Genomic DNA, 288,358 nt, shown 5'->3' on the forward strand with positions numbered 1-288,358 from the left:
GGCAATCTTGATTCCAGTTTGTGTTTCTTCCAGTCCAGCGTTTCTCATGATGTACTCTGCATGTAAGTTAAATAAACAGGGTGACAATATACAGCCTTGACGAACTCCTTTTCCTATTTGGAACCAGTCTGTTGTTGCATGTCCAGTTCTAACTGTTGCTTCCTGACCTGCATACAAATTTCTCAAGAGGCAGTATAAACATAGTAGGTATTAATCCAGTGATACCAGTAATCACTTAGATTAAGGATTAAGTTAAGGAGTATCACTTAAAATATGAGTGGTCCTAATGTATCATTTAAAAGAGAGATTATCAGAGTGAATAAAAAATAAGATTCAATCACCATATTTGAATATAGATGTTATTCCCAGATTGCCTTAAGACAACTGCTTTTTGTCATCTGGTTTCCTGTTATTAAAAATAGTTAATTGGCTTCCCTACTAACTGGCATATCCAGATAGTATGAACTTCATAGAGAGAGGCTTTTAGCAAAATGGTGGCAGACTGAACATAAAGGAGTAATAGTGTTGAACCAGTCAAGTAACCTCACCTTCTTAATCCAAGTGCCTTTAAGGATGACTATTCTCTGTTATCCTTGGGAAGCAGGGGTTATTACTTCTACTTTACATTTTGTAAAAACGTGAAAGCGTTAGTCGCTCAGTCACATCCAACTCTGTGACCCCATGGACTGTAACACCTGCCAGGCTCCCTTCCATAAAATTCTCCAGGGAAGAATACTGGAGTACAGGGTAGCTATTCCCTTCTCCAGATCTTCCCAACCTAGGGATCAAATTCGGGTATCCTGCATTGCAGGCAGATCCTTTAGTCTGAGCCCTTTCATTTTATGAAAATTGTTAAAATAAGGGTCTCTGATGCACTCTAGACAGGAAACCCAACTTTCTCCCACATGGCCCACACTTAAAACTCCACGGGTCCCCTCTATTCTACTCAACTCTAACGCATTTGTCCATGCCTACTCCCTGTCAGTTGCCAGTCCCACTGTGGTTTTGTAGGAAAATGGGTCATCATTCCCTAAAACTGAACTGAGCATTTTTCTTTGGCTTTAAAATATCAGGTATGTAATAATAAAGATCCAGCAAACCACAAAAGCAAATGGCACATACAAAAACCTCTGGTGACTCTGCCTTTTCCTCTTTCTTTCTTGGTCCTGCTCAGAGCTGTCTCATTGGCAGGCAGCCGCCTGTGAAATGCGCACATTTCAAAGCAAATGGTTCCAGGAGCTCATAATTGCTGCCAAACGTGTGCAGATTTTAATAGCCCATTTTCATTAGCCCTGTGTGAAATCACCTGTCTCTGTGTTGTTACCCAACTTAATTGTCAATTATGGTGATTAAGTTTGGCTTTCACTACCATCTCTGGTAATCATTAGTATTATCTCTGAGGCTGAACGAAGGAAAAAAATTATGCCAGGAAGAAAATCATTCTGTAAGTGAAGGTGAATATTTTGGTGTCAGTGAGTGAGGTAGCATTTTTCTTTTTTCAGGTTGAACCAAACCTGAGTCTAGCTGTCGTTTCCAATTTGCCTTTAGATGTCTCGGGACAGATCAACTCTCTCTTGTCACTTGGTTTCCTGTCATCAAGCAGAGGTTCCTGATACCCATCCCCTTCCGATTCTTCAGAGGTGTGCTCCATCACTAATTAGGAAAGTAAAATAATTAATACCTTTAAAGTGCTTTCAGTAATGTTGATGACTCTAAGTATAATAGGTGAAGCCCTAGAAACTTCTGGGGGGTTGCATAGAAAGTGCTGCCAAAGGGAAATGAGATTTTGATGGCTGATACTTTTCTAATTTCATCAGCCCTGTTAAATTTTGAACTTCTAGCCTTGGCTTCCTATAAAGAATTATCTAATTGTGACTCTTAACTAATAGTTTACTTGTTTTCTGGAATGGGGAATGAACAATAATGAAAGTAAGGAAAACCATAATTTCTTTCCTGCCTCCTTTACAAATTTTAATTTAGTAAAATCCCCAACCCCATTTCTGTTATGCTTTTATGGGATTGGGATTTCAGGACATGACAGAATAATGAAAGACATTTTAAAAATTATATCATTAGAGATTCTCTCTAATATTTGAATGCCATATGTCCCCAAGGTTTCCAACACTCTTAAGATGATAGTTTCCTTGATCGTTTCAAAACACTTTGAGGAAAAGAGTAAGAGATTTTTTTTCCCTATCAATAATTTAATGGGAAGAAATAAATTAAGTAATGCAAGCTTAAGGGATATGGAGAGTGAATCAGTAACTATTTACTGCCTTCTGGGATAGAGAGGGAATATCTCACACAATCCTCAGTAATACCACCTAAGAGCATAACCTAGCAGAGACCCTGGCAAGCCTAGACTGAGGCTGAGAAGAATTATAAAGGAATTAGCTTTCTGGATAGCTTCCCTTCTTTTCCAACTTAAAAAAAAAAATTTCCGTAAGTCAGAAAGAAAAACACCAATACAGTATATTAATGCATATATATGGAATTTAGAAAGATGGTAACAACGACCCTATATGCAAGACAGCAAAAGAGACACAGATGCAAAGAACAGACTTGTGGACTCTGTAGGAGAAGGTGAGAGTGGGATGATTTGAGAGAATAACATTGAAACATGAATATTACCATATGTGAATTAGATGACCAGTCCAACTTCAGTGCATGAAGCAGGGCACTCAAAGCCGGTGCACTGGGACAACCCAGAGGGATGGGATGAGGAGGCAGATGGGAGGGGGGTTCAGGGTGGGGGACACATGTACACCCGTGGCTGATTCATGTCAATGGCAAAAACCACCACAATATTGTATTAGCCTCCAATTAAAATAGATTTTAAAAAATTTCCTCCAAAAGAGACTATGATTTAAAATATCACCTAGGAATAAAGAAGGAGGGCAAAATACAGCTCAAATATTTTCTCTCTTATGAAGCTTTTGCCAGCCCTTCCTCTCTCAAGTCCCCAGGACAACATAAATTGCCCTGTCTGTGTTTTCACTGTACTTTGTTCTTACACGGGTACAGTGTGACTCTGTTTTATTGTAGTGCTTTGTTGTGTAGCCTAATTGCTATTGCTAAGTCGCTTTAGTCGTGTCCAACTCTGTGCGACCCCATAGACGGCAGCCCACCAGGCTCCCCTGTCCCTGGGATTCTCCAGGCAAGAACACTGGAGTGGGTTGCCATTTCCTTCCCCAATGCAGGAAAGTGAAAAGTGAAAGTGAAGTTGCTCAGTTGTGTCCGACTCTCAGCGACCCCATGGACTACAGCCCACCAGGCTCCTCCATCCATGGGATTTTCCAGGCAAGAGTACCGGAGTGGGGTGCCATTGCCTTCTCTGGTGTAGCCTAAACTTGTCCTCAAAATTTGACCAAGAGAGCACTTCTTTCTCAGCTGCTGTAGAAGTAAGGTTAAGGGTGATGAAGGAAAGGGAAAACTCAAAGCCCCAAGAACTGTGACTGATGAGTCCCCTATAAGGAAGCTACTGTCTCATGGTGAACTAAATCAAAAGAGAATGAACTGCCTTGGTAATTTGGATGTGCTGTAAAGGCTAAATGCTTTCTTTATTGGACAGCATTCCCCAAATTCATGGAGATTCCATGTAGGCTTGTGCTTTGTGACAGAAATGCCTCTGTAAGAACTGACTTAAGTCTAATTGGAAACCTTTTGTTTTCCCCTAGCTGTATATATCTCCCATTAGTACAGATTCTATATTATATTCATTCTTTTTCATTATCTAAAGAGGACCATAACAAATGTTTGTTAAATAGGCTTAAACTATCACTCCATCTTTTTTTTTTTCATTAAGAATTATTTTTATTCTCTTTCCACAAGGAAGTTATAAAAATACCTGTAAAAACATTGAAAAGGCTCTTTAAAATCCTGGAATGAAAAATTCTGAAGTATAAATTATGATACATTGTCTATGATTTGCAAATAAAGAATAAAATAAATTCTACAAGTTGGAATTTCTGAATGATTTTGGCAGGAATTTACCAGAAGGAGCCAGAACATCAAACCTTAACAATTTTCTATTTTCATCCCAATTGAGTTTTTGAAAAGCTGTATAATCTGTTGACAGGTACAGTCCACATACAAACTTGCTTCTGCCGTTAATGATGAAGTCAATCTGAAACAGAGATTTGTACGCTGGATGCACCAGGCTCTTCCATGCAACTGACTGGTTTTCTCTTATTTTTTTCCATCATGTTTTAAATAAAAGTAAATATATATATATGGTAAAAAAATTTAAATGGTACAAGAAGATTTAAAATAATCAGTAAATATCCTTTTTGCCTATAACCTAGAAAATCTGATGTCTTCCAAATCATCAGTCATATGAATAATTTGCAAAGTGAAGTCAACCTTAGAGTCTCTTCATCTGAAAATTATTCTCAGGATTTCTGGAATGTGTTGATTCTCTCATATATTGCCTCTGTTACAGAGGAAAGCCATGCAGTCTTCTTCTAAAAAACAACTAACTACAAAAGCAACTCGCACGCTCTGCTTTGAGAGAGCAAGTCCAGGCAACACCTTGTACTCCGTGGATCTGGTCCTGGCTACAGGCAGAAGCTCTGGTATCAACCAGAGATTTGGGCGGGTGGCCAGAGCTCAGCCAAGCCCTTCCTGAATGCCTCGGGTCCTCCGGGCCAGCTGCACATCCTTCGGGAAGAGCGTGACGCGGCAGGCGTGTAAGGAGAGGAGATAGGCATCCTCAAAGAGATGAACTAGAAATGCTTCTGCCGCCTCTTGTAGGGCCAACAGGGCCTGGGCTTGCCAATTGAAGTCCACACCACGAGTGAATTGAACACATATTTCTCTTGCCTGTGAAAGAGCGGGGATGGGGAGCAAGGGGAAGAGTAGAGAGGAAAAGGAGACTCAAAGAAGACAGACTCTCTCTGTGAGCCTCCATGAATCTTCACTTCTGTTCTTCCTTCCTGGTGCTTAACCTTGGGACCTAACTAGTAGCTAACACCTAACTAGGTGTCAACTCCAAGGAGGTTAGAGATGGGCACATCTATCCTGGTCATGGTGTGGGGAGAGGAGGAGACAATCTGTTAGGGCAGGAGAAGGGATGAGAGGGTGGTTGGATGAGAGAGTTCCTTTTACAAAATCAAAGAGCACAGTTTCAAAGGTGGTGGGGGTTAGAAACGAACTCTATAAAGAATGAGAAGTTGCCCTCGGCAGGCTCAAGTTTTCAGGAGCTGAAGTGTCCCTGATCAGATTATAGAAGAGGTCCCTTGCCGTTTGGGCAAGAGATGACAGGGCCCCAACACCCGGGAAATTTAAACAAAGGAGGCTGCACAGGGGTTGGCGGGAGGCTCCGTGGAGCTCACCAGGCGGCATAAGGGGTTCTTTCTTAACAGCAGGTGTGTGGTCTTCTGAAGAGTTCGGATCTCCTTCAGGACTCCATGTCTCCGGCGAGCAAGTGGACGGGAGGACGTGCCTAAGGACGGGGCCGGCCGGCGGGCGGCGGGAGCCGGGCTCACGGGGCGCCTCCTTGGTGTTTCAGGCTTGCGTTTCTGGCGGCGGGGCCACTTGGCGGGCGTGCAGGTCTGGAGCCCTGCGGCTCCTTCTATATCACTCCATCTTTTAACTCTGTAAGTCTGAAGGGATAAACAGTGTCAGATATTCATTTTCTTTCTTTAAAGTTCACATTTTTAATGCATTCAAAGTAATGCAAGAAACAAGGCATGATGTCTTTTGATATTAGGCTTTCAAATTTCAGCTCTACCTCTATTTTTTCACAGAACCTATGACTTCCCTCAAGAAGCTGGCAGGACAAGAGATGGCTATTTCTAGACTCCCTTTTGCTTTCCCTTTGTCCTTCTGGATCTGTTTCTTTCTGGTTAGTTGAATTTACAGCTGCCCTTGAGATTTCAGGCCCCAGAACCAAGGGTTCCCAGCATTTCCTTGCAAAAGTTCCATGATTCAGCTATCTCTGCCAGTATGGGCTTCTGAGGAAATGAACCAAAGCTAGCAGTGGTTGCTATGGTGATCAAGTCTCTATGAAGAAAAGTCAGTGAGCATCCATTTGAAGTGGGGGGCATATTATAGTAGAATGGCCATCTGCTAAGAATGAAGTTGTGGAGAAGGAGTCGGGTCAAAGGTGGAAGGTTTAGGGAGTATGGAAAAATATAGAATCAATACTAAGAGGGATGTATCAGGGAGTTAACAGTGATGTGTAAAGTGATTACATGAAGAGCAATGAGACTCCTGCCCAGGAGAGCATGCATATATCAGAGTGAACCCTGGGAGTGTGGCTTCATGAAAGTGATAGTCGCTCAATCGTGTCCGGCTCTTTGTGACCCCATAGACTGTACTGGAATTCTCCAGGCCAGAATACAGAGTGGGTAGCCTTTCCCTTGCTCCAGGCAATCTTCCCAACCCAGGGATCAAACCCAGGTCTCCCACATTATGGGTGGATTCTTTACCAGTTGAGCCACAAGGGAAGCCCAAGAATACTAGAGTAGGTAGCCTATCCCTTCTCCAGCAGATCTTCCCAACCCAGGAATTGAACCAGGGTCTCCTGCATAGCAGGTGGATTCTTTACCAACTGAGCTATTTGTTACTCACAGAAATTCTTCGTGCTGCCTAGGGGTGGCAGCAGACAGAACAGACATGAAGAATTACATGAGGAATAACCCAAGGCTGGGTACTGGCAAAGAAGATCCAAGATTGAAGGAACCTGTGAAACACAAACACACCTCAGATTACTAAGAACTACACTCTCAGAAGTTTTTCAGTTTGCCGCAGAATGAACAGAAGTATGTTTGTGTGAAACCTCAGTGTGATGGAAAACAAAATCTTTTGTTAATAATAATCCTTGAATCACAGGGTTATTATAATAAATTTTGTAACTTATTAATTTATGCAGAATGCCTATTGCATAGTTCATAATCATTAAATTCTTGTCTAGGTATTTCAAAAAATTATCTGAGATTCCAACTAATGTTCAACTCTTAAGCCATACAACTAGTTAACATTTATTCAAAGAGCTCATAGCCCTTAAAAAGATGTAATGTAGAAACAAAACATATGGATGCCAAGTGGGGTAAGGAAGGTGGGATGAATTGGGAGATTGGGGTTCGTGTACATACACTATTGATACTGTGTATAAAATAGAGAACTAATGAAAACCTACTGTATAACACAGGGCTGCTGCTACTGCTAAGTCGCTTCAGTTGTGTCCAACTCTGTGCAACCCCATAGACAGAAGCCCACCAGGTTCCCCTGTCCATGGGATTCTCCAGGCAAGAACACTGGAGTGGGTTGCCATTTCCTTCTCCAATGCATGAAAGTGAAAAGTGAAAGGGAAGTCACTCAGTCGTGTCCGACTCTTAGCGACCCCATGGACTATAGCCTACCAGGCTCCTCCATCCATGGGATTTTCCAGGCAAGAGTACTGGAGTGGGGTGCCATTGCCTTCTCCGATAGCACAGGGAACCCTACTCAATGCTCTGTGGTGACCTAAGTGGGAAGGAAATCCAAAAAAAGGAGATATATGTATACGTACGGCTGATTCACTTTGCTGCACAGCAGAAACACAACATTGTATAGCAATTATACTTCAATAAAAATTAATTTTAAAAAGGTGTGATGAACACACCAAAGGTAACTTAGAAACAGGAATCATTAACTTTATGATATAAAACAGCAATGTTGACCTCTGGGAGAATAAAGTCCAAGACTCTCTTGGGCTCTCTCACCTAATACTCCTGTCTCCTGCCCTCTCACAGGGTGACTTGGGATACAGTGGGAGACTCTCCCCTAGAGGAGGAGTCCAAGTTTGGATTGGCCAGTTACCAGCAGGTAAAGCTCTTAAAGAAAACAGTCTCAGTGTGTTTTGTTTCTCTTCTCTTCTCTCCTTTTGTTTCCTTCCAGGGGCAGCCTTGGCAATCTTTCCTCCTTGTCTCCCACGTGATGGCAGGATCTGAGTGAGAAGATCCATGGCAGGTAGCAGAGGTCAAGTCCACATGCAAACTGCAGCTGGTACTTGTCTTTTCCTTGTTGCCTGTTATAGTTGTAGGATCAGGGAGGAGGGTTTGGTTTTGTGGAAGGTATTTACAAAGAGTGGGCCCAACAGCCTGCTTTGTTTCCATGCAATTCAATCCAACCCACTTAGAGAAACAATTTCTCCAAACAGTACAGCCTAGACCACTGGAATATAGAGACTAGTCTACAGACATTGCACAATATTACTTTACTTTCTCTGGTTTACTTCACCTTTTGTCTATAACCATCAGAATCATTTAAATGGAAGGGTTATACAGAATCCCCAAAACCCCTGAATAAAATATCACTTTATTTTTTTTTTATTTTTTTATATCACTTTAATATAGTATTAACGTCACCCTATAATAGAATCTCTATTCTATTATGTACAACACCTGATCCAATATCCACTCTATCCCTCAGTCTCAATTCTTTCATCAATAAATGAAGCTACGAAGATGTTGACTTTAACCTCAGCTGTAAAAGGGGGTTGAACTACACATTTTATTAATTTAATTTTTAATTGGAGGAAAATTGTTTTACAGTGTTGTATTGGTTTCTGCCATACAACAATGCAAATCAGCCATAATTATATATAGATCCCCTCCCTCTTATGCCTTCCTCCCCTCCCCCTATCCCACTCATCTAGGTCATCACAGAGCACCAGGCTGGGCTCCCTGTGTTATAAAGTAACTTCCCAGGAGTTATCTATTTCACACATGATAGTATATATATACGTGTGTGTCGGTGCTACTTTCTCAGTTTGCCTAGCCCTTTCTTTCTCCCACTGTGTCCACAAGTCCATTCTCTTCATCTCCATTCCTTTCCTGCAAATAGGAACTATGCATTTATATATTTACTTTTTAACTTGTCTTTTTATCCATTAGGTGGTAAGTAATTTGAATGCAAGAATCATGCCTTATTTTCTGTGCTTCAAAGCACTGATTTAGTGTCTTTTATATGGTAGCTTTCTAAAACCTATCTGTGGTACCAGAATAATAAGTTCTCAGAATTGGAAGGGATCTGAGAAGTCATAGGACCCAATCCCACATCCTGGAATGAATCTCCTCCCAAACTTCCCGGGTAAGTGATTCATCTTCATGGATGCTCCAGGGAGGGGGAGCCTGCTGCCTCACACAGGGCTCCATATTGTAGTTGTACAGCCCTTGTTGTTGGAAAGTGCTTCCTTACCTTGTGCTGAAATTTGTCTCCCTATGAGGGCCATCTATCATACCTCTTACTGTTCTCAGAACCACACATTGTCTTCCTGAGTGCATCTCATAGCTCTTCAAGGATTCAAAGTAGCTTTCATGTTAAGGGGGTTTTAAATAACCTCCATTCCTTTATATGTTCTTCAGAGGAAATGTCTTTCAGGACCCTGTATCTCTCCTTTGGAGATTGGTTGGTCAAAATTTCTCATAAACTATGGAGTCTAGAATCAACCACACAGAACAATGAGCAGAGAAAAGAGTGAACAAAACTTCTGTCCATGAATTGATGCTTAGGAAAACAGCTTTGCTGGCAGTGGTTCTATTGCCTATTTATTAATAGCTTTACAGACACAGTGAAAACACACATGTCATTTCATGCAAAAATTCTGTGGAGTCCAATCTTACCCATCCCAAACTCGTGCAGCCACGTTTGGAGGCCAGGTAAACGGCTTTGTATTCAGTTCAGTTCAGTCGCTCAGTTGTGTCCGACTCTTTGCGGCCCCATGAATCGCAGCACGCCAGGCCTCCCTGTCCATGCGGCTGTGACTGGCTTTATATTAATCCCTATTAATTGACTGTCCTCACTGATCAAGCCTATTGAGATGTTCTTAAAACCCTGGCTCGATTAGGAATAATGATCCCTTTCTCAAGTGTTACTGTGAAGATTAGATGAAATAATACATACAAAGCACATAGAATTCCCCACACATAGAAGTTACTTAATAAACAGTTCATATTATTACAGCCAACCTAATGATGGATTGACTCTAAATCTCTACCAGTTCTGGCATTCTGGGATTTTATTATTTTCAGGATAAACAGATAATTTGGAACTCCTGGTTCTCAGTTTCATACTTACCCTAACATTTTTGTTTGTTGCATGTTATTATACCTGCTCCTGACCCAAATAGTAAAGAACCTGCCTGCCAATGCAGGAGGCATAAGAGGCACAGGTTTGATCCCTGGGTCAGGAAGATCCTCTGGAGGAGGGCATGGCAACCCACTCCAGTATTCTTACCTGGAGAATCCCACGAACAGGGGAACCTGGGGGGCTATGGTCCATGGGGTCGCAAAGAGTCAGACATGACTGAAGTGACTTAGCACACACACGTGCACGCAGGCCTGACCTAAAAAGTACAGAAGTAACAGGTTAAAAAGCAAAACATTGCTTTCCTACCTCTACAACTAAGTTAGCCAAGGGATACAAGCAAAGATCACCAGACTGTCACCGGTAGTAAATTATTTACTAAAGAAAAAGAGTTTGCTCAGAGGACAGAGTCAGAAACATTAGTGAAGTAAGCCAGAAAGAAAAACACCAATACAGTATACTAACTCATATATATGGAATTTAGAAAAATGGTAATGACAACCCTGTATGCAGGACAGCAGAGGAGACACAGATGTGTAGAGCAGTCTTTTGGACTCTGTGGGAGAGGGACGGGGGGGATGATTTGGGAGAATGTCATTGGGACATGTATAATATCGTATGGGAGGTGAATTGCCAGTCCAGGTTCGATGCGGAATGCAGGAGGCTTGGGGCTGGTGCACTGGGATGACCCGGAAGGATGGTATGGGGAGGGAGGTGGTGGTGGTGGGGTTCAGAATGGGAGCACGTGTACATCTGTGGCGGATGCATGTTGATGTATGGCAGAACCAATACAATATTGTAAAGTAAAAAAAAAATAAATAAATAAAATTTAAAAAGAGTAAGAAAAAATACCTGCCCCTTGGGAAGAAAGTTATGACAAGCTTAGACAGTGTAATAAAAAGCAGAGACAAAAAAAAAAAAAAAAAGAATTATTAAGCAGGAGCAATTTCAATGTTGGGTGTGAAATCAGAAAATAAATAAACATGATGCAAAAAAAGACATTTTTGTATTTAATACAAATTTGAGTCACAAATGAAATAATCTGATGTATGTAGATATATAAAATGAGTTAAATATAGCTTTAAGGAGTGATTTTTAGCTGGTTGCATGATTAAGATCCTGAAAGTTGCCATCAAACTGGCATTGCCAAATTTCTCAAAGTGTGATTCAAGGATTTCATGCACTGGACTCACCTGAGGTACTTGTTTAAAATGAAGATTCCTACCCACTACTATATATAAAACAGCCAACAAAGACCTACTGTATAGTAGAGGGAACTCAACTCAACAATTTGTAATAACCTATGTGGGAAAAGAAACTGAGAAAGAATGGAAATATGAGTATGTATATGGATATATTCATATGTATAACTAAATCACTTTGTTGTACACCTGAAACTAACATAACACTATAAATCAACTATCCTCCAATATAAAATTTAAAAAAAATTTTTAATGAAGATTCCTAGATATTGAATCAAACCAGTGAATTGGAATTGTTAAGATTGGACCCAGGAATTTGAATTTTAACCATGGCATGTGTAGATTCTGGTGTCCACAAAAAAATGAGACCCTCTGCAGTGTAATGAGCACCTGGAGGGCAAAGAGCAGCCGCTGCATGGAGGAAAGAGAGGGAACTTCTCCACGTGTACCTTTACACAATCTACTGTAGGCCTCAAGTCACCTCCTTGGGAGCTGTGTAGTTTGGAAGTCTCATTCATTTTGGGCCACAGGAGACACCATGCGGAGCAACTGGGGTCTTCACAGTCATCAGACCTCCAATACGCCTCAGTAAGATAACTTACCCAGGAGTTTGCTAATCCCTGAAAGGCCAGAGGGACCCCTCCACCACTGACAACCCCATATAGCCAGAAAAGCATTTGTAAGTTATTTTGAGGGTATTAGAGTCAACTTCCTGAATCACAATTTGGAGCCCTGCTCCTGAGTTCAGGGCTAACTGTCACATTTGTCCCATGTGGAAAAGCAACGGACATGTACCCAGGTTGTGACAATCAAATCACTGAAGGAATTTTGGAACTGGGTCTGAAGTTGGTTATGGTTTGCTAGCGCGTTTTGTTAGAAACAGAATGTGTAAATTTGAGATCTGCATCCACTCTGTGGACAAAAAAGCAGATAAAATTAATTAGCTATATATAAGAAAATAGGCAGAGAGAAGCAAAGACGTAATAGTTCTTGTTTCTAGCTTCTTCTTCAGGGTCCATTCTTCCTGCATTCTCTCCCTCGGATCCATGAAAGATCTCTGTATCTTTATGCCAAATGCCCCTTCACTTGTTTTTTATATCATACCAATTCAAGGGACTTTCTATTACTTTTAACTAAAAGAATCCTAATTAGCTAAGTCCATTTTGCCATGTAACCATTAATTTTTTTTTCACCTCCTAGTATGCAATCTCTTCTGGTTATCTACCCCTCCACTCACATCTCTGTGTTCTATGCTTTTTTAAAAAAAATCTTTTGACCATGGCATGTGGGATCTTAGCTTCCCCAACAGGAATCAAACCTGCAACCCTGAAGTCGAAGCACAGTGTCTTAATCACTGGACCACAGGGGAAGTCCCTGTGTTCTGTGCTTTTGATTCAATTTCCTGCTGTTGTCCTCCCACCCAAAGTTTCCACGGAATGTTTCCTATAACTGACAAGCTTTTCTCCATCTTTAACTCTCTTCTGGCTTTAACTGGAGTCCAGTTCTGCCCAGAGGCTAACGGTTCCCTGTGTCCCTTTCAAGGGGAGGCTTCTCTTTTCATGTGTCTTCTTCCCTGTGATTAAGGAATGTCCACTGGGGTTTGTTTAGAAAGAAGCGGCAGATTGGCTACTTGGTAGGCATCTTATGTTTGAGATGCCTTCTGTTACCCTGTTGTCTCCCCACCTCATGTGGGGAGACATGCACTCACGCACTTCATTCTCTAGCAAAACTGAGATTCTTTTCACCCTTGGTCTTCTCCATGTGCTGTTCCCACTGCCTGATAATCTTTTTAACCTTCTTCACCTGACTAACTTCTACTCCCCCTTTTGTGCTCAGTTGCTAAATCACATCTAACTCTTTGCGACCCCGTGGACTGTAGCCCTCCAGGATCCTCTGTCCATGGAATTCTCCAGGCAAGAATACTGGAGTGGGTTGCCATGTCCTTCTCCAGGGGATCTTCCCAACCCGGGATCAAACCCACATCTCCTGCATTTGGAAGTTCTTTACCCCTGAGCCATCAGGGGTGCCCACTCACCCTTTAGGTCTCACTAACATGTCCCTCACTCTGGGAAGTTTTCCCTGACACCTCTTCTGGGAGTCAGGCTCCCTTGCTCCATTCTCCCATTATAGTGTGCTTCCCCTATCTTCACATTTAACTACCTTCCAATACTACTGGGCCAATCATCAGTCTTTCCTATAGATTTTTAGTCCCACAAAACCAAGGGCTTTGTAGTTCTTGTTTTTACTTTCCCAACACACATGAGAGAAAGAGGCGATTTGGCCTAACTTTGTACTCCCAGTTGCTGGAACAGTGTTAGGTCTTTCTTGGCAGGAATTCCATAAAACATTTCTTAAGGAAATGAACAGTCTTCCTCTGAGCTAAGAATATATCGACCTGCAGATTTCCATAATACGATGACACATTTGGGATCCTGAGAGATAAAGCAGCCTTAGCTAGGGGCCAAAAGATATATGAGGGAGTTTTGCAACTACAAGAGAGCAAGACGTTGTTTTGCAATGAGTTGATTATAGTACTTGGCACATTCCCTGGGTGAGAATCTGCTTCTGGGCCTGGATGTATGGGACAGACCCAGCAAATGACAGTATGACAGGAGCTAACACGGCTCTGCTTATACTGAACCACCCATGGATGAGCCCCCTCCTTCTTACCCCCTCTCTTTTCCTCCTGTGTGGATCTTCATTTCTGATGCAAGGGAATGCAGAAAGCATGGTGGTGGTCTTTTGAATTTGTCTCCTAACCTCGAAAATCCTTCCTGCTCTCCTTGTTTCTCACCACTTATCCCAGGACAAACACCGGTGGCTTTTTTCTGTGTATATTAGATAAGAAACTGAATTTAGTCAAGGTACAAGCACTTGTCCCTTATTTGCCCCTTATTATAGTATTCCATATTTCATAACATTCCCAGGTAGAAATCTGGTCTAAACCTTCCGGCCTTGACTGAAAAATTCAGTTTATCTAATGTACACAGAAGAAAATCCACTAGTGTTTGTCCTGGGATAAGTACAAGTAAGATGAGCAAGAGTCATGGGTTCGATCCCCAGGTTGGGAAGATCCCCTGGAGAAGGAAACAGCAACCTGCTCCAGTATTCTTGCTGGGAAATCCCATAGACAGAGGAGCCTAGTGGGCTACAGTCCATGGGGTTGCAAAGAGCAGACGTGACTGAGCACACACACACACGCTCAAGATGATTATAAAAGACAAATATCTGAAAGTATCTAGAGAGTGTTATTAATCAAGATTGGCCCTTTTCATAGAGAAAGCAATTTCTTTCTGAAATTTCCCTTCATATCCATGAATGACTTAATAATGATCTATCTCATGGTCCAAATAAACAGGTAACCCTGAGCACAGGTAACAGAAAGATAGTGCTTGGTAAGATTTCTGTTATATTATTCTTCATTTTTTTGAAAGCACATTTTCTTACTTAAATAGCCAACATTAAACACAACCATTTAAAATATTATAAGTATATGAAAAATATAATATCCAAATAAACAATTAGAAAAGAATGTCTATATGTGAATAACTGAGTCACTTTGCTATATAGCAGAGATTGGCACAGCATTATAATCAATTATATGTCAACAAAAATTAAAATAGAATTAAAAAATAAGCAGGTAAAATCAGACGTCTTTCTCAGGCTTCCCTGATGGTCCAGTGGTTGAGAATCTACCTTACAATGCATGGGACACAGGTTCAGTGTCTGGTCTGGTAAGATACCAACCACATGCTTCAGGGGTAACTAAGTCCGTGCACCACAACTCCTGAGCCCATGCTTTAGAGCCTGAAAGCCACAAGAGAAGCCACTGTAGTGCGAAGCCCACACACCACAACTGGAGAAGAGCCCCTGCTCACTACAACTAAAGAAAGCCTAGGCGCAACAACAAAAACCCAGCACAGCCAAAAATAATTAAAAATAAATACATTAAAAAAATCTTTCTCACATTATATATCACTGCTCAGTCTAATCCTGATTCATATTCTCAGGCTTTGGTAAAGGTTTCCTTCTAATTCATCTGAGTTCTTATATTACTTTCTTTCTTGCTGCTGCTGCTGCTGTTGCTAAGTCACGTCAGTCGTGTCCGATTCTGTGCGACCCAATAGACGGCAGGCCATCAGGCTCCCCCATCCTTGGGATTCTCCAGGCAAGAACACTGGAGTGGGTTGCCATTTCCTTCTCCAATGCATGAAAGTGAAAGTGAAGTTGCTCAGTTGTGTCTGACTCCTCACGACCCCATGGACTGTAGCCCACCAGGATCCTCCATCCATGGGATCTCCCAGGCAAAAGTACTGGAGTGGGGTGCCATTGCCTTCTCCTACTTTCATTCCTAGAACATCTTACTAGGATAAATCGTGGATTTCAGGTGATTTTGGTACCACAACTTCCCTCAGTCAGAGCCACAGGTGATTTCTTTACCCAGCTTGCCTATTAGGACTAAATATAGAACTCCACTGCCTTCCCCCCGGCTCATCTTCTGTTTCTTTTACAACTTCTCTTATAAGCAGCATAAGTGGAAAGAGAACAATTAGTCATGTTAGTTGGTTGTATAAGTAGCAGGAACCTCTGTGACTATCTTTTTCATGATAAGGGAATAATACTTTATTGTCCTCAGAACAATAATAGGAGCTATTCCTCTTTGAAGCAATTTTTCCTCACTAGGAAGTCCTTAAGTTTGCATAAAATGATTTCTCACAGCAGTTGCTCTAGAAAGTTGTTGCACACACAAAGTGCTTCCAGTTAAAGGAAGCAGGTGCCTTTTCATAAAAGACAAGTTTTAAGAAAAAACACACACAGAAAATTTCACAACACTTTACAACAAATACTCTCAGGAATTCTATCTTACCACAATCCTCCATGAAGTTCAGAAGAACACATGTGCTATGGTCATACAGAGGCATTTCTTTTGGTTCCTAAGATTATTTGTCTTCCTCACTGTAAAAGTGCAGAAATACCAAAGGCTGCCAGCAAAATGTCCATTGGAGTCACTGAGTCAATGAATCCTGGATCTACTGCTGGGAAACCGTGATTTATCCTCCTCGGCAACCAGGATCATTAACAGGAGCAGAGTGGCCATGTGAGGAGCCTCCTTCTCCCACTCTCCTCCATTCAATGTTCTCCCCTTGGAGTCCTCACCTTCTGTGTGCACCATGGGATGAGTCAGGTGACCCAAGTCACCTGAACCTGCCTTGAGGGTTACCACACTGAGCCAGATGGTGCCAGAGGAAGTGCATCCCAGAAAGGAAACCTTTTCATCAAACTGAGTTCCAAATTTTCAGACAACAAGTCAGAAGTTACTGACAGAGACTCATTCTTTTTCTAGTGATTAATATTTATCCGTTGAGATTCTAAGCTAGAAACTCAGTCTCTCTCATCTTTCATTTATGTAGGAGGGATACTTAAGTAAGGAGAGAAAGTACTATTAACAACCATAGCATGACTTCATTTAATCCCCTAGTAACCCTGTGGATGGCAACCCACTCCGGTGTTCTTGCCTGGAGAATCCCAGGGACGGGGGAGCCTGGTGGGCTTCCATCAATGGGGTCGCACAGAGTCGGACACAACTGAAATGACTTAGCAGCAGCGGCGGCAACCCTGTGGATTAAATACTATTATTATCTCTAATATACAGATGAGGAAGCTGAGGTTTAAATAGTGAGTAACCTGCCCAAAGTTATTAGAACTGAGATATAGACCTGGGACAAGACCCTTACTCTATCCTTGCTCAGCTCTTTTATAGTTCTTGGCTGGCATACCCCAAGGGGATATGAACAGAGGTAGGGTGGGGCTCTGGTTCTGCTCCAGGCTCTACTGAAAAGGGAAGTGGCTTCTTGGGCCACTAGGTGAAGCTAAGAGTTCTGTCCTTTTATCTAAGGGTCAGCAAGCAAATGAAAGAAACCTGGAAGATAAAAGGAGCTTCTTACAAACTTAGCCAAAGTGGCAGTTTCAGTCAAACCTCTCTACTTCACTCACTCCTGGGTGAGGAATGGATGTTTAAAGATTGTTAATTTTGTGACTTGGGGGTGGGTTGTCTTTGATTTTTTTTGACCTGCTCAAATTCCCCTTTTCAACTGAGAGTTTCAAAGGCATTTGATATACTTTACATTTATAAACTATATTAGTGATGGGAAGCATATGAAAATGACCCAATCCTAAATCTCTATAGGAACAGTCTTCTCTCTCATTTTGTAGGTCGGGTTAGCTAGTGTAACATGGAAGCTGAGAGAGAAGAGTGTGTTTCAACCACATACTGCCACAGAAAAGCAAATGGCCTGCCAGTGATGCTGATTCATTGCCAAGTTGCACAATTCTGAAAGAATCAATTGAGTTATCCTGAGTGCAATCTTTAACCAGGCCCCTCCCTGTTCATATATACATATTCATCACTTTTATCAAAAGATAATCCATTCTGGAAGGGCAGCTGCTTTCTAAATAAATTGCTGCTTCCTTAGCAGCTGAATCCAACAGGCTGTTTTTCTCACTTGACTGAATTTGTTCTGACAACAGTGCATGCCCGTCATTTGCTCTTTTCCTTTCATAATTTGGTTTTATTATTAATCTATTCATTATGTTTATTGGCTCTGTCCATTATTTGGGAGCCTTAGTGCATATTTACAAGTGCAATAAAAAGAGACAGCTTCAGCTATTACAGCTTAGAGTCTAACAGGCAAAGACATAAAATGAACCCTCTATCTTCTACCTCTGACTGAAACCATGGGGGGCTACTGGGTTGACTTATCAAACTGACTAGCTAAAACAATATGATCCAGATAATGCAAACAAGTAAATGGTTTGCTTGATTTTTTCCCCAACTGATTCAAATTCAAATTTAAATAATCCTTTTAAAAAGAATTATTAATACACAAGGGGTTCCCAGGTGGCACTAGTGTTAAGAACCCACCTGCCAATGCAGGAGACGTAGATCTGACCCCTGAGTCAGGAAGATCCTCTCAAAGAGGGCATGGCAACCCACCTCAGTTTTCTTTTCTGGAGAATCCCACAGACAGAGGAGCCTGGTGGGCTGTAGTACATAGGGTTGCAAAGAATAAGAGACAACTGAAGTACCTTAGCACACCATGCACACATTAACATAAAACTCACATACCATAAAACTCACCCCTTTAAAGTATACAATTCAATGGTTTTTTTTTTTTTTTTTTTTTTTACTATATTCACAAAATTGTATAGCCATTACCACCTTCTAACTCCAGGACATTTTCATCCCCACCCCGCAAAAGTATCTCTTAGCCAACAGCAGTCATTTCTCCTCCCCCAGCACTCTTGGCAACCACAAGTTTGCTTTCTTTGTCTATGGATTTGCTTATTCTGGGCACATTATATAATGGAATAACATGTGACCTTTTGTGTATGGCTTCTTTCAATAAACATAAAGTTTTCAAGTTCATCTATGTTGTAGCATACATTCATACTTCAATCCTTTATTATTCTTAAAGACTTTTTTTTTTTGTAGAGCAGTTTTAGGTTCACAGCAAAATTGAGAGGAAGCATAGGGATTGCTTATACACTCCCTGCCCCCACACATGCATAGCCTCCTCCATTATCAACCAGATGGTACATCCAGTACATGTACCAGAATGGTACATCTGTTAAAGTGCAGAAACCTACATTGACACCTCATAATGACCCAAAGTTCATAGTTTGTATTGTAATTCACTCTTGGTATTGTACATTCTATTGGTTTGGACAAATGTATAATGACATATATACATCAATATCATATCATTAAATGATATTTCATGGGTAGATGTACCACTGTTTATCCACTCACCTACTGAAGGACATTTTGGTTACTTCTAACTTTTGTCAATTATGAATAATCCTGCTATAAATAATCCATATGCAGATTTTTGTGTGAACATAAGCTTTCAATTCCTTTGAATAATTACCAAGAAGCATGAATGCTAGGTAACATGTGTATCTATTCTTCAGTGAAGTGTCTGTTGAAGTCTTTGGCCAATTTTAAAACTGGATCGTCTTCTTATTGTTGAGTTTTAAGAGTTCTTTGTATATTTTGGATTAATCCTCTGTCAGATGTGTCTTTTGCAAATATTTTTTCTCAGTTTGTGGTTTCCTCATTCTCTTGACATTATCTTTTACAGAGCAGAAGTTATTAATTTTAATGAAGTTCAGTATCAACTCTTTCAAGGTCTGTGCTTTGGTGTTGTATTTAAAGTCATTGCTCTATCCAAGGTAATATAGTTTTTCTTCTATGTTATTCTTTATAATTTTACATTTAGGTCTTTGATTCATTTTCAGTTAATTTTTGTGACGGGTGTAAAAAGCTTGTATCTATATTCACTCCTTTGCATTTAGATGTCCAGTGGTTCCATCACGGATTGTTTATTATTTTTGTTTATTTATTTTTTGTGTGTTGGGTCTTCACTGCTGCTTGCAGACTGTCTCCAGCTGCAGTGAGCAGGGGCTACTCTCTAGTTGTGGGCTGCAGGCTTCTTATTGCAGTGGCTCCTCTTGTTGTGGAGCACAGCCTCTAGGGTATGTGGGCTTCAGTAGTTGTCGTGGGGCACAGGCTTCATTGCCTTGTGGAATATGGGATCCTCCTGGACCAGGGTATGAACCAGTATTCCATGCATTGCAAGGTGGATTCTTAACCACTGGACCACCAATGAAGCCCCTATTTATTTTTAATAGAACTATAGTTGATTTACAATATTATATTACTTTTAGGTATATAGCATAGTGATTCAATATTTTTATAGCTCACACTCCATTAAAAGTTTTAACAAGATAATGGCTATAATTCCCTGTGCTGTGGAATATATCCCATTGCTTATCCATTTTATACATGATAGTTTGTATCTATTAATCTCAGAACCCTAATTTGCCCCTTTCTCTTCCCTCTTTTCTTTGGTAGCTGCTAATTTGTTCTCTATATCTGTGAGTCTCTTTCTGTTTTGCATATACATTTGTTTGCATTATTTTTTTAGATTCCATTGTCTTAATTTGAAGATGATATCTAATATATAGAAAATCATAAAGATTCAACCAAAAAAACTGTTGTAGCTAATCAAATTTAGTAAAGTTGAAGGATATAAAATCAACATACAGAAATTAATTATATTTCTATACATTAAGAACAGGATATTTGGGGGGAAATATCTCATTCACAATAGCATCAAAAACAGTGAAATAATCTGGAATAAATTTAACCAAGAAGGTAAAAGATATGTATACTTAAAACTACAAGACTGATGAAAGAAATTAAAGAAGACACAAACAAATGGAAAAATATCCTGTGTTCATGGATTAGAAGAATTAATGTTGTTCATACTACCCAAAGCCATTTATATATTCAATGCAATATCTATCAAAATTCCAATGCCTTTTTTTTTTTTAACAGCAATACAGCAAACAATCCTAAAATTCACATGAAATCACAAAGGACCCTGAATAAGTAATCCTGAGAAAGAAGAACAAAACTGGAAGCATCACACTTGCTGATTTCAAACTATACTGCAAAGTATAGTATTCCAAACAGTATGATACTGGCGTAATAACAGATATATACATCAGTGGAACAGAATAGAGAGCTCAGAAATAAACCCATATATATTTGACCAAGAATACTCAATGGGGAAAGGATAGTCTCTTCAGTGAATGGTGCTAGGATAACTGGATAACCACATGCAGAAAATAAAATTGGACACCTAGATTACACCACTGACAAAAATGAACTCAAAGTGGATTAAATGCTGAATGTAAGACCTGAAACTGTAAAACTCATAGAAGAAAACACAGGGGGAAAATCTCCTTGACAATGTCTTGGCAATGATTTTTTTGGTAATGACACCTTAAGCACAAATGACAAAGCAAAAATAAGTCAGCGGGACTATATCGAACTAAGAAAGTTCCTAGGCAGCAAAAGAAATAATCAACAAAATGAAAAGAAAATGTTCAGAATGGGATAAAATATTTGCAAACCATGTATCTGATAAGGGGGTAATATCCAAAATATAGAAAGAACTCACAGGACTCAGGGGGAAAATAACAAACAATCTAAAAAATGAGCAGATGATCTGAACAGACTTTTTTTTTCCAAAGAAGACAAATAAAAGACCAACAGGGACACAAAAGGGTGCCCAACATCACTAATGATCAGGGGAATGCAAACCAAAACAATGAGATATCACCTCACACTTGTCAGAATAGTAAACACGGCAGAAGATAAAAGACAAAAAAAATTAGAGATAATGAGTGTTGGAAAGGATGTGGGGCAGGGGGAAACTTTGGGCACTATGGGTACCCAAAGGGCAGCCACTATGGAAAACAGTGTGAAAGTGAAAGTGAAGTCGCTCAGTCATGTCTGACTCTTTGCGACCCCATGGACTGTAGCCTGCCAGGCTCCTCTGTCCATGGGATTTTCCAGGCAAGAGTACTGGAGTGGGCTGCCATTTCCTTCTCCAGCAGGCCTTCCCAACCCAGGGATCGAACCCGGGTCTCCTGCATTGCAGACAGACGCTTTACCGTCTGAGCCACCAATTTGGGACACAAACAGTATGAAGGTGCCTCAAAAAACTAAATACAGAACTACCATATAGTTCAGTGATGGTAATTATCCAAAGGAAATAGAAATGGTAACTCAAGGGCTTCCCTGGTGGCTCAGTGGTAAAGAATCCGCCTGCCATGGAGACATGGGTTCAATCTCTGGTCCATGGATCCCACGTGCTGCAGAGCAATTAAGACCGTGCACCACAACTACTGAGCCTGTGCTCTAGAACCCTGTCTGTCTGTGCTTAATCACTCGGTCATGTCCAACTCTTTGCAACCCCATGGGCTGTAGCCTGCCAGGCTCCTCTGTCCATGGGGATTCTCCAGGCAAGAATACTGGAGTGGGTTGCTGTGCCCTTCTCCAGGGCATCTTCCCAACCCAGGGATCAAACCCAGGTCTCCCACATTGCATCTTTACCATCTAAGCCACCAGGGAAGCCCAAGAATACTGGAGTGGGTAGCCTATCCCTTCTCCAGTGGAACTTCCCAACCCAGGAATTGAACCAGGGTCTCCTGCATTGCAGGCAGATTCTTCAGCAGCTGAGCCATCAGGGAAGCAGCCCAGAAGCTGCTGAGCCCACGTGCCGCAGCTACTGAAGCCCACATGCTCAAGAGCCTGTGCTCCTCAACAAGAGAAGCCACCACAACATGAAGCCTGCACACCACAAGCAGAAAGGAGCCCTTCCTTGCTGAAATTAGAGAAAATCCTGTGCAGCAACCAAAAACAATAAATACACAAATTTTAAAAACTAGTAACTCCAAAAGATGCATACAGCCTCATATTCACTGCAGCATTATTTATAATAGCCAAGACACAGAAACAATGAAGTGTCCACTAATAGATGATGGATAAAGAATGTGTGCAGTCTCTCTCTATAGATAATATTATTTGGCTATAAAAGAGAAGGAAATTTTCCAGTTTGTGACAGCATGGACAGGCCTTGAGGCCATCATACTAAGTGAAATAAATCAGATAAAGAAAGACAAATACCACATGATCTCACTTATATATGGAATCTAAAAACGTCAAACTGGTAAAAACAGAGTAGAGTGGTGATTATCAAGATCTGGGGAGTGTGGGAACTTGGAGAGATTGGTCAGTGGGTACAAATTTTCCACTAGAAGATGAATAAGTTGTGGGAATCTAGTGCAAAGCATCGTGACTATAGTTAACAGTATTGCACTGTATACTTGAAAATTGCCAAGAAAGTAGATCTTCAATGTTTGTACCACAAAAAGATATGGTAATTATGCCATAGTGATAATCATATTGTAGTATATAGTGTATCAAATCACATTGTACACTTCAAACTTACACAAAGTTAAATGTAAGTTATATCTCAATAAAGCTAACAAAATAAAGTGAAGCTGACTATTCAGCCCCTATAACAAAACAGAACAGAACATTCCTTTAAGAAAAGATGGTCAAGATACACAAACGTTCAAGAAAGGGGCAATAAATATTTTTTCTCATATAAGCCTTTGATTAATCTTGAAAAACTATATCATACCATCCACATTATTAAGTAATATAAAAGATTTTCAACATAACTTTTAAAAGATGCAAAACATATAATTTTCAGGGTATCATGCATATTGGCATATTTAATTAAGATAGGTACAGCACTCCTGTGGAGTCTGAATAACAATTTGATTGCTACCATGATCCATTTTTGAAAATACATAAGCATGCTCTTTTTTAAGAGTTGGAAATATACATTATTTAATTTCCTTATTGAACTTCCATTTTATTAGAATTTTATCTAAATGTATTATAGTTTATGCTCTTAAGTACATAGATTGAAAGTAAGTTTTAAAATTTCTCATGACTTTAAAGCTCTAAGTATTAAAGTATACTTCTGAATTGAATTATAATAATAATAATGTCTACACATGGACATCACCAAATGGTCAATACTGAAATCAGGTTGATTATATTCTTTATAGCCAAAGATGGAGAAGCTCTATACAGTCAGCAAAAACAAAACCTGGAGCTGACTGTGGCTCAAATCATGAGCTCCTTACTGCAAAATTCAGGCTAAAATTGAAGAAAGTAGGAAAAAACATTATGTCATTCAGGTAAGACCTAACAACTCAAATCCCTTATTTGATATATACATACATTTGATATATAAATACAGTAGAGGTGATGAATAGATTCAAGGGATTAGGTCTGGTAGACAGAGTACCTGAAGAATTGTGGACAGAGGTTTGTAACACTGTATAGAAGACAATGACCAAAATCATCTCAAAGAAAAAGAAATGCAAGAAGGCAAAGTGGTTGTCTGAGGAGGCTTTACAAGTAGCTGAGGAAAGAAGAGAAGTGAAAAGCAAGGGAGAAAGGGAAAGTTATACCCAACTGAACGCAGAATTCCAGAGAACAGCAAGGAGAAAGAAGAAGGCCTTATTCAGTGAACAGTGCAAAAAATAGAGGAAAACAACAGAATGGGAAAGACTAGGGATCTCCCAGAAAATTAGAGATACCAAGGAAACATTTCATGTAACAATGGGCATGCTAAAAGGGCAGAAACAATAAGGACCTAACAGAAGCAAAAGAGACAAAGAACAGGTGGCAAAAATACACAGAACTCTACAAGAAAGGTCATAATGACTAGATAACCATGATCGAATGGTCATTTACCTAGAGCTGGACATCCTGGAGTATGAATTCAAGTGGACATTAGGAAGCATTCAGTTCAGTCGCTCAGTCATGTCCAACCCTTTGCAACCCCATGGACTGCAGCATGCCAGGCTTCCCTGTCCATCACCAACTCCCAGAGCCTACTCACTCATGTCCATCACGTCAGTGATGCCATCCAACCATCTCATCCTCTGTTGTCCCCTTCTCTTCCCACCTTCAGTCTTTTCCAGCATCAGGGTCTTTTCCACTGAGTCAGCTCTTTGCATCAGGTGGCCAAAGTATTGGAGCTTCAGCTTCAGCATCAGTCCTTCCAATGAATATTCAGGACTGATTTCCTTTATGAGGACTGATTGAATCTCCTTGCAGTCCAGGGGACTCTCAAGAGTCTTCTCCAACACCACAGTTCAAAAGCACCAATTCTTTGGCGCTCAGCTTTCTTTATAGTCCAACTCTCACACCTATACATGACTACTGGGAAAACCATAGCTTTGACTAGATGGACCTTTGTTGGTAAAGTAATGTCTCTGCTTTTTAATATGCTGTCTAGGTAGGTCATAGCTTTTCTTCCAAGGAGCAAGCATCTTTTAATTTCATGGCTGCAGTCACCATCTGCAGTGATTTTGGAGCTTAAAAATAAAGTCTGTCACTGTTTCCATTTTTTCCCCATCTATTTGCCATGAAGTGATGGGACCAGTTGCCATGATCTTAGTTTTCTGAATGTTGAGTTTTAAGCCAACTTCTTCATTCTCTTCTTTCACTTTCATCAAGAGGTTCTTCAGTTCTTCTTCGCTTTTTGCCGTAAGGGTGGTGTCATCTACATATCTGAGGTTATTGATATTTCTCCTGCCAATCTTGATTCCAGCCTGTGCTTCATCCAGCCTGGCATCTCTCATTATGTACTCTGCATATAAGTTAAATAAGCAGGGTGACAATATACAGCCTTGATGTACTCCTTTCCCATATTGGAACCAGTCTGTTGTTACATGTCCAGTTCTAACTGTTGCTTCTTGACCTGCGTAGAGAAGCATAGGAAGCATTACTATGAACAAACCTAGTGGAGGTGATGGAATTCCAACTGATCTATTTCAAATCCTAAAAGATGATGCTGTTAAAGTGTTGCACTCAATATGCCAGCAAATTTGAAAAGTTCAGCAGTGGCCACAGGACTGGAAAAGGTCAGTTTTCATTTCAATCTCAACAAAGGTCAATGCCAAAGAATATTCCAACTACCGTACAACTGTACACATTTCACATGCTAGTAAAGTTATGCTCAAAATCCTCCAATCTAGACTTCAGCAGTATATGAACCGAGAACTTCCAAATGTAGAAGCTGAGTTTAGAAAATGTAGAAGAACCAGAGATCAAATTTCCAACATTCATTGGATCATAGAAAAAGCAAGGGAATTCCAGAAAAAAACATCTAATGCTACACTGATTATGCTAAAGCCTTTGACTATGTGGACTGCAACAAACTGTAGAAAGTTCTTAAAGAGATGGGAATACCAGACCACCTTACCTGCTTCCAGAGAAACCTGTATGCAGGTCAAGAAGCAACAGTTAGAAAGGGACATGGAACAATGGACTGGTTTCAAATTGGGAAAGGAATATATTGTTAAGGCTGTATATTGTTACCCTGCTTATTTAACTTATATGCAGAGTACATCATGCAAAATGCCATGCTGGATGAAGCACAAGTGGGAATCAAGATTGCTGGCAGAAATATTAACAACTTCAGATATGCAAATGATACCACTCTAATGGCAGAAAGTAAAGAGGAAGAGCATCTTGATAAAGGTGAAAGAAAGGAGTGAAAAAGCTGGCTTAAAACTCAACATTCAAAAGTCTAAGATCATGGCATCTGGTTCCATCACTTCACTGCAAATAAAGGGGAAAAAGTGGAAAATGACACACTTTATTTCTGGGCTCCAAAAATAATTGTGGACAGTGACTACAGCCATGAAATTAAAAGGCACTTGCTCCTTGGAAGAAAAGCTATAACAAACCTAGACAGTGTGTTAAAAGCAGAGACACCACTTTGCCAACAAAGGTCCATATAGTCAAAGCTATGTTTTGGTAATCATGTACAGTTGTGAGAGTTGTACCATAAAGAAGGTTGAGCATCGAATAATTGATGCTTTCAAACTGTGGTGCTGGAGAAGACTCTTGAGAGTCCCTTGGACAGTAAGGAGATCAAACCAGTCAATCCTAAAGGAAAATCAACCCTGAATATTCACTGGAAGAACTGATGCTGAAGCTCCAAAATTTTGGCCACTATTGCAAGAGCCATTTCATTGGAAAATACCCTGATGCTGGGAAAGATTGAAGGCAAAAGGAGAAGTGGGTGGCTGAAGGTGAGATGGTTAGATAGCGTCACCAACTCAATGGATATGAATTTGAGCAAACTTCAAAAGATAGTGAAGGACAGAGGAGCTTGGCATGCTGCAGTCCATGGGATTGCCAAGAGTTAGACATGACTTCGCTACTGAACAACAATAACACATAGTCAAAATAACATGAAATTTATTTGAAATCTTTTCAAATTGAAATATGTTGTTAAACATAAAGGAATAAAATTTCATTGGAAATGGAACTTTTAAAAAAGTTAATTCATATGTCCAACATTACTTATTGGAATAAAAAAGGGTTTACTGTCAATTCTACATTTTATTTTTATAGCTTTTCAGTTCAGTTCAGTCGCTCAGTCATGTCCAACTCTTTACGACCCCATGAATCGCAGCACGCCAGGCCTCCCTGTCCATCACCAACTCCCGGAGTTCACCCAAACTCGTGTGCATCGAGTCGGTGATGCCATCCAGCCATCTCATCCTCTGTCGTCCCCTTCTCCTCCTGCCCCCAATCCCTCCCAGCATCAGATATGCAGATGACACCACCCTTATGGCAGAAAGTGAAGAGGAACTACAAAGCCTCTTGATGAAAGTGAAAAACAAGAGTGAAAAAGTTGGCTTAAAGCTCAACATTCAGAAAACGAAGATCATGGCATCTGATCCCATCACTTTATGGGAAATAGATGGGGAAACAGTGGAAACAGTGTCAGACTTTATTTTTTTGGGCTCCAAAATCACTGCAGATGGTGACTGCAGCCATGAAATTAAAAGACGCTTACTCCTTGGAAGGAAAGTTATGACCAACCTAGATAGCATATTCAAAAGCAGAGACATTACTTTGCCAACAATGGTCTGTCTAGTCAAAGCTATGGTATTTCCAGTAGTCATATATGGATGTGAGAGTTGGATTGTGAAGAAAGCTGAGTGCCGAAGAATTGATGCTTTTGAACTGTGGTGCTGGAGAAGACTCTTGCGAGTCCCTTGGACTGCAAGGAGATCCAACCAGTCCACCCTAAAGGAGACCAGTCCTGGGTGTTCATTGGAAGGACAGATACTGAGGCTGAAACTCCAGTACTTCGGCCATCTCATGTGAAGAGTTGACTCATTGGAAAAGACCCTGATGCTTTTAGTGCTAAGCAATTAAGCTCAAGTAAATAAGTAGCTGGATATGGAAAGGGTTTTGCCATACCACTGTCACTTAATTCTTTTAATATCTTCTGAGCTATAGGCCAAAAATCACAGAGCATTGTATAATCAATTATATCAAAGTACATTATTATAGCTAATACCTAACTTTAGTTGAAAGCAAAGAACTGGAAATCATTTAACTTACAAAATGATTTATTACACATTCATTATAGTCATTCACTTTCTCATATTCTGGGAACGATCCCAAAAAGGCTTTACCAAGACTTATCAAATTCCTATTAATTATGCCTGTTCCTCTCCAACTTAGAGATATTTGTTTTACTCTATAAATCCAGAAAGAATTCAGGAATTAAATTACTGTTTGTTTTAATACATCTTTGCAAATTTTTTAAATGAAATGTTTTTACTTTACCATTGCTTTTGTCAAAGCCTTGGAGTTGCTATTTGATACCCACTTCATTCAATTCATTGTAAATATCCATTATCTAAGTGACAAAACCATCTCTCATTATAAATCAATCAGCCAATCAGGAGAAAAATGTGAATTCATTTTTTTATTCAAATAAACACATTGTTATGCATTCCTATTGGAGACATCTACCTGTTGACTTTTTATAAGATAGTTAATATATAAGTACATAAAATATACAGACTTTGCAAGATTAAAATAAGGTTTTGCTGCCTTCACTATTTCTTACTGATGCTCTCCTTGTTTTATTCTCATAAGGCCACTCCTCAGGAAAGATGTATTCTTGGTCAGGGAATGGGATAGGTGAGATCATATTGAAGAAAAGTTGTCATTACTTTTGTTGCAATCTATAATATAGACTTTATATCACCCCCTAATCACGTTTTTAGTGAGAGAGCAAGCCAAGATTTAAAATCACCTCTCCTGACTCAGTGATATACTAGAACATTCTCATTAGAATTACTTAAAATTTTACTTAAAACTAATTTTGTCTCAGCTGGAGATGATCAGGACAGGTACAGATCTGAATTTGTAACATCTACCATGGGTCAAAATGACACGGTTCCTAATGTGAAAGTTTTCCCTTACAGAAATTGTGAAAGATAGATGGTCACACTAAGATGCCTTGAATTAGAATTTGCCTAAGTCAATATCATAAATTATACCCTTCTAAGGTACCCTGGGGTGATGAACTCATTTTGGATGGATGAGAAGTGTATCCATTCTTGTAAAGTAGGAGGAAGGCAAATGGAAAAGTGGAGATGAGAAAGCAGGAACAACAGGGAACCTCCAGCCCAGAAAAACTGAGCTACCATGGTGAAAGTTATCTTGTGAACTAGATGGGTTTTGGTCTTAAAAAAAAGTACATATGCTATATGACAGGCTAGAGGCAAACTGATTTGTAAAGGATACAATTATTAATCACAAAAAATTGACAGGCCAAGGTCTGAAATACTGAAAAAGATTTGTTCTAAATAGTACCCCTAAATGCTACAATTAAAGTAGATGGTTTCCATGTTCAGCAAATGTGTAACCAGTGATTTCCTAAACACCCATTGAAATTAACTAATCAAGCAAGTAAAAGACAAGTGAAAAATGGCAGTTGAATTTCTGATTCATAGTTTCAGATGAACATACTGGATTTCCCCAAAATGTTTTAATTAAATCACTTCCAGCTCTTTTAAAGGAAAAGTGAGAAAGAATGCAGAACAATATTAATTATTTAGAAAAACATGATAAAAACTACATCATCCTAAAAGTTGAAAGAATCCCCAAAATGATCAGTGCAGTGGTCATATCTATAATCAGTCAAGCTGTCTATAAATGAGTAAGAACTTAACTCTTTTTACCACTTCCTTGTATCCACAAATCCTGCCTAAATTTATTTTTGACAAGCTTCATCTTTCTAGTTTCTTCAGTCTTCTTTCCTTGATGCTAAGAAATGTGCTGAATGTGAAGCTTCATCAGGGTAAGGAAAACACTAGCCTCTACCCTTTTCCTCATTTATTTCCTGCTCCATCAACAGTGACTGCGATTTTCCTAAAAGGAGACTAAAATTATTAGTCTCCTTACCCGCAGTTACTCCAGGTCGAATATAGATTACATAAGAGATTTGGATGTGGGGGGTGGGTGATGCAGTGACTTTCACATTCTGATATAAGCTACAGAATCCATTTAAAGTCTGACTCTGAAACAGATGAGAGGTAAATCAGGACTAATGAGACGGGCAGAAATAATAAGTAGAGTGCTTTTAAACTATAAACAGAGTATCATAGTTTAGGTTGAAATTATTATTTTCTGTGCTTTTCTGATCTAGTTTGTGGATTTCTAACAGGCCCCTGAGATGAGAATAAATAAAAAGCCTAAAATAAATAAGGCAGATCTTCAAATATAGTTACTGAGTCCTTCATGACAAATAAGGTAGTGGGGAGACAGGGATGAGGGAGCTATTTGTTCTTCATATGATCTTCATCTAAGACCTCTGCAGTCAATTCTTTGCATAGCCTGGCTGTATCCCCTAACAGCCTGCCTCTGGAAGCCTAAACGCTAATCAGTGGCAATTAAAAGTTTCACTGGGCACTATTAAAACTTTCAAAGTCAATGAGTTGGAGGAACAGTGGCAAATGAGTGGCAATGGGGATTGTTAAATAGTCACTGTTTGCAAGATGCATCAGTGGGAGGAGTGTGCAAATTAAAAGATTTCTCCTGTGACATCAAGTCACTGGGAAACTCATTTAATCACATCCCTAAATAATTAGAAGCTCCGTGCCTTCATTAAGAACCAAAAATAAGTGCTTGCACCATGTGCAGGTAAATGACAGCAGGGACGTGCAGAAGTTGTTTTCTGGTTCAGACTCAGAAAAAATGTGTCATTTTTATTGGTTGAAGAAAAAAATTCACTATAATAATTTTGTGATTATGCTCTCATTAGGAGCCATGAGAGAGCTCAAGAAGCCCAGAGCTCACATAAAGTATCCTGTTATTTCCATCTCCTGCTCAATAACAGTTTTATGGTAAAACTAACATAATGAGACTGACTACTCTATAGTCTTTTTACCTGGGGATTGTCAGTGACATTAAACACATTAAGGTTAAGATGTGCCTCATACAAAAAATATCAGGTGGCCAGAGAGCTACACAGCTTTCACTGGATAGATTTTCTTCAACGAAATTGTGCCTAAATGTCTTTGGAGGCTGTTTGAAAAGAGGAGTGCAGAATAAATTTTAAAAATATGTCATCTTTTAGCCATTATTTAATGGGAAGTAATATGTCCACTCAATCACTGGTGATGGGTTCTTGTACCAAGGTGTCATCTCTGCTGGGATGAGCCTCTTATATAGATGCTAAGTTCTATATAAACTTGTTAAGAGCTTAATAGTTTGAATAGAAGCAGAAAGAGATGACTCATTCCCTTGACAAATATTCTATTAGGCCTAAAGCTCTGGGATAATTACTGAGGGGATACAATGTTGAATCACTTGCAAATCTTGACTTCAAGAGAATTGATGGAGAAGATAAAGAAGCTCTCCAACATTGATAATGTCAAATACAGAGCGAAAGGTACTTAAAAGTGCCTAAAATATTTCTGGAAGACTATGCAAGATGTTAAGTTGTTTGGGAAAGGTGGTTGGGGTCCGGAAGAGAGAGAGAAAATTATCCAACAGAGGCAGAATACACATTCTTGGTGAAAACATTCATTGAGATAGATTACATTCTGGGCCATAAAACACCTTAAAATTTCAGAACTAGAAATCATACTGCGTCTGCTGTAAGACCACAGTGGAATTAACCCATAACTGGAAAATCACAAAATATATGGAGATTAAACAAAATACTTTTAGATAACACATGGCCCCAAGAATAAATCTCAAGAGAAATTTTAAAATATTTTGAATTGTATGAAAATGAAAAGCTGCTTATTAGAATTTGTGGAATGCACTGAAAATAGTGCTTTGAGGGAATTTTATAGCATTGAATGTGAATGTTAGAAGAAATAAAATCTAAAATCAGTAATCTAAGTTTTTACCTTAGGAAACTTGAAAAAGAAGAGAAAATTGAATCAAAAGTAGGCAAAAGGAAAGAAATAATAGGAATCAGAGCAGAAAGCAATGAAATTGAAAGCAGGAAATCAATAGAGAAAATCAACAAAACCAAAAGCTGGTTCTTTGAAAAGATCAGTAAAATCAATAACCCTCTAGCTGGACTAACTAAGAAAAAGAGAAGAGGGACATAAATTACTAATAACAGAAATGAAAGAAGGCAGATCATTACAGATTCCAAGGAAGAACATTAAAAGGACAATAAAGGCATACTCTGAACAATTCTATGCTCACATACTTGATAACCTAGATGAAACAGATCAATTCCTTGAAAAGACAGAAGCTGTCAAAACTCACACAAAAGAGATAAACAATCTGAATAGATCTATGTCTATTAAAGAAATATAATTAATAATTTTCAAAAACAGAAAGCAACAGGCCGAGATGGGTTCACTGGTCATTTCTACCAAACATTTAAGAAAAAAATTATACAAATTCTTAACAACCTCTTCGAGAGGATAGGAGCAAAGGGTTTTCTTCCTAGCTCATTCTATGAGGCCAACATTACCCTAATACCAAAACCAAAAACATTGTAAGAAAGGAAAGCCACAGACCAGTTATCTCGCATGAACATATTGAACATATTAATAGATGCAAGAATCCTCAATAAAATATTAACAAATCAAATCCAGCAAAGTATAAAAAGAAATAATTGTATAGCATGACCAAATGGGATTTGTTCAAGGTATACAAGACTTAATCAATGTTTGAAAATCAATTTATTTAATCCATCACATCAACAGACTCTAAGAGAAAAACTACATGATCATATCAATGGATACAGAAAAGGTATTTGGCAAAATTCAACACTCATTCATGATTTAACAAAAAACTCTTGGGAGGAAACATATGTATACCTATGGCTGATTCATGTTGATGTATGGCAGAAACCAACACACAATTGTAAAGCAATTATCCTTCAGCTAAAATAAATTTTAAAAACTCTCAGTAAACTAGCAATAGAAGGGAATGTCTTCAACTTAATACTTACAAGAAAAATACAGCTAACATCATACTTAATGGTGAGAAACTTGAAGCTTTTCAACTAAGATCAAGAACAAGCCAAGTATGTCCCTTCTCATCACATCTTTTTATTGTTATACTGGAAGGACTAGCTAATGCAATGAGACCAAAAGGCAATAAAATGTCTATATATTGGGAAGAAAGAGTTAAAACGGTCTTGGTTTGCAGATGACATGATCGTCCATATAGGCATACCTCATTTTATTTTACTTCATAGATATTGTATGTGTTTTCTTTTTTTACAAATGGAACATGATGCCACCAAATAGCCAAAGCAATTTTGAAAATAAGCATAAAGTTAGAGCACTCATACTTCCTTATTTCAGAAATTACTACAAAGCTACAGTTATCAAGATAGTATTGTCTTAGAATAAGGACAGATCAGTAGACCAATGGAATAGAATTGAGAGCCCAGAAATAAATTCTTACATGTATAGTCAAATATTTTTAATAAGGGTGCCAAGATCATTCAATGGGGAAAAGATGTCTTTTCAATAAATGGTTCTGGGAGAATTGGCTACCATCTGCATGCAAAAGAATAATGATGACCCCTTATCTTATACTATACACAAAAATTAACTCAAAATGGATCAAAGACCTAATATAAGAGCTAAAACTACAAAACTCTTAGGAGAAAACATAGGGGAATATCTTCATGACATTCAGCTTGCCAGTGAGTTCTCAGATATGATGAGCACAAGCAACAAAAGAAAAAAACACATAAATTGAAATTCATCAAGTTGGGAAGTTTTGTGCAACTAAGGACACTATCAACAAAGTAAAATTACTACCCACAAAATGAAAGAAAATATTTGCAAATCATACCCCTGGTAATGGATTAATATCCATAATATATACAGAATTCCTACAACTCAAACCAAGAAAACAACCTAATTCAAAAAAGAGCAAAAGATCTGAACAGGCGTTTTTCAAAGAAGATGTACAGATGACAATAAGCACATGAAAAGGCACTCAACATTGTCATTAGCGAAATTCAAATCAAAACCATTATGAGACACTACTTCATAACCATTCGGATAGCTTTTTATTAAAAAGCAAACAAAGCCCCAGAAAATTGCAAGTTTTGGCAAGGATGCTGAAAAAATTTGAACCTTGTACGTTCCTGGTGTGGGTGTAAAATGGCTACAATGGGAAACAGCTTGGTGGTTCCTCAAATAGTTAAACAAAGCATTACCAAATGATCCACTAATTTCTCTTGAGTATATACTCAAAAGAATGGAAAGCATGGGCTCAAATAGATACATGTACATCAGGGTTCTTTGTAACATTATTTACAGTAGCCAAAATGTGGAAACAATCCAAGTATTCATCTACAGACACATAGATAAACAAAATGGAGTGTATACAAACAATATTATTCAGGCATAACAATAAATGAAATTCTGATACATGCTAAATATACGTAAGTGAACCTTCAAAATATGCTAAGTGAAATAAGCTAGACACAGAAGGAAAATAGTGTATGGTTTCATTTACATGACCTAGAATAGGACAGAAAATAGGATAAAGGTTACCAGGGTCTGGGGGAAGAGAGGAATATGGAGTTATCATCTAATGGGTAGAATTTCTATTTGGGATGACAAAAATATTTTGTAATTGGATAGTGGGGATAGTTGTACAATATTGTAAATGAACTTAATGCCACTACATTGTACAATTAAAATGATAAATTTTATATTATGTTTTAACATAATAAAAATATTTTAAAGTAATCTCTATATAAATCTTCAGAGAGTACGGACTTTGATAAATGCAAAGTCTCTAGTGGATACTATAAAAGCACTTGTGGGGTCTGGATTGGTAATTGATATTCATGGCTTTTGTCAGTTCAGTTCAGTTCAGTTCAATTGCTCAGTCGTGTCCGACTTTTTGCGACCCCATGAATCGCAGCACGCCAGGCCTCCCTGTCCATCACCAACTCCCAGAGTTCACTCAGACTCATGTCCATTGAGTCAGCGATGCCATCCAGCCATCTCATCCTCTGTCGTTCCCTTCTCCTCCTGCTCCCAATTCCTCCCAGCATCAGAGTCTTTTCCAATGAGTCAACTCTTCACATGAGGTGGCCAAAGTACTGGAGTTTCAGCTTTAGCATCATTCCTTCCAAAGAAATCCCAGGGCTGATCTCCTTCACAATGGACTGGTTGGATCTCCTTGCAGTCCAAGGGACTCTCAAGAGTCTTCTCCAACACCACAGTTCAAAAGCATCAATTCTTCGGTGCTCAGCTTTCTTCACAGTCCAACTCTCACATCCATACATGACCATAAAAGGGTACAAATTACTGATTCCTAGATGACTACTTCGAATATTAGAACCAGGTGAAAGGGAACTTGCTCATATACCTAGCAAGAAACCCCTACCTAAAGCTTCTTCTAAACGAAGCCACTGCTGCTATTGAGTCACTAAGTTGTGGCTGACTCTTTGCAAACCTATGGACTGTAGCCCACCAGGCTCCTCTGTCTATGGGATTTCCCAGGTAACAATACTGGAGTGGGTTGCCATTTCTTTCTCCAGGGGATCTTCCTGACCCAGGGATCAAACCCATATCTCCTGTATTGGCAAGTGGATTCTTTACCATTGAGGCACCAGGGAAGCCCCTAAACAAGGCACTCTGTCCTAAATGAGGTAGGAAAATTCTCAAAGGCGCCCCCTACCCCACCCAAGGTAGAGAAAGCACAGAAGAATGTCAGACTGGGAGAGACCACAAAACCAAAGGTTGCAGTTAAGGTTTGTGGGGAGGGGGGAGCAAAAGAATTCTAGCTGAGGAGTTGGGTCCAGCACTTTTGTGGTTTCAGAGATTATTTCTAGTAACAGATTCTATTATTAAAGAATGCTCACGCAGAACTCTAACATAAAGGACAGATAACTGAAGAGCTGCTCCCTAGGTGGAAGCTCCTGTATACTCTGTCTAACCTTGGGCCTGGGAACATAGTTTGAGAAAGAAGCTACTAATTAATGATTAGTATGCATTGCAATGCTTTGTTTATCTCTCTTGCTCACTTCTCATTAGGTAAAATGTGGTTTGTCAGTACTAGGTACTTAGCTAAGCATTTTTAGAGTGATAATGAAAGATCATTTTGCATTCTCATTTGTAGCTTTCCTTAGATGTATAAATAGTGATTTTTCAATAGATTCAGGGGTTCTAGGGTACTTTCACAGACATCTAAAAGTTGCCATAGATGCTTCATCATTATCTCACATTTTTCGGGAAGCATTATGGAGGGGGTGCTGGGCTGGACCGGGAATCAGGAGACAGATTCTGGTTCTGGCTATAGATTAACCAGTCACAATAGTTAACCTGTAGCCAGGTTAACTAGTTAACCTTGAGAAGTTATTGGACCTCAATTTCTCCATCTCCAAATTTAAATTCTTGGATTAGATAGTTCTAGCCCCTTCCAGCTCTGATACATGTAGTTGTATCTCTTCTTTCTAATCCCACATAGGCCATATTACTGGGGTGGGGAGGGTGTCAAGGAACTTACTCCAGCTACTTTGTGCCACGTATAAATCAGTGATGATGAAATCTGTTAAGATCACAAGAAAGACCAACTGAATTATGAATTTGAACTGACACCAAAAAATGTAGCTGTCACCCAGATAGTATTCAGAATATTTAGCCTAAAATTGTTAGCCACAGCAAACACATGAAAAGATGCTCAACATCACTCATTATCAGAGAAATGCAAATCAAAACCACAATGAGGTACCATTTCACGCCAGTCAGAATGGCTGCAATCCAAAAGTCTACAAGCAATAAATGCTGGAGAGGGTGTGGAGAAAAGGGAACCCTCTTACACTGTGGGTGGGAATGCAAACTAGTACAGCCACTATGGAGAACAGTACGGAGATTCCTTAAAAAACTGGAAAAGAACTGCCTTATGACCCAGCAATCCCACTGCTGGGCATACACACTGAGGAAACCAAAATTGAAAGAGACACGTGTACCCCAGTGTTCATCGCAGCACTGTTTATAATAGCCAGGACATGGAAGCAACCTAGATGTCCATCAGCAGATGAATGGGTAAGAAAGCTGTGGTACATATACACAATGGAGTATTACTCAGCCATTAAAAAGAATACATTTGAATCAGTTCTAATGAGGTGGATGAAACTGGAGCCTATTATACAGAGTGAAGTAAGCCAGAAAGAAAAACACCAATACAGTATACTAATGCATATATATGGAATTTAGAAAGATGGTAACGATAACCCTGTATGGGAGACAGCAAAAGAGACACAGATGTATAGAACAGTCTTTTGGACTCCGTGGGAGAGGGAGAGGGTGGGATGATTAGGGAGAATGGCATTGAAACATGTATAATATTATATATGAAACGAATTGCCAGTCCAGGTTCAATGCAGGATACAGGATGCTTGGGGCTGGTGCACTGGGATGACCCAGAGGGATGGTACAGAGAGGGAGGTGGGAGGGGGATTCAGGATGGGGAATACGTGTACACCCATGGCGGATTCATGTTGATGTATGGCAAAAACAATACAATATTGTAAAGTAATTAACCTCCAATTAAAATGAATAAATTTATATTAAAAAAAATAAAATAAAATTGTTAGCCATGTTCATAGTTATAAGAGGAAAAAGAACTCACAGGAAAAATGTGTGATTCACTGGTAGAGCTTATCAAGGAACAGGGGTTTCTCTATTACTCCAGAATGAGCTGGTCAACATATATTAATTTTTGATATACTGAGAAGTTATATCTTCAAGTTACAAAATATTTAAATTTTTAACTGTTTTCATAGATGATCTGTTTCTCTTTCTTTTTTTTTAATTTAACTTTTTAATTTTATATGGATATAGTTCATTTACAATCTTCCGATCAGGTATACAGCAAAGCAATTCAGTTATATACATGCATATATCTGTTCTTTTTTCAGATTCTTTTCCCCTATAGGTTATTCAGATCAGATCAGATCAGTCACTCAGTCGTGTCCAACTCTTTGCGGCCCCATGAATCGCAGCATGCCAGGCCTCCCTGTCCATCACCAACTCCCAGAGTTCACTCAGACTCACATCCATCGAGTCAGTGATGCCATCCAACCATCTCATCCTCTGTTGTCCCCTTCTCCTCTTGCCCACAATCCCTCCCAGCATCAGAGTCTTTTCCAATGAGTCAACTCTTTGGATGAGGTGGCCAAAGTACTGGAGTTTCAGCTTTAGCATCATTCCTTCCAAAGAAATCCCAGGGCTGATCTCCTTCACAATGGACTGGTTGGATCTCCTTGCAGTCCAAGGGACTCTCAAGAGTCTTCTCCAACACCATAGTTCAAAAGCATCAATTCTTCGGCGCTCAGACTTCTTCACAGTCCAACTCTCACATCCATACATGACCACAGGAAAAACCATAGCCTTTACTAGACAGACCTTTGTTGGCAAAGTAATGTCTCTGCTTTTGAACATGCTATCTAGGTTGGTCATAACTTTCCTTCAAAGGAGTAAGCATCTTTTAATTTCATGGCTGCAGTCACCATCTGCAGTGATTTTGGAGCCCAGAAAAATAAAGTCTGACACTGTTTCCACTGTTTCCCCATCTATTTCCCATGAAGTGATGGGACCAGATGCCATGATCTTCGTTTTCTGAATGTTGAGCTTTAAGCCAACTTTTTCACTCTCCACTTTCACTTTCATCAAGAGGCTTTTTAGTTCCTCTTCACTTTCTGCCATAAGGGTGGTGTCATCTGCATATCTGGGGTTATTGATATTTCTCCCGGCAATCTTGATTCCAGCTTGTGCTTCTTCCAGCCCAGCATTTCTCATGATGTACTCTGCATATAAGTTAAATAAGCAGGGTGACAATATACAGCCTTGACATACTCCTTTTCCTATTTGGAACCAGTCTATTTTTCCATGTCCAGTTCTAACTGTTGCTTCCTGACCTGCATACAGGTTTCTCAAGAGGCAGGTCAGGTGGTCTGGTATTCCCATCTCTTTCAGAATTGTCCACAGTTTATTGTGATCCACACAGTCAAAGGCTTTGGCATAGTCAATAAAGCAGAAATAGATGTTTTCCTGGAACTCTCTTGCTTTTTCCATGATCCAGTGGATGTTGGCAATTTGATCTCTGGTTCCTCTGCCTTTTCTAAAACCAGCTTGAACATCAGGAAGTTCATGGTTCACATATTGCTGAAGCCTGGCTTGGAGAATTTTGAGCATTACTTTACTCGCGTGTGAGATGAGTGCAATTGTGCAGTAGTTTGAGCCTTCTTTGGCATTGCCTTTCTTTGGGATTGTCATACTACATAGTTATTTATAGATTCAATGCAACCTCTGTTAAAATTCCAATGGTATTTTTCACAGAAATATAAAAAAGCAATCCTAAACATTATACAAAACCACAAAAGGCCCCAAACAGCCAAAGCACTCGTGAGAAAAAAAAAAAACCAAAACAAAACAGAGGCAATAATGTTCCTGATTTCAAACCATACCTCAAAGTTATAGTAGTTAAAACAGCATGATATTGGCATAAAAATTGATATATAGGCCAATAAAACAGAACAGAGAACCCATAAATAAGTCCCCATCTACATGGACAACTAATATTTGACAGGGATGTCAGGAGCACTTGGTGGGGAAAGGACAATTCCTTTAACAAATAGTGCTGATACAACTGGATAAAACATGCAGAAAAATTAAATTGGATCCCTGTCTTACACAACTCATAAAAACTAACTTAAAATGGATTAAAGACTTGAACATAGGCCTAATGTCATAAAACTCCTAGAAGAAAATATGGGAAAAAATTTTTTATATTAGACTGGGAAATATCACAAGCAACAAAAACAAAAATCTACAAGTTGGACGACATCAACCTAAAAAGCTTTTGCACAGCAAAAGAAATAATTGGCAAAATGAAAAGGAAACTATGGAATAGGAAAAAATAATTGTAAACCATATATTGAATAAAGGCTTAATATACAAGATACATAAAGAGCTTGTGTAACTCAATAACAAAAAAGCAAACAGTTCAATTAAAAAAAATGGTCAGAGGAACTAAGTAGACATTTTTCAAAGAAGACATCCAAATGACCAACAGATTCATGAAAAGATGTGCAACATCACTAGTCATGGAAATGCAAATCAAAACAACGAGATACAGCCATAAAAAGGAATGAATTTGAGTCAGTTGTTGTGAGGTGAATGAACTTAGGGCCTGTTATACAAAGTGAAGTAAGTCAGGAAGAGAAAAACAAATATCATATATTAATACATATATATGCAATCTGGAAAAATGGTACTGATGAACCTATTTACAGGGAAGAAATGGAGATGCTGATGTAGAGAACAGATTGTGGACACATCAGTGGAAGGAGAGGGTGGGACAAACTGAGAAACTAGCATTGACACATATACACTATTATGTGTACAATAGACAACTAGTTGGATCAGATCAGATCAGTAGACCCCATGAATCGCAGCACACCAGGCCTCCCTGTCCATCACCAACTCCCAGAGTTCACTCAGACTCACGTCCATCGAGTCAGTGATGCCATCCAGCCATCTCATCCTCTGTCGTCCCCTTCTCCTCCTGCCCACAATCCCTCCTAGCATCAGAGTCTTTTCCAATGAGTCAACTCTTCGCATGAGGTGGCCAAAGTACTGGAGTTTCAGCTTTAGCATCATTCCTTCCAAAGAAATCCCAGGGCTGATTTCCTTCACAATGGACTGGTTGGATCTCCTTGCAGTCCAAGGGACTCTCAAGAGTCTTCTCCAACACCACAGTTCAAAGGCATCAATTCTTCGGCGCTCAGACTTCTTCACAGTCCAACTCTCACATCCATACATGACCACAGGAAAAACCATAGCCTTTACTAGACAGACCTTTGTTGGCAAAGTAATGTCTCTGCTTTTGAATATGCTATCTAGGTTGGTCATAACTTTCCTTCAAAGGAGTAAGCATCTTTTAATTTCATGGCTGCAGTCACCATCTGCAGTGATTTTGGAGCCCAGAAAAATAAACTCTGACACTGTTTCCACTGTTTCCCCATCTATTTCCCATGAAGTGATGGGACTGGATGCCATGATCTTCGTTTTCTGAATGTTGAGCTTTAAGCCAACTTTTTCACTCTACACTTTCACTTTCATCAAGAGGCTTTTTAGTTCCTGTTCACTTTCCGCCATAAGGGTGATGTCATCTGCATATCTGAGGTTATTGATATTTCTCCCGGCAATCTTGATTCCAGCCTGTGTTTCTTCCAGTCCAGCGTTTCTCATGATGTACTCTGCATATAAGTTAAATAGACAGGGTGACAATATACAGCCTTGACGTACTCCTTTTCCTATATGGAACCAGTCTGTTGTTTCATGTCCAGTTCTAACTGTTGCTTCCTGACCTGCATACAAATTTCTCAAGAGGCAGATCAGGTGATCTGGTATTCCCATCTCTTTCAAAATTTTCCACAGTTTATTGTGATCCACACAGTCAAAGTCTTTGGCAAAGTCAATAAAGCAGAAATAGATGTTTTTCTGGAACTCTCTTGCTTTTTCCATGATCCAGTGGATGTTGGTAATTTGATCTCTGGTTCCTCTGCCTTTTCTAAAACCAGCTTGAACATCAGGAAGTTCACGGTTCACATATGCTGCTGTATAACACAGGGAGCCCAGCCTGGTGATCTCTGAAGACCTAGAGGAGTGGTATGGGGGAATGGGAGGGAGGGGATATGAGAAAAAAGAAGATCCAAAAACACTAGAGATAGAGACAACTATTATTATAAATCCAAGTTATAATAATATATTATAATTATATATACTATATATATAATTATGACTGATTCACATGTTGTATAGCAGAAACCAATACAATGTTGCAAAGCAAATTTCATCCAATTAAAAAAATTTAAAAATGAGACATTATATCACACCCGTTAGAATGGCTATCATCAAGAAGATAAGAGATAACAAATGTTGGTGAGGATGTAGGGATAAAGGAATTGTATAACTGTTGGTGGGAATGTGATTTGGTTCAATCACTATGGAAAACAGTATGGAGGTTTCTCAAAAAGTTAAAAATAGAACTACCATATGATCCAGCCATTTCCCTTCTAGGTATATAGCCCAAGGATGTGAAACAGAAGTTCAAAGACATATCTGCACTCTTATGTTTGGTGGTTGGTTTGGTGGTTTAGTCACTAAGTCATGTCCAACTCTTGCAACCCCATGGACTGTAGCCTGCCAGGCTCCTCTGTCCATGGGATTCTCCAGGCAAGAATATTGGAGTGGGTTGCCCTTTCCTTCTCCAAGGGATCTTCCTGACCCAGGGGTCAAACCTGGGTCCCCTGCATTGCAGGCAGATTCTTTACCTACTGAGCTACAAGGGAAGTCCATCAACAGATGAAAACATGAGGAAGATGTTATATGTATGTGTGTGTGTATATATATACACATAGAGCATATGTGTATATATATACATACAGCATTTTCCTCATCTTATATATGTATATATATACATATATATGTATACACACACACACACCATGGAATATTATTCAGCCATGAGAAAGAAGGAAATCCTGCCATTTTCAATAACATGAATGGACCATGAGATCATTATGCTAAGTGAGATAAGTCAGACAAATAATGTATGATATCACTTACATGTGGATTTTTAAAAAGCTGAAATGGTAAAAACATAGAGTAGAATGGAGTGGGGGCAGTGAGGGATTGGGGATATGTTGTTTAAGTGTATAAACTTGGAATTGGTAGATAAATAAGTCATGGAGAGCTAATGCACAGTTTAGTAATTGTAGTCAACAATGCTGTATTATAAACTTCAGAGTTGCTAAGAGACTAGATCTTAATTGTTCCCACTGCAAAAAAGAAATGATAATTATAGAACTTGATAGAGGTGTTAGTTCTGTCTCTTGATAGTGCATGCTTGTGCTCAGTTACTGACTGACTCAGTCAGTCACGAGTTGTATCTGACTCTTTGCAACCCCTTGGACTGTAGCCTGCCAGCCTCCTCTGTCCATGGGATTCTCCAGGCAAGAATACTGGAGTGGGTTGCCATTTCCTTCTCCAGGGATCTTCCCAACCCAGGGATTGAACCCACATCTCTTGCATCTCTTGGCAGGCGGATTCTTTACCAACTGCACCACCTGGGAATCATACTGAAATGTATAAATATATCAAACCAACACACAACACGCTGTGTACTTTAAACTCATACAATGTTACATGTCAATTATATTTCAGTTTTTACGAAAACAAAATAGTTGTCTCTATCTCTAGTGTTTTTGGCTCTTTGTTCTCATGCTGTCAGCTGTAGCATGTGTCTGCTGACCCGCTTGCAACCAGCAGAGCTCTATATGCCTTGTGAGCTTTTAGCATCTTTTTTTTTCTGGCAGGGAGGAATGGTTGCAGTAGTAGGAAATTTTAATAGTCTTTTCTTTTTATTAAAAATTCTTTCTGTTTCTCAATTGTGCTATGATGTATGAGGTTGTTGAGAAGTTAATCTTTAGAGAAATAATATGAAATTAAGTGTCTTAGCTTGAACTATTGTCACAAAATTTTATAAACTGAGTAACTTAAACAACAGATGGCTGTCTCTTAGTTCTGAAAACTGGAAAGTCCAAGATCAAGGCTTTGGCAGATTTAGTTCCTGCTGAGAGGTCTCTTCCTGGCTTGCAGATTACTGTTTTCTCTTTGTATCCTCATATAGAAGAAAGAGAGCTCTGGTCTCTCTTCCTCTTCTTACAAGGATACTGATCCAAACATGGGGATCCCACCCCATGACCTCATTTAAACCCAACTATCTCTCAAAGGCCCCACCTCCAAATACCATAAAATTGGGGTTAGGGCTTCAACATATGAACATTCAGTCCAGAACACTGAGACTCCGTGTTATTTCTATCTTTTTTATCCCAAGAAAAATGATGAAAGTACCCTAACTGTGAGTGAGGCATCAATAGGATATACCACATTCTATATTCTGACTCAATATCAATGAGGGGTAAACAACTTGAGGTACCTCTTCATTAGAAAAGCTAAGGAAAAAAAACAATGTTTTAAGAGTGGGATGATTTTTCTATTGATTTCTAGTTTCTTGAAGCCTCTACGTTTAAGGGCAACTTTCAATCTTCAACCATGGAGTGATTAGGGAAAACGCTCCCTCTGATTTTTGTATGAATGATACAGTTATAGGAGAGAGAAGCTGATATTCAAACAGTACATGGTGCTGTTCGACTCCTAAGTTTGAGTGCTTTATACATAAACACATGATCTTCACAGATAACATCCCCATCCTCTAAGTGTCATGGGCTTGTTTCCTGGGTCCAGTTCTGGGGATGAGTGTGTGCACGTGCACACGCACACACACACTTTCTCTAAGAGATATGGCCAAGTCTCTTTTGCAATAATTCTACAGTTAAGCATCAATATAGGGCAAAATCAGTATGGGTAACCTATATACTCAGCTACAAAAATGAGCAACTTACCTTATAGCTTAGACAAAAATACAAAACAAACAACCCTGTTTCTATGGCTTACAATAATGAGCTTAAAAAGAATTCCATCAACAAGTTGCTTTGTATGACTGTATATTCTCCTCATTAAATTGTTTACATAAAACTTGGATTAACTAAGTTGTAATAAACTCAAGACAAGTGAATATTGAGAAATTGCTTCTAGGTAATTTACCACCCAATCAATATGGAGCAGCTAAGTATTTTTAGGGTTTTCCAGGTAAGGCGAGTGGTAAAGAACCCACCTGCCAATACAGGAGACACATAGGAGACTCAGGTTTGATCCCTGGGTCAGGAAGATCCTCTGGAGAATAGAATGGCTACCCACTCCAGTTTCTTGCCGGGAGAACCCCATGGACAGAGGAGCCAGGTAGGCTATGGTCCATAGGGTTGCAAAGAGTCGGACATGACTGAAGCAACTTAACACACAACCATTTTTAATGTCTCTTTTTAAATATCTATTTTCATCAAAAATTTCTTCCTGTTTAACTATTCTGACAAAAATCTTTAAAATGAATATTACTGCCATCACAGATTGATGGCATAGATACTTTCCTCTAGGAAGGAAGTATAATGGAAGTAAAACCCCCACATCAAAAACAGGATGGAGGACTTCCTTTGTGGTTCAGTGCATAAGCATCTGCCTGCCAATGCAGGGTCATGGGTTTGATCCCTGGTTCAGGAAGATTTCACATGCTGTGGGGCAACTAAGCCCGTGCACCACAGCTACTAAAGTCTGCATGCCCTTGAGTCCATGCTCTGTAATAAGAGAAGCCACTGCAATGAGAAGCCCACACGTGGCAACTAGAGTAGCTCTCACTCGCTACAACTAGAGAAAGCCAATGTGTAGCAATAAGAGCCAGCACTGTCTACCCCACCAAAAAAACCCAGCATTGAGATATAAAAGAAGTACATATAATTAAATGTCATATGATAGATTCTATTTCATTTGGGAAAATCACTCAAGTGACTTGTGTACATGTTATCAGGGCTCTAAAAGATAGTATTTTCTGTAACTCTGGGTCAAAACAGTTGACACCACTTGTTTACATGATAGTATGATTAGAACAACTCATACTCTATACTTTTACTGATTACACACTGTTGTAAACATACTATGTTGATCAGAAACTTAAATATGGAAGATTTCTTAGAAGAAGCATCTCAAGACAGCTTTAAATCTATCGATGCCTTAGAAAAGCCTAGGAATAGTTAGACAAGAAATGATTGCTTTCTACCTAAGTACCAACTTTTGACATTTTTCATAACTCAATTCAAATTTTCTCATCCAATCATACTCTTTTCTGAACCTAACCAGTTTGTCATTTTTTTCAACTTGACACAGTTGAACAAAGACTTTTGTCTAGAAGACTGGTATAGTTGGGTTGGAATCACAGCTCCAATCTCTCACTAGTTGTGTGATTTTAGAAAGTTCTTTAAATTTTTTGATCCTTAGTTTCTGCATCCATATATTGGGGATAATAATAGTATAGTCCTCATAATATTGTTATTAGGATTAAATGATACAATAATATTAAAGTACTTAGAATAAAGTCTGGTACATGGTGGGGACACCATAAATATTAGTGTTATTATTTACATTATTAACAATTAATTTCCAATTAATCTATGGTACTTATAAGTCCCATGTCAATTACTTTTTAAAATTAATTACAGAATTCTAATGATAAAGATTTAGGTCATACCTGAATGGTGTAGTGGTTTTCCCTACTTTCTTCAATTTATGTCTGAATTTGGCAATAAGGAGTTCATGGTCTGAGCCACAGTCAGCTCCTGGTCTTGTTTTTGCTGACTGTATAGAGTTTCTCCATCTTTGGCTGCAAAGAATATAATCAATCTGATTTTGGTGTTGACCATCTGGTGATGTCCATGTTGTTGTTGGAAGAGAGTGTTTGCTATGACCAGCGCGTTCTCTTGGCAAAACTCTATTAGTCTTTGCCCTGCTTCATTCCGTATTCCAAGGCCAAATTTACCTGTTACTCCAGGTGTTTCTTGACTTCCTACTTTTGCATTCCAGTCCCCTATAATGAAAAGGACATCTTTTTTGGGTGTTAGTTCTAAAAGGTCTTGTAAGTCTTCATCAGTTCGGTTCAGTCCAGTCATTCAGTTGTGTCCAACTCCTTGTGACCCCATGAATCGCAGCAGGCCAGGCCTCCCTGTCCATCACCAACTCCCGGAGTTCACTCAGACGCATGTCTATTGAGTCAGTGATGCCATCCAGCCATCTCATCCTCTGTCGTCCCCTTCTCCTCCTGCCCCCAATCCCTCCCAGCATCAGAGTCTTTTCCAATGAGTCAACTCTTCACATGAGGTGGCCAAAGTACTGGAGTTTCAGCTTTAGCATCATTCCTTCCAAAGAAATCCCAGGGCTGGTCTCCTTCACAATGGACTGGTTGAATCTCCTTGCAGTCCAAGGGACTCTCAAGAGTCTTCTCCAACACCACAGTTCAAAAGCATCAATTCTTTGGTGCTCAGCCTTCTTCACAGTCCAACTCTCACATCCATACATGACCACATAGGACCGTTCAACTTCAGCTTCTTCAGCATTACTGGTTCAGGCATAGACTTGGATTACTGTGATATTGAATGGTTTACCTTGGAAATGAACAGATATCATTCTGTCATTTTTGAGATTGCATCCAAGTACTGCATTTCAGACTCTTTTGTTGACCATGATGGCTACTCCATTTCTTCTAAGGGATTCCTGCCCACAGTAGTAGATAAAATGGTCATCTGAGTTAAATTCACGCATTCTAGTCCATTTTAGTTCCCTACTTCCTAGAATGTCGACGTTCACTCTTGCCATCTCCTGTTTGACCACCTCCAATTTGCCTTGATTCATGGACCTAACATTCCAGGTTCCTATGCAATATTGCTCTTTATAGCCTCGGACATTGCTTCTATCACCAGTCACATCCACAACTGGGTATTGTTTTTGCTTTGGCTCCATCCCTTCATTCTTTCTGGAGTTATTTCTCCACTGATCTCCAGTAGCATATTGGGCACCTACTGACCTGGGGAGTTCCTCTTTCAGTATCCTATCATTTTGCCTTTTCATACTGTTCATGGGGTTCTCAAGGCAAGAATACTGAAGTGGTTTACCATTCCCTTCTCCAGTGGACCACATTCTGTCAGACCTCTCCACCATGACCTGCCCATCTTGGGTGGCCCCACAGGGCATGGCTTGGTTTCATTGAGTTAGACCAGGCTGTGGTCCGTGTGATTAGATTGATTATGGTTTCAGTGTGTTGCCCTCTGATGCCCTCTTGCAACACTTACCATCTTACTTGGGTTTCTCTTACCTTGGACGTGCGGTATCTCTTCATGGCTGCTCCAGCAAAGCGCAGAGAAATAGAGGAAAACAACAGAATGGGAAAGACTAGAGATCTCTTCAAGAAAATTAGAGATACCAAGGGAATATTTCATGTAAAGATGGGCTCGATAAAGGACAGAAATGGTATGGACCTAACAGAAGCAGAAGATATTAAGAAGAGGTGGCAAGAATACACAGAGAACTGTACAAAAAAGATCTTCACGACCAAAATAATCATGATGGTGTGATCACTCACCTAGAGCCAGACATTCTGGAATGTGAAGTCAAGCGGGCCTTAGTAAGCATCACTATGAACAAAGCTAGTGGAGGTGATAGAATTCCAGTAGAGCTATTTCAAATCCTGAAAGATGATGCTGTGAAAATGCTGCACTCAATATGCCAGCACATTTAGAAAACTCAGCAGTGGCCACAGGACTGGAAAAGGTCAGTTTTCATTACAATTCCAAAGAAAGGCAATGCCAAAGAATGTTCAAACTACCACACAATTGCACTCATCTCACACACTAGTAAAGTAATGCTCAAAATTCTCCAAGCCAGGCTTCAGCAATACGTGAACCATGAACTTCCAGATGTTCAACCTGGTTTTAGAAAGGGCAGAGGAACCAGAGATCAAATTGCCAACATCCACTGGATCATGGAAAAAGCAAGAGAGTTCCAGGAAAACATCTATTTCTGCTTTATTGACTATGCCAAAGCCTTTGACTGTGTGGATCACAATAAACTGTGGGAAATTCTTCAAGAGATGGGAATACCAGACCACCGGACCTGCCTCTTGAGAAACCTGTATGCAGGTCAGGAAACAACAGTTAGAATTGAACATGGAACAACAGACTGGTTCCAAATAGGAAAAGGAGTACGTCAAGGCTGTATATTGTCACCCTGCTTATTTAACTTATATGCAGAGTACATCATGAGAAATGCTGGGCTGAAAGAAGCACAAGCTGGAATCAAGATTGCTGGGAGAAACCTCAGATATGCAGATGACACCACCCTTATGGCAGAAAGTGAAGAGGAACTAAAAAGCCTCTTGGTGAAAGTGAAAGAGGAGAGTGAAAAAGTTATCTTAAAGCTCAACATTCAGAAAACGAAGATCATGGCATCTGGTCCCATCACTTCATGGGAAATAGATGGGGAAACAGTGGAAACAGTGTCAGACTTTATTTTTCTGGGCTCCAAAATCACTGCAGATGGTGATTGCAGCCATGAAATTAAAAGATGTTTAGTCCTTGGAAGGAAAGTTATGACCAACCTAGATAGCATATTCAAAAGCAGAGACATTGCTTTGCCAACAAAGGTCTGTCTAGTCAAGGCTATGGTTTTTCCAGTGGTCATGTATGGATGTGAGAGTTGGTCTGTGAAGAAGGCTGAGCGCCAAAGAATTGATGCTTTTGAACTGTGGTGTTGGAGAAGACTCTTGAGAGTCCCTTGAACTGCCAGGAGATCCAACCAGTCAATTCTAAAGGAGATCAGTCCTGGGATTTCTTTGGAAGGAATGATGCTAAAGCTGAAACTCCAGTACTTTGGCCACCTCATGGGAAGAGTTGACTCATTGGAAAAAACTCTGATGCTGGGAGGGATTGGGGGCAGGAGAAGGGGACGACAGAGGATGAGATGGCTGGATGGCATCACCAACTCGACGGACATGAGTTTGAGTGAATTCCAGGAGTTGGTGTTGGACAGGGAGGCCTGGCGTGCGGCAATTCATGGGTCACAAAGAGTCGGACACGACTGAGCGACTGAACTGAACTGAATGATAAAGAAGATCTTTTGTGTGCATATACACACGCATATACAAATTCAGACATATTTATATGGGAAATAAAACCAAAAAATAAAAAACAATTATAGAGATCAAAAGCAGAGATAAGTGTGATGATCACTTGAAGATGGCAGTTGATTCATCAAATTTACATGCAGTTGTTCCCAACTTCAGCTTCAGAAAACAGTACAGTAATTAAAGGGCTAAACAAGGCTGGTATTCAAGAAAGTCCATTGAATTTGCTAGTTTCTTCTATATCACAGAAGTTAACAAAAATATAAAGTGGGAAACAGTATTATATCTGGTTTTAGGAGAGAAGGTTGTCAGATATGAGCAGTTGTTAATAACTTTTAAAACTTGATATAATCAAAACCTATGGCTTGAGAACTCAGAGTAACAGGAGGGCCCTAAATGGAATGTGACCCTTTCCTACACAGTCTAGATTGCCTCCCTCCCAAGTCACTGTCACCTCCATTGACCACTTCTTTCAGTTCTGTGTGAGCCCCTTTCTCCACTGATAATTCTATCAACGCACTTCCTCCTCAGGAAGGAATGTGATTATTTGTGTTCCCAATAAGGTAGATGATGAATAAATGACATTAATATTAATAAAAGTAGACAAACAGTCCTTTTAGCCTTCTACAGCAACTGAAGTCTAAAAAGCTCTGTTTTTTTAAGAGTAAAGGGTAATGCTGAAAAGAGTGGGTTAAGCTATATGGAGAAAGCCATATTCAAGATGCTCTAAGTATATTCAACTTAGTCCTATCCACAAACTGCCAAAACAGATGAAGATAGCTCTCCAGGACTGAAAGACATCTGACTGTGTATCTGAAAGTTCCAGAGGACTCCAAGAATGAAAATGAAAGATGATGGCCAGTTTCTGGACCATGAGGTCAGAAAACTACAGATGTGACTCTCACTTATGAAAAGGACTTCAACATGGATAACTGAGCAATCTCCCCTCGATACCAGGCAAGTTGGGCAAAATTAGATGATTCAAAATGAAAACAAAAATAACCTATTTAACCATGGCAACATAGTTCCTAAATTCTTCAAGTAAACAGAAGAATAAATGAAATAAAATCCTCTGGATTTATCTTTATTTCTTCTTTTGGGTTTTCCACCTAGATACAGTGTAGGCAGTTGTCACATTCCATTGGAAATCTTCTGTTACCCTTTTAGAGTTTCTCAAGCCATAGATTTGGTATATTAGATTTTAGAGATTATTTAGAGATTATCCATATCCACCATCCTTGCTTTCCTGAAACTGGTGTCTTTGGAAACTCATTTAAATATCCAAAGATGATTCAAAGTGGAATCACTGTAGGCTAGTGATGGGAATTGTTTTTTCATCGTTAGGTAATAAAGAGTAAAGATAGGCACATAACTAGATGTAGAAGAGTAGGATTGTTCAATTGATTCAATTGTTCAATTGTGTAGTAGGGCAGAGATTGTTAAATAGATTGATAAATGACAATAAAGAAGATGTACAAATCTCTTCAGACATCCCAGAGCAGGGAGAGAGAGAGACCATAGAATAATCTTATGAGTCTGTGTCAGTGGGCAAATCCTTATGAGATGCTATAATAATGCATGTGAGGAAAAAGTAATGAATTTGGAAATAACTAATCTAGAATACTCAAAATGAAAGACTCTCCTTTATCAGATTTTACTCAAGAAAAAGAATCAGAATCACTACCCTGACCTGGAATACCCTGTATTCCACTGACCCTGGAATACAAACCCAAAATTCTGCATCAGCCAAAAAGGCTTAGAAAAAAAGAAAAACATTAAAAAGTACATTGGAAATAAAACTTTATTCTAGTATATCTGTGCTTGAAAGGATTTATGTAGTTCCTGCTGCCATCCCTCAAAAAGAAGTTTGCCATAAAACTTGAAAAGGTCCAGAGAAGAATAATCTAAAATTTCGGAGATAATGAGAGTAAAATGGGCATCTTTGGTTCAAAGTTAGATCTAGACTTTCAGTCTATAAATGAGAAATCTAATTATGTAGAAGTAATTAAATCTACATGATCAGAAGTAATATTGAATAGGTGAGCAGAGATTTGCTTACACACTAACCTCAAAATCCTGGGACAGGAAGATGGCAACTTTTGAAACACATAAAATAAATTCATTAGCCCAAGGAAATAGAAATGCATTTCGAAAGCATTTGGATAAATTATGACTAATACAGCTATTAATGGCTTTGAGATATATTCAGCTCCAAGAATTAATGTGACTTCAGAAGGGGCAATAGAAGTATTTTGTAGACATCTTTGTGGGCAAGAGAATCCAGGTTTGGATAGATCAAATGTTGCCAGAGAGCTCATGAGCTGGAAAAGTCTGAAACTATTGATGCAATAACAAAATAACCTCCAATTCATTCAGCATACTACTTTTTTTCCCTCTTCCTCTCTATTGAAGATTTCACATCCAAGTACAGTGAAGACAAACTTTCAGCAGTGAATTCTCCACTTTGATTGATAGCCAGAGGTCAGGGCTCCCCAACAATTCTGATGAATATATGTAACTTCTTGGTTCATCTCTATTGTTTCATCTTAAACTCTGCAAATGAGATGATGCAGATGAGCAGTGCTGCAGTTCCTCCTCATTTGCATTTTATTAGCTTTATGACACTTTCCTTCTTGCATGATATTACCTAATTACATCCTTCAAAGAAGCACTAACATATTACTCTCCATTTTCAATTATTCACTCCAATGAAGGGAATCATGAAACACCCACTCTCTCCCAGAAAATCCACCCAGCAATTGGGTCACTGTGAAACAGTGGGACCACAATCCAATCAGAAAGTCTTATAGAGAAGCCTGGTTTTGGCCCTATTTCTTTTCAAGCCAATTTTCTAACCACACAAGAATACAAGTCTCAGAACCATACAGGCTCAGATAGCATTACTCAACTTTATTAATCACATGATTCACTAGATTTATTCTAAAAATGATTTGTTTGGAATAATTTTGAGATATTTCCAAAAATCATCTCCATTTACAAAGAATCATATTTTTCCATATTTCAAAGAAAAGATTGCAGTCTCTGAAAATTTTTGGAAAGAGAAAATCCAGACTGGTTTTAAGTGCTGTTACAATTGGTGTATAGTTTTCCAAAGGGTCTGTTATACCTTTTGAATACAGATGATAAGCTTTATGTAAATTTTCCTTCTTTGACCCCCCCTTTTTTTTAATCTCAATGGTATTTCCCCTTTAGTTCTTGGTACTCAGCTGAGAGGTCCTCAGACTTCCCTTTTGCTCTACCTTATTCAGTTATTATATCCTGGTTATTAAAAGAAAGAATTTAAGGTTCAATTTTTTATAAGAAATCACCTTTATTAGCATGTATAAGAATATGATGCTTCCCAGGTGATGCAGTGATAAGAATCTGCCTGCCAATGCAAGAGACAAAAGAGACACGAGTTTGATCTCTGGATTGGGATGATCCCCTGGAGTAGGAAATGGCAACCCACTCCACTATTCTTGCCTGGAGAATCTCATGGACGGAGGAGTCTGGCCGGTTACAGTCCATGGGATTGCAAAGAGTCAGACGTGACTGAGCACACACACACAAAAAAACATATGATAATTGTCAGAAAAAGGATATCATCTTTAACTACAGTCACTTTTTTTTAACTTTTCAAAAATTATTTTTATTTTTTAAACTTTTAATTTTGTTTTGGGGAATGGCCGATTAACAAACAATGTTATGATAGTTTCAGGTGAGCAGCAAAGAGACTCAGCCATACATACACATGTATCCATTGTCTCCCAAACTCCCTTCCCATCCAAACTGCCACATAACATTGAGCTATGTGCTATACAGTAGGGTAAGGTTGAATTTTTAAAATAAATTTTCTAACCAATTTTCAGTTTGTCTACCTACACTTCCTTTAAGTGTTACACTGTTGGGTAATGAGACTATTTGAGTTGCACTAAGTAACAGAGGTTGAGTAGTAGAATAGAAAGCACACTGTAGAAAACATGGCTATATTACTTAATGGTTGTTATGACCCTGTTCAGTTATCTAAGCCCTAGTTTCCTTATTTGTAAACTGGGGTTAATAATACTTTGTCTTCCTTACAAGATTTCTATAAGTCACAAGTGTTAAATAAGTCTATGTATATCTTATCCCCGCCCTTCATTATTTGATAGCTTTCAGTGTCCCTCTTCTTCCTTAATCTTTCCAATCTTTTTTGTCTACTCATTCCCTTGCTTATTTTTCTTATCTTTCACCTACTCCATTTTTTCACTATTGAGGGTCAGCAATCAGAACTTCATACACTATTCCAGGGATTTATCTCTGACAGCACTGTAGTATTTCATTTCTAGTTCCCTTTTTGTTGATGATCAATATTTTATCATTTTGATATTTGGCAAAACTAATACAATTATGTAAAGTTTAAAAATAAAATAAAAAAAATCAAAGCAGTACATGGTTCTACTGAATCATCTACACATTACCATGTGAAATGTTTCTGAAGTTTATCTCAATACCTGATAAAGAGTTTGATTCTTAGCTTCCTGATAGAGTTTCATACCATTCTTGGGCTTAGAGACAAAGTTGTGCACCATCTACTGTGCTGTAGAATAAACCTGAAGATGTTAAATTAGATCAGTGCAAACACAGGTCCTCAGGACTTCCCAGGTACCACTAGTGGTAAAGAACCTGCCTACCATGCAGGAGAGATAAGAGAGGCAAGTTTGATCCCTGGGTCGGGAAGATGCCCTAAAGAGGGGCATGGCAACCCACTCCAGTATTCTTGCCTGGAGAATCCTATGGACAGAGGAACCTGGCAGGCTACAATCCATAGGGCCTCAAAGAGTGGGACATGATTGAAGCAACTTACACACACAAGCACAGGTGGTCAACAAATCCTCAATCAAAACTTCTCCACTCTGAGAAGCATTCCTTTACTTATTCTGTGCCAATGTCAAAGTGACAATAGCTCCAAGGTAGTTCAATTTTTAACACTCTTTGATACAAACTTTTCAAAGACATTTTTAGAACCAGAATAGTTTTCATTTTCTAATTACCAAGGATATTGATAAATTTCTGTTAGCTGAATCATGGGTTTCTCTCACTTGTTTGCCTCATTCCTTACTTGGAAAATAATAAATTAGCAAGGTATGGTTTTGTTTTGCAGAAAGCACATTGCTCTTGTCCCAATAGGCTACTTCTGTTAAAGTACTGGACAACTGAGTACACTAACCATCTTGCTTTAGAATGAAAGGAAATATGGCAATTTTCAATACATTGAATTCCCATAGGAGTTTTCATAAATGAAAATTATAGATGCAATTCTCCAGACTCCTAGCATACTGTTTAATGCAACAAAGTACAAAAGTGGACTAGAGATCCCCTGATTTTCACTCTTAACATTCTATCAAACATCTAGGCAAGAAATTTGCTGCCAGTTTTTCACATAGAACACTTAATTAATGATTGCTTTTTTTTTCTGATTGCTTTTTGAACTCACTGAGGTAACGTCAGGCTCACTTCGGTGAAATAAAGATCACAGGGAAAGGCTAAAGATATCCAAGTCCACAGGCAACACCAAGTGCACTGTAAAAAAAAAAGAAAATGTACTTATTTTTAATTAGAGGATAATTGCTTCATATATTGTGTTGGTTTCTGCCATACATCAACATGAATCAACCATAGGTATACATATGTCCCCCGGCTTTCCTTGGTGGTGGTGATGCTTTAGTCGCTCTGTTGTGTCCGACTCTTGCAACCCCATGGACTGTAGCTCGCCAGACTGCCCTGTCCATGGAATTTCCCAAGCAAGAATACTGGAGTGGATTGCCATTTCCATCTCCAGGGGATCTTCCCAGTCCAGGAATTGAACCTGGGTCTCCTGGACTGTAGATGGATTCTTTACCGACTGAGCTACATAAACAAATGAAGCCATCACTACACCAAGATAATGAATATTTTCATCATGTCCAAAAGATTTCCTGTGCCAGTGTCACTTTTCCAAACCCGAGCAACTGTTGATCTGATTTTTAAAACTATAATAAGTTTTCATCTTTTTAACAAATTTTTATCAATGGAATAATACAGTAGTCTTTTTTGTAAAAAACAAACAAACAAACAAATAAAAAACTGCCTTCTTACACTCAACATAATTATTTGGAGTTTCATCCCTGTTGTTGCATGTATCCATGGTTTGTAATTTTTGTTCTTTTTCTTTTAGAATGGATATTCTATTGTGGGGATATACCACAATATATTTAACCATCTACTTGTTAATAAATATTTAAGTTGTATTTAAGTTTTTTTCAGTTTGGGGTCTTTACAAATAAAGATGCTATAAATAATTCATGTACTAGTCTTTGAGGAGACATACATTTTCTTTCTCTTGGGTAAATACCTACAAGTGATTTACTGGGTATTATGGATGAATCTTCAAATAATTATGTTGAGTATAAGAAGCCAGATTTTTTTTAAAAAGACTACTGTATTATTCCATTTATAAAAATTTGTTAAAAAGAGAAAAACTCATTATAGTTTTAAAAATCAGATCAACTTAAAAATAACTTTTTAAGAAGCTACCAAACTGTTTGCTAAAGTGGCTGTTATTTTACATTTCTATTAGCAGTGTATTAGAGTTCCAGTTGCTACACATGCTTGCCCAAACTTGGCTTGTTCATTCTTTAATACTAGTCATTCTAGAGGAGGTATATTATTGTCTCATTTGGGTTTTAATTTGCATTTCTTTAATGACTAATGATGTTGAATATATTTCATGTACTTATCTGCTATCATACATCCTCTTTGATGAAATGTTCAAATGTTTGCCCATTTTTTGATTGGGTTGTTTGTTTTCTTGTTGTTGAATTGAAAAAGGTTTTTGTATTCTAGATGCAGTTCCTTTCTTGGATATATGTTTACAAATGTTTTCTCCCAGTGTGTGGCTTTGCTTTGAGTTTCCTTTAGTGCCTTTTTGAAAAGAAAAATTGTAAGATTTGGATGAAGGCAAATACATGAACATTTTCTTTATAGCTTTTGCTTTTTGTATCCTATTTGTGAAATATTTGCCTAGCCAATGTCATTAAGATTTCTCTTATGCTTTATTTTCTGTGTATGTGTTCAGTTGCTCAGTCATGTCTGATTCTTTGCTTTTTTGGACTGTAGCCCAACAGGCTCCTCATCCAAGGGACTTTGCAGGCAAGAACACTAGAGTGGGTTGTTACTTCCTTCTCCAGGAGATTTTCCCAACCCAGAGATGGAACTTGCATCTCCTGCATTGCTGGCAGATTCTTTACCCACTGAGCTATAATTTTAATAATTTTGAATCTTATAATTAGGACTATGATCCATTATAAGATCATGTTTTACATAGTACACATAAATTGTTTTCACTAATTCTAGGTTTTTAGAATTTCCATATAAATTTTAAAATTGTCAATGTCTTTTTTTTTTACTTTCTATTATTTTGATCGAGATTAAGTAGAATCTATAGAGAAATTTGGGTGGCTAATTAACATCTAAACAATATTGACTCATACATAAATTAATCCTCAACTTTGTTCTTTTCAAAAGAGTTTTGGCTGTTCGGAATCTTCTGCATTTTCATATAACATTTAGTATTTACTTACAGTTTCTGCAAAAACTTGCTGGAGCTGCATAAATTCTATAGATCAATTTGGAAAGAAATGCTTTCTTAACAATAGTGAGCCTTCCAATGCAAGAATGTTGACTGTATCTCCATTAATTTAGATGTTGAAAAAAATCTTTCTGCAATGTTTATAACTTTCTGTGTATAAGATTTGCATTTCTATTAAATTTATTTCTAAACATGGTATTCTTTTTAATGTTTTTATGAATAAAATATACCTAATTTTATTTTCATATTATTAATTACAGGCACATAAAAATATTTTTGTGTATTGATCATGTATCCTGTGATCTTGCTGAACTCATTTGTTAGTTCTAGGAGTTATTTTGTTGTTGTTATAGTTTTTTAGATTCTCTAGGATGGTCTATGTGAACCATCATGTCATCCACACATAGGCACAGTTTTGCTTTTTTGTTTCTGATCTGCATGCCTTTTCTTTTCCCTTTCATTTTGTGCCAGCTAGAACCTCCAGTATAATTTGAATAGAAGTGGTGAGAGTGGACATCTTTGTCTTTTTTCTGGTCTTGGAAGTAAAACCTTCAGCCTTTCTCCATTAAAACCAATGTTTCCTGTAGGTTATTTTGTAGATGGCTTTCATCAGGTTGAGGAAACCTATCTTGCTCCACACTTGCTGAATTTTTATCATGAATAGGTATTAGATTTTGTCAAATGTTTTTTCTATATATATTGCAATAATCATGTGGGTTTTGTCCTATACTGTGTCAACATGGTGTATTACATTAATCAATACTTGGATGTTAAACCAACCTTGCATTCCTGGGATAAATACCACTTGATCATGGTGTATAATCATTTTTATATGTTCTTAGATTTTGTCTTCTAATATTTGCATCTATATTCATGACAGACACTGGTTTGAAGTATTCTTTTCTTGTGATGTTTCGGCCTAACTTTGACATGAGAATGATACTGGCCTTGTAGAGTAAGTTGAAAAGTGTTCCTTCTGCCTCTATTTTCTGGAGGAGCTTGTGGAGTAGTGGTATTATTTCTTTTTGAGTATTTGATACAGTTTGCTAGTGAGTGTATGTAGGCCTGAACTTATCTTTGTGAAAAGACTGTTAAATAGGTATACTAAGATATTTTATTTCTTCTTGATTTAGTTTTGATAGTTTGTGTTTTTCTACGAATTTGGCTACTTCATCTAAGTTTTCTAATTTGTTGGCATAAAGTTTTTTCATAATATTCCTTTATCATGATTTTGGCTTCCCTGGTGGCTCAGATGGTAAAGCGTCTGCCTACAATATGGGAGACCTGGGTTCAATCCCTGGGTCAGGAAGATCTCCTGGAGAAGGAAATGGCAACCCACTCTAGTACTCTTGCCTGGAAAATCCCATGGATGGAGGAGCCTGGTAGGCTACAGTCCATGGGGTCGCAAAGAGTCGGACATGACTGAGAGACTTCACTTTATCACTTATCATGATTTCAAGTTGACATATTTTCTTTTCTAATATAGGTATTTAAAATCATAAAATCTCCTCTAAGTATTATTTTAGCTGCATCTCACAAATATTGAGGTGTTGTGTTTTCATACTTATTTTAAAATACTTTCTAGTTTATTTCATAATTTCTTCTTTGATTCACACATCATTTAGAAATGTGTTTCTTAATTTCCATATATTAGTGGAAAATTTCCAAATACTTTATTCTGTGGTTAATCTCTAATTTAATTCCATTTTGGTTAGGGAACATACTTTGTATGATTTCAATCCTTGAAAATTATCATTATTTTACGGGGAGATCAGCCCTGGGATTTCTTTGGAAGGAATGATGCTAGAGCTGAAACTGCAGTACTTTGGCCACCTCATCCAAAGAGTTGACTCATTGGAAAAGACTCTGATGCTGGGAGGGATTGGGGGCAGGAGGAGAAGGGGATGACAGAGGATGAGATGGCTGGATGGCATCACTGACTTGATGGACGTGAGTCTGAGTGAACTCTGGGAGTTGGTGATGGACAGGGAGGCCTGGCGTGCTGCAATTCATGGGGTCGCAAAGAGTTGGACACGACTGAGCGACTGATCTGATCTGATCTGAACTCTACTTTGTTAACCTGAGGATGTCTCAATTTCTTCTTCATTAAAATTTTTTAAACTTTTAAATTTTAAAATAATTGCATTTAAAAAAAAAAAGTTGTAATGATAGTACATAGAGGTCCTATGTACCCTTTGACAAGTTTTCCTAATTGGTTACATCTTATATGGTTATAGTACGATATCAAAGGAGAAGGCAATGGCACCCCACTCCAGTACTTTTGCCTGGAAAATCCCATGGACAGAGGAGCCTGGTAGGCTGCAGTCCATGGGGTCACTAAGAGTCAGACATGATTGAGCGACTTCACTTTCACTTTTCACTTTCATGCATTGGAGAAGGAAATGGCAACCCACTCCAGTGTTCTTGCCTGGAGAATCCCAGGGACGGGGGAGCCTGGTGGGCTGCCATCTATGGGGTCGCACAGAGTTGGACACGACTTAAGCGACTTAGCAGCAACAATATCAAAACCAAGAAACTGACATTATACACTATGATATATGTGTCGAGTTCTGTGTTATCACATGTAGAGATTTGTGTAACTACCACTACAGTTAAGTTATAGAACTATCCTATCACCACAAGTATCACCCTTATGCTACTCTTCAATAGATGTGTCCTTTTTCCTAGACATTCCTAACTTGGGCAACCACTAATCTGTTCTCCATCTCTATAATTTTTCCTTTCTGAGAATGTTATATAAATGAAATCATACCATATACAGCCTTTTGAGATTGCCCTTTGGGGCTCAGAATAATGTCATTAAGGAGCTTCCCAGGTGTCTCAGTGGTACAGAATCTGCCTGCCAACACAGGAGACACAAGAGATGCAGGTTTGATCCCTGGGTTAGAACGATCCACTGGAGTAGAAAATGGCAACTCACTCTAGTATTCTTGCCTGGAGAATCCCATGGAGAAAGGAGCCTGGCAGGCTACAGTCTATGGGATCACAAAGAGTCAGACAGGATGAGCATGTATGCAGTACAATGCTATTAAGAATCAATTCATATATATGCGTTAGTATACTGTATTTATGTTTTTCCTTCTGGCTTACTTCACTCTGTATAATAGGCTCCAGTTTCATCCACCTCATTAGAACTGATTCAAATGTATTCTTTTTAATGGCTGAGTAATACTCCATTGTGTATATGTACCACAGCTTTCTTATCCATTCATCTGCTGATGGACATCTAGGTTGCTTCCATGTCTTGGCTATTATAAACAGTGCTGCGATGAACACTGGGGTACACGTGTCTCTTTCCCTTCTGGTAATGCATATATATGGAATTTAGAAAGATGGTAACAATAACCCGGTGTACGAGACAGCAAAAGAGACACTGATGTATGGAACAGTCTTATGGACTCTGTGGGAGAGGGAGAGGGTGGGAAGATTTGGGAGAATGGCAATGAAACATGTAAAATATCGTGTGGGAAACGAGTAGCCAGTCCAGGTTCGATGCACGATGCTGGATGCTTGGGGCTGGTGCACTGGGATGGCCCAGGGGGATGGTATGGGGAGGGAGGAGGGAGGAGGGTTCGGGATGGGGAACACATGTATACCTGTGGCGGATTCATTTTGATATTTGGCAAAACTAATACAATTATGTAAAGTTTAAAAATAAAATAAAATTAGGAAAAAAAAAAAAAGAATCAATCCAAGTTGCCATGTGTATCAATAATTCATTTTTTGTTGCTGAGCAGTATTCCACAATTTGTTTAAGTTAACATGAAAGAGTTAGTCAGCTCTTTGTGACCCCATGGACTGGAGCCTGACAGACTCTGTCCATGGAATTCTCCAGGCAAGAGGAGTGGAGTGGGTAGCCATTCCTTTCTCCAGGGTATCTTCCCTCCTCAGGGACTGAACCCAAATCTCCTGCATTACAGGCAGATTCTTTACTGTCTGAGCCACCAGGGAAGCCAATTGTAGGATATTTTGGTTATTTCCAGTTTTTGGCTACTGCAAATAAAACTGCCTTAAATGATCATGTACAAACTTTAATGTGGATATTAGTATTCATTTCCCTGGGCTAACTGTCCCAGGAGAGCAATTTCTAGCTTGTGTAGAAAATGCATGTTTAGTTTCTGAAGAAAAATTTAAACTATTTTTCAGAATGGTTGTGTCATTTTATATTTCTAACAGAAATATGAGAGAGATCTATTTTCTCCACACTTTTGCTAGTTTTTGGTACCATCACTATTTTTTATGTGAGCTATTCTAACAGGTATGATATGATATCTCATCCTAGTCTTTATTTGTTCTTCCCTGGTGGTTGATGGTATTAAATAGGATCTCTGATCAGTATAACCTCTTGTGAAATGTCTCTTCATGTATTTTTCCCATTTTCTAATTAGAATGTGTTTTCTTTACTGTTAAGTTTAAGACTCTTAAAAACATATTCTGAGTCTTCTATCAGCTAATATGTTTGAAAATATTTTTTCCATATTCATAACTTGTACTTTAATCCTTTAATCATTCTCAGAATAAAAGTTTTTAGTTTTGATGATCAATTTATCATTTTTTTCTTTTATGGATCAGACTTTTTATACCATGTCTGAAAAGTCTTCAACAATCATAGGTCCCCCAATTTTTCTCTACATGTTCAAAGTTTGGTGGTTTAAATTTAAATATATGATCCATTTTGAGTTAAATAATTTTTAAATAAGGTGTGATTTAGGCTGAGGTTCAGTTTAGAGGCTTTTTTTCTTGTTTGCCTGTGGATATCTAATTGCTCCAACACAGTATTTAAAATTTTTATTTTATATTGGAATATAGTTGATTAACAAAGTTGTGTTCACTTCAGATGTACAGCAAAATGATTCAATTAAACATATATCTATTCTTTTTTCAAGGGACTTCCCTGGTGGCTGAATGGTAAAAGAATCCTCCTGCCAAGCAGGTGATGTGGGTTTGATCCCTGGGTCAAAAAGATCTCCTGGAAGAGGACATGGCTACCCACTGCAGTATTCTTGCCTGGGAAATCCCATGGACAGAGCAGCCTGGTGGGCTGCAGTCCATGGGGTCACAGAGTTAGACATGACTGAGCAACTAACACATTTATAAACAAGATTGTTTTAAGTTGCTGATCATTCAATTTAAAATACATTTCCAGTATCCTTAATTTGTCCTCTCCTTTTCTCACAATTCCTGGTTTAGATATCATATTTGTGTGTAGATGATTTCCTACCTTTACCATATGTTTGCCTTTACCAATAAGCTTTTCCATTCATAATTTTCTTGTTTCTAGTAACGGCATTTTCCTTTTCACTTAGAGAAGTTCCTTTAGCATGTTATAAAGCTGATCTGATGTCGCTCAGTTCTCTTAGCTTTTGCTTGCCAGTAAATGTTTTGATTTTTCCATTGAATATGAATGAGAGCCTAGAGTTTTCTTAGTTGTGGGTTCTTCCCTTTTATTACTTTAAGTATATTGTGCCATTCTGTTCTAGCCTACAAAATCTCTGCTGAGAAATCAGCTGATAAACTATGGGAGTTCCTTTATGTGTTACTTGTTGCTTTTCTCTTGTTTTTTTTAGTATTTTTGCTTTGTCTTTAATTTTTATCAATTTGATTACCATGTGTCTTGGTGTGTTCCTCTTTGGGTTTATCTTTCCTGGGATTCTCAGCACTTTGGGGAGTTGAGTAACTGTCTCCTTTCCCATATTAGGAAAGATTTTGGGACTTCCCAGGTGGCACTAGTGGTAAAGAATCAGCATGCCAGTGCAGAAGATGCAAGAGATGTGGGTTTGATCCCTGGGTCAAGAAGATCCCATGGAGTAAGAAATGGCAACCCACTCCAGTATTCTTGCCTGGAAAATTCCACGGACAGAGGAGCCTGGCAGGCTCTAGTCCATGGGGCTGCAAAGAGTTGGATATGACTGAGAGACTGAGCATACACATTAGGAAAGTTTTCAGCTATTATCTCTTCAAATACTTTCTTAGGTCTTTTCTCTTTCTCTTCTCCTTCTATGACCTATATAATGCAAATGTTGGTGCATCAAATGTTGACCCAGAGGTCTCTCAGACTGTCTTCATTTCTTTACTTTTTTTTTCTTTATTCTGTTCTGCAGAAGTGATTTCCACCATTCTGTCTTCCAGCTCACTTATCTATTCTGTTTAACTTATTGTGCTATTGATTCCTTCTACTATATTTTTCATTTCAATTACTGTATAACTCATCTGTTTTTTCTTTAGATTCTCTAGCTTCTTATGTTAAAGATTTCTTGAAACTTCTCAATCTATACCTCTATTCTTTTTTCAAGATCTTGGATCATCTTTACAATCATTACTCTGAATTCTTTTTCAGTAAGATTGCCTATCTCTACTTTACTTAGTTATTCTTCTGGGGTTTTATCCTGTTCTCCATCTGTGATATTTTCCTCTGCTACGTCATTTTGTCTAGTTTCTGTGGTTGTGGTTTCTGTTTCACAGGCTGCACGATTGTAGTTCTTGCTTCTGCTGTCTGCCTTCTGGTGGATGAGGCTGTATAAGAAGTTTGTGCAGACTTCCTGGTGGGAAGGACTGGTTCCTGCCCACTGGTGAGTGGAGCCTGGTCTTGTTTCTCTGGTGGTCTGGGCCATTCAACACAATTTATTTGAAAGACTACTTCCTCCATGAAATTTCCCTTGTACTTTTGTCAATAATCAGTTGTGTTTAGTAGTGTGAGACTGGCTTCTCTATTATGTTCCATTAATCTATCCCTATACCAACACAACATAGTTGGGTTATAGGGTAGAGTTGTTCCCATTTTATTCTTCTTTTCAAAATGTTTTAGCTATTCCAGTTCATTTACTTTTCCATTTAAAATTTGGAATAATCTTGTCTATAACTACAAAATTTCTGCTGGGATTTTGACAAAGTGAAGTGAAGTGAAAGTTGCTCAGTCATGTCCAACTCTTTGTGACCCCATGGACTATACAGGCCATGGCATTCTCAGGCCAGAATACTGGAGTGGGTAGCCGTTCCCTTCTCCAGGGGATCTTCCCAACCTAGGGATCGAACTGAGGTCTCCTGCATTGCAGGTGGATTCTTTACCAGCTGAGCTACTAGTGATTTTGATGGGAAACACATTAAACCTGTATATCAGTTTGGGGAGAATTGACATCTTTACTATGTTGAGTCTTCCAATCATGAAAACAATATATCCCTCTACTTTTTTAGATCTTTATTTCTTTCATACTCATTTTTTAGTTTTCTTTATAAAAGTCTTTGTACATGTTTGGTTAAATTTTACAGCTAAGCTTTTTTTAAAAATAAATTGCAAATGATAATTATTATAGCTTTAATTTTGGTTTCCACTTGCTCATTGATAGTAGTAGCTGTAGTTCAGTCACTCAGTCGTGCAAATGGAGACCAAAAGAAAGCAGGAGTAGTAATACTTATAGAAGATAAAATAGACTTTGAATTAAAGGCTGTGAAATGAGACAAAGAAGGACACTACGTAATGATCAAAGGATCAATCCAAGAAGAAGATATAACAATTATAAATATATATGCACCCAACATAGGAGCATCACAATATGTAAGGCAAATGCTAACAAGTATGAAAGTGGAAATTAACAGTAACACAATAATAGTGGGAGACTTTAATACCCCACCACACCTGTGGAAAGATCAACTAAACAGAAAATTAGCAAGGAAACACAAACTTCAAATGATACAATGGGCCAGTTAGACCTAAATGATATCTATAGGACATTTCACCCGAAAACAATGAATTTCACCTTTTTCTCAAGCGCACACGGAATCTTCTCCAGGATAGATCACAACCTGGGCCATAAATTTAGCCTTGGTAAATTCAGAAAAACTGAAGTCATTCCAAGCATCTTTTCAGATCACAATCTGGTAAGATTAGATATCAACTACAGGAAAAAAATTTATTAAAAATACAAACATATGGAGGCTAAACAACACACTTCTGAATAACCAACAAATCACAGAAGAAATCAAAAGAGAAATCAAAATATGCATAGAAATGAATGAAAATGAAAACACAACACTCAAAACCTATGGGATTCAGTAAAAGCAGTGCTAAGGGGAAGGTTCATAGCAATACAAGCTTACCTCAAGAAACAAGAGAAAAATCAAATAAATAAGGTAACTCTACACCTAAAGCAACTAGAAAAGGAAGAAATGAAGAACCCCAGGGTTAGTAGGAGGAAAGAAATCAAAAAAATTAAGGCAGAAATAAATACAAAAGAAACAAAGGAGACCATAGCCAAAATCAACAAAGCTAAAAACTGGTTCTTTGAGAAGATAAATAAAATAGACAAACCATTAGCCAGACTTATCAAGAAAAAATGGAGAAGAATCAAATCAACAAAATTAGAAATGGAGAAATCACAACAGACAACACAGAAATACAAAGGATCATAAGAGACTACTATCACCAACTATATGGCAATAAAATGGACAACTTGGAAGAAATGGACAAATTCTTAGAAAAGTATAACTTCCCAAAACTGAACCAGGAAGAAATAGCAAATCTTAAGAGACCCATCACAAGCACAGAAACTGAAACTGTAATCAGAAACCTTCCAACAAACAAAAGCCCAGGACCAGATGGCTTCACAGCTGAATTCTACCAAAAATTCAGAGAAGAGCTACCACCTGTCCTATTCAAACTCTTCCAGAAAATTGCAGAGGAAGGTAAACATCCAAACTCATTCTATGAGGCCATCATTATCCTAATAGCAAAACCAGACAAAGATGCCACAAAAAAAGAAAACTACAGGCCAATATCACTGACCACAGATGCCAAAATCTTAACAAAATTCTAGCAAACAGAATCCAACAACATATTAAAAAGATCATACATCTTGACCATACATCAAGATTATACATCTTGATAAAAGTGGGCTTTATCCCAGGGATGCAAGGGTTCTTCAATATTCGTAAATCAATGTGACACATCACATTAACAAATGAAAGATAAAAAACAATATGATTATCTCAATAGATGCAGAGAAAGACTTTGACAAAATTCAACATCCATTTATCATAAAAACCCTCCAGAAAGCAGGAATAGAAGGAACATACCTCAACATAATAAAAGCCATTTATGATAAACCCACAGCAAACATTATCCTCAATGGGGAAAAATTGAAAGCATTTCCCCTAAAGTCAGGAACAAAACAATGGTGCCTACTGTCACCACTACTATTCAACATGGTTTTGGAAGTTTTGGCCACAGCAATCAGAGCAGAAAAAGAAATAAAAGGAATACAGCTTGGAAAAGAAGAAGTAAAACTCTCACTGTTTGCAGATGACATGATCCTCTACATAGAAAACCCTAAAGACTCCACCAGAAAAGTACTAGAGCTAATCAATGAATATAGTAAAGTTGAAGGATATAAAATTAACACACAGAAATCCCTTGCATTCCTATACACTAACAATGAGAGAACAGAAAGAGAAATTACAGAAACAATTCCATTCACCATTGCAACAAAAAGAATAAAATACTTAGGAATAAATCTACCTAAAGAAACAAAAGACCTATATGTAGAAAACTATAAAACACCGATGAAAGAAATAAAAGATGACACAAATAGATGGAGAAATATACCATGTTCATGGATTGGAAGAATCAGTATAGTGAAAATGAGAATACTATCCAAAGCAATCTATAGATTCAATGCAATCCCTATCAAGCTACCAATGGTATTTTTCAGAGAACTAGAACAAATAATTTCACAATTTGTATGGAAATACAAAAAACCTCAAATAGCCAAAGCAATCTTGAGAAAGAAGAATGGAACAGGAGGAATCAACCTGCCTGACTTCAGACTATACTACAAAGCTACGGTCATCAAGACAGTACCGTACTGGCACAAAGACAGAAACATAGATCAATGGAACAAAATAGAAAGCCCAGAGATAAATCCACGCACCTATGGACACCTTATCTTTGACAAAGGTGGCAAGAATATACAAAGGAGAAAAGACAATTGCTTCAACAAGTGGTGCTGGGAAAACTGGTCAACCACTTGTAAAAGAATGAAACTAGAACACTTTCTAACACCATACACAAAAGTAAACTCAAAATGGATCAAAGACTTAAATGTAAGACCAGAAACTATAAAACTCCTAGAAGAAAACATAGGCAAAACACTCTCTGACATAAATCACAGCAGGATCCTCTATGACCCACCTCCCAGAGTAATGGATATAAAAACAAAAATAAACAAATGGGATCTAATTAAACTTAAAAGTTTTATTTAAATAATTAATTAATTAATTAATTATTTTTAAAAACTTAAAAGCTTTTGCACAACGAAGGAAACTATAAGAAAGGTGAAAAGATAGCCTTCAGAATGGGAGAAAATAATAGAAAATGAACCAACTGACAAATAATTAATCTCAAAAATATACAAGCATCTCCTGCAGCTCAGTTCCAGAAATATTAATGACCCAATCAAAAAATGGGCCAAAGAACTAAACAGACATTTCTCCAAAGAAGACATACAGATGGCTAACAAAACACATGAAAAGATATTCAACATCACTCATTATCAGAGGAATGAAAATAAAAACCAAAATGAGGTACCATCTCACACTGGTCAGGATGGCTGCTATCAAAAAGTCTACAAATAATAAATGCTGGAGGGGGTGCAGAGAAAAGAGAACCCTCTTACACTGTTGGTGGGAATGCAAACTAGTACAGCCACTATGGAGAACAGTGTGGAGATTCCTTAAAATAACTGGAAATAGAACTACCATACAACCCAGCAATCCCACTGCTGGGCATACACACCGAGGAAACCAGAATTAAAAGAGACACATGTACCCCAGTGTTCATTGCAGCACTGTTTACAATAGCCAGGACATGGAAGCAACCTAGATGTCCATCAGCAGAGGAATGGATAAGAAAGCTGTGGTACATATACACAATGGAATATTACTCAGCTATTAAAGAGAATGCATTTGAATCAGTTCTAATAAGATGGATGAAACTGGAGCCTATTATACAGAGTGAAGTAAGCCAGAAAGGAAAACACCAATACGGTATACTAATGCATATATATGGAATTTAGAAAGATGGTAACAATAACCCTGTACAAGAGATAGCAAAAGAGACACAGATATATTGAACAGTCTTTTGGATTCTGTGGGAGAGGGTGAGGGCTTGATGATATGGGAGAATGGCATTGAAACATGTAAAATATCATACATGAAATGAATCATCAGTCCAGGTTTGAAGCATGATACAGGGTACTCAGGGCTGGTGCACTGGAATGACCCGGGGGGGATGGGATGGGGAGGGAGGTGGGAGGGGGGTTCAGTATGGGGAACACATGTACATTCATGGCAGATTCAAGTCAATGTATGGCAAAACCAATACAATGTTGTAAAGTAAAATTAATTAATTAAATTTTTTAAAAAAGAATGCATTTGAGTCAGTTCTAATGATGTGGATAAAACTGAGCCTATTATACAAAGTGAAGTAAGTCAGAAAGAAAAACACCAATACAGTATATTAACACATATATATGGAATTTAGAAAGATGGTAACAATGACTCTTTATACGAGACAGCAAAAGAGACATAAATGTAAAGAACAGACATTTGGACTCTGTGGGAGTCCAAACCTCCTCTGTGGGAGGTGAGGGTGGGATGATTTGAGAGAATAGCATTGAATCATGTATATTATCATATGTGAAATAGATTGCTCGTCTAGGTTCAAAGCATGAGACAGGGTGCTCAGGGCTGGTGCACTGGGATGACCCTGAGGGATGGGATGGGGAGGGAGGAGGCAGGGGAGTTCAGGATGGGGAACACATGTATACACATGGCTGATTCATGTCAATGTATGGCAAAAAACCAGTATGATATTGTAAAGTAATTAGCCTTCAATTAAAATAAATAATTTTTTTAAAAACTGAGAAGAAAAAAATCATCTGATCATCTCAATCACTACAAAAAAATTTTTTTATAAAATTCAATATAGATTTATGATTTAAAAAAGCCTCTTAACAAAATGCATATAGAGGGAACACATCTCAACATAATAAAGACCTTATATTAAAGGCCCATAGCTAATATCATACTCAGTGGTGTAAACCTGAAAGCATTTCCCCTAACATCAGAAATAGGAAAATGATGCCTACTCTCACCTCTTTTATTCACTATAGTATTGGAAAACATAGTCACACCAATCAGGTAAGAAAAAGAGAAAAGTAATACAACTTGGAAAAGAAGAAGAAAAACTGTCACTTTTTGAAGATTACACGATACTATACATAGATGATCTTAAAGATGCCATGAAAAACCATTATAGCTTATCAATAAATTTGGTAAATTTTCAAGGTACAAAATTAATATACAAAAATCTGTTGCATTTCTATATACTAACAATAAATAATCAGAAAGAGAAATTAAGGAAACAATCCCATTTACAATCACATTTAAAAGAATAAAGTATATAGGAATAAACATACCTAAGGAGGTAAAATACCTACACTTAAAAAACTATAAGACACTGATGAAAGAATCTGATAACACAGATAGAAAGATACATCATGTTGTTGATTTGAAGAATTAATATTAAAAGGATGATACTATCCAAGGCAATCTACAGATTCAATGCAATCTTTATCAATTACATTTTTCAGAGGACTAGAATACTTTAAAATTTATATGGAAACACAAAAGACCCCAAATAGCTAAAGCAATTTTGAGAAAGGAAAATGGAGCTGGGGGAATCAGGCTCCCTGGCTTTAGACTATACTGCAAAGCTTCAGTCATCAAAACAGTATGGCATTGTTACAAAAGCAGAAATATAGATCGATGGGAAAAGATAGAAAATCCAGAGATAAGCTTATGTACCTATGGTCAATTAATCTATGACAAAAGAGGCAAGACTATACAATGGAGGAAAGACAGTCTTTTCAATAAGTGGTGCTGAGAAAACTGGACAACTGTATGTAAAAGAATGAAATTAGAACACTCCCTGGTACTTCCCTAGTGTTTCAGTGTTAAGACCCTCTGCTCCTAATACAGGATGCATGGGTTCCATCCCTGGTTGGGGAATTAAGAACCTGAACATTGCACTGGGCAGCCAAAACAAAAAAGAACACTATCTAACACCATACACAAAAATAATTCAAAATGAATTAAAGACCTAAATGTAAGATCAGATACTATAAAACTGTTAGAGGAAAGCACAAGCAGAACACTTGCTGACATAAATCACAGCAATATCTTTTCTGATTCACCTCCTAGAATGATGAAAATAAAAACACAAGTAAACAAATGGGACTTAATTAAATTGAAAAGTTCTTGCACAGCAAAGAAAAACATAAACAAAACAAAAAGACAACCCACATAATGGGAGAAAATATTTGCAAATGATGTGACTGACAAGGGATTAATCTCCAAAATATACAAAGAGCACATGCAGCTCAATATTAAAAAACAACCCAAGCAAAAAATGGGCAGAAGATCTAAATAGTCATTTCTCCAAAGAAGGCATTTGTTGTTGTTAAGTTGCTAAGTTGTGACCAACTCTTTTGCAACTCCATGTGCTGTAGCCCACCAGGCTCCTCTGACCATGGGATTTCCCAGGCAAAAATACTGGGCTATGTTGCCTTTTCCTTCTCCAAGGGATCTTTCTGTGGGATTGAACATGTGTCTCCTGCTTTGGCAGGCAGGTTCTTTACCACTGACCACCAGGGAAGCCCATACAGATGGCCCAACATCACTAATTATAGAGAAATGCAAATCAAAACAATCAGGTATCATTTCACAGCAGTGAGAAAGTGAAGTGAGTGAAATGAAGTCGCTCAGTCGTGTCCGACTCTTTGCAACCCCATGGACTGTAGCATACCAGGCTCCTCCATCCATGGGATTCTCCAGGCAAGAATACTAGAGTGGGTTGCAATTTTCTTCTCCAGGGGATCTTCCTGACCCAGGGATCGAACTCAGGTCTCCTGCATTGTGGGCAGATGCTTTACCCTCTGAGCCACCAAGGAAGCAGTGAGAAAGGCCATCATCAAAAAATCTATAAACAATAAATACTAGAGAGGGTATGGAGAAAATGGAATACTCCTACACTGTTGGTGGGAATGTAAATTGGAAGAACCATTATGAAGAACAGATGGAGTTTCCTTAAAAAACTAAAAGTGAAGCTAATGTATGATCTAGTAATCCCACTCCTGAGCATATATCTGGAGAAACTGTAATTTGAAAAGATACACACACTACAATATTCATTGCAGCACTGTATAATACAATAGCCAAGATGTGGAAACAACCTCAATGTCCATTAACAGATGAGTGGATAAAGAAGGTGTGGTGTGTATATGCAATTTAGAAGTATTCCACTTCTCAGAGGAATACGTGATATCACTTATATTAATATGTGGAATCTAATAAAAATGATACAAATGAACTTATTTACAAAACAGAAACTGACTCCACAGCTCTTGAAATAAAACTTATTACCAAAGGGGAAACATAGGGGGAAGTGGCAAATTAGGAGATTGAGATTAATATATACAGACTTCTATATATAAAATAGATGGCTAATGAGCATCTACTATAAAGCACAGGGACTCTACTTAATATTCTGTAATAACCTATATAGATAAAGGATCTGAAAAAAAAGATATTTATACATGTATAACTGATTCACTTTATTGTACACCTGAAACTAACACAACACTGTAAATCAGCTATCAGATCAGATCTGATCAGATCAGTCGCTCAGTCGTGTCTGACTCTTTGCGACCCCATGAATCGCAGCACACCAGGCCTCCCTGTCCATCACCAACTCCCAGAGTTCACTCAGACTCACGTCCATCGAGTCGGTGATGCCATCCAGCCATCTCATCCTCTGTCGTCCCCTTCTCCTCCTGCCCCCAATTCCTCCCAGCATCAGAGTCTTTTCCAATGAGTCAACTCTTCGCATGAGGTGGCCAAAGTACTGGAGTTTCAGCTTTAGCATCCTTCCTTCCAAAGAAATCCCAGGGCTAATCTCCTTCAGAAATCAGCTATACTCCAATAAAAAAATTTTAATTCTTTTTTTAAATTTTTAATTGAAATACAGTTGATTTATAATATGTTAGTTTCAGGTGTACAGCAAAGTGATTCATATGTATAAAAATATTCTTTTTCAGATTCTTTTCCCTTTACAGGTAATTACAAAATATTGATATAGTTCCCTGTGCTATATAGTAGGTCTTTGTTGGTGATCTATTTTATATATAATATTGTGTATATGTTAATCTGTAATTCCTAATTTATCTGTCCCCAACAATCACCCCTGCTATCCACTTTGGTAACCACAAGTATGTTTTCTATGTCTGTGATACTGTTTCTCTTTTGTAAATAGATTCATTTGTATCATATTTTTAGATTCCACATATAAGCAATATTATATGATATTTGATTTAAAATGGGCAGAGGCTCTAAATAAACATTTTTTCAAAGACATCAAATGGCCAACAGGTACATGAAAAGGTGCTCAAGACTACTGATAATCAGGAAAATGCAAATCAAAACCACAATGAGATGCTACCTCACAACTGTTGCAATGATTATTATAAAAAGACAAGAGATAACTAGTGTTGTCAAGGATATAAAGGAACTCTTGTGCACATACTACTGCATGTCAATTGTATCTCAATGAAACTAGAAGAATAAAAAACAGCTATGGAAAAAAAAGATCAATATATTTGTAAAGTGTATTTTGCCACATAAGATATTCACAGGCTCCAGGGATGAGGGCATGAGCATCTTTGGGGTGCCATTATTTGGTTTACCACATAAGTGTACAGGTGAAAAATGCTCATCCTATCCTTGACTCTTATACTCCATGGTACTATTTTAATAATAAATTTAATATACATTTAATGGTTTAAACAGTTACTTATTGTCTCATAGTTTTGTGGGACAGAAGGTTGATACAGTACAGTTCAGCTGGGTCCTCTGCTACAATGAAGTACTGGCACAGTGTGAGGCTGGCTCAACTTAAAATCACTGTGTGTCATCTGGGCTGGGTTCCTATCTAGAGACTCTGGGGAAGATTCCACCTTCACATATATTCAAGTTGTTAGCAAAAGTTAGTTTCTTATGATCTTAGGACCAATTGTTACCTTTCCTTAACACATGGCCCCATTTATATTCAAGCTAACAATGACATGGAATCCTACTTGTCATCTGAATCTCTGAATTCACCTTCTACTGTGGTTTTTCAAGCACACATGTGATTAGATTCAGGCTTCCCTGGTGGTTCAGGGTAATCCACCTGCAATTCAGGAGACATGGGTTTGATCCCTTGGTCGGGAAGGTCCCCTGGAGGAGGGCATGGCAACCCACTACAGTATTCTTGCCTGGAGAATCCCATGGACAGAGGAGCCTGGCGGGCTACAGCCCATAGTGTCACAAAGAGTTGGACATGACTGAAGCAACTTAGCACGTATGCATGTGGTTAGATTAGGCACACTTGAATATACAGGATAATCTTTATATCTTAAAGTCAGGTGATTAATAACCTTAATGACATCTGCAAATCCCCTTCTGGCATAGACTAGCATATTCTCTCAAATAACAGGTTGCAAAAGATCATGAAAGCTATTTCATACCCAGTAAACTTAAAATTTGGTTCTGTGACTTCTTCCCAGGGGATAAGGAGGTTGAGAAGAAAAGTATTTCGGTTCTAGTTTAATTCATCAACTACTGTTTCTCAATGCCAGTGCTTAAAACTGAATTTCTTTCTTTCCTTCCTTAATTCTAACAAAAGTGTTATAGAGTACATATGGATTAAAGAGAGATAAATCCCTTGCCTAATAGAAGTTACAGACTGGTAGGGGGATCAAACTAATAGGTAATAGTGAAGGCATGGCAAGTAAACACAGAAGCAAAAGAGGATGGAGAGTGAGGGGGAATGCATATATCCTAGTCTTAAAGTGTCAAACTACACTACCTAAAAGAGATATCATCTACCCCATGTAATAAAGGATGAGTAAGTGTTAGTTCTCCCAGTGTTTGTCCTAGTATCTTGTTGTCTTTGTATTTCTTAATTTTCATTTCAGTTGAGAAAGAACTCAAAGAAATGAAAAATCATTGTGTGGTCACTGGATTTATCTTCCTAGGATGTTCCAACCATCCTGAATTGTAAGTGTTGTTCCTCCCAGCCTTCTTGATCATTTATCTCTTAACTCTTCTGGGAAATACATTCACATTAACAATGGTCAGAGTCAGTCCTGCCCTCTGCATTCCAATGTATTATTTTCTCAGCACCTTGTGTTTCTTGGACATCTGCTACTCATCTGCCACCATTTTGGTCATGCTGGGGAACTTCTAGAGGAAGACCACCTTGTATGAGGGCTGTCTTTCCCAGACCCTATTCCTTGTGACCTGTGCTGGTGCTTAGGGTGTCTTGTTGGCTACTGTGACTTACAACCACTATGTAACCATTTCCCACCTTCTTCAATATCTGCTCCTCATGACTCTGAAGGTCTGTGTGTATTTTGTTGATTGGAACTTGACTGTGTGGGCTAGAGGATTCTGTGAAAGACACAGTGCTGACCCTCAGTGTGGACTCAACAAGATCATCCACTTTCTCTGTGACGTACCTTTGCTCCTGAAGCTCTCCTGCTCTGACACCTCTCTCAGTGAGTCTGTGCTCCACGTGGCCAGTGCCACCACTGGCCTGAGCCCCTGCCTATTCATTGCAGTGTCCTACTGCTTATCATCTCTGCCCTCCTTAAGATTCCCGCTGCTCAGGGCAGGAACCAGACCTTCACTATCTGTGCATCCTACCTCCCTGTGGTGGTCTTTTATGGAATAGCCAACTTTAACTATGATAGACCCAATATAGGCTATATCCTGGACATCCTGGTCTCTGTGCTCTTCTCTGTTCTGATCCCCATGATTAACCCTGTCACCTACAGCCTGAGAAACAAAGAAATCAAGGGTGCCCTGAGGAAGTGGATGGAGAAGGTGGATTCTCTAGTTATATCAGTGAATAGATGAATATTTTTCATTCTGGAAAATCTTTTTTCTCTTTTTTATAGTTTTTCACATTTATTTTATGATAATTCTTTATTAAAATATCATTTTAAATAATTCTTTTTAAATAATTTTAAAATTGTATTTAAGGCATACAACATGTTGATTTGATTCAGATATACATAGTGAGGTGGTTACTGTTGTTGCTGTTCAGTCACTAAGTTGATCTCTTTTGCAACCCCATGGACTGTAACCTGCCAGGCTCCTCTGTCTGTAAGATTTCCCAGGCAAGAATACTGAAATGAGTTGTCATTTCCTTCTCCAGGGTATCTTCCCACCCCAGGGATCTAACCTGTGTTCTTTACCACTGAGCCAGCAGGGAGGCCCAAAGTGATTACTACAATTAACATATCATCTTCTCAAAAAGGGAACATTGTTGTTGGGAATGTAAATTGGTGCAGCCACTATGGAAACACTATAGAAGTTCCTCAAGAAACTAAAAATAGAGTTGCTACATGATCCAGCCATCCCACTCCTGGGCATACATCTGGATAAAACTGTAATTTAAAAAGATACGTGCATGAGACTTCCCTGGTGGTCCAGTAGCTAAGACTCCATGCTCCCAATGCAGGGGGCCTGGGTTTGATCCCTGGTCAGGGAACTAGATCCCACATGCCACAACTAAGAGTTAGCATGCTGTAACTAAGACCCAGCACAGCCAAATAAATATTTAAGAAAAAAAAAAAAGACACATGCGCCCTTCTGTTCATAGCAGCACGATTCACAACAACAAAGATATGAAAACAATCTAAATGTTCATCAACAGATGAATGCATAAAAATGTGGTAATATATACAATGGAATACTACTCAGCCATAAAAAAGAATGGAATAAAGCCATTTGCAACAACATGGATGAATCTACTGATTATTATACTAACTGAAGTAAGTCAGAAAGAGAAAAGATAAATACCATATGATATCACATGTGAAATCTTAAAAAAAATAAGACACAAATGAACTTATCTATGAAACAGACAGACTCACAGACATAGAGAACTAACTTGTAGTTGCCAAGGCAGAGAGGTGGAAAAGGGGTGGATTGGGAGTTTGGGATTAGTAGATGCAAACTTGAAGAAGGCAATGGCACCTCACTCCAGTACTCTTGCCTGGAAAATCCCATGGAAGGAGGAGCCTGGTGGGCTGCAGTCCATGGGGTCACTAAGAGTCAGACACGACTGAGTGACTTCACTTTCACTTTTCAATTTCATGCATTGGAGAAGGAAATGGCAATCCACTCCAGTGTTCTTGCCTGGAGAATCCCAGGGACGGGGGAGCCTGGTGGGCTGCTGTCTATGGTGTCGCACAGAGTCGGACACGACTGAAGCAACTCAGCAGCAGCAGCAGATGCAAACTAATATATGTAGGATGGATACACAACAAAGTCCTACTGTAGAGCACAGGGAAGTATATTCAATATCCTGTGATTAATCATAATGGACAAGAATATGAAAAAGAATGTACATGTATGAATAACTGAACCACTTTGCTGTACAGCAGAAATTAATACAATCAACTATACTTCAGTAAAACAAATTAAAGAACATATCATCTCCTCATATAGTTACTATTTCTTTTGCAATAAGAGCCCCTGAAATCTACTCTCTTAGCATATTTTCAGTGTTCAATACATCATTATTAAGTATAATCATAATGAAACACATTAGATCTCTAAACTTACTCATCCAAACTACACAACTACAACTTTGCACTCTTTGACCAATATCTCCCCATTTTCCCTACCACACTTCAACCCCAACTTCTGGTAACCATCATTTTACTCTCCACAAGTTCAACTTTTTTAGATTCTACATGTAAGTGAGATAATGCCAGTATTTGCCTTTCTGCACCTGGATTATTTAGCATAATGTCCTCTTGGTTCATCTGTAGTGTCAAAAATGACACAATTTTCTTCTTTGCTTTTTAAGGCTGAATATATCTATTGCATAGGAACCTGGAATGTTAGGTCCATAAATTGGAAGTGTTCAAATAGGAGATAGCAGAGTGAGCATTGACATTTTAGGAATCAGTGAACTAAAATGGATGGGAACAGATGAATTTAATTCAGATGACCATTATATCTACTACTGTGGGCAAGAATCCTTAAAAGAAATGGAATAGTCCTCATAGTCAACAAAAGAGGCTGAAATGCAGTACTTGGGTACAATCTCAAAAACGAGGGTTAAGTGGGGGCTACTCTTTGTTGCAGTGAGCAGGCTTCTCATATGCAATGGCTTCTTTCACTGTGGAGTGAGGGCTTTATGTGCGTAGGCTCTAGTAGTTGTGGTACTGAGACTAATGGGCTCTAGAGTACAGTCTCAGTAGTTGTGATACATAGGCTCAATAGCTCCATGGCATGTGGGATCCTCCCAGAGCAGGGATCAAACTCATGTCCCCCAAACCAGCAGGCAGACTCTCAACCACTAGACCACCAGGGAAACCCTCTTTGCCTATTTCTTAATTGGGTTTTTTTCTCACTACTGAGTTGTATGAGTTCCTTATATATTTTGGATATGAGCTTCCTAGTCATGTGTATGATTTGAAAAATACTTTCTTTTATTCTGTAGATTTCTCTCTTCTGTTTGTTTTCTTTGTTGTGCAGAAGTGTATTTAGCTTAATGCAATTCCATTTGCCTCTTTTACTTTTGTTGCTTGTGCTTTTGGGGTCATATTGGAAAATCATTGTCCAGACCAATGTCAAAAACTTTTGCCCACTTTTCTTCTTGTAGTTTCACAGTTTCAAGTTTGACATTTAAGCTTTTAATCCTTTTTAGTTGACTTTTATATATGGAATGAGGTAAGTGTCCAATTTCATTGTTCTGCATGTGGATAATTAGTTTTCCAAAATCACGGCAGATGGTGATTGCAGCCATGAAATTAAAAGACGCTTACTCCTTGGAAGAAAAGTTATGACCAACCTAGATAGCATATTCAAAAGCACAGACATTACTTTGCCAACAAAGGTCTGTCTAATCAAGGCTATGGTTTTTCCAGTAGTCATGTATGGATGTGAGAGTTGGACTGTGAAGAAAGCTGAGCACTGAAGAATTGATGCTTTTGAACTGTGGTGTTGGAGAAGACTCTCGAGAGTCCCTTGGACTGCAAGGAGATCCAACCAGTCCATTCTAAAGGAGATCAGTCCTGGGTGTTCTTTGGAAGGAATGATGCTGAAGCTGAAACTCAGTACTTTGGCCACCTCATGCAAACAGTTGACTCATTGGAAAAGACTCTGATGCTGGGAGGGATTGGGGGCAGGAGGAAAAGGGGATGACAGAGGATGAGATGGTTGGATGGCATCACCGACTCGATGGACGTGAGTTTGAGTAAACTCCGGGAGTTGGTGATGGACAGGGAGGCCTGGCGTGCTGTAGTTCACGGGATCGCAAAGAGTAGGACATGACTGAGCAACTGAACTGAACTGAATACCGTTTATGGAAGATATTGTTCTTGTCTGTGCCGGAGTCCAGCTCCAGCAACCAGGGAATCAGCCTGAAGAGATGAGCGGTGTCGGCGGAGAATGATGCAGCCTCTGACTCAAGGTGCTGGACTGCATGTTTATTTCAAGCATCAGGTCTTCTTTGGTCTTCTTTTATACTTTGACAAAAGCATTAGGACAGAGGTTTCACATTTTCAGCTCCCCGACACCCAGATTTATTGTCTCCTTGTTGCCCTTCAAACAGTTCCTGCTTCAGCAATTCTCTCAGAATCGTTTACTTGTGATTACATTGTAACTCATGCTTATGTCTGGGCTGCATACCACATTCCTCAGTTTATTTCTTATCTTTCTAAATCCTGCTTGCCCCTAGTATCTTAAGCTATCTCCTAAAAAGGCTTCTAGCTACTCTTAATTATTCCTAAACCCAGAGCTCAGCAAGCTTCCTTTGCCATAAACATTCCCCTCACAAACAGGTCTCAGATAACAATCCTTCCCATGGCCTCAAGCTGTGGCCTATGTGCTCATCCTGGAACATTCTTTGTAAAGATCCTTGAATAAATGTCAATGGTTACTTTATAGATCATTTTCTGGGCACAACTGCAGAAGGCTTTGTGCTTTCTCATGCTTCTCTCAAGAACAATAAGCACCTTAACATTCTTTCCAGCCAACTCAATGGAAGAAAGGAAAAAAAAAGTCAGAATCACAAGACCTAACTCCTTAATCCCGGGACCGTGCCTGCGGGACGAGGAGAGGGGGTTGGGGCCGTGCCTCCATTTTGTCAGTAAAGCCTAACGCAGCTTCTGACATCTCTGTTTTGTGTTTTGGTACCTCTCTCAAAGATCAGTTCAGTTCAGTTCAGTCGCTCAGTCGTGTCTGACTCCTTGCGACCCCATGAGCCATAGCACGCCAAGCCTCCCTGTCTATCACCAACTCCCGGAGCCTACCCAAACTCATGTCCATGGAGTCGGTGATGCCATCCAACCATCTCATCCTCTGTCGTCCCCTTCTCCTCCTGCCCTCAATCTTTCCCAGCATCAGGATCTTTTCAAATGAGTGAGCTCTTTGCATCAGGTGGCCAAAGTATTGGAGTTTCAGCTTCAACATCAGTCCTTCCAATGAACACCCAGCACTGATCTCCTTTAGGATGGACTGATTGGATCTCCTTGCAGTCCAGGGGACTCTCAAGAGTCTTCTCCAACACCACAGTTCAAAAGCATCAGTTCTTTGGCTCTCAGCTTTCTTTACAGTCCAACTCTCACATCCATTCATGACTACTGGAAAAACAATAGCCTTGACTGGACAGACCTTTGTAGGCAAAGTAATGTCTCTGCTTTTTTAATATGCTGTCTAGGTTGGTCATAACTTTTCTTCCAAGGAGTAAGCGTCTTTTAATTTCACGGCTGCAATCACCATCTGCAGTGATTTTAGAGCCCCCCCCCCCCCAAAAAAAGTCAGCCACTGTTTCCCCATCTATTTGCCATGAAGTGGTGGGACCAGATGCCATGATCTTAGTTTTCTGAATGTTGAGCTTTAAGCCAGCTTTTTCACTGTCCTCTTTCACTTTCATCAAGAGGCTCTTTAGTTCTTCTTCATTTTCTGCTATAAGGGTGGTGTCATATGCATATCTGAGGTTATTGATATTTCTTCTGGCAATCTTGATTCCAGCTTGTGCTTCATCCAGCCCAGCATTTCTCATGATGTACTCTGCATAGAAGTTAAATAAGCAGGATGACAATATACAGCCTTGACGTAAACTTTTTCCTATTTGGAACCAGTCTTTTGTTCCATGTCCAGTTCTAATTATTGCTTCCTGACCTGCATACAGTTTTCTCAAGAGGTAGGTCAGGTGGTCTTGTATTCCCATCTCCTTCAGAATTTTCCACAGTTTATTGTGATCCACACAGTCAAAGGCTTTGGCATAGTCAATAAAGCAGAAATAGATTTTTTTTTTTTGAAACTCTCTTGTTTTCTCAATGATCCAGCAGATTTTGGCAATTTGATCTCTGGTTCCTCTGTCTTTCTAAAACCAGCTTGAACATCTGGAAGTTCATCTCAAAAGATCAAGTGACCATAAACATATGGATTTATTTATGGACTTTTTATCCTATTCCACTGGTCTATATGTTTTTTTTTTTTTTTATTTATGATCATGCTATTTTGGTTACTACAAATTTGTAGCCTATTTTGAGGTCAGGTAATGTGATGTCTTTTCATACTGTTCATGGGGTTCATGAAGCTAACGGCAAAGGAGAAAAGGAAAGCTATACCTATCTGAATGCAGAGTTCCAAAGAACAGCAAGGAGAGATAAGAAAACCTTCCTAAGTGATTAATGCAAAGAAATAGAGGAAACCAATAGAATAGGAAAGGCTAGAAATCTCTTCAAGAAAATTAGAGATACCAAGGGAACATTTCATGCAAAGATGGGCACAATAAAGGACAGAAACAGTATGGACCTAACAGAAGCGGAAGAAATTAAGGAAAGGTGGCAAGAATACATGGAAGAACTATACAAAAAAGATCTTCATGACCCAATAACCACGATAGTCTGATCACTCACTTAGAGCCAGACATCCTGGAGTCCAAAGTCAAGTGGGCCTTAGGAAGAATCACTATAAACAAACCTAGTGGAGGTGATAGAATTCCAGTTGAGCATTTTAAGTCCTAAAATATGATGCTGTTAAAGTGCTGCATTCAATACGCCAGCAAATTTGGAAAACTCAGCAGTGGCCACAGGACTGGAAAAGGTCAGTTTTCATTCCAATCCCAAAGAAAGTGAAGTCAGGGCTTCCCTGGTGGCTCAAAGGGTAAAGCATCTGCCTGCAATGCAGGAGACCTGGGATCGATCCCTGGGTTGGGAAGATCCCCTGGAGAAGGAAATGGCAACCCACTCCAGTATTCTTGCCTGGAGAATCTCATGGACACAGGATCCTGGTGGGCTACAGTCCATAGGGTCACAAAGAGTCAGACACAACTGAGGCAATGGCAAAGAATGTTCAAACTACTTCACAATTGCACTCATCTCACATGCTAGAAAAGTAATGCTCAAAATTCTCCAAGCCAGGCTTCAACAGTATGTGAACCATGAACTTCAAGCTGGATTTAGAAAAGGCAGATGAACCAGAGATCAAAATGCCAACATCTGCTGGATCATAGAAAAAGCAGGAGAGTTCCAGAAAAGCATCTACTTCTGCTTTATTGACTATTGCAAAGCCTTTTACTGTGGGGATCACGCAAACTGGAAAATTCTTAGAGATGGGAATACCACACCACCTTACCTGCCTCCTGAGAAATCTGAATGCAGATCAAGAAGCAACAATTAGAACCAGACATGGACCAATGGACTGGTTCCAAATTGGGAAAGAGTACACCAAGGGTGTATACTGTCACCCTGCTTATTTAACTTATATGCAGAGTACATTATGTGATATGTGGGGCTGAATGAAGCACAGGTTGGAATCAAGATTGCTGGGAGAAATATAAATAACCTCAGGTACAGATAACACCACCTTTATGGCAGAAAGCAAAGAAAAACTAAAGAGCCTCTTAATGAAAGTGAAAGAGGAGAGTGAAAAAGGTGGCTTAAAATTCAACATTCAGAAAACGAAGAGCATGGCATCCAGTCTCATCACTTAATGGCAAATAGTTGGGGAAACAATGGAAATAGTGACAGACTTTATTTTCTTGGGCTCCAAAATCACTGTAGATGGTGACTGCAGCCATGAAATTAAAAGACGCTTACTCCTTGGAAGAAAAGCTATGACAAACTTAGACAGCATATTAAAAAGCAGAGACATCACTTTGCCAACAAAGATCAATCTAGTCAAAGCTATGGTTTTTCTAGTAGTCGTATGGATGTGAGAGTTGGACCATGAAGAAGGCTGAGCACTGAAGAATTGATGCTTTTTAACTGTGGTGTCAGAGAAGACTCTTGAGAGTCCCATGGACTGCAAGGAGATCAACCAGTCAATTGTAAAGGAAATCAGTCCTGAATATTCACTGGAAGGACTGATGCTGAAGCTCCAATACTTCAGCCATCTGATGCAAAGAACTGACTCACTGGAAAAGACCTTGATGCTGGGAAAGACTGAAGGCAGAAGGAGAAGGGGATGACAGAGGATGAGATGGTTGGATGGCATCACTGACTCAATGGACGTGAGTTTGAGCAGGCTCCGGGAGTTGGTGGTGGACAGGGAAGCCTGGCATGCTGCATGTACATGGAGTTGTAGAGAGTCGGACACAACTGAGTGACCGAACAAAGTGAACTGAATGTGATGCCTTCAGCTTCTTCTTTTTGCTCAGGATTGCTCTGGCTATTTGGTGCCTTTAGTGGTTTCATACAAATTTTATAATTATTTGTTCTATTTCTGTGAAAAATGCTAGTAGTATTTTGATAGTGATTGTAATTAATCTGTAGATAATTTTGCATAATATGGATATTTTAGCAATATTAGTTTTTCTAATCCATAAACATAAATATATTTCCATTCATTTGTGCCTTCAATTTTTTCATCAATGTTTTATAGTTTTAATGTAGTGATCTTTCACCACTTCGGTAAAATTTATCCTAGGTATGTTTGATGCTATTGTAAATAGAATTGTTTCTTAAAGTCTTTTTCATTTTATTTCTTATTAGTATATAGATATGAAACTAACTTTTATAGGCTGATTCTGTACACTGAATCTTTATTAAATTATTTATTATTTCTGTTTTTTGGTGAAATCTTTAGTGTTTTATATGTATCATATTATGTAATCTGCAAACAGTGACAATTTTACTCCCTCCTTTCCAATTTGGATGTCTTTTCTTTCTTTTTCTTGCCTAACTGATCTGGTTATGACTTCTAGTATTATAGTGAATAGAAGTGATAAGAGTTGGCATCCTTGTCTTGTTACTGATCTTAAGAAGAAAAGCTTTCAGCTTTTCACTGCTGAATATGTTAGCTGTGGGCTTATCAATATAGCTTTTATTATGTTGAGGTACATTCCTTCCATATCTAATTTGTTAAGACTTTTTATCACAAAAATGTGCTGAATTTTGTCAAATGCTTTTCCTACATCCATTGAGATGATCATATAATTTTTGTTCTTCATTCTATAATGTGGTATATCACATTTAATGATTTGCATATATTAAACCATCACTGCATCCAAGAATGAATCCAATTTGCTCATGGGGTATGATCCTTTCCACTGTGCTATTAAATGTTGCTTGCTAGTAGTTTTTTGAGGGATTTTGTGTCTATGCTCAGAAGAATATTGACCTGTAATTTTCTTGTAATATCTTTGTCTAGCTCTGATATAAGGGTAATGTTTGCCTTGTAAAAATGAGTTTGGAAGTGCTCCCTCCTCTTCAATTTTTTAGAAGAACTGAGAATTGGTACTGATTCTTTCTTAATCTAAGAAGATCTTTTTAACTTTAGAGACTTAACTCTTCACTCTGTCTAATGTTTATATTCTAATTTTGATGAGGTAAAATACTGCAAGATTTTTAAACATATAGCTTTCTCCCTTTCTGTGCCCTACAGAGATGTTTGATGGCTCTGCATTTTTCTCCTTAGAAGCCACATCAACAGTGTCATCACCAGGTCATGGCAATGGCAGAACTAGAAACCAGGGGACACGAAGACATAAGGATGCTGGTAAAAAAGAAGGGATGCACCATGTCTAAGTGAGCAGACTAACTAGTATGATTTCATGCCAAGAGAGCAGATACACTGTTAGTACTATAGTTCCAAAAACATGTTCAATTGAGCATGCAACATGAAGAATCTAGTTCTAAGATCCAAGGCCATGGCTACCAGAACAAGTGGACAAAATTCTCTTGTGCTTTGTAGAATCGCAACTTGAATAAACCTACACCCGTGCATCTCTTTTCTTTCCCTAATGAAAAGGAGGAGAAGGCAGTCTTTCAGGCTTTAATTTTCATTCACATCCTAACAAAAAAAATCTGTCACTAAAATTCACCCACAAATGTCCCAAAAGAGATAAGAAGCTAGTCTCATTGCATGCTGAGAAAAGATGATTGATATGACTTTAATGAATACACAAGAGAATTAATTGCTCTTCATTCTAGTTTCTACTCAGGCTTTTGCCTTGCATCTGCACTCTGAGGAGTCCCAGAACAGCTGCTTAAAGAAAGATTACATGGTACTCCCCAAAGGTCAGTCCACAGGTACTTATAAATGTCCATGCTAGAAAAATGAGTTCCTAGAGAGAACATAGAAGGATTTTCAACTCTTGCAGTAGACAGTGAACATGTTCAAGGTAGCTCCTAGAATGGAAGGCCTCCTCATGATGCATGGCAGTCAACAGCCTGTTTTACAGAGAGTGTCTTTCCAGCCCAGGAACTAGAAAGAGAGCAGTAAGCCCTTTCTAAAACTTTCGGCAAGAGTCAGTGGTAAGTTGTTCATTTACCATCACAATTGAGAAAAATACTGCCAAGTGTCAGGATATATATACTTCTTAAAAGCATTAAACACATAAAATATTAAACACATTATTTTCAATACCAGTTTCGCGACATCTGCGTGATGACATAAATTTAGTATCATTTTTGTGTGTCTATGTCTATAATGGTAATAATAAAACCAGAGTTGAAATGACCATAGTGATCATTTATTTGAAAGCCTGAGGGGTTCTTGAATTCCTTAAGTAAGAGAATATGAAGGAGAAATTTGTTCATGGTAAATAATATATAATGCATAGTATTACTCTTATTCTAATTTTGAGAAGATAGAAATAATTTTCAGGGGGAAAGCATATCTCCTAGGCTATGCCATAGTATGACATTAAGGGCACAGAAAATATTTGTTTAAATAAAATGTAATTAAATTTGCATAAAATATATTTGGAACTCCTTTTGTTCACTACCTTGGGGATTTTCATCTTTACGTTACGCACATTGACATTTGGGACATGTGTTGCAAACAACATATCTTTATTAACTTTAGAAAGTCTTGTACTTTGTGAATCATTTGCTTCTCCTATAGTCCCTTTCTTTTTAGAAATCTCATAGATTCGGGGTGATTCCTAGATAATTTCTTTCTCACTCATTTGCCATTGAGATGATTTATAGGTTGGGAAAGAATGAAGCAGAGTTGCTGGTCTCTGGTTGGGAACTGAGCCATTGGTCTCCACTGGAACCACTGCTCTTATGGGAAAGGAGGACATTAAGACCACCACAGTCCAAGAGGCCATGGTACCACATTTATGTCCCCAAATAATGTTAGTTGTCTCAGGTCAGAAAGCTGTTTGCACCAGAACCACTAGGACAGAAATGTCCTCCTGATTCAGCTGAGATATTCCATCACAACCTCTTCTTTCTCTCTGGGCCTGACGGTAGTGCTGGATTTTGTGTTTTTCATTTTCCACTGACTTCAACCTAAGTTGTTTGTGAGTGGTCTTTGTACCCCAAGCTTGGTTCCCCCATTCAGCTTCCGTAGGCAGAGGGATCAGATGCCACTGGGAGTATTAAGCCTGGGTCAGTGACCTGAGGCTCCCTCTCTTGGGGAGGTCATCAGTGGAGGCCAGCCCTTCTCCTCTCTGATAATCACATTCATGAGAAGGAGCTCAGGTTTTTAACAATGGCTCTGTACTATCCATGGGACAGCCTGGTGGACAGGTACAATTTCCTGTCAAATTTCTATAGAGCCACACTCTTCTCAAACCTAAGACTAAATGCACTGGTTAAGAAATGACTATCTAGATCACTTTTGAGGCAGAGATATATGTGGAGAAATCCTTGCCAGATAAACACCTCCTATTCTCATTCTGGGGCTGTTTAGGGATAGGGAAATGGTAGAAAAGTAAAAAAGCCAGTCACTCAACTCTTTCTGTAAGGGTAAATCCAAGAAATTGGTTTGGCCAATGTTATCAGTAACTTTTTTGTTTTTGTGGGGGTTTTTATCTGTGTGCTGAATTGTCAGGAAATTTAAAAGGTGTGGATATTTTTCCTATTTGGTTCTCTCTTTTTTTTCCTTTCCATAGAATGCTCTAGCAGTATGATGAACTTCTGATTATGGCTTTCACGGTCAGACGGATGGGATTAAATTCCAAACTATGATAATAGTAGCTGTGTAACCTTAAGCATCGGTTTCCTCCTTTATGAATCCTAATAAAATAAATAAGCTTGTTGTGATAAATACATGAGATTATGTATACTAAGCATCCTACCCAGTACCTGGTACCTCATAAGTACACCACAAACAGTAGCTAGGCTTTTGTTATTGACAATTATAAGACTTGGGATGAAACTATGCAAGGATGGAAAGGAAGTTGGGATTATCTGTACTCTGGCTTCTTTTATATGGTCAATCATATATGCATATAAACAAAGGACTAGAAAGACCCACACAAAACTGTTAACAGTGGTGCTGGGCAGATAGTAGTGTAAAGGTGAAGATATTCCATTTTCATTTGATATGCCTTTGACTCAGGGAAATTTGTAGCATATGTTTTTAAAATTTAGAATCCAATAAAATTTTAAATTTAAATAGATAATGAGGAGACCTGCCTGTATAAGTCTTTGTAACTTCCTGTGGCTCTATACGTATTTCAAAATAGAGTTTTCTAAAATGTAAAAGGTAAACATTAACTAAAATATGGGATCTATTTATCTATCTCTGACATAACATTAGGCTGGGAAGGCTGTCAATCATGTGGAATGTTACCATCCCAAAGGATGTTCATAAATGTGAAATATGGATTTTCCAGGTAAAAGGTAGGCAAAAAGGAAAGAGTACTTAATATCTTAAGTATTAGGAATATGAAATTTTCTCATAGGAATATGAAATTTTCAAGGTTCAAATAATGCCATATTTTCACATATGTAATGACATTGGTAGAAAAATGGAGCTGGAGGGCTGAAAGGAACGTTGTAAATGATCTTTACTTAAGACTTGAATCAATCATCTTTGCAGGAGATGTAGCAATCTAGCCTTTCCTTGAACAGCTACCATGATGGGATCTCATTGCTCTTTATATATGATAAAATGCTTGCTTATCTAGGCAAAGTTAAGTTAGAGAAACTAGAAGTTGCAAGGCTAAAGAAGACAGAGGAAGAGCAGATATCAAACAGGCCAATTAAATACAAGAGTGAGGAGATTTCACTTCAACATGTGTTTGTCAAAGTGGCCAAGTGGACTATCAAGAAATACTTGAAATGAAGCAGGCAAACAGAGTGTGAGCCAGGACCTCATCCTTGATCCATAAGTAGGGGAAGGAATATCGCTCAGTGGTAACACTGAGACTCTGAATTCAGACCACCGGGATAACATTTTGAAGGTCTGAGCTTCTGGAGCTATTAACAGTACTTTCAATTTCATGGAGTAATTCATGAAGAGTGCCTGGCACATAGGACATGATTAAAATTAAATGAGAGGCATAGTGATGGTATTTACAGTGTGGACAAAAGGAGAAGAAAACACAGTGTTCACTTTGAGGCAGCCTTGACTGACAATCACAATTTAGTAGGAAGGATTCTAAAGCTGAACAGGTAAGAACAAGGTCATGTTTCCATCATTACCATAGGCTGAGATGAAAGGGAACTTCATTCATCTTACCTGATGGAAATACACGTGATTTATATGCACATAAAATTTGAGAAGCACTTGCCTATTTGATGACTTCTGAATATTTCATCTGGTTTCCTAAATACCTATACAATAGGGAAGGGTACAAAAAGAAACCTGGGGCAAAAAAAAAATAGTTTCTATTCCATAGCAATAAATTAACTTTGACATAGACACCGCAGATCCTCTGGACTTTCTTTTAGAAAAATTATCCTGAGTAAATTTACTAATCATTGTGTGACTGTGTGTGTGTATTTTAAGTAGGTGGACAATTTACTAGGCCACATGAAAATGGTATTTAAATTTTTAATCATTGCTTTGTATTACTAGAAATATGAAGAGATGTTTTCCTTATGTGCTCTAAGGGTTTTCACAATTACACCAATTACTCTTGTTTATATTATGTCCATTTTGGTTCCTAAATAAACCCCTGAGGTTAGTCAACAAAACACTTCATGAGTGTTAGCTATTATCATCTGATGTGTGTCTCTACTCGTTTGATTAAATTCAGCTATGTAAAAGTATTACTTCTTTTCAAAGTACTTCATTGAGTTTTATTTTTTCATTGGGTCTGTTATACTGAACTTATTTTTTACTGAACTTATTTTAATCTTTAAAGAAAAACATACCTGTTTTAAACTAAATTCAGTAAAATTTCTTTAAAGATACACATTTTTGTATATAGAACCAACATTAAAAACCTCCTCCTCAACCTATTTATACTATAAAACCTGTCCTTACTGAAGAGTAGAAAGTTATTCCCATAAAGCAGAGAGTTTGACACTGTCTATTTGTGTGCAATAGCATGGAAACTCCAAGAGGCAAGGATTCTGAGTTTCACATAAACTCTAGTGTGGAAGTGGTGCCTATTTATGGTGGATTTTGATGTTGATGAAGATTCACCATTGTTACTTTATACAATGTGAGCATCAGGAGTATGGAAAATGAAATAAATATCACGCTTTGACCCATATTCCTAGCTCACAAAAAAGTTAGACTAGCCTGTCAGACCAAAACAAACAAACAAAAAAATCTCACCATGGTTCTGATTCCACTACATTTATATATCTTGCCCCATTAATATACTCCTCAGGGATGGACTTCAAATAATTGTAAAATATTTAAAACAAGCAGTGTGTGCAACTTCAGAAACCAAATTTCTAAAAATCACTAAACATTTAAAATTCACCTTTAATTTAGCTATATACAAATGATGCATTACTTTCTCTTTGTGGGACCTCCTTCCATGAAAGATTTCATTTCTTTTTATGAATAAACCTAGATATCTACCTACAAAAGAGGTGGTTTATCTACCTTTTTGATAGCATGACTTAAGAGAAAATGCTCATTACTGATTTTTAATGAAATTAAATCAACTTCGCAAAGAGTCAGACACAACTAAGCGACTTCACTTTGACTTTTCACTTTCATGCATTGGAGAAGGAAATGGCAGCCCACTCTAGCGTTCTTGCCTGGAGAATCCCGGGGATGGGGGAGCCCGGTGGGCTGCAGTCTATGGGGTCACACACAGTCGGACACGACTGAAGCAACTTAACAGCAACAGCAACAGCATGCAGTTGATAGAGAAAGTAAATAATAGAACGTACATATCACACAAGGATTTTCTTAAAGAACATGCAGATTGTCAGCCTAACTCTAACATTGCTTTACTGTGAAAGGATGCCTACAGCCAACCTGGAGAGCGTGTTGAGTATCAGTAAACCTTCTTGGATACATCTTCCATCATACTGTGAATTTGGGGGGATCACAGGAGTCCCACCCTAGCCTTCTTCTCTTACTTTGTCTATTCTCCTTGGTTGATTTCATGTATACCTATGGACTCAAAAGCTACCTTCAAGACAATGACTCTCAAATTCACTTCTAAACAGATTTAGCCTGTCTCCTGAGGTTAAATCCTTTATTTTCAACTGCCTATTGGGCACTTCCACATGGATATCCCACAAGTACCTAACACTCAACATTACTAATGATCTAATCTACTGTCTCATCTCCCCATGCCTAGTACACCTCATTTATTTCCTATTTTAATGAATGATCTCAGCATGCCCAAACTGATTTGAATCCTTACCATCCATCAACTTCAAAGTGCTTCAAGTATGTCTCCTTCCCTGTGATTAACTGCCTCGTGGATTTTCTCCAACCTCCAAAACTCTACATCTTCAGTTACGGTTTCATTCTGATACGGTTTTAGTTTTCAGACTTCTCTCTTGGACAACCAAAGGTGTTCTAACTGAGGGCACATGAACGATGAAGGACTCTGGGGATGGGTCTTACAATTATATGACCCCATTGGAATTACACAGAAGATTCTGTGCATGGGCATACATGCATTTTCTGGATCTAGAGACTTTCATCAGTTTCTAAAAACCCAGGCTATTACCTTCCAGATGTCTCCTGCTTCCAGTCTGCCCTCACCTAAAACATGCTCTGTGGGCCATTGCTGATACTCTGCAACCAATCCTATTTATTCTCACACCAAAGCCTGGCAGCCTTGATGTCTGGACTCCTTGAGGAAAGACAGGATATTTTCTGAGACCCTCGTTGAAGGAATGTTCAGTTTTTGTTTTTTTCCCAAGAAGCTGTCTCAGAGGCAGGTCTGATACAGCCTCCACAAGCCAGTCCTAGTCCCCAGAGCAGCTGCTTCCCCAACACCTCCTCTGAGGTAACTAATGAGGTTGTCCTTTAAGTGCAAAATCACTAGATTTCTTAGAACTAATGATGGAGTTTGGTAGTAACCAGTCAGGGCTGAGTTACCAGGTATCTGTAACTAACAGGAACCTCCAGGGGTTGGGGAGGTGGCTGTAGGCGAGGTGGCTACCAGCAAAGCTCAGAATCCTGCAGTTTTCCTTCTTCTGGGATGCTCTCAGGGAAGTTCACTAGGGTCCCAGAGACCTCTGGACCCTTACTCCTATAAACAGGAAGACAACAGAGGTCCCATAAGTTTGTTTGCCCTTAGCTGAACAGACCCATGCTGTCTGTTTTACTTGAGATTTCTGCCATCAATACTGCCTGGGATGCAAACCTGTGTATGGGACATTGTTCTTGCACACAGCACCTCCCTCAATCTCTCACACACACAGACACACACACACACATTGTGAGCATTATTTTTCATCAATGGTCCAAAATCCATGGGACTAACAACCAGGTTCACTCCAAATTAATCACTGTGAATCATGAATCGTTATTCTTGTGTATGCCTAAAGAGGCAAGACTGTAGACAGGGAAACAATCTGAAGGCAGTTACAATGCTTCAGATAAAAGGTGATAAGTTTCTGAACTGTAACTGTGGTAGAAGGAAAAGTAGAAAGATGAGAAAATGAAAGAAAATATTTAGGCGGTCTTAGTGATTGGTTGGAGAAGGCAACGGCACCCCACTCCAGTACTTTTGCCTGGAAAATCCCATGGACGGAGGAGCCTGGTAGGCTCCAGTTCATGGGGTCGCTAAGAGTTGGGCATGACTGAGCGATTTCACTTTCACTTTTTACTTTCATGCATTGGAGAAGGAAATGGCAACCCACTCCAGTATTCTTGCCTGGAGAATCCCCGGGACAGAGGAGCCTAGTGGGCTGCCGTCTATGGGGTCACACAGAGTCGAACACGACTGAAGCGACTTAGCAGCAGCAGCAGCAGCAGCAGCAGCAGTGATTGGTTGTATTTGAGTCTGACTGACATGGTCAGAAATGAAAACTGCATGATAAATGTCTCCTGTTTTTATCTTTTTCTTATTTTGTTTTTAAAAAGGGAATTATATCTCACACACAATAAAATGCACAAACCTTAAGGTTACAGGTTGATTAATTTACTAGATATATGCATCCATGTAATCACTATTCAAGTTAAGATATAGAATATTTCCACCACCTCAGAAAATTCCTTTCTACTCCATTCCCATCAGTGTTATTCAGAGGTAACTACTATGCCAGTTTTATCACCATAGATTAGTTTTGACTATTGGTGAATTTCGTCTTTATTTAAAAAAAATGTTTTAGATTCATTCAGTGTTTATATATGTATTAGTATTTTAAATAACTGGGTAGTATTCCAAATATGAATATACCACAGTTTTGTATCCATTTTCCTGTTCATAGGCAGACTGTTTATATCTAGTTTATATTATTAATATTACAAACAAATTGGCTTAGATCACTATTAACCATGTGAGCATATGCACCTACTTTCCTCAGATATGTGCCTAGGAATGGTGTTTCTGGGTCATAGAGTAACTAGACGTTTGACTTTATTCAGTTCAGTTCAGTCACTCAGTCGTGTCCAACTCTTTGCGACCCCATGGACTGCAGCACGCCAGGCTTCCCTGTCCATCACCAACTCCCAGAGCTTGCTCAAACTCATGTCCATCAAGTCAGTGATGCCATCCAATCACCTCATCCTCTGTCATCCCCTTCTCCTCCTGCCTTCAACCTTTCCCAGCATCAGGGTCTTTTCCAATGAGTCAGTTCTTCGAATCAGGTGGCCAAAGTATTGGAGCTTCGGCATCAGTCCTTTCAATGAATATTTAGGACTGATTTCCTTTCTATTGTTTTCCTCTATTTCTTTGACTTTATTAAAAACTTCCAAATAGTTTTCAAAAGCAGTTATACAGACTTCCAACTTCAACTCAGAGATTTAGAGAGCTGGAGTGTTGCTTCCAGCAGTGTAACAACAACAGTAAAGCTGGACATAATGCAAATTAATGACTTTTCTTAAAGGCTTTAGGTAATAGAAGTTGCAGGGCAAACAACTAAACAGAAAACTGGGAGGCATAGACTCTTGAAGGGAGAAACAGGAACCAAATATTTTTCTTTTTTAACCTGGGGCAGAATCCATCAGATGCCATGCAAGTTGATAAGACTCAATTTGTTTGTGAATTTGATGAGTTACAAAATACTAATTGGGGGCCTAGTGGCTCAATGGCAAAGAATCCACCTGCAATGCAGGAGACTCAGGTTCAATCCCTGGGTTGGGAAGAACCCCTGGAGAAGGAAATGGCAACCCACTCCAGTATTCTTGCCTGGAAAATACCTTGAATAGAGGAGCCTGGCAGGCTACAGTCCATGGGGTCACAGAACAGTCGGACACGACTTAGCCACTAAAGGACAAACAGTAGGCCCGCATGAGAGTGTGAAGTCCCTAGGTACCACAGAGAGGAAAGTTTGCACCCTCTTGTTTCCTCCCTGAGCTCCACCAAATGCTCACAGCGAAGAGCGAGAAGCATTGAGAAAGCTTCCCTAAATGGGGCTGTCTGGAGGAAGAAGGTGGAGGGAACAGCAGTGAATGCAAAAACTTCTTCCAAACCATTTACCATATTTTTTCCTGCAGAAGTAAAACTGTAATCTGCAGGCAAAAGTGAACAACAACAAAAAAACCTGTCACCTTAGGACATTGTGGAAAACCATTGTAGCTGGGAAGGGACAGGGACAAAAATTCCACTACTCAGGGAGAGGCAGGACTATGTGCAAGGACCAACGCTGCAGCTGGTAGAGGGGCAGGATCACTCGGGAAGGCCATACCAAGACCCAGGTTCAGAGTACCTCAGATTAAGGCTTACGTGTAACATCAGAGGAAACCTCCCCACTCCCCCACCTCCCACCCCACTCCCAGTTCCCCACCCTCCACCCTCCAACAAACAATTAGAGAAATTAACAGTGGAATACAATCGCTATAGTGGAATCAAGAAAAAGATTATCTCTAGGTGTAGTACTATGAAAGGAAGACACACAGCAGGTAGGGAGAGTAACAACTGAGAAAAATAAACCCTCTGGCAAACTGGCTTAACCCTAAGTACAAGAAATCAGTGGAGAAATCTGAAGCCTGTAGTGCACTGAAGGTAACCATAGCAACAACAAACTCCAAAGTCGGGCCAACTCCTCAATAGATTAATCCCTAACTCCCATACTAAAGGTCTAGCACAAGGGAAGGCTCATCTCCAAGCCTCATCTCCCCCAAATTTACCTCTGTCTCTACTGTCTTAATTGTTCAGTTTCATAACAAAAAGTTATGAGATATATTAAAAGGTAAAAAAAATTCTAAAGAGATAAAACAAACATCAGAATCAGACTCAGATATGACAGAAATGTTAAAACCAGACAAAGAATTTAAAATAACAATGATTAATAGATTAAGGCATTCAATGAAAAATGTAAACAACACGCAAAATCAGGATAATATCATCAGAGAGATAGAAACAACAAGAAAAGATCAAATAGAAATGCTAGAAATAAACATAGTGACAAAGAGAAAGAATGACCTTTATGGGATGATCAGCTGAAGAATCCGTGAACTTGAAAATATATTAAAGAATTTACTAAAACCAAAAGACACAGAGAAATAAAAGTAAAAAATCACCCCTCCCCGTATTCAGAGTATCTAAGAGCTATCTTACAGTACCAAGCATAAACATAATTGGAATCTCAGAAGTGGGATTATAAAAAAAAAAAACAAAAACACATCTCAATAGATGTAGAAAAAATTCAACAAAATTTAACATTCATTTATAAAAAAACTCTCAATAAAGTAAGTATAGATGGAACTTCCTTAACTGTTAAGGGCATCTTAAAAAAAACAAAAAACAAAAGACACCCTACCCTTAACATCATATTTAAGGGTAAAATGTTACAAGCTTTCCCCACAAATTCAAGAACAGACAAGGATGTCCTTTCTAACCCCTTCTAACTACATTGTTTTAAGTTGAATTTACCTGATGTTGATGCATCTTTAAGTTATTGGCTATGTAGATAGAGTCTTTTGTGAAGTCTGTATTTGTGTCTCCTGATTTTCAATTGGGTTGTTCATTTGTTTTTTGTGGTTTTGTTACTGATTTATAGGCATTTAAAATATATTTTGAATGTTATTGCTTTGTGAGATAAATATATTTTCACAGTCTCTATACTGCTCTTTAACCTTTAATAGTGCTTTTTGAAGAGCAAAATTTCTTAATTTTGATAAAAAGTAGGATTATCAATTTTGTTCAAGTTGAGAATTAAGATTATTCATTTTTCATACCTATATTCAGTTGCTTCAGCTCCTTTTATTGAAAAATCTTTCTTTAATATATTGAATGGCTTTGGTAGTTACACTGAAAATCAATTACCAGAGTATGTTATGGGTCCATTTCTGAATTCTATTATGTTCCACTGATCTATTTGTCTTTCCTTACAATAATGCCACATTATCTTAATTATTTATAATTATTAATTCTTGAAATATGAAAGGGTAAGTTCTCCAACTTTATTTTTATCCTCCAAGATTATCTTGACTATTCTAGAGCCATTGAATTTCCATATAAACTTTAGAATCAGTTTGTAAATTCCTCAAAAAGGACTACTGAAATTTTTATTTGGGTTGTATTGAAACTATAGTATGATATTTATCTCTAATTTCCCTAAGCAATATTTTGTGCTTTACAATGAAGAGATCTTGCAAATTTTTTGCTAAACTTATTACTACATCAGTTCAGTTCAGTTCAGCTGCTCAGTCGTGTCTGACTCTTTGCGACCCCATGAATCGCAGCACGCCAGGCCTCTCTGTCCATCACCAACTCCCGGAGTTCACTCAGACTCACGTCCATAGAGTCAGTGATGCCATCCAGCCATCTCATCCTCTGTCGTCCCCTTCTCCTCCTGCCCCCAATCCCTCCCAGCATCAGAGTCTTGTTGATAATTAGAGCTATTGCAAATAGTATTGTTTTAAATATAATATTAAATTAAATTATCTATAATCAATTTGTTGATTATAGAAATATAATTAATCTTTGTATATTGACTTTGCTTCCTGAGATTTTCTTAAATATTACTTCATTAATTTCTTTTGATTTTTCTACATACACAATCATGACATCTGTAAATAAAGGCAGGTTGATATCTTTCTTTCAAACTTTTATGCCTTTTACTATTCTTGTCTTATTGCATTAGTTAGGACTTCTAGTACAATTTTGAATAGAAACTCTGAGAATGGCCATTATTGTTTAATGTTACACAGAATGTGTCACTATTGAGTATAATACAAGCTATATATTTTATCAGGTTGAGGAAGTTCCATTTATTCTCAGTTTTATATGTTTATTTTTTATTATGAATGGGTATTGAACTTTGTCAAATGCTTTCTTTGGCATTTATTCAGATGTTTACAGTTTTTCTCCTTTATTCTGTTAATAGAAGATGGCAATGATTACTTACATTCCTGTAATAAGCCAAAACACACTCTTGTATATTATCTAAGTATTACTGTCTTTGATTTGATGGTATTTTGTTCAGACTTTTTGTGTCTGTGTTCCTGAGGGATGTCAGGTTATAATTTTCTTCTCTTATAAATACCTTATTACATTTTAGTGTCAAGATTTTGTCCTTATAAAACAAGTTGGCAAGTATTCCCTGATTTTATTGCCAAAGAGATTTTGTAATACTATATTATTTCTTCTTAAAATGTTTGGTAGAATTCACCACAAAACAATCTGGGGCTGGAATTTCTTTTTAGAAAGGTTTTTAATTGCAGATGAAATTTCTTTGATAGATTCATATCATTCAATTTTGTTTTTACATAATAATTCTTAGTAAGAATAAACATAAAACATGGATTATTTTTATTCCTCCCATATAAGTTATCAATAGCAAGATATTATCAAGATTTCCTCCAATGTTTTCTTATAAAAATATCATAATTTTAGCTTTTACGTTTTAGTCTTTAAACATTTTGAGTTAATTTTGTGTATTATATAAGCTAAGGGACCACTTCATTCTTTTGCATGTAGATATTCAGTTTTCCCAGAACCACTTGTTGAAGAAACTTTTTATCCCATTAAATGGTTGTGGCACTCTTGCTGAAAATCAATTAAAATGTATGTGTGAGTTTATTTCTAGGCTCTTTATTCATTCCATTGGTCTATATGTCTGTCTTATGCTAGTATAATAAGACCATTGCTTTGTAGTTAAGTTTCAAAGTCAGGAAGTGTGAGTACTCCAACTTTATTGGTTTTTGCCAAGATTGTATTGACTATTCAGGGCCTTTTGCAATTTCATATGAATTTGAGGATTGGCTTTTCCATTTCTGTTGGAAAAATCTAACAGAATTTTGATACTGATTGGGTAAAATCTGTAGATCATTTTGGAATATTGACATCTTAACAATGTTAAGTCTTCTTAGCCATGAACATGGGATGACTTGCCATTTTTAATGTCTCCTTTAATTTCTTTTGCAATGCTTTGTGGGTTTCGGTGTAAAAAGTCTTTTCACCTCTTCAGGAAGACTTATTATAAGTACTTAATTCTTGTAGATATTATTATAAATAGAAGTGATTTTTATATTCCTTTTTAGATTGTTCATTCTTAGTGTACATTTAAATTTTTTATTTAATCCAATAATATTTTAATTAAATATTTAATTAACATATATTTAATTTTTAATTTTTTTAAATTTTATTTTATTTTTAGAAACACAAAAGTTTTTGCATGTTTAATTTTCCTGAATTTGATTATAAGCTCTAGTATCTTGTGGTTTCTTCGGTATTTTCTCTATATGAGATATGTCCTCTGTGAATAGATAGTATTACTTCTTTCTTTCCAGTTTGAGAAATTGTCTAAAACTATAAGCAAAGCTCAAGATTTACATAACTGAAAAAAACCTACAATGGAGTACACTGAAAAGTAGCACTGATTCTGATTCAGCAGGTGATTAAATTCTTTATATTTTTCTACATTTTCCTAATTTTTTGTCCATATTATATTATATATTTCTTAGAAAATTATATTTCTCAGAAAAAATTAAGATGCTTACTAAAAAGGGCAATGATAGGAGGTAGGTATTACCAAAGTAGTGAAAAATTAGTTCTTTCCAATGAAGGGGTTAGCGGCTTGTTGGTTTTACCAGGTTTGCATTTATTTTCACATACCAGTAGCCCTGCAAATGTGTGGGTTGTCCCTGGGCCTGAGTTGGGTAGATCTGCTAAATGAGAAGTTCTGGTTTCTCTGAAGACACTTCTGCACACTTCCTTCCACAGTCTAGGCTGTCTATTTCCAACATTATTTCACATGGCCCTATAACGTTTCAAGCCCATTTGGGGTGCTCTTTGTACATTTCCCATTATGGCTTCTTTTTTTTCATTGTTTTGTAGCTGTGGTGCCACTTGAAATGAACAATCAAACAGACGTCACTGAATTCATCTTCTTGGGATTTTCCAACCATCCCAATCTACAGAGTTTGTTCTTCCTGGTCTTCCTGGTCATTTATCTGACAACTCTTTTTGGGAATACACTCATAATAATGGCCACCAGGGTCAGTCCTGCCCTCCACATCCCAATGTATTATTTCCTCAGCAACCTGAGCTTCTTGGACATTTGCTACTCATCTACCACTATCCCAGGCTTGCTGGTGAACTTCTTCCAGGAGAAGAAGACTATCTCCTATGAGGGCTGCCTTTCCCAGATTTTCTTCCTTGTGACCTGTGCCGGCACTGAGGGTGTATTATTGGCAGCTATGGCTTACGACCGCTATGTAGCCATCTGCCACCCTCTTCAATATCCAGTCTTTATGAGTGTGAAGGTCTGTGTCTGTTTGGTGTCTGGGTCCTGGCTATGTGGACTGGTGAATTCTATGACACACACAGTGTTGGCAACCACACTCACTCTATGTGGGCCTAACCAGATCAGTCACTTTCTCTGTGACATCCCATTCCTCCTGAAGCTCTCCTGCTCAGACACCTCTCTCAATGAGTTTATGCTCCATGTGGCCAGTGCTACTATTGGCCTAAGTCCCTGCTTGTTTACTGCTGTGTCCTACATACTCATCATCTCTGCCATCCTTAGGATTCCCTCTGTTCAGGGCAGGAGCAAAGCCTTTTCTACCTGTGCCTCCCACCTCACTGTGGTGGTTATCTTCTTTGGAACAGCCAACTTTAACTATGATAGACCCAGTGTAGGCTACAACCTGGATATGGACATCCTGGTCTCTGTGCTTTTCTGTGTTGGGACTCCCATGTTTAACCCCATCATCTATAGTCTGAGAAGCAAGGAGATCAAAGGTGTCCTGAGGAAGCTGGCTAACGAATGCTGGTTCTCTAGTGAGATCAGAGGTTAAACAGTTTCATTATGGAAAATTTCTTAATTGGAGGAAAAATTGAGTATTCCAGATACAATTTAAACAGTACTCTTTTTACATATGATCTCTTGACAACTGTGATGACTGATTCCACCAGGACAAATAGGTACACTTGTACTGAGTATTTCATACACTGTGATCCTAAATACTGTGTGTTCTCCAATCCACTGATAACTTAGAACATTTTGTAACCTCCTAGATAAACCCCAGTATACATTAGCACTCACTCTCCATATCCTTCCAAATTTGAATTACTAGAAAACCACTATTCTGCTTCCTGGGTCCATGGATACCCTTATTCTGGATGTCTCATATAAATAAAATTCTACAACATGTGCCTTTTGTGTCTGGCTTCTTGGGACGTTTTCAAAGTTCATACATATACCATGTTGCACTTCATTCCTTCGTCTCATTGAATGATTTCCATTTTGCAGATATACCACATTTTACTTACTGACTCAATAGACATTTTAGTCATTCTCACTTTTTACTATTATGAATAATGCTGCTATGAACACTCACATTCAAGTTTTAGGCGAAATATTTGTATTTATATAGAGTCTATAGTTTTGAGTGGTATTGCTGGATCACATGATAAACTTTAAAAGGACTGTTAAAATTTTTCAAAGCAGAGGCACTATTTTACATTATCAAGGGCAGTGTATGTGGGTTCTAATTTCTCCACATCCTGACCAACATGTTATATGTCCTTTTTTTTTTTATAGCCATCCTAGTATGCGTAAAGTACTGTACCATTTTGATTTGTATTTCCCAGATGCCTAATGATTCTAAGGTCTTTAATAAGCAACATTACTACTTCACAGGCAAGTTTGGCTTCAGAGTACAAAATGAAGTAGGGCAAATGCTAACAGAGTTTTGCCAAGAGAACGCACTGGTCATAGCAAAGACCCTCTTCCAACAACACAAGAGATGACTCTACACATGGACATCACCAGATGGTCAATACCGAAATCAGACTGATTATATTCTTTGCAGCTGAAAATGGAGAAACTCTATACAGTCAGCAAAAGCAAGACCAGAAGCTGACTGTGGCTCAGATCATGAATTCTTTATTGTAAAATTCAGACTTACATTGAAAGAAGTAGGGAAAACCACTAACCATTCAGGTATGACCTAAATCAAATCCCTTACAATTATACAGTGGATGTGACAAATAGTTTCAAGGGATTAGGTCTGATAGACGGAGTGCCTGAAGAACTATGGACAGATGTTTGTAACATTGTACAGGAGGCAGTGAACATTGTACAAGAGGCAGTGATCAAACCATCCCCAAAAAAAGAAATGCAAAAGGGCAAAATAGTTGTCTGAGGGGGTCTTACAAATAAGAGAGAAAAGAAGAGAAGTGAAAGGCAAAGGCAAAAAGGAAAGAAATACTCATCTGAATGCAGAGTTCCAAAGAATAGCAGGAGAGACAAGAAAGCCTTCCTAAGTGATCAGTACAAAGAAATAAGGAAAACAATAGAATGGGAAAGACTAGAGGTCTCTTCAAGAAAATTAGAGATACCAAGGAACTATTTCAGGCAAAGATGGACACAATAAAGGACAGAAGCAGCATGGACCTAACAGAAGCAGAAGATATTAAAAGGTGGCAAGAATACACAGAAGAACTATACAAAAAAGATCTTCACGACCCAGATAACCACAGTGGTCTGATCACTCACCTAGAGCCAGACATCCTGGAGTCTGAGGGCCCTAGGAAGAATCATTACAAACAAACCTAGTGGAAGTGATGGAATTCCAGCTGAGCTATTTCAGATCCTAAAAGATGATGCTGTCAAAGTGCTGCACTCAATATGCCAGCAAATTTGGAAAACTCAGCAGTGGCCACAGGACTGGAAAATGTCAGTTTTCATTCCAATCCCAAGATTGGAAAGGCAATGCCAAAGAATGTCCAAACTACCACACAGTTGTACTCATCTCACACGCTAGCAAAATAATGCTCAAAATTCTCCAAGCTAGGCTTCAACAGTACGTGAACCATGAAATGTCAGATGTTCAAGCTGGATTTAGAAAAGGCAGAGGAACCAGATATCAAATTGCCAACATCCATTGGATCATCAAAAAAGCAAGAGAATTTCAGAAAAACATCTATTTCTGCTGCATTGACTACACCAAAGCCTTTGACTGTGTGGATCACAAGAAACTATGGAAAACTCTGAAAGAGATGTGAATACCAGACCACCTCACCTGCCTCCTGAGAAATCTGTATGTAGGTCAAGAAGCAACAGTTAGAACTGGACAGGTAACAACAGACAGGTTCCAAATTGGGAAAGGGCTACATCAAGGATGTTTATTGTCACCCTGCTTATTTAACTTATATGCAGAGTATATCATGCAAAATGTCAGGCTGGATGAAGCACAAGCTGGAACCAAGATTGCTGGGAGAAATATCAATAACCTCAGATATGCAGATAACACCATCATAGTGGCAGAAAATGAAGAAGAACTAAAGAGCCTTTTGATGAAAGTGAAAAAGGAGAGTGAAGAAGTTGCCTTAAAATTCAACATTCAGAAAACTAAGACCATGGCATCTGGTTCCATCACTTCGTGGCAAATAGATAGGGAAACAATGGAAGCAGTGACAGACTTTACTTTTCTGGGCTTCAAAATCACTGCAGGTGGTGACTGTAACCATGTAATTAAAAGACACTTGCTCCTTGGAATAAAAGCTATGACAAACCTAAACAGTGTATTAAAAAGCAGAGACATTACTTTGTTGACAAGGTCCACCTAGTCAAAGCTATGGTTTTTCCAGTAGTCATATGGATGTGAGAGTTGGACCATCAAGAAGGCTGAGCACCAAAGAATTGATCCTTTTGAACTGTGGTGTCAGAGAAGACTCCTGAGAGTCCCTTGGACTGAAAGGAGATCAAATCAGTGAATCCTACATGAAATCAACCCTGAATGTTCATTAGAAGGACCGATGCTGAAGCTCCAATACTTTGGCCACCTGGTCCGAAGACCTGACTCATTGGAAAAGCCCCTGATGCTGGGAAAGATTGAAGGCAGGAGGAGAAGGGGACGACAGAGAATGAAGTGGTTGGATGGCATTACCAACTCGATGGATATGAGTCTGAGCAAGCTCTGGGAGTTGGTGATGGACAAGAAAGTCTGGCATGCTGCAGTCCATGGAGTCACAAAGAGTTGGACATGACTGAACCGAACTACTTCACATGTGGAAAAACTTACCTTGCTAAGGAAGTTTTTGAGCTATAGATACTTTTTACTCTAATTTTGGTGAGGTAAAATACTGTAAGATTTTCAGGCTTGGAATCTTTCTCCTATCTGTGCCCTACAGAGGTGTTTGATGGCTCTGACTTATTCTTTTTTAGAACCCAAATCTATAGTGTCATGACCAGGTCATGAGCAATTGCATAACAATACCTCAGGGGACATGAAGATATAAGGATGAAAGTTAGTTGAGAGCAACCAGAGACGGTCCTTTCAGGTAACCATCCAATAGCCACCTAATCCCACCAACCAATTTACCAGCTTTGCCCCTAATGTGCTCACCAATACTCCAGAAACAGTCAGGCCATAAAAACCTGCCAACTCAGGAGACTTTCCCTACTTTAGTAGGTGCACACCTCACACTATCCTGTACTAAGTTTTTAGCAGCCACTGGATTCATTAACTGCTCATAAATATTCCATGAATACATACATCTAATTACAAAAGACTGAATTATGGGAAGGACATGCACAGTAGAGCATCTTGTTATAGAACCTGTAGCTGTCATAGCTCAGTCAGTAAAGAATCTGCCTGCAATGCAAAAGACCTGGGTTTGGTTCCTGAGTAAGAAAGATCCCCTGGAGAAGAAAATGGCAACCCACTCCAGTGTTCTTGCCTGGAGAATCCCATGGACAAAGGAGTCTGGCAGGCTACAGTCCATGGGGTCACAAGAGTAGGATACAACTTAGTGACTAAACCACCACAGGCTGTCAATCAAGGCTGTCAGTCAATGACACCCCTTCCCCCGCAGATTATACAAATGACCCTGCCTTAAAAACTCTGTACCCTAGCCCTCCAGGGCCATTGGCCTCCCTTGGCGTGGCCCACCTCTCTCTTGAGGTGTTCTCTCTGTTCTTTCTTCATGTGTGCTCAGTCCTGTCCAATCTTTTGCCACCTGTTCTTTCTTTCCTTATTGTTAATAAACTTTCTTGCAATGGGTAAGACCTTAGACTCTTCTTGCATCCTTACCAAGAACTAAGGCCCAGAGGAGGGTCTCCAGACCCTTCTTCCACTAACAGAAGGAAGGACGCATCACACTCAGGTGAGCAGACCTAATTGGGAGTGCTTAGCACCAAGAGGGTGAAGGCAATGGCAACCCACTCCAGTACTCTTGCCTGGAAAATCCCATGGAAGGAGGAGCCTGGTAGGCTGCAGTCCATGGGGTCGCTACAAGTCGGACACGACTGAGAGACTTCACTTTCACTTTTCACTTTCATGCATTGGAGAAGGAAATGGCAACCCACTCCAGTGTTCTTGCCTGGAGAATCCCAGGGATGGGGGAGCCTGGTGGGCTGCCATCTCCGGGGTCGCACAGAGTCAGACACGACTGAAGCAACTTAGCAGCAGCAGCAGCACCAAGAGAACAGATAGGTCGCTAAAATGGTAGCTCCAGATACACATTCAACAGGCAGATTGTGCAGCATGAGGAGTCCAAGTCTAAGGGGGAAACTCCCCATACTGTTGGAATCCAAACAAGCCCACAGTAGGATAAGCCAGTATCCTAGGCTTCTGCCACCCATGACTTCTTAATAGAAATCTAGTATTGAACATCACTCAAAAATATCCCAGCTAAGAACAAGATGGTGGAGGAGTAGGTGAATGTGGAATACATCTCTCTCCACGGATACATCAGGAATACACCTTCAGACACAGAAATGCATGCAGAACACCAGCTGAGAGCAGACAGAAGTACCTGACCAGGAGAAAAGAATATATAGATCCAGGCAAAACTCGGTAGGATAAAGGAACTAGGGGGGGAAACGGGAGTGTTAGTAGGACTGCACCTGCCCTTGGTGGGCCCGATCCCCACATCGGGGCAACTGTCTGAGTCAGAGGAGAAAGATTTAAGGCAGAAAGGGAAATGGCTGATCTGTGGCACCCTAAATGGAACGAGAATCAGACAGTCCTTGCCGTAGCCATGCATACCCTAGACTGTAGTGGCTGGGAGCTGGAGTTTAGGGATTGTGGAGTAATCCCAGGCAAGGGCTGCTGTTGACTGTAGAGAGACTGACTGAGGTGATGTGAGAGAGGAGGTTGTGGTGGGAAATGCCTGTGGAGGAAAGCCGGGCAGCAATGAAAGCCAGGTGATACTGCTGGGTCACGCGTAGTGGGTGGAGCCATTACCATAGCCTCTCTCCCCTCATGCACCTCCCCCATGCATTGGCAGCTGAACAGTAGAGAGGCTGGCCCATCAAATGCCTGATGCACTGAACTACAGAGTAGGACCCCAGGCTGGGGGACCCTCTATGTGCCTGATGTGTGGAACAACAGAGAAGGACCCCTGGAAGGAAGCCCTCTAAGTGCCTGAATGGGTGGGGCTTCAGAGAAAGACTGGCCAAAGAGGCCTTCTGATTGCCAGCTGTAAGAAACTTGAAAAAAAGATTCTGATAGGGCCATAACTCCCACGGCAGAGGCAGTCCGTGTCCCTGCACACCTGCTGCCAGGGTCGCCGCAAGCCAAGCAGCTGTGCTACCTTCATCCTCAGCTCTCACTGGGGCAGAGCTGTCACAGGCAAAAAAAAAAGTCTTGCATTTATGTGCGCAGGGTCCCTTTGGTAGTATCTGATTCTGAGACCCTGTGGACTGTGGCCTGCCAGGCTTATCTTTCAGGGAGGGAGGGTTCTCTAGTCAAGAGTACTGGAGCGTATTGGCCAATACTGGTTGCCATACCCATATAGAACACTACATTTCCTACTGCCTTAGCCACAAACTCCTCTGAGTACCTGGTGCTGCCAGAACCCCTGAGACTCAAGCAGCTGCACCACCTCCACACCTGGCCCTCACATGGGCAAACCCAAATCCTCCAGGGCAGCCTCAGGAGCAAACCCCAGTGGACGACCCATATCCAGAGGTGGAAATAAAACCATAATTGAAACCCAGGGGCAGTGTGACTAAGGAAGAAGATCCAAAACCCTCCCAAACAGCTGCACAGGCTGCAGATTAAATTCACATGATCAACTAGGCAGACTCTGTGTCTGTGGAATATTTAAAAGGTCATTGAGAGCTCCCACAAAAGAAAATGTACCAGTTCTGATAGCTGTGGACATTGGAGGCAAGAACACAGAGGAGTAGGAGCAGATTAGAATCTGAGCTGCCCTCACAGCAGGTTGAGATCAGCACAGTGTTAGAGGGCATCCTAGGGAGGTGAAGTGGACTGTGACTCCCAGTGAGGAAAAGGACTCTGACAGCAGGGACTCAAGAAAGACATTTATTATTCTTATGTTTTGACTTATTCTGTAGATTCTTTTGGATTTTTTTTTCTTTTTTCTTTTTCCTGTTCCCTGCCTCTGTTGTAGTTGTCAATTTTATTGGCACTATGAAATCTAACTTAGCTTTTGAGCTTTTTTTTTTTTCCTCATATATTTTGTTGTTGTTATAAACCTCTGACTCTATATTGGGCTTTTACAGTTCTAAGGAGAGTTGTTTTTTTTCTCTCTCTCTCTGTTTTTAATTTAAATTTTTTAAACCTATTATTATTCTTTATATATTTATTCCTTTGTTTGCTTTTCCTACTGTTCTTTTCCCCTTGCATTTAATCTTTAATGTATATAAATCTTCTTTATCTACTTCTTTTTACTTTGCTTATCTATTCTTTCTTTCCTTTAGTCTCAACATATTTGTTAGTTTTATTTTCATTGCTTTATACCCCAATTGGTACCTTGCTTTAGTTTTGTTTTCCAGTTTGTGCTTTAGTTAGTTTTGTTCTGGTAGACATAATTTTTGGTTCCCTTTGTTCACCAGGTCAATCTATTGTACTTTATTTTTGTTGGACTGTTTTGATTTTGCTTATGGGTGTATATGTATATGTGTATATTCAGTCACACTTTTTATTGTTGTTATAAACCTCTGCCTCTACGCTGGGCCTTTGCACTTCTGTGTTTTCCTTTTTTTTCCTTTTCTCTTTCTTCTTCCATTTTTTCCCCTGTTTTATAATTTAAATTTTTAATTTTCTTAAAACTATTATAATTTTTCTACATTTATTCCTTTGTTTGCCTTTCCTACTACTCTTTTCCCTTTTTAGCTAATCTTCAATCTATATAAATCTTCTTCATCTACCTCTATTTAACTTTGCATAGCTATTCTTTCTTTCTTTTCTTTCCTCCCTTGCCTCTCAACATATTTGTTAGTTTTTTTTTTTTTTTCATTGCTTTATTCCCCAGTTGGCACCTTGCTTTAGTTTTGTTTTCCAGCTTATGCTTTAGTTAGTTTTGTTCTTAGCTGGTGAATATAATTTTTGATTTCCTTTGTTCACTGGGTCAATCTATTATATTTTTGTTGGACTGTTTTGACTTTGCTCATGGGTGTTTATGTATATGTGTATATTCCATTATTTTAATTATTTTTTGCCTGATTTTGTAACTGCCATTTGTCTGGGGTTCATCTTTGATTTCTTGTTTTGGATATTTGTTTTAATCTTACTTAATGCCATAACAAACCACCTGTGGAATCTTCATTCCTGACCAGAGATCAAGCCCTGAGCCTTTGAAGTGGGAGCACTGACTCCAAGACCCTAGACTACCAGAGAACTAACCCTAGAGGGTGTCAAATAGTGAGAACTCACACAAAGGAAACCACTGTAATACAAGACCCAGCATCACCCAACCACCAATAGCACCCTGTACAGGACGCCTCGTCTAAACAAACAAAACAAAAATACAAACCAAATCATCAGCAGACAGGATTACCACCTCACTCAGCCTTGCCCATCAGAGGAAAACCAAACAAACAAAAACTCAGCACAACTCTCACCTAAGAAGAAGCTTACACAAACCAATGGACCAACCTTAAAGGGCAGAAACCAAAAGGAAGAAAGAATTCAACCTTGAAGCCTGGGAAAAGGAGACTTCAAACACAATAAGTTAAAAAAAAAAAAAAAAAGAAAGAAAGAAAATGCAGATAAATACTACACGAATGAAAGAACAAACTAGAAACACAGAAGTCCAAATAAATGAAGAGGAAACAGGCAAACTACCTGACAAAGAATTCAGAATAATGATAGTAAAGATGATCAAAAACCCTGAAACCAAAATGGAGAAAATGCAAGAATCAATTAACAAAGACCTGGAAGAATTAAAGAATAAACATGTTAAGAAAAACAACACAATTACTGAAATTAAAAATACTATGCTGCTGCTGCTGCTAAGTCACATCAGTCGTGTCCGACTCTGTGCGAGCCCATAGACAGCAGCCCACCAGGCTCCTCCATCCCTGGGATTCTCCAAGCAAGAACACTAGAGTGGGTTGCCATTTCCTTCTCCAATGCATGAAAGTGAAAAGTCAAAGTGAAGTCGCTCAGTCATGTCCAACTCTTCGAGACCCCATGGACTGCAGCCTACTAGGCTCCTCCGTCCATAGGATTTTCCAGGCAAGAGTACTGGAGTGGGGTGCCATTGCCTTCTCCGAAAAATACTCTGCTGCTGCTGCTAAGTCGCTTCAGTTGTGTCCAACTCTGTGCGACCCCATAGACGGAAGCCCACCAGGCTCCCCCATCCCTGGGATTCTCCAGGCAAGAACACTGGACTGGGTTGCCATTTCCTTCTTCAATGCATGAAAGTGAAAAGTGAAGGTGAAGTCCTTCAGTTGTGTCCGACTCATAGCGACCCCATGGACTGCAGCCTACCAGGCTCCTTGGTCCATGGGATTTTCCAGGCAAGAGTACTGGAGTGGGGTGCCATTGACTTCTCCGGAAAAATGCTCTAGAAGGGATCAATAGCAGAATATCTGAAGCAGAAGAACGAATCAATGAGCTGGAAGATAAAATGGTGGAAATAACTTCTGTAGAGCAGAATAAAGTAAAAAGAATGAAAAGAACTGAAGATAGTCTCAGAGACCTCTGGGACAATATCAAACACGCCAACATTAGAATAATAGGGGTTCCAAAAGAAGAAGAGAAAAAGAAAGGGTATGAGAAAATTTTTGAAGAGATTATAGTTGAAAATTTCCCCAATATGGAAAAGGAAATCATCAATCAAGTCCAAGAGACACAAAGAGTCCCATACAGGATAAACCCAAGGAGAAACACAGCAAGACACATACTAATCAAACTAACAGAGACTAAACACAAAGAAATACTATTAAAAGCAGCAAGGGAGAAGCAACAAGTAACATACAAGGGAAACCCCATATGTTTAACAGCAGATCTTTCAGCAGAAACTCTGCAGGCCAGAAGGGAATGGCAGAATATATTTAAAGTACTGGAAGGGAAAAATCTACCACCAAGATGACTGTACCCAGCAAGGATTTCATTCAAAACTGTTGGAGAAATCAAAAGCTTTTCAGACAAGCAAAAGTTAAGAGAATTCAGTATCACCAAACCAGCTTTACAACAAATGTTAAGCGGACTTACATAGTCAAGAAATACAAGAGAAGAAAACAGATCTACAAAATCAACACCAAACAATTAAGAAAATGGCAATAGTAACATATATATCAATAATTAATTAAATGTAAATGGATCAAATCTCCAAACAGAAGACACAGACTGGCTGAATGGATAGAAAAAACAAGATCCATATATATGCTGTCTACAAGAAATCCATTTTAGACCTCAAGACACATATAGACTGAAAGTGAGAGGATAGAAAAATATATTCCATGCAAATGGGAAGCAAAAGAAAGCTGGAGTAGCAATCCTCATATCAGACAGAATAGACCTTAAAATAAAGAAGATTACAAGAGATAAAGAAGGACACTACATAATGATCAAGGGATCAATCCAAGAGGAAGACATAACAATTGTAAATATCCATGCACCCAACATAGGAGCACCTTAATACATAAGACAAAGACTAACAGACATAAAAGGATAAATTTACAGTAACACAATAGTAGTAGGAGACTTTAACACCCCACTCACACCAATGGACAGATCATCAAAACAGGAAATTAATAAGGAAACACAAGTCTTAAATGATACATTAGATGAGATGGACCTCAATATCTTCAGGACATTTCATCCAAATGCAGAAGAATACACCTTCTTCTCAAGTGCACATGGAACATTCTCCAGGAAAGATCACATCTTGGGTCACAAATCAAACCTCGGTAAATTTGAGAAAATTGAAATCGTATCAAGCATCTTCTTCAACCACAATGCTATGAGACTAGATATCAATTACAAAATAAATAAATAAATAAAAACTGTAAGAAACACAAACACATGGAGATTAAACAATACATTTCTAAATAACCAACAGATTACTGAAGAAATCAAAAGGGAGATCAAAAAATTTCTAGGAACAAATGACAATGAAAACACGACAACTCAAAACTTATGGGATACAGCAAAAGTAGTCGTAAAAGGGAAGTTTATAGCAATACAATCCTACCTCAAGAAACAAGAAAAACATCAAATAGACAGCCAAACTTTACACCTAAAACCACTAGAAAAAGAACAACAACAACAAAAATTAGTAGAAGGAAAAAAATAATAAAGATCCAAGCAGAAATAAATGAAAAAGAAATGAAAGAATAAAACTAAATGCTGGGGTTTTGAGAAGATAAACAAAATTGATAAACCTCTAGCCAGGAAAAAAAGAGAGAAGAATTGAATCAACAAAATTAGAAATGAAAAAGGAGAGGTTACAACAGACAATGCAGAAATACAAAGGATTATAAGAGACTATTATGAACAATTATATGGCAATAAAATGTATAACCTGGAAGAAATGACAGATTCTGAGAAATGTTCAATCTTCCAAGACTGAACCAGAAGAAATAGAAATTATGAACAACCCAATTACAAGCACTGAAATCGAAGCTGTGATCAAAAATCTCCCAAAAAACAAAAGCCCAGAACCAGATGTCTTCACAGGAGAATCCTATCAAACATTTAGAGAAGAGCTAATGCCTATCCTTCTAAAACTCTTTCAAAAAATTGCAGAGAAAGGAACACTTCCAAACTCATTCTACAAGGCAACCATCACCCTGATATCAAAATCAGACAAAGACAACACACAAAAAAGAAAACTACAGGTCAATATCACTAATGAACATAGATGCAAAAATCCTCAACAAAATTTTAGCAAACAGAATTCAGCAACACATCAAAAAGCTCATACACCATGATCAAGTTGGGTTTATTCCAGGAATGCAAGGATTCTTCAATATACACAAATCAATCAATGTGATACACCACATTAATAAATTGAAAGATAAAAACCATACGATAATCTCAATAGATGCAGAGAAAGCCTTTGACAAAATTCAGCAGTGATTTATGATTAAAACTCATCAAAAAATCAGCATAGAAGGAACCTACCTCAAAATAGTAAAGGACATATATGATAAGCCTACAGCAAATACTATTCTCAATGTTGGGAAACTGAAAGCATTTCCCCTAAGATCAGGAACAAGACAAGGGTGTCCACTTTCACCACTATTATTCAACATAGTTCTGGGAGTCCTAGCTACAGCAATCAGAGAAGAAAAATAAAAGGAATGCAGATCAGAAAAGAAGAAGTAAAGCTCTCACTGTTTGCAGATGACATGATACTGTACATAGAAAACCCTAAATATAGTATCAGAAAATTACTAGAGCTAATCAGTGAATTTAGCAAAGTTGTAGGATACAAAATCAATACACAGAAATCACTTGCATTTCTATATACTAACAATGAAAAATCAGAAAGATAAATTAAGGAATCAATCCCATTCACCATTGCAACAAAAGAATTAAATATCTAGAAATAAACTTACCTAAGGAGGCAAAAGAATTGTACACAGAAAATTATAAGACACTGATGAAAGAAATCAAAGATGACAAAAAACAGATGGAGAGATACTCCATGTTCCTGGGTGGGAAGAATCAATATAGTGGAAGTGACTATAGACGGCAGCCCACCAGGCTCCCCCGTCCCTGGGATTCTCCAGGCAAGTACACTGGAGTGGGTTGCCATTTCCTTCTCCAATGCAGGAAAGTGAAAAGTGAAAGTGAAGTTGCTCAGTCGTGTCCAACTCGGAGCGACCCCATGACTGCAGCCCACCAGGCTCCTCTGTCCATGGGATTTTCCAGGCAAGAGTACTGGAGTGGGTTGCCATTGCCTTCTCCAATGACTATACTACCAAACGTAATCTACAGAATCAATGCGATCCCTATCAAATTATCAATGGCATTTTTCACAGAACTAGAACAAAAAATTTCACAATTCATATGGAAACACAAAAGACCCCAAATAGCCAAAGCAGTCTTGAGAAAGAATAATGGAGCTGGAGGAATCAACCTTCCTAACTTCAGATTATACTACAAAGCTCCAGTCATCAAGACAGTATGGTACTGGCACAAAAACAGAAATATAGACCAATGGAACAAGATAAAAAGCCCAGAAATAAACCCATGCACCTATGGGTACCTTATTTTTGATAAAGGAGGCAAGAATATATAATGGGGCAAAGACAGCCTCTTCAATAAATGATGCTGGGAAAACTGGACAGCTACATGTAAAAGAATGAAATTAAAACACTTCCTAACACCATACACAAAAATAAACTCAAAATGGATTAAAGGCCTAAATGTAAGACCAGAAACTCTTAGACGAAAACATAGGCAGAACACTCGATGACATAAATCAAAGCAAGATCCTCTATGACCCACCTCCTAGAGTAATGGAAATAAAAACAAAAGTAAACAAGTGGGACCTGATTAAACTTAAAAGCTTTTACACAGTAAAGGAAACTATAAGCAAGGTGAAAAGACAACCCTCAGAATTGGAGAAAATAATAGCAAATGAAACAACCGACAAAGGATTAATTTCCAAAATATACAAGCAGTTGATATAACTCAATATCAGGAAAACAAACAACCCAATCAAAAAGTGGGGAAAGACCTAAACAGACATTTCTCCAAAGACAACATACAGATGGCTAACAAACATATGAAAAGATGCTCAACATCACTCATTATTAGAGAAATGCAAATCAAAACCACAATGAGATATCACCCCACACCAGTCAGAATGGCCATCATCAAAAAGTCTACAAACAATAAAGGCTAGAGAGGGTGTGGAGTAAAGGGAATGCTCTTGCACTGTTGGTGGGAATGTAAAGTGATATAGCCACTATGGAAGACAGTATGGAGATTCCTTTAAAAACTAGGAATAAAACCACCATATGACCCAGCAATCCCACTCCTAGGCATATACCCTGAGGAAACCAGGGTTGAAAAAGACACATGTATCCCATTGTTCATTGCAGCACTATTTACAATAGCTTCTTGCCTGGAGAATCCCAGGGATGGGGGAGCCTGGTGGGCTGCCGTCTATGGGGTCACTCAGAGTTGGACACAACTGAAGCGACTTAGCAGCAGCAGAACATGGAAGCAACCTAGATGCCCATTGACAAATGAATGGATAAAGAAGTTGTGGTACCTATACACAATGGGATATTCAGTTCAGTTCAGTTCAGTCACTCAGTCATGTCTGACTCTTTGTGACCCCATGAATCGCAGCACACCAGGCCTCCCTGTCCATCACCAACTCCCAGAGTTCACTCAAACTCACCTCCATCGAGTCGGTGATGCCATCCAGCCATCTCATCCTCTGTCGTCCCCTTCTCCTCCTGCCCACAATCCCTCCCAGCATCAGAGTCTTCTCCAATGAGTCAACTCTTCGCATGAAGTGGCCAAAGTATTGGAGTTTCAGCTTTAGCATCAGTCCTTCCAAATAACACCCAGGGCTGATCTCCTTCAGAATGGACTGGTTGGATCTCCTTGCAGTCCAAGGGACTCTCAGGAGTCTTCTCCAACACCACAGTTCAAAAGCATCAATTCTTTGGCACTCAGCTTTCTTCACAGTCTAACTCTCACATCCATACATGACCACTGGAAAAAACATAGCCTTGACTAGATGGACCTTTGTTGGCAAAGTAATGTCTCTGCTTTTCAATATGCTATCTAGGTTAGTCATATCTTTCCTTCCAAGGAGTAAGCGTCTTTTAATTTCATGGCTGCAGTCACCATCTGCAGTGACTCAGCCATAAAAAGGAATGCATTTGAGTCAGTTCTGATGAGGTGGATGAACCTAGAACCTATTATACAGAGTGAAGTGAGTCAGAAAGGGAAAGATAAATATATTCTAACGAACATATATGGAATCTAGAAAAATGGTTCTAAAGAATTTATTTACAGGGCAGCAATGGAGAAACAGACATAGAGAATAGACTTATGGACATGGGGAGAGGGGAGGAGAGGGTGAAATATATGGAAAGAGTAACACGGAAACTTACATTACTATATGTAAAATAGATAGCCAACAGGAATTTTCTGTATGGCTCAAGAAACTCAAACAGGGGCTCTGTATCAAGCTAGAGGGGTGGGATGGGGAGGGAGATGGGAAGGAGGTTCAAAAGGGAGGGGATATATGTATACCTATGGCTGGTTCATATTGAGGTTTGACAGAAAACAACAAAATTTTGTAAAGCAATTATCCTCCAATAAAAAAATAAATTAAAAAAATAAGTTTAAAAAAATCCCCAAAAGAGATAGGAAGTTGATCTCCTCTTTGCGTGCTGGGAGAAGATGAGTGTCATAACTTTAATGAATCCACAAGAGAATTAATTGCTCTTTATTTCTACAGTTTCTAGTCAGGCTTTTGCCCTTGAGCTGTGTTTGCACTCTGAAGAGTCCCAGAACAGCTGCTTAGAGAGTGATGACATGGATAATCACAAAAGGTCAGTCCACAGGCATTTATAAATGTCCATTCCAGAAAAATGAATTCTAGACAGACCAAAGAAGGACTTTCAACTCTTGCATTAGGCAATGAGCATACTCAAGACCCACCTTATGATACACAGCAGTCAACAACCTGTTTTACAAAGAGTGTCCTTTCCACTCCAGGAACTACAGTGAGAGCTGCAAGCCCTGCCACCAAAGCCAGAAATCCAAGGCTTTTGGCAACAGTCAGTGGTAAGTAGTTTATGTACTATCACAATTGAGAAAAACTGCCCAGTGTCAGAATATACCTACCTCTTCAGAGAATATTATAAAATATGGGATATATTTTCATGATCGTATTGATAGCATTTAGGTAATTATATTTTAAAACATTTTTTTGTGCACATCTCAATTTTCAACCATAGCACTTATGGAATCAGAGTAGAATTATTTTAGGGATTATCTATTCTAAAACCTGATGGATGTTTGAATTCCTTAACTGCAATAACAGGAGTGGAAAATTTGCTTATAGTAAATAATATAGAATGCAAAGTGTTATTCCTCTATTTTTGACAAGCAGGACAGAAAGGAGCAATTTTCAGAGAGGAAACACAGGGACACATTTATCCTATGATATATTACAATGTGACAACTGGTACACATGAAATATTTGTTTAAATTAATATAATTAAATTTCCATAATGCATACTTAGAAAAATTTTTATTCAGTAACTAGAGGTTCTTACCTTTATGTTGAAACACACTGATGTCTGGGAGATGTGCCGCAAGCAACTTATTAACTGTAATAAAGCCTTGAAATTGAATAATTTGCTTCCCCTACTGTCCATTTTTTCAAAAGAAATCTCATAGATTCAGTTATTCCTTGATAATTTCATTCTCACTTTTTTGTCATTGAGATGATTTATTGATTGGATAAAAAGAAGAGTTTCTGCTCTCTGGTTGGGAACTGAGCCATAGCCACCACACGGTCCCCATTGGAACCATTGCTCATCCCCACATAGTGTTAATTTTCTTAGGCCAGAAAGCTGTTTGCACCAGAATCACTGGGACAGAAACGTCCTCTTGATTTGGCTCCTTCTTGATCTCTTCTTTCTCTCTGTGTATGACCACAGCACTGGATTTTGTATTTTTTCTTTTCCACTGATTTTAACCACAGTTGTTTGTAAGCAGTCTTTGTACCCGCCATCCCACTCCAACCAAGGCTTGGTTCCCGTTGCAGCTTCAGCAGGCAAGGGGATCAACTGCCACTGGGAATATGAGGCTCCATGATGATGGGGTCAAGGACATGAGGCTCCCTCTCCTGGAGAGATCAGTGGAAGCCAGCCCTTCTCCACCCTGACAATCACATTCATGAAAAGGAAGTCAGATTTTAACAGTGGCTCTGTGCTGTCCATGAGATAGGTTGGTGGACAGGTGCAATTTCCTGTTGGAACCCTGTAGAGTCACCCTCTTCTCAAACCTAAGACTAAACGCACTGGTTAAGAAATGATCATCTAGATCACATTTGAAGCAGAGATGTATGTTGAGAAATCCTTGCCAGATAAACACCTCATGCTTTCGTGCTTGGGTTGCCGAGGGATAGGGATAGTTGGGTGGAAAAGTAAATAGCCAATTATTTGAGTCTTTTTATTTGAAGAATTCTAAGAAATTGGTCTGACTGATATTATCATTAATGTTTTTTTTTTCATATTTTTAAATCTGATTTGACTGAGTTCTCAGGAATTCAGTGGAAAAGTAAATAGTCAATTATTTGAGTCTTTTTATTTGAAGAATTCTAAGAAATTGGTCTGACTGATATTATCATTAATGTTTTTTTTTCATATTTTAAAATCTGATTTGACTGAATTCTCAGGAAATTTTAAAAGTGTAGATATTTCCCCTCTTTGGTTCTCTCTCTCTCTTATTCCATGGAATGTTCTAGCAGGACAGAAAATTGGAAAGACTGTAGCCTTCAAAGTCAGATGGTGTTTGCATTAAATTCCATGCTCTAGTTTAGTAACTGAATGACCTTAAGTATCAGTTTCCTCATTTGCAAATCCTGCTGCTGCTGCTGCTAAGGCGCTTCAGTTGTGTCCAACTCTGTGCGACCCCATAGACGGCAGCCCACCAGGCTTCCCCGTCCCTGGGATTCTCCAGGCAAGAACACTGGAGTGGGTTGCCATTTCCTTCTCCAATGCATGGAAGTGAAAAGTGAAAGTGAAGTCGTTCAGTCGTGTCCAACTCTTAGCAACACCATGGACTGCAGCCTACCAGGCTCCTCCATCCATGGGATTTTCCAGGCAAGAGTACTGGAGTGGGGTGCCATCACCTTCTCCTAATGCTTTCTAAATACAATTGCTGTGGTTGATACATGAGATTATGTGTACAAAGCATGCTAGTACATCATAAATACTCCATAAACAGTAGCTACTATTATATTTGGGGCTACTGTTATTGACAATTATAGGACTTTGGGTAAAACTATGAAAAGGAAGCTGGAATTATTTACACTCTGGCTTCTTTTATATGGTCAATTATATATAAACAAAGAACTAGAAGGACATACGTAAAACTGTTAACAGTGGTGTGGGCAGAGTGTTGTGTGAAGGTAAAGATATCCCATTTAAATCTTATGTGCTTTTGACTTATGTGGAATTTTTCAGAGGGTATGGGTTACATTTGAAATTTAAAGTTCTGTAATTTCTTGTTTAAAAAATGTAATGACTGGACTCTCTGTACATTTCTTTGCAATTTCCTGTGTATCTATAATTGTTACACAATAGAAAATTTGAAATCTTTAAGATAAATAATAGAAAATAATGGACATATATATTACTAACATGTTTTATTATGTAATATTGGAGCCAAGGAGGCTTTCAGTCATTGTAAAATCTTTACCAAACTGAAAAGATGTTCATAAATGCTAATAGGGAATTTTCCTAGATAGGTGAATACTAGGGAGTACATTGATATATTGGGCTTGATCTACTCATATTAAATATGAAATTTTCATGGCCCTAATCATGCCATGTTTTCAGATATGTGATGATGATTTTGTGAAATAAGCATCTAAAAAGTTTTTAAAAAATGGATATAAGGTCTTGATATTGGATATAAGGTCTTGATATTCATACACGTCATTTAAGCAGAAAGGTGAAGTTCCAATTCAATATGCCAAGTGGATTACCATGAAATGCTTGGAATGAATCAAGTAAGTCGAGTTGTGAGCAGATCCTGAATATTCATACGTTAAAATGGGGAAGGAGTGCTGCTCAGCGGTCAAAGCTGAAGCTCTGAATTCAGACTACTGGTATGATCTCTCGAAAGCCTTAGTTTTCTCGGCAAAATGGGGTTAATAATAGAATTAACACTTTCAAGTTGCTTTGCGAATTAATGAGCTAATGCATGAAGAATGCTTGGCATATAGCACATGCTCAACAAGTGTTAAATGAGAAGAGCAGTAATGGTATTTGAAATGTGTGCAAATGAATAGGAAAATGCTGTGCCCTGTTTTGGAGTAGCCTTGACTGGTGAGTCACAAACTTGGTAGAAAGGTTTCTAAAATTAAGCAGGTGACAACAACTAGGTCATCTTTAAATCATCACTATAGGTTGCTTGAGATTGGAGAGACCTCACAGGTATATCAGTCTGGGTCTTTGTTTTGGAAATAGGAAAAAGAAGCCTTAGTCATGCTCTGAAAGTGTTAGTTGCTAGTTGTGTCTGATTCTGTGACTCCATGGATTCTTTGCGACTGCCAGGTTCCTCTGTCCATGGAATTTTTCAGGCAAGAATACTGGAGTGGGTTGCCATTCCCTTCTCCAGGGGATCTTCCCAATTCAGGGATCAAACCTGGGTCTCCTGCATTGCAGGCAGATTCTTTACTATCTGAGCCATCAGGGAAGCCCTAGTCATGCTCTAAAGAGAAGCAAATCTATAGGTTTACTCTCTCTGTTTTTAAAGGGATATATGATTTGGGACAAACATGAGAGGAACAAAATGAAGCAACTCAGAAGGAAAGAACCAACTTTGGGCACTCAACCTCTATACCTTTGCTTCCCTGTTCTCCCTGCCCCAAATGCCCATTCTCAAAGCTCCATCTGTTTAAATCCTTTAGGGCCCATGACATGCCACTTCTTTAAAGAAATTTTCCATGTCTACTTCCACAGATGTTCTTTACAGCCCTTTTTTCCTTATCAAACATTTATTAACTACATACTCTATGAGTGATCCCTAATTAGTTTTTAGCAAAGAGTTGAAAAGCCCAACCATAACCTCAAGGAGCTCATATTCAAGGTGGAATGAAGGGCTTTGAACAAGTAATGAGTGTCCTATTCCTGGAGGTGTTCAAGCAGAAGCTATCCAACCAAATAAAAGTAAAATGATAATTTTAAAAGTAAACAAAATATTACAAAGCTTTCTGCCTCATGCTATAATTTATCTTCCCAGGAAATGGTAAGTTCATTAAGGACAGGAATCAAGTCTTACTCCCTTTTGGATTCCTTCATAATACCTAACCTAGGGCTATATTGGACCTGATGGAGGAATTAAATTGGTTTGAATTGAAAACTAGCCACTATGAAGAAAAGACTGTTGGAAAATACTGAAAGGAAATGAGAATTTCATAGCTTGTAGAATCTTATAGCTAGAAGGCTCTTACATACCAAAAAAGGTAGTAGTTTACTTGTCTTCCCTTCCCCCTTTATACTAGGAGAAACACAGGTGAGATTTAAAAGGCTGAAAAAAAATGTTAATGCTGCAATGAGTTTCTGAGATAAGATATAAAATTTTTTTTTCCTTTGGTAAATGGGTTAAGAGAGGACTTTTAAACTAGTGTTTAGGGGTTACGGCAGCTCTGCCTGTTAGGTGGGAACAGTCTAGACTGGTGGCTCAGACGGTAAAGAATCTGCCTGCAGTGCAGGAGACCTGGTTCAATCTCTGGGTCAGGAAGATTCCCTGGAGAAGGGAATGGCTACCCACTCCAGAATTCTTGCCTGAAGAATTCCATGAACAGAACAGCCTGGAGGGCTACAGTCCATGGGATCACAAAGAGTCAGACACGACTGAGCGACTAACACTTTCACACTTGCCACTAAAGCATGGTTCCTGGACCAGCAGCGTGGCATCACCTAGGAGCTTGTTGGAAATGTAGATTATTTACATATACATTAAAGTTTGAGAAGCCCTGGCCTATACAATAACCTCTGATTATTCATTCTAGTCCCAGGCACCCATATTATGGGGAACTATACAAATAGAAATTTCTACCAGGTGAAAATACCTCATATATTCCACAGCAATAAATTTTGTCCACAAGCACCTGAAGTTGCTTTGACTTTCTTTTAGATAAATTCTCCTACATGCTGATATTTTGTGTGTGTATTGAGTGTATTTTAAGTAGATGAGCAATTTACTGGGCACATGAAAATTAGATTTCAAAAATTTTATGTGGGTGCATGCTCAGTTGTGTCTGACTGAGACACATGAAGAGTCTGTAGCCTGCCAGGCTCCTCTGTCCCTGAGATTCTCCAGGCAAGAATACTGGAGTGGGTTGCCACTTCCTTATCCAGGAGACCTACCCAACCCAGGGGTCAAAACTGGGTGTCCTGAGTCTCCTGCATTGGGAGGCAGATTCTTTACCACTGAGCCACCTGGGAAGCCCATGGTCGAAAATTCTAACCATTGCTTTGTTTGGTTGCTTTTAATCATTTGCTTTAAATATTGAAATTAAATATGAATAGACGTTTCCCAAGTATGCTGTAAGGGTTTTCACAATTATATCGGTTACCCTGGTTTAGTCTATCCCCATTTTGCTTCCTTTGAGGAAATTAACTCCTTAAGCTTAGTCAATAGAACATTTCATTTATTACCTGAGCAAAAAAAAAAAAAAAAAAATTCCCCTTTTAGACCTCTAGTCTTTATTTTCCACAGTTTAAATTTTAAAATTATTTATGTTTAATTTCAGTACCAATTTCCTATTGAAATTTAAATGCTTGAAATGTCTTGAAACCCTGAGATTTAGAATTTTTAATAAAAGTTGTGCTTACCTTATTAATAATATGCCTTGACTTATGATAAGATAATCATTATCATGTAGCAATTTGTTGTTATTAACAATTATTATTATATGACTTATATTCTTTGGGCCTCAGTTTCTTAGTCTGCAAAATGGGCAAAATAGGTTGTCTTATAGGTTGTTATGTGAACCAAGAGAATTAAAATATATATACAAAGTTTAGATGTAATTCATGTTAAAAAGTTAGCACATAATAGGCATTTAATATGTGTTAGCTATTATTATCTAATGTGTGTCTCTACTAGCTATTCAGCTTGGGAAACCCTGGTTGAATTCAGATATGTAAAAATGTTTCATCTTCTCAAAATAACTCATTGAGTATTAATCTTGTTTATTGATTGAGTGGGTTATACTAAACTTAATCTTTAAAGAAAGACACATTTTTTTTAAAAACTGCAGTAAGCAAGATTTTTTTTTAAGCTATATGTTTTTGAGTATAGAAACAGGGTAAGAAAATTTATCCTTAAACTATTTTTCCTATATAATCTTCTCCATAAGATTGTAGAAAATGTCTTTATGGCAAAGGGTTTGAATGATCCTCAAGATAGGCTTTAGCGGTATGAGCACGGAGAACTTCCATGTATAAGCCGGATTTAGAAAGGCAGAGGAATCAGAGATCAAATTGCTAACATCCACTGGATCATAGAAAAAGCAAGGGAATTCCAGAAAAACATCTACTTCTGCTTCATTGACTATGTTAAAGACTTTGACTGTGTGGATCACAAAAAACTGTAGAAAATTCTTCAAGAGATGGGAATACCAGATCACCTTACCTGCTTCCTGAGAAACCTGTATGCAGGTCAAGAAGCAACAGTCAGAACCATACATGGAACAATGGACTGGCTCAAAATTGGGAAAGGAGTACATCAAGGCTGTATATTGTCACCCAGCTTATTTAACTCATATGCAAAATGCTGGGCTGGATGAATCACAAGCTGGAATCAAGACTGCTAGGAGAAATATCAATAACCACAGATATGCAGATAACACCACCCTAATGGCAGAAAATGAAGAACTAAAGAGCCTCTTGATGAAAGTGAAAGAGGAGAGTGAAAAAGCTGGCTTAAAAATCAACATTCAAAAAACTAAGATCATGGCATCTGGTCCCATCACCTCATGGCTAATAGATAGGAAAAAAGTAGAAACAGTGACAAGACTTTATTTTCTTGGGCTCCAAAATCACTGCAGACACTGACTGCAGTCATGAAATTAAAAGACATTTGCTCCTTGGAAAATAAGCTATGACAAACCTAGACAGCACATTAAAAAGCAGAGACATCACTTTGCCAACAAAAGTCTGTTTAGTCAAAGCAATGGTGTTTTCAGTAGTCATGTATGGACGTGAGAGTTGGACCATAAAAAAGGTTGAGCACTGAAAAATTGATGCTTTCGAACTGTGGTGCTGGAAAAGACTCTTGAGAGTCCCTTGGACAAGAAGATCTAACCAGTCAATCCTAAAGGAAATCAGTCCTGAATATTCATTGGAAGGACTGATGCTGAAGCTCCAATACTTTGGCCACCTGATGCAAAGAGCCAACTCATTGGAAAGACCCTGGTGCTAGGAAAGATTGAGGGCAGGAGGATAAGGGGATGACAGAGAACGAGATGGTTGGATGGTATCATCAACTCAATGGACATGAGTTTGAGCAAACTCCAGGAGATAGTGAAGGAAAGGGAAGCCTGGTGTGCTACAGTCTGTGGGGTCGCAAAGAATCAGACATGACTTAGCGACTGAACAACAAATTTATATGGAACATAATGTAAATCCTGAGAGAGCAAAAATCTGTTGTATCATAAAAAGTGTAGTACTTTGGTGTAGTAGAATGGTGTTTATTAATGATGGGTTTGACAGTGTTTATGGTAAGGAGAAGGAAGATTTAATATAGGTGCTCTGTACTGACAGCATGAGTATCAGGGATTAGGAAAATGGACTAGACATTACTCTACAACCTACCCCACTTTTCTGCCCCACAAGGAATTAGTCTAGCTGGTTAAACCAAGAAAATTTTTTCATTATGGTTTTGATTTCACTCCCTATCTATAGTGTGTCTCAGGAATATGTTACTCAGGGGCTTCAAGTAATTAGAGGTCACATTTCAAGGACTTTATACTAAAAACAATGTATGCAACTTCAGAAACCATATTATTTTAAATTCTTGACCCTTGAAAATTCAGTTTTATAACTGGATATCCATAGACTGTGCATCCGTTGCCCAGAGTAAGGTCTTCTGGGATCACCTTCCATAAGGAATTTCATTTCTTTCTAAAGATACATCTAGACATTGATAAAAGAGATTGGCATAGCAGGATTTAAAAATATACATTACTGATAATTAGGGTTTGGGGAATTTTTAGAAGACTTTTTAAAAGATATGAAAAAGAAAGGGAGGAAAGCTATTTTATATTCTTAGTAGTCACAGGGGTGCTATGAACTCTTGATAATTTCTACCCACACATCAAAGCATTCTATTCAGGAAGACCATGAAGGCATTATTGAATTGTTGATGTACTGCAAGAGTCCTCTCTTTTGGAGTCTGGAAGTTTCTATACTTCTAAGAGGAAACATGTAGTGCAAATGAAGCATCTGTTATATCCTGACTCCACTCCTTTCCTATTAACTCCTTTCTTGAATGTTCTTCTTGTCAATTAGTTACTGAAAGTCTCTGCTTGCAACAGAAATGATTTTGGATGCACACAGCAGCAAGCGGTAGCTGGAGGCAGGATCTCAGTTTCCCAGACTGGAAGTCCTAACCCCTGGACCACAGGAGCCAGCAGTTAAGGCTAATGTCCCTAGTCTCGCCTGCCTAGTCAAGAACGAATTCAGGCAAGGAGACAAAAGGTAAAGAGTAAAGTAAACAATTTATTGAAAAGAAAAGTACATGTGAAAAGGAACAAGGGTGAGCTCAGAGTGTCAGGCCCTTGGGAAGTTTTAAATCATTTATAAAGGGGCAGTTTTCTGGTCTTTGTCTTCCCTCAGGCCAATCATCTTGCTTTGTCTCCCACCTCACCCCACCCCCACCACCCCAGGGTTTAATTGGTCTGAGGACTCTCCCCTGGTGTGGATGAAATCTCAAAGTGAAGGCTTCTGAGAGGAGCAAGACTCATTTTGACTTGGAATTATCCTCTCACTTTTGATTCCAAGGAGACTTTCTGTGCATGTGTAGTGTCTACCTTATCCTTTATTCAGGTTTTTTTTTTTTCCCCTCTCTTTGTCCTTGCCATGATTATTCCCTTGAGGTGTTTACAAGAAACAGACTGGTTATATACTGTTTTTGTTGTTACTTCCATTTCCTGAGCAAAGAGGGGGCTGGTTGTAAATTCCTCAACTGGAGCCCACCTATCTCTTGCCTCAACAAGTGCAAAGAGGAGGCTGGCTGACTGTAAATGTCCAACCTGAAGCCTATCTCTATCTCCTACCTCAGAAACTCTGAGCTTCCTCCCCTGGAATATCACCGATTTCTTTTAATGACTTGACATTCATTTGTGTAGTTGATATTCCCTATCAACACACACAATAACAAGAACTTTCTAAGAGTACTCAGAAGTTCCCAACTCAATTCCAATATTGACTTACTATAAATCAATGCTAATAAGACTTAGGAGAAGCAGCACCTAAGGCTAACCTAGACCAGATTATGAGCATTTTAGAATCTTTTCCTGGATACATCTTCCACCACATTCGTTATAAACATTGATGATCACAGGAGTCCTGCCTTGGTCATCTTCTTTTCTCACTTTATCTATTATCTTTGGTTGATTTCATGTACACCCATGGCTTCAACAGCCACCTTTGATACAATGACTCCCAAATCTATATCTGAGGTTCTAGCCTGTCTCCTGAGGACAAACTATTTTCAACTGTCTATTGGGAATTTCCATAGATATCACATAGGTATCTAACATTCAACATTACTCAAATCTAATCCACTGTCTCCTCTCCCCATACCTGCTGCACATCATTTATTTGCTCTTTTAGTTAATGACTCCAGCCTACCTAAGCTGACTTGGTGTCTTTACCGCGTCCTCACCATCTATCAGCCTCAAAGTGCCCACACACACATTCTTCTCTGTGAACTGCTGCTTCAGGCATTTTCCCCAAGCCCTAAAACTCGATGTCTTCAGTTAACACAACATGTCATTTTTTTGTTTCTGTTTTAGTTCTCAGACTACTCTTTTGGACTAAACAAAGGTGTTTTAATCTAAGGCACATGGCCTGTAAGTGACTCTGGGGTTAGGTTTCCCAATTTGCAATTGTATAAACACTCTGTACATGGGCATATATACATTTTCTGGATCTATAGATTTTTACTAGTTTTTCAAAACTGACAATTTTCTAAAACCCAGGCTATTACCCTCCAGGTGTCCCTGGTTCCAGTCTTTTCCTCACCTAGGTTGTGGTCTGTGGGCCATTGTTGATACTCTGCAATAGTTTCTGCACATTCTCATACCAAAGTCTGGTTTCCAGGCAGATATCTGGGCTCTCTGATGGCCTGCGAAGGGATGAAGGATATTTTCTGAGGTCTCTGTTGCAGAATGACTTTGTTACTTTTAACCCCAAGGACTTTGTCCAGAAAGGAAGGACTGACACAGCTTCATACAACCTAGACTGTACCCCAGAGGCAGCCAATGCCCTGCCACCTTCTCTAGGGTAGCTAACAAAGTTCTATACCGGGGTCCAGCCCTGGTTGGAGCCAGGGATTCCCTTGGGAGGATGGCGTTGGCAAAAAGGATAGAAGTAGAGAAAGATATAAGGAAAGAATCTTGCAGTTAAGAAAATAGAGAAGAGAAAAGAGGCTGATATTCTTTGGTTTACGCAGAAAGCCAATAAAGCCCCAGCACGGGACTTGCTCTGTTCATGAAGGCTGCAGGCGCCCTCTCGAATTGCGGAAGGTGCCCCACCTTAGGCATCTTCTCGAGTGGGTCTTAGAAGCCCAGACAGGAAAGTGAATGAAGAGGGCCCCTGCGCTCCAGGGGATCATCCTGAAAAGGAAAAGGAAAGAGAAAGAACGACATGGGGAGACCAAGCTTTGGTGAGCAAGGCCCGCACTTTATTTTCCAAAGTAGTTTTTATACCTTAAGTTGTGCATAGAGGATAACGGGGAAAGGGGTAGAGTCATGCAAGGTCAGCAGTCCTTGATCCTTATCGAAGCCAGGCTTTCTTTCTGCAAACTTATCATATGCAAAAGTTTTAGGTGATTTACATCATCTTCTGGCCAGGAGGCCTGTTAACATTTTATGACCCTTTCTTCAGAAAACTTATTTTTCTCTAAAGGTGATTATTCTAAAGTCAGGCGCCACCCTCGGAATGCATTAAAGTTGCATTCCTATAGGGCAAAAGTGTGGTGGGCTATAACAAGAAAAGAATTAACTCAAGGGTCCAAGGTTACAAACATTAAAGCTACTACTTACATTTCTATACACCAACTATATTAATCAATACACTCCTAGGGACACAGTAGGTAAGGGATATGGAAACTTGGCAGCAAGCATTAACTTCAACAAAGAAATCCTCTACTAGTTCTATTTTAACAATTTTAACTCTCTGAGAAGCTCTGCATTGTTAGAATATCTTAAGCTTTCCATGCCTCTCATGGTTGGGAGGCTGTGAATATGAACAAATCTGTCAGGCAAGCTAGAAAGTCATCAGAGGGGTTTGAATTGAAAAACTCCTATTATGCCCAGGAGACTTATTAACTAGAGTTTTAAGTTGATCTTCTTACAGAGAAAGGTGGTTGGGGATAGCCCCCCGTTAATGTCAGAAGAGTTGGTGAAAGTCGTGAAATAGTAAAACAGACAGATTTTGGTTTTGGGGTAGATGCTTGGGCAGGTCCAGGGGGGCCCCTTGAGCCCTGACTCGCCTTCCTTTGCATATCAGGCCTCTCTGCATGACCTTTGTCATGGGTGGGAACTCCCGTGCTGGCTCCCGGCAGTTCTACTTGAAGTAAAAAGCACCAGTCTCTTCAGAATTAATCTTCTAGAATTTGGGAGCAACCAGCTAGGATTGCCCCACCTGTTCCTTGCAACCTAGCAGGAATCACTAGAGATAAAGGTTACGGCTGTAGGTGAGAGGGCTTCTAGCAGAGCTCAGCATCCAGTAACTTTCCTTCCCCTAGTAGCAATGTAGCTCTCAGAGAAGTTCACTAGTGCTCTAGAGATCTCCAGGTTCTTTCTATAGCCAGTAGGATAACACAAGTCCTCAGAACTTGCTTTGTCTTGGCTAGACAGAACAACTGCTGTATATTTTACTTGAGATTTCTGCTACCAGTGTTACCTGGGACACCAACCTAACATTCCATTACCTATGGGATAGTGTTCTCATACATAAATCTCTCTCAATAAGACATGCACATATACATAACACGTATACACTCACACATACAAATACATTTACTTCTATTGTGAGCACGACTTTGTACCTGTGGTTCAGGCTTCACATATCCAGCAATCATATTCATGCCTCCACATAAAACACATCAAAAATGTGATTTGATATGATTTGTAAAGGTGATATGTACTGAACTATCATTGTGGTAGAGAAGTAGAGAGACACAAAAATGGAAAATGTTATAGTTAAGTCTTAGTGACTTAAAAAGTATTTAGATCTGGTTCTGATGAATCCTGAGATAAAAATTGCATTGAAAATGCTTCTTGCTTTTATGTTTTTTCTTATTCTTAAAATTGAATTCTAATCCACAGTCGATAAAAATGCACAAATCTACATGCACAGGTTGATATATTTTTACATATATATACAAACTACCAAAATCAACTATATAGAACACTTCAATCACCCCCATGATATTCTTTCATTCTTCTTTCCAGGAAATACAACACCCAACCCATGGAAGTAACCACTATTTTTATTAGAATATCATAGTTTAGCTTTTCTTATTTTTGAACTTCATATTCATTATATATTCTTTCATATCTGGCTTTCATTCAACAAAATGTTTTGTCTTAGATTTAATAATATTTCATGTATCTGTGTAGCACTGTACCATATGACAGAGAAGGCAATGGCAACCCACTCCAGTACTCTTGCCTGGAAAAACCCATGGACGGAGGAGCCTGGTAGGCTGCAGTTCATGGGATCGTTGCGTCAGACATGACTGAGCGACTTCACTTTCCCTTTTCACTTTCATGCATTGGAGAAGGAAATGGCAACCCACTCCAGTGTTCTTGCCTGAAGAATCCCAGGGACGGGGGAGCCTGGTGGGCTGCCGTCTATGGGGTCGCACAGAGTCAGACACGACTGAGGCAACTTGGCAGCAGCAGCAGTACCATATGAAATGTCACAGTTTATTTACTACTCTCCTGTTTATTGGCATACTGCTTGAGCTATTATGAAAAATCTGTTTTGAATATCTTCATACAAGTCTTTTTTGTGAACGATGCATCTATTTTCTTGAGAATATGCCTAAGAATAGAATAATTGGGTCATAGAATAAAACATGTTTAATGTTATTAGGAACTGCCAAATATTTCTCAAAAGTAGTTATATAGATTGTGAGTTTCAGCTTGAAGATTTAAAGAACTGAAAAGCTTATTTCTCCCACCATTACATTAACAACAAAAAAGCAGGAGAAATGAAAATTTCTTAACCTATTAAGAACTGAGGTCTCAAGTCAAACAACTAAAAAAATCTGAAGAGAAATAGACAACCACAAGAATCCATGATTTTTTTTTAACCTGGTATATAAACCACTAGTTGCCTCATAAGATGGTAAGAAGACTCAGCTTAAAATATTTAATGAATTGCTAGAGACTAAGTGTATGCTAGCATGAGAGTGTGAACCGACCTGAGGACCGACCATAGACCTAAGAAAGTGCACACCCTTTTGCACTTTTCTCTATGATCTCTATCAGATGCTTATAAGGAAGACCAGGAATTATTCTGAGAAAGCTTTCCTAATGATGCTATTTGCAGCAGAACTGAGCTAGGGGGTGAAGAGTGGGGAAAAGGAGAAGTAGAAACTGTCTAAATTTTTGAGATCCATTTCTTCTATCTCTGCTGCTGCTAAGTTGCTTCAGTCGTGTCTGACTCTGTGCAACCCCATAGATGGCAGCCCACCAGGCTCTGCCATCCTTGGGATTCTCCAGGCAAGAACACTGGAGTGGGTTGCCATTTCCTTCTCCAATGCATGAAAGTGAAAAGTGAAAGTGAAGTCATTCAGTCATGTCTGACTCTTAGCGACCCCATGGACTGCAGCCTACCAGGCTTCTCCGTTCATGGGATTTTCCAGGCAAGAGTACTGGAATGGGGTACCATTGCCTTCTCCGTTCTTCTGTCTCTACTACAGAACAAATGCTGAAATCTGCAAGGATAAAAAGAATAAAAACTGTCAGCTTAGGGCACAATGGAAACCCATTACAGTCTAGAAAAGGAACAGGGGCAAAAGTCTACTCTTTGGGGTTTTAGGAAGCAGTGATATATGCTAGGCTCAGCACTACAGCTGGAGGAGGAACAGGATCATTTGTGAAGGCAATACCCCTCAAGACTCAGGCTCACAGGACCTAAGACTAAGGCTTATAACATCAGCAAATACTTCTCCTCTGTTCCCCACCAGCTCACTAACAAGCATCAAGTAACAATAATAGTGGAATACAGCTAGGAGATCTTGAAGAAAATAATTTCTAGAGAACAGAAAAATGGAAAACCCAAAGTGAATCAGGGAGCAGAAATGTGGGCACAGTAGCCCATACTCTAGATACAATGCATCACTAGGGTAATTTGAATCCACTGATATACTAGAGTGATCATAGGAACACAAACTCAAACTTAGTCTAATCACTCACTAAATTAACCCTAATACTCAAGGTATTGTAAAAGGAAAGACATATTCACCTCCAAACAAAAAATTTTTTTAATTTGATATTTATTATCCTATATGGTAGGTCCAACTTTCAGCAAAAATTTATGATGCATAGAAAAAGATAGGAAAAATGTATTATGAAGAGGTGATGCAAATATTAGGACCAGACTCAGAAATGAAAGCAATATTAAAACTATTGGACAAGAAATTTAAAATAACAATGATTAATAGGCTAAGATTTTAATGGAAAAGGTAAATAATACACAAAATCTGACATTTAATTTTAGCAAAGAGATGGAAACTAAAGGAAAATATAAAATAGAAATTCTAGAAATAAAAACATAATAACAATGATGAAAAATGCCCTTTAATAGGCTTATCTGTAGCCTTGACATGGTTGAAGATAGAATTTAAACTTCAAGATAAGTAACCAGAAATTACCCAAACATTTTGTTTGGGTAATTTTTTTTTTAAATAATTGGATCTCAGGATCACAAGTGATCCTGAGAAAAAATTTTTTTAAATAATGGAACATCCAAGAGATATGGCATAATATGAAACTGTCTAACATTCACATAATTAGAATCCCAGAAGGAAGAGAGAGAATGGAAAGGTAAAAATATATAGTTTAAGAAATAATGGCTGAGAATTTTCCTAAATTTAAGATGGATCCAGACCTTCAGAGAACACAGAACAGGATTCATATGAAACAAAATAAAACCCTAGGAATATTATATTCAAACTTCTGCAAAGAAAGACAAATAAGAATTAGCTAGAGGAAAAAACCCAACCTGACAGAGTACCAGGAATAAGAATTACAACAGACTTCTCATCAGAAACTATGCAAGCAAGAAGACAGTGGTGTGGCATCTTTAAAGTCCTAAAAAGGGAGGAAAATTGTCAACCCAGAAAATATCCTTCAAATATTAAGAAAAATAAACATTTTTTCAGACAAAAAAAAACTTAGGGGGTACATTACCAAGACATACTCTAATGGAAAGATTAACGAAGTTCTTCAGGGAAAAAGATTATGCCTCTAAGTCAGAAACTTGGGTCTATACAAAGAAATAAAGAATACTAGAAAAGGATTAAATGAAGGTAAATGTACTGGGTTAAATAGTATCACCCCCAAGTTTATGTCTACCAAAAATCCCATAATGTGAACTTATTTCCAAATTACACTTGAATGTGTAATTATTTAAGTTAATTAAGATGAGGTCATACTGAATTACAGTGGGCCCTAAATTCTGTGACTAGTGTCTTTACAAGAAAAGGAGAGGACACACAGAGACACACACAGAAAAGAAGGTCATGTGATGAGAGGCAAAGACTGAAATGATGCAGCTACAAGCCAAGAAACATCACTGATTTCCAGGAGACACCAGGAACTAGGAAGGGTCAAGAGAGGTTTCTCCCTTAGAGTGTTCAGAGGGAGCATAGCTCTGTTGACATTTTTATTCCAGACTTCTAAGGCTCCAGAATTGTAAGTGAACACTTTTCTTTTGTTTCAAATCATCAGGCTTGTGGTTAATTTGTTATGACAACCATAGGAAACTAATACAGTAAAATAAAATTAATTTTATTCTTAATACTCAAAATTGGCAGTTTAAACCAAAAATTGTAACAATGTCGTACATGTTTGTAGCATATGTAAAAGTAAAATATGTGGTGATAATAGCAAAAAGGAAGCAAGGGAGAAATTGGAAATGTAAGGTCTTACAACTACATTGAAGTGGTATATGAATCCAGACTTGGATCATTTACAATGTACGTTGTAATTCCTGAGGCAACAACCAGAAAATTTTACAAAGAGGTAAATGATAAGTAAATAAATGAGATAAAGGTATTAGTACTATCTTATAGGAAATGATTTGTCTTTAGGGGTCCAGAAAAAGAAGAAAAAAAAAATAGAATCATAAAAATGTTCAATTAAGCAGATAGAACACAGAAAAAGAGGAAACAAGAAAGAATAAATGGAACGAACAGAAAATAGCTAGTAAGATGATATATCATGATCCAAACATATCAATAATTACTTTAAATGTGGCATGGTCTAAATACAACAGTTAAAAGGCAGATATTATCAGACTGAATTTTTTAAAAAGCAGTGTTCAACTATATACTGTCAGAAGAAACTCATTTTAAGTATAAGGAGATAAAAGGGTTAAAAGACCAGAGAAAGATATACTATGCAAACACAAACCAAATTAAATATGAGGTAGCTATATTAATTTCAGATAAAATACACTTCAGAAGAAATAAGATTATCAGAGATTAAAAGGAATATTACATAATGATAAAGCAGCCAAATCTGCAAGAAAACATCACAACCTTATATCCTTGAAAAAGAGCTTCAAATTACATGAGGGAAAAAAAGATAGATCTGAAATGAGATATAGATGAATGCATAATAACAGTTGGAGACTTCAACACTACCTTCTCATTAACTGAGATAATAAGTAGGCAGAAATTCAGTAAGAATACCAATGACCTGAACAACAATCAACTAAATTAAATTAACATTTATAAAATACTTAACCCCACAATTGCAGCATATATATTCTACTCAAGTGCACATGGAACATTTAAGACAGATCATATTCTATTAAAAACAAATTGAAAATAATGTTATAAGGCATGTTCTTTAACCATAAGAGAATAAAATAATAGAAAGATATCTGGAAAATCCCTTAATATTTGGATATTAGTCAACATGCTTTTAAATAACTCTTGGGACAAAGAGAAAGTCTTAAATGAAATGAAAAATTATTTGAACAGAATTAAGATCCACTATATCAAAACTTGTGGGATACAATAAAGTACAGTTTAGAGCAATATGTATATTATTTAATGAATATATTAGGAAAGTTTGTTTATGTTAGGTCATAAAATTATGACCTAAGCTCCCTTAAGAAAGTAGAAAAATAAGAGTATATTAAACCAAAGCAAATAAAAGCAAGGAAATAGCAAAGATTATAGAAGAAATCACTCTCCTCTTTCACTTTCATCAAGAGGCTCTTTAGGGGGACTTCCCTGGTAGTCCAGTGGCTAAAACTCTGGGCTCCCAATGCCGGGGGCCCAGGTTCGATCCCTGGTCAGGGAACTAGATCCCACATGCCTCAACTAAGACTCAGCGCAACCAAATAAATAAATAAATATATATATATTAAAAAAAAAAAAAAAGAGGCTCTTTAGTTCTTCTTCACTTTCTGCTATAAGGGTGGTGTCATCTGCATATCTGAGGTTATTGATTTTTCTCCCGGCAATCTTGATTCCAGCTTGTGCTTCCTCCAGCCCAGTGTTTCTCATGATGTACTCTGCATGTAAGTTAAATAAGCAGGGTGACAATATACAGCCTTGATGTACTCCGTTTCCTATTTGGAACCAGTCTATTGTTCCATATCCAGTTCTAACTGTTACATCCTGACCTGCATACAGGTTTCTCAAGAGGCAGGTCAGGTGGTCTGGTATCCCCATCTCTTTCAGAATTGTCTACAGTTTATTGTGATCCACACAGTCAAAGGCTTTGGCATAGTCAATAAAGCAGATAGATGTTTTTCTGGAACTCTCTTGCTTTTTCGATGATCCAGCGGATATTGGCAATTTGATATCTGGTTCCTCTGCCTTTTCTAAAACCAGCTTGAACATCTGGAAGTTCACGGTTCACATATTGCTGAAGCCTGGCTTGGAGAATTTCTGGTCCCATCACTTCATGGCAAATAGATGGGGAAACAGTGGAAACAGTGACCGACTTTATTTTTCTGGGCTCCAAAATCACTGTAATGGTGACTGCAGCCATGAAATTAAAAGACACTTACTCCTTGGAAGGAAAGTTATGACCAATGTAGACAGCATATTAAAAAGCAGAGACATTATTTTGTCAACAAAAGTCCGTCTAGTTAAGGCTATGGTTTTTCCAGTGGTCATGTATGGATGTGAGAGTTGGACTGTGAAGAAAGCTGAGTGCCGAAGAATTGATGGCTTTTGAACTGTGGTGCTGGAGAAGACTCTTGAGAGTCCCTTGGACTGCAAGGAGATCCAACTAGTCCATCCTAAAGGAGATCAGTCCTGGGTATTCATTGGTGGGACTGATTTTGAAGCTGAAACTCCAATCCTTTGGCCGCCTGATGCAGACAGCTGACTCATTTGAAAAGACCCTGATGCTGGGAAAGATTTGAGGGCAGGAGGAGAAGGGGACGACAGAGGATGAGATGGTTGGATGGCATCACCAACTCAATGGACATGGGTTTGGGTGGACTCCGGGAGTTGGTGATAGACAGGGAGGCCTGGCATGCTGCAGTTCATGGGGTCACAAAGGGTTGGACATGACTGAGCAACTGAACTGAACTGATAGAAAAAATCAACAAAATTGAAAACAACAGAGAAAATCAATAAAACTAAAAACTAGAATTGATAAATTCATTGCCAGACTGACTAAGGAAAAAGGACAAAAGGCTTAAATTATCAATATCAAAAATAAAAGAGGAGATATCAATACTGACTCCATGTTAAAAGGATAATTATGGAATACTACAAACTCTATGCTTATAAAGTCAACAACAAAATGAAATACACCACTTTCTTGAAAGACACCAAAAAGTACCACAACTCACTCAAAAAGAAAATAGATAATCTGAATAGTTCTAGGTTAAATTTGTAGTTTCAAATCTTTCAAAAAAAATGGCTGATTCACATTGTTGTATAGCAGAAATCAACACAAGGTTGTAAAGCAATTATCTTTCAATTAAAAATAAATAAATTCAAACCAAACAAAAATTAAAAACCCAGGGCATATGGTTTCATTGTTGATTTGACCAGGCATTTAGGAAGAAATAATACCAATTCTATACACTCTCTCTTAGAAAATTAAAAAGGACAGACACTTTCCAATACATCCAGTAAGGCTAGCATTACTCTGAGAACTGATAACAAAACTAGATAAAGAAATTACAAGAAAGCTATAGACCAATGTCGTTTCTCAGAACATAGATGCAAAACTCAACAAAATATTAGCAAATTGAATCCATTAATATATTGAAAGGGTAACACATCAAAATCAATTGAGATTGATCCCAGGAATGCAAGGCTAGTTCAACATTCAAAAATTCAGTCAATATAACTTACCACATTGATAGACTAAATATTTTATATAATATGTATATATAATCTCAAAAGTGGCAGAAAAATTATTTAACAAAATTTGATGTCCGTCGTTATAGAAATGATCAATATAGTAGAGATAGAAGGGAACTTTCTAACCTGATAAAGAGTATTGAGCACATAAGTGCTAGGCACATAACTTACTCATGTTATTTTCTCCAACAACCATGAGATAGGCACTATGGATATCAGGGGAAAAATGAGGAAACCAAGGAAGAGAGATCAGTTAATTTATCCACTCTCTGCATCTAGTAAGCAGCAGATATAAGGTTATAATTCACATCTATCTGTCTCAAGAGCTCACTCTTCATTATCTTGCCTCCCAGAGTGAAAATGTAATGGAAATTGAAGTTCATAACAATAGTTCAGAGATTAGAATGGATGATTTAATAGAAAATTGGTACTTGTATTAATTATCTTTTCAGAAAACATGTAATATTTAACTGAGGTTAAATTTTGGAATATTAAAGATTCTCTTAATGAGGAAAAATACCTAAGCATGTGATTGGTTACTTTTAAAAATATAAGTCCTGAAAGATAATTGTTCCTATTGAGAAAAATGAGATTAATTTATTTAAAAATATGCCTAACAAGAAAATTTTATTCTGAATAAATGAGAGATATTCACAGATACTTGATTATGAAACTGTTCATGCTCGTGTCTATATTATAATAGCAGAAGAAACGGAAGCAAACTAAATGCTCAAAGAAAGAAATTACACTTAATTTATATAATAGAATAGAATGCATTTTTATGAAATGTGCTTCCAATATTTCAAGCCTATAGAAATCAAGATTCATATATAGAAAAAGAAACTAAAATGGAATACTCTATAAGGTAGCATTGATTCTGTGGATGGTTCTATTTTTCTCTGCATCTTTCTGAGAAAATTTTCACAATGAAACTTTATTACTTAAAAATAAAATATTTACAAAAAAGAATTAAAAGCAGTTAATTATAATGTTAGGAGGAAGATTTTGCAGAGCCATTAAGAAATGAGCTTACTCTAACTCTCACTCTTCCTCTAGCAGCTTGTGGTAGATTTAGACCAAATCCAAGTCTCCATGTATTCTCAGGTACCAGCAGCCATGTGAAAAATTGTCCCTGGGCCTGAGCTGGCCAGATTTGTTGACTGAGAACTTATGGTCTCCCTCAAGACATGCCAATTTGGGGTGCTCTTTGTACGTTTCTTATTACAGCTTTTTTTTTTTCATTATTTTGTAGCTGTGACACCACTTGAAATGAACAATCAAACAGATGTCACTGAATTTATCTTCTTGGGATTTTCCAACCACCCCAACCTACAGGGCTTGTTCTTCCTGATCTTCCTGGTCATTTATCTGACAACCCTCCTTGGGAACACACTCATAATAACATCTACCAGGATCAGTTCTGCTCTCCACACTCCAATGTATTACTTTCTGAGCAACTTGAGCTTCTTGGACATCTGCTACACATCCACCACCATTCCAGTTATGCTAATGAACTTCTTCCAGGAGAAGAAGACCATCTCCTATGACAGCTGCCTTTCCCAGATCTTTTTCCTCGTGACATGTGCTGGTGCTGAATGTGTATTACTGGCAGCTATGGCTTATGATCGCTATGTAGCCATCTGCCACCCTCTTCAATATCCAGTTCTCATGAGTGTAAAGGTCTGTGTTTTTTTGGTGACTGGGTCCTGGCTATGTGGGTTGGTGAATTCTGTGACACACACAGTGTTGGCAACCACACTCACTCTATGTGGACCCAACCAGATCAGTCACTTTCTCTGTGACATCCCATTCCTCCTAAAGCTGTCCTGCTCTGACACCTCTCTCAATGAGTTTGTGCTTCATGTGGCCAGTGCCACCATTGGCCTGAGCCCCTGCCTGTTTACTGCTGTGTCCTACATACTTATCATCTCTGCCATCCTTAGGATTCCCTCTGCTCAGGGAAGGAGCAAGGCCTTTTCTACCTGTGCCTCCCACCTCACTGTGGTGGTGGTTTTTTATGGAACAGCCAACTTCAACTATGACAGACCCAGAGAAGGCTACTCCCTAGATATGGACATCCTAGTCTCTGTACTGTTCTGTGTTATGACCCCCATGTTAAACCCCATTATCTACAGCTTGAGAAACAAGGAAGTCAAATGTGCCCTGAGGAAGCTAGTTGGAGGGTATACGTTCCTTGGCAATATTTTGTCTAGAGGTCAGTGGTCTTCAAACTAGGGTATGCAGCCATCTGAAAAAAAAATTCAAAGTATTTATAACATAGATAGTTCTAGAAAGTCTGTATCCAGATCTTCAATTCCTACATATCAATTCAGTTCAGTTGCTCAGTTGTGTCCGACTCTTTGCTACCCCATGGACAGCAATATGCCAGGCCTCCCTGTCTATCACCAACTCCCGGAGTTTACTCAAACTCATGTCCATTGAGTCGGTGATGCCATCCAACCGTCTCATCCTCTGTCATCCCCTCTCCTCCTGCCTTCAATCATTCCCAGCATCAGGGTCTTTTCCAATGAGTCAGTTCTTTGCATCAGGTGGCCAAAGGATTGGAGTTTCAGCTTCAACATCATTCCTTCCAATGAATTTCAGGACTGATTTCCTTTAGGATAGACTGGCTGAATCTCCTTGCAGTCCAAGGGACTCTCAAGAGTCTTCTCCAACACCACAGTTCAAAAGCATCAATTCTTCAGCGCTCAGCTTTCTTTATAGTCCAATTCTCCCATCCATACATGACTACTGGAAAAACTCCAAGGAGTAAGCGTCTTTTAATTTCATGGCTGCAGTCACCATCTGCAGTGATTTTGGAGCCCCCCAAAATAATCTCTCACTGTTTCCCCATCTATTTGCCATGAAGTGATGGGACTGGATGCCATGATCTTAGTTTTTTGAGTGTTGAGCTCTAAGCCAACATTTTCACTCTCCTCTTTCACTTTTATCAAGAGGCTCTTTAGTTCTTCACTTTCCGCTGTAAGGGTGGCGTCATTTGTGTATCTGAGGTTATGGATATTTCTCATAGCAATCTTGACTCCAGCTTGTGCTTCATCCAGCCTGGCATTTCACATGATGTTCTCTGCATATAAGTTAAATAAGTACAGTGACAATATGCAGCTCTTGACATACTCCTTTTCCTATTTGGAGCCAGTCTGTTGTTCCATGTCCAGTTCTAACTGTTGCTTCTTGACCTGCATACAGATTTCTCAGGAGGCAGGTGAGGTGGTCTGGTATTCCCATCTCTTTCAGAATTTTCCACAGTTTGTTGTGATCCATACAGTCAAAGGCTTTGGCATAGTCAATAAAGCAGAAGTAGATGTTTTTCTGGAGCTCTCTTGCTTTTTCGATGATCCAGTGGATGGTGGCAGTTTGATCTATAGTTCCTCTGCCTTTTCTAAATCCATCTTGAACATCTGGAATTTCACTGTTAACGTACTGTTGAAGCTGGCTTGGAGAATTTTGAGCATTACTTTGCTAGCATGTGAGATGAGTGCAATTGTGCAGTAGTTTGAGCATTCTGTCATTGCATTTTTTGGGATTGGAATGAAAACTGACCTTTTCCAGTCCTGTGGTCACTGCTGAGTTTTCCAAATTTGCTGGCATATTGAGTGCAGCACTTTCACAGCATCATCTTTTAGGATTTGAAATAGCTCAACTGGAATTCCATTGCCTCCACTACCTTTGTTTGTAGTGATGCTTCCTAAGGCCCATTTCACTTTGTATTCCAGCATGTCTGGCTCAAAGTGAGTGATCACACCATCATGGTTATCATGAAGACCTTTTTTGTATAGTTCTTCTGTGTATTCTTGCCACCTCTTCTTAATATCTTCTGCTTCTGTTAGGTCCATACCATTTCTGTCCTTTATTGAGCCCATCTTTGCATGAAATGTTCCCTTGATATCTCTAATTTTCTTGAAGAAATCTCTAGTCTTTCCCATTCTATTGTTTTCCTCCATTTCTCTTCATTGATCACTGAGGAAAACTTTCTTATCTCTCCTTGCTGTTCTTTGGAACTCTGCATTCAGATGGGTATATCTTTCCTTTTCTCCTTTACCTTTAGCTTCTCTTCTTTCTCAGCTATTTGTAAGGCCTCCTTAGACAACTATTTTGTCTTTTGCATTTCTTTTTCTGGGAGATGGTCTTGATCACTGCCTCCTGTACAATGTTATAAACCTCTGTCCATAGTTCTTCAGGCACTCTATATCAGATCTAATCCCTTGAATCTATTTGTCACTTGCACTGTATAATCATAAGGAATTTGATTTAGGTCATACCTGAATTGTCTAGTGGTTTTCCCTACTTTCTTCAATATAAGTCTGAGTTTTGCAATAAGGAGTTTAGGATCTGAGCCACAGTCAGCTCCCAGTCTTGTTTTTGCTGACTGTATAGAGCTTCTCCATCTTCGGCTGCAAAGAATATAATCAGTCTGATTTTGGTATTGACCCTCTGGTGATGTCCATGTGTAGTCTTCTCTTGTGTTGTTGGAAGAGGGTGTTTACTATGACAAGTGCATTCTCTTGGCAAAAGTCTGCTACCCTTTGCCCTGCTTCATTTTGTACTCCAAGGCCAAATTTGCCTGTTACTCCAGGTACCTCTTGACTTCCTACTTTTGCATTCCAATCCCCTATAATGAAGAGGCCATCTATTTTGGGTGTTAGTTCTAGAAGGTCTTATCCATCTCCATAGTATCGTTCAACTTCAGCTTCTTCAGCATTACTGGTTGGGGCATAGACTTGGATTACTCTGATATTGAATGGTATGCCCTGGAAATGAACAGAGATCATCCTGTCATTTTTGAGATAGCACCCAAGAACTGCATTTCAGACTCTTTTGTTGACTTACAAGGGCTACTCCATTTCTTCTAAGGGATTCTTGCCCACAGTAGTAGATATAATGGTGATCTGAGTTAAATTTGCCCATACCAGTCCATGTTAGTTCATTGATTCCTAAAATGTCGATGTTCACTCTTGCCATCTCCTGTTTGACCACTTCCAATTTATCTTGATTCACAGACCGAACATTTCAGATTCCTATGCATTATTTTCCTTTGCAGCATCGGACTTTACTTCCATCACCAGTCACATCCACACTGGGTGTTGGTTTTGCTTTGGCTCCATCTCTTCATTCTTTCTGGAGTTATTTCTCCACTCTTCTCCAGTAGCATATTGGGCACATACCAACCTGGGGAGTTCATCTTTCAGTATCATATGTTTTTGTCTTTTCATACTGTTCATGGGGTTCTCAAGGCAAGAATACTGAAGTGGTTTGCCATTCCCTTCTCCAGTGGGCCATATTTTGTCAGAACTCTCCACCATGACCCATCCGTCTTGGGTGGCCCTACATGGCATGGCTCATAGTTTCATTGTTAGACAAGGCTGTGGACCATGTGATCAATTTGATTAGTTTTCTGTGATTGTGGTTTTCATTCTGTCTGTCCTCTGATGGATAAGAATAAGAGGCTTATGGAAGTTTCCTGATGGGAGAGACTGACTGACTGTGGGGGAAACTGGGTCTTGTTCTGATGGGCGGGGCCACACTCGGTAAATCTTATTTTAAACCTTATATTAAGTGAAGCTTAATATTAGAACAAAAATCTGATTCTATCAATTGCATAATATCAAAGAAAATTATAAGTCCATGATTTCTCTAGGTGTCTTATGTGCTAATTAGGGCATTGGCTTGGTAATGACTCTGACAATTAAAGTGGGAAAATACAGAGAATTTAGGAAAATCTTAGGACTTTGAACCCTTAAATCTCCATTAACCTTTCATTCCAACAGAAACAGCCCTTCCTCCCCTATCTGAAACTATCTTCCTCTCAGTTAAAACTATAATGATCTCACCTGAGATCATTAGAAGTAATGGTAATTCTCTTTAAAAAGCTCACCCACTATCCCTTATTATATCTACACACCTAACTGGGACCCAAACCCAGAATAACTCAGTATAGTAGCACAAGGTATAACCCAGGAGATTATAATATTTGCACCAAAATTAAGTTTAAATGTTTTACTGTTTTTAGAGACTAGACCAAGAATGCCTGAGTTGGAGAACAAAGAACTCATCTCCCACCATGAACACATCAAAAATAGTCCACATGTAGAACAATTCTTACTAGAAAATAACTGTAGACTTACATAAAGGCTCCTGTACAACCAAGGCTGTAAGAAATATTCACACAAAATTGGGTACAAAGGGAAAGGAAGTGATCGGGTTGAGCCCTGACTTTGGAAAAGGGAGCATGCACATGTGGATACCCTCCCTAAAGAGTGAGTAGTTTGAGCCACATATTGGGCACCTCTCCCCTGGGGTCCACACTGGGACTATGAGCCCCCTTGACTGCTTAGAGGGCCAGAGGTATTAACAGGAAGACTGGAAGTCTGAGGAAGCCTGGACTCTGCTTCTAAGGAGTGTGCATATGCTTACTTGCTCCTGAAGCAGGACAGAGAGGGTGGACTGAAAATTGCATAAGTGGCCAGTTTCCCATGACTGCTCTGATATGTGCCCCAGCCTGAGCTGAGCACACATTTCAGCCCCCTTAGAAGCGTGACTGCAAGAAAACAGAGGTGGCTCTGACCCAAAGCAGTGCTGAGCAAAGCAGTGGCAGCCATTACTGGCACTTAGGCAGCACATCTCTGTCTGAAGCTAGACTGCAACAGCCCACAGCGCAACCGATGCTGGGAGGCCACGTGGACTGTGCCTGTCCTGTGGCTTGAACCTGACCCCTAGAAATTCTGCTCCAGCAACTTGGAACCCATTCCCACCCACAATAGGGTGGTAATAGCCACTGAACAGAGAGTAAGCCCTGGCTCACATCTGGCTCCATCTCTAACCCCTCCATCTCCAGCACCACCTCCTACCAAGATGATAGCTGCCAGCACACCTTAAGGAAAAATGTGACTCCTGTTCACATTAAATCCAGCTCTCCCACCAAAGCCACTGAGCACATGTTGACTGTATAGGGACATTCCCACATAATGCATTAAAACCATATGAGGTGACTGTTTCAGCTAATTTCATAGAGAAAGAGAAAATTACATAAAATAAGACAGAGAGACCTGGCTCATTTGAAAGAACAGGAGAAAATCCCTGAAAAGCAACTAATGAAACAGAAACAAACCATTTTCCAGATAAAGAATTCAAAGCACTAGTAATAAACATGCTAGCTTAATTACAGAAAAGGATAGATGAACACAATTGAGAATTTTAAAGAACTAGAAAATATAAAAACCAGTCACAACTAGAGAATACAATAACTTATATGAAAAATACACTAGAAGGAATAACAGATGAATTGATACAGAAGAATGTACACCTAATGTGAATAATGGAAATTGTTCAACCAGAGCAGCAAAAAGAAAAATATATTTAAAAAAATGAAAATGAATCTATGAAACAACATCAAGCAAACCAATGTGAACATGATAGATATCCCAGGAGAAGAGGAAGATAAACAGGTTGAAAATGTATTTGATGAAAGTTTGACTGAAAAATTCACAAACCTGAAGAAGGAAAATAACCAAAGCACAGAGCCTTCCAAACTAGATGAATCCAAACAGACCCATGCCAAGACATCTTAAATAAAATGGCAAAAGTTAAAGAGAGAATTCTAAAGGCAACAAGAAAAAACTGAAGAATCATATAAAAAGAAAAACCCATAAGGCTTTCAGATGACTTTTAGGCAAAAACTTTGAAGGCCATAAGGAGTGACATGATATATTCAAAGTGCTGAAAGGGAAAACTCTGCAACCAAGGATGCTCTGCCTAGAAAGATTATCATTTAGAATAGAAGGAGAGAGAAAGAAATTCTCAGACAAGCAAAAACTAAAAGAGTTTATTGATACTAAATCTACCATAAAAGAAATTTTAAAGGATCTTGTCTAAGAGGCAGAAAAGCTAGAAAAAAAAAAAAAAATCTATAGGAAAGGAAGAAAAACACTAGTCCCGGCAAAAATATAGTTAAGTCTAAAGATCATTTCTTAAATAAGCTACTAGGAAGATTAAAAGGTGAAAAACTGTAAAATCAACTATTATTACCATAATCAGTAAAGGGATAAACATGAAGTGTAAAATATAATACCAAATACATAAGTAGGGGGAGGAGAGTAAAACATGCAGAGTTTACTCTTGGCATGGGTCTGTTTGGGTTCATCTTGTTTGGAACTCTCTGTGAGAGTCTCTAGAGTGTGCTTAAACCTTAAGGCTAGGTCAACATCTATGAACTTCATTGAAACCACAAATCAAAAACCTACAATAGTTGCACAAAAACTAAAGAGAAAGGAACACAAGCATACCACTAAAGAAAATCATCAAACTACAAGGAAAGAAACAAAAAGAAGTACAGGGAAAAGTATTAAAAAAACAACAACAACTGGAAAACACATAGTAAAATGTCAATGAGTACATACCTATCAATAATCACTTTAAATATCAAAGGACTAAATGCTCCAATCAAAAGACAGAGTGGCTAATTGGATTAAAAAACAATAATAAGACCCATCTATATAGTGCTTACAGGAGACTCACTTCAGAGCTAAAGATACGCACTGATTGAAAGTGAAGGGATGGAAAAAGATATTTCATGCAAATGGAAATGATGAAAAAGTGGGGGTAGTAATATTTGTATGAGCCAAAATAGACTTTAAAACAAAGTCTCAACTAACACAATATTGTTAATCAACTACACTCCAATATAAAATTAAAATTTTTAATTATGACTGAATTTCTAAATCATTAAAAATTAAATTTTCTGGGCTTTCCTGGTGGCTCAGTGGTAAAGAATCTGTCTGCCACTGCAGTAGATGTGGGAAGATCCCTGATCTGGGAAGATCCCACATGCCACAAAGCAACTAAGCCGGTGCACCACAACTATTGAGCCTGTGCTCTAGAGCTCAGGAACCGCAACTGCTGAGCCTGCACAACTAGTGAAGACTTCATGCCCTAGAGTTTGTGCTCCACAATAAGAGAAGCTGCTGCAATAAGAACTTCACACAACACAACTAAAGAGTAGCCCCTACACTCCACAACTAGACAAAACTTGCACACAAGGAAGACCCAGCAAGCCAACAATAATAAATAAAGTTTTTTAAACAATTAAATTTTCTGAAACAAAAAATATAAATAAATAATGAAAAACAAAGTATCTAACAAAAGACCAAGAATCACAGTATATAATGATAAAGGGATCAATATAAGAAGAGGAAATTACACTCATTAACATATATGCATCCAAAAATGTGCACCTAAATATATAAACCAAATATTAACAGACGTAAATGGGGAAATTGACAATAACACAATAGTAATAGGGAACTTTAACATTCTACTTACATCAATGGCCAGATCATCCAGAAAGTCAATAAGGCATCAGTGGTCTTAAATGACACAGAAGACTAGTTGGAGTTAATAGATTTCTACAGGATATTCCATCCAAAAATAGCAGAATAACATGCTTTCCAAGTGCTCATAGAATGTTCTCCAGAAGAGATCACATGCTAGCCCATAAGACAAGTCTCAAAAACATATAAGAAGGTAGAAAGCATATTGATCATCTTTTTCCCCAACCACAGTGGAAATCAGTACAGGAAGAAAACTGTAAAAAATGCAAACATATGAAGACTAAACAACATGATATTAAAAAAACCAGTGGGTTACTGAAGAAATCAAAGAGGAAATCAGAAAATACCTTGAAACAAATTAAAGTGCAAACACAATGCTCCAAAATCTACAGAATGCAGAAAAAAGCAGTCTTAAGAGGGAAGTTTATAGTGACACAGGACTACATCAAGAAACGAGAAGGATATCAAATAAACAACTTTACCTAGCATCTAGAGGATGTTACAAATCATCTAAAGAAAACAGAAAAGAAGAACAAACAAATCCCAAAGATAGCAGAAGGAAAAGAATAAAAAAGATCAGAGAGGAAATAAATAAAACAGACAAAAAAGGAGAAAAAGATCAATGAGACCAAGAGCTAGTTTTTTGAAAAAAAAAAAGGATAAACCTTTAGCCAGGCTCACCAAAAAGAAAAGATAGAGAACACAAATAAACAAAATAAGAAATGAAAGAGAAATAACAACCAATTCTAGAGAGGTAAAAAAAAAAATTACATGAGAATTCTATGGAGAGTTATATGCCAACAAACTGGACAGCCTAGAAGAAATGGACAGATGTCTAGAAATATACAACTTGCCAAGATGGAATCAAGAAGAAACAGATGATTTGAACAGGCTAATTACTAGTAAAGAAATTGAATTTATAATTTTAAAAACTCCCAGCAAACAAAAGTCCAGTACTGGACAGCTTCACAGGAGAAATCTACCAAATATAAAGAAGAGGTAATACCTACCTATCCTTCTCAAAAATTTCAAAACACTGAAAAGAACGGAACACTCCCAAGTTTACTCTATGAAACCACCATTACCCTGATACCAAAATCAGACAAAGACACTACAAAATTACAGTCTAATATTATCAATATTTAATGAATATAGATGTAAAAATCCTCAACAAAATATTAACAAATTTAATCCAACAATACATAAAAAGGATTATATACCATGACTAAGTTGGATTTATTTCAGGAACACAAGGATGGTTCAATATTTGTAAATCAGTCAATATGATACACATTATAAAAGCAAGTATAAATATCACATGATCACCTCAATAGATGCAGAAAAAGCATTTGACAAAAATTCAACATCTATTCATGATAAACACTCTCATCAAAGTGGGTATAGAGAAAACATATCTCAAATAATAAAGGCCACTTATGACAAACCCATAGTTAACATCCCATGCTGCTGCTGCTAAGTCACTTCAGCCGTGTTCGACTCTGTGAGACCCCATAGATGACAGCCCACCAGGCTCCCCCATCCCCGGGATTCTCCAGGCAAGAACACTGGAGTGGGTTGCCATTATACTCAATGGTAAAAAACTGAAATCATTTTCTCTAAATTCAGGGAAAAGACAATCATTTTCATGACTTCTGTTTAACATAGTATTGAAAGTTCTAGCCATAGCAATTAGATAAGAAAAAGACAAGGAATCCAAATTGGAAGGGAAGAAGTAAAACAGTCACTGTTTGCAAATGACATGATACTGTATACCATATATAGAAAACTCCATCAAGAATCCATCAAAAAAACTATTAGAATAAATAAATTCAGTACAGTTGCAGGATATAAGATTAACATACAGAAATACATTGGTATTTCTATACACTAATAACAAACTATCAGAAAGAGAAAGTTTTTAAAGTCCTGTTTCAAATTATATCAAAAAGAATAAAACATCTAGGAATAACTTAAGTAAGGAAATGAAAGACCTATGCTCTGAAAACTACAAAACATTCATGAAAAAAATTGAAGATCATACAACAAAATCGAAAGATAGCCTGTGCTCTTGGATTGGTAGAATTAATGTCATTACAATGGCTACGCTACCCCAAATAGTCTATAGATTTAATGTAACCCCTATCAAAATATCCATGACATTTATTATAGAACTTATAATCCTAAAATTCATGTCAAATACAAAAGACCCCAAATGGCCAAAACAATCTTGAGAAAAAAGAAAAAGGCTGGAGATATCACGATCCCTGACTTTAGACTGTACTAAAAAGCTACAGTAATCAAAACAGCATGGGGGGCATCCCTGGTGGACCAGTGGTTGAGAATTCTCCCATCATGCAGGGGACATGGTTTTGATCCCTGGTTCAGGAAGATTTCACAGGCCATCAGGCAACTAAGCCTGTGTGCCACAACTACTGAGCCCATGTGCTGCAACTGCTGAAGACCATGTGCCCTAGAGCCTGTGCTCCACAACAAGAGAAGCCACTGCAGTAAGAAGCCCACATACAACTACAGAGTCATGCCCATTCACCGCAATTAGAGAAGAGCCCTCACACAGCAATGAAGACTCAATGCAGCCAAAAATAAATACATAGAATTAAAAAAAACAGCATGGTACTGGCATAAAAACAGACACATAGCTCAATGGAACAGAAAGGAGAGCCCAAAGTAAATTTACACATCTATGATGGAGAAAATACAGTCTCTTTAATAAGTGGGCCTGGGAAAACTAGAGAGATATATGTAAAGTGATAAGATTTCCTCAAACCATTTATGAAAATAAACTCAAAATGGATTAAAGACCTAAATAGAAGACCTGAAACCATAACAGTTCTAGAAGAAAATACAGGCAAAAAACTCTTTGATATAAATCAAAACAATATTTTTTAGATCTGTCTCCTAAGCAAAAGAAATATATGCAAAAATAAACAAATGGGACCTAATTAAACTTAAAATCTTTTGCATAGCAAAGGAATCCATCAACAAAAGGAAAAGACAACCTATAGAATGAGAGAAAATATTTACAAATGATATGATTGACAAGGTGTTAATATCCAAAATATATAAACAGCTCATTCAACTCAACATCATAAAAACTGCCCAATCAAAAAGGACAGAAGACCTGAATAAATATTTATTTCAAAGAAAACATATATAAATGGCTAAAAGGCACATGAAAAGATGCCCAACAGAATTAATTATTAGAGAAATGTAAATAAAAACCACAATAAGATATTACATAACATCTATCAGAATGACTATTATAAAAAGTCTACAAATAGCAAATGTTGGTGAGGACATGGAGGGAAAAGTAACCCCTGTATACTTTGATGGGGATGTATATTCATTGCCGCCACTATGGAAAACAGAATGGAGGTTCCTCAGAAAACTGAAAACAGACCTACTTTATGATCTAGAAATTCCACTCTTGATCCAGAAATTCCCTATATATCTGGGGAAAATGAAAATACTAACTCAAAAAGATACATGTACCCACAATAGCAGTACTGTTTATAACAGCCAAAAAATGTACACAATTCAAGTGTTCATCAACAGATGAATGGATAAAGATGTGGTGTATATATATATATATATATATATATACACACACAATGGAATATTAGTCACAAAAACAAAATTCTGCCTTTAGCAACAACACAGATGGACTTAGAGAATATTATGTTTGCTGAAATAAGTCACACAGAGAAAGACAAATACTGAATATACTTATATGTTGAATCTAAATAATAAAACAAATGAATGTATATAACAAAACAGATTCACAGATACAGAAAATGAGTTAGCGGTTACCTTTGGGGAGATGGAGGGAGAAGGAGACAGATAGCTTGTATAATACATGAAAATTCAGTCTGGTTTGAAACTCAGCATTCAGAAAACTAAGATCACGGCATCCGGTCCCATTACTTCATGCAAATAGAAGGGGAAAAAGTGTAAGCAGTGACAGATTTTATTTTCTAGGGCTCCAAATTCACTGTAGATGGTGACTGCAGCCATGAAATTAAAAGCTGCTTGCTCCCTGGAAGGAAAGCTATGACAAACCTAGACACTGTATTAAAAAGCAGACATCACTTTGCAGACAAAGGTCAGAATAGTCAAAGCTGTGGTTTCCTCAGTACTCATGTACAGATGTGAGAGTTAGACCATAACGAAGGCTGATGACCAAAGAACTGATGCTTTCAAACTGTAGTACTGCAGAAGACTCTTGAGAATCCCATGGACTGCAAGAAGACCAAACCAGTCAATCCTAAAGGAAATTAATCCTGAATATTCATTGGAAGGACTGCTGCTGAAGCTGAAGCTCCAGTACTCTGACCGCATGATGTAAAGAGTTGACTCATTGGAAAAGATGCTGATGCTGGGAAAAATTGAAGGCCAAAGGAGAGGGTGTGACAGAGGATGAGATGGTTAAATAGCATCACTGACTCAACAAATGTGAATTTGAGCAAACTGTGGAAGACAGTGGAAGATAGAGAAGCCTGGCATGCTGCAGTCCATGGAGCTGCAAAGACTCAGACATAACTTAGCAACTGAACAAAAACCACAATCTGTAAAAATACTGAATCAATATGCTATATACCTGAAACTAACATAAAGCTGCAAATCAACTATACTTCAACAAAAATAAATAAAATAAAAAGGCAGGCAGGAAGCTGTTTTAAAAGAGTAAGCAACAATTTCATCTATTTATCAGCATGTTAGTATGGATGATAATGCACACCTGAAAATAAATGTACTATTTGGAATGTCTCAATAACAACAACAACAACAAAAATACACCCACTATGTCCATGAGATTCTTGAGGGTGAGAATTATGTCTTCTCATTTCTAGTACTACAGTTCCTAAAACAGGTACACAATGCATGCTGTGGAATAAATGAATGTTCATAACAGAGAAGTTGTCTGCTCCTAGGCTTAGAAGCCCTTTTTTAGTGTGGATGTCTAAGGATTGTTAGATGCATGCATTTCTCCAGGGAGAAGCAGTACTCTGCAGATGACTAAAGTTGGCGACTACCGCCATGGGGGCGAAGTGACTGGTCCACTGAACGGTACTCACTGTCAATACCCAATAGTCATACCCTTCATGGTTAAGCTGAAGAAGCCATGCAGTAAGGGAGAAAGTTTGCACATATTAGGAAAACAGTCACAAAATGGTGACAAGGCAGGTGGCCTGACCAAGACTTTACAAATGAGCTTCAGTAAGCAACCATTCAAAAGGAGTCTGATTTGAAAGCTAAATTGAGGAGTGTGTGTTTCTGTTCAGTTGTGTCTAATGCTTTGAGACCCCATGGACTATAGCTCACCAGGCTCCTCTGTCCATAGAATTTTCCAGGCAAGAATACTGGAGAAGGTTGCCATTTTCTCCTCCAGGGGATCTCCCCAACCCAGGCATCGAACCCACACCTCTTGTGTCTCCTGCATTGGCAGGCAAATTCTTTATCAACTGCACCACTTGAGAAAGTGGTCTATAATAACAGTCTCTCCCTTCTTAGAGCACAGAGGGAGAACTTCAGGGTTGCTCAGACAGAAAGCTAGATCTGTTCACTGGGTGCTTAAGATGCCCGAATCTCAAGAAAATTTCTGAGATACTTGCATATACAAGAGTTTATCAGGGGATTCCTTGGGAATAACCAATCAGGATGATTTGAAATCAGTATGGAATGTCTGGCTCCAGGGATTGTCTACTGCTCCTCGGGTGTAACTGATTTGAACCACTCAGGAAAAATATGGAATCCTCAAACTCTTCTTGATACCATATTTACACTGCATACACATCTAAGAATGACAGTAAAAATTAATGGTTGTTAGGAACCGTAACAGAGAAGGCAATGGCACCCCACTCCAGTACTCTTGCCTGGAAAATCCCATGGACGGAGGAGCCTGGTAGGCTCCAGTTCATGGGGTTGCTAAGAGTCAGACATGACTGAGTGACTTCACTTTCACTTTTCACTTTCATGCATTGGAGAAGGAAATGGCAACCCACTCCAGTATTCTTGCCTGGAGAATCCCAGGGACAGAGGAGCCTGGTGGGCTGCCGTCTATGGGGTTGCACAGAGTCGGACACGACTGAAGCGACTTAGCAGCAGCAGCAGCAGGAACCGTAAAAGTCATCTCAACCAATGTGGCAGTCCAGCCTCTACTTGAGTATCTCCAGTGATGAGGAACTCATTACTCTCCAGAAGCTATAAAATGCTTGCTCAGATTAAATTAGTAAAACATGGAATTGAAAAGCAGAAAACAAATGCAACAGCAACAATAATAGAAACAAATCATAAAACCAAACTTCATGCCCACATATAGATAGATAGTACATATATACAATGAGATAGAGTTAGTTGCTCAGTCATGTTTGACTCTGCAACTGCATGGACTGTAGCCCGCCAGGCTCCTCTGTCCAGGCAACAATACTGGAGTGGGTTGCCATGCCCTCCTTCCAGGGGATCTTCCAGATTCACTTTGTTTCAATTAACCATGAGGATGATATTATTACAACTCTGTAAGAATTCACTTTTCACTTTCATGCATTGGAGAAGGAAATGGCAACCCACTCCAGTGTTCTTGCCTGGAGAATCCTGGGGACGGGAGAACCTGGTGGGCTGCCATCTATGGGGTCGCACAGAGTTGGACACGACTGAAGCAACTTAGCAGCAGCAGCAGCAAGAATACATCAGCTTTTACAAGTAGTGATAATCACCTAATATTCCCTAGAGTATGTGGATTTCCAAATTAACAAAAAAAGTTGTGACTATGAATCTGAATATACTGACATTAATATGGAGAAGTTTAACTCCCTTTGCTTATGCAACAGGCATTTCCTATTTTGGCAAAGCAGATTGTTTATTTCTACTTAAGGCCTCTAGGCTTATAGCATTTTCATCATTTGAATTTGGTTTTAAGAATTAATTTTAACTTCAGTATCAAGTTTATATTGAATTATAAATACTTTAAGATCCTTGAGGCACTGAGATTTGGAATTTTTAATAAAAATTGTCTACCTATTAATCATATGTCCTGAATTCTTAGAATAAAGAATAAGAAGTATGTCTTATTTTGTTTATAAACTTTGGATAATTCAAAGTACTTTAAAAAGATATTTTATAATCAGATGACAGAATGGTACAATAAAGGACAGAAACGGTGTAGACCTAACAGAAGCAGAAGATATTGAGAAAAGGTGGCAAGAATACACAGAAGAACTGTACAAAAAAGGTCTTCATGATAACCACGATGGTGTAATCACTCACCTTGAGCCAGACATCCTGGAATACAAAGTGAAGTGGGCCTTAGGAAGCATCACTTCAAACAAAGGCAGTGGAGGCAATGGAATTCCAGTTGAGCTATTTCAAATCCTAAAAGATGATGCTGTGAAAGTGCTGCACTCAATATGCCAGCAAATTTGGGAAATTCAGCAGTGGCCACAGGACTGGAAAAGGTCAGTTTTCATTCCAATCCCCAAAAAAGGCAATGACAAAGAATGTTCAAATTACTGCACAATTGCACTCATCTCACATGCTAGCAAAGTAATGCTCAAAATTCTCCAAGCCAGCTTCAACAGTACATGAACTATGAAATTCCAGATGTTCAAGCTGGATTTAGAAAAGGCAGAGGAACCAGATATCAAATTGCCAACATCCATTGGATCATCGAAAAAGCAAGAGAGCTCCAGAAAAACATTTACTTCTGCTTTATTGACTATGCCAAAGCCTTTGACTGTGTGGATCACAACAAACTGTGGAAAATTCTGAAAGAGATGGGAATACCAGACCACCTCACCTGCCTCCTGAGAAATCTGTATGCAGGTCAAGAAGCAACAGTTAGAACTGGACATGGAACAACAGACTGGCTCCAAATCGGGAAAGGAGTATGTCAAGGCTGCATATTGTCACTGTGCTTATTTAACTTATATGCAGAGTACATCATGTAAAATTCCAGGCTGGAAGAAGCACAAGCTGGAATCAAGATTGTTGGAGAAATATCAATAACTTCAGATATGCAGGTGACACCACCCTTATGGCAGAAAGCAAAGAGGAGCTGAAGAGCCTCTTGATGAAAGTGAAAGAGGGGAGTGGAAAAAGTTGGCTAAAACTCAACATTCAGAAAAGTAAGACCATGGTATCTGGTCCCATCACTTCATGACAAGTAGATGGGGAAACAATGGAAAGAGTGACAGATTTTATTTTCTTGGGCTCCAAATCACTACATATGGTAACTGCAGCCACAAAATTAAGACATTTGCTCCCTGGAAGAAATGTCATGGCCAACCTAGACAGCATATTAAAAAGCAGAGATATTACTTTGCCAACAAAGGTCCATCTAGTCAAAGCTATGGTTTTTCCAGTAGTCATGTATGGACCTGAGAGTTGGACCATAACGAAGGCTGAGCGCCAAAGAATTGATGCTTTTGAACTGTGGTGTTGGAAAAGACTCTTGAGAGTCCTTTGGACTGCAAGGAGATCAAACCCGTCAATCCTAAAGGCAATCAGTCCTGAATATTCATTGGAAGGACTGATGCCGAAGCTCCAATAATTTGGCCCCCTGATGCGAACAGCATCTAGGAAAGATTGAAGGCAGGAGGATAAGGGGATAACAGAGGATAAGGTGGTTGGATGGCATCACCAACTCAGTGGACATGAATCTGAGCAAGCTCCAGGAGTTAGTAATGGACAGGGAAGCCTGGCATGCTGCAGTCCAAAGAGTTGGACATGACTGAGCACAGTACTGTAATTATTAGGTCTACTATTATTTTTCAGGACCTATCTCTAAGTAAATAGAAGTCATATTTTTAAGATATTTAAAATAAGCAGTGTGAACAGATGCTCAACATAACTAATTAAAGAGAAATGCAAATCAAAATTACAATGAGGTGTCATCTCACACTGGTCAGAATGGCTATCATCAAAAAATCTACAAACAGGGGCTCCCCTGGTAGCTTAGTGGTAAGGAATCCACCTGCCAATGCAGGTTCAGTCTTTGATCCAAGAAGATCCCACATGTCATGGAGTTAAGACCGTGTGCAACAACTACTGAGCCTGTGTTCCAGAGCCCAGGAGCTGCAACTGCTGAGCCCACGTCCTGCAACTACAGAAGCCCATGTGCCCCATGCTCCACAAGAGAAGCCACCACAATGAGAAGCCACACAGTACAACTAGAGAGTAGCCTCCATTTGCCACAACTAGAGAAAAGCTTGCATAGCAACAAAGACCCAGCACAGCCAGAAATAGTTACTTTAAAAAAAAAGAATGAGAGCAGTGTTGACTTCCATTCTTCTTTAAAACAAACAAACAAAAAAATCTACAAGCAAAAATTGCTGGAGAATGTGTAGAGAAAAGGGAACCCTCCTACACTGCTGATGGGAATGTAAATTGGTACCCCCATTATTGAGAACAGTATGGAGGTCCCTTAAAAAACTAAACGTGGAACTACCCCACTCCTGGGCATATATCTAGAGAAAATCATAACTCATAAAGATACATGCACCCCAACGTTCATTGATGCACTATTTGCAATAGCCAAGACATGGAAGCAACTTAAATGTCCATCAACAGAGGAATGGATAAAGAAGATGTGGTACATATATACAAAGGAATATTAATCAGCCATAAAAAAGAACAAAATCATGCCATTTGCAGCAACCTGGAGGTCCTAGAAATCATCATACTAAGTGAAGTAAGTCAGACAGAGAAAGACAAAAGTCATATTGATATCATTTATACATAAAATCTTAAAATAATAGAAATAAAGTCACAGATGTAGAAAACATATGTATGGTTACCACAGGGGAGAGAAGAGGAGGAATAAATGAGATTGGAATTAACATATACACACTACTATATATAAAATAGATAACTAATAAGGACCTATTATATAGCAGAGAACTTTACTCAATATCCTGTAATAACTTTATATGGGAAAACATGCACTTAAAGAGTGGATATATGTACATGTATAACTGATTTGTTTTGCTGTACACCTGAAACTAACACAATATTATAAATCATTATATGCCAATAAAAAAAATTTTTAATGAAATAATCAGTGTGATCAATCCTAAAAGGCAACCAACTTTGACTCCTAAAAATTTGTGCCCTTTGTGTTAGTTTGGCTAATCAAGAACTAGGCAAGTATCTCAGCGTAACTCTGTAAAGAATGTCCTATATAAGAGACCTTCTTTTCTTTCTACAAATACACCTGGATTAATTTGGGATATTGAGTTGGGTTTTTCAATATCAGGAGATAAAGTCATATACCAGCTAACCAAGGTAGGAGGAATTTTAGGTTCATCTAGAGAGATGATAAAGATCACAGAAAGGAGTGCCCTTATTACAGAGGAATTTATTTCAAGTTCACACAGATACCTGACCCATTTCAGATATGAATTCACTGAAAGTAATCAATGCCAGAAAGTTGGAGATTTCAGTGCCTGTAGTCACTCTGGAGATAGAAGAGAACATCTGAAAGTCTGTTGCAGATCCTTTCTTAACAAATTTTTCTTTTTCAAATGTGTGAGGATCCCATCTTCAACTGCATTTTACTCATTTTAACTACCCTTCCTGATGCATGTCACAGACAGCCATGGCTTCAGCTTCTAATATCATGCCAAAGACCTATAAACTGTTAACTTCAGCCTTTTCCCTGAAACCTTGATAAATCCTGTGTTTTCAATTTCAGGCTGTTGGATGTCCCAAAACACCTTAAATTTCCAAAATGATTTCATTATCTTCATTCCAAAACCTGTTCTTCCTCAATTATTTTCCAATAATAATATCATCTGATGACATTTCCTTACTACTTGACTGTCAAGATTGACTTAGCAAACAAATCTTAGGGGCTCCAGAATGTTCTAAAAATCGCTCCCTCACCATAAGCTATTGCTTCAGGAATTCTCTCCAAGCTCCAAAACTTCTATCTTCACATTACGGACTATTCCCCTCAAATATAGTTCTAATCTACCTACTTTCTAGGGTGGAATGAGGAGTTTTTGAACCTCAGGATTCACTGACCACTATGGCAGTGGCACCCCACTCCAGTACTCTTGCCTGGAAAATCCCATGGATGGAGGAGCCTGGTGGGCTGCAGTCTTGGGGTCACTAAGAGTTGGACACGACTGAGTGACTTCACTTTCACTTTTCACTTTCATGCATTGGAGAAGGAAATGGCAACCCGCTCCAGTGTTCTTGCCTGGAGAATCCCAGGGACGGTGGAGCCTGATGGGCTGCCGTCTATGGGGTCGCACAGAGTCGGACGGACACAACTGAAGTGACTTAGCAGCAGCAGCATGGGTTTCATGATTCTGAAATTTCTTATTAAAATGATATGAAAAATTCCATGAATATAGAGAAGTTAATTTTTCTTAGTCCTTGGATTTCATCAGATCTTCAGAACAAATCATGACCCAGTAAATGTACACAACCCAGGATAAATGTTCTTCCAGATGTTCTGTTTCCCAGTCTCCTTTGGTCCCCTTGCAGATGCCCCACTGCCACACCCAAGCCTGGTTTCCATGAAGATCCTGGGACAGGAAGTACCATTTTCATGAAATTAGATTTATGGGATAGCTTTAACTTCATCTTCATTCAGAGAGTGGAAGACAGCCTCCCAGATACGTGTCTATTGTATGAGTTCACCATGATGTCTGCAACATCATGGGTTCTGCAATATCCCAACCAATTTCCTTTCATGATGAACAGCATTTTAAGTGACCGTAGGATCTACTCATAAAACATGCTAATATACTTATCTATGCTGATATCCCATGGGCCCTTGGGCAGTACTTAATCACTTGTTTTCAACCTGTCTCCAAATCAATTGCAAGAGAATTAAGTTTTTCTTTCTATGAATTTCCTTCTACCCTTGGTTTTACTGAACCCTGTGTTTTGGAATTTTTGTGGGATTTATAACATTTTTTTGAAGTATAGCTGGTTTACAACGTTGTGTTAATTACTGTTGTACAGCAAAATAATTAAGTTAAATATATACCCTTTTAAAAATATTATTTTCCATTATGATTTATCATAGGATATTGAATATGGTCCTCTGTGCTCTACAGTAGGGTCTTGTTGTTTATCCATTCTATATATAACTCCAACCTTTCATTTATCCTTTCCTTGACCTCCTCCGGCTTGGCAATCACTTTTTGTATTTGGTGTCTTCACTTTTATTCATTTTGAAGTCTTTTCTAGTAGCCCTTTTGACTTGCTCTTTGATTCATTTGTTCCTTAAAGTGTGTTACTTACGGACTTCCCTGGTGGTCCAGTGGTTGAGAGCTCACCTGCCAATGCAGGGGCCAGGGTCTAATCCCAGGGCAAGGAGGAGCCCATGTGCCTTAGGGCAGCTGAGCCCATGCTCTAGAGCCCATGTCACAGCTGAAGCCCACACATACCAAGCCTGTGCTCTGCAACAAGAGAAGCCAGAGCAGTGGGAAGTCTGCACACATAACCAGAGAGCAGACCTCTCTCACTGTGACTAATGAAAGCCTGCATGCAGCAACAAAGACCCAGTGCAACCAAAAATAAACAAAGAAAAATTTTAAGAAAAGCATCAACTCGTTAAAAAAACTGCTAAAAAAATGTGTTCCTATTTGTAAATTTCTCAAACATCTTACTGTTATTGATTTCTAATTTCATTTCATTGTGGCTGGAGAATATACTTTGCATAATTTCACCTTTTTAAAAGTTATTAAACTTATGAAAAGATATGTACACCCCAAAGTTCATAGTAGAACTATTTACAATAGCAAAGACATGGAAGCAACCTAACTGTTCATCAAGAATTGAATGTTTAAGATGATGTGGTATGTATTACAATGGAATATTACTCAGCCAGAAAAAGAATGAACATTGCCATTTGTACAACATGGATAGACCTAGATGGACTGTACTGAGTGAAGTCAGACAGAAAGACAAATATTATATACTGTCACTTACATGTGGAATCTAAAAAAATAATACAAATGAATTTATTTACAAAATAGAAACAAACTCACAGACCTAGAAAACAGCCTTATGGATACCAAAGGTGAAAGGAGGGGAGAGATAAATTAGGAGTACAGGATTAACAGGTACACAGCACTATATATAAAATAAACAATAAGAATTTACTGTTCAGCACAGGGAAGTACAGTATAGTAAAGGCAAATCACTTCAGTATTCTTGCCTTGAGAACCCCATGGACAGTACAAACAGGCAAAAAAGATATGAAAATGGAAGATAAGCCCCCCAGGTCGCTAGGTGTCCAATATGCTACTGGGGAAGAGTGGAGAAATAGTTCCAGAAAGAATAAAGAGGCTGAGCCAAAGTGGAAATGATGCCCAGTTGTGGATGTGTCTCGTGGTGTAAGTAAAGTCTTAAGCTTTGAAGAACAACACTGCGTAGGAACCTTGGAATGTTAGGTCCATGAATCAAGGTAAATTGGATGTGGTCAAATGGAAGATGGCAAGAGTGACCATCAACATTTTAGGAGTCAGTGAGCTAAAATGAATGGGAATGGGTAAATTTAATTCAGTTGACCATTGTATCTACTACTGTGGGCAAGAATCCCTTAGAAGAAATGGAGTAGCCCTCATTAGTAAACAAGGGTCCAAAATGCAATACTTGGGTGCAATTTGAAAAACAATAGAATGATCTTGGTTTGTTTCCAAGGCAAACCATTCAGACCATTCAACATCACAGTAATCCAAGTCTATGCCCCAACCACTAATGCCAAAGAAGCTGAAGTCTAATGGTTCTATGAAGAGCTACATAACTTTCTAGAACTAACACCAAAAAGACGTCCTTTTCATCATAGGCAGCTGGAATGCAAAAGTAGGAAGTCAAGAGATACCTGGAGTAACAGGCAAGTTTGACATTGGAGTACAAAATAAAGCAGGGCAAGGGCTAAGAGACTCTTGCCAAGAGAACACATTGGTCATAGCAAACACCCTCTTCCAACAACACAAGAGATGACTGTACACATGGACATCACCAGATGGTCAATACCAAAATCAGATTGATTATATTCTTTGCAGCCAAAGATGAAGAAACACTATACAGTCAGCAAAAATAAGACCAGGAGCTGACTGTGGCTCAGATCATCAGCTCCTTATTACAAAATTCAGACTTAAATTGAAGAAGGTAGGGAAAACCACTAGGTCATTCAGGTATGACATAAGTCAAATCCCTTGTGATTATATAGTGGAAGTGAGAAATAAATCCAAGGGATTAGATCTGATAGAGTGCCTGAACAACTATGGACGGAGGTTTGTAGCATTGTACAGGAGGCAGTGACCAAAATCATCCTCAAGAAAGAGAAATAAAAAGGCAAAATGGTTGTCTGAGGAGATCTTAAAATAACTGCTAAAAGAAGAGAAGCAAAAGGCAAAGGAGAAAGAGATATACCATTGAATGCACAGTTTCAAAGAATACCAAGGAGAAATAAGAAAGACTTAAGTGAAAAATGCAAAGAAATGAGGAAAACATTAGAAGGGGAAAGAAGAGATCTCTTCAAGAAAATTAGAGATACCAAGGGAGCATTTCATGCAAGTTCAGTTCAGTTCAGTCACTCAGTCGTGTCCGACTCTTTGCAACCCCATGAATCGCAGCACACCAGGCCTCCCTGTCCATCACTATCTCCTGAAGTTCACTCAAACTCACATCCATCGAGTCCGTGATGCCATCCAGCCATCTCATCCTCTGCCGTCCCCTTTTCCTCCTGCCCCCAATCACTCCCAGCATCAGAGTCTTTTCCAATGAGTCAACTCTTCGCATGAGGTGGCCAAAGTACTGGAGTTTCAGCTTTAGCATCATTCCTTCTAAGGAACACCCAGGGCTGATCTCCTTTAGAATGGACTGGTTGCATCTCCTTGCAGTCCAAGGACTCTCAAGAGTCTTCTCCAACACCACAGTTCAAAAGCATCAATTCTTCGGCACTCAGCTTTCTTCACAGTCCAACTCTCACATCCATACACGACCACTGGAAAAACCATAGCCTTGACTAGACAGACCTTTGTTGGCAAAGTAATGTCTCTGCTTTTCAATATGCTATCTAGGTTGGTCATAACTTGCAAAGATGGGCACAAAAAAGGACAGAAAAGGTAAGGACCTAATAGAAGCAGAAGAGATTAAGAAGAGGTGGCAAGAATACACAGAACTGTACAAAAAGGTCTTAATGCCTGGATAACCATGATGGTGTGATGATTCACCTAGAGCCAGACACCCTGGAGTGAAGTCAAGTGGGCCGTAGGAACCATAACTACGAACAAAGCTAGTGAAGGTGAAGGAATTTCAACTGAGCTATTTTGAATCCTAAAAGATGATGCTGTGAAAGTGCTACACTCAATATACTGGCAAATTTGGAAAACAGCAGAGGCCACAAGGCTGGAAAAGTTCAGTTTTCACTCCAATCCCAAAGAAGGGCAATGCCAAAGAATGTTCAAACTACTACACAATTGCACTCATTTCACATGCTAGCAAAATCCTCCAAGCTAGGCTTCAATGGTATGTGAACCAAGAGGTAGAAGTTGGATTTAGAAAAGGCAGAGGAACCAGATATCAAATTGCTGACATTCACTGGATTATTGAAAAAGCAAGAGAATTCCAGAAAAACTTCTACTTCTGTTTCATTGACTACACTAAAGCCTTTGACTGTGTGGATCACAACAAACTATGGAAAATTCTTCAAGAGATGGGAATACCAGACTACCTTACCTGCCTCCTAAGAAACCTGTATGCAGGTCAAGAAGCAACAGTCAGAACCAGACATGGAATAATGGACTGGTTCCAAATTGGGAAAGGAATACATCAAGGCTGTATATTGTCACCCTACTTACTTAACTTCTATGCAGACCACATCATGTGAAACGCTGGGCTGGATGAAGCTCAAGATGAAATCAAGATTGCAGGGAGAAATACCAATAACCTCAGATATGCAGATAACACTACCCTAATGGCAGAAAATGAAGAACTAAAGAGCCTCTTGATGTAGGTGAAAGAGGAGAGTGAAAAAGCTGACTTAAAACTCAACATTCAAAAACCTAAGATCATAGCATCCAGTCCCATCATTTAATGGCAAATTGGTAAGGAAAAATAATGGAAACAGTGACAAACTTTGTTTTCTTGGACTGCAAAAGTCACTGGGGATCGTGACTACAGCCGTAAAATTAAAAGACGCTTGGTCCTTGGAAGAAAAGCTATGACAAGCTTAGATAGCATATTAAAAAGTAAAGACATCACTTTGCAGATAAAAGTACATATAGGCAGGGTTTTTCCAGTAGTCATGTACAGATGTGAGCATCAGACCATAAAGAAGGCTGAGCATTGAAGAATTGATGCTTTCAAATTGTGTGGGTGGAAAAAGTTCTTGGGAGTCCCTTATCAAACAGTCGATTCTAAAGGAAATCAGGAAAACCCTGACTATTCATTGGAAGAACTGATGCTAAAGATCCAATACTTCGGCCACCGAATGTGAAGAGCCACTCATTGGAAAAGAGCATGATGCTGGGAAAAACTGAAGGCAGGAGGAGAAGGGGACGACAAACAATGAGATGGTTGGATGGCATCACCAACTCAATGGACATGAGTTTGAGCAAACTCCCAGAGATAGTGAAGGATAGATAAGCATGGTGTGCTGTAGTTCATGGGGTCACAAAGAGTTGGACACAACTGAAGGACTGAACAACAATAGGCAAGTATGTGGGGCTTCCCAGGTGGCTCAGTGCTAAGGAATCTCCCTGTCAATTCAGGAGACGCTGGTTCGATCCCTGGGTCGGGAAGACATCCTGGAGGAGGAAATGGTAACCCACTCCAGTATTCTTTCCTGGAAAGTCCCATGGACAGAGGAGCCATGGGTTATAGTCCATGGAGTTGCAAAGAGTTGGATATGACTGAAGGACTGGACAACAACAATAGGCAAGTATACGGGGCTTCTCAGGTGGCTCAGTAGTAAAGAATCTGCCTGCCAATTCAGGAGATGCTGGTTCAATCCCTGGGTTGGAAAGACATCCTGGAGGAGGACATGGCAACTCACTCCAGTATTCTTTCTTGGAACACCCCATGGACAGAGGAGTCTGTCAGGTTACAGTCCATAGGGCAGCAAAGAGTCTGACACAACTGAGCACACACGCACACACACACAGGGTAGTATAGTCAACATTTTGCAGTAATGTATAATGGGACAAAAATCGGAAAAAGTGTATTTGTATAACTGAATCACTTTGCTGTATACCTGAAAATAACACAATATTTTAAACAAGCTATACTTAGGTAAAAAATTAAATTTATTAAGGCATGTTTTATGGCATAGAATATGATCTACACTGGAGAATGTTTCACGTGAAAAGAATGTGCATTTTGCTGTTAGTAGGTAATATTATGGACTGAATTGTGTTCTGCTAAAATTCATATGTTGAAGCCATACCCCCAATCTGTCTGTATTTGGAGACAGAAATTTTAAGGAGAAAACTAATGTTAAATAAAGTCATAAGGATGGGGCCCTGATTTGATAGGGCGGTAGACCCATAAGAAGAAGGAAGATACATTATAACTCTCTCTGTCTGTCCATGTGTGCACAGAAGAAAAGCCATGTGAGGACACAATGAGAAAGTGGCCATATACAAACCAGGGAGAGAGGTTTCACTAGAAACCCCAACTTTCTGGCACCTTGATCTTAGACTTCTTCCCTCCAGAACTGTGAGAAAATTAACATATGTTATTTAAGCCACCCAATCTGTGGTATCTTATTATGGCAATCCAAGCAAACTAATACAGCTGGAATGTTCTATAGATGCCTGCTAATTCCTGTTACTTTATAATGTTGTTCAAGTCTTCTGTTTCCTTGTTGATCTTCTACATTGTTATACGTTATTGAAAGTGGAGTATTGACATTTCCAATGATTACTGTCGAATTGTCTCATTCTATAAGTTCTGTTATCCAATTTAACTGTTACCAGTCAAAAATCTTAAAGCCATACTTGACTATGCTCTTTCTGCCACACTCCACAGTAAAACCACCAGCATATCTTGACTTCTTTAACATGAATATATATTCAGAATTAGACTACATGTTACCATCTCCACTGATACCAAGAATACTGGAGTGGGTTGCCACTTTCTCCTCCAGGGGATCTTCCCAACCCAGGGATTGAACCTGCATCTCCTGTGTTGACAGGCAGATTCTTTCCTACTGTGCTACCTGGGAAACCCATGATATATACATCAGTACATAAACGCAAAGTGTTGGGAGTAGATAAGAATACATAGAGTATGAGTGTCAACAGAAGAAAAAGGGATTCTGAGAACTGAGTTCTATGCAGTCCAACATTTAGCTTAAAAAGATGAGAAGTGTCTTAGGCCATTCAGGCTGCTAATGACAAAGAACCACAGACTCAGTAGCTTATAAACAACAGAAATTCATTCCTTGCAGTTCTGGGGGCTGAAAGTCCCAGATCAGAGTGCCAACAGAGTTGGGTGAGGTCCTCTCCCAGATTACAGATTTCTTATTATAGCCTCACATGGCAGAAGAGGCTAGAAAGTCCTTTTACTAATTGCATTCACAAGGGCTCCACCTTCATGGCCCAGTCACCTCATAAAGGCCCCTAATAAAAATGTGAATTTTAATATGAATTTGGGGGCAACACAAGCATTCAGACCATAGCCAGAAGCAAAAGGACAGAGAAGAATCAGACAATATGGTAAGAGGAGAATCAAGAGTACTGTCCCAAGGCCCAGTGAAATTGAGTGATTATTTATACCAAGTAAATCAAGTACAATAAGCACTAGGAAATGGGGATTGGATCGGTTGACATTGGTGACCCATACAAGGTGTGCTTCAGTGAACTGACAAAAATAAAAAGCTTAATTAATGTGGTTTGAAAGAGAGAATGTGGAATTAGTGAGTCTGTTTTTGGTAGTTTATGTCATTCTCTTGTGGATTTTTTAAATGGAAGCAAGACATGCTGTCCTTCCCCTGAGCTTCCATGGGGCCCTAGAAATTTCTCTATCATTGAAATTTCTCTAACAGCTCAATGAACTGTTAACACGTCTGTCTCACAGATAGTCAACTGAGCAAAGTAGACAGTCTTTGTCATGGGGCCATCATCCCAAATATACAAATATAAAGCAGAGAGCCTACTGTCCACACGGAGGAACACTGAGCCCCATTTAAGAACCTTTGAGCAGATGTGATGTCAGAATTTAGAATTAAAGGAAGAGTAATAGTTTACCAGGGAAAGTAGAATGAAGGCAAAGGCATACCAACCAGTAAAGAGCCATAACCCAAGGAACAAAAGAGTAAAACAGAGTAGTGTATTTGAGAGACCTCCACATAGTACTTTGAGGTTGAAGAAGCAGAGAAAGTTTTCTAGAGGACCCTGCAGAACTGTTAACATTTGGGGACTGATTACTCTGCATGACCCTTTATAGCTATTACGTCATTTAACCTTACAACAAATCTGTGAGGAAAGCACTACTATTAAACTTGTCCTCATTATACAGATGAAGCAATTACAGCGAAAAGGAATAACATACCTTTCCTAAAGTAACATAGCTAGGGAATGGTACAGCTGGATTGGCCTGAATTTCTTACACCTTTTAACTACCATGATAACCTAACTTGCACACTGTGTGAAGGTATTTGTACAGTACAGAGCAGTAGTTCTCAAAGTTTGGTTCCCAGACCAGCAGCAACAGCCTTACCTGGGAACTGGTTAGCAATGCAGATTTTCAGGCCCCTAGAACTGCTGGATCAGAAACTGAGCATGGACCAAGCAATCTATTTTAACAAGTCCTCCAAGCAACTCTGATATGCACGGAGGTTTGAGAACTACTGTTATAGAGGATGAGAAGCCCCTGAAGTTATTTTAAGCTGAAGAGGGAAATAATTCACTTTTAATTTTAAAGAGATTTTGGTAGCAGGAAGAGAGCATCATTAGGATGGCTTTCATTTCTATGTTGATCAGACAGTTTTTAAGTGTTACTCTTTAGTTGGACTTCCCAGGGGACTCAGTAGTAAAGAATCCAACCTGCCAAAATAGGAGACGCAGGTTCAATTCCTGAGTTGAGAGGATCCCCTGGAGAAGGAAATGGAAACCATTCCAGTATTCTTGCTGGGATAATCCCATATTCAGATGAGCCTGGTGGGCTATACAGTCCATGGGATCGCAAAAGAGTGGGACATGACTCAGAGACTAAACAACAACTCTTCAGTTGCCAAGTAAGTTTACATTAAGACACTTAATATATTGCTCTGTTTCTTCTGTCATTCAGATAAATGAGCTTGAGGTACTTCTAATGACCATTCGTAATATTCACATTAGGTCAAAACTGAAAAGGGCAAAACTGTGCTGGCCAGCTCATTTAGGAAGAAGAAAAAGTCCAGTTGGAAGAACAGAATGGTGATGACAAAACAACTGATATAGAAGATAATACTTAAGCTATTAAAACTAGTAATACTTTCCAGTTTAAAGATTAAAATACACATATTAACAGCTTTCCTAAAATAAAGGAGGCATACCCAGGAAGACTAACAAGATAAAACAGAAAGGAATTAAGCTAGACTTTGCTCAAGAAAATACACTGGATCCCGTAATCATTTTTAAAATGTATAGTGATTGATTTACTTGTTCATTCACTCATTTATTCCAGAAAAAAATCGAGCACATTTCAGTATGACAGATATTGCACTGGACCCTAAGACTTAGAGGGCTGACAAACTTAAGGAAGTCTCTCAGCTTCACAGAGCTTACATTCTACTTGGGGAGATAGAAATTTTAAGAACATCTATACATTTTATTAAATGTTACATAACGATTATTGTAACAGAGAAAAGGCAGAATAAGGGAATGGGAAGGGATTCTCTTATAGTTGGAAAGATTAGGGAACGCCTCTTCAAGGAGGTAACTTGTGAGAGGCCTGAAGGACAAGAGCAAAGTTCAGTTCAGTCGCTCAGTCATGTCCAATTCTTTGCAACCCCAAGGACCACAGCACACCAGGCCTCCCTGTCCATCACCAACTCTCAGAGTTTACTCAAACTCAGGTCCATTGAGGAGAAGGCAATGGCAACCCACTCCAGTACTCTTGCCTGGAAAATGCCATGGATGGAGGAGCCTGGTGGGCTGCAGTCCATGGGGTCACACAGAGTCAGACACGACTGAAGCGACTTAGCAGCAGCAGCATGTCCATTGAGTCGGTGATACCATCCAACCATTTCATCCTCTGTCATCCCCTTCTTCTCCCACCTTCAATCCTTCCCAGCATCGGGATCTTTTCCAATGAGTCAGTTCTTCACATCAGTTGGCCAAAGAATTGGAGTTTCAGCTTGAACATCAGTCCTTCCAATGACTTTCAGGACTGATTTCCTTTAGGATGGACTGGTTGGATCTCCCTGCTGTCCAACAGACTCTCAAGAGTCTTCTCCAACACCACAGTTCAAAAGCATCAATTCTTTGGTTCTCAGTTTCTTTATAGTCCAACTCTCACATCCATACATGACCATGGAAAAACCATAGCTTTGACTAGACAGACCTTTGTTGGCAAAGTAATGTCTCTGCTTTTTAATAAGCTGTCTAGGTAGGTCATAGCTTTTCTTCCAAGGAGCAAGCATCTTTTAATTTCATGGCCATGATTAAAAGACAAGAGCAAAAGAACTATGCAAATATTGAAGGAGAAAAAGGAACAGCAAGTGGGGATGTGCTTGGTGTAGCTGAAAACAAGAAATCTGGTATGAGTGAAGCCAAGTGAGAATAGGAGTGGTAAGAATTAGTCTCCTAGTAGTCAGGGACCAGATCATGTAGGAGGCTTTTTTCCCCTATGTGATGAGAAAGCATTGGAAAACTGATGACAGGAGTGACACAATGGGATTTGTGTCTATAAAGAATCACTCTGGCTGCTGTGAGAATTGACTAGTAGAGCCAAAAATGGAAGCTAGGAGATCATTGCAGAGGCTGTTTTATAGTCCAGGGGAGAGACGGTGGTTGCCTGGACCCAGGAGTGAGCAGTAGAGCTGGTGAGATGGTATGCGGGGAGCATTAGGAAGAGAGATGGGGAGAACATTGTATCTTAACAGGTTTTTACATGGATTAATAATCAAATTTAATTCTTCTCCCCAAATTTATGAGGTAGGTGCTATAACACTTATCACTTTGATAAGTGAACTGAGATATACAGAGGACAGAGTGGCAAAGCCAGGATTCAAAGTTACCTGGCACCAAAGACTACTCTTTCCACTATAGTTAACTGCCTTTAAATCTAGAACAGATACATTGGAAAAGAAGCCAGCATTGGCTCAAAGTTTAAATAAATAAACTAACATAAAATTGGCATTCATTTCAATTACTCTCTAGGAAATATTAAATATTATAAATTTTAATTTTTTAAATATTAATATAAAATATAAAAAGAGCTTAGTAAAATTTTATCAATTAGGAAATATATCAAAGAAGTTGACCTAAAACTTATGGGTTGATTAAATTTTCTAAATACTTATAAACTCTGAAAAGAAAAATATTCTTATTAAGAAAAGGAAAATCTATTCCAGATTACCAAAACCTTGCAAAGATTTTACGTGATGTTTCCCAGGAGGGAGATAGATTTTAGAAAAGAATCAGTAAATTCAATATTATTTTTAGGCTTATAAAACACCATTAAAGTGTTTTTCAAATGTTGATATTCTAATAAAACCTAAAAAAAAATATCCATACAAAACAAAAAATACTCCCCTCAAAAAAAGAGTTCTCAAAAAAACTGTTTAAAAGATGGAACCTATAACATTTACCATGAAGAAACTAGCGAAAGATCATCTATAATTATGTAAAGGATGCTCATCATAGGACTTCTGTAATGGCAAAATCAAGAAAGCAACCTAAACGTTCATAAATACATTTTTATGTGTACTTCCGCAGTTGTTGTTGTTTAGTCACTGTGTCTGACTCTTTGCTAATCCAAGGATTGTAGCCTGCCAGGCTCCTCTGTCCATGGGATTTCCCAGGCAAGAACACTGGAGTGGGTTGCCATTTCCTTCTTCAGTACTTCCCCATAATGGAATGTTATACAGCCATAGGAAATTATATATTCAAATATATATTGAAAGCTATGGAAAGTATTTGTGGTATGAGATTAGTTTTTAAAAGGCATAAAATTGAATATAAATTAAGATCTGTATTTTGTGAAGATATGAAGAGAAACAGAATGGTGAGGGGGTGGAAAAGAGAATGAGAATAGAAAGAAATGCATTGAAATGAAACATAGATTCTGTGGGTGTTAAGCATCTTTTTGTATTTTTTTATTCATAAATATCTATTATAAGCATAATAATAAAAATACGTTTTCATAAACACATTTAAATAATATAGTGAAGGCAATGCTAGGAGTGAAGTTTTTGCATAACTAGTAGGCAATGAGCTCACTCTAATGCAGAGTCATGCAGGTTTGAACCAAGTCTGCAATTATTCGCACTCTCTGGCAGCCACAGAAGCCCACATGGGAGGTGCCTGCACTTGAGCCACCAAGGTCTATTTAGTGAGGAGCCATGATGGTCTCCCAAAGACAGCCCTGCTCTCTTCCCACTACAGTTAAGGCTGTCTTGTAACCCAAGTCATTTGGCACAGCCCACAAGTTTACAAGCCTGCTTAGGGTGCTCTCTCCCTCGTGGTTCAGATGATAAAAGAATTGGCCTGCAATGCAGGAGACCTGAGTTTGATCTAAATTGGGAAAACCTTCTGGAGAAGACAATGGCAACCCACTCCAGTATTCTTCCCTGGAGAATTCCATGGACAGAGGAAACTGGCAGGCTACAATCCATTGGGTCACAGGGAGTCGGACACAACTGAACAATTAACATTTTCACTTTTCACTTTCTGCACTTGCACTATATTTTTGTTTTTGCTTTTTTTTTTTAGATTTTTTTTTAATGTAGACCATTTTTAAAGTCTTTATTGAATTTGTTACAATATTACTTCTGTTTTATATTTTGGTTTCTTGGCTGCAAGGCATGTAGGTTCTTAGCGCCCTGACTCTCATTCCCCGCATTAGAAGGTGAAGTTTTATGCACTATGGGGTCTTTTTTCTCATTGTTTTGTCACTGTGACATAATTTGAAATGAACAACCAAACAGCTGTAACTAAATTCATTTTCATGAGATTTTCTAACCATCCAACCTACAGGGGTTTTTCTTCCTGGTCTTTCTGATCATTTACCTGGGAGCATGCTCATAGTAACAGCCACCAGCTCATAGTGATTGCCCTCCACACTCTAATGAATGATTTCCCCAGGAATCTGAACTTATTGGCATCTGCTACCTATCTACTACCAACCTGATCTGCACTGAACATTCCACATACATAAGGCCAATATCTGCTTGACCTTCTCTCATTTTCCAGAGTTAAATATTTATAAATAAAACTAGAAAATCAACCACATACCTTACCTGAAGGAATATCGAGTTTTTGTGACTTTAATCACTCACCCTCTGAGGATTACTGTATCTATTCCCATAACTTTAAAACCCATGTGTCTACAACTCTAGAGTTTATATCTCCAGTCTCTTTTGAACTTGAAACTTACAGATTTGACCACTTACTTGCCGTCTTCTCTTCAATGTCCAATAGGAATCACAAATTATGTTCAAAATACCATTTTAAACAATTCTCGATTTCTCCTGCCCTTTACCTGATCTTCTATTCATCTTCCACCAATCACAAAATTTCCAAACCACACTTAACATTCAATCTTTGACTAAGTTCTGTATTTCTGAAGACTATGTCACCTATCTTAGCATAAACTTGGACCTAAAAACTACTAGCTGTTGACTTAAAAAAAAGCACAATGTGAGAGTTGTGAATTAAGTTATATTTGGGACAAAATGAAGACTATAGCCTGGAAGACAACATCTCAGATAGCTCTGAGAAACTGCTCCAAAGATACAGGGGGAAGATCAGTATATATATGATTTTGGTGAAGGGGGAGTACATGCAATCAAGACATTTTTGCAGAAAGTCTCTGCTAGTCTTGTGAAGGTTACTGCTAGTCACTTGGAGCAGACCTCACCATGAAGGGTTTTAGTGCTTTCCTAGACATGAGGAGATGCAAGAACTGGGTTTATAAAATCTAACTCTCTGAAGACCTATTTTGTCAGTTTTTCCCAGAGCACAAAGTACCTCATTTCTACTCTTCATCCTGAACTCCTTTTAGGTGGTGCTGAAAGTCAGCGGCTACAGCAAACATGATTTAATCCTTGTAGAGATAGACAGAAAGTGACCTAATCCTTACTCAGATTTCTGCAATTTTCTTCACTGTTTTATCTGATTCCACTCTTATGTCACTCCATTTTCTATAAGGTAATCAAAATAATATTTTGAAAATATCAATCATAAATCACATCACTCCTCTGTCCAACCCCCCCCCCCCCACCACCAAAAGGAAACTACCTTCCCTAATGTCCTGTTTTTCTTACAATAAAATAAAACATATACTCCTGGAATCTCTCTTCCAGACATGAATAAGAGGGTTATGCAGTCATAAAACACAGGAAACAACCATTTTCAGACATTGAACATGAGGCAGTACAGGTCTGAGATCCCTGAAAGAAAGAAAACAAGAAAGATAGGTTCTACCATTCCAAAGTTTCCTGTCAGGAGGTAATTTCTCAATCACAGTACAAGGAGAAAGAATCCAAACAAAGACTAGTTATCTCACTCATTTGAGGAGACACAGAAGTATTATACAAGAAAGTTAAGAAGGGTATGATTTGTGGGGACAAGATATTCAAAAGGAAGAAGTTATACAGAGAACAAATTTCAGAAATTTAATTAGCATTTCCTTTTGAGTCTGACTGAATACAAATTTGTACATATATAGGGTAAAACTTCACGAAGCTGGGCAAGAGTAACTTTTGGGGAAGACCAATTATTAGAGGGATAAAAAGTATTGTGGACTTACCAGGTGGCGCTAATGGTAAAGAATCTGCCTACCAATGCAGGAGACATGGGTTTGATCCCTGGGTTGGGAAGATCCCCTGGAGAAGAAAATGGCAACCCACTCCAGTACTGTAGGCTGGAAAACACCATGGACAGAGAAGCCTTGTGGGCTACAGTCCATAGGGTCGCAAAGAGTTGGACACGACTGAACACACACACACAACTAAAAGGAATGTAAACGAAATTTTTCCCAGGGCCAGAAGTCATTCTGATTTTTACCATCTGAAGTATAGATACATTGAACAATAGAGCAGTCAGTGGAGATACAAGAATATCCATACCTTGGGAATGTTGCTAAATTAGTCCTAGAGAAAGACTCCTGTAGATCTGTCCTAAAATAACAATAGGCCTTGAAAGGATCAAATTAATATGTAACTAAGTAAGCTGATGGACAGAAAAAAAATCAACACTGTTTTTAAAAAACTCAAAATATAAACTCAAGAATATAAAATTTATTATTTTCCACATCCAATTAAAAAGATGGTGGAATAGGAAGACAGTGAATACTGATCTCACCTCCTTTTACCAGCACTGCTGCTAAGTCTCTTCAGTCGTGTCCAACTTTGTGCGACCCCAGAGACAGCAGCCCACCAGGCTCCCCCGTCCCTGGGATTCTCCAGGCAAGAACACTGGAGTGGGTTGCCATTTCCTTCTCCAATGCATGAAAGTGAAAAGTGAAAGTGAAGTCATTCAGTCGTGTCTAACTCCCAGCGACCCCATGGATTGCAGCCTACCAGGCTCCTCCATCCATGGGATTTTCCAGGCATGAGTACTGGAGTGGGGTGCCATTGCCTTCTCCATTTACCAGCACACCCAAATTACAACTGAGTACAGAGCCAAGTATAGATGCTGCTGCTGCTGCTGCTAAGTCACTTCAGTCGTGTCCGACTCTGTGCGACCCCAGAGACGGCAGCCCACTAGGCTCCCCTGTCCCTGGGATTCTCCAGGCAAGAACACTGGAGTGGGTTGCCATTTCCTTCTCCAATGCATGAAAGTGAAAAGTGAAAGTAAAGTCATTCAGTCATGTCCAACTCTTAGCGACCCCATGGACTGCAGCCTACAAAGCTCCTCCATCCATGGGATTTTCCAAAGTATAAATGAGAAACACCTAAAAACTGTAGAAAAGATCTTCTACAACTAAAGATATAAAGAAGGAATCACAATGAGTCATGCAAGAGGGTGGAGATACAGTGTGGTCAAGACCTAAAGCCCTGGGTAGGTGACCATAAATGGGAGAATAATTACAACGTCAGAGGTTCTTCTGAGGTCTGAGGTCCACATCGGGCTCCCCGGCCTAGGGGTCCTGCACCAGGAAGACAAGCGCCTAGAACATTCAACTTAGAAGGCCAATAAGGGTTATTTTGGGGAGAGCTAGAAGGCTGCAGGAAATAGATCCAACCCTTAAAAGACACACAAAACCTCACAAACTCTGAGACCCAGGGCAGAAGGAGTACTTAGAAAGGAAGCTTGGTCAGACCCACTTGTTGATCTTGGAGGGCCTCCTGGAAAGGTAGGAGGCTACAGGTTCTCCTGTAGGACACAGAAGCTGGCAGCAGCCATTTTGAGGAGCTCATCCCACCATGAAGACACTGGTACTGGGAGGACAATTTGGAATCCTCCTTCTAGCTAATTAGTGCCAGACCCTGGCCCTGTCCACTAGATGGTTGGTACCAGTCCTGGGACACCCCAGAGCAAGCAGATAACTAGGCAGGGAGACAGCCTACCCATCATTAAGCTAGCTGCAATAGGATGCCCTGAGTCCCCAGCTGCCCTGGGACTTAGTTCTACCCACCAGAGTATCCAATACCCAGATTCAACCACCAGAGGGCTGACACTACCCCTGAGACCCAGCCTTACCCACCAGGAGGTGAGCAATAGCCCTGGGATCCACTAGGCCCACTCTGTCTACCTATAGGCCAACACCAACTCTGAGACACCAGGGCTCTATAACCAGAGAATCCAGAACCCAGCTCTACCCATCAGTGGGTCAGCCCTGGCCCTGGGATCTGGCCTCACCCACTCATGTGCAAACACTACCTCAGGACCATTGAGGTCATACAGCCAGATTTGTCAGGCAGGGCCTGATCCACTCACCAATGGGCTGGCACTAGTAGTGGGACCCCCATGGGTGCTGGCCCTGCCCACCTGTGGGTCAACACCAACTCCAGGACTCCCAAAACCCTGAAGCCAGAGACTCTGAACCCACCCCCATCCATGATCAGGCTTCAGGACACTCTGGACCCCATCAGTCCACCCATAGTGGGTCAACAGTAACTCCAAGATCCCTGGAAATGTAGCCAGTTGCCCTGGGACCTAGCTCTGCACACCAATTGGCCAGCACTAGTCCCAGGACCCTCCAGGGCCCCATAGTCAGCTTCTTCATTACTCAGCCTGACCCACTAATAGTACAAAACCAGAACTGGACTCCCCTGGACGTGCAACCAGCCATGCTAGGACCTGGACCCATCTACCAGTAGCTGGCAGGCTCTGAAAAGGCAAGGTCTTGCAACTAACTGGAATGGGGGTCAGCCATATCCACCAGCATGTGCATAGTAGTCAGTCCACCACAACAGAAGGAACCATGCAACCCACATGGTTTCCACATAGAGGAAACCCTGAGCATAAGTCTTTAGAAAACAAAAGGGTGTGCACTGTTCATTTCCTCCATAAGGCCACTACTCCAAAACTGAGAAGCATAACCAACCTAACAAATACATAGACGTAAAAATAGTAAATTAGACAAAAGGAGGCAATAGAGGAGTATGTTCCAAACAAAGAAACAAGATAAAATTCCAGAAGAACTAAGTAAATTGGAGATAAACAATCTATTGGATAAAGACTTTAGGTAATAATCAAAAAGATGCTCAAAGACCATGAGAGAAGACTGAATGAACAGAATGAGAAGTTAGAATTTTTAAACAAAGAGTTAGAAAATATAAGGAAAACCAAAAAGAGATGACGAATACAATAAATGAAATTTTAAAATACACTAGAAGGAATCAACAGTAGATTAGATGATACACAGGAACAAATCAATGAACTAGAAGGCAGAATAGTGGAAATCATTGAAGCTGAACCAAAAAAAGAAAAACAAAAATGAGGACAGTTGAAGAGACCTCTAGGATGACATCAAGCATACTAACATTCGTGTTGTAGGAGTCCCAGGAGAAGAGACAGAGAAAGGGGTAGAGAAATATGTGAAGACATAATAGCTGAAGTTTCCTAACCTGGGAAAGGAAACAGATTATCTAGGTACAGGAAGCAGAGTCTCAAACAAGATCAACCCAAAAAGGACCACATCAAGATACATTGTAATTAAAATGGCAAAAGTTAGATAGGGTTGTTAAGATATGTTTGAATTTAAAAGATTACCAACTTAAAATGAAGCAACTGACAAACAACTAATCTCAAAAATATACAAGCAACTCCTGCAGCTCAATTCCAGAAAAATAAACGACCCAATCAAAAAATGGGCCAAAGAACTAAATAGACATTTCTCCAAAAAAGACATACAGATGGCTAACAAACACATGAAAAGATGCTCAACATCATTCATTATCAGAGAAATGCAAATCAAAACCACAGTGAGGTACCATTTCACGCCAGTCAGAATGGCTGTGATCCAAAAGTCTACAAGCAATAAATGCTGGAGAGGGTGTGGAGAAAAGGGAACACTCTTACACAGTTGGTGGGAATGCAAACTAGTACAGCCACTATGGAGAACAGTGTGGAGATTCCTTAAAAAACTGAAAATAGAACTGTCTTATGACCCAGCAATCCCACTGCTAGGCATACACACCGAAGAAACCAGAATTGAAAGAGACACGTGTACCCCAATGTTCATTGCAGCACTGTTTATAACAGCCAGGACATGGAAGCAACCTAGATGTCCATCAGCAGAGGAATGGATAAGAAAGCTGTGGTACATACACACAATGGAGTATTACTCAGCCATTAAAAAGAATACATTTGAATCAGTTCTAATGAGCTGGATGAAACTGGAGCCGATACAGAGTGAAGTAAGCCAGAAAGTAAAACACCAATACAGTATACTAACACATATATATGGAATTTAGAAAGATGGTAACGATAACCCTGTATGCGAGACAGCAAAAGAGACACAGATGTACTGAATAGTCTTTTGGACTCTGTGGGAGAGGGAGAGGGTGGGATGATTTGGGGGAATGGCATGGAAACATGTATAATATCATATAAGAAACGAATCGCCAGTCCAGGTTCAATACAGGATGCTTGGGGCTGGTGCACTGGGATGACCCGGAGGGATGGTACGGGGAGGGAGGTGGGAGGGGAGTTCAGGATGGGAAACACGTGTACACCTGTGGCAGATTCATGCTGATGTGCGGCAGAACCAATACCATATTGTAAAGTAATTTTTGAGTAAGCTCTGGGAGTTGGTGATGGACGGGGAAGCCTGGTGTGCTGCAGTCCATGGGGTTGCGGAGGGTTGAACACCACTGAGCGACTGAACTGAACTGACTGAATATCTGAATGACATTTAGCGTTGCCTTCGACAGAGAATGAAGGAATTAAAAATTAAAAAAAAAAAAGCAACATCAAAAAATCACAAAGCCAGACCTCAGCACTTAGAGTTTTGAAATTTCTATCTCACACTAGAAAGAACCGAAGTATAGCCTCCAAAAAGTTAGCTGTCTCTAAATTTGGCAAGTTTTAAAATGACCTTACCTTAGAAAAATTATGTTCAGATCAGATCAGATCAGTTGCTCAGTCGTGTCCGACTCTTTGTGACCCCATGAATCACAGCACGATGTTCAGTTAGGTTTATTTCTGAACTCATATTTTCCTTCAACATACATCAAAATGTAAGCTCCTTGAGGGCGAATGTCTAATTTATATGTTTGTCTCTATTTTCCAAATGTCTAAGACAGGGCTTGATGTGACAGGTGTTAAAAAAAAAATTGGTTAAATGGACTGGTAAATGAAAGAAACTCCTCTTTGGTCTTCAGCAAGCTGCTATTGTCTATATTTTGATTTTAGGACAAGATCCAAAATCACTTGAATAAAGGTATAAATGGCTAAAATAAATAAATAAATAAATAAATAAAATAAAATAAAATAAAATAAATAAATTAAAAAATAAAATAAATAAATAAAATATTACCAACTTAATCACATATGAATAGAGATTGCTACATATAAACCTCATGGTAAGCACAAACCAAAATAATAGATTCATTCTCAAAAGAGAAACCAAACATAACACTAAAAGTAGTCATGAAATCACAAAAGATAACAAAAAAGAAATGAACAAAAAAGAATTGCAAAATAACCCAAAAACAATTAACAAAAAGGCAATAAGTATATACCTATCAATAATTACTTTAAATCGTGCTAAGTAGCTTCAGTTGTGTCTGACTCTTTGACACCCCGTGGACTATAATCCACCAGGCACCCCTGTCCATAGGATATTCCAGGCAAGAATACTGGAGTGGGTTGCCATTTCCTTCTCCAGGGGATCTTCTCAACCCAGGGATTGAACCTGCATCAATCCCCCATTCTTACACCTGTAAGAATGGCTCTTATCAAAAAGACAATAATAACAAGTGTTGGCAAGAACGTGAAGAAAAGGGAACACTTGTGTACTGTTGGTGGGAACGTAAATTGGTGCAGCCACTATGGAAAACAGTATGGAGATTTCTCAAAAAAATTAAAAATAAAACTACTGTGTGTGTGTGTGTGTGTGTGTGTGTGTATTAGTTACTCAGTCGTGTCTGACTCTGTGACCTCATGGACTGTAGCCTGCCAGGCTCCTCTATCCGCAGAATTCTCCAGGCAAGAATACTGGAATGGGTTGCCATTCCCTTCTCCAGGGGATCTTCCTGACCCAAGGATTGAACCTTGGTCTTCTGTATTACAGGCAAATTCTTTACCATCTGAGCCTCCAGGAAAGTCCAGAATCTGCCCACAGTGTGGGAGACCTGGGTTCAATCCCTGGGTTGGGAAGACCCTTTGGAAAAGGGAAAGGCTACCCACTCCAGTATTCTGGCTTGGAGAATTCCCTGGACTGTGTAGTCCATGGGGTCTCAAAGAGTCAGACACAACTGAGTGACTTTCACTTTCACTTTCAACATATGACCCAGCAATTCTATTGCTGAGTATATATACAAAGCAAATAAAAATGCTAATTAGAAAAGATACATGTACCCCTATGTTCATTGCAGCATTATTTACAATTGCCAAGATATGCAAGCAATCTAAGTGCTCATTAATAAAAGATGTGGCTTATATAGTCAATGGAATATATTTAAAAAACGAAAAAGGCTTAAAAAAATGAAATCTTACCAGTTGTGACAACACAAAGGAGCTACACTGTGTTGTGCTTAGCAAAATAAGTCAGACAAGAAAAAACAAACTCTATATGCATTTCACTTATGTGTGGAATTCAAAGCAGCAAAACAAATGATCAAGCATAACAAAATAGACACAGAGTTATTGATACAGAGAAAAAAAACAGGTGGTTGCCAGAGGGGAGATGAATGAGGGGAGGAGAAAAATAAGTTGAGGGAGACTAAGAGGTATGAACTTTCAGTTACAAAATCAATGAGCCACAGGTATGAAATGTGTAGTGAGGGGAATACAGTTGATAGTTTTGTAATATCTTTGTATGGTTACAAATGGTAACTGGACTGATCACGGTGGTCATTTTGAAATGTATAGAATTATCGAATTACTACGTTGTGAACCAAGAACATAGCCTTGTAGGTCAACTATACTTCAAAAACAAACAAACTCATAAATATATAGATCAGATTTGTTCTAATAAAGGACAGAAATTATATGGACCTAACAGAAGCAGAAGATATTAAGAAGAGATGGCAAGAATATACAGAAGAACTATACAAAAAAGATCTTCATGACCCAGATAATCACAATGGTGTGATCACTCACCTAGAGCCAGACATCCTGGAATCTGAAGTCAAGTGGGCCTTAGAAAGCATCACTATGAACAAAGCTAGTGGAGGTGATGGAATTCCAGTTGAGCTATTTCAAGTCCTGAAAGATGATGCTGTGAAAGTGCTGCACTCAATATGCCAGCAAATTTAGAAAACTCAGCAGTGGCCACAGGAATGGAAAAGGTCAGTTTTCATTCCAGTCCCAAAGAAAGACAATGCCAAAGAATGTTTAAACTACCACACAATTGCACTCATCTCACACACTAGCAAAATAATACTCAAAATTCTCCAACCCAGCTTCAACAGTACGTGAACCGTGAACTTCCTGATGTTCAAGCTAGATTTAGAAAAGGGAGCAGAACCAGAGATCAAATTGTCAACATCCTTTGGATCATCAAAAAAGCAAGAGAGTTCCAGAAAAATGTCTACTTCTGTTTTATGGACTACATCAAACCTTTTGACTGTGTGGATCACAACAAACTGTGGAAAATTATTAAAGAGACAGGAATTCCAGACCACCTTACCTGCTGTGGGGAGCGAGCTCCGCCCGTGGCAAAGGTCAAGAGGAAGGAGGCTTGACATACGCAAAGGCGGGATCAAGCCTCAGGAGTCTCCCTGGAAATTCTCGAGCAATCTACCCCCAAAACCAGAGTCTGCCTACTTTCTGCTTTGTGCTTTCACCTACACCTCTGACTTTACGGGGGGCTGTCCCCCACTACCTCTCTGAAAAAAGAGTTAGCTTACAGCTCCAGTTAATAATTCCTGGGTGTGACAGTGTTTAACCTACAAACTCCTTTGGAAATCCTCTAGCCTGCCTGAATAGGTTTTTCCCGCCACATGTGATTGTTCAGAGCCTCCCAACTGTGAGAGGCAGGAGATGTTCTAAACTGCCTAAACACAGATTCTTTTGAGTAGTTAAAAGATTGATTAGAAATTGTATTGGTGAAGGGATTTTCACTTTTTGGGCCAATGTTTGCTGCTAAGTCTCCATATCCCTTACCTGCTGTGTCCCTGGCAGTGTATTGATTAATATAATTGGTGTAAGTAGTAGCTTTAATGTTTGTAACCTGGGACCCTTGAGTTAATTCTTTTTCTTGTTATAGCCCACCACACCTTTGCTCTGTAGGAATGCAACTTTATCTAATGCTTTTGGAGGGTGGCTCCTGACCAGTCACCTTTAGAGAAAAATAAGTTTTCTGAAGAAAAGGTCTTAAATTGTTAACAGGCCTCCGGGCCAGAAGATGATGCAAATCACCTAAGCTTTTGCATATGATAAGTTTGCAGGAAGAAAGCCTGGCTTGCTGCCTGACTCTACCCCTTCCCCCATTATCCTCTATGCATAACTTAAGGTATAAAAACTACTTTGGAAAATAAAGTGCGGGCCTTGTTCACCGAAGCTTGGTCTCACCATGTCGTTCTTTCTCTTACCTTCTGGCTGAATTATTCAGCCTCTTTTCTACACTGAATTTCCTCACTGAGCTATCCTTATTTCAGCCTCTTTTCTTCACTGAATTTTACTGAGCTATCCTCATTCTATTACTCTTTATATCCTTAATTAACATTTAATTAAGCAATTGTCTCCTGATCTTCGCCTATGCCATCTCTCCTTCGAATACCCTGGATCAGCCGGGGCTGGTCCCCGGCAACCTGCCTCCTGAGAAATCTGTATGGAGGTCAAGAAGCATTAGATAGAACTGGATATGGAACAACAGACTGGTTCCAAATTGGGAAAGGAGTACATCAAGGCTGTATATTGTCACTCTGCTTATTTAACTTATATGCAGAGTTCAGTTCAGTCACTCAGTCATATCCAACCCTTTGTGACTCCATGAACTGCAGCACATATGTAGAGTACATCATGAGAAATGCTGGGCTGGATGAAGCACAAGCTGGAATCAAGATTGCAGGGAGAAATATCAATAACCTCAGATATGCAGATGACACCACCCTTATGGCAGAAAGTGAAGAGGAACTAAAAAGCCTCTTGATGAAAGTGAAAGAGGAGAGTGAAAAAGTTGGCTTAAAACTCAACATTCAAAAAACTAAGATCATGGCATCCGGTCCCTTCACTTCAAGGCAAATAGATGGGAAACAATGGAAACAGTGAGAGACTTTATTTGGGGGGGGCTCCAAAATCACTGCAGATGGTGACTGCAGCCATGAAATTAAAAGATGCTTGCTCCTTGGAAGAAAAGCTATGACCAACCTAGACAGCATATTAAAAATCAGAGACATTACTTTGCCAACAAAAGTTCAGCTAGACAAAGCTATGGTTTTTCCTGTAGTCATGTATGGATCTGAAATTTGGCCTATAAAGAAAGCTGAGCACCAAAGAATTGATGCTTTTGGACTGTGCTGTTGGAGAAGACTCTTGAGAGTCCCTTGGACTGCAAGGAGATCCAACCAGTCCATTCTGAAGGACATCAGTCCTGAATATTTATTGTAAGGACTGATGTTGAAGCTGAAACTCCAATACTTTGGCCACCTGATGCGAAGAACTTACTCAATGGAAAAGAACCTGATGCTGGGAAAGACTGAAGGCAGGAGAAGGCGATGAGAGAGGATGAGATGGTTGGATGGCATCACCAGGAGTTGGTGATGGACAGGGAAGCCTGGCATGCTGCAGTCCATGGGATCGCAAAGAGTTGGACACGACTGAGCAACTGAACTGATGTAATATATGTTATATTTCAATATATGATATATAAATTACTAACAAATGTATTTATGTTTTATTCTACATATACTATATATTACCCTAATATATAAGTAAACTATACATATGTAATTTACATAACTGTTAATACATTTATTTATAAATATATAGTGTGTTGATATAAATTTATAAATAAAATACTAATTTATATATTTTTATATAGAATAAACATATACATGATATCCCATCAAGTTGATTATTAAAGTATATTTCTTTCCATAGGTTGTAGAACAGTACATAATCTGTTTCCTGCCTCTGTCTCCAGCCTTTCTCATTCTCTCTTATCTCAGATGTTCCTATCTCAAAGAGACTGTAATTTCCATTTTAATATAGCCAGGCCTTACACCTTATCCCAACCCACTCCCCTTTATGCCTTCCTTTACTTTCACAGCCTATTGAAGGTGGACATGTAAATATGGATCTTCCAAATATGATCAAAATTTTTGAGATTCTGTGCATCAACAATTGCTATTTTAAAATTACAATTAATATTCCATTTTAGAAATATACCATGTTTATTCATTCACTTTGTTGATAGAAATTTGGATCAGTTCCAGTTGAGTCTGTTATGAATAAACTACTATAAATATTTGTGTACAAGCATTTTATGGATATATTTTCATTTCTTGCAACACTCAATTAGAAAAAAAGGATCTTTGCAAAGTCTCTCAAGTTACAGGATACTCTTAATTATTTTATTTTGAACTGCCAAGTGTATTTTTGATGGGGAAAGATTAATCAGCTTCAAATGACATCAAACAAACAAAACTGCTTGGTATTTCAGTCAAGAGGTATCCTGACTGAAATCATGAAAAGAAGGGAAGGAAAGAAAGAAAAAGAAAGGGAGGGAAGGGAGAAAGAAAGAGGAAGAGAAATATATAGATTTAGTAATTTTCCTAGAAGCATGACTTCAAAATTGTATTTGTTTGATGACAGCATAAATAAACATTTTAAATATCAGTTTGAAAAGCAATAGGGTTCCACATGCATATGTACAGAAAATGGATAAATTACAGTATATTCATACAATGCAACATTAAACAAGATATGAACCAGAGATATATGCAACAACAGGGATAAACCTTAAAAAATCAGGAGGATTATCTTATATTTTAGGCTTACCTTACATTTTGTCATCAATGGTGTATATGTTCTCTACTTCTCATCAAGGGAGTGGTACATCCATAGGCCCTAGTCAAGGAATATCCCTGGACAGTCATATTATATCACATGATCCCACCTTCTACCTATTTTGGGCAACTGATGACTAACCCAAGAGCAGCCAATCCACAAGTTAAACAAATGCATGCAATCATGCTCAATAAAATTAGAATGCATGTAATATGTGCTCAATGGATTCCATGATTGCCAGAGGTGATAACAAATTTTGTCTTCAGAAGCTTCAGAAAAGATATAACTAAATGGGGTCCTGAACAAGGGAGGAGAAAAGAAACCTATTGCAAATATGGTTGAGACCGAAAATAAAGTTTATTGACTCATATGGGCTGCAGTCCATAGAGTCACAAAGGGTTGGAAATAACTGAATAACTAAGAACACACACACATAGATTGCTGACCTAGCCAAAGTGAAACAAAGTATACAAAGAAACAAAATTCTTACTCAGGATAGAATATACAGCCAGGATTACTTATAATGATAAAAAGGTTCATTCTCAAGAAGCTATACCAAGCCTACATATGCATGCACTTAATAGCAGAACATGAAAAAAATGATAGAATTGAATGGATAAACATATAAATCCAATATTGTAGTAGAGATATCAACACCCCTCTCAATCGTTAATAGAACAATTGATGATAATAAAACACTACATCATTTTAAAAACAACAGAAAACCAAGAACTATGAGTATCCCACCCACTGCTAGTGATGAGGCTTTCATTTCCAGGTAACAGGCTGGTGATCCAGTTTCAAAACACTTTTTAAAAATTCTGTTCCCTAGGACCATTCTCATAGAGTCCAGTTGTTTTTAAACATGGCTGCTCATTAGAAACATATCTGAAGCTCTGGAGAAAAATAGCAACACCTGGGCATTTGTATTTTTCAAAAAGCTCCAAGAAGATTCTGATATTCATCTGGATTTTTAAAAGTGATTACAGGTTTTTCTATTAAATGGTAGTTTGGATGATATGGAATTCTATTATTTTTCTGTTGACCAATCATGAGTGAGTTACATAACAGTTACATAATCACAATAATAAAAGATGTTTATCAGTTTTCATAATCAATAGCTAGACAAAAAAATAAAAGATCATTACAACTGCAAGTCATAATGGGAACATGATTAACCTGACAATATAAAATGATTACATACAATTTGGGGGATTATGCAGAGTGATGTGGTAAGTGGAAGTGCATACATGTAAATGGATTAAATGTACCAACCAAAATCCATTTACATGTAAGGCAATTATCAATATGTAAGGATTCTCAGTATTCACTATCTGAAGTATGTTCCCCAGGAAACAGATCTGAAACAGATTACTGTGCCCAAGACTGCTCTCTGGAACACCCCTTGTAAAAGGAATGAGAGAAGTAGAAATGGGCAGACAGAGAAGCTGAACTATGATCCAGCTTTGACAGAGGTTCCAGTTGATCCCATGTGGAGCTGGAAAGACTCATAAGCCTTGTCTCCAGTTGAGACGAGGGGACCAGGCCTCTCAGGTATTGGATGGGAGCTGCCCCCAATAGGGGTGTTACCATAGGCAAGACAGCTCCTTTCAGCAGAGAGCAATTCTTATACAGACCTTTCTGTGGGCCTCAGTCCTGAAGCTGGATGTGAGCAGTGCAGTACAGCATTTACCACATAAGGTCTGATGTAACAAAATGTTTTTGTTACATTTGTGACACTTGAGCACAGATAACAAGTGGAGATGTTAAGTAGCCATTTGGGTATAAAATCTTGAAGCTCAAGAGAAAGGCCTGGGCTATAGCCAAATGAGAGGGAGAAAAAAAAACATAGTAACATATACTTTTTTTTTTTCTTCTATAGCCTGGGCTATAGAAATTCAACAGCATTTGGGTGAAATTTTAAAACCGTAACACTAGGTAATGTTATATATAAATTACACCTAATTTTTTTTAAAAAGCCTAGATGATATACCAGGGAGATTAGAAGAGTAGTTGTGCAAAACCTGAACTTTGGAGCATGTCAAATTTAAGAAGTTTGGAGGGAGAGGAGGAATGAGCCAAAGTAATTGAGAAGGAGCAGCCAGTGAGACAGAAAGAAAGCTAAAAGTGTGTTGGCCATGAAACCAAGTGTGCAAAGTATTTCCAAGAGGAAAAAATGATCAGTAATTTCAGATGTTGCAGACAGGTCAAGGGAGATGAAGACTGAGATGCGCCCATTGAGTCCAGCCACGTGAAAGTCACTGGTGATCTTGACAAGAGAAAGGTTTGGTAGAATAGTCAGGGTAGAAAAATGATTGGAGTGAGCTTATGAGAGAATAGGAAGAGAGAAATTGAAAGCATTAAAAATTAGCTGATTGATACCCATACTCCAATATCAAAAGTTTTAAAAATTAAACCTTTTAAATAGTTTTTTAACTATTAAGAGAAAAAACCTTTATGCTCACTCTCAAATATTTATAAAATTTACAATAATGAGTTATTTTTAGTGAAGCAATATCACTGAATATGCCTCATTGATTTAGAAACTTAAAATAATTATTTTACTGAAGTATAGTTGATTTACAATGTTGTATTAGTTTCTGCTGTATAGCAAGGTGATCCATACACACACACATGCACACATCTGAATAAACTTTTTCATATTCTTTTGCATTATGATTTATCATGGGATCCTGAATAGAGCTCTCTGTGCTATATACAGTGAGACCTTGTTATTTATGCATTCTATATATAATGGTTTGCATCTGCTAAACCCAACTTCCCAATCCATCCCTCTCCAAACCCCACTCCCCCTCAGCAACCACAAATCTGTTCTGATTTGGAAATTTTTGATTTAATACTTTCTGACATACTGTCTCTAAGATCTAAGTTTTAGATATTTGCTGTTAATGGCTAATAAAACTGAAAAGAACTATATTCAAAGATATGTGATCCAAGTGGAATAAGTGTTAAATTATCTGTATAATAAAGTATAACATTTATTTTATAAATGTCATAAAGTATAACATTCACTTTCAAAAATAATTAGCTGATTGAGATGGAGAAAGACAAACACCACAAGATTTCACTCATGTATGGAACAGAAAAAACAAACAATAAACAAACCAAAACACATAGAGAAAATAGCATAGCGGCTACCAGAGAAAAGGGGCAGAGGAAACGGGTGGGGAAGGAGTGAAACAGGTAAAAAGGGATAAAATGTAGACAGGTACAAGCAGGAAACTAAACGTAAACTCCACTCCTTATATGTACAGCTTTTATATAAGCAACCATAAAACCAAATCAATTTACAAATTAAATATAGGCACACCAATAAAATTCAGATTGACCTCATTAAGTTAATGTGACATGTAATACTATTTTGTTTAAGCAAAATCACCAATGCAGAGTTTATTGATAAAAATGTAACATCTTATTGACTTGATTTTTTCGATTTTGTGCACAATGGATATGCATTTAAATCATTGTCATATCATTGCTGAAAATTTAAAAAAAAAAAAAAAGGAGCTCATTTAACCACAGATTTGTTTTTGGGTGAAATGAAGTGAAAGTCACTCAGTCACGTCTGACTCTCTGCAACCCATGGCCTGTAGCCTGCCAGGCTCCTCTGTCCAGGGAATTCTCCAAGCCAGAATACTGGAGTGGGTAGATGTTCCCTTCTCCAGGGGATCGTCCCAACCCAGGGATCGAACCCAGTTCTCCCGCCTTACAGGTGGATTCTTTACTGTCTGATGGGTGAGTGACTCAATTTTATGGGTGCACCTCTTCCAAATAAAACATTGTAATTTTTAAAAAATCTTTTAAGCAAAAAATTACTTATTGCACGTTTATTTCTTCCTGCTGAACTGCAGCATGTTGGTATGAACAAAGAATACAAGTAAAACACTTTAAATATTAATACCATACATATGCTGTACTTGCTGACGTGCACAGATTCTTTCAAGTTTGACATTTCTATTCTCTGTCACACAACAGTGATGACAATTCTCCCAGCAGTTTCACTTTCTTGAACCAGTACAAAACTTTCATCTACAGATGAGGTGGAGATGTTACTTGTCCTTCATGTGGCAGGAATATGATCAGAAACAGACACAAACTGGGACACCAAAAATAGGAGGCCATATTCAGTCTTTAAGATAGTCATCTATAATTCAGAATACATTTATATTACTTTTTAGAGGTTATCATAAACATGGAACAGATCATGGGAAAAACAGAGATTAGAAGCTGCTAAAATGCCTATATTGATCTTTGTAAAGTTGGTCCAGCAGCTTCTCTTCTCTGCATGAGAATGAAGGGAAGGAAAAAAACAGCCCTTGGCTGGTCTCCAGCCCCTACTTTTCTATGGTTTTCTCCTCTCCCCTCAAACAAAATAGGAAAGGAGCTGACTATCAGGTATACATTGACATTCATTCACACAAATGTGCTGCTTCCATTTAAACCTTTTAATCTATCATTGTAGAAGGAAAGACTTTCCCTCTGTTAAAGGAAATTAAGATTCAGAGATCCCTGGACTGGTGGCAGGTACTGGCTTTGATATATAGAGAAGATATATAAGAATGACTTCTCAGAATTTATGCTTAGGAAGGAACTCCAACATAACCCTAACCTAATCTGAGATCTAACTTGCATGCGCAGGCTCAGCTAGTCTGATCTAGAGAAAACTGTCCCCCCTGTACTAACCTGCCTAAGATACTGCAAGTCCCTTCACAGAGCTCTCCTCCTCCCTGCCCCTGTGCCATAGCTGGCTCTAGCCTGGGATGCTCTTCCTTTCTGCCTTTCCACTTTCTGATGCCTACCAGTCTTTTTCCTTCCATCCCACTATCCTGCCACCCTAGGAGGGAGAAATTGCTCCAGGTCCCCTCTGTTGTGGGTCAGGGGCAGTAGGCTGGCATGGAAAAGCTTGGTGGCATGGTGAGCTTCTCTTCATCTCAAGAGAAGCTCTGGCACTGAGTTGTAAGACATGGCTCTTGCCTTTCATTGCTTGGGTGACAATACAGAGCCTAAGATGTTGGAGATTATAAAACACAGAACATGGTCTCTAGGTCCACAGGGATGCTTTTCAGCTATAAAAATAGTGGGCAATGCTAATCAGCTTAATGGGAATATGTCTTAAGGGTTTTCTCTGAATAGTAAGCTCATCCATTCAATCACATTTCCTGGTCTAAAGAGCTCTCAATGGCTAATATTCCACTGAAGTGAGGCGTGGAAGGATTCTTGACTTTTCTTGAAGAGCAGAAAAGGAAGATGAATATGACCATAAACTGGGATTAAGAGCATGCAACTGAAATATTTTATACAAGACATGCTCCTAATTTCTTTCTACACAGTAACAGAGATCAAATTACCAACATCCGCTAGATCATCGAAAAAGCAAGAGAGTTCCAGAAAAACATCTATTTTTGCTTTATTGACTATGCCAAAGCCTTTGACTGTGTGGATCACAATAAACTGTGGAAAATTCTGAAAGAGATGGGAATAGCAGACCACCTGACCTGCCTCTTGAGAAACCTATATGCAGATCAGGAAGCAACAGTTAGAACTGGACATGGAACAACAGACTGGTTCCAAATAGGAAAAGGAGTACGTCAAGGCTATATACTGTCACCCTGCTTATTTAACTTCTATGCAGAGTACATGATGAGAAATGCTGGGCTGGAAGAAGCACAAGCTGGAATCAAGATTGCCAGGAGAAATATCAATAACATCAGATATGCAGATGACACCACCCTTATGGCAGAAAGTGAAGAGGACCTAAAAAGCCTGTTGATGAAAGTGAAAGTGGAGAGTGAAAAAGTTGGCTTAAAGCTCAACATTCAGAAAACGATGATCATGGCATCTGGTACCATCACTTCGTGGGAAATACATGGGGAAACAGTGGAAACAGTGTCAGACTTTATTTTTTGGGGCTCCAAAATCACTGAAGATGGTGATTGCTGCTGCTGCTAAGTCACCAGTCGTGTCCGACTCTGTGTGACCCCATAGACGGCAGCCCACCAGAGCCAGCTCCCCAGTCCCTTGGATTCTCCAGGCAAGAACACTGGAGTGGTTGCCATTTCCTTCTCCAATGCATGAAAGTGAAAAGTGAAAGTGAAGTCGCTGAGTCGTATACAACTCTTAGCGACCCCATGGACTGCAGCCTACCAGGCTCCTCCGTCCATAGGATTTTCCAGGCAAGAGTACTGGAGTGGGGTGCCATTGCCTTCTCTGGATGGTGATTGCAGCCATGAAATTAAAAGACACCTACTCCTTGGAAGGAAAGTTATGACCAACCTAGATAGCATATTGAAAAGCAGAGACATTACTTTGCCAACAAAGGTCCGTCTAGTCAAGGCTATGGTTTTTCCAGTGGTCATGTATGGATGTAAGAGTTGGACTGTGAAGAAAATTGAGTGCCGAAGAATTGATGCTTTTGAACTGTGGTGTTGGAGAAGACTCCTGAGAGTCCCTTGGACTGCAAGGAGATGCAACCAGTCCATTCTGAAGGAGATCAACCCTGGAATTTCTTTGGAAGGAATGATGCTAAAGCTGAAACTCCAGTACTTTGGCCACCTCATGCGAAGAATTGACTCATTGGAAAAGACTCTGATGCTGGGAGGGATTGGGGGCAGGAGGAAAAGGGGACGACAGAGGATGAGATGGCTGGATGGCATCACAGACTCGATGGACGTGAGTTTGAGTGAACTCCAGGAGTTGGTGATGGACAGGGAGGCCTGGTGTGCTGCGATTCATGGGGTCGCAAAGAGTCGGACATGACTAAGCGACTAAACTGAACTGAAAATACACTGGGTTTTTTTTCTGTCTTGTTTTTTTAAACTCTTCTTTTCATGCTTTCAATAAACATTCATTAAGCTTCATTTTTGTGACAGGCTCTTTGCTAAGTGTTTCAGGATTCCAAGATACAAAAGACCTGCCCTCAAGGATAAGAAAGAAAAAAGTCCCTGCCCTCAAGAGACTTTCAGTCTGAAGGAGGAAACAATAAACTGTAAAACAAGTAGACAAATAATTGCAATACATGATCATTTTTTAACTTGTTCAGGGCTCATGCAACCATCTATATTTCCTTTATTTTTTGTTTTCTACTGTAATCTCCATAGTGCAAGGTCCATCCTGGTTGAAGACTCTGCAGCCTTTGCCTAATGTCTTGCAAAGAAGGACATTCAGCACATGTGTTTTTGGTAATGAAGATACAGATTTTATATAATGACAACTGATCCATCTATAGATTGCAAGCTGTTTGTGCAGGGGCTGTGTCTAATTGTCCGTTTTGTAAGCCTCTCATCCACTGGAAAAGTGATTTTAAATGCTAAGAAAATGTAGTAATACTCTCCTGCTGCCACCTGCTGCTTTATTTCCACTAAGTTGGGCTCAGAATCGTAGAAAATGCAACTGAAAATCATTTACCATGCTCAACTATAAAATGAAATCCTGCTCTCCAACACACAGGCAGGCACATGTCAATACACACCCACTCACCACCCGACACACACACACTTTCTCTCATTGCCTCCATCTCTGCTGGCCCCAAACAGCATTTATTTGCATTCTGTTTCTTTATACCCCCACCCATGAGAGGGGGAAATAAATCACACCTACAGGTTTTCTTGAGCACTGTGTTCATCTAAGACTAGAGAATGCAACCAAGGTGCCATGATCAGAAAAAGTTTTATTCTGGATGACAAAAGCATGTTTCAGACACAATTCAAGGCTCCGGGGAATCAGTGATGAACAAGAGAAATACATTTTCTGCCCTAAAGGAGGTTATATTCTAGGGTGAAGGGTTCTGATAACTCCTAAACAAATAAATAATATCATACATGAGTAATGGCTAGAAAAGTATGTTAAAAATAGCAGTGTGCCTAAGGTGCTACTCCAGTTAGACTAGGGATGGCCCCTTGGAGGAGTTATGATCACAAGAGGAGGTGATACTGGTAATGAAAAAGAGGAAGACAGGCCAAGCTCTAAGAGAAGAGCATTTCAGGCAGAAAGGTCAGAATCGATCCTGGTAGATAAGAATCCACCTGCCAGTGCAGGGGACATGGGTTCAATCCTTGGTCCAGGAAGATTCCACATGCTGTGGGGCAGCTAAGCCCGTGCACCACAGCTATTGAACCTGCACTCTAGAGCCCATGAGCGGTTAACTACTGAGCTCATGTGCTGCACTGACGCCTGTGTGTCTAGAGCCTGTGCTGCGCTGCAAGAGAAGCCGCCATAATGAGCAGCCCATTCACTGCAATGAAAAGTCACTCCCACTCGCCACGACTAGAGAAACCTCGTTCACAGCAACAAAGACCTGTGCAACTGAAAATAAAAAGTAATTAATAAAAAAGAACAGGTAGGTCCTGAGACGAGAAGGACTTTGAAATCTTAGGGAAGAGGGAAGGCCAGGGTGGCCAGAGCAACATGAGGTGAGTGAGGAGCAATCAGAGGAAAAGGAGGCTGGCAAGAGTGGCAGAGTGGGACTGCCTGGTAGACCACGGTAAGGCATTTGGATCTGATTGTATATGTACAGGCAAAACCACTAGAGGAACTTAAGCAAGGGGGTGATACAATCTGCTCTTCTCTTCTGAATGATCACTGTGGAGGATGGATTAGAAGGGAAAGAGTGGACACCAAAGGCCAATTAAGAGGCCATGGCTGTCATCTAGGTGTCAAGGGGGTGACGTGCTGCAGCAGACAGTGAAGATGGGAGAAATGTCAACTCTGAGAGTACCTTGTAGGTAGAGATGAAGGGTTTATTGAAGAACAAGATGTGGGAATATGAGTGAAAGAAAGGAACCGAATAGGGCTCCCAGAACAACTACGTAGAGATGATAGCATGTGCTAAGGTGAGGAAGGCTGGGGTAGGGGAATATATTTGGGAGTGGGAAATCAATAGCTCTATTTGGCCATGAAAGGCCTGAATAGCTGTTAGATTTCCAAATGGAACAGACACTTAGATTCTAAGTCTGGATCTCAGAGAAGAAGCCCAGTTGGAGATCTAAGAGTCATCAGCATGTAGATGATTCATAAGATCATGTTTGTTGACCTTAGTCAGCTTCATAGCTTCAGATAATACCTTTACCTAACCTAAAGGAGATCAGTCCTGGGTGTTCATTGGTAGGGCTGATTTTGAAGCTGAAACTCCAATACTTTGGCCATCTGATGTGAAGAGCTGACTCATTTGAAAGGACCCTGATGCTGGGAAAGATTGAGGGCAGGAGGAGAAGGGGACAACAGAGGATGAGATGGTTGGATGGCATCACCGACTCAATGGACATGGGTTTGGGTGGACTCCGGGAGTTGGTGATGAACAGGGAGGCCTGGTATGCTGCGGTTCATGGGGTTGCAAAGAGTCAGACACCACTGAGAGACTGCACCCTCCATCCCAGGACAGCGTTTTTCCATCAGCAAGAACAGCAAAGTAAATGACTGGATGGAATGTTAAAAATCTACCATTCTAAAGAAGAAGCAACTCCAGGCACTGGCATAAGATATCAGACTTTGCAAAAGCTCTGCCACCAAACCCCTTATTTTATTAGTGAAGAGTTTGGTGTGCAGAGAGGTGAGAGACCAGTGATGTCACACAGCTGGTACATTCATAGCAGAGTCAGAGCTTAGACCTACATGTGACGACCCCAGCACAGTCCCTTCAACACAACCTCCAACAGCCAAAGTGGCCTGATGATATTAGAGTCAGTGGACTGCAAACAAGGTCAGGAGTATATCTATTCCACAAATAATTTTAAACTTAAAATTTCAATCCATATTTGAGGTTTTCATTCTTTATCATTCAAGAGTGAGAGTTCTAGGTGCAGCATAGAACCAATAGGACCAAACGTTTTAAAAACAAAAATGTCTTCTGGGAACCAGGCTGTTCATCTCTATCTCTAAGGCTCCTCTGAACCCCATTTATCTTGGTCATAAGTGAATATCAAAAGGGTGTCTGGCTCCCAGGAGCCCTGGGAGTCTGCATCAGCTCTTTGGGACTGTGGTGATGAAAGGTAAGGCACCACTCCGTGGCCCGCAAAGCACCACTAGAGGGCTGCAGAGACTAGCAGTGACGGGCACAGACGACCATCACCTAGCGGTCCAATCTCCCTTTAGGTGGAGGAAATTGGAGCCTCGGAAATATTAAGTGGCACTCCCAAGGCCACCCAGGTGGTGAGTGGCAGAACCACAATTCCATCACAGGTCCTCCGATTCAAAATCCAGTGTGATGTAACAGCCAGTACCTGGATTTCAGAGCCAAGAATCTCCTGTGCCTTGTTTTGGGTACTTGGTCAAATTTCCTAACTTGTCTGAACCTCTGTGTCCTCGTGTTTTGTGGGTGACAGTGCTTCTGCCATGCTATGGATCAAATTATGTCAGTAAGTTAGCAGAGGTGAGAAGGGCGGCATTTAGTCAACACTGGTCAGGCCTTCCCCTTATAGCAGGGGCCCTGGTTCCTCTCTGAACTAGCTCAGCTTCATGAAGCAGCTTTTAGTAATGAATTCAAATGATTCCATCTGGTGACAATACTCTGCCGCATGTTGGTGTGTATAAAGGGCACTGAGTATCACTTAAAAACAAACAAAACTGTAGGAGGTGTAATTATCTTTAACAAGGAGCTGGGGTAAATAAAGCGGTTTCCTTGCCAATGTCCTAGGATTTGGATCCCCAGGTCCTTTCATCCACCCCCAATCAGTGAATGTCTGTAGAGTACTTCTAATGGGCAAAGGAGTGTGCTGAGGAGATACACAGACACACACACATACAAATCCTGTCCCCAACATAAATACCTGAACCATTCTGCTTCAGGTATTGCCTTTGTCACATTATTTATCTTATTCCATTTATTCCCACAATTTATCTTTCTGCATTTATTCCCACAATAGTCCTGAGACCTGAGTCAGGCCTTACCGGCTTGATTTTTGAAACTGAGGTTCAGAGAAGTTAAGTAACTTGTCAGAGTTCTAGCAAACAGAGTTCTAGCAAAGCTGGAATTTAAGCTCAGCTCCGCCTCTGCTTTCACTGTGTCCCCCTTTTCTTTAAGGTGCTTATAAGGTAAAAACACAAGAAAGTGGAAAGTGCCATAAAAAGAAGGCTACTGGGAGTTCCGAAGGAAACTTCTGAGGGGATCAGAAAGGAATTCTGGGGAAAGTGACTGGCGGGGAGGCAAGAAAAGAAAGAAGGAATTCCTACACATCTATGTGCAGGAAATCTGATGTATTGAATCATGGTGAATTTGGTATATAAAAGAAAGAAAAAGACAAAGACACACACACATACCCTCTAAAGCTGATTGAATTCTATAAAATAATACTTCCTGGAAGGAAGTAGGATCAAAAGCTGAAGTGAAAAATCTAAAGTTGGAGTTGTAACACCAGTGTGCTTCACTACCAATTCACCCAGGAAATTAATTTCTTGTTGGATTGTTCTATTTAAAAAACCCTGACGGAAGTGTCTCCACAAGGTAAACAATGGGAAAGACTCCAGGAACTTCCTAAAGCATTTAACACAGCCTAAGGCTGGCCTGACTTAATTGACCAGAGTAGATTGGAGGCCAGGGAATCCCAGCTCACTTCCGCTCCCCGCCCCTCTATTCCCCACCTGGCCAGCCGCCAGGTAAAGATGCCAGCCCAGTGGCCAAGTGCAGCAGCTGCAAGGCAACCCCCACCCTGGGCTTCAGGGGTGCTGCCCAACGGCACGTTAGTCATTGTGAACATCTTCTGAACATGACCATCCAGATGCTCTCGCAAAGCAGTTCTAGAAATAGCCAGGCACCTGAATGTAACCCGACACAGGAAGCACCCTTCCATCCGGTGTAAAGCACACTCCTCCAGAGGGGCAGGGAGAGGAAGTCGGAATGCGAATCATTCATTCACCCACCAGAACTGAGTCTCCAGCTATGAGCCAAATGTAGATCTCAACCTTGGCTGACACATTAGAATCACCTGGGAACTTTTTAAAATACCAATGCCGGGGCTCCACCCGAAACCAATTAAGTAAGAATATCTGGGAGTGGAGCCCAGGCCTTGGTATTCTTTAAAAGCTCTCTGGATAATTCTTCTGTGGTTGCGAATCATTGTATGAGATATTATACATACCAAAAAAAAAAGAGAGAGAGAGAATCACCAATCAGGCCTCACAGAGCTCACAGTTTCACAGAGCCCTACAGTTTGCAATGTGCTGTGTTTTTTTTCCCCCAGCAGGTGACACTGATTGACCTTCACAACCAGCCTGGGAGAGTACTGTTTCTTACCCATTTTATAGATGAGGCTCAGAGGTGATATCTGGTTGCCCAATGTCACACAGCAGGAAAACAGCAGGGCAGGCATAGGAACCAGGTTTTCTGATTCAGGTCTCCTCCTCCCATATCACTGAGCAACATATAGAGGACTTGGACTGGGGCAGAGGTCCAGGGCACATCATAGCTGCACCACCGCCAGGGTCAAGAGCTGAAAGAACAGGGGAGTCCTAGATGGACCTACTGGTCCTAACAAATGTCCACAGCTGATGTCCAGCAGTGTTCCTAAAACTACGCCTACATTGATCAACTGTTTGTTTATATAACTATTTTCATTAAGGATTTTTCTAGGCAACAGAGCCTTGTAGCCAGAATAGTAAGTAAACACTTAAAAGATCACCTTGCCAGGCTCAACAGTTGGCCTTGGGATAGGTATGCTAACAGCCCCTAAGAAGAATACAACTTATTGCACAAATTCTTGTGCTGTGAACAGTAGTTAGTTCTAGCAGATTGGCTGACTTGCTGGCCATTAATGAACAGGCAATAGGTGTTGGAGGGGCCGCCTGTGTTAATAGAAAGAGGAAGACAGGTGCAGCTTGTGGCTAAACAGTGGGCCAAACGCAAAGGCTTTGAAATCTAATTCCCTCTCCTTGTGGCTGTTTAGCCTAATGAAACCTTTGCCTCTTTAGGCTACACACAGCTTTGCCTACCCGGCAGTGGGCTATGACATTCCCAAGGTGGGCTTGGAGATGTTGAGTCTAGTTTCCCGAGTGCCAGTCCTCTGGGGACCAGGAATTACTCTTCATAACAGATTTACCAGCCCTGTGTTTCTCTCTTGAGCAACTTTGGCCTGGGCTCATCTCTGTCAGTTCTTCTAAGCACTCTTCTTTCTCACTCCTGGTGTCTGTCACCTGTAAAATGCAACCCTCTCATTTTGCAAATGAGGAGATTGAGGTCCAAAGACAGACTTAGCCAAAGCCAAGTAGAGGGTGGGAGATCTAGGACCAGCCCAGCCTCCTGGTCCAATCCAGTTGCTCTGTAAGAACAGAACAACCAGGACTACAGAGCATTGCCTGTGTAGATCCCATTCCAATCGCTAATTCGAGGAACACACAGTTACCAGACTCATTTTTAGCAGTCTTTTTTTAAAATTTATTTAGCTGTGCTGGGTCTTAGTAGTGGCATATGGGAGCCGGTTCCCTAACCAGGAATCGAACCCAGGCCCCCTGCCTTGGGAGCACGGAGTCTTAACCACTGGACCACCAGGGGAGTTCCCAGACTCACTTTTAAAATATAGCTTTATACCAGACTCATTTTAGTGGCTCTCAGGCATGGGTCCAACCTTTGGCAAAATCATGATATAAATAAAGCTAGTCTTATAACCTCTCACCTCTTTCATGTCAAGAAGGAATTAAATACACCAAGATATGTGACTAAAATGCATTACTAATACCTCAGTATATGCAAAACCCGAATCCATATTTTAAAAGAGCACCCATGAGGAGATGAATCCATAAAGAAGGTCTCTGCCAATAGCACTTTCAGTCCATGATAGCTGAAGTTAGCTGACCTCAACTTCTTCAATAACAGTAGTAATAATTCTAAGCAATATCATCACCATCTTCAATGACCTACCATTTACTGAGTACCCAGTACATTCCAGGGCTTCCCTGATGGCTCAGATGGTAAAGAATCCACCTGCAAGGCAGGAGAAATGGATTTGATCCTGGGTCGGGAAGATCCCCTGGAGAAGGGAATGGCAACCCACTCCAGTATTCTTTCCTGGAGAATCCCATGGACAGAGGAGCCTGATGGGCTACAGTCCATAGAGTCTCAAAGAGTCAGACACAACTGAGCAACTAAGCATATATACACATGTAGTACACTCCAGGTGGTGTGAAGCATATATATCAGTCAACGCACATGTGAAGCAGGTCTTATTTTCTCCATAAGTAGATAAGAAAACTCAAACTCTGGGTGAGTAATAACCGCACAAGTTCACAAAGTAAGTACCTGAGCCAAGACATGGCCGTTATGCCATATACATAAACCTCCTGGACTGAGACCTTATGTGAACCAAGATCCAGAAATTGTGGTCTCAGAAGGGATTGCATAGATCCAAGGATGCACAGGAGAGAGAAGCACCTGTCTGCAAGGGGTGAGCGTCTTACAGTTCCCTTCAAACTGCCCCTGAGCCCCATCCCACTCCACCCGTGCTGGACCATTCATCTCCTCATTAGTCATAGACCCTGGAGGCTGTGAGGGAAACAGGCAGTTTGAGCACAGCCTGGCCCAACCCTGGAATGGAGCCTGCTGCCTGTGACATTCATCAACTGGTTAATTTCAGAAAGGCATCCATTTGCACCAGCTGCTTAAAAAGCTCTTGGCCCTCAGGAGACGCTCAGCCAATCACAAGGTAAAGGCAGGGAGTTTTTTCTGGTAACCATATTCAACTGGGTGTCTGCCTGCTGCTTGTTTGGTTGTATAATTTCAGCAAAGCTCAGGAGAGTAGGGAGTAGAGTTAAAATGAATGATCTTATTTCTTTTAAATTATTATTCTTATTTATGGCTCACACTTGTCCTTAATGTACTCGTGCCCTATTAACCTATTATGATGGTGATGGTCATGATGAAAATTACTGCTGTTGCTCTCTATGTGGTGAGAGATGCTCAGCTCTTTCTGAAAGGCTCTCTCCACGTAGCTGCATCTCATCTGAATTATAGGAAGGGGAGAGGGAAAGTCACCACAAGTCCAAGAACTGAGCTTGAACTCTGTCAGTACAGGTTCAAGCCTCAAGTAAGAAATTCCTTTTAGAAATGACTGATAAACCAGAATGCAAACACATTCACATAGAAAAGGAGAGACCCTTCTCCAATCCCTAGAATTCACTGTCGAGTCCCATAAGGGAATAAACACTTTGTGACCACAGATTTAGAACGAAGGGCATGGGACTTCCCTGGTGGTTCAGTGCTTAAGAATTCACCTGCCAGTGCAGGGGACACAGGTTCGATCCCTGGTCCAGGAAGATTCCATATGCCTTGGGGCAACTAAGCCTGAGAGCATCAGCTACTGAAGCCCACACGCCCTACAGCCAGTGCTCCGCAACAAGAGAAGCCACCCCAACGAGAAGCCCACGCACCACAACCAAAAAGTAGTCCCTGCTCTCTGCAACTAGAGAAAGTCCTTGCACAGCAACCAAAAGCCAGCACAGCCAAAAATAATAGAATTTTTTTAAAAAATTAAAATAAAGGGCTTGGAATGGTCTCAAGAAACCATTCTACCTGCCTGGGGTGGGCATGGGGACTGTGGCAGGCCAGCCTCCCTTCTACAGCTAATACTTATCAAGGCCTCTCAATGTGCCAGGCACTGGACAGAAATGATCTCAGTCTTTGCAGGAGTCCTAGGAGAAGGCTACCAGTTATCACCTCATTTTTGGTGGTAAAACAGAAGCTTAGAGATCTAGGTCAGTGCACTCATCCACACCCAGGTGTGTCCAACTACAAAGCTGACTGCTCTCAACCACCTGCTCTGTCCTGTTTCTCTAGGATTAAGGCTACTTAAAAAGCTAACGTTATCTGACCATACTTGGACCACCTTCTTCCCTTGACAGCATTGGAGACTTCTGATTGATTTTTGCTTACATTTTCCTTTTTGTGGTCTCTATGCAAGCCACCTACCTGGCTGCATTTAACAGTTTATATTTTTGTTTTAAACTCTATGGTAAATTAGAAAACGAATTAAAAGTCAAGCCAGGAAAATGTATATTATATATTAGAAAGAAGTTGGTGAACCATAGCAGAAAGTTGGGGAGGGAAGAACACAAACATGTAGATATTGTGTTCTTTTATTCAACAACAAATCTGTGCCAAATACCTACTGCATCCGTGTGCATGTGTGTGCACGTGCACTGAGTAATGTCCAGCTCTTGTGACCCCAGGGACTGTACACACCAGGCTCCTCTGTCCATGGGATTTCTCAGGCAATACTGGAGTGGGTTGCCATTTCCTACTCCAGAGAATCTTCCTGATCCAGGGCTTGAAAGTGAAAGTGAAAATCACTCAGTCATGTCTGACTCTTTGCGATCCCATGAACTATATGGTGCATGGAATTCTCCAGGCCAGAATACTGGAGTGGATAGCTTTTCCCTTCTCCAGGGGATCTTCGAAACCCAGGAAGATCCAGGACTTAGAGCTGGCAATAAAAAGATGAACAGGTCTAGGCTATGCTCTCAAGCTTCCAAGAGTGTCTTAGGAATGGGAGTGGGAAACAGTAATGATCCAATGTTCAGGGTATCTGGAAGCCAAGGTAAATGTATGACCTGACCTTGCCAAAGTCTCAGGGTAGAGAAGAGGGCTGATAAGCCTTCATAGTGCTTTCTAAATTATACAAATAACTTCTATTAATTCACTGATAGCATCATAAGATCAATTGAAGTTCATTTTTTCAGTTCCTATTCAAAAACACTTTAATATGACAAATACTTAGAAATACTGACTCATAAAGAAATATGAAGTGGAATTAAAAATAACAATAATAAACCAACATTTATTAATTCAGGCACCAGTCTAAGCTTTTTACATGTAGTAACTCCTTTAGTTCTCAGTAGAACTGTAAGAGATGAGTAGTAATACTATTTCCATTTTACAGACTGAAAAATTGAGTCATAGAATGATACAGATGGCCAAGTAACACATTGTCTATGATGTACCTGATACTAAGATTAAAGCAAGGAGTAGAGAGAAATGAAAAACTTTTAATTAGAATAAAACTTGGGTCTTTATGGGTAAGTGAACGAGTTGGTAGATACTTTCTGAGGACCTTTCAATGTCACACCCTGAAAATCCTTCTTCACTTTGCTTCATATGTTGTAAAGTAAGGAAAAGCAAGAGATGAGAAAAGGAGGAAAGTAGACTAAGGGCACCAGGGCTTTTTGGGAGATGCCACTGGAACCCCAACAGTTAATACCACAGAACCTGCTCTCAGGAGGCAAACATGAAACATTTGTGGAACAAAGTATATGAAGGAAATAAGTTGTACAGGAAAAATAAGAAGCTCATTCAGAGATGGAAAAATATTGACCAGAAAAGAAAGTAAGAGCAAGTTCACGAATGGCCAGTGGGAGTGATGGGGAGGAAGTGTGACAACAGAGGCCCATACACAGACTTCGTGGTAGGTTTATCAGGAATGCCAAATCTAACATTCAGTTCAGTTCAGTTGCTCAGTCGTGTTCGACTCTGTGTGACCACATGAATCACAGCACGCCAGGCCTCCCTGTCCATCACCAACTCCCGGAGTTCACTGAGACTCACGTCCATCGAGTCAGTGATGCCATCCAGCCATCTCATCCTCTGTCGTCCCCTTCTCCTCCTGCCCACAATCCCTCCCAGCGTCAGGGTCTTTTCCAATGAGTCAACTCTTCGCATGAGGTGGCCAAAGTACTGGAGTTTCAGCTTTAGCATCATTCCTTCCAAAGAAATCCCAGAGCTGATCTCCTTCAGAATGGACTGGTTGGATCTCCTTGCAGTCCAAGGGACTCTCAAGAGTCTTCTCCAACACCACAGTTCAAAAGCATCAATTCTTCAGCACTCAGCTTTCTTCACAGTCCAACTCTCACATCCACACATGACCACAGGAAAAACCATAGCCTTGACTAGATGGACCTTTGTTGGCAAAGGAATGTCTCTGCTTTTGAATATGCTATCTAGGTTGGTCATAACTTTGCTTCCAAGGACTAAGCGTCTTTTAATTTCATGGCTGCAGTCACCATCTGCAGTGATTTTGGAGCCCCCCAAAATAAAGTCTGACACTGTTTCCACTGTTTCCCCATGTATTTCCCATTAAGTGATGGGACCAGATGCCATGATCTTCATTTTCTGAATGTTGAGTTTTAAGCCAACTTTTTCACTTTCCTCTTTCACCTTCATCAAGAGGCTTTTTAGTTCCTCTTCACTTTCTTCAAGTTCAAACAGTGGCAGGCTCTGGCACTCTCAAGTGTGACTTTGGGCAAGTACCCCAACCTCTCTGTGCCTGGTTTTTCTTGGCTATTATTTGTGGATAATAATAGTACCTTCCTTATAGAGCTGCTGAAAGATAAAATGAGATAATACATACACATGAACCCTGGCACATGGTCCGGTGCTCTATGAATTTAGCCATTGTTATTAATCCTAAACTGGTGTGAATAAAACAAGACAAGTAGCATTCCAGCCTTTTCATTATATACAGCCTGATTATTTCTTGACAGAAGTTGGGAAAGGGACAAGAGGATGATGTAACTAGAAAGTTAGTAAGATCCTTGACAAACACCAAAGGAACTGAGACAAGCCATCATGGAGAAGAAAGGTCACAACATGAGTCATAAGGAGGGTCCTTAAAACGGGCCAGCAAATGTACCTCTCCAGCTCTTCTGAGGATGGATCTGGAGAAAATGAGCTTGCTTCATATAGGAGGGAAGAATTTCCTGATGAGGGATGAGGTATTGAGTTCTAAGGGAGAAGCAGTGGTTCCTGTTTCCTACTTTTCAGAGCTTTAAATTGTAAAAAGATAGATACTTCTTATCCTGCTGAAGTCAGGGCTCAACCAAGGCCCAGAGGTTACTAGAAGAAAATACATTCCAAGTCTCAGGCCTAAGAACCCAGCATATGAGCCATTCTCCTGGTGTGTGTGTGTGTTAGTCACTCAGTCATGTCCAACCCTTTGCAACACCATGAACTGTAGCCTGCGAGGCTCCTCTGTCCATGGAATTCTCCAGACAAGAATAGTGGAGTGGGTTGCCATTCCCTTCTCCAGGGGCTCTTTCTGACCCAGGGATAGAACCCATTTCTCCTGCATTGGAGGCAGATTCTATACCTTCTGAGCCACGAGGGAAGCCCATTCTCCTGGTTGTTTGGTTCTATTTTTTTGAGCACCTACTGTTTGCTACACCCCCTTGACGGTCCCACACTTCATTAATATTCTAGGCCTCTCCTCCCTGCCAGGCCTTTCTGAAGCACCACAATTGTGCACGTGTGCGTGCGGTTCCCATTCAACCTCAACACTCTGGCATTCTCCAGGAGCCTCTTTCTGATGCACACGCTCAAGTCAGCCATAACGAGTGTCACTGGTGCATGCGCCTGAGGATGGGTTGGAGGAAACAGCTTGATGCTGGTTCAGACGCTGAGCACCTCCTCAAGCTCCAGGTCTTCACACACACACCTAGCAACCAGGGCCCCAGGAATCATAAGCGTGATGCACTGACTTCTCTTGATTTCTAGGGTGCTGAGTAATGGGAATAAACAAAAGAGAAGAACTGTATAAATAGACCACTCTAACAAGTGATCACATTCACACATAGAAACCACAATAGCAAAGCAGAACAACAGGGAAACAGCACGCTAATGAGACCGGAAGGCTGTCTCAGTTTCTGGGCACTGCTGGCTCGTGTTTTGAAACTCAGTTGAAGGAATGTCCTGGGGGAGAAAATTCCACCAGGGCAGACTATTATCAAGCTGTCGTGAAGGAGGTGAGGAAAGCTTGCCAAAGAGAATCTGATTCACAAACTGCTCTCAGAAAGAGCCAATGCTGGGTCTGATCAGAGCGTTTTCTCTTAATGCTGCCTGATTTTTTCAGAAATAAATGCCCAGGGTTACATTGCATCCTTGCAAACTCCTGGTCAAGGCTAGTGGTGGGGCTGGGTTAGAGGAGTGTAACCTGACCCCACCACCTGCTGGCAAGCTGGAAAGCGGGCTGGAGGGAAGGAAGGCAGCCTTCAAGAATCTTAGTGGAGGGCTTTGCTTCCACCTCTTCCTCTTCCCATCCTCCCACGAAATGGCTTATTTCTCTGGTAGAATTCTGATATTCAGAGCCAAGGTTCTCCATGCATAAAGCAGGGATGATAACATTTGTTATCCACTTTTCCAGGGTCTTATAAAGCTTCCTATTCTAATATTTATGACACATTTGAACTTCTTCAACAAAAGGTGACCATCTGTAATCACCTTAAACTGTTGTTGACAAATGATATTTATTGAGCATTTACTTTGGATCAGACCATGTGCTGGATATTATGTATGTATTATCTCATTCAGGCCTCACAACAGGCTGTCAAAGAAGGTGTTGTTAACCCTGGCTTTCTAGCAAAGAAAAGGAAGCCCTGAAAAGTTAAATAACCTTGTCTAAATGTATGTATACAGATAAAAAGAGGTAAGTTTGAGTCTGAAGTTTTCCCAATATGTGGCTCAGCCTTTCCTGTATGCTGTGGACTGTGTCTCCCTGGATTTTCTGTTCATTTACCCAGTGACTACCCACTATGTGCTGGGTGTTCTTCATTCCTTTTTTCAAGATATAATATCTCTGTGTCTGTTTTTCTGTGTCTTTTTGTCTCTTAGTTCCCCTCTGCTATTCCTCTGTCATACTCCCCCCAGCCAGGTGGAGAACAGCACTCTCATCCTACAGACTAATCATGGACCAGTAGTTCTGAACACTGCCATTCTGCAGCCCCATTCTTATCACACAATTTCAGGAAACCTCAGTACGTGTCCCCTGATGACTGACAGGGGGCCAGTTCAACTACGTGAAATTGGCAGTTTGGAACTCTACTTCTGCTGGGTGACCCTTCCTTGGAAAGGTCTGAAGAAATCCATCCATTCATGAAATACCATAATACATTTGACAGTAAATCACATATTGCTTTGTGACGGCTCTTCTACCATCGTCTTTAACAACTGGTTTAGCCCTTACATCTTTTACGTATTTTTATCTTGTTCCTGGAAGGAGGAACCATGTCTTATGTCTGTTTCATCAACAGTCCCCACCTGCTTAACACATGATTCTTGTCCGAGTCTTTGTGATCCCATGGACTATAGCCCACCAGGCTTCTCTGTCCACGGGATTTCCCAGGCAACCCACTGAAGTGGGTTGTCACTTCCCTTTCCAGGGGATCTTCCTCACCCAGGGACCTAATCCATGTCTCCTGCATTGGCAGGCAGATTCTTTACCACTGAGCCACCAGGGAAGCCCATCCAACTCTTAGGCATTCAGTAAGTATTTGTTGATTTTATATCCCCTTCTTCAGAATGGGTCTGCCTAATTAGCCCTCTTCACACATTCTGTCCCTGCTGGATACTTTCTATCACTCTCTCTCCCATCCTTTCTTATTTTTTCATTCCTTCCCTTCCTCAGTTAACTCAGCATAAGCCATGGAGTCATGTTTACCTACTAAACCACTTTCTTTGAGTAATACAAGTGGAAAGAAAACCAAATTTGGAGTCTTATGATACAAGCTTTGGTCACTACATGACGACAGAGCTGGCTGGCTGCATCACCATGGCTAAGCCACCAGACCCTTCTGAGCATCATTTTCCACCCAATCATTGTTCTCCAGGACTTTCCCCTCCCATACTATGCCACAGAAACATATTGCAAAGGTCATCAATGTCTTCAGTTCAGTCACTCAGTCGTGTCCGACTCTTTGCGACCCCATGAATCGCAGTACGCCAGACCTCCCTATCCATCACCAACTCCCGGAGTCCACGTAAACCCATGTCCATTGAGTCAGTGATGCCATCCAACATCTCATCCTCTGTTGTCCCCTTCTCCTCCGGCCCTCAATCTTTCCCAGCAACAGGGTCTTTTCAAATGAGTCAGCTCTCCGCATCCGGTAGCCAAAGTATTAGAGTTCCAGCTTCAACATCAGTCCCTCCAATGAACACCAGGACTGATCTCCTTTAGAATGGACTAGTTGGGTCTCCCTGCAGTCCAAAGGACTCTCAAGAGTCTTCTCCAACACCACAGTTCAAAGGCATCAATTCTTCGGCACTCAGCTTTCTTTATAGTCCAACTCTTATATCCATACGTGACTACTGGAAAAACCGTAGCCTTGACTAGACGGACCTTTGTTGGCAAAGTAATGTCTCTGCTTTTTAATATGTTATCTAGGTTAGTCATAACTTTCCTTCCAAGGAGCAAGTGTCTTTTAATTTCATGGCTGCAATCACCATCTGCAGTGATTTTGGAGCCCCCAAAAATAAAGTCTGACACTGTTTCCACTGTTTCCCCATCTATCTCCCATGAAGTGATGGGACCAGATGCCATGATCTTCGTTTTCTGAATGTTGAGCTTTAAGCCAACTTTTCACTCTCCTCTTTCACTTTCTCCAAGAGGCTCTTTAGTTCCTCTTCACTTTCTGCCATAAGGGTGGTGTCATCTGCATATCTGAGGTTATTGATATTTCTCCTGGCAATCTTGATTCCAGCTTGTGCTTCCTCCAGCCCAACATTTTTCATGATGTACTCTGCATATAAGTTAAATAAGCAGGGTGACAATATACAGCCCTGACGTACTCTTTTTCCTATTTGGAACCAGTCTGTTGTTCCATGGCCAGTTCTAACTGTTGCTTCCTGACCTGTATACAGGTTTCTCAAGAGGCAGGTCAGGTGGTCTGGTATTCCCATCTCTTTCAGAATTTTCCACAGTTCATTGTGATCCATAGTCAAAGGCTTTGGCATAGTCAATAAAACAGAAATAGATGTTTTTCTGCAACTCTCTTGCTTTTTCGATGATTCAGTGGATGTTAGCAATTTGATCTCTGGTTCCTCTGCCTTTTCTAAAACCAGCTTGAACATTAGGAAGTTCATGGTTCACGTATTGCTGAAGCCTGGCTTGGAGAATTTTGAGCATTACCTTACTAGCGTGTGAGATGAGTGTAATTGTGTGGTAGTTTGAGCATTCTTTGGCATTGCCTTTCTTTGGGATTGGAATGAAAACTGACCTTTTCCAGTCCTGTGGCCACTGCTGAGTTTTCCAAATTTGCTGACATATTGAGTGCAGCACTTTCACAGCATCATCTTTCAGGATTTGAAATAGCTCCACTAGAATTCCATCACCTCCACTAGCTTTGTTCGTAGTGATGCTTCCTAAGGCCCACTTGACTTCACATTCCAGGATGTCCGGCTCTAGGTAAGTGTAAGTGATCACACCTTTGTGATTATCTGGGTCATAATATCAATGTCTTACCTACAGTTAAATTCAGTAGACCTTTTTCAGCCTTTTAATTTTAACCTCTCATCACATTTGTCCTTATTGACCAGTTTTTCCTAAACACTATCCCTTCAACTTTTATGATATTGCTTCATCTGATACTCTTCTGACTTTTGGACTTCTGTAGCTGCTGCTTCCTCTTATTGCTATCATTTTTGTTTCTTATTAAAATAATTAAAATAATCGCTAGCATTAGTTGATGCTTACTATGTGCCAAGATTATGCTAAACTTCGTAGATGGTATTCCATAAGATAGGTACTATTATTAGTACCTATAAGAGACATAAGGAAGTCAAGAAACACCTGGAGTAACAGGCAAATTTGGCCTTGGAACGGAATGAAGCAGGGCAAAGGCTAATAGAGTTTTGCCAAGAGAACGCACTGGTCATAGCAAAGACCCTCTTCCAACAACACAAGAGAAGACTCTACACATGGACATCACCAGATGGTCAACACCGAAATCAGACTGCTTATATTCCTTGCAGCCAAAGATGAAGAAGCTCTATACAGTCAGCAAAAACAAGACCAGGAGCTGATGTGGCTCAGATCATGAACTCCTTATTGCCAAATTCAGACTTAAATTGAAGAAAGTAGGGGAAACCACTAGACCATTCAGGTATGACCTAAATCAAATCCCTTATGATTATACAGTGGAAGTGAGAAATAGATTTAAGGGACTAGATGTGATAGACAGAGTGCCTGATGAACTATGGACGGAGGTTCGTGACATTGTACAGGAGACAGGGATCAAGACCATCCCCATGGAAAAGAAATGCAAAAAAGCAAAATGGCTGTCTGGGAGGCCTTACAAACAGCTGTGAAAAGAAGAGAAGCGAAAAGCAAAGGAGAAAAGGAAAGATATAAGCATCTGAATGCAGAGTTCCAAAGAATAGCAAGGATAGATAAGAAAGCCTTCCTCAGCGATCAATGAAAAGAAATAGAGGAAAACAACAGAATGGGAAAGACTAGAGATCTCTTCAAGAAAATTAGAGATACCAAGGGAACATTTCATGCAAAGATGGGCTCAATAAAGGACAGAAATGGTATGGACCTAACAGAAGCAGAAGATATTAAGAAGAGATGGCAAGAATACACAGAAGAACTGTACAAAAAAGATCTTCATGACCAAGATAATCACAATGGTGTGATCACTCACCTAGAGCCAGACATCCTGGAATGTGAAGTCAAGTGGGCCTTAGAAAGCATCACTACGAACAAAACTAGTGGAGGTGATAGAATTCCAGTGGAGCTATTTCAAATCCTAAAAGATGATGCTGTGAAAGTGCTGCACTCAATATGTCAGCAAATTTGGAAAACTCAGCAGTGGCCACAGGACTGGAAAAGGTCAGTTTTCATTCCAATCCCAAAGAAAGGCAATGCCAAAGAATGCTCAAACTACCGCACAATTACACTCATCTCACACGCTAGTAAGGTAATGCTCAAAATTCTCCAAGCCAGGCTTCAGCAATACGTGAACCGTGAACTTACAGATGTTCAAGCTAGTTTTAGAAAAGGCAGAGGAACCAGAGATCAAATTGCTAACATCCACTGAATCATCGAAAAAGCAAGAGAGTTGCAGAAAAACATCTATTTCTGTTTTATTGACTATGCCAAAGCCTTTGACTGTGTGGATCACAATAAACCGTGGAAAATTCTGAAAGAGATGGGAATACCAGACCACCTGATCTGCCTCTTGAGAAACCTATATGCAGATCAGGAAGCAACAGTTAGAACTGGACATGGAACAACAGACTGGTTCCAAATAGGAAAAAGAGTACGTCAGGGCTGTATATTGTCACCCTGCTTATTTAACTTATATGCAGAGTACATCATGAAAAATGCTGGGCTGGAGGAAGCACAAGCTGGAATCAAGATTGCCAGGAGAAATATCAATAACCTCAGATATGCAGATGACACCACCCTTATGGCAGAAAGTGAAGAGGAACTGAAAAGCCTCTTGGAGAAAGTGAAAGAGGAGAGTGAAAAGTTGGCTTAAAGCTCAACATTCAGAAAATGAAGATCATGGCATCAGGTCCCATCACTTCATGGGAAATAGATGGGGAAACAGTGGAAACAGTGTCAGACTTTATTTTGGGGGGCTCCAAAATCACTGCAGATGGTGATTGCAGCCATGAAATTAAAAGACACTTGTTCCTTGGAAGCAAAGTTATGACCAACCTAGATAGCATATTGAAAAACAGACATTACTTTGCCAACAAAAGTCTGTTTAGTCAAGGCTATGGTTTTTCCTGTGGTCATGTTTGGATGTAAGAGTTGGACTGTGAAGAAAGCTGAGTGCTGAAGAATTGATGCCTTTGAACTGTGGTGTTGGAGAAGACTCTTGAGAGTCCCTTGGACTGCAAGAAGATCCAACCAGTCCATTCTGAAGGAGATCAGCCCTGGGATTTCTTTGGAAGGAATGATGCTAAAGCTGAAACTCCAGTATTTTGGCCACCTCATGCGAAGAGTTGACTCACTGGAAAAGTTTCTGATGCTGGGAGGGATTGGGGGCAGGAGGAGAAGGGGACGACAGAGGATGAGATGGCTGGATGGCATCACTGACTCGATGGACATGAGTCTGAGTGAACTCTTGGAGTTGGTGATGGACAGGGAGGCCTGGTGTGCTGCAATTCATGGGGTCACAAAGAGTCGGACACAACTGAGCAATTGAACTGAACTGAACTGAACACAGAGAGGAAAAGACCAAGGTTTAGAGAGGTAACATAACTTTCCCAGGGACATATGGCCAGGGTTGTCTGTTTCCAAACCATATTCTCTCAACAGACACAACATCCTTCTCACTCTCCTTTATAGGCTGTCTTCCTCTATGCTTCCCTTTACTTTTAGAATTCCATGGAGCTCTATCCTGGGCCTGTTTCTCCTCTGTCATCTCTCCCTGGATAATCTCACCCACTTTTTTGTCTTTAATAACCATCCATGTAGAAATATTACTATCCTCTGTCCTCAGTCCATGCTCCTCTCCTGAGCTCCAGGTCTTTTTCTCCAACTGCCCAAGGCACAGGAACATATGATGTCTCACACATGACTTGTTATCTTTCCCTCAAAACCTGGTCTTCCTCCCAGACTTCCTATCTTAGTAAAATCACACCATTATCCAACATTTGCCGAAGTCAGAAAACTCAGTGCCATCTTTTTCACCTCTCATTTACCCTCCCTAACATGGCTTCAAGGAGAAGGCAATGGCACCCCACTCCAGTACTCTTGCCTGGAAAACCCCATGGACAGAGGAGCCTGGTGGGCTGCAATCCATGGGGTAGCTAAGAGTCAGACATGATTTCACTTTCACTTTTCACTTTCATGCATTGGAGAAGGAAATGGCAACCCACTCCAGTGTTCTTGCCTGGAGAATCCCAGGGATGGGGGAGCCTGGTGGGCTGCCATCTATGGGGTCGCACAGAGTCGGACACGACTGAAGCGACTTAGCAGCAGCAGCAACATGGCTTCAATGGCCCTTTAAGACTTGGTTCCTGCCTCTCTTTCCAGCTCCATTTCTTCTGATTCATCCCCTGAGTCTTCACCTAACTGATCACTCTTTGCAGGTCCTAGAATGAGCCAGCTCACTTCCCTTTTCTGTCTTTCCTGTCTCCAGTTTTTTGGGTTTCTTTTTCAATTGTACCTATAACTGTAATATTTTCCATCCCTTGCCTCTCTCCTAGCTCAACCTTGCTTTCCTACCAGTCAGTTCTCATCTTAAATGTCGCTTCTTTTGAGAATACTTCCCTACACCAGATTAAACCTTCCTGCTGACACTCTTATTTTCCTCAAACATAATCTATCGCACATCATTGCAATTTTACTTTTCAATTGTTGATATAGTCTTGTCTGTTGTAGTATCTTGAATATCTAGCATAGCGCCTTGTTTATAAAAGGCTCTCAGAGTATACTGAATGAATGAACAGCAAAATGGAGTTAATTATAACTACTTCTCAGTTATATTGGGTAATTGTGGAAATTGCATGACATAGTATTTGTTATTACACTTTGTAAGCTGTGAAATTGTAGAACAAACCCCCACAACAATAAAAAAAAAATTATGCATGGTTGATCTCCCATACTCTTCTAGATTTTTCATCCTCTTTCTGGACCCACTATCTCAACAGTTGAGAGATCATGATGCATCAAAGTCCCATCAGCTGAGACTTGCCCTGTGCTCTCTCACCTGGGGGTGCCTTTCTGATCTAGGAACTGCTCAGGTTGTCTTCCATATCATCTCTGTCAGTTCCGTCCCCAGCTTGGCTCAATCAGCAGCTATACCAAAGCTTTATACTCACCCCTGCAATATCTACAGCTTCATGCTGGTTCAGTCCAATTTGATTCTTTTGGCTGATTCTCCCCACCCTGAGGAGTCTTAGCAATTGCCTTTGCACCAAGGATTAGCATCTCTGTTCCTGACCACCCTAACAATCCCTCTTACTTTCACTCACTCCAGAAACTGCAGGAGAGGGTTATAACCCAAGGCTATCCTGGCCATTGGAGTAGTTGATTTGGAGAGGAATAGAATGCTGAAAGGGTTTTTAAAGCAAAATCTCAATCCAGAGATGACAGGGGAGAGAGATTAGAGATGATATGAGAAACGGAAGAAAGAGAAACAAGGCGTGTGTGTGAGGGTAGAAGAGTTGTTGGGCGAACAGGGTAGTGAATCCATCCTCCCAGGTCATACTCTGTTCCCTTGAGAACAATACATCTCACTGAAGCAAGGTTGTGTCTCTGGCTAGCTCTGAACAGAGGTGGAGATCCCAGTCTCATCTGGTGCTACCCAACACAGGACGTATTGATACATTTGATCTCTTGTGATTTAATTTGGAAACAGAGTTAGGTATTCAGAACCATTCCTGAGCTTAGAGGCCAAAAAATCAGAGATAATATCAAGTGATCTTTTAAAAAAAATCACCACCAGGGTTATGTTGTGGGAGAGTCAACCACTGTATCAGTTGGCAGTGTCAAATTATAAAAACAATCATGGCAGCAAAAACCCTATAACCTCATTCACATAAGAGGTTATAGAAGTAAGTGCCTTCTTCTCCACTTCGACACCCCCTCCTTAGATTAACACCCTTTGTGATTTCTTGAAAACTATGCTGGATGTTTACTAACCCGATTTTACCTATATAAACATGTGAGGGGAGAGCAGTTAACATCATCTCCCTGGAACATCCAGACCAGGAATGGACAAACTTTTACTATCATAGATGATAGTTTATCTGGAAATCTAAACACTGGAAATCTCTCAACACTGTACATATGCTAAGTGTCTTAAGTGTTATATTCATTTGAAATGAACATATCTAAACTCCACACACAGAACTGGTCGGATGCTCCAGGTGAGCGCTTCTCTCCTATAGCCACATGAATGCAGGCACCTTTCTTCAGTCACTGCGTCTTTCTCTTCTCCCCTCTCCCCCTCCCCAGCTTCCCTGTGTAGAGCCTCTTTCCGCCCTCCACCCTGGGCCCAGAAGCAGCATTGCTTGTAGAACGAAGTGCTAAGCTTACCTGCACCTTTCTCTGTTTTTACCCTGCAATTTGGGGAAGTGACAGAACTGTCATAATGTGTATGTTTAAGTCTCTGAGTTTTAAATTCAACAGAGGGGGAAAAAAGATGAAGATGAGAAGGGTAGCAGACACATTTTATAATTTTTCAAGATATTAGTCCCATGGCCTCATTTTTTTCACCCCCACCTCCCAAAATTCCTGCATAACAACTAGATAGAATGATAAGCAGTGACACTTTGGAAGGCAGCCAGTCTAACAGTATTAGAGAGATAATATAATTTTAGAACTGGAGGGGGCCTCAGACCTGATTTAATCCAATGCTCTCATGTTAAGATAAGGACAGTGAGGCGCAGGGAGGTGTTGTGACTTGCTCAAGGTCACATAGGGAGTTTGGTCTATTACCAGCCCTGTGGACAGTCAAGGCCAGGCTATCTAGACTCGGGGGGGACTCAAGTAGCAACAGCAGAGTCTGTGCAGAGGGTTGGAGGCAATGATGAAGTGAAGGGCAGGGGCTGGAAGAAAAGAAGCCAAGAGAGGTTGCAGAGGAAGATGCTGTAGCCGCACAATTTCAATCCGAATGGTCAAGCCTGAAACATCTGGGCGTGAGAGGTACCAGATGGGCTTGGGATGGGCAGCAATCAGGCACTGGGAGTCAAGGCAACCGGAAGAAGCTGAGTCAAAGAGGCTGATTTGCAAGCAGCACAGGGCTCTGCATACAGAAGCTGCAGCTGCAACTCAAGGACAGCATTTAGATTTACAGAGTGTGGATAGGACTTTTGGTCAGCGTCAGTCACCTTAGCCAGGCCTGTGAATCACAGCCAAATCTAGATGACTTGTATTATTGACCATGATAATGGGAGGGTGAATGGTGGCTGTGACTGCCTGCATGGCAATCAACCTTTAAGATGGCTAGAAATTTTGATCTGGCCAGCCCTTGGCCTGGAGAATAATGTCCCAGAGACACAGTGATCACCGTGAACGGAAGCTACTTCAAAGACAAAGGCCACAACGCACAGCCCTGTGATGGAGGAGTCCACTTTGTCATGGGTCAGAGCCCAGGTTAAGCACAGACCTTAGTTGGGGAGGGGAAGGGGGGATGAGGAGAGTGATGACCTGGAGAATGAAGAGAACTGAATGGACTGTTTTCATCTCATGGATGCAGAAGCTATCAGTGGGGCAGGAGCAAAACATCGGTGCTATGGATACTAAGATGGTAAACCCCTAAATCCTTTTACGTCTGACAGTATATTCAGAAGATTTTGTCACAGATCCTGAGAAAGTCACTTAACTTTGCTATGCATCAGGCTAAATCAACACAATGCAGAAACATCTGGATGAAAATGAAATGCCTCTGTCAGTAGTCTGGGTGTTTTGTCGACCTGACATCAAACAGCTGGATCCTTATAAACATTTGGATGACGCACTGAATTTTTCATTTTTCATTCAGAACACAAAATCATAGACTCTCCGGCTTGGCAGGAACTTAAAGGTCATCTAATCCCTGATATCTGGCATAGCCTCAAATGACCTGTTTTGTGTTATTGTGCACATTAAACGCTTAAGATATGGGGATGTGTTATGTCTAATTATACATATTGTATCTTATTTAAACACATGTTTATTTTAACATTTTGTTCTCCTTGGCTGTTTAATTGAATTGTAAATGAATTGTTTACAGGGTAGACTAATTTATTATATGTATGAAAACACAATGAAATTCTGTAATTAGCCCAGACTTGAGTTTGGGGAAAAAAAGCTGCAGGTGCATAAATGTGGGTGAACCTTGGTACTTGATCAGCACAGAGCCAGGAGACTGCCTGGGTTACCTTCGCTCCTAGAGCTCCTTGCTTAGTTTCAGAAGGAGAGCACTTCCCAGAGAAGTCTGCTTCACCTCTGCTTCACTTCCTTACTTACACCTGCCACTTAAGGAGCTCCAACCAGGTGTCTGTTCCTAGACTGAGACTGAAAGGAAAGTAAGGGCAAAGGACTGTGAAATTCATTAACTCCAGAGATCTGTTTCAGCATCTGAATCTTTCTCATCCAGATGGCGAAGGCTTCATCCCACCCCAGCCCCCTCTCCATATTCAGAGAATTCCTTTAAAAACATTTCCCCAAATACAGCTTCGCAAAAGAGACAAGCTAAGGAAGCTTCCTCTCCCATAGATTCAGCTTCTGGTCTAAAGTATGCCGTTTAATGTCCCTGACAGTCTGCATGGAACTTTTCTTTTTTTCTTTTTTACAAGTGGCTCTTGGAGCCATTGTCTCATTTATACAGCTAGGCTCCATAGAAATGGGTATGGCCAAATTAACACACAGGAGCAAATGGGAAGCATTTTCCAAAACTAAAAATGTGTGCACTGACTTAAAATGATAGTCTGGGGAGAAGAACTAAGTTAGAATGTCCAGGAAAAGGAAGAAAGGGTGAAATGAGATGGTGAGTCAATGAGGCAGGGAGATCTAGGAAGACTGTTCTGGATGGCAGGAGATGTAGATAAGGAGGTTCTTATATTTGCAGCGATGAAAGCTTGTAATAGGATGGAGGGGAGTCGGTAGTAAATCAGTCAGCCAGCCAGCCAGCAGCCTTTGCTGGGTACCCACTGTGCACAGAACATTCTCGGTACTAATAACTGTAGGGAGTTAGCCAGACTGTAAAAGACCTTCTAAGATGAGCTTGAAAACTAGTGGAAGAGATTGCTGCAGAAAAACAACAGCTCTGTGAATGTAAGCAAGAGTGGAGAACATATTGAATAATGAAGATAGCTATAACTCAAGCAGGCATTAATACAACCACATGCACAAAAAATAACTCAAGCAATCTAGATAGTGTAGGTTTTATATGTATGTATGTCAGAGTTAATGTCTATTGAGTGAGTGATATGTGGCAGATATAGTATTAACCATTTTATACACATTAGATCTTGAATCTGCTTGCAAAGCAGGAGACCCAGGTTTGATTCCTCGGTTGGGAAGATACCCTGGAGAAGGAAATGGCAACCCACTCCAGTATTCTCGCCTGGAGAATCTCATGGACAGAGGAGCCCGGCAGGCTGCAGTCTATGGGGTCACAAACGACTTAGTGACTAAACTACCATCATGAGAAATATGAATGAGCCTGTGAAATTTAAACATCAAGTAACATGTCCATTCATTTGGCATGAAATGAAGTAAATGAAAGGTATGGATCTAAGGTATAAGAACTTCACCATTCAAGGATTTGACATAACTAGTCATGACTATTCATGAGCAGCCCTTAAAGTAGAGGACATGGATTGATATTCAGACACCTTATGCTGGGCAATGATTCACTTAGCTTTTGAGAGAAAATTGTTTACTGCCCACTGTCTACATCTCAGTACAACTTGGTTGTTCTAATATGTTTCACTAAGTTTGTTATCATTCTTTTGGAACAATACTTGACTGCATTTTATGGGGGATGGTATCAACTTATTTTAACTGAGAGCTTGAAGACTTGCAAAGATCTTAAGATGTATACTTCACAAAGGCAAAAGGGTTTCTGATTTTAAAGAGATGAGGAAATACCCCACTGATATAGGTAAATTCTCCAATGTCTTTTCATAATATTATCTAGTTCTAGGTTAGGATAGTGGTGGAGACAGAAGGGCCTGTATCTGCAGTTATTTTAGAGATGCTGCTACAACAGCCCTGCCCTTCTTTAGTCTCCTGGGGAGTAACATCTCAGAATTATTCAGAGTTTGGAATGCAGAATTATAAAATATATCTTGAATGGGTCAATTTTTCTTTCAAAGGACAACTGGCTTTGTCCTCCCATTCCCGGCTCTGCTGAGGGAAGCGGCCCTGGCTGTGCCTTGAATGAGGGTGGCCATGTTCCCTACCACAAGAACCTTCTCTCTGCCCTTGGATCAAATGCATAGTTGACTCCTGATGTAAAAGCAGGTGATCTGAATTTTGTCAAGTAACCCCAGTAGTACACAAAGCTTTGCAGCAACAAGAGTGATGATTCAATAGGGCAATAAAGTTCTTTCAGGAATTTGAACTGAGAAACTCAAAAAAATATCTGTACTATGAGATGCATCAGATGAACACGGAATGAACACAGAAGAACAGCTGGAGAGAACAGACTGGTCATGCTTGTGATGAACAGTAAGGAGATGAAGGACCACCTCTGGGGTTAGTCCTCCCAGTACCCATATGGCATTTCACTTACTGTGAGGCCACTGTTCCAGATGGTATCATGTGTCTCTCTTCTTATTGCCACAGGTATGCCTCAGTAATCTCCCACTGACTGAGGTATGCTAAGGGAGTACTGGTTCCTGGGGGAAAAAAAATTCCAAGACTGTCAGAGATGGGTCTAGGGATCATCTAGTCGGTGCTACTCAAAGTATGGTCCAAGGACCAGTGGAATCCACCACCATTCCAGTGTGTGGGAACTAGGAATGGAAACTGAGTAAGCATTTGAGAATTTTAACAGGAATTTGACCTTGCCCCAACATCCAATTTTTTGTCTGTTGAATCTAACAATAAAAAATTTGAGCTTGCATTCTGTAAATTTGTGGCATTTTTTTTCCAGTTCATTTTTCTAGTATTTTTATTATTTTATAAAATTATGAGGAACAGTTGACCTTTGAACAACGTGAGTTCAAATTGTATAGATCCACTTACATGCTGATTTTTTTCAGTAAATATGACCACAGTTCTACAAGATCTGGTTAGTTGAATCCTCAGATGCAGAACCACAGATATTAAGTTATACCTGGATTTCAACTGCAGTGAGTTGGCACCTTTAACCTGAACATTGTTCAAGGGTCAGTTGTACATGAAGGATTGGAATTTTTTTTTTTTATTTCAAAATGGGTCTTTCTCAAGAGATGGTTTGAGGACCACTGATCTAATCCCCAGCTTTCAAACTGTGAATCCTTGATCCATGAGTGGGTAGCAACCCATTGATCGGTCATGAAATTAATTTGTGTAGGTACCAGCATTAAGATAAGAATAGAAAGTATCAGGGTGCATTGCATGTGATAAGGCTAAATACTGTTTCATAAAACTTTTTATTTTTAAGTGTATGTAAATACACACATGCATGTATTTATATATATGCCAACAGGGAAAGGAACCCAAGAACCCCATGTTTGTCAGATGTCTCTGCTTTCCTTGTAGGTACAGGAAAAAATTTTCTCATCACTAGAAAACTATGTGTTGTCTATAGCATACCATTTTGCGTTATCTGATTTTGATTCAATGGGAGCTGTACATTATATGACTGTGCATTAGAGATAACTGATAACATTGCAATAACACTTCTTGTCTATAGACATGCAAATTTCCATCCCTTCCGGTAGAGGTCAAATGGACTCTCATGTCCCTTAAGAACGAAGCCAGTTTTTCAGCTTTTTGCACATTCATATCAACATTCCTAATCTGGAAATGGGTCTGTTTTCTTTTGAATTCTCTTTTGAATCAGTTGTGGCATCTACCTAATTCCCTCACTGACTGAATTAAAACCTCTAATGAGTGTTCATTCTAAATCTGTTGAGAGTCGTGATTTTACCTTTTCTTGAGAATAATCTTTTCACAGAAGTCACAGTAGACCTTTCTTACACCATCAGGTTGTGGTGTTTGTTCAAACTTAGATCATTTCTAATGAAGTGGGATCCCTTAACAGGAAGTAATGCCTGGGTCCCTAGCAAGACTGACGGGCTTGCTCCTGGGTTAAGTTTCTGCTACTGTCCTGACAGGAATCAGTGATTCCTCTTGTGAAAGACCATGTGCCATCAATGATCTTGATTGCTGTTCCATAAAATTATCCCTCTCATGCCTTATGCCTGCGATATTTTAAAGTATAGATCCCTTTTACTACAGTTCAGAAAAATTTAAAAATACAGTTGAATGTGGACTGGGCACATTAGAAGTTCAGTTCAGTTCAGTTGCTCAGTCGTGTCCGACTCTTTGCGACCCCATGAACGGCAGCGTGCCAGGCCTCCCTGTCCATCACCAACTCCCAGAGTCCAACCAAACCCATGTCCATTGAGTCGGTGATGCCTCCAACCATCTCATCCTCTATCGTCCCCTTCTCCTCCTGCCCTCAATCTTTCTCAGCATCAGGATCTTTTCAAATGAGTCAGCTCTTCGAATCAGGTGGCCAAAGTATTGGAGTTACAAGGTCTCAGATAGGGCAAGAAACAACACTAGCTTGAGAATTAAAAATCTAGATTCTAGGCCCATCTTGACCCCTAATTAGCTGTACACCTATGTGAGTGCCTGGGTGCTAAGCCGCTTCAGTTGTGTCTGAGTCTGTGTGACCCTATGGACTCTAGTTGCCAGGCTCCTCTGTCCATGAGATTCTCCAAGGCAAAAATACTGGAGTAGGTTGCCATGCCCTCCTCTAGGGGATCTTCCAACCCGGGGATGGAACCCCATGCCTCTTACATCTCCTGCATAGCCAAACAGGCTCTCTGGGAAGCCCAATTAGCTGTATAATCTTAAACAAATTGCTTAACCTCTATGGTCAGATTCTTAATCTGTACATTGACCTAAGTCAATAGCTTTATGCTTTTATGTTTGTTTAGTACAACAGCTCTTTTCCAGAAAAAGCTTGCACACAGTCCCCAAATCCCAATTTCCAAAACAACAACAGACACTCTGATGAATAGTGGGTGTCTGTTTGGTTTCAGTTCCCCACTCTGTGGTGGCCTCCACTCACAGGGGCCGCTCAGAACTCTGAGGATTCCACTGTAGCACAGCCCAAGAGGCACAGAACTTAAGAGCACTAAAGCTCTTCCTGATACTAGGAAGATGTTACAGTCCATAATTTTGTCTCAGAGTTAGCATATTAAAAAAAAATACTTTCTAAGCTGTTCCACCCTTTCCTTCCTTGCCCCACCCACACCCCACTCCCTTGACAGCCTCCAATTTTAGTTCTGACCTTTGGAATCGTCAGCCCATCCTCAGTTCCTTCACCCCTGGGATCCGCCCCCTATAGCTTCAGTTCAAAAACATATCCATTGTGTTGTAATAATGTTTAATTATCTGCTTCCCCCACCAGACTATGAGTTCCCAGAGCTGCAAGGCATGTCCTCTCACCTTTGTTCCCCGGTCCAGCATGGAGCCTGACCCTCTCCTCTGTCCTCAGCACACACTCCACCCACTGCGTCTCCTGTTCAGAGTTCTCTCCTGAACTCCAGGTCACAGAGACTACTTGCCAGACATTTCCACTGTGTGTATTTCCTAGGCTTTTCAAAAGCAGCATGCTCAGAACTGGCCATAACTTCCGTTCAGAATCCTCACCTCCTCCTGAAAAGTCCCATGGCTATGAGGGGTGCTGCAGTCTCTTTGCTGCCCAAACCAGAAATCTTCAACACCTCTCTTCATTTCCACATCCAACCAGTTACATGTCCCTTTAGTTCCTCCTCCCCCAATTCTTAACTCCATCTGCTTCTCTCCATTCTCACTGCTACTGCCCTAGTTCAGACCACATGGATAATAATTGATAGTTTTGATGGTATTTCCATGGTACCAAAGTCTTACAAAAAAATAAATAAATAAAATCCTCTTCATACATTAGATCTTCCAATGTTTATGCCTACTCTGAGAGTTTTAGCGCTGTTAATAGTCCCATTTTACAGTCAAGGCAATTGAAGCTCAGAGAGAATAAATAACTTGCCCAACCTGGGTGGGTTTGTTGTTGGAACTTAAATCCCTATCTCTCTAATGCTGATGCTCTAGCCCATAACCATTGCATTAAAACTGAAATATTGACTGCTGTTGTTTCCTACCATTAGCCTTGCCCTTTTAAGTCCGTTCACCATTCTACTACCCAGGAATTCTTTTTAAAAGAGAAGCCTTATCATGTATCCTCTGCTTAAAACCCCTCATTGTTTTTCCTTTGCCTGGACACAGTACAAGCTTGCTAATAGGTCACTAGGCCCTTCATAACCATCTTAACCTCTCTGGTCTCTTTACTTGCCATTGTCACCTGCGGCTTCAGTCCTACTGAACCCGTTGCAGTCTTGAGGATGTATCTTGCAGTGTCTCCCATTCTTCTTACCTCTGTGCCTTTTTCTTCTGCCTAGCAAACTTTTCTCCCCACCTCCTTACCCGGCCAACTCTGAGTCACACTCCGATTCTTGGCTTAGAAGTTTTCAACTCTTAGAAGCTCTCTATGAGCACCCGTTTCCCCAGAGCACTGTGTATTTTCTGACAATATCACCATGACTCTACACTGGAAGTACCTGTTTATGTGTCAGACCCTTGACCATAAACGAGCTTCTGGACGGTGGAGACTGCTGTGGTGTTGCTCTTTGCTGTAAGTTGGGGTTCTTAGACGCACAGCCTAAGATGAAAGTTTTCATCATGTGACTTATTGAGAGCGTACTTTCAGGTGAGACCTGTGGAATGAGGGAAACAGAATAGGGTAAGGTGAGATCAGCTGTGGGCTCAGCCTAAGTCTGATGGTGGGGGAGGAGCTCTAGTTCTCGAATGACAACACGGAGTTGTCCCACCTTGAGGCTAGGGGTTGAATTTTCACCACCCCCTCAAATATCAGTCATCTCATTTTCTGCAGGCTGGCCTCTGAGTATGTGTGTATGGGTGGGGATGAGGGGGGCACAACTTCCCAGCTATCACTGTAGGGAGTGATATCCGCCTACAAGCTCCAGTAAAGGTTTCAGCTGAGAGTCCTCAGGGGCTGAGATAGGTATGCCCTCCTGGTAATGTGGATCTACCACCTACCCTAGCAGCTAGACCTTTCCTGCCACCATCACACTCAATAAATGTCAAAGGAGTAAATGACATAACTTTTTTCATTCATCTTCAATTTTTTCATTTATTCCTGGCTTGGTGATTTTTCTAATGAATTAAATCCCCTACCTCCCCAGTCTTGATTTGTTTTAAAGGTCTCCAGTATTTTTGGTCAACTTTTTCTGAACTCTAATTACTTTACAGGGTTCCCAAACTTGGGTAACTAGTTTCTCACTTAGTATGTTTTGTTCCATATTAGCCAAACATGTTCATGAGGGCATATGTCTACAACTTAATTAGTTGTGAAAGGTCTGACTGGTCCCTAGTAAGAATGTACACATCTTCTCAAATCAAGTAGGATTTGTGGGGAGAAGGTTTCTCTCATACCAGCAAATGTGATTTTTAAGCCATTTGCCTAAAACGACTTGCTCTGGAATATCTATACATTTCCTAAGTGGTGTGTGTGCTAAGTTGCTTCAGTCATGTCTGACTGTTTTCAATACTATGGACCACCAGGCTCCTCTGTCAATGGGATTCTCAAGAACACTGGAGTGGGTTGCCATTTCCTTCTCCAGGGGAACTTCCCTACCCAGGGATCAAACCCAGGTCTCTTACATCTCCTGTGTTGGCAGGCAGGTTCTTTACCACCAGTGCCACCTTGGAAGCCCTGTCTTATTTGGGGATCTACCCAAATGCATCTGTCAGTTCTGCATAATTTACATATGCGTTATCCAGGCGTGGGGGCCCTCGCCTAGTGGTTAGTTGCCGGCCATTCAGATGACCTAACATGGCTAGGAAGCTAGAGAGACCCCTATGGAGGGAAGAATTATTCCCACAAGAAAGTTTGCTTCTGCTCAAATGGGCTGGGGCCTGACTTTGTTCCTCAAGGACATTTTTCTCTCTGGGAGAAATTTAGCCCCACCAGACTCAGCCAAAAATTTAACAGCCCTAAAGGTAGAGACTGGGTGTTATTCATCTTTACATAAATACAAATAATACTTCAGACTCAACTGTTTAAAAGTACTTTCACACATATCTCATCTGATTCTTGCAAAAATCCCAGTAAGCAAAAAATTAGTGTTTCCATTCTACCCATGAGGAAACTAAGATATTTAGAGGTCAAATGACTCACCTAAGGGCCCATAGATATTAAGTGGCAGAGCTGCCATTCAAACCCAGGATTTCTAATACCAAATATGTTATACAGCTTCCTGTATAACACAGACCTGGCACACCATACAGCCTCACTAGCTGTTTGTTGAATTACCTATGGCTTCTGTTATTCATGTCCAAGGCTCCCCTCCTTTAATATAGATAGTGCATCACAGGCTAGCTAGCCTGTGTCAGCTAAAGCATTGTGCCAATGAGGTCAAGGTCACTGGTTCAATTCTCAAAAGACCAGTAGTTACATTTTTGTCAAGACAATAACAATCTTAGTTCCAGTGATACAGACCACTCCCCTAATCACCCATTTTGCCATGTGTGCCATGGTCAACAACAAGGAATAGGCAAAAGAATACAAATAGAGCAGAGCAAATCCTTCACTAATTCTAACTCTAGAGAATATGGGGGAGAAAATCTGATTATTTTTATTTTTTTTCCCAGGAGAAAGGACAGAATCCTGGAGTTATCCTTAGAAGTTTCTGGGTCAATATTCAGTGGCTTGAGTGGATCTAGCCCCAAAAGGCTTTACAAAGGAGAGGGTGAGGCAGGCTGAAGTGACAGCAAGGGCACAGGAAGAAATGACCAGCTGGGTCATTCAGTCCAGCACATGGCATGTTTTCAAGAGAAGGTCACATTTTCTGCTAGAGATAACTTACAGACTTTGTAGGAAAGCATAATGGTTCCAGTGGCTAAATTTATAATCTAGAGCCCTAAACAAAACCTTCACCCACATTCACCTCTTCCATCTCTGTAGCTTAGTTTATGATGCCAGCAAAAAGCAAATGCTTTCAAACAGATGCTTGAAAACTGCAGAGCTCTTATTGCTAATAATGTTTATACCATTCAATTACATGAACACTGATTGACAGGCCTGTTTTACATCTACAACTCTGAAGGCCCTAGGAGTGAGGTGAATTAAGTCTCTGCCTTCAAGTCATCATCCAAAGAATGAGACCATTATAATATATAACATAAATCAAGCAAAAAATAAATGCTAATTAAGTGACTGTGCTCCAGGAGTTGAGAAAAGTTGACTATAACCAGATTCCTTTGGAAAAACCTCATGGGAGAGGACTGAACTGAACTTGGAAGGATCTGGGGGATCTGAATCAGAAGACAGCTTGTGGAAAGAGCATTCCTCCTCTGAATTCAGTGTACCACCTCCATTTCTGGGCCCTCCATTTCAGCCATGGAGGCAGCAAGGAGCTGTAAGCCAGCAAAATCTGACAATGTTGTAACTTCAGGTGCCCTGAGCAGCAATGGCTTTATCTTTCTGGCTTCTCTGCCTGCCCTGCCTGCAGACTTGTTCAGCCATTCTGATACACATGCAAACCTGGAAGTGTGTGGATGTTAACACCCAAGGAACCACACTTGATCAATGGGGAGCAGAAGCTGGCAGACTAATACTTCTCTCTTTCATCCTTCGGGCTCCCAAGGCTAAGGCATTGTACAAGGGCTCTTCAGAGGGTCCTAGGTAGGACTGAGTTCTGGTTGCCCACAATGATAATCGGATAACAAAAGTCATCATGGATTGGCTTCTCTTTCTTCCTTGATTTAGTCTTCACAGGCACCCTCCCTCTATCTGTCCCCCCGCTGCTATATTATTCCTTAGCATCACTTCCCCCAACTAATCACCTGCACACAAGCCCTTGTCTTGTAAGGAATCTGGACTAAGAGTAAACTTGTTGTTTTCTCTGTACATCCCTGAAAAATAGCTGTTCGAGACACAGGAGTAAGTCACACAGTATGACACAGGGAGGGAGTGTAAATTCTCTCCACCACCCCTCTCACGCCTCTGACCATCTCCCTCTTGGGTTTGTCCTATGGGGACTTAAGAGTCGTAAGAGGTCTTCAGAGAGCTCCCGGAGGCCTGAGTGATGGGGAATCCCACATCTGTGGGGCACAGGACATTTCCCTGAGGGCAAAGCAGTCAGGCACTCTGCCCTCCCCTCGGCCCAGATGGCTGTGAAAGCTGAAAGGTTCTTGTGTTGCCAGGGTTGCGGAAAGGAGTGAGGCCCAACCTCAGCCTGCCTGCAGCACCCTTGGTGGCATTCCTGTCCATAGTTCCCTCACTCTCCAAGTCCCCAGATCTCAGCGCTCAGGAAGGAAGGCTGGGATCTTCCCGGGATCCCCAACCCATCCTCAGATCAGCACTTGCTCGCATTACACAGCCAGGCTCCCCACACTACTCAGCCATATATCGTCCTCACCAGAAAGTGTGCTCAGGGAAGGGCCAGAAGACTGACTTCCTCTGCTCTCAGCAATAGACCTGATTCTCCTGGAATGCACACCATGTTGTATTTTGTGCCTCACAAGCAAAGTATGATAGTAAGAACTGGGGGAGGATGTCAGAGGGATGTGAGTTTGAGAAACAGACCTAGGCTGGATGCTGAGTGAAAAGGAAAGACATACAAGGACACCAACTGTCCCAATGACTCAGACGGACTGACTCAGACTGGAGGAATGGGACAGCGTATGAGAGACTGAGTTCAGATGGAACTTCTCCCTTGTAAGGGCCGTGAAGTTCTTGAAATTTGGTGGGGGAGGTGGCAGGGAAGATTGTCATCAGGGAGACTGAAGAGAGGAGGATTATTAAATACTGTTTCTGGTCATGTTAAAAGAAGAAACAGGACCAGAAACATGTTTAGCGATGAGTTGTTTGTTGTTCAGGTGCTAAATCATGTCCCACTCTTTTGCAACCCCATGGACTGTAGCCTGTCAGGCTTCTCTGTCCATGGAATTCTCCAGGCAAGAAAACTGGAGTGGGTTGCCATCTCCTTCTCCAGGGGATCTTCCTGACCCAGGGACTGAACCCAGGTCTCTTACATCTCCTGCACTGGCAGGCAGATTCTTTACCTCTGGGCCACCAGGGAGTAAAGCAATGCCCTAAGTCAGCAGTGGGGCTGGGCTTCTTCTCAGCAATCTCTCTGGCTCTGAGTGCCTCCATCAGAGGTGAATTCTACCTTTGTGATAGCGGCAGGTACAGCTCAGTGTCACCATCCCTTGCCACCTCCAGTAATGCTTAGCAGGTCCTCCAGGGTCTTTGATACAGAATTTGTTCAGAAAAGCAATATGGCCTAAGGTTAGGATCATTGGCCTTAGAGTCAGACCCAAAAGTCCCAGCACTATTGTATTCAGCCTGAACAGCAGTACTCAATTACTTCCTGGCCTCAGTTTCCTCATATAGATTGGAAGCCCCATGAAGACAGGGACTTGGCCTTATTCACTATAATATCCCTAGAGGCTCTTCAGACACCTGACAATACATATTTGCTGAATGAATAAATAAACCTATAAGTGAGAGTAATATTAGCACTACTCCATAGGCAAGAAAATGGGCTTCTCAGGTGGCGTTAGTTGTAAAGAACCCATCTGCCAATAAAGGAGACACAGATTCCATCCCAGGGTTGGGATGATCCCCTGGAGGAGGGCATAGCAATCCACTCCAGTATTTTTGCCTGGAGAATCCCATGGATGGAGGAGCCTGGCAGGCTTTAGTCCATAGGGTCACAAAAGAGTCGGACACAACTGAAGCGACTTAGCATGCACACATAGGCAGTAAAACATAGTAATGAAGAATATAGACGGTAGAACCAGACTTCCTTAATCTGAATTCAAACTCAGCTACTTCCACCACTGTAACTTCAGCAAGCTAGTAAATCTCTTTATGCCTCTCTGTCCCCAATTTCCTCATCTGTGAAGTGGTGATAAGAATAAGAAGTCTACCTCAACAGATTATGGTACAACTTAAAATAAGTTAATATATCTGAAGTGTACAAAACAGTGCCTATTTATTAGTTAGCTATCATTATTGTTGAGAGAATTAATTAATAAAATCCAGGAAAAAATGCTCAGCATTTGAGTTTTTAATTTAAAAAAATTTTTTTAATTGAAGTAAAATTGACTTACAATGTTGTTTTAGTTTCTGGTGTACAGCAAAGTGATTCTGTAATACATATAAATATATGTATATATCCTTTTTCAGATTTTTTTCCATTATAGTTTATTACAAGATATTGAATACAATTCCTTGTGCTATTCATTAGAACCTTTTGTTTAGCATTTGATGTTTTATTCCAAATACTTCTAAACTATGCAAACTTATGATAAAATATAATCAGATATTATTACTAAATATTTTTAAATATAAAAATATTTTAACCAGTTAGCTCATCACCTGCCATATCACAAGTTCTCACTAAGTGGTAGCTATTCTTATTGTTGTTGCTGCTGTTTTTGCTATAAGAAAATCATTCTGATCTCACCAGGCCTGCAGGCTGACAATAAGGCTACAGGTTCATCTTCAGGGTTGACTTTGAATAGGAACAGGCAACGGCAGGCATTAACTGAGGAAGGATCCCCAGGAAAACTGCTATTGGCATTGAATAGGGTGAGAATAGTGAGAACTGAGCTGGTTGTAACGTTTAGCCGCAGGCTAGAGAAACAAACTTGAACAAGAGTGGAACAGGAGAAAAACAGTGACGTGAAGAAGCGCAACGCTGGGTAGAACGTGTTGTAATACACCAGACCAATTTCTCATTCTGTACAGTCTGTTACTTCCGTTACTAGTCAAAGAGGCTGAGTCAATTCCTCAAGAAGTATTTACAAAATCTGCACCATTTTTTCCAGCATTGTGATCAGGGTTACGAGAAATAGAAAAGCAATATGAGTCTTGGGCTTACAATCCCTTGCAGTGAGAACACATAAGACTAAAAACCAAGATCATATATGAATATATCCTCAAGTGTATCAAAACAGGTAACTGCTACAGAAAGTGAAGACAGGGAGACTTAATTCATTTGTTCTTTCTTTCATACATTCTTTTACTCACTCATTTAATAGACACTGAACACCCTCTGTATTGAAGGCCATGAAGGAGAAGGAGCTCAGGAGAGCTAAATGCTGCCCTCCTATACTTTATTTATTTATTTATTTTTTAATTTTTAATGTAATTTTATTTTTAACTTTACAATATTGTATTGGTTTTGCCATATATCAACATGAATCCCTCCTTTAATAAGGAACTGGTGCTGATTGGAGAAGGAAATGGCAACCCACTCCAGTATTCTTGCCTGGAGTACTTGCCTCCAGTATTCTTGCCATCATTCGATGGCCAGAAGAGCCTGGTGGGCTACAGTCCATAGGGCTGCAAAGAGTCAGACACGACTGAGCACACATACACATACACAAGGGGTCCAGTCTCATTATGAAGATGGTGGGTCTTGATTTGATGTGAAGGTTTGGTATCATCTAAACAAATGAGCGGAGAAGGCAATGGCACCCCACTTCACTGTTCTTGCCTGGAGAATCCCAGGGACGGGGGAGCCTGGTGGGCTGCCATCTATGGGGTCGCACAGAGTCGGACACAACTGAAGCAACTTAGCAGCAGCAGCAGCAGACAAATGAGGGTACAGGGTGGCATGCCAAGTAGGAAGTCACTGGGGGAGTAACTCCCAGAAGCAGGGATGAACATAGTTTTTATTTATTGATTCATTAATGCATTGAATGAAATTTTTTGGAAATATCTATTATAGGCCTGAAAGATGAGTAGGACATCATTCCTTCCCTCAAGCAGTTTGTAGTCTAATGGGGGAGGTAGACACATAAAGAAAAATGTGTATTAGAGTGTGATGAGTATAACAACAGAGGCCTGTGTAAAGTAGCATGCAGAGAGTGTCATCCTCCCAGGGAATGAGGAGGGGCTCAGTGGGTTACAAGGGAGCCAAGGCTCTGCAGTTGCAAGGGACAGCATCCCAAGGCTCTTTAGGAAGGACACGGGAGGCCAGTGTAGAGGGCAGATGATGATTGATGGGAAATAAGGTAGTTAGACGGTCTAGAGATCAGATCTCGAAGGCATTTAGAGGACATTCTATGGAATCTGGACTTTATTCAGAGGATGAGGCAATCAGAAAAGATTTCAGGGGAGATGACATACCACATTTGCATTTTGGAAAGATAAGCATAACAGTGTCTCACATTATTTAGGGCCAACTGCAGTTTGTAAACCTTAACCTCACAATGACCTTTATCAGTTCCAGAGGGAGGTACAAACTTGCCCAAGGTCACTCCAGCAGGAGGAGCAGGAAGAGGATTTTTGGTTTTCAAGACCAGACTCTTCACCCCTACATTGTTACCTCTTTGATTGCAGAGTGGGAAGGCTGGGGAAGGGAGGGAAGTGAGTGGTAAGGGAGGGAAAGCGGCAGAGTCATGGTCAGAATAAAAGATAATGAGGCCAGAACTGAAGTGGTGGGACTGAGAACGGAGAGAAAGAAACAGGGTTCAAAACCATTTAGGAAATAGGCCCTACTGGGTGCTGTGATTGATCTGATAATGTAGATTAAAGGGGAGGGAGGACCAGCAGGACTCCAGAGGTCTGCTCCCATAGCTGCATTTCTTTCTTGTGGGGCCGTCAGCAGTGAGAGGAACCACAGGAAGTAAAGGTGTGTTTGTGAGATAATGCACTGAGGACCCTCCCTACTGGGTGGTGGGTTAGACCCAGCCAGAGCTCAGGACCAGGTCTGGGCTGGAAGAAGAGACTGGGGAACCTGACAGACTGACTAGGATGAGTAGAGGGCTGATTAGACAGTAGAGAGCCTAGGTGACAGGTCGACATATGGACTTGAGTGTGGAGAGAGTAAGAAGTCACTGAGGCCCTTTGATTAGGGAAACAACAAGGTCAGCAACAGCTTTTTAAATGTCAAGCATCAAACTAAAATATTCAAGAACCAAAACAGAACTTGATTTCCAGCCCCCATTCCACCCTGTGGTGAAAACAGCACCTCAGCCAGGGTGGGCCAGCCCCGCCATGCTCGGAGCCGAGACCAGGTTCCGTGAGGTTTCGCAAGCCCAGGGGACGGGAGCTGTTGTCTCTCTCTGTGCTGGGGCCCCTGAGATGTCCCTGTTCCTGAGGTGTGCAGGCCCACTCCATGAGGGGTCCAGCCATAAGCCCCTTGTCAAGGCTGCAATGTGTCTTCCAGTTTGGAAGTGGTGAAAGGTTGGAGGAGCTCCAGCTTGTCTCTGTTTTTCTTGTTCCTCATATGACTTTAGTGACAAAAAGGTAAAGGATGAAAAGAAATGTTGGGAGATGAGATGGAGTGGTTATCCTGCCACATAATAAAAATCATATTTGGGGAAAGCCAGTTCACAACATTGGAAAGGATCTAATGGAGTGTGGAGAGGGTGGAGGAACATGGGAACTGATTCGAAGGCCATCCCAGAAGTCGGACCTGACGGGGTCGTTCATGATGTACACTTACCTCTCATTTGATCTGCACAGCGACTCCGTCAGGTGGTGTTCATTATCCCTATTTTACAAATAAGGCACCAAGAGAAGATAAATCAGACCAAATCACCTGGTGATTCAGATGGTAAAGAATCTGCCTGTAATGCAGGAGACCTGGGTTTGATCCTGGGTCAGGAAGATCCCCTGGAGAAAGCGATGGCACCCCATTCCAGTACTCTTGCCTGGGAAATCCCATGGACAGAGCAGCCTGGAAGGCTGCAGTCCATGGGGTTGCTGAGGGTTGGACACGACTGAGCGACTTCGCTTTCCCTTTTCACTTTCATGCATTGGAGAAGGAAATGGCAACCCACTCCAGTATTCTTGCCTGGAGAATCCCAGGGACGTCAGAGCCTGGTGGGCTGCTGTCTATGGGGTCGCACAGTTGGACACGACTGAAGCGACTTAGCAGCAGCAGCAGGAAGATCCCCTGGAGAAGGAAATGGCAACCCACTCCAGTGTTCTTGCCTGTGGAATTCCATGGATGGAGGGGGATGGCGGGCTATAGTCCATGGGGTCACAAAGAGTTGGACAAGACTGAGCAGGTAAGACTGTGCGACTAACACTTTCCCTTTCTCCTGGCTAGCAAACAGAAGAGCTCAAGCTTAAAACCTCAGTCTTCTGGGAATTCCCTGGTGGTCCAGTGGTTAGGACTCTGCACTTTCACTGCAGAGGGCAGGTGTGTCCAAAAAAAAAAAAAGCAAAACAAACAAAACACTTCGGCCCTATCATGAAAACTTTTAAGAGGGAATCCCTTGTGCTTTCATCACCCACTACTGCACATCCTGCAACATCCAGTTGCCTCTCAAGGAACCAGGTGCTCTAAAAGCAGAGCCTAAAGGTGCCTTTGGAGGCTCTATCTTGAGAGAACGTCCCTCTGGGATACAAGGCCACCCAGCATTCCTCCGCGCTTGGAAACGGACTTTCAACCGAGAGCGGCTTCCAACCACAGCGCGCATCAGCCTTCCACGCCGGTCCCCAGTGGAACTGAACTGCGAGACTCAGTGAAAAGCCGGCTCCAACAACCGACCTCTGATTCAGGCTGAATGAGTTCCTGGTACACACTGTCAGAATCTAAGAGGCAGGTGTAGCTCCCCTGACGCTTTCAATAGGAACTTGTTCATATCATGTAGCCTCTCTAGGAATATTTATTTCAAAGGAGTGGTTTATAATTTCTCATCTGTAGCAGGAGCGAGGAGGTGGATTAGGAGGAGGAAGGAGGAAGTACTGATGGGGGAGGCAGGGAAAAAGACACGATTCTCGATCAGAGCAGCGAAGATCAAAGGAGAGGGGTGATCCTCGCTTCTGGAGATGAGAGGCTGCGAGATAATGCCAGCCAAGGTAAAGGAGAGAATGAAATGAGATGTGGGAGGTGGAGCCTTTGCTATAGCGAGAACCTGAAGAGGTTTCTATTTCCCCACAGGATAGCTGCATTTAAGGCTCACTGGCTCCTCCCTCCTCCTCCGCAGGGACCTCGCCTTCCTCCAGTGTAGGGCTCCAGGTCCCCACCTTACTCATCCACCATACCCGCTCCCTCCAGCCTTTCTGTTGTTTCCGTGTTCCAACCCTGAAACATTCATCCTTCAGGTTCATCCTTCCCGGATCGCCCTCTACCCTTCGCTCTGTCTCATTGAATCAAATTTAAGTGCCGAGTACCCCGTAAGTCTGACCAAACCCTCCAGCCCCAAGGGTCCCACTTGCCCACACGCCTGGGTCTGTAGACTCTGCATCAGGATCACCTGGAGGGCATTTTATTTATTCTTTGTTTGTTTATGTTTTTCTTTCTGTAACCTGTTGGTAACAGAACCAACTTTGGCTTAAGCTCATGTCCAACTTACTATCAGACAAAATTCAAGCTATCTCACCCCAGTCCTTGTGTGCTGTGTCACACACTAGTTTGAGTATTGTTATTAATAACAATCGAGTTTCCAGTTCACTTCAGATCCTTCCTGCTCTTCAACCAGCAGAGAAGTACAATTATGTTTGGAAATGATCTGAAATTGTCTATTGTTTTACTCAAGGGTGGGCTTCCCTGGTGGCTCAGACAGTAAAGAATCCACCTGCAATGCAGGAGACCTGGCTTCAGTCCCTGGGTTGGGAAGATCCTCTGGAGGAGGGCATAGCAGCCCACTCCAGTATTCTTGCCTGGAGAATCCCCATGGACAGAGGAGTCTAGGGGGCTACAGTCCACGGGGTCACAGAGTTGGACACAACTGAATGACTAAGCACAGCACAGTATATGCTAGCCTTGCTTACTCAAGGGCGTTTTAAAACACACACAGGTTTCTGGGACCCCTCAGTCTCTGATTCAGTAGGGCTGAGGTAGAGCCAGGGAATTTACACTGCTAACAAATTCCAAAGTGATGCTGATGCTATGTTCTGAGGACCATGAATCTGTATCATTCATTTAGCCGTAATCATGCACTGCCTGTATTGATATCTTCATTGAGTATGTGTATCCTGCCCCCCAGATGAAACTGTGAAGAAGTCAAAGGCAGTGATGTGGTAGGTCCTAGACGGTATCGCCCACAGTACCTTGGTGGTATACTCAGAGAGAACACCCAAACCAATATAAATTATTAGTTGGTGTGAAGGGTTAGGATTGATTTTAGGTAAAAGTATGGAATAGGTAGTTTGGCTATAGGAACCTCCCACTTCCTCAGCCTCTTTCTGTGCCACTTACTCGTCCTCCTCTAGGCTGTACCAGGCCCCCAAAACATATGCCTATCCTAAAAACCTGGAGTTCTCTTGCCTGCCCCTTAGAGTTTATAGGCAATTCTCATAAGAAGTTTGGCTGAGAAGGAAAGAAGGCAAGGCAGGCAAGGAAATGAGGCAAGGCAGTAGCTCAAGAGGGGTATGAGACCCAAGAGGCTTTTTATTTCATTTTATTTTTTTTTAAATGAGAGAGACTTGAGCTTATTTAAATACTGATGGAAAGAAGCCAGCAGAGCCGGGGAGGTGGTGGTATGGGAAAGGGAGGTATAATGGATAAAGGGAGGTCTTTGAGAAGGAGGGTGGGTGGGATCCAGAGTATGGGGAGAAGGATTAGCTTAGACAGGAGGGGGGATATCTCTCCCATTGTGGATGGAAATGGGAAAGAATGGGTTAAGTGGTAGGAACAATGAGGCTTTAGACTCTAGGTGGTTCCCTAGCTCTAACATCTTACAATTTCATGAAATTAAATCGCTACGGTGTCAGTGGCTTAATGTGCCACCTCTCTTTGGCAAAGCTTTAACCCAAAGAAATGAATCTTTCATGAGAGACTCTCAGACTATGGGAGGCCTGCCAGGAGGGCAGCAGGGCCTTCCTAGCATCCTCGAACACTTAACATCCTGCTATACAAGGAGGAATTGGAAAAACAGGACAAATATGCCCAGCTGTGACAACGTAAGACCTTGCATAAGATCACAGAGCTGAAATATAAATACTGGAATCAGACTAGAACCCTTCTTCACTGGACACGGCAGCTATCTGGTCCACCCGTCTATCCTTATTCATTCCCAGGCCACCTAATGGGATTGAGTAAGAGTAGACATGGAAGTAGAAGTATTAAGAACAGCTTCTCCCTAGCCCTTGGAATGAAGACTTGTGAGATCATACTCCATCCCAGATCCACACATCCCTAGCCGGTCTCTGGAGCTCTGAGGAACATCTGATGGTTATAGGAATAATAAGTTACCAAATACCTCGTCTATTAAATTAGCAAAGTGCCTGCTACCTTATACTAGAACCTGGATCACAAGAAGAGGTCAATAAATGTAAGTTTCATCATCGTCTTCCTCCTTCTTATCATCATTATCAACAACAACCACTATGTGCCGGGGCACCATGCTATGTGCTAACATATTTCCTTATTTTTTAAGAAGTTTCTTTATTTGTCTGTACCAGGTCTCGGTTGCCGCACGTGGAATCTTCTGTCTTCCTTGTGGCATGTAGAATCTTCCTTGTTGTGGCATGCAACTCTTAGCTGCAGCATGTAGGATCTAGTTCCCTGACCAGGGATCAAACCTGGGCCACCTGCCTTGGGAACACGGAGTCTTACCACTGGACCGCCAGGGAAGTGCCTACATATTTACCTATAAAGTATGTGTCTTTCCTAATTACAAAAGTAAAAGGTTGTCAGTGTTAAAAAGTTCTAACAAGAAATACATAAGAATTGAAAGAGTGGTGTGCTGCAAAACGGGAAAGCACTGGATTCAGACTGCCTGCGTTTACATTCTGGCTCTACTGATACTAGCTGGGTGATCTGGGATGTCTTACTTACCTCTTCTGAGCCTCTGTTTCCTTATTTGTTTAATAAGGGCAATAATACTTCTCATATCATAGGATTCCTGAGAAATTTAAATAAGATGTTATAAAGCACTGAGCACAGTGCTTGGCATACAGTGAACAGTCACTATAACTTGGTTATTATTGATATTATTAATGTTGCTGTTTTTAAATAAGTTCAGTTCAGTCACTCAGTCCTGTCTGACTCATTGCATCCCCTTGGACTGCAGAACCAGGCTTCCCTGTCCATCACCAACTCCCGGAGCTAACTCAAACTCATGTCCACTGAGTTGATGATGCCATACAACTATCTCATCCTCTGTCATCCCCTTCTCCTCCCGCCTTCAATCATTCCCAGCATCAGGATCTTTTCCAGTGAGTCAGTTCTTTGCATCAGGTGGCCAAAGTATTGGAGCTTCAGCTTCAGCATCAGTCCTTCCAATGAATATTCAGGACTGATTTCCTTTAGGACTGACTGGTTAGATCTCCTTGCAGTCCAAGTTTTTAAATAAAGTTCTCCATAATTCACATCTCAGAAGTAATTACTACCTATAGCTCTTTGCATATTTCTTCAGGTTTTTTTCTATCTGTAACAATGTCTTTATATCTGTGTTTGTATATAATATGGGGTCCAAAATATGTAAATAATTCCACGTCTCTTTTTCACTTGACAAATATTATGGGTGATTTTCAAAACAACCCTACAAAGTACATATTAATACACCATTTTGTCTATAAATGGATATCTGATGTAATCCCTCTGAAGGTTGCAACTTCATATCCCAAATGTTCAAAGGAGACCTTTGGAGGCTAAAGTATAGGGCATGGGTCCGCAGCCTTTTTCTGCAAACAGTCAGATAGAAATAGTTTTGACTTTTTAGGCCATGTAGTTTCTGTTGCAACTAGTTAACTCCAAGGTTGCAGTGTGAAACAACTGTACACGATATGTGGAGGAATAAGGGTGGCTGTGTTCCAATAAAACTTTATTAACAGAGAACAGAATTTGAATTTCATGTTATTTTCATGTCATGAACAATTACTCTTCTTTTGATTTTTTCCAGACATTATTTTAAAATATAAAAGTTATCCTTAGATTGCAGGCTGTACTGTACAAAAATGCACATGGGCTGGATGTGGCCCATGGATCATAGGGAGCAAACCAGCTTGTCATTCTGAAGCCTGGTTGAAAATTAGAGAGGCAGTGAAGTGTGGAAGTAATATCTTAATATAACCTTCCTGCTTTCTCAGTAGGAAGTACCCTTTCCTCTGCTTGAAATGCATTATCCCACCAAATCCACTAAAATCCCACTCAAGGTTTAGATCATATGCCGCATCCTTGGTGAAATCTTCCCAAAATTCCCCTGAAGAAATCAATGCTGTTCTCCTCTCAGATTCTTTTAGCACTTCCTTTATAGTATGACACACTGTACTTTTTCCCCCTATCAGAATACCTACTAGGCCTCAAAGTCCTGTGAGTTCAATTTATTTGATGAACATCTGGAACTAGTACAGTGCTTGGCAACTGAGAAGGATTGAACCAAATTACTGAGCTTCACACTCCCTCTATTAGGTGCAAGAAAAAGGAACTCATTAACACTAGTTTAGGAGGAGGGAGAAGGCCTTCCCTGTGGCTTGCAGTAAACAATCTGCCTGGAATGCAAGGGACACGGGAGACTGGGTTCCATCCCTGGGTCAGGAAGATCTCCTGGAGGAGGGCATGACAACCCACTGCAGTATTCTTACCCGGAGAATCCCATGTCCCACAGACAGAGGAGTCTAGTGGGCTACAGTCCCTATGGTCTTGAAGAGTTGGACATGACTGAGCACGCATGCAGTGGGAGGGAGGGGAATGGTTTAGAATCAGGAACATTTAAAGAACTTAAATTGAGGAAGCCGCCATCAGAGCTAAAACTACGGTTTCCTAAGCTGACAACCAGGAATCTTTCTCTCTCAGGCCACATGGACTCCCATCTCTACCTCTTTGACTAGGCTGATATCATTACTTTTCTTTTCAGGGCAATCCTCTCAATTCAATAGCTCACAGATCAACTAGCTTCTGAGAGTCCTAATTTTAAATTTCTGGGAGAGAGAATCTTATTGGCTGGGAGCACTGGATACGTTATAAACAAAGTGCCGAAGATCTGAGTGGGTAGTCCAGGAGTCACTGGCCAAGAATGGAGGGAATGTGTTGGGCAGACACCTCAAAATGCCTGTGATACTTGCTGGCTTCATTTGTCACATGATGGCTTATGTTGTGGCTACTTGTATGCCTGTCTGTCTTTTCCACTATCTAGACAGCATGCTCCTTTAGAACAGGGACAGAGCCTCACTCATTTTCGTGTCCCCAGTTTCAGTACAATGTTTTGCACCCAGCATGTATTAGCAACTGCTTATGGAATTGAAAACATCACCTTCTATTCAGTCTTTAAGTATCTTTAATCTTTATGAAAGATATACATTCCATTGCTAGGTAAAAGACATGTGGCATAAAAGATAAATTTTCTTTTCCTGGCTTCATTTTTTTTTTTTTTTAATTTTGTTAAATTGTCTTTAGTTCAGATAATTGCATTATTTCCATTCCAGGTTTTCAGAGGTCAAACAACCTCAGGTCCAGATGTACTATGAATGCAACTATAATAGTTTCAGAGCAATTATCTGCTTCCAGCTCCACAGGGAGAAGCAACTCGAACTCTGGAGCCAGGCTAGCAAAAAATCCTCTCATAGAGTCAGCCCAAAGTGAAATCTAGGCCAGTGTGAGCAGAGAATTACTTAGCTGTGGCTAGTGGCCTAGGTATGTGCTGTGCTTACCATGCAAAGTCAGTCGTGTCTGACTCTGCGACCCCATGGACTGTAGCCCACCAGGCTCCTCTGACCATGAGGATTCTCCAGTCAAAAGTACTGGGGTGGTTGCCACGTCCTCCTCCAGGGGATCTTCCCAACCCAGGGATCGAACCCAGGTCTCCTGCATTTGCAGACAGATTCTCTACTGTCTGAGCCACCAGGGAAGCCCTAGGTATAGCTGCTGCCTATGCTGGCTTCTACGCAGGTCCAGGAGCAGCTGAGTGCCCCAGATCATACCTGAATCCTTCTGCCCTTTTATCAAGGCCAGAAAAATTCAGCCTCTGCAGCCACCAAGGTCAGTCAAGAGAGGCAGCCCTTTCCTGGTTGTCTTGTAACTGCTGGAGAGTTTCTCTCCATCGTATATTATTTCGCCTCTGATTTGCTCTCTTGAGGGAGAAGTTGCCTCATTGTTTACCAAAACCAGTTGCTCCCACCGGTAGCTCTGCTGCCTCTTTCTGCTCTGATGAGCTGCAAGCTTCAGGCAGAAGTAGATCTCAGGGAAGAGGCATTTCAGACAGTCCACGGCAGATGCACCCTGTGCTGGTTTCTGCCTTCCTTGCCTCAGCTGACATTGATTCCTGAGGCCCTTCTCAGGTCTTCTGTGCTCCCTTCTATATCCTGGTTAGAAGGGAGATGACTCAAGACAAAATGGTCCATCCATCCCACTAAAATGCCAGTTGTATTATTACATACGTACTCTGTTCATAACAGACACTCTAAGACTTTCATTGTTGGGGTTCTTAATGTTGCTCAAGGCTGATCTTTCTCCCAAGAGGGTGGTACGTGGGTGGGCACATACATGGTGTCACATCTTATGAAATGCATAGAACTCCAGTTTATTATTTACCCCCACTAAAATAACAATTATAAAAATCAAATACTCTGAACTCAAGCAAATCTCTGACTATCCTTGATCACCTAATCAGACTCCTTTAAAAGCACCCACAGGTCTTTGGCAACAATTAGAGGTTTTTCAGAAAGTTGCCTGGAGAAAGAAGAAAATAAAATAATTGAGCTTTAAAAAGTAGTGTTAAGATCTTCAGTTCAGTCATTCAGTTGTGTCTTTGCATCTCCGTGGACTGTAGCACGCCAGGCTTCCCTGTCCATCACCAACTCCCAGAGCTTGCTCAAACTTATGTCCATCGAGTCAGTGATGCCATTCAACCATCTCATCCTCTGTTGTCCGCTTCTCCTCCTGCCTTCAATCTTTCCCAGAATCAGGGTCTTTTCCAATGAGTCAGTTCTTCCCATCAGGTGGCCAAAGAATTGGAGCTTCAGTTTCAGGATCAGCCCTTCCAATGAATATTCGGTACTGATTTCCTTTAGGATTAACTGATTTTATTTTTTTTTTATTTCGTTTAGAATTGGGGGCATTTAATCTGTTGGCCACTTCCAGAATGGTTATCTTCTCAGCCTACCCACCTGTGAGTCCATTCTCCTAATTTATTGCTGTTTAAAAAGAATGAAGAAGCTGTATTCATTTGTTCTGAAGGAGCAAGGAATTTCTATTTCTCACTACAATGATGGTCTATTTTTACATGAATCTCTTGTTAATACATGTATTTTAACTTTGTTATTTAAACTAAGTTCTTTAAACATTTTTTTGCCCTGTAAAAACTGTAGTTCGCAATTTTCTGCTGCTCCTGCTGCTGCTATCTCACTTCAGTAGTGTCCAGCTCTGTGTGACCCCATAGACGGCAGCCCACCAGGCTCCTCTGTCCCTGGGATTCTCCAGGCAAGAATACTAGAGTGGGTTGCCATTTCCTTCTCCAATGCATGCATGCATGCTAAGTCACTTCAGTCATGTCTGACTCTGTGCAACTCTATGGACCACAGCCCACCAGGCTCCTCCGTCCATAGGATTCCCTAGGCAAGGATATTGGAGTGGGTTGCCGTTTCCTTCTCCATTGCAATTTTCTACCCATCTCTTAAAGCCTGAGGGAAGCATCTTATAGTTTGTGGGTTACCTGGATGCCTTATTCTTCTTTCTTCTAATCTGTAGCTTTTGACCACTAAGTGCTCTATATTGACCTGAAGCTTGACTATGAAAAGGAGATGAGGGAATTCCCTGGCAGTCCAGTAGTTAGGACTCTGTACATCACTACCAAGAGACTGGGTTCAATCTCTGATCAGGGAACAAAGATTCCACAAGGTGCGCAGCATGGCAAAAAAAAAGAGACGAAATTTAAACTAATAATTTTTCATTTCTAAAACATGAGTTTGTCACAGTGCTTTTCTGAGATGCTTGAACTATGTTGAGGGATCTTTTCAAATACTATTTTTAAGTAATAGCATTACTTCTCTAAGATGCTCTGTATGGAAAATATTTTCCCTGAATGCTTATGTTTGCAGACTAATGGTTCAAGTGTGAAGCTAATAAAGGTAAAACAAATGATGATGCAATTACTATGTCCTTTCAATTATCTGTGGTTCAGAAAAGTCAGTGGCAAGATAGACAATATAAAAGAACAGTAAAGAGCAAGAGCTTTGGATCAAACAGAACCAGGTTTTGGGCCCCTTATGTTTACAAGCTGTATGACCTTGGGCAAAGCACTTAATCTCAGCAAGTCTGTAAAATGAGAACTAATATAACATCTAACATTTGTTGATTACTTTTTATGTGCTGGGCACTAGGCTAATTATGTCACGTGCATTCATTATCTCATTTCATCCTCAAAATAATCCTATGAAGAAGATGCTATTAATATGCTCGTTTACAAATGAAGAAACTGAAACTCAGAAAGGTTGAGTAATTTTTCTAAAATCACAGAGTGGCAGAGTTTGTAACTAATGCCATGTCTGGCTCTAGAGGCCAAGTACACAAACCACACTAGTGCTCTTATATTCATATTACATATTATTGTATATTAGCAGCTAAAATTTGCATTTGTTTTTGTTGTTTAGCTGCTAAGTTGTGTCCGACTCTTTTGCAACCCCATGGACTGTAGCCCACCAGGCTCCACTGTCCATGGGATTTCCCGGGCAAAGAACACTGGAGTGGACTACCATTTCCTTCTCCAGGGGATCTTCCCAACCCAGGGATTGAACACTATCTCCTGCACCGGCAAGCGTATCTGATATAGTAGCTCATCACTTCATGATACCAAGTGAAGGATCATAAAACTGTGGCTCAGAAAGGTTAAAAGACTTGGCCCAGTTCATTTAGCTTATAAGCACACTGAAACAGGAACTCAAATCTTTTCTCTCCAGAACACAGAAACCTCACTGTCTTTTAATCATGGTGGTGGTGGGAGGGGATATATTTTTATATAATTAATTTAAGTTATTATTAGAAGATGTGGCTATTTCCAGATTGAGTTCTAAACTTTCCTGCCTCTAAATTGCTGCTTTATCTTGGTAAATCTTGAAAATTCCTCTGTTTCTCATACTTTATGCCATCTTTTGTTGTTGTTCAGTTGCCAAGTTGTGTCTGACTCTTTGTAACCCCATGGACTGCAGCATGCCATGCCTCCCTGTCCCTCACCATCTCCCAGAGTTTGCCCAAGTTCATGTCCATTGCCATCTTTTAGTGCCCCTTTATCTTCTCTTGCTCTGAGCGACCTCCAGATCAGGCCTTCCTTACATTAAGGAGTCCTCTAAATTCTAAAACTATCTACCTGCTCCCCTCTTATCTTTCCACTTCACCCTCTAATCTAAATGGCTATTGGCAGCTTCCCTGGTGGTCCATGGTTAAGAATCCACCTTACAATGCAGGGGACACAGGTTCGATCCCTGGTCCAGGAGGATCCCACATGCCTTGGAGCAACTAAGCCTGAGTGCCACAACTACTGAAGCCCACACACTCTAGAGCCCGTGCTTAGCAACAAGAGAAGCCACCCTAATGAGAAGCCCTCACACTGCAATGAAGAGCAGCCCCTGCTAGCTGCAGCTAGAGAAAGCCTGCGCAAAGCAACAAAGACCCAACACAGCCAAACAGTACAATAAATAAATATTAAGCGAAGACCCAACACAGTCAAACAGTAAAATAAATAAATATTAAGCAGCTATTGGATATGAACTAAGGGTTTGGAGGAAAGCAGACTAATAAAATAATTCACACTGAAGTATAAGAAGCTGATTTCCCTTATCCCTGGTAGAAGTTTGCTTTTTTAAAAGATTATTAGTTTTAGACTCACAGACATAGAGAGCAGACTTGTGGTTGTCAAGGGAGAGGAGGGGAAGGAGATGGATGGACCGGGAATTTGAGGTTGGTAGATGCAAACTATTACATTTAGAATGGATAAACAACAAGGAACTACTGTATAGCACAGGGAACTATAATCCCCTGGGATAAACTGTAATGGAAAAAGATATATTTAAAAAAGAATGTATACATGTGTAAAACTGAGTCACCTTGCTGCACAACACTATCAACACTTCAATTTTTTAAAAATATTATTAGTTGTGCATGTACATTCATCTTGCAGTGAAACAAAATAAAGTGAAAGTAGCTGCTATGTAGAAGGTAGTTTTGGAGAAGGCAATGGCACCCCACTCCAATACTCTTGCCTGGAAAATCCCATGGACGGAGGAGCCTGGTGGGCTGCAGTCCATGGGGTCGCCAAGAGTCGGACACGACTGAGCGACTTCACTTTCACTTTTCACTTTCATGCATTGGAGAAGGAAATGGCAACCCACTCCAGTGTTCTTGCCTGGAGAATCCCAGGGATGGGGGAGCCTGGTGGGCTGCTGTCTATGGGGTCGCACAGAGTTGGACACGACTGAATCGACTTAGCAGCAGCAGCAGCAGAAGGTAGTTTGGAAGTGATGTGCCATAATGTGGGGAGACCAAGCCAACAAGAATCTTTCTTGCCCAATCCTTTCATGCCACTGACCTCTCCAGTACACATATATCCACACACATCCAAACACACATCGTATCAGCTACCTTGGCTGCTAATCTTTTCCTCATCAAATGGACAGTCATTAGATTGATGGCATTTCAGCACTGGAGAGGGTTGTAAAGCTAATGTCATTAGTTCATTATATAATCGAGGAAACCAAGCTTAGATACGAGGGCCTGGTGAGTGGTAGAATTGGCACTAGGTCTTCTGCCCAAGAGTCTAGGGTATTTTCTTCTATAATCCATGCTTAGCATTCAGAAGTCTCGAAAAATAAACTCAGGAACACTCATTGACCTTGTTCACTTATCCACTTGGATCATCTTTTCTTTCTTTGGACTCGGTAGGTAGAAGTCATCACTGCCAGAGGTGAGATAATCTGACCTGCTCTTCCTGCCAATATGTTCTGACCCAGAGGCTGGAGAGTCTCTGTCCTCTACCAAGCGGGGCTGTGGAGGAATTCGAAAACTGGGGCCATCTGGGGGCCCTGGTTCATGCTTCTTGCTTCATTAGCTACTCATGGAGATCATTGAAAATATGAGGATTATTACTGCCTCTCTCCCCTTTCTCTCACTGAGCAGTTAGATTTTTCACTCTCATAATTGAAACTACTCTTTTCACTTCTTCGGCAATATCAGCAGAGTTGGGGACAGCATGGTCTCTGGGGAGGCAGGCTGCCTGGGGCCATAGCTCAGCTAGCACTTCCTGACTGAGTGAACTCAGCCTGTTACTGAACCTTTGTGCCTCAGCTTCTTCATCTGGAAAACAGGAACAATAACAGCGTATACCTTATGGGGTTGTTTAATATATGTACCTGCTCATTACATGTTACCGATCGTCACCGTCAATATTACCATCAACAACTTGTGGGTGTTTTTAGTTTGCTTTCTACATTTTTTAAGGAAGGGAAGCCTTTCTGGTCCTAGCTGCCTTTCTCTGTTGCCTGGCAATCAGTAAATCATACAATCATTAAAGGTCAAGCTGACCCTTTATGCAATTCTTGCCCAGAAGGCCTCATTGTATATAGAGAAGTCACCACCACGGAGAAGTGGACGGTGAGTCAGTAGTCTGTTAAGCAGAGGTCAGAAGGTCCCCTGGCTCAAAGTGAGAGGATCCAAACCTAGCTCTGGGGTACAGAAAGAAACAGGGCACTTCTATGGCTGAGTGACCTTGGGGTGCCATGGAGAACGTGTGCTACCCAGATCAGAGGATATAAAGTGATGGGTAAATGCTGGAGCCATAAAACCACACAGACCTGAGTCTGATTTCAGCTCCATCTCTACCTTGCTGTGTGACCTCCGGCAAGTTATTTAGCCTCTCTGTGCTTCATTTTTTATCATCTGTAAATAGAGATGGTCTTAAAAGAAGTGACTTCATGGTATAAATGCTTGAAAAATGCTGAGAATCAAGTAAATACTCAATCCAAAGGAATTATTTTCATTATCCTCATGAATGTGGATCGGAACAGACAGTTAAAAGGATCTGCCGTAACGGAGAAAGGGAAAAGGTAGAAGGAACAAGGATGTGTCTGATGTGGTAAGTTTTACGTAGTGACAAGCCACTTAGCTAGTTTAAAAAACATATATTTGTTTATTTATTGGCTGTGCTGGGACTTCTTTTGCTGTGTGGGCTTTTCTCTACTTGTGGTACGCAAGCGCTAGTCTCTAGGTGCTGTGTGCTGGCTTTTCATTGCGGTGGCTTCTCTTGTGGAGCACCGGCTCCAGGACACGCGGGCTTCAGTAGTTGCTGCCTGTGGGCTCCGTAGTCGCGGCTCCCCGGCTCTAGCACAGAGCTCAATAGTTGTGGCACACAAGCTTATATGCTCCAAGGATCAGAGGTCGAACCCGTGTTTCCTGCATTGGCAGGCGGATTCTTTACCTCTGGGCCATCAGGGGAGCCTTTAGCTAGTTTTAAATGTAAAAAGTCATAATTTAGTTCTTATTGCACCCCCGCAAAGGAACAAGTGATGTGTGTTCACATAATTTGCATGTTGTAGAGGAAGAGTCAGAGGACTAGAGTACAAGCGACCTTCCTGCAAAACCACAGATCTGGTAGCTCCAGTTAGGAGCTGAGCTCCCATTCAGGTCCTGGCTGTAGAAGGGTGACCATCCCAGCCCTGGTAAAGGAGACCTTATCAGGTTTATAACTCCACCAGAGGCTAAAAAAAGAATGTCACATAATCATCCTGTCCTTCTTCTTGATCTCAATTGGCTCTCCTGATTTCATGCCATCTGCAAATTTGCACATCCTTTGTGCTTCTTTTTGCTCACATTTTATGCCTTCTTTTGCCATCTCATTTACTCGGCATGTTTCAATCTCTGGGCTTCCATTTTTCTTCTTCCTTTCTCATGCAGTGTTTTTTTTTTTTCCTCCCTCCTCTCTTTCTCTTCCCTCCTTTACACCCCCACCTTCCTCCTCCCTCCACACCAATCAAATTCCTGCTTGCTTCTTGCCATATTCATTATTCTACTTCATTCCCCCTTCATTCCTCGAAAACAGCTCACAGAGACTCACCCTTCCCCTCCTCCAGCTCGCAATGCCCACCCTCCATAAATTCCAGCAGCCTGGCAATCAGTAACTTTCGCATCACACTTCACAGCTCTCAGAGTTTACACTACTTGTTACTATTCTCCTTGCTACCGCTCTCTAGGGTTTCTGCAAAAAAAAAAAAAAAAATCCACTTAAAAATATCTTAGGTACAAGTTGAACCCACAGTTAAGTTTACTCGCACATTTACACATTTCCTGGTTTTATTTTAACTAGTGGTTCAGGTTTAGGCTCCATTATGCAGTGAAGAAAGACTAGCTCCATAGGGAACACTTTTTTTTTTTTTTTCTACTATGAAGAAGAAAACCATCTAAACATTTCAACAGAAACCCCAGCCCTGGGTCCACCCACTCTTATCTCCCCACTCCCCCAAGCTGCAGCTGACCGGCCGCGGCTTTTTCCTTTGTGGAGTCATTGATTTCACTGTTTCTGGAGCTCAGACTGCCTCCCAGTGTGTGTCTGTGTGCACACGTGTGTGGCCACTGCTGTTTTTGCAGGGGGCTCACCTCTCTTCTGCCATTTTACCAGGACACAGGAGGCGGCTCTCCGTCTCCCTCTCTTTCTCTCCCTGCCCCCAACTCAGCCTAGGCTTTTTCCTGTCTCTTAACTCCACCAGTGCAGCAGCAACTAGCTGAGCTGCTTGCGTGAGAGACAGACAGAGAGAGAGAGAGAGAGAGAGAGAGAGAGAGAGAGAGAGAGAGAGAGAGAGTGTGTGTGTGTGTGTGTGTGTGTGTGTGTGTGTGTGTGTGTGTGTGTGTGTGTGTGTGTGTGTGTGTGTGTGTGTGTGTGTCTGCCTGCGCAGCTAGGCCAAGCCTGCGAGCCTGCCTGTCACTGGAGAGTTTTAGTTTGCATTCAGAAGAAAGGAGGAGGGGAGGCAAGGAGGGGGGAGGAAAAGGTGGAGGGGGGAGGAGTGGGGGGGGTACTGAGAAGGGAGGGAGAATGTCTTGTTTGTGGCTTGTCAGCAATTGCTTGAGACAAGCTTCCATGTGTGAAAGCTACTTGGCATGAATGCCTGGGCCGTACCAAGTGTCACCGCAGCAAGAGGGGGAGTCAGAAGAAAAACAGATCAGACCAGAGCAGACAATAGGCCCCTAAAGTGTTCCCCCTAAGTTGCTTTGATGTTGTCCTAGTGTCTTGATACCAGGAGGCCAGGGATTGCAGGAAAAGGGTCTTTTTTGTCTTCATTCACTTTCCCCCCTCAGTTTCTGAAATGATTCTCCAGAATTTCTCCTCATAAAAAAGGTAAGAGCCCTAACAATTCCTTCTTCTGTGGCAGGCTGGTTCGCCCGTGCCTGGAAGTGGGGGTCTCATTCCTGCGCTGCTTAGGAGGAGCGCTGGGAGCCTGCGATTGGAGCTCTAGCCTTGCCTCTGGAAGTCTTTGCAGGCGCTCCGGGCTGGGGATGGCCCCCTCTTTCTAGGGAACCCCAGTAACACGATCTGCGCCTCTGGGTTGATGGGGGAGAAGGGGTGGATGGAGAGGAATGGGAGGAGGGTGTGAGATTGGAGGGCGTGAGGGGTAAAAAAAAGAGAGAGCAGCCTGAAAGAGAGGCAGAGAAGGGCAGAGCCCTCATTCAGAGCAGCCCCAACCAGGAGCCCAAGGAGGGCCTCCTTGCAAGCTTGCGCTGAGCATTCTCAGGCTGAGCAGGGGCCGGCGGGGGCTCCGCCGAGTGCCTGCAGAGATTACACGGAGCTTTGTGTGTGTGCGAGTGTGCCTGTGTGCGTGTGCGTGTGTGTGGACTTCCCACACCCTGCCCTGGCGTGCCTCGTCGTGAAGGGGAGGTACCCCCATCCTTACCACCCGAGCCCAGACTCTCCGGGAGGAAGAGCGGCATGGCAGGCAAGGAGGGAGGCTGAGAGAACTCTGTCGCAAGACGATCCAGAAACTTTTCCCGTCTCAGGGATCTCTCTGGTGGTAGAGACCGTGAAGGAGTTGTGGGCGGCCCCGTGCCTCAGTTTCCCCAGCTGTAAAATCCAGAGAGCCGCCTTGGGATGCTGCCCGCCTGTCTGGGATCCGGTAAAAACGGAACAGATACCCTTCTGTCTCAAACGCGTTGAGAAATCTTCGAGCTAGCAATGCTGTGGCATCACAAAGTAGAAGTGTTATCATTGTTCTTGATCGTCATCATCATGATAATAAAACCATCATTAAGACACCCTGAGACAAATAGACCGGGGAACACAGATCAAGTGTCTGAGCATTTCTAAGGAAACAAAAAGCCTTTTTCCACCTGTTGGCTTCTGTCCTTTTCTCTTGTGTCTTTTCCTTAGATTTATTGGCCGATTTGTACAGAGAATGGGGTAGGAGGGGTTGGGTTTCCCCCTTCTCTCCTCCCTGGTACATATTTTTTTTAAAAAAAGAAGGTCAATGCAAGATGCTCGAGAGAGAAAATTTGTCTCCCGTTATAGGAGTTTTTTCAAGACCTTGTGTTTTCTGGCTCTAGCAGGGCATGCAGACACATCTGTAAACTCTGCCTTGGAGGTTAAAGATTTTTATTGTGGCTTCTAGAGATTAAATGAGATTTATTTACAAATGCTGTTTATCAGAAAGTAAATATCTTACTGTGTGTTTGTGAGGATAAGAATGTGAAGGTTGTTTACTCACTGGTGGTTTTGTGGATAAAACCTTTGCTTTTTAAAGTGACATCTTGAGAGATGGGACTAGAGGACTAAAATCAGTGCCTAATATTAATTTTAAAATTTCTAAGAAAAAATATGTCTGCTTATTTTCTCAAATTGTGGGTGTCCTTCTGTTTTTATACAGTGATTGTTTCAAGGCTCTCAATTGTTGCTCTCTCTGAATTCTCTGGGGGGATTTCTCTTTCTTACCTAATTCTAGGTTTTCTGTGACTCTCCTACTTGTCCATAAAAAAAAAATCTGTAAAAGTCTGAGAAGCTGTGCTTGCTTCCATTCTAACTGCAAATGTCTATCAGACCGACTCCCTGTGATAGCTAGAGATTGAAGCAAAGCACCAGCTCTGGTTGAGAATATTTATGTTCTTCCCATTGAGGCCTAGAGAACCTGACTTCTGGGTGTGGAAAAGGATGAAGAGAAGGTATTAACTGGCTTGGATCTGGCAAGAAGTCACCACCCCCCCCCAAATAACATTTCATTGAACCAGAACGGAACTTCGTATTTTAGAAATTGTTTTCAACTTTGTAAGCAGAAGGTCTTACCATAGTTTGTCTCTGGCAAGATTTCAGGGTCCAGAAATCTTCCTAAAAGGTTAGAATTTCAGAACTGCAAGGGAAAAAAAAGATTATTCCTCAGGTTTTAAATGAGGACACAAAAGCCCAGAGATCATCAATGATCTGAAGGGGCTCAATGCAAGTGTAGTTGCATCTGGATCATACCCTGGGGTTCAGAGTGCCCTGCAGGTCAGTTGTTATGCCAGCCATCCTTCCCTGGCCTCTACATTTGATTTTGTCTGCCCCAGCATTGAGCTAGCCCAAGATGGGCACCTTTTGAAGTTTTGCCTGCTGTACTGAGTTGTAGCAGCACACTCAGCCCTGCTCATGGCACAGACGTGGCAAATACACATCACAACATGAATTTGCATGAATTCATACATGTATTCATTTGTTTATTCAACTAATATTCAGGGGCACTTGATATGAGCTGAGCATCTTGCTGAGAACTGAGGATGTGGGAAAGAACAAGGCAGATGCACCTACACTTCTCTCAAAAAACTTGCAGTCTTATTGGTGTAATCAACATGAACCACACAAAGTAGTAATTATAATATTGATAATATACATTGAACGGCTTGCAGATGCTATAATGCAGGGCATAAAGTTGTATAAGTCATTGACCTGAAGTTTGTAATTAGACATAAACTGTCTTTTTGGCTTTGTGGCTAGGTTATTACCCCTGGCCAACTTCCATTCCCTGGTAGCATTTCCACTCACGTAGAGTCCAGTATTTGTAAAGACAGCAGAAAATCCCCTCTTTCTCTTTCCCTCCACCCTCCTCCACCAATACAAAAGAGTCACAAATATGTCTGCTAACCCTTTACACATGTACTATTAAATAATTTCATACTCATTGTGAGCCAGCCTATTTAACCGTCATTATCTGGGTGATTCACATTAGCTATAGCTTCTGTGCACAGTTAAACCAAATAGGCATTGGAGGGGACATGTGTTTAGGGAGACTCTTGCTTGTCTCATTGCACTTGTTCTATAGTTCTTCCAGTTGCTACTAAACACTTAGCTGCAGGACACGCCACCATTATCACTGTCATCTTAGAATTCCAAAGACATTTGTGTACAAAATGGCTTTTCCCATTCCTACCAACAAGCACACATATCTAAAAAGGGGGAAAAAAAATTAAAACCTCTTCAACGGTTCCACTTTTGGTTGGTTTGTTAAAATCTCACTGGTTTTATGAAGTCAAAGGTAGGAGAATTCTCCCCCACCTCCACATTTATGGTCTTGTTTGGAGAGAGTATTTTGTTGAAATGCCAGTCATTTCCTTGGAGGCAGATTTGTGTTAACGCTTATACCACCATTTTCTACATTGTGTCTTTTTCTGGTACTCACAGGTGTTAAGTCTTCAATGTTGTCAATCCATCCTTTTTTAGATTAATTTAGTAGTTTAAAAGGAAGACAGATATGCCCACCCACACATAAATCATAGGTTTGGTGCCCATCCTCTGGGAACCCACACAGGTTGTGTGGTCAAGTCATGTGAATAAGAGGCATTTCTATGTAGCCGTTGTTGCTAGGCAGTGAGGTAGTCGACACACGTTGTAGCAACTACCCTTTCCGGAGCTTGGGTAGTCGTCTGCATTTGGCACCTGTGGCCATTGCCTTCTGTGAGCTGTATGACTTCATTTGCAAGTCTTTGATCACTTCTGAGACACTCCCCCCCAACTCCCTGTTACTCACTGGGGAGCTGCCTCTGGGGGAGGCAGTCTGAGTTGCCTTGGAAGAGTAATCCAAAGAGAGGAGTAATCTGAGTGGGGAGTTAAACAGTGAATAAAACAAGAATCTGGTTGGGGAAAACATTTAACAGAGCTAGGGAGCCAGACAACAGTGATCCTGACCTCTAGAGAAATAAGAACGAAGATTGTGATGATATTTTAAAAAGGTACAATGGGATACTTGCATAAATAAAAGTGCTACAGCCTCTAGTCCTGCTGAAAGAAAAGAAAGTGAAATCACTCAATCGTGTCCAACTCTTGGCGACCCCATGGACAGTAGCCTGCACCAGGCTCCTCCATCCATGGGATTTTCTAGGCAAGAGTACTGGAGTGGGTTGCCGTTTCCTTCTCCAGGGAATCTTCTCGACCCAGGGATCGAACCCAGGTCTCCCTCATTGTAGACAGAGGCTTTACCATCTGAGCCACCAGGGAACTCCTGCCACAGGCAAAACCAATACAACATGCAAGACATTCCTCAAATGCCTTAGATACAAATACTGCTTTTGCATGTAGTTTTATTGAAGGGAATTTTGTGTCCTCCCAACCCCCAAGAGGCATACATATAAGATGTAAAATGGAAATTTTCTACATTTCTTTTGAGTCTTGACATTTTGATGCAGTTTAAAATGATATCTGCTTAGTCCTCTCTTGTAATTTTTTTTCTATTTTTGATCGCACCATGTGGCATTTGGTATCTTAGTTCCCCACCAGGGGTCAAACCTCTGCCCGCTGCAGTGGAAGCACGGTATCTTAATAGACCACCAGGGAAGTCCCAGACTTCTCTTGTATTAATAATTTGTTTAGTTAAGTACCGTTGTTGTCCTTCTGTTTATTTGAGTAAGGTTATGTAACTCACCTAGAGACGCACAAGAAAATAAGGGGCAAGATGGCCATCTGATTAAATCTCCCCATTAGACCAAATCTCTTCAAGAGTCGAGAAGCAAAGAAGTGAGGCAATCGCCATGCTATTCAGGTCAAAGGTACTGTGTTGACAGGGCATTAAGATAGCTGCCTTAGTTTTTTAAATATATTTATTTAATTTTTGGCTGTGTCGAGTCTTGGTTGTATCGTGAGGGCTCTCTTGTTGAGGCGCAAGGGCTCAGTTTCCCCATGGGAAGTGGGATCTTAGTTCCCCAACCAGGGATTGAATCCACGTCCCCTGCATTGAAAGACAGATTTTTAACCACTGGACCAGCAGGGAAGTTCCTGACTGCCTTAGCTTTGGCCCCTTTTTTAAAGACTAAGATTTAGAATGTTGGTCAAAAGAGAGGAATTCCCCAATTCTAATTTAATAATTGGGCTTCCCTGGTGGCTCAGATGGTAAAGAATCCACCTGCAATGCAGGAGACCTGGGTTCGATCCCTGGGTTGGGAAGATCCCCTGGAGGAGGGCATGGCAACCCACTCTAGTACTCTTGCCTGGAGAATCCCCATGGACAGAGGAGCTTGGCAGGCTGCAGTCCATGGGGTCGTAAAGAGTTGGGCACAACTGAGTGACTAAGCACACAATTTAATAATTACACTTTTTTTTTTTTTACAAAGTACATTGGACCAGTTTCTGGTGTTGGTTTTGCCAGTCTATTTCTCTGGACCTCTTACAGAATGAAGTGCTGTGCTGTGCTAAGTCACTTCAGTCATGTCTGACTCTGCCACCCCATGGACTATATATAGCCTGCCAAGCTTCTCTGTCCATGGGATTCTCCAGACAAGAATACCGGAGTGGGTTGCCATGCTATCCTCCAGGGGAACTTCCTGACCCAGGGATCAAACCCACGTCTCAGGTCTCCTGAATTGGCAGGTGGATTCTTTACCACTAGTGCCACCTGGAAAACTCCTGTAGAATGAAGGGATTGGACTAAATCCTCTCTAAATTCCCTTCCAGCTCTGTTATTCAGTATTTCTGACTCTATGAATAGGATCTTCCATGAGTCTGGTCTTTTAGTCACCTTACACAAGGCCCAATTCAAGAATTATGGTTACCAAAAGGGGAAATGTGAATTGTGTGGGTGTATGAGATTTATTCTTGTACATCCAAACTATGTTGACATTTTGAAGTGGAAAGCACAATAAGGAAAACTAGGGTTTTAACTTAAGAATTTCAAGAGAATTTGCCAGTCAGCATGCAGACACATGTGGAAGGAGACTTAAGAACCATTTTCAAAAGACATGCATTTTGAATACGTCTTTCTGTATAATAAGTATGAATTTAAAATGGCTGGATACTGGATACATCTCTTAGCTTCACCATTCTCATGCTTTTTCATAGAAATTGTGCTATTCCTTTCTGCATTGTGTTAACATGTTGTTTTGAGGATGCAAGGGAACAATTTATGCAATTATAGTGTTTATGATACATGCTGTGTGTTTAATGTTATGCTTTTGGGGATGACAGGACTGTTGATGATCTTTATGATATGCAACTCCTGATGGATATTGCTGAAGACTTGCTGATGTGATGACAAATAAATAAATTTATATCTGCATATATATATATGTATATATATGATATGTTTAGAATGTGAGTAATAAATTGCTTCTAAAGTACGCCCAAGAGTGGGACAAAAAATGAGAGTAAATGACGTTTTTATTAATCATGTTTTCTATGAGTAATTCTATGCACTGTTCTTTTGAAATTGGTTAAAGGTTTGGAAAGATATAATTGGAAAATTTCACATAGCAGCTTTTAATGCAATTTTTAGAATCCCAGAGTAAGTTCTTTTGCCATGTTTTAGAAATATCATCTTGGCTTGTTGCAAGAGTGACCAGTTCAAGGCTGCTTTGACAATTAGTAAATCACTGACTCTCTTTGAATTGGTCTTATTTTCTATCTGAAAAAAAAAATAGTGTATAAGATATAATTACTTTCTAACTGGAGAAGAGAATTTTGAAAACAACATATAATGATTTTTTTCACTTATCTTGTTCTTTTATTCTTGGTTGCTTAAATGTTCTAATTTTGGGTATTTTGCTTAATCTTACATATCAATCCTTAGAAGTAGATATATAGGAGAAAGGCATTATTGACTTTAAAGATGGAAAAACAGAAATAGGTTTGTGGAATAGTATAATGGCATGCTTTTTAGAATATAAAATATACTCTGTAGATATACGTGAAATGTTTGGTTATTGGTAAGTGTTAAACTATTATGGAAAATAATATTCTACATATTATTGTGGTCAACTAATTTTTAATAATATAAATGATTATCAAATGTATTTTTATGCTATTCACTTGAAGATTCAAAATGCCTCTAATCTAAAGGTTTGGAGAACTTCAGTGATTTCCGTGAAAGCCAGAATCACTCTTTTTCTTGAAAAATTAATGCACAAATTCGAAATTAACAATAATGTAATGACAGCTGAAAGAAGTCAAGCCATTATTTGCTCAGAAGAGAAACTTGTGAATCTTGAGGTAACTTTATCTTGCCTAACACTAGATTTATTGGACCGTCTATTATCCTTGGGGCTTGTGTAGTTAGTACATGTTTGAGGAGGAATCTTTGCAGAGGGTCTGTGGACAAGGGACTTTTTGAATGCAGGTCCAGGACACACTTACCATAAGGATGCCTGGAGTGGTGAATTATTATATAGAAATCCATGATATACTGGGCTGTTTAAGACAACCATACTCTAAAGAATGCAGAATTTTAGTTCTTGTGCCAGTTCCCAGGTCTTCTGCCTTGTCTTTTCCAAGCCAACTCCTGCTGCTCCTTCAAGATCATCCTGGCCATTTCTTCTGGAAAGTTTCTTAGTGTCTAAGGAACAAAGCACCCTACCTCTGCTCCTGGACTGGTCATGTACGTATGTGGCCCTCATCACACTGCACTGGAATGATCTGGCTTGTACTCTGGGCTGTGGTCCCATCAGGGACTGGGGCTGTCTTTGGTTTTTGTACCCCTAATGCCTAGCTTAAGGTGAAACAGCAGATGATCCATAAATGTGGTTGAATGGATAAACGTTTTTACTGTATACAGAAAGAATGACAGGTAAAAAGCTTAGATTACATAATCTTATGTCCCAAGTTTAAAAAACAGGAAATTTCTTATATTAGGGTAATCACTCTTCTCCTTGTTTGCAAGTAAATTACATATTCATAATGAAGTATTTTTCTACCCTCCAGCGTTCCTATTTCTTATGTACAGTTTTTCTCCCCTAAAGCTTTTTTGTCATGGTTCCCACTCTTGAACCTTGTGCTTCCCTTACTTAAGAGTTTATTTTTTATGTCAAAGAATGTGTGCTCAGTCACTTCAGGCGTGTCCTACTCTTTGCAACCCTATGGATGGTAGCCCGACAGTCTCCTCTGTCCATAGGATTCTCCAGGCAAGAATACTACAGTGGGATGTCCTGCCCTTCTCCAGGGGGTCTTCCCAACCCAGGGATCGAACCTGCATCTCCTGCATTGCAGATGGATTCTTTACCCACTGAGCCACCTGGGAAGCCCTTATGTCAAAGAATCCCTTATGACAAATGAGTTGGTGAAGTTTGTCTTGATAGTGGTAGCTGAAGAGAAGTTTATTCTACCTCAGTACACGGAAAATAAAGAGATATTTGGGAAAGTCAGGACAATCAGAGGATAGTGAGGTAAATGACTGTCTTCCAGGAAACTGCAGTTGTGACCCATCTGAAACAAAGAAGGGGAATAGTACAATCTAACTTTTCTCTTCTAGAAAGGGTTTTAAGTGCTGAACCCTCTAACAAAGGCATTCTGGCTGCAAAGAACTGGACCACTGAAGTTTCCTTGAGAAAAGGGGTTTTTATTGTGAGCATGCTCACAGATGGAACCTGGAATTAGAACTGGGAATCTCTGAGCTACTGAAGCAACTCAAGGCACCACCTTCTGCCTTCCATCAGTCCTGTCCTCTCAGGGTGTGTTTGCTTTCCTTGAGCTCCTTTTGTTGCCTTCCTTGAGCTGCTTTTGCTGCCTGCTGGCTTGGTCTTCTAATGTTATTCTGAATAATCACTCTCAGTCTCATAGCTTTTGTTTACACCTAACTGTTGCTTCTTTAACTCGCCAAGGACCCCCCATGTCGAGAACCCTACACCCGTTCTCCCTTACTTCCTTCATGGCTTCTTCCCCATGGCTTCTGTCCTTATATTCTTTAATTTGTAGTGTTCCCTGTGAATTGCTTCATTCTCTCAGAATCCCCTAATTTAGATTCCCAAGCAAGAATCCAACTCAGCCTTTCCTTGCCCTGTCTTACAGGATGCTAACCAGTCTATGATCAGAGTTGCCCAGGGATCAGAAGTTCAGGGTGCTGTGGCAGAGGGCAGTGGGTAGAAGCAGGCGGGTTGTCAGTCAGTACAAAACTGGATTGCCTTTTAGTAGGAACTATGGAAGGGCCATCTTCCCTTCCGTATAGCTCACAACAAATGTACTTGACATGTCTATAATGAGTCCATTAGGGAAGTCTGAGAAATTAAGGATAACCAGATTATTAAAAATTAAAATGTTTCGTGGAGGATGATTAGTATAACTGAGATAAGAAGACCATGGGAACAAATAGCAACTTTATAACCAGGAAAGAAATTGGGAGAGGAAAGTGTATTAGAGTTAGTTCTTAGATGAGTGGCATCATTTCATACATTTATTAAAGAATGAAGGTAGATAAATAGTGAAAGTGAGACTATATTGACATGAATCCCAGAGGCTAGTTTAAAAAGCAAGCATAATCCTGGAATTGAGGCCCAGAGTGAGGATAAATAGGAATACTAAGCTTTTCAGGGAGTTTCTGCCTATCCTTTCTTCCTGTGTTTTATCCCTCTTCTTCTCTGTTCTGTACTTGATCCCTCTTAACTTTAGCTTCTGGAACCATCTGTCATGAATTAGTGATGTGACCTTGGGCTAGTTATTTATTCTCTCTAAAACTCAATTTATTCATCTGTAAAATAGGGCTAATGATTATTATTTCAATAGCTTATTATACGAATTAAATTAGATGGCATAATATATTTAAAGTGACTGGTACACATTACTTAGAATGTCTTAGGTGCTCAGTCAATTGTAGCAATTTTTCTAGCACAAAGGAAGGAAGGAATTGACTAACAATGTTCTGAGCAAAATTTTGCTTGCCATATCATTTATTCCTTGGGATAATCCCACAGGACTTGTATTATTTCTACTTTTTCTTTTACTGAGGTACAAGTACAATATTATATAGTTCATGTGTTATTTCTACTTTATGAGTGAGAATACACTAATAATATTTAATTGGTATTTGCTGTGAGGAAAGCACTGAGCTAAACCCTTTCTTGTGTTGTCATATTTGAACCAAGATAGATACTGTTCGTGTCTTCATCTCCTAGTTGAGGAAACTGAGGTCTAGAGTTGGGAAGTTGGTTGGCAAGTTCAACTTGCCCCAAATGATACATCTAGTAAGTGATAATCAGAGCTTGGGTGTAAGTCTATCTGAACCTAGGCCAGTCTGACTGAAGTTTTCCAAAGTCATAGAATCGACGAATGTGAGTATGACTGAGTCAAGACTGAGGTCTTGGTTAGGGCAGTAATTCTATAGTTCACTACCAGAGCTACACGCTGATGAGGAATAGTGGTAGCCGTACACACACTTGTGCCGCATCTGAATCTGAGTGCCATGATTGGATTGCAAGGGTAAACTTTGGAAAGGGTACAAAGGGAAAATTTTTTTTAAATAATTGAAATATGTTAAAATAAGTTCTCTCAGACCTGCTGAAATGATTTAACAAACATGTGTTGGAAATGTCTCTTGTGTGTCAGGCAATGAAAAATAGGCTTGGCACTGTGGAAATTCAAGATGAAGAAGGCTGACTCCCTGCCTTTAAGGTGCTTTCGTTCTGGTGGATGGAGATAGATACTCACCCAACCAGTGATAAAGCAGAGGGCAATAGATGAAAGAACTGTAGAGTCAAGAGAAAACATTAATTTGGTGGTGAAGGGTATGTTGGTGGAAGGAACTTGGGAAGTCTTCGTGATGGAGATGGCATTTGCAATGGTTTTTGAGGGGACAAATACGGAAGTACTGCCTTCTATAATTTCCTTTTTTTCACACCAAGGATTTCATAAAGGGTGGTATAAAGAAGATAACTACTGTGGATAATATACGGCTAGATTATAGGATTTCAAAGAGTAAATTCTTTGACTAAAAAGTAGAGAAACATCTACTCTGATTAATCATAGAGAATAAACAATAAGGTCCTATTGCATAGCATAGGAAACTAGATTCAATATCTTGTGATAAATTAAAATGGGAAAGAATATAAAAAAGAACATATATATATATATACCTGGATCAGTTTGCTGTGTAGCAGAAATTAACGCAACATTGTAAATCAACTATACTTCAATTAAAAATGATTTTTAAAATTAAAGGAAAATACCATAGAGGTATATTGATATTTTTCTGGTCTACAATTATGTATATTTTTATTGAAGGAATCAGAATGTGGGATCCTCTATTCTGTGCATCCTCAGTTGGGGATCTGTAGTTGTCCAGCCATCCAGCAAGAGCCTGCAAATCCCTCCAATGGCCAAATGGTACACCAGTAGCTGTTCTTAGCTATATTGAGTGGTATTAAGTAGGTATGAGCACACAGGTCATTTATCCATCTACACTTCGAATAGAGATTTTTTTCTGTAGCTGGGAATTCCCAGTTTTCCTTACATACATTATCAAGCTTTCTGAAATTTTTTTGGAGACAGTCCTAATTGAAAACGTTTTTGTCTTGTTTTCCATAAATTTATTTGTGATTGGTAGTCTATTTCCAAATGTTCTTTCAGGTGGTTAATTAGATGGAGTTTCCACATCTTAATCCTGTTTACAGAGGCCGAGTAGACATCTTCCACTTATGGACCTTATCCACTTGCAGTGAGAACGCCCATACTTGTGTTTATGCTGTGAGGTAGAAACCCAGCTCAGAGAAGGCACTGGCACCCCACTCCAGTACTCTTGCCTGGAAAATCCCATGGATGTAGGAGCCTGGTAGGCTGCAGTCCACGAGGTTGCGAAGAGTTGGACACGACTGAGCGACTTCACTTTTCACTTTCATGCATTGGAGAAGGAAGTGGCAACCCACTCCAGTGTTCTTGCCTGGAGAATCCCAGGGACTGGGGAGCCTGGTGGACTGCCAACTATGGGGTCGCACAGAGTTGGACATGACTGAAGCGACTTAGCAGCAGCAGCAGCAGCAGAAACCCAGCTAAAAAGATCTATTGTTTTGATTTATTTTGTTTTTTTGCTCAAGTCCCCTTTTCCCAAGCTCTGTCTTAATGTTCATCCTTTTTTTTTTCAAGGTCTGGCTCAAATGTCACCTTATGACAAAGTCTTTCTCAATTTCTAGAGCCCAAGAAATCTCTTTCCAACTCTATGGTATCCATGTTATCTTGTTCTTTTCTTGGAATAGTCATAATAGCTATATATGTTTGCTATCACAAATCCCTTAATAGGTAATAAACAAGAGGGCAGGGCCTTGAGTTCTAGTCATCTGTGTGTCCCTCAAAATACCCAACAGGGTCCCTGCTTTACAGGTGGTTGATGCTCAGAGATGTTTATTGAACTGAACTTAATTGTATTCTTGGTTTATTGGATTGGTTTTGGGTATGGTAACCTTGATGTCTGAGCCCCAGTTCCCTTTTGGAAAAGAAATGTTGCTTTAAAAAAAGAAAAAGCATCATCTTACTGATTTTAGGATGAAAGAAACCATGTAATATAAATAGTAATTATAATTATTATTAATAAGCATCATTAAGATAGCATGGACTGATAGGGTTATTTTCTTTACTTGCTTTTGCTGGCTGAGTGGGCAGGCTTGGTAAACTAACTGGTCTTTTCCATCTCTAATATCTATGATTCCTTGAAATTTTATGTAGACAAGTACAAGCTAATGTATACTGGAAGGAACAATTGGAACAGCTCATAGTCACTGATGGGCTCTGAATTACTCTACTTGTAAGTGCTCAGGAAAAAGATCTCGGATTCATTGTGGAGTGCTCAATGGGGACATCTGCTCGCTGTGTAGCAGCAGTCAGAAGAATGAATGAGATATAATAGGCTGTATTAACTTTGAGAATGGGATAAAGAATAATGCAGAAGATAATATAGTGCACATAATTTGGCATTGACTATTTCTGTAATTACAATAAAACATTTTAATGATATACATTGATGTTATGACTTCACCTTAAAATCAGAATTCAGCACTGAGTCCTTTCATTTCCGAGAAAACAAAGCAGAAATATAAAGGATCCAGAGAAAAACAACAGACTGTCTCCAAGACATACAAGGGATTTGCCTGTAATGAGAAACTGAAATGACAAGGACATTTTAATTTGGATAAAGAGGGGAAAATGACATTGTATAAATTTATTTAAAATTAATGAAAGTTTCACAAAATTGCTAGAGCTAGCTTCTGATTATCCCTGGTAATGGAGGTCAGAGATAGGCAGGATAATTGAAATCCCTGATAATCTCCAACCCTCATTTCAGATATTAGTTGTAGGATCCAGTCCTATGGAAAGTTTTAACAGATGAATAAATACAAGACATAGCAGCCCAGGGTTTGTGAACTAAATGGCTCATGAGAAAGACAGTGTGGGATGTTGGGAAACACACAGAATTTGGAATAAGGTGAACAGGGTTCTATTTTGTCATTTCTGTTTATCATCCATACAACCTTGAGTGATATGCTTAACTTCTATGAGACCCAGTCCCCTCATCTGCAAAGTGAAGGATCTGTAAAATTATAGTTTGTTGGGAAAACTACCTAAGTTCATTGGAAGTGGTTGGTGAGTGGTGAGGTATGAATTTGAGAGCTGGTTGTCAAGAGTGCTGTCCCACTTGGTTTGCCAATCTCAAGAGCAGACATGGCTCCCAATACCAGGGAGGAGAAGCAGGGCTCACACCACTCTTCCCTTCTCTTCAATCTGCTATGGCTTGTGCTCATGGTAGGAGGTTTTAGAAGAAGTATGCAACATTTCCTTCATCTCCAGAACCATATGCAGCATGCCTACTTCCTTGTTTCCAGAAAACCTTAAGATAACTTTGTATATGTTTTTTATTAATGCAAAATTATTTAAAGGTCATCTCCTGTGATTTTCTCAATAGCCCTGTAAGGCTCATACTGCAATTATCCTCACCTTCCAGACTGCAGATACTAAGGCACAGACACCTTGCTTAGGGACACATAGTAATGGCAGAATGCAGAGTCAAACTTATGCTCTCTTGCTTCTGAGTTGATTTTAAAAGTCTAGAAAATTGTCTCATGTGACAATATTGATCCCTTTTCTGGGGAGTGGCTGGGCTGGTGTTTCCTTATTGCCCTGGGAACTCCTACTCTATCCTTTGGCACACAATTCAGGATTCATCACCAGAAGTCATCTTGTCTGCCTTCACACCCCTGTCTTGTAGCTCTTAACAGGTTATTATGTTAACAACAGTAGAAACCCTTTTACCCTGTTCAATGAATAGTTGGTGACTTAGCTGAACAAGTTAGTTAAAGCAAGAATCATACAAAGTGATGGAATCATCCCTTAAGCCTTTATTTCCACTTAAAACATCCCTCAAGTTTTTGATGTAGGGCCAAGGCCTGTCTTTTGAGTTTAGGGCCTCCCAAGTAGCACTCCGCATCCTATTTCTCATTTAAGCCACACCTCCAAGGCTTTCACAGTCATTTTGTCTCAGTTTCTTTAAAATGGAGCTGGATCTTAAAGACATTCTGTGAGACAATCAGATTTTTCCAGATTTAATGTTGGCTCTTCCCTGGTGGTTCAGTGGTAAAGAACCCGCCTGCCAATGCAGGGAACAAGAGTTCAATCCCTGGGTTGGGAAGATCCCTTGGAAGAGGACATGGCAACCCACTCCGTTATTCTTACCTGGAGAATCCCATGGACAGAGGGGCCTGGTGGGCTACAGTCCATGGGGTTGCAGAGTCAGACATGCCTGAGCGGCTAAACAGCAACAACGCCCACAACCTAAGTTGACAATGCATTTTTTAGTAACTCACCTTTAATATGCCTTTCCCAAACTTTCAACTTATTGATCTCATAGAAACAACTTTCTCTTGTGTACTCATATTTCATTATTTTAAGTAACTTTAATTAAATTGTGGAATTATGATAGGAAGAACTAGCATAAATAGTTTTCTCCACTGGGGCTCCACTGAGCAAGCAGGGTGCAGCCTCCTGGAGTAGCCACTCTTGGTTGTGATCAGACAGCATGTCGTGGGCCTGGTCTTTACATTTGCAGAGGGAATGGAGACCACAGATGTGTCTCAGTCAAGTGCTGGCCACTTAAGAGAGCCCTGACTCAGTATGGCTTCTGTTCCATGTCTGGCCTAGAAGATGAATACCTTGAAACTTTAGCTTTTATCTTTTTGGTTAGTTAGTCCCAAAACCCAGTACAGTGATAGGTGTGTGTATGTGCTCAGTCATGTCCAACTCTTTGCGACACCGTGGGCTGTAGCCTGCCAGGCTCCTCTGTCCATGGAATTTTCCAAGCAAGAATACTGGAGTGAATTGCCGTTTCCTACTCCAGGAGATCTTCCCGACCCGGGAATCAAACCCGAATCTCTAGTATTGGCAGGCGGATTCTTTATCACTGTACCACCTGGGAAGCCCAGTGGGTGTATAGTGGACCCTCAATTAACACTGATAAACTAGCTAACTGATTACAGCAACAAAAGCAAAGCTCAGCCTTGTTGCTGCACATCTTCTGGTGAGGATCTTAAGCACTATCCTCTGTGCAGAAGTTGGATTAGAAAGAGTTAGCAAAAGCATTCCTAATATTGCTGTAGGATAAGATGATATATACCATTAGAAGTTGAATGGAAGGCAACTACAAAGAAGTGAATTTTGTATAATATGTAATTAACCTGGGTAACTTACTAGCACAAAATAATAGTGAGACAGTACACTTGATAACATCTTATAAAGGATTAGATAATATTCTTACATGAGGAAAAATCCACACTTACAACCACAGTATTTGACTATGAAAAGCCTCTCTGAAGATTACTTTCAGGACCAGCTGGGTCAAGAAAAAATTTCCCTGACTGACATATCCTTGCAGCGTTGAGTTTATGATATGCTTCTTGTGACAAACTAAATCATCTTGAATTGAACACCAGAAGAGGAAAGAAGTCAGATCTGAAGGATATTAAACTTGATGGCAGATTTAGGAGATGCAGGTAGAATGTTGGTGAGGGCAGGGATATCCTCTTTCCTAAGATAAAGGAAATCAACCCTGAATATTCATTGGAAGCACTGATGCTGAAGCTCCAATACTTTGGCCACCTGATGCAAAGAGCCGACTCATTGGAAAAGACCCTGATGCTAGGAAGGATTGAAGACAAAAGGAGAAAGGGGCAGCAGAGGATGAGATGGTTAGATGGCATCACCAATTCAATAGATATGAGTTTGAGCAAACTCCAGGAGATAGTGAAGGACAGGGGAGTATGGCCTGCTCCAATCCATGGAGTCACAGAGTTGGATATGACTTAGCGACTGAACAACAAGGAGATACAGTGGGCAAAAACATTTAGTCTTGTGCTCAAAAAATGTTTGAAACAAAATTAACAGAGCAAGCATAGTTGGAAAAGTACAGAAAGATTCTATGATGAGTAAATGGGATGAGAAAAAGTTTCAGTTCAGTTGCTCATTCGTGTCGACTCTTTGCAACCCTATGGACTGTAGCACGCCAGGATTCCCTGTCCATCACCAACTCCTGAGCTTGCTCAAACTCATATCCATTGTGTTGGTGATGTCATCCAACCATCTCATCCCCTGTTGTCCCCTTCTTCTCCCGCCTTCAATCTTTCCCAGCATCAGGGTCTTTTCCAATGAGTCAGTTCTTCACATCAGGTGGCCAAAGTATTGGAGCTTCAGCATCAGTCCTTCCAATGAATATTCAGGTCTGATTTCTTTTAGGATTGACTGGTTTGATCTTCTTGTAGTCCAGGGACTCTCAAGAGTCTATTCCAACACCACAGTTCAAAAGCATCAATTCTTCAGCACTCAGCTTTCTTTATGGTCCAACTCTCACATCCATACAAGACTACTGGAAAATACATATACATATATATATATATCCACACTATATATATATATATTTACCTATTTGTGTATGTATATATACACACATATATATTTGCTTATTATATGTATGTGTATATATATACACAAATAAGTAAATATATATATAGTGTGTGTATATGTGTGTATGTACACAGTAGAAATGACACTCCATAGGATCTGGTGTGAATCTTCTCATTAATTTTCCATATTGTGTACATGTTGGCCAATTCCAATAATTAATTCTTGAGGACCTCCCTACTATTCAAGAGGTTATGAAGCAGTTATCTAGAAAAATAAGAATGGAATTAACACTGTATTGAGCGTTCATTGTGTGCCAGTTATTATGCTAAGTATTTAATATAGCTTAGCATATTCCTTTGAATATAAGTTGCAATTGATTTTTTAAGATCAACATTACTTTATGTGCCACTATGAAAGAAAAAGACAAAAACTCCCAATTAACCATAGCACACCATCAATGTTAAAATATATCTTGATTTCAGAGCTATTAAGATGTGAAAAATATGCATCTTAGAGAATCAGTGAGATATAGTATTTCATTTAATCCTCCCAATGACCCTTACATTAAGCATTCATATTGCCAGATGAAGAAACTGAGGCTCAGAGAAGTCATTTGCCTAAAGTCAAGTGGCAGTTAAGTGTTAGAACTGGAGTTGAACCCAAATTAATTGGTCTCCAAGTCCAGCGCCCTTTCCGTAGTTCCATAGTTCTATGCCCTTTTCATAGTTATATAGTTCTATGCTGCTGATGGAAACCAGTGCTTGCCTGGGATTCAGAGATTTTAGAAAATAAATAATAAAAACAATGTATTCTACTAAAAGCACTCACCTTTGAACTTGTCTCCCCAAAAACTTTTCTCAGGGGAAAGCTGAGCGACACTAGAGTCAGTAAGAGCCATGGATTTCTAAGAATAAAAGGACAATTTGAGTTCCTCTGGTTCAGTCTATGTCTGGTGGTTGGACGCTGATGATAACACTCCCCCAGGGAGCCCTGTGGCCTATGAGAAGCACCAGCAGGGCAGGGCCACTTAGGCAGCTCGGTGCACCTTTTGTGAGCTTTGCTTTCGTCTCTTCACTGGTCCAGTTCTGTGTGTGGAGAGCCTAGAGTTGGCCTCACTGTCTTGGCACCACATGGCCCTTCCCATATTTGAGAACAAGTATGAGGGCCCCTCCAAGACTTGTCTTCTCCAAGGTGAACCTTCTGAGTTCCTTACAGGACATGGTATAGAAGTCTCTCTGGCTGCTATTCTGTTGTCTGTATTCCTTTGAAAAAAGAGGCATTCAGAAGGGTTTCCCAGGTGGCTCAGTGGTAGAAGAATCTGCTTGCCAACCCAGGAGTCGCAGGAGACACTGGTTCAATCCTTGAATCGGGAAGATCCCCTGGAGAAAGGCATGCAACCCACTCCAGTATTCTTGCTTGGAGAATCTCATGGACAGGAGAGATTGGCAGGCTGCAATCCATGGGGTCACAAAGAGTTGGACACGACTGAGTAGGCATACTCAGTCATTTTGTTTCATATGGGATAGAGATCTATCACCTCCCGAATCTGCCTGCAATGTGGGAGACCTGGGTTAAATCCCTGGGTTGGGAAGATCCCCTGGAGGAGGACATGGCAACCCACTCCAGTATTCTTGCCTGGAGAATCCCCATGGACAGAGGAGCCTGGTAGGCTGCAGTCCATGGGGTCGCAAAGCATCTGACATGACAGAGAGACTAAGCACAGCACAGCACATCTCCTGGCACAAGCTGTGAGTACATTTAATGTGTGCAGAACCTCATCACAGAAGTATAGACTTCTCCTTCCTTCTCTCTCCACCCGTCCCCCTCCCCCTCCCCCGCCCTTTTCTTAACACCTACTGCTATGTAGGCCATCTGAACTTTAAAATTTATTTCATTAGAATTGATTAAGGATTTTTTACTTTGGGCATGTGTTTGCTTTGTTTTGTTGAAAAAAAATTTTTTTTTTGGCATTTGATACTCATCTCCCCCAATTTTGTAACATCCACAAGTGAGATTTTTTTTAAAAAGGTTTTTCAGAGCATTAATAAAAGCATTGCAGCACAAATTGAGGTGGGTAGGGACAAAGACAGAGCTGGCTGGGAGGTCATAGAAAATGTTTAGTTGTTCAGTTACCAGTCCACCATATTCTTCTGTCCTATCTTTCTATGCCCTGTATTTCCCTATCTTGTTTATAAGAATATCAGGGGCTTTACACATGCCACCTCATTTCACCCAGGCAAAATGTCCATAACAAGATATGATTGTCTCTGTTTTCAGTTCAGTTCAGTTGCTCAGTCGTGTCTGACTCTTTGCAACCCCATGGACTGCAGCATGCCAGGATTCCCTGTCCATCACCAACTCCTGTAGTTCACTCAGACTCATGTCCATTGAGTCAGTGATGCCACCCAACCATCTCATCCTCTGTCGTCCCCTTCTTCTCCCACCTTCAATCTTTCCCAGCATCAGGGTCTTTTCAAATGAGTCAGTTCTTCACATCAGGTGGCCAAAGTATTGGAATTTCAGCTTCAGCATCAGTCCTTCCAATGAATATTCAGAATTGATTTCCTTTAGGATGGACTGGTTGGATCTCCTTGCAGTCCAAGGGACTCTCAAGAGTCTTCTCCAACACCACAGTTCAAAAACATCAATTCTTCAGCGCTCAGCTTTCTTTATAGTCCACCTCTCACATCCATACATGACTACTGGAAAAACCATAGCCTTGACTAGACAGTCCCTGTTTTACAGGTAGATAAACTGAGCCTCAGGCAGGTGAAGGAGCTCACCCAGGAGTGTTTGTTAGAAGCAGAACCAGGATTTGCAACCCATGTTTTCACATTCCTTCTTTTCTACTGTGGACATACCCGTCTCAAATCTTTTTTTGCTGAAATTCAGAAATGGTATTTCTACCTCATTTTCCTGAACTACAGGAGAGCATTTCTGATGTCAAGGAGCCAGATGTCATAAAAGAAGTGCCCTCTGTTCCTCCTTCCCAGAGAACGGCAGGCAAGAGACTGCATAGTTCTCTCCTCTCTAAGGATGGGAAGTTCTCACACCCTTTTCCTTTCCGCTGACTTCTCTTAGAAACAGGCACAAAAACAGTGTTTGAAAAAGAAGATTCTTTCCTGAACAGTAAAGGGCTATTGAGCAGTATTTGGACTTAGAGAAAACAGAAATATTAAGAAGCTGGTAAAAGCCAGTTACCTAAACTCTTGGTAATAAAGTCGCCAGAGTTAGAAAGCCTTGCTTTCTCTCCGTCCCTCAGCACATGCTGTGATGACTTCATATTTCAAAATAAATTACAATTGTAAAGTTAAAAAATAAAGAGAAAGAACACAACATAAATGATTTAGGGAAGATGCAGAGAACCATCCCTACTGCTCTATCCAAGGTGGGTGAGCATGGATGAGATACATAAGGGGCTGCCAGTCCAGGGGGAGGTGAGTCATATGCTGAGGTGTTGACTGCCACACTGCTTTCTCACTGAGGGACTGGCCTTTGGAGGATTCCTTAAAACCATCTGGGAGGAGTCTTTTAAACCATAAAATAGTCATAAAAACAGGGCACTATAGTTCATGGGAGCATCCTTTCTTATACATAAATGATCTCAAATCCTGTTTAAATAATTTTCTTTATTTTGGCTGTGCTGGGTCTTTGTTGCTGCATGGGCATTTCTCCAGCTGTGGGAGCAGAGACTACTCTCTAGTTGCGATGCTAGGGCTTCCCATTGCGGGGGCTTCTTTTGGTGGGGAACATGGGCCCTAGGGTGCGCCGGCTTCAGTAGTTGCGGCCTCCCGGTTCTAGAGCACACACTTCAATAGTTGTGATGCACCGGCTTAGTTGCTCCGCAGCATGTGGAATCTTTCTGAACCAGGAATCGAACCCGTATCTCCTGTACTGACAGGTGAATTCTTTATCACTGAGCCACCAGGGAAGCCCCATAGTAGCATCTTGATTCTCAAACACAATTAATAATAGATGCAGTGTGTTAGTCTCTCAGTTGTGTCTGACTCTGCGACCCCTTGGGCTGTATAGCCTGCCAGGCTCCTCTGTCCATGGAATTCTCTAGGCAAGAAGACTGGAGCGGGCTGCCATTTCCTCCTCCAGTAATTATAGATGGTTTACAACTGAGCAATATAATAACAATATGTCTAATTTAAATAACACTGGGGACAGCCAGCTATCCTCCTTCATAAAGAGAGTCAAGGTCTGTGCATGAAGCAAAAGACAGGGAATGAGGAAAGGTCACCAAACAAGGCTTCCCAAACAAATTTTGTGCCTGTTTTCTACGTAAAAACGTAGAAAGTTAGTGAGAAAGTTCATTCAATACCTTTCTTCCAAAGCAAAGTCGCTGAAGATAAATGAACTCACCCACACAATTGATTGAGGTAAACCCCAACACACTAATTCAGTCTTTTCTGGAATGCTAATACAGTACAGTGAAGAATTAGGGAATTAGCTGAAACTTTTATCTTTTTTTCTAAAAAGGAGCTACTCAACTCAAAATTAATTGCGAAGGGAAATGGTTCTACATTATTTCCCATAAACCTACCTTGGGGATTGAAGGACTGTGGGTAGTGGGAGCCACAGACATGAAATCTGTGTCCTAAGGCACTGTTAACACAGTGTATGATTTTCAGCAACTCCCGAGTGACTTTTTCCTCACATCCATTCCATGTAAAACAGTGGGAACCTATTTCCATGCTTATTTGTGTTTCCCAGGAGTCCTTAAGTGCCATGTGAAGATGAAAGGGCTAGGCCCTTTTTATTCACTCTCTTGATTATTCATAATTTTCTAAAATCGTCTTATTGAACTGCATGACCTAAAGATGAATTTTAGGTCTAGTGCTCTGTTTGTTCATTTGTTCATTCAACTAATATTTATCAAGGTCCTCATCCCACTCTAGTATTCTTGCCTGGAGAATCCCATGGACAGAGGAGTGGCAAGCTTCAGTCCTTGAGGTCGCAAAGAGTCAGACATGACTGAGCGACTGATACTTTCACTTTCTTTCCTGTACACTATGTTCTCTGCTAGGGACTAACAAGCATAAAAAAAAAAAAGTATAAAGTTCAGTCATCATCCTTAAGGAGCTATTAATTTAGTATAGGAGTAAGACATGTACACAGATAACTGTAATACAGAGAACAAGTTAATAAATGCTTTAAAAAGAGTCAGACCAAATCCCGTGGGAGGTTCACATCTAGTTAGAAAGAGCAGAGAAAGCCTCAGGAAGATGGTATCATTTGACTCCAGGGATTGAACAGTAGAAGGCATCTTACATATAACTGGAGGAGGTATCAATTCAGACCCAGGAAATGGCATGAGTAAAAGCAAGCCATGTGCTGAGAAGAGTAAGTAGACCATTTGACCAAAGCATAGGTCGGATGTGGGTAAGCATGGAGAGACAACAGCTCGGGAGACATGGTGGAGGATCTTAAACCTTGGGTTACAGAATTGTAATTGAGTTTCTTGGGCAGTGGAGAGCCACTGAAAATTCTTAAGCAAAAACAGTGACATAAGCAGATTTTACTTTTGGAAGATTTATCTGGCAGTGATCTGTGGCATGGAAGAGTCAGTCAAGAGTTTGAAAGACCAGTTAGAAAGCTATTAATAATACTAGAGTAGTTCCGGTGAGAAGTGGTGAGAACTTGAATTAGGGTGACGGCAATGGGAATGCAATGGAGCAGTAACTTCAGAAACAGAGGCCGAGAACTTCAGAGAGGCCGAGTTGAGAGGATTTGGCAGCAGCTTAAGTGGGGCTGGGGAGAGACTCACCCATGACAGATAACTGGCAAAATGATGATGCTCTTAAGAGAAACTGGATGTGTGCACTTATGTACTTAACATTTGTGTATTCGGGTGAGGGGATGGCAGGATTAGAAATAATCTTTTTAAAAGGCAAAATCAGATCTTATTGCCCCTTGCTTAATAATATCCAAATGGCCTTCCACTGCGTTTAGAATGAAATCCAAACTCCTTACCATGAACTTGTGTAAGTGCTCCATGATCTGGCCCTTATGATTTACTCTAAGCTTGTCTCTTGGCACTCTCTCCAATGCTTCAGCGTTAGCCACACTGGTCACCTTTCAGTCCCTTAAATGCACCAACTTTATTCCTGCCTCAGGGTCTTTGCATTGCTGTACCCTGTGCCCAGAACACTCTACTCTCACATAACTCGCCTTTCTTGTCAGTCAGGTCTCAGCTTCAATGTTATCTCCTCAGAGAAGACTTTCCTAACTAATTAGTTACCATACCCTTTGCCCACAGCCACTCTTTCTCACATCATCCTGCTTTTCTCTTTATAGCACCTACCATAATCTGAAATGATCTTATTTGTTTATGTTGTATCTGTTCCCCTTTAACAAAAGTCAGCTCTAAGACGGTATTATATCATAACTAAATCCCAGTTATTAGAATCAAGCCTAGCACATATGAGGTGCTTTATAAGTAGTTGCTGAATGAATTAATTAATTCTCTTTGGAGAATGTTGGCTTTTTATTCAGGTGTCACATTCATGTGGGCTTCCCTGGTGGCTCAGATAGTAGAGAATCTGCCTGCAATGCAGGAGACCTGGGTTCAAGCCCTGGGTCGGGCAGATTCCCTGTAAAAGGGAATGGCAACCCACTCCAGTATTGTTACCTGGAGAATTCCATGGACAGAGGAGCCTGGTGGGCTTACAGTCCATGAGTTCGCAAAGAATTGGACACAAATGAGTAGCTAACACTTTAATTTTTTCACTTTCACATTCAGGTAGAGACAGGCAACAAATACATGGATATATGGGATTAGAGCTCAGGAGAAGGCCAGGTTTGACATCTGTCTTCCAGGAAATGAAAAGTCAGGAAATGTATTACAACTCCTAGGCCTTTTTGAGCAAAGGCATCACTTTAGTGTTTCTGCCTCAATAACTAATCTTAAACCTACAATCTCCGACTTAACCTCTGTTATCCAAGTGAGTGTCTTCTGTCCTCCAGAGACTCTCTACTTGGTAGACTTTAGCAAAAATGCTACTTTGTCAGACATAATTTTGAAATCCCTATTTTAAAATTGCACACAAAATCTCTAGCACCTTAAAAGTAAGGCAAAATATTAATAACTTCCATTCACAGAGCTCTTGTGCCAGGTAGTATACTAAATGATTTCACATGTTATCTCATTTAATCCACTTTAAAACCTTGTAAGGTAGGCAATGGAGAAGGCAATGGCACCCCACTCCAGTACTCTTGCCTGGAAAATCCCAGGGATGGAAGAGCCTGGTAGGCTGCAGTCTATGGGATCACTACGAGTTGGACACGACTGAGCGACTTCACTTACACTTTTCACTTTCATACATTGGAGAAGGAAATGGCAACCCACTCCAGTGTTCTTACCTGGAGAATCCCAGGGACGGGGGAGCCTGGTGGGCTGCCGTCTATGGGGTCGCACAGAATCGGACACGACTGAAGCGACTTAGCAGCAGCAGCAGCAAGATAGGCAAAAAGAATCCCCAGTTTTGAGTGGAGGAAACTGAGACTCAGAAGTATAAATCCCTTGAACCATGTCAGATCTGGTTCAAATTCAGTCTGAGTGACTCCAAAGCCTAAGCGTGCTCTGCAGTGAAGTGGGGAGCGGGGCAGTAGAGTTTGTGGGAGGGTGAGAAGGCAGTGGGAATCTTTCTTTTCCTTTGAACGCAGATGTGACTTCTGGAAACATATAGGAGCTGTAGAACAGAATCCCAGTTGTGCCACTCAATAAGCGTGTAATCTCAGACTAATAACTTTATCAGCAATAAAATGCTGCCGAGAATGCTGTCTCATAGAATTTGTTCTGTCAAGTACAATCTGCAAAACGCTTGGCACACAGTGGGACTTAATTTTTCCATTATTTTTTTTTTCTCACAAGAGACACACTATTAACTCTTGATTCTGTCTGGGTTGGATGATCTTAGTTGGTGGATTATTGAGTTCCTTGCTTTCTTATTATCATATTGTACTGTATTGTTTAATCTGTAACCACTTCTACAATGAAGTTAGGCAAGATTGGAGGTTATACTGTCTGTTAAAGGAACTGGAGAAATGAAGTCAGAAGTCATTGATTTAAATTACTGCTTCATTTACTGTTTTACCCTGGGCGAGCATCTGGGTCTCAATTTGCTCATCTGTCCCATCACTTCATGGGAAATAGATGGGGAAACAGTGGAAACAGTATCAGACTTTATTTTTGGGGGCTCCAAAATCACTGCAGATGGTGACTGCAGCCATGAAATTAAAAGACGCTTACTCCTTGGAAGGAAAGTTATGACCAACCTAGATAGCATATTCAAAAGCACAGACATTACTTTGCCAACAAAGGTCCGTCTAGTCAAAGCTATGGTTTTTCCAGTGGTCATGTATGGATGTGAGAGTTGGACTGTGAAGAAGGCTGAGCGCCGAAGAATTGATGCTTTTGAACTGTGGTGTTGGAGAAGATTCTTGAGAGTCCCTTGGACTGCAAGGAGATCCAACCAGTCCATTGTGAAGGAGATCAGCCCTGGGATTTCTTTGGAAGGAATGATGCTAAAGCTGAAACTCCAGTACTTTGGCCACCTCATGCGAAGAGTTGACTCATTGGAAAAGACTCTGATGATGGGAGGGATTGTGGGCAGGAGGAGAAGGGGACGACAGAGGATGAGATGGCTGGATGGCATCACTGACTCGATGGACGTGAGTCTGAGTGAACTCCGGGAGTTGGTGATGGACAGGGAGGCCTGGTGTGCTGCGATTCATGGGGTCGCAAAGAGTCGGATACAACTAAGCGACTGAACTGAACTGAACTGAAAATGAGATAATATTACTTGTCTTCTACATCACAGGGTTTTGGTGAGGACCAAATTATAGTCATGAAAGAACTTTGGAGAACATAAAGTCATATATAATTGTGTGTGTGTGAGTGCTAAGCCGCTTCATTTGTGTCCGATTCTTTGTGACCCTACGGACTGTAGCCCATCAGTCTCCTCTATCATGGGATTTTCTAGGCAAGAATACTGAATTGGGTTGCCATTTCCATTTCCAGGGGATCTTCCGAACCCAGGGATTGAACCTGGTCTTCTGCTTTGGCAGATGGTTTCTTTACCACTGAGCCACCAGGGAAGTCCCATATGATAGAATATCAAAGATCAAAAGGATGTTGGCCATCATCTATTCCAACTTGCTAATTTTATTTATTTATTTTTATCCATGCCAAGTGGCATGTGGGATCTTAGTTACCCGACCAGGGACTGAACCTGCACTTCCTGCATTGGAAGTTCAGTCTTAACCACTGGATTGCCAGGGAGGTCATTGCCTAATTTTATACAGTAAAAAAATTAACCCCAAGGAAGTGAGATCACTTGCTTGAGCTCATACAACTCTTCAATGGATTTCCACTGCTCTTTGCGCAGTGTAACTGTGAACACACAAGTAATAGGGTAGCATTATTTTCCTCCTACAGGGTGGCTGATATTATCCATCTCAGAAGAAAATATGTCTGAGACAGAATTTACAGGTTGCTTGCTATTGCCATTCAGCAGCCTTCTGTCTGGCCTAGTACTACTGGTGAGCCCTCCCTAAGTCACACTGAAGACATGGTCAAAGCTGGCGGGCACACCTCACCCTTCCACCACTGCTTCTGTTGACTTACAAGGGCCCTAGAAGGCTGGCTGCCTTGAGAGCCAGAGTATTCTGTGGTTGAGAATTTGAATAAATTCCCCAGATCAGATCAAATTCCTTGAGACTGGCCTCACTTCCTCTTTACACTCATTTGAATCATGATATATTGGATCTTCAAGCAAACTGCTAGGGAATTTAAAATGGGGTTGCTGCTCCCAGGGTTATATGTAATATGGATGTAAAATGGTAAACAGCTCTTGGTATTTGGTAGGTGCCCAGTAGACATTTAGTTCCCTTCCCTCCAGCTCTATCCACCTCCACCACCATCCTCTTAGCAGCTGCCAGCCCTCTCTGAGATAAACAATGTAACACTTATAATTCCCAAGTTACCAGAACCCTAAACTCCTGTTTTTTGTTGTTGTTGTTGTTTTTATTTGGTTTTGCTTTTAATTCTTATCTCTTTGGTCAACCTTTTTTGAGAGCCTACAATCAAGGCCCTGTCTGTGAACAGTTGTAGAGGTATGGGAGCAGGGGAGATAGTTCAAGATTGTTATCATCAAGACAAAGGATCTGATTGGTATAAAAGCATTTCTAGAGACAACGGAAGTAGGAAGTGACCCTGAAAATCTGCACTGTGTGATTGCTGTGTCCCTCCATACCTGTGTGTGAATTAAACAACAGTGGGGTTCATTCTTCACATGAAATGGCCATTGGGGCCTTATTGGAAAAGGGGTTAGCTGGGTACTTGAGAACAAAATATATGTATAGGCAGAGGTGGGTCCAGGTTTGGGAGAGCTGGAAGTTTATTCAGTTTGTGGGACCCTCCTGAAGAAAAGATTATTCAAAATTAATTAGGTACAGGACCCTGCAGGTGGGCTGTGAAAGTGAGATTAAAGCTTCACCGTCTTGTTCATAAGTTTAGGCCTAACTAAGAGGGTGTCTTCATGTTTACAATGTCCCATGGGGTGGGGTGTGGGTGTAGCGGGATGCTGGGTGAAAGCTAATCAGGGAAGGATTCTGGTTATGAGAGGTAATTTATCAGGCATCTCTTCTTAACTAACCTTGTATTGAAGTTAGAAAATAAAGTGAATTGGACCCTGTGGGAAATAGAGTCTGGATGGGTAGGAATTCAAAGAGTGGGCCAAGAACCTCTTCCAGTGAAGGGAAGGGACAAATACTAGCATTGTCTGTTTGCAGTTGTATTATGCTATTACAATACTATACTATATCTATATCTGTAGTATCTATAGTATTACGATAGGAATATCACCAGTAAGTTTAGGAAGAGAATTCTAGTCTGGCCTACTTTTCACCATCATAGATGACTTATTTCCAAAATATTCTAATTGAGTTGACATTTCACACATACTTGATATATGCCTAAGGGAAATTTATGAGGGAAAACCAAAATGGAACCCATTCATTTTTTTTTTTTCATTTATTTCTGAGTCCACTAAGAGCAAGAAAAAAAAAATTTATTTTAAAAACCAGATATGTTCAACAATTAGTAGTACAAAAATCCATCAAACTTGGCTTATAACTGACACTCAGTAGGAAATAATGCCTAACTCTATTAAAGGAAAATATGTGAGGAAATGATGAGAATCTAAGAGGTGAAAGCAAGCAGTGTTCCTGCATAATGAAACCTAAATCTTTTCTTGTCCTAGGACCCCCACCCTCACCCCAGTCTTAGACACCAATCTCTCCTACCTCCTAATGGAGAGATCCCCTTATCTACTTTGAGTGTGGCATTGCTAGTGACCTAGCAGGTCTGACTACCTTTCTGCTCAAATACTGTCTATTTCAAATTTTATCTTTCAGCTCTAATGGTTTTGCACTTTCAAACTGCGTGCATTTAACTCTGAAACTCACTTGCACACACAAACACTAGCAAACTCCATCCAGTTTCCTTAACAAAGCCTGCTGTCTTTTTTCTTTTGGAAGGGCTTGAGTATCAAGCTTTAGATATGCTAATAATCTCACTGATCCCTGTAGCCAACGCCTTATCTTTTTAGACCTCGAAATGACCCACTCATCCCAAGAAAGTTCTAGTCGTGTTCAGTTCAGTTCAGTCAGTTCAGTCGCTCAGTCGTATCCGACTCTTTGCGACTCCATGAATTGCAGCACGCCAGGCCTTCCTGTCCATTACCAACTCCCGGAGTTCACCCAAACTCATGTCCATTGAGTCAGTGATGCCATCCAGCCACCTCATCCTCTGTTGTCCCCTTCTCCTCCTGCCCCCAAACCCTCCAAGCATCAGGGTCTTTTCCAATGAGTCAACTCTTCACATGAGGTGGCCAAAGTATTGGAGTTTCAGCTTTAGCATCAGTCCTTCCAATGAACACCCAGGACTGATCTCCTTTAGAATGGACTGGTTGGATCTCCTTGCAGTCCAAGGGACTCTCAAGAATCTTCTCCAACCCACAGTTCAAAAGCATCAATTTTTCGGCCCTCAGCTTTCTTCACAGTCCAACTCTCACATCCATACATGACCACTGGAAAAACCATAGCTTTGACTAGACGGACCTTTGTTGGCAAAGTAATGTCTCTGCTTTTGAATATGCTGTCTAGGTTGTTCATAACTTTCCTTCCAAGGAGTAAGCATCTTTTAACTTCATGGCTGCAATCACCATCTGCAGTGATTTTGGAGCCCAAAAAAATAAAGTCTGACACTGTTTCCACTGTTTCCCCGTCTATTTCCCATGAAGTGATGGGACCAGATGCCATGATCTTCGTTTTCTGAATGTTGAGCTTTAAGCCAACTTTTTCACTCTCCTCTTTCACTTTCATCAAGAGGCTTTTTAGTTCCTCTTCAGTTTCTGCCATAAGAGTGGTGTCATCTGCATATCTGAGGTTATTGATATTTCTCCTGGCAATCTTGATTCCAGCTTGTGCTTCTTCCAGCCCAGCATTTCTCATCATGTACTCTGCATAGAAGTTAAATAGCAGGGTGACAATATACAGCCTTGACATACTCCTTTTCCTATTTGGAACCAGTCTATTGTACCATGTCCAATTCTAACTGTTGCTTCCTGACCTGCATATAGGTTTCTCAAGAGGCAGGTCAGGTGGTCTGGTATTCCCATCTCTTTCAGAATTTTCCACAGTTTATTGTGATCCACACAGTCCAAGGCTTTGGCATAGTTAATAAAGCAGAAATAGATGTTTTTCTGGAACTCTCTTGCTTTTTCCGTGATCCAGCAGATGTTGGCAATTTGATCTCTTGTTCCTCTGCCTTTTCTAAAACCAGCTTGAACATCTGGAAGTTCACGGTTCACGTATTGCTGAAGCCTGGCTTGGAGAATTTTGAGCATTACTTTACTAGCGTGTGAGATGAGTGCAATTGTGTGGTAGTTTGAGCATTCTTTGGCATTGCCTTTCTTTGGGATTGGAATGAAAACTGACCTTTTCCAGTCCTGTGGCCACTGTTGAGTTTTCCAAATTTGCTGACAAATTGAGTGCAGCACTTTCACAGCATCATCTTTTAGGATTTGAAATAGCTCCACTGGAATTCCATCACCTCCACTAGCTTTGTTCGTAGTGATGCTTTCTAAGGCCCACTTGACTTCACATTCCAGGATGTCTGGCTTTAGGTCAGTGATCACACCATCATGGTTATCTGGGTCGTGAAGCTCTTTTTTGTATGGTTCTTCTTGTATTCTTGCCACCTCTTCTTAGTATCTTCTGCTTCTGTTAGGTCCATACCATTTCTGTCCTTTATTGAGCCCATCTTTGCATGAAATGTTCCCTTGGTAGCTCTAACTTTCTTGAAGAGATCTCTAGTCTTTCCCATTCTGTTGTTTTCCTCTATTTCTTTGCATTGATCGCTGAGGAATCTCTCCTTGTTATTCTTTGGAACTCTGCATTCAGATGCTTATATCTTTCCTTTTCTCCTCTGCTTTTCACTTCTCTTCTTTTCACAGCTATTTGTATGGCCTCCTCAGACAGCCATTTTGCTTTTTCGCATTTCTTTTCCATGGGGATGGTCTTGATCCCTGTCTCCTGTGCAATGTCACTAACCTCCATCCATAGTTCATCAGGCACTCTGTCTATCACATCTAGTCCCTTAAATCTATTTCTCACTTCCACTGTATAATCATAAGGGATTTGATTTACTTCTCCCAATAGGGCTCTGTTTGTGGATTTAGGTGCTTGAGGGCAGAACTGTGGTCAAATGATCTCATAAAAGGTGAGTTCCACAGCCTTGAGAGGCTTTATAACCTAACAGTGCAAAGTCTTAACAAATATCCTGTTGATCATTCAACCTAGAATGGTGTACTTCATGGAATCACAAAATTTCAGAGTTGTAGGGTCCAACATCTCACTGAATGCTTAAATCCCCTCTTGCATTAAATTTCATACCTAGGCATGTTGAACCAGAAAAGTTGTTGCAGTAAAAAGCTAAAACCAGGTCAGTTTCTTTGTCATTTTACTTGGTTCCAAACAGAACACAAAATAACAGCTTGTGATTTCTAGAAACCTATCTGAATGGAAATCTTTTACTTCTTTTTTTTTCAAATAGAGAAACACAGATCAGATGAAATGGGAGGGCAAATTTAAGAGGACTTTGAGCAAAGTTCTCTTACTTATTTTTTTAAATTTATTTGTGTCCCATTTCTCCCATCATTTTTGAACATAGATGCAAAAATCCTCAACAAAATGCTAGCCATTCATATCCAACAATACATCAAAAAGATCATACACCATGATCAAGTGGGATTTATCCCAAGGATGCAATGATTTTTCAACATCCGCATATTGGTCAGTGTGATACACCACATCAACAAACTGAAGAATAAAAACACTGATCATCTCAATAGATGCAGAAAAAGCTTTTGACAAAATTCAGCACCCATTTATGCTAAAAAAAATTCTCCAGAAAGTGGGCATAGAGGGTACACACCTCAACATGATAAAGGCCATATACAACAAACCCATAGCTAACGTCATACTCAATGATGAAAAGCTGAAAGCATTCCCTCTAAGATTAGGAACAAGACAAGGATGTCCACTCTCGCCACTTTTATTCAACATAGTTTTGGAAGGCCTAGCTACAGCAATCAGAGAAGAAAAAGAAGTAAAGGGAATCTAAACTGGAAAAGAAGTTAAACTATCACTGTTTGCAGATGACATGATACTATACACAGAAGAACCTAAAGATACTACCAGAAAACTGCTAGAGCTCAGCAATGAATTTGGAAAAGTTGCAGGTTACAAAATTAATACACAGAAGTCTGTTTCATTTCTGTTTCTCCCATCATTTTCTTTTTTTAAAAATTTATTTAATGAATATATTTTCCTGTACCAGGTCTTAGTTGTGGCATATGGGATCTTATTTCCCTGACCAGGGATTGAACCCAGGCACCCTGCATTGGGAGCATGGAGTCTTAAGCCAATGGGCCACCAGGGAAGTCCCCTCCCATCATTTTCATTCATTCATTCATTTATTCAGTCATTCCCTGAGAACTTACCACCATCCACCGTTCCAGGTGCTAGGGATCCCTAGGAATCATAGATAAATGTCTTCCCTTCAGGGAGCATACTGCATAGTGTAGTGATGAATAAATAGCCCAATATAAATATAAAATGATTAAGATGATAAATAGAAGCCTGGAGGTGGGAAGGTGACCTCTGGGCAGCTGGGATAAGCATGGGAAGAAGAAAACTTTTAGACTGAGCTTTTCAGGTTTAGAGGAGTCTTCTGGGTGAACAAATAGGGAACCAAGGCAAGTGGAGGAAAAGCGTCCAGTAAGGGGGCAACAGAATGTGCAAAGTCACAGAGCCATTCCAGAACCAAGCCTTTTTAGTAAATAACTATTTTCTTGAAAAGGATTATTTTTGGAGAGAATAGAAGGAGGTGAACAAGAGCCAGGAGAGAAAGATCTGCCCTACGACAAGGACTTTGAACTTTATCCTGTAAGATCATTCTGACAGTACTTTGGAGCAGGGCAAGAGTTGGACATGACTGAGTGACTGAGCATGCACACAAGACTAGAGCCAGAGAGATTAAATAGCAGGCTGTCAGAGTGAAATAGGAGAGAGGTGATGAGGGTCATTGACAGTGAGAATGAGGAGGAAGGGGTGTATTTTAAACATTTTGGAGGTAGAATCTGAAAGACAATGTGGTAGTGAGACAGTAGAGGCTGGGATGACTCTAAACTCTGGTTTAGGCACCTGGGTATTAAAAGTGTGGTTTCCTGAAGGGAAAAAAAAAAAAAGAGAGAGAGAGAGAATAGGGGTTAAAAAGGACGATCTGCCATAGCAAAAGATTGTGTCTGTTTATGTTGAATCTGAAGACTCTACAGGATGTCCTGATACCTTAGAAAAACGATAATTATTTCTTTATTTATTTGGCTGCACCAGGTCTTAGTTGTGGCTGGTGAGCTCTTTTGTTGCAGCACGTGGAATCTAATTCCCTGACCAGAGATCGAACCTGGGCCCCCTGCATTGGGAGCACTGAGTCTTAACCACTGGACCACCAGGGAAGTCCCTGTCCTAGTGTCTTAATGGAGCTTGTGGTTGAGAAAAATCTGGCCAGAGCTCAGTTAGCGTCAGCAGACAAATGTTGATTGTAACTTGCTACATGCCAACTATTGTGTTTAGCAGGATGTCCGGGCCATAGATATTGGCTTGAGAACTATCTCTTGTCAGTGGCAATGGAAGCTATAGGGTATCACCTCAGAAGAGTGGGTTGAGTGAAAAGAGAAGTCTTGGGATGGAAGTAAAAGAAAGTTGGGAAAAAGTGAGAAGTGAGAGGGGAATTAGAAAGCTGGCATCACAGAAGCTACAGGGAGACAAAAGGCCTTGAGGAGACAAGTGTGTGAATCCTGCAAAGCAAGGCAAGATATAGAGTGGAAAGTGCCATCTGCAGTTGACAACTTGAAGCTGTTTGTGACTTACATGCAAGCAATTTTTATTTTTATGAAGTGGGGTAGGCAGGAGCTTTGCATCATCTTCTTTGGAGCAGGGATCATGTTTTCAAATTCTTATACATTTATACTCTAACTTTTGTTCCTCTTCCTCATCCTATCCCTTTGCACCCCCCTCCCCAAACACAACGTTGTTGTCTGATTTCTCCCCTAAATGCTAGACGCGTTTACAGCTACCCAGGGACACCATGAGCAAAACAAAATGCATGCACTTTTATCTAAAAATCCGGAATCTCTTCCTGTGTTTCCTTTCCTAGTTAAATAATCCCACCTTTCATCTGGTCTCCTAAGCTAGAAATCTTGGCTCATTGAATTCTTTCTCTTCCTTACCTTCTACATCCAAACAGTCATGAGAATCTATTGACTCTACCTTAAAAAAGTCTTCAAATTCAGCATTTACTTTCTCCATCTAGCACTTCTGGGACTTAATTCATTTCATCATAATGTTGTGTATGTTCGTGTTTCCTCCTCTAAATCCTGAGATCCTTGAAAATAAGGTCATCGCTTTATTTAATCTTATAACTCTGTCCCTGGTGTAGTGTCAGGCACTCAGTAGATGCTCAGCACGTTTGCTGAATGAATGAATGACAAGACCTTTTCATACTTGATGTTTGCTTGGCTGGCCAGAAGCTTATGGAACCCTTTCTCTGCCTGTGGTCTGCCCTTTCGGCTCTCTGATCTGCCTGCCAACCTCCTTCCTTCACTTTAGCTCCAGTTGGATGACACGTGACCTTTGCATGAAGATGATCAGACGCATTAAGTTATAAATTTGCCCTCTTCACCCCTCCACCAGAGGAAAACATTTCTCAGATAAGAGTGATAGATAACCTAGTCTTCAGAGGTGTGGTGTAGTCACTCATTCGTGTCTGACTCTGCAATTCTATGCAAAGCCCTTCAGGCTCATCCAGGATTTTTTAGGTAGTAATACTGGAGTGGGTTACGTTTTCCTTCTCCATAGGATTTTCCAGACCCAGGAATCAAACGCAGGTCTCTCACATTGCAGTCAGACTCTACCATCTGAGCCACCAGTTACTCCAGAGAGTAATTACCTCTCCATGGCAAGGATTCTGTCTTCCCAAGTATTAGTCACTCAGTCATGTCAGACTCTTTGCAACACCATGGACTGTAACCTGCCAGGCTCTTCTGTCCATGGGATTCTCCAGGCAAGAATTCCCTTTTCCAGGGAATCTTCCTGACTGAGGGGTCGAACCCGAATCCCTCATTGTAAGCGATTCTTTACCCTCAGATCCACCAGGGAAGCCCCCTACCTTCCCAAAGTTACCCTATTTTGTGGCTCAGAATAGAAATCCAGAGACTTCCCTGGTCCAGTGGCTAAAACTCTGCACTCCCAATGCAGGGGGTCTGGATTCAAACTCTGATCAGGGAACTAGACCCCATGCCGCAACTCAGAGTTTGTTCTCATGCTGCAGCTAAAAATCCTGCATGCTGCAATGAAGACTGAAGACCCATGTGCCACAACTAAGACCTGGCGCAGCCAAATAAAGAATATTTAAAAAGAAAAAAAAAAAGAAACCCAGTAAGTGCCAGTTGGACTAGTGAATAAATGAACGAGCCAAAGCTTGAAGGCAGAAAAGTGTCGATTAGACCCCCAAGCTCAAAGAAGAACCCCTTTCTTTCTACCAGGGAAAATTAACTGTAAGGACTTTTGGGGATGACCCATTTTAAAGTTCGGCCTCATGATGAGGTTTTTACTAGGGATCCAGCCCTTCAGCCCTCCCCATGTGTGATCATATTCTTCTAATGGATACTTGAAGCAACAGTGTCTCATATTTTCAGGGACAGGCATACTCCTTAAAGAGGAATGGATGGACCTACATAGTCCTGAAGATACCAGCCCCATGTGGGGCTTTCACTGGCCAAATGGAGTGAAAGGACAAGACGTGGTCTCCCTGACACCTCTGCCTCAGGGGACTCCCAGTACCTCTGTCATTCGTGGGAACTGGTCTTGGATTGCTCAGAGTCCCATTTTTACTGGGTCATTTCTCCTACACCTTTAAATGGGAGGACTTGTTTTTTGGCAACTTATTGATTTTTTTTTCCTCCTGTAGCAAAAAATGTAAAAGATTTTTGTTTCTCTTTTGCTTCAGATGAGGAATGTTGGTATAGTTTTCTCAGGCAAACATCCCAACATGCTGTCTTCAGAGGGGCATGGTCCTCTGGACTTGGGTTCATCATGTGACCTTTCTGCGCCACAGTTTTCTCGGCTGTCAAATGAAGGGGCTGGTTGACTCACCCAAGTTCTCCCTTAGACCTGCTATGCTGTGATTTGGGGGTTCAGAATATTTCCTTCACCACCCTAGTCACAGAGGCCCTTGGCTCTCTGTCTGGCATGCCCTACATAGCACAGAAAGCTGAGTTATGGACACAAAAATGATACGTTGAAACTGTATCCACACAAAAGACAAAATGAGAAACAAGAGAATGGCACAACCATTCCTCTTATAGGTTTCTTCCTTTTACCCGAATATTTGTTTATTCATTTTTTATCCTCTTAAATTAATCATCTATTATTTTACAAAACATTTTAATTAAAGTATAATTAATTTACCATGTTGTACCAATCTCTTCTGCACAGCATAGTGACTCAGTTATACACATACACACCTCCTTTTTTTCCTATTCTTTTCCATTATGGTTTATCACAGGATACTGACTATAGTTCCCTGTGCCATACAGTAGCGCCTGTTGTTTACCCATTCTAAATGTAACAGTTTGCATCTACCAGCCGCAAACTCCCAGTCTATGCCTCTCCTTCCCCCAGCCTCCTTGACAACCACAAGTCTATCCTCTATGTCTGTGAGTCTATTTCTGTTTTGTGGATAGGTTCATCTGTGCTATATTTTAGATTGCACGTGTAAGAATCACCTATTATATTTTAAGGCCTGTGCTAATTCCTGTTCCCTTTCAGGATTCCTTAAAATGGTGTTCTCATATGTCAGACTGGGGTTCTCTGTAACCAAGGGCCTTTCTCTTGAATCCCTCACTTGCCTGGGTTGCCCATGCTCTTAGGAATGGTAAGGAACTAATCCTTGTGACCAGTGGGAAATAAGGAAGAACTTCTTAACTCCCATAAGCCTACATAAAGATGCATAAAAATCCATCTCCAGCAAAGAAATGGAGGCCAGGAATACCATGAGTGTTATCTGCTTCTTAGGTGTGAATCTCCGGAGCCATCCTGCCAGATGAGCAGCCAAACCAATCTCTGGCAGAGACGGGCTCATGCTTGGTCTCAGGGAACCTGCCTGCATACCTGCCATCCACCAACTGTACACCGTGGGGCCCAACCAGGCCCCCTGAGGACACAGTGGGTCACAGACATTCCTAGTCAGGTCCCAGTACAATTAGAGACAATTAATTAGTGGGCAAGAGGTGGTAACTCACTGTTACATGACATTTGCAGTGTGCAATCGGCTGTGGAATTTACTATCCCTTTTGATTCTTATAACTCTGGGTAGGGATGAGGGGTGGAAGAAGGATGGCTCTTATCCTCATTTTACACTGGAAGCACACACGCTGGTGGCTCAAGTGGTAAAGAATCCACCTGCAAGGCGGGAGAGGCAGGAAATGCAGGTTTGATCCCTGGGTCGGGAAAATCCCCTGAAGGAGGAAACGGCAACCCACCCCAGTATTCTTGCCTGGAGAATCTCATGGACAGAGGAGCCTGGTGGGCTACAGTCCATGGGGTCACAAAGAGTTGGACATGACTGAAGTGACTTAGGACATACACTGGAAGGAAGTTAAGCTGCCCAGCCTGAGACTTGAGTTTCCTGGTCCCAAATCCATTGTTTCTTCCTTCTCTTTGTGCTTCCTGACCAACCATCACTGAGGCTCTCACCTTGCAGGTGTGGGACCAATTTGACATCACCCCTGGGAAGTGTGTTTCAGACTGAGGCAAGGATAGTTAAGTGTTTTCCAATCTCCAGAGAGTTGGCTGTAGACAGAGACCCTCTTTTCCATCAAAGCCACGCTCCTGAGTTGGGAAATGCTTAGTGTTCTGGGCCTTCAGGCAGGGTCTACCACCAGCCCTTCTGCAGGGTGATGCTGAGGTCCTTGGATTCTTCCTCAGCAAATGAAAAAGAAACCTATTCCCTAATCCCATACCTTTTCCTCCACAGAGAGACTCTGGGGTGAGGGAATCACCACGGGATGTGGCTGTGGGCAGCCCTCCAGACAGAGGAGTCAAAGAACAGACCACACTACTCAGGGTTACCGCCTGGGGAGATGCCAGAGCAAGCATGCACCAAAGGAGGGAAGATGTACTTCCCCAGACTTCCACGTGTCTGAGAAGGTGTAGAAGCTTCTTTGGTTTTTGCCCCAAACTCCTGTATTGGAACCCAGTACTCTATTCACTTGCTCCTGTACTGTGCTCAGTCATGTCCGGCTCTTTGAGACCTCATGGTCTGCAGCCCACCAGGCTCCTTTGTGCACGGGATTATCCTGGCAAGAATACTGGAATGGGTTGCCATTTCCTCCTCCAGGGGATCCTGCGTCTCCTGCATTGACAGACAGAGTCTTTACCACTGAGCTATCTATAAAGCCCTAGTCATTTGCTCGACGTACATTTATTGAACAGAGCCTACGTACTAGGCTCTGTTCTGGGTACTGGAGATGAAACACGATACAAAACAATACTGTCCTCCTGGAGTTTAGGTTCCAGTGGGGTAAGACTAGAGGCCAGCTTTAGACAGGCTTTTGCTGCCAAGGCCCCTAAGAGTCAGGTGACCAATGTGTCACATTCGTCTCCTCCTACAGCAACAGAAATTCCTCCCAGGATAGAGTGCAGGAAGTTCTTGGTCTGAGCTGACCGTAGTGGACCAGCCAGCATTGCATTTTTCATCCCCTTAACACTTCTCTAGAAGAAAAGGTGGAAGGTTTCAATTCTCTCAATGTTTAAGAGCAGAGTTTGAGGCTTTGCTTATGGTTTTTGTTTCCCCCAGTAGAACAATCTGGCAAAGAATATCTGTGTATAAGTACCCAATATTTCTAGAGGCTCTAATTAGACTCTGATGATAATAGAGAACCAGAGTCCCCAGACTTTTTTCTCTAAGAAAAAAATCTCCAAGTGCTAGAGCCTGAAGAAGATAGCATAAGTAAGGATTTTCTACAAGACGGAAGTTAGTTTCATTGTTGTGAAAAGAGTTAAAATATGTAATTCTGATGGGGCAAGCATTTGTCAAAGCACAGGGACTCTAAGGCAGGTAGTCTAATAATGAAGTTCTTGGGGTGTTTGTGTTGGGGAGGAGGCATCTTATTCTCCTTAGAATGCAGCATATATTAGACACACAATAAAGACTTCATAATTGATTAGTATTGCTGGCTAAGAGTAAGGTTGAGGGACTTCCCTCGTGGTCCAGTGGTTAAGACCTCACAGTTCAGGTGGTATGGGTTCAATTCCTGATTGGGGAGCTAAGATCCCACATGCCTTGTGGCCAAACAACCAAAACACAAAACAGAAGCAATATTGTAACAAATTCTATAAAGACTTTAAAAACTGTCCACATCAACAACAACAACAACAACAACAAAATGTATGTATAAGAGGGCCCACCCCATAGGACAGAACCACAGATTGTCAGAGCCAAGAGAGACCTTGGAGATACCTTCTCCAGTTCCTTCAGTTACAAATGGGAAGGGGAAAAAAAGGGATTCAACGTAACAGTGATTAAGAGGGTAGGCTCTGGAGTGAGATGTAGGTTCAATTTCTGACGTAGTCCTATAATAACAGTGACAGATTTTGGCTTTTGTTTTTAAAAATTATTTACTTAGGTCTCAGACTCCTCATCTTTAAAGTGAAGAGTATTGCTAGAAAGGTGAAGTCAGAAAATTCATGTGAAACAGTCAGTACTGGACCTGGCTCAGTACATGCACCAAATGTTATTTTCCAGGCAGAAGTGACTTGCTCAAGTCACACGGCTAGTTAGAGATAAACCTGAAAATAACTATGTTTCCTAACTCCCTGTCACGTGCTTTTTCCACCACCACTGCACTATGCCAGAAAAGAGTAGCAAGACAGGTAACATGAGGACTTAGAAGTGAGTATGATGGTGACTTAAAGAGAAAAAAAAGTCCTATTGCTTACTGAGGGCTACTATGTGCCAAGTGGGGCTTCCCAGGTGGCTCAGTGGATAAAGAATCCCCTGTAGTGCAGGAGACACCACTCGATTCTTGGGTTGGGAAGATCCCCTGGAGAAAGAAGTGGCAACCCACTCCAGGATTCTTGACTGGAGACTACCATAGAAAGAGGAGCCTGGTGGGTTACAGTCCATGGGGTCGCAAAAGATTTAGACACATCTGAAGCTATTTAGCACACACACACACGTATGCCAAGTACTATCCTGCATTCCATATGTGTTACCTTATTAATCCTCACAGAAATGCTGCATTATTCTTATCCCTGCACTAGAGATGTAAATGGAGAAGGCAATGGCACCCCACTCCAGCACTCTTGCCTGGAAAATCCCATGGACGGAGGAGCCTGGTAGGCTGCAGTCCATGGGGTTGCTAAGAGTCGGACAAGACTCAGCAACTTCACTTTCACTTTTCACTTTCCTGCATTGGAGAAGGAAATGGCAACCCACTCCAGTGTTCTTGCCTGGAGAATCTCAGGGACGGGGGAGCCTGGTGGGCTGCCGTTTATGGGGTCGCACAGAGTCGGACACGACTGAAGCGACTTAGCAGCAGCAGAGATGTAAAACTGAGAATTAGGTAGAATAAATAATTTACCCAAATGCAGGTCTGCCTACCTGGCCCCCCAAACCCATGCCTTATTCTTCACTGACTGTGGTAAGACTGGAGAATATGACATGTAAGAGGAAATCAAAAAGGACTTTAAACAAGGCTGTGTGTAGTCACCCTTTACTGCTGTCACTGACCCCTTCAAGGGGCTATGACTGTCGTCCATGGAAGAACACAGAGTGATTTGAGTGGACAGTGTTTTTACAGTATTTGTTTCTCTGTGGAGGAGAATCTGTGTAGACAGATGAAGAACCTGCTGCCATCTGGGACCAGAATTCCAGGGGAGTAAACTTATCTGCTCACCTTGGTGGCAGGGGATGGGGCTTTATTTCCAGTGTGAAATGCCAAATAGTCCAAGAATGATAAAATCACCCTAGTTTTTCTTATGAACTCCTAGAAGTCATCTTTGTTGGTATAAATGAGATCATTTAGCCTAATTAGTTCCAAGCTTAATTAGCAGTAATTATCCCAACATGGGAGTAATATCCGAGCAGGAAGTGCCGAGTCCTCGATTAGATAGATCTCTAATTGGTGTTACAATATTGTAATTAAAGCGTGTTTGTACGCCTCTGCCGCAGCACGCGATTTGTTTCATGTCTGATTAAACAGGGAGACCCAGCAGCCTTTGAGGGGGCCAGGACTTTAGATCTGACTCATACAACATGTTAACCCTGTGACAAAAAAGGTTTGGGGCCCCTGCCTCCCTGCCATGGTGAGTGTGCGGCCCTGAGCCTGAGGGTGTTCCTGCCAAGAGGACGTGTACTTGGCTTGCTTATCCCGTCCCCTCCTGTGCAGCACGTGCAGGAGAACCTAAGTGTTTGGCTGAAGGTTCATTTGGGTAAGTTTTATACTTTTGAGGGCCGCCTCATCTATAAACTGGAGAAGGCTGTACAGAGTGAACAAATAATCACAGCCATCGTTTATTGAGCACTTACTACATGCCAGAAGCTATATCACTTGGTTTATTTCTTAAAATACTTATTATTTATTTGACTGTGCTGCATGTGGGATCTTAGTTCCCAGAACCAGGGGTTGAACCTATGTCCCTTGCATTGTTAAGCGAATTCTTAACCACTGGGCCACCAGGGAGGTCCCAATAATAGCTATTAAACAATAGCTAAACACTAATAGCTCTTGTTTATTGGGTGTGTGGTCTTCCCAGGTGTTCAGTGGTAGAGAATCTGTCTGCCAATGCAGGAGATGCAGGTTTGATCCCTGGGCAGATACTCTGGAGTAGGAATTGGCAGCCCACTCCAGTATTTTTGCCAGGCAAATTCCATGGATAGATGAGTATGGTGGGCTACAGTCCTTGAGATCGCAAAGAGTCGGACTTGATTGACTGACTGAGCGTGCACGCATTGAGCATGTCCTATGTGCTAGGTGCTGCACCAAACGCTTTCGATGTCAAAATGCATTAAATTTTAGAGAAAACCTCTGAGATATAATAGCAGCCATAATCCCTACTTTACAGACAAGGACCTGAAGATGAGGGAGTTGCTTCACTTGCCAACTCCAGGTCATCCTTCTGGTCTTACCTTGAGCATCACACCTCCAGAAGGCCACCTCTGACCCCTAGACTAGGTTAGCTCCTTGTCAGTTTCCCTCACAAACTCTACTATAATTTAATTGTCCATCTTCCCCACCAAATGATAAACTAACTCATTTCTCCTTTGTTCTCTACTTTATGCTGAGTGTCCAGCACCCAGCGAAATGCCTGCAGTGTAGCAGGTATTTAACAAATAAGAGCTAAATGAATTGTCAAAGACACTCGACTAATAAGACGGGTGATTCAAACTTAGCTATGTGTGGTTCTGTGGTCTGTGTGTTTTCCATTGCATCATGCTTCCTTTTTTTAGTTTTTCAAATTCCAAGCTTAAGTCTCTTGGTAGTACAAGTACAATGAATATGCATTGGAGGGGAGGGATAGGGGAATAGATTTTCTTTTCTCTCATTTTAAAATGCTGTATTACAATTTTGCAATAGGTCCCTTAATGATTCATCATATTTATCTATTCAATGCTTCAGCCTTATCTTACAATTTAGAGATTTTTGTCCATATTCAAATAATTGGTGTTGCATGCCAAGTCGCTTCAGTCATATCTGACGCTTTGCAACCCTATGGAACGTAGTCGCCAGGCTCCTCTGTCCATGGGATTCTCCAGGCAAGAATACTGCAGTGGGTTGTCATTTCCTTTTCCAGGGGATCTTCGCAACCCAGGAATCAAACCTGAGTCTCTTATGTCTCCTGCACTGGCAGGTGTGTTCTTTACCACTAGCGCCACGTGGGAAGCCCCAAATAATAGGTAATTGAATCTAATAAACCCGAGAGTTGGGGTAAACCAGATAAAATTCATGTGCATTTATGTGTCATTGGATTCTGTAAATTTTTAAAAATGTAACTAGCACTCTCAGAATCTGTATTTCATTGATTCCTGGCTGTAGTTTTGGCACACTCCAAGAATGTCCAGTTATTTTGAACAGTGACTCATGATTCTTGAGAAGTTTTTTTCATAACTTTGCTGGATGCTTAAAAGGCACTAGGACACGACTGAAGTGACTTTGCATGCACGCACGTGGCATGAGAAACATTGTGGAGTAATAAGAGGCAGGCTAGACCAGAATGGAGCCGATGCCTTTAAAACTTCGAAAATCAATTGCTATTTATTCTTGGTCATTGCTGCAACATATTTTGGGATTAAGAAGCTCAATGAGAATATTTGTTTATGCATTAAAATTTTTAAACATATTCTTTAAACAAGTAGATGATACACAAAGTAATGTAAAATTCAAAGAAAGACAAAAATGAAAAGGCCCCCTTTCACCTTGTCCCATCCCCTAGCCACTTTAGAGATAACCAGTTTTGCATATGTTTTTCTGGATACAGTCTATGAATATGCAAACAGATACTTTTTAAAAGGTATTATTTCTTAATAAAACACCACAGTACAGACTGAATCATAAAAGTGAATTAGCTCACTTCCTAGTCTAGGCAAAGACAGGAAGTGAGAGGGAGGAATTCAATATATAGAACCCCAAAGCACAAAGCTCTTTAAGTCTATTTTCTTAGAAACTACTACTAACCATCATGGCTATTGAAATTTGAAACATGGTTCTAATGGATGAGAAATGCTGAGTGACTTAGGACAGTAATGACATCATCAAGCATGAGTCCTGAATCAGCCCAGGTGTTCTGTTCTAACTCTCAGAATGATGGTTCTATACACCTCTTTGTTCAGTATTAGCATGACGAGGCAGAAGCTGTGGGTTCCAGTTACTGTTAGCAACTTAACTTACTGCTGGTCTCTGTCTCTAGAGGAGTTAGGTGAGAAAGTGAGTATGAATTCATGTAAATCTATTACCATCAAAAGAGAAATGTCTAATAAAGGACATCACCATTATATATTAGTTTTCGTGGACACGGCTGGTGCTTATCTTGGATGACTATTTTAGTGCAAGAATAACTCACAAATCTTCTGACAGTTATTACATAAATATTGGGGAATTTTAATTTTAACTTTTGAAAAGCCAGAAATGATCTAACCATGATATTAAAATAATTGGATTTGTATTTGTACAAGTTACAGATAAACCAGGTTAAAGTTGCTATGAGTATCTTATGATGCCCAAGGAGTGCCCTGGCCAAGGTCATCATCAGCTTACTCTAGTTTATATTTAGAATTTATTGAGCCCTGCACATGTTAGGCTTTGTAGAAAATCTGGTGCCTGGAAACTGAGAGTCTTATGTTATTTATCATCTCATTTTGTTTATGAAGAACTTGCCTGTAGTCCCTCTAGCATTTCTTTTCACCAAGGCTCACCTTGGGTGGTGATAGACTCTGATGCTTCTATTAGGACGGTGGAAGGCTCTCATGACTCTGAGTAGACTATGATTACCTTCTGAAATATGCCAGGACCAACACGGTGGCATCCCCTGGAAGCATCATCAAGGACCACAGTAAACTTTTATTTTTATTTTAAATATTCTGTTCCATTAGGCCTATAAGTGCTCTTGTGTTTTGTGTCCCAATTTTTGACTTAGAAAATATGAACACTAGAGCTAGAACAAAGTGCCTCTAGTTTGGGGCCTGATCCTTTTTTACTTTCCTTAGTGAAAAGGTAAGTTTTTGCTTTGTTTCTCTGGACCTTAATCTTTCCATTTGTAGTGAGATGTTGGACCAAGTGATCTTGAAGGCTCTTTTGTTTTTAACATTTTAACAGTATGAGCTTGGGAATAGTGCTTTCAAAGTTTTCTACCTATTGTCTCTCTCTTTTAAAAATTTCATTTGTATACTTTTGGTTGCACTGCGTCTTCATTGCTGTGAGCAGGCTTTCTCTAGTTGGAGCAAGCGGGGGCTACTTGTCATGGTGGTGGTTGGCATTCTCATTGCAGTAGCTTCTCTTATTATACAGTACAGGCTCTTGGCATGTGGGCTTTAGTTGTTGCACCTCAAGGGCTTAATTGCTCCTCAGCATGTGGAATCTTCCCAGACCAGGGATCAAACCCCTGTCCCCTGCATTGGTCAGTGGATTCTTAGCCACCACACCACCAGGGGAAGTCCCTACCTATTTTGTGTGTGTGTGTGTGTGTTTAAATAAGCCTTCATGATATCAATCTCTGAGTGAATTTGGCTACAGTTGTATGATGTATCAAGACATTATGTCAAAAACAAAAAGAAATAAAAAGACTATGTCTGTAGGGACAAACTCCAAAAATCTTTGAAATGTAAGTTAATTGATTAGTTCCCTTTTTATCCAGCTTATATTTAGAAGCCCCCTCCAACCCCCATCCCTGGTAAAACGTTAATACAATCTGCATCCTCCCTCTCACGTAGATTTCCTGGCCAGCTTTTCTTTGCCATCACAGTATTTCCAAGAATCTGCTTTTTCCTCCTGTTGGCTTATAACTGTCTGTGTAACTTACTTCAGTCATGCCCTTCTCACCATTAATAAATTTAATTTATACTGCTTTTAGGGTACACACTGTATGATGTTCATCTTTTGGGGCTACCTATTCTCTGTGCCGAGTGCTTTATACACATTCGGCGCTAAGAAAATGGCTGTTGAATTGAACTGAATTTCTGACAATTCCTACCTAGCACATGCTTCAGACCTTCTTCCAAAGAAACCTTTCTGGATAAAATCAGACTTTTCATTCCCTTAATTTGTCTTTCACAGTACTTCTGTACACATGGTTTGTATCATATTAACTTGTTTAGTTATTTGTTCAAGTTGTTCCTTTTGAGGTATGAGTGAACCATAAGGAACGGTACCAGACTTGGAGTTATGAAATGTTGATTTTAACTCTGCTAATTTGCTAGTTGAGAGACTGAGGACAGTCAGTCACCCTCCCTAAGTTTCAGTGTTATTGTTTTTGTTTAACCTAAAAGATGGAGGGAGGGAAAAGTTTCGAAGGGATCAAATGATTCTGGCCTTAGAATTGATATTTGGCATATTGGTTCTTTAACAAGATGATGGGCATTTCTCATGGCTCAGATGGTAAAATAATCTGCTTGCAATTCAGGAGACATGGGCTCAATCCCTGGGTCGGGAAGCTCCCTTGGAAAAGGAAATGGCAACCCACTCCAGTATTCTTGCCTGGAGAATCCCATGGACAGAGGAGCCTGGTGGGCTACAGTTCATGGGGTCATAAAGAGTCAGACATGACTGAGGGACTAACACAAGATGATAGTTCTCAAAGGCAAAGAATTTCCTTTTTCTATATTATGCTATAGATATGCTGCCTGACATAGATGGTGCTTAATAAATTCCTCCTTAGAAAATGACTGCTATTCTACTCCTTGTGGCAAGAAAGTTAAACCTGAGGGTGCCCCTCTCATATCACAGCCCATGACCTGAAAGGGTCCTCAAATCTGCTCTGGGAAATGCTATTCCAGACTCAGACATTGGCAGCGAAGACCAGCACACTGTATTAGTCATGAAGTTAAGGGGTACAACTAACAGCTTTGCCTTTTTAAGTAAGTGTGTTTATGGTTTGTGCTGCTTTCCTCAGGAAGATCATTTCCTTACAAGTAATGAGAGCTGTGTGTGATACGGTTGCAATCTCGTCCCTCAGCTGGGATGGAGAGCTCACGTGATGCTGAGCAGTGCCCGTTTTCCCACCGGCACGCCCAGGAATGCTAAGTCTGGCAAATATTAACTCAGGAACCACAGCAGCAGTTAGGAGACAGCAGTC

At 40.2% G+C, this 288,358-nt stretch overlaps 1 protein-coding gene across 34 annotated transcripts; it reads right to left on the reverse strand.

Annotated features, from left to right (window-relative positions):
• Positions 1-4,181: 4,181 nt before the first annotated feature.
• LOC147376237 (histone H3-like centromeric protein A) lies at positions 4,182-217,621 on the reverse strand. 34 transcript variants are annotated; one of them, XM_086392220.1, is made up of 8 exons: positions 217,444-217,461; positions 213,420-213,525; positions 192,721-192,916; positions 55,148-55,233; positions 13,944-14,101; positions 10,222-10,330; positions 5,334-5,603; positions 4,182-4,821 (listed from the first exon to the last, which is right to left on the reverse strand). In XM_086392220.1, exons 5-8 carry the CDS (start codon positions 13,973-13,975, stop codon positions 4,609-4,611), a joined length of 624 nt encoding a protein of 207 aa, XP_086248346.1. In that variant the 5' UTR covers positions 13,976-14,101; positions 55,148-55,233; positions 192,721-192,916; positions 213,420-213,525; positions 217,444-217,461; the 3' UTR covers positions 4,182-4,608. The 34 variants fall into 34 exon arrangements, 13 of the variants coding, with proteins under 13 accessions (XP_086248346.1, XP_086248347.1, XP_086248348.1 ...); XM_086392221.1 differs by lacking the exon at positions 217,444-217,461 and adding an exon at positions 216,296-216,312; XM_086392222.1 differs by lacking the exon at positions 217,444-217,461 and adding an exon at positions 194,341-194,403 and having other exon boundaries at positions 213,420-213,515.
• Positions 217,622-288,358: the final 70,737 nt, after the last annotated feature.

The sequence above is a fragment of the Bos grunniens genome, chromosome 3 (assembly GCF_055505025.1).
Source record: "Bos grunniens cultivar Pamir isolate PY7600 chromosome 3, Bosgru_T2T1.0, whole genome shotgun sequence".
NCBI lineage: Eukaryota > Metazoa > Chordata > Mammalia > Artiodactyla > Bovidae > Bos > Bos grunniens.

Bases quoted from the DNA above. Each gene is read 5' to 3' on its own strand.
- LOC147376237 (XM_086392218.1), bottom strand. From the start codon at position 217,566: ATGATGAAAACTTTCATCTTAGGCTGTGCGTCTAAGAACCCCAACTTA. The intron at 55,234-217,443 runs GTACTTCCAGTG...TTTTTTTTACAG, and splicing joins AGGGTCTGACACATAAACAG to TGCACTTGGTGTTGCCTGTG. The intron at 10,331-55,147 runs GTGAGTTCAAAA...TGTACTTTTTAG, and splicing joins GTGAGCCTGACGTTACCTCA to GTCAGGCCTGCGTGCACGTG.